Source organism: Anser brachyrhynchus (assembly GCF_964034855.1).
Source record: "Anser brachyrhynchus genome assembly, chromosome: W".
In the NCBI taxonomy this organism is placed as follows: Eukaryota; Metazoa; Chordata; class Aves; order Anseriformes; family Anatidae; genus Anser; species Anser brachyrhynchus.
Genome location: NC_137704.1, coordinates 26,597,472 through 26,856,570, shown reverse-complemented (window position 1 = coordinate 26,856,570; position 259,099 = coordinate 26,597,472). Strand labels below are relative to the sequence as shown.

General features: G+C 48.3%; 4 protein-coding genes and 2 long non-coding RNA genes across 11 annotated transcripts in view; 3 read left to right on the top strand and 3 right to left on the bottom strand.

Moving 5' to 3' along the window:
• The first annotated feature begins 2,253 nt into the window (after positions 1–2,253).
• On the top strand, positions 2,254–9,406 carry LOC308184656. The gene is made up of 2 exons (XR_013942761.1): positions 2,254–4,208; positions 5,789–9,406. It is a non-coding gene; the product is annotated as an uncharacterized lncRNA (long non-coding RNA).
• Positions 4,454–28,912, bottom strand: ONECUT2 (one cut homeobox 2). Its single transcript, XM_080571939.1, has 2 exons — positions 27,728–28,912; positions 4,454–10,137 (listed from the first exon to the last, which is right to left on the bottom strand). The coding sequence occupies exons 1-2, from the start codon at positions 28,902–28,904 to the stop codon at positions 9,851–9,853; spliced, it is 1,464 nt and encodes a 487-aa protein (XP_080428065.1). The 5' UTR covers positions 28,905–28,912; the 3' UTR covers positions 4,454–9,850.
• Positions 28,913–36,940: 8,028 nt separating this feature from the next.
• ST8SIA3 (ST8 alpha-N-acetyl-neuraminide alpha-2,8-sialyltransferase 3) lies at positions 36,941–47,508 on the bottom strand. Its single transcript, XM_080571940.1, has 4 exons — positions 47,198–47,508; positions 46,344–46,466; positions 43,657–44,214; positions 36,941–42,935 (listed from the first exon to the last, which is right to left on the bottom strand). The coding sequence occupies exons 1-4, from the start codon at positions 47,374–47,376 to the stop codon at positions 42,653–42,655; spliced, it is 1,143 nt and encodes a 380-aa protein (XP_080428066.1). The 5' UTR covers positions 47,377–47,508; the 3' UTR covers positions 36,941–42,652.
• Positions 47,509–94,718: 47,210 nt separating this feature from the next.
• On the bottom strand, positions 94,719–209,166 carry WDR7 (WD repeat domain 7). 5 transcript variants are annotated; one of them, XM_080572475.1, is made up of 28 exons: positions 209,014–209,166; positions 203,737–203,908; positions 202,435–202,541; positions 200,182–200,260; positions 199,519–199,693; positions 197,598–197,674; positions 195,858–195,977; positions 195,517–195,662; positions 194,934–195,036; positions 193,740–193,881; positions 192,989–193,237; positions 192,625–192,845; positions 190,961–191,156; positions 190,076–190,290; positions 187,765–188,534; positions 187,128–187,216; positions 183,759–183,848; positions 181,764–181,882; positions 179,520–179,643; positions 167,853–167,966; positions 152,464–152,685; positions 138,646–138,832; positions 128,886–129,003; positions 127,946–128,095; positions 127,256–127,338; positions 121,210–121,309; positions 100,161–100,265; positions 94,719–97,397 (listed from the first exon to the last, which is right to left on the bottom strand). In XM_080572475.1, exons 2-28 carry the CDS (start codon positions 203,893–203,895, stop codon positions 97,194–97,196), a joined length of 4,464 nt encoding a protein of 1,487 aa, XP_080428601.1. In that variant the 5' UTR covers positions 203,896–203,908; positions 209,014–209,166; the 3' UTR covers positions 94,719–97,193. The 5 variants fall into 5 exon arrangements, with proteins under 5 accessions (XP_080428601.1, XP_080428603.1, XP_080428602.1 ...); XM_080572477.1 differs by lacking the exon at positions 209,014–209,166 and adding an exon at positions 208,738–208,869; XM_080572476.1 differs by lacking the exon at positions 209,014–209,166 and adding an exon at positions 208,510–208,709.
• Positions 209,167–210,649: 1,483 nt separating this feature from the next.
• On the top strand, positions 210,650–226,526 carry TXNL1 (thioredoxin like 1). Its single transcript, XM_080572480.1, has 8 exons — positions 210,650–210,851; positions 212,194–212,290; positions 213,287–213,460; positions 216,925–217,047; positions 217,420–217,489; positions 218,103–218,275; positions 219,453–219,557; positions 226,269–226,526. Exons 1-8 carry the CDS (start codon positions 210,754–210,756, stop codon positions 226,296–226,298), a joined length of 870 nt encoding a protein of 289 aa, XP_080428606.1. The 5' UTR covers positions 210,650–210,753; the 3' UTR covers positions 226,299–226,526.
• A 32,192-nt stretch (positions 226,527–258,718) lies between these two features.
• Positions 258,719–259,099, top strand: part of LOC308184705 — an 11,619-nt gene continuing 11,238 nt past the window's right edge. For both annotated transcript variants that reach the window (XR_013942883.1, XR_013942884.1), the window contains exon 1: positions 258,719–259,099. This exon is cut by the window's right edge and continues 34 nt beyond it. This is a non-coding gene — a long non-coding RNA (uncharacterized lncRNA).

Below are 259,099 nucleotides of genomic sequence, written 5' to 3'. Positions count from 1 at the left end.
AACACTATTACAATCATTAACTGTCTTACCAAAAAAACTATTTAAAATTCTTGTATCCATTACTGTCTTTGGCAGATAAATAAGAAAAAAAATAAACGGACTATATTACAAAGCTTTCATTATCACAATCTACTTTATAAGGCCAAATAAAAATATGTTTCTTTGCACTAATGAAAGCACATCTCTAGTATATCCTTAATGACAGACAATATAAACACTCTATGGACGTTAACTTCAGATGTCTCGGTAGAAGACTGCGACTTTTTTACTTCCCGTTCCCTAAGTTGCACTCTTCTACGCAAAGTAAAGTGTACTCAGTAGTTGATTTGGCTTTATGCTTAGCATGATCCGTGAATCGGGGTTACATTAAAAGTCTGAGGCTGGGCCTGGATATAAGGGACAATAAATTTGCCAGTATTGTAAAACCGGGGGCTCTTGAGAGCAAAACTAGTTAATGACACGAGGGATAACTCAAACGGGGCATAAACCACGGTAATAAATATTAACCCGGAGCGAAGGGTGGTAAGCGGTGGTGAACGATACCCCACTCGCGCCGTGAGGTCTGCTACCGCTGAGCACCGACTTCGTCCACGGCACGGGGGGCACCGAGCGCAGGGTGAGCCAGCGCCGGGTCTGTGCCATAAAGCCAAAGGAACTCCTCGTCTTGGGAAAAAATGCACAGCTGGCTCCGGTGTCAGTAAGAGGCGGATTTTCAAGCGGCCGACTCATAAACCGAATTGGCTGGGAAGGACCGCCGGGTGGCCAGATTCTGCTCAGATAAAAGTTCAGTTTAACTGGGATTCAATTTGAGTCGGATGCGTTCAAAGCACAGATAGCTCAGAATTGATCTAAACACCAGTATTTATCGGTACGTAATTGTATGAGGCGAAACTGTGCATGTTTTCGCAGTTTAAATGTATACACGACTGCTCCACGACTGCTAACAGATAACAGGCTCCCATGCATAAATAAATACCATTAAACCAAAAGATCTATTTTCAAATTCAAGAAAAGAAGTTGCCATTAAGAACCACGATGCATCACACTGCTAAGTTTTTTGCCTCATGCATAAAAATGATAGCACTGATTGGCAGCTGCTAATTATAAAACTACACCGTAACACAGAACAATTAGCTGTTCAGACCAAGTAGCACAAATGTAGAAAATAATCTTTTTTTTTTCTTTTTTCTTTTTTTTTTTTTTCAACAGAGCAAATTAACACAGATTGTTTCTTCAGCAAAATATGAAACTGTAAACTTTGGGCTCATTCTGCAACTTTTCCTCAATCCATAATAAACAAACAAAAAAAAATCCAACGGGAAGAAAGACTGACGTACATTTTTAAGCGCACCTTTTCGTCTATTACAAAAGCACAACCTAAAACGTATAAAGCTTTTTTTTTTTTTTTTAAATCACAGTTACCAAAAAGAAACAGTGAATAATTTATTACATACGCTATAATAACATTACTCTAAACAACTATTATCTATGAGGTATATCTGAGAAAATTCGGTAAGGGATTGCACGGTCTGCGTTGCCAACATGCCCAGGTTTATATTAAAGCTTTGGAACCATGAAGAAATAGAAAAGGAGGAGAGGTGAGGGCAGGGAGAGGGAGAGGGAGACAGAGATGGAGAGAAGCGGGACAGAAAGAGGAGAAAAGGGAAGGAGAGGAGAGGAGAGGAGAGGAGAGGAGAGGAGAGGAGAGGAGAGGAGAGGAGAGGAGAGGAGAGGAGAGGAGAGGAGAGGAGAGGAGAGGAGAGGAGAGGGGAGGGGAGGGGAGGGGAGGGGAGGGGAGGGGAGGGGAGGGGAGGGGAGGGGAGGGGAGGGGAGGGGAGGGGAGGGGAGGGGAGGGGAGGGGAGGGGAGGGGAGGGGAGGGGAGGGGAGGGGAGGGGAGGGGAGGGGAGGGGAGAGGAGAGGAGAGGAGAGGAGAGGAGAGGAGAGGAGAGGAGAGGAGAGGAGAGGAGAGGAGAGGAGAGGGAGGGGAGGGGAGGGGAGGGGAGGGGAGGGGAGGGGAGGGGAGGGGAGAGGAGAGGGGAGGGGAGGGGAGGGGAGGGGAGGGGAGGGGAGGGGAGGGGAGGGGAGGGGAGGGGAGGGGAGGGGAGGGGAGGGGAGGGGAGGGGAGGGGAGAGGAGAGGAGAGGAGAGGAGAGGAGAGGAGAGGAGAGGAGAGGAGAGGAGAGGAGAGGAGAGGAGAGGAGAGGAGAGGAGAGGAGAGGAGAGGAGAGGAGAGGAGAGGAGAGGAGAGGAGAGGAGAGGAGAGGAGAGGAGAGGAGAGGAGAGGAGAGGAGAGGAGAGGAGAGGAGAGGAGAGGAGAGGAGAGGAGAGGAGAGGAGAGGAGAGGAGAGGAGAGGAGAGGAGAGGAGAGGAGAGGAAAAGAGCCTTTGGTATTATTACAAGTTTGTTCTTTGCAGGGTTGCATTGCAAAGCACCACAGTACAATAAGCCCACCAGGTACGATATGGCGGCCCAGTTGAAGCTGAGGTATTCACAGGAAGAATAAAAAAAAGCACAGAGAGGTCTAGACTGGCAAAATCGTTGCTTTGGTTCAAGCAAGGCACTCGTCCCGTGGTAATGTCACACTTTGCAAGTGAAGCATGGGTCTGGTAAGAAATGCAATCGCTGTAGAGGAGCCTGCCAATTCTGAGTATTTTCTGTGTCCAGCCCGCCACCGATCCTTACGGTGGGGTGGCAGAGGGCACGGCGCGGGGGTGTTGCCGAGCACAGGGAACCGCTCATCTCTGCCACACCGAGAAGGCATCCTGAGAGTCATTATAGCTTTTTAATGAAGGAATATATAGAGAGAGATATAAAAAGCACACTTGTCAAGTCCCTATCTTTTCCAATACCGACTTAAAAAAAAAAGTGAAGTAGGAAACAAAAGGCAACATTTAATTAAAGAGGAGCTTTTGTGTTGAGCCGTGGGCAATTTGTTGGTGGGGGCCCAAACCACGTTGCTCGCGCCGAGTGCTTGGTGAAGGGCTGGAGCCTCCCCCGACGCCTGCCTCCTGCCGCGGGGCCCTGCGCCGCCACCGGCCTGCCCTGCGCGGCCTCCTCTCCTCGCGCGGCCCCGCTGCGAGGCCGGGCAGGGCCGGGGGTTGCAGGCCGGCTTTCCAGCTCAGCCAAAACCCTGTGCCTGGCATCCGGATGAGCGTCTTTTTTCTCTTTTTAGCCTACCTACCACCCCATGCAGACCTTCTTCTCGCTTCTAGCGAGGAGCCGGCCGTGCCCGCAGCGGAAGGGCTGGCGCAGGGCCGTGTGGAGGAACGAGCCACGTGGCGAGCCAGCCGCGCCTCGCTCCCAGGGCGGCGCATTCAATCCTATCAACAGGATCAAGGAGGCAAACAGCAAAGGGCACCACTTATTCCCCAACAGCCAACTTTTAAGTAATCATTTAGGAATATGATACTAATGGAGCTTAATGTGTCTTTGTTTCATGGCTAACTTGAGAAAAATAATTAATTGATTTTCATCTGAAAACTGTAAACGACAACAACAGCAACGTGCGCAGGAGCGAGCAGCTGTTTGCAGAGCCTCCGGGGCCGGCCAGGAACCCGCTGCCTCCCCCCCGGCCCGAGCCGGAGGCACCTCGGGGCCCAGGCAGGGTGCAGGGAACCATTTCGGCACGGAGCCGAGGCGCTGCCGACCCACGCACACAGCCTGGGAGAGATGTGAGGCGGCCACAGCTGGGGGAGCCGGGCAGAAGGGAGCCTGTGGGGTGTTCTGGGTGCCTTGGGCCACGGGGGGGCTGCTTTCCACATCCCTGCTCTGTGCCGAGGGAAAACAATGTGCCCTTGATAGCATGAAAGCAAGCATCCTCCCTGAGCATCCCCCCTTCCCAGCTGCTGGCACCTACAGGAGGTCAAAGAACAGACAGGAGCTGCTCCTCCCAGTGCCTGGGGCTCTGTCTGAGCACAGAATTGATGCTTATTTTCCAGCTGGCCAGAACTCGGTAGACAAATCCTACCCCCTTGGGCTGGCTGTCCACAGTGGCTTTGCTAGCCTGGGGGCTGCTGGACCAGCCGCTTGCGTTGCCTTTCCAGCATCACATCAGCCCTGACCTAGTCCTGCTGCTGCCAGAGCAGGCCCACGGACCCAGCAGGACCTCTGTGCACAACGGGCAGCAACCTTTCACCAAGGACTCAGCTGCTGAACGCGACCCCGATCCATCTCCAGGCCAACACAAGTGCTCCGGCCTCTGGGATTCGGTGAGTGGGGCAGGTGTGCGAGGGCTTCACGGCGCCGAGCCTGCTCTGCTCAGCCTCAGACATTTTTGGCTGGCAGAAAGGCATAAGGTAAACACAGAAAATTGCATCATCAGAATTAGCAGCTTCCACAAGAAGTATTTCTTTGGGGTATCTGGGTTGCGGCTGTACATTACTGTATGTAGGAGAGAGAAGTTAAAACTATAAAAGAGCACAAGCAAAATGCAGACCGCACAGAGAAAGAAATCTTTGGTATCTTTGGTATCATCAACACGATTAAAATTACAAATGGAAAAAGTCAGTGAGGTAGCCTCTTTGGTTCTCACTAGAAATAGAAAGGTTTTTTCTTTTTTTCTTTTTTCCTTTTTTTTTTCTTTTTTCTCTTTTTTACACACACAGAAGTTCATTCTTGGAAGCAGCTAGTTTAAGGGTTTCTCTCTTTTTGCTTGGCATGTATTATTTTTCTCCCAGCTTAAGGTTTAAGAAGCCACAAAGTTCAGGCAAAGCATCTCAATGTCTTTTCCTCCTATTGTTTCTGAATGCACAGTTTCAGGTTGAATATTCATTGCTTGTCCTCAAAATTTGCTCTGTTTTCTGACAGAAAAACATCTGTAGTGCTTTAAAGGTAATTCTAAATAAAAAATAAAAACTATACAAGGGCATCTTTAGATGATGATGAATAAGTTAAATAAATAAATTATATTACGAAGACTTTATGTGCCATAATAAAGGTATGTTGCGCTTTCTAATCACATGGGAAGAGATTAACTTAAATAATTTAAATTTTTATATTTAACAATTAAAATCAATTAAAAGAAGAAGCTAAAATTAAAATCCTGTTTTATGTAACTTGTTATTTTCCTCCTGTCTGTAACAGAACTTTATGCTTTATGCTTTATGAAGCAAAACTAACTTTTAAGTGTATTTACGAACACAGGCTTGCATCTCTGATGCACTAAGACAGTAAAATGGATAAATAAGCAAAATTAACCCCAAATTAATAAACGGTTGAATTAAATAGTTTTGAATAACTAACATTTGACCCTGATCCTGTAGTCTGTCTTCAGGTAAAACTCCCATTGAACTTTAAAAATAAAATGAAACTCGGTGGGATTTAGACTGAACAGAGATTTCAGGACCTGCTCTAAGACTAAACTAAATAAATTACATTACTGATAGATAATATATTGGGTTAAAACCCACAAGTGTCTGGAAGAAAAATAAAACCATTTTAAACTTTGCATTTTAAAAAAAATTAAACAATAAAAATTCCCCTTAATAAATATAAAGGAGGCCAAGTATAAAGTTTCCTCGTGTCTTAAAAAATACGTACTTATTGTGACAAGCAAGAAAAACATTGTTTGTTTGTTTGTTTTTCTTCCCAAAGCTAACACACCCTTTCCAATACCATATCATTACCGTGTTTTGTTTTGGAAGAGGTGATCCCTATTCCCTCATGCAGGATTGAGAGTAGTTTGCTGGTTTAGTCCTTCTCAGGTCTTTGGATTTAGCTTTAGTTAAGAGAGATCCAGAATAAAGCTATTCAACCGAAGTAATCAAGCACATTCTTTGTTCCTTCACAGGTGATTAAATAATATCCAGGGTTTCTTGAAAGTTGAATTCATCTTGGATGTGCCCATGATAGTAACTCCAAGTTCACAGTAAGGAAGATGCTGGGATACTGTCTGTACAAACTAGTCACTCGCATCAGAATAAATAAAAGGAACAAGTTACATTACACAGCTATATAGATTCATAAATATACGGTATATAAACGCAACATATCTGAGTTTTGTGTTTTTTTAAGTATGAACAGAATATAGTATATATTGTATGTGTGTACATACAAATATATCTACCCACAGCATATTTTTATCGACACTCCTCTTCTGAGTCAGCTGCTACATAAATGCCTACAATAGTCGACAGTGAAATGGAAGACAACATAGAGCCACGAAAGATGCAGGGATAAAAAAATGCAACGGCATTTTCAGGTGTTCAGATGAAAATGAATTTTGAGAAATAAGAAGGAAACATGGGCACTGTTATATTTGCAATCCCCAGCACAGAGAAGGCTCACACACTTCACGAAACAAACACTGTTGTATGGGCAGTAACATCATCCTCAGTACTACTCGGTCAGCACAATTATGTTGCTTCCAGTGTGAGACTGCAGATCAACATTTGAAAGATCAAGGCAAGAATTTAAGTCATAATATTGCATAATAAGAACTTCCACAGTTTGGAGATAATTAATAATTTCATTGAAGATACTTCTTTTTTTATATATATAATTCAGTATTTGATCTGTACTCTGTCACAGCTATTGGTACGAACTCTAAAATGAAATAAAAAGAACAGGTTTTTGTTCATAAACTCCATGAGAACAGGACACGCTCCTCTTTGCCTCTAAGGCATGTGGTACTCAAGAGGCCAAATCTGCCAGCCTGTGGCTGCTCCTAACGCCAAGTGAACCCCAAGTCCCTCTGCTCTGCAGCAGGGGCACCGGCTGCCAAGCACGCTCCTGATGTGACGCCCGAGACTTGTCTCTTCCGAGAGAGATACACTTCTCTGCCTTGCAATTGCAGTGAGCTACAGGGAAGGTAGGAAATGGCGTTCTGGGTTTTTAACCCGTGCTGTGTCCATTCTTTGTACGGTTACCGAGGCATTATGGAATGGAATGAGAGAAAAGTAATCCGAAAAACAGCATTGCGCAACGCTGCTACGAAATGCAGTAAAAAACTTTCAGAATGAGAAATTTCCCATGAGGTCAATGCCACGCTCACAATGTGTATGTAGAGGCCGGGTGGCATGGACCCCGTGAGATGTGAACGGGGGTAAAAGTGAATCTGACCACAGCCCCTCGGCCGGGCCCTCGCTCTGCCGTGTGCTGACAAACTCACGCCTGGAGGCAGCATGCACCAGCCCAGCCCTGAACCGTCTTTTTTCCAACTTTATTCCATGCCTGATTAGGAGGCTTTTTGGAATCCCATTCGATCAGTCTGGGAAATCTGTGTTTAAGGAACTTTTAATTCCCAGAGCTGGTATGTGTTGTCAGTTTAGCTGCTGTGAGGATCCTGAATTTACTTCTCAGAAAACTTTCCTGTCCTGAGCAGACAAGGTTTTTTGATTTTTTTTTTTTCTAAAGTAAAAAATGGAAAATGACTGCAGCAGTTTTGCAAAGCAATTAAAAAAAGAGCTTTCATTTAAATGTGGAGATGGAACAAAATAATACACTGGGCATAGCTCTGAACTTGGTTTGCATGTCATGATTTGCATCATCGTGACTGTGACAACAGAATATGTCAAAACAAATTACTGATTTGCCATATGAATTGCTGAAACTCAGTTACGGTTCAGATCAGGGTCTGATCATAATAAGCCAGGCTGTAACGGTGCTCAGCACTTACAATGAAATAAATCAGTACATATATTGCAAGTTTTATCCCTGGGAATGAGGAAGAGGGTATATAGGTATTTCAACTGTTTTCACATAGAGAAGGATGGGTGTTCAAAGCTCTAAACATACAAGAGATCAACTCTATCTGACAAAACAAGTAATATCCAACTGACACATTTTTCGTACGTGGCTCCAGCTAGAGCAGACGTCCCAGTTTAGTATCCCAACATCTTACACTTGGAGTTCATGCAACTCCTGGAGAGATTCCATGTGGGGTAGAAACAGGAAAAACATAAATAAACCCACCCTTTGTGTTGCTCAAAGAAACAGAATTGATTACCTTTCCACAGATCAATGGTGCTACACGCATTTCAGTCGTGCAAGAGGAGATAATGAACTGAAAAAACAGTTGTGAGAATCCTCATCTTTGGTATTGTAGCTGTTGAGGTTTTGGTTGCTCTGTTCCTTGTTCTTTTGAAAAAAACTGCATAGGCACAAATTAAAGACAATCTTCAACTTTAAGATTACTGAGTTGTCAAATGAAGCAGCAATCATATACTGGCTTTACTTTGTTTTTGTTCTTGTCAACCCTTTCTTTGATATCTGCTTCCTAAAATGTCCAAGATGTCTGTCAAAACACAGTGTGTTACTTGTTCGCTTCCTGACGTGCTTCCTTGTTTTTTTATTTTTATTTTATTTTTAAATGGAACAGTTTGTTGCAGAAGAAGTAGGTGCAGAAAACGTTTCTTTGGTTTCGATTAAGTAGTACATAAAAAAAGTCTCAAGTGTCTCTAAAGAAGCATGACAGCGTTTGGCTTGCTTTCGAACACGGGGCCGTGCTCCGAAGGGGCCATTCACTGGTAAGGACGCACATCGAGTGACCGTGACCGCTCCGGCGGCGAGGATCGCGTTTGCTACTCGAAGACTGCTGTGGCTGCAGCGAGGTGGCTGTGACAGCTCCGCCGCGCCGTTCGGGACTTTGCTCACATGTTTTTGTCAGCGCTCACTTTCTGCTCAATTGTACAGCAAATGACCGTGAGAGATTTATAAACGGGTTGGCGTTTGTGAGGCTTTCTGATCTCTAAAAGAACGACCACGCTAACGATGACGAAAAGAAAACGGCGAGTTACGAATATCTTTGGCTTGCAGAAATCCTGTCTCTTTGGTGTGCTGTGTTCTCGTCAGCTTTGACGGACTGGTGGACGAAAAGAACTTAAAATGTAATGGGCTTAGATGGCATATTTAAGTCATATGCAGCACATCTAACATGCTCAATGACATTTGAAGGGCTCGTTTGTGGTTGTTTGTTTTTTTTTTTCCTGCTTGAAAGTACCATAAAATTCCCATAAGGATTTTCAAAAAAATGAACAAAAATACAGTGAACACTAAATACTTCTCAGTAACAATGAGACTACAAAGGAGAAATTAGATTCCTGGTAACTGAAAAGGGCTTATTAATGACCTAAAAAAATCTAGATCTTTCAAAACATTGTGTTTGCTCCATGTACTGTAGCAGTTAAATTGACCTCCTGAGTGTGCATCTGCATTATGTACAAACACAGAATTTGTGACAAACTGCAAACTGTGCTTGAGACTTGTGTAGTCACATACTTTTTCACTATCAACTTTGTAAATTAGAATGCATCTCAAAATAACAGCTGTAGTGAGTCCAGAATCGTACCTATTTCTATAGCTATTGTCTTTGTGCTTGATACTTTGAGCTCAAGTGAACTGAATTTTTCTGATCCAAGATCAAGCTGTACTCACTGATTAAATCAAAGAAACTAAAAAAAAAAAAAAAAAGAAACCTGTAAATTTGATCTTTTGTTTTTTTTCCCTAGAACACTTAACAAAACCATGCCTGAGATTTAAAAACAGGTTCTCGGACTCTTTAGCGTCTCCGTGTCAGACTTTGTGCTCCGTTCTCGCGCGGCGGTGCTGCACGGCGGTGCGGCACCGGGCTGCGCAGCGCCCGCCAGCCGGGGCTTGGGGCTCAGGAGAAACTTGCCTCACGAACGGCTCTCTTCCTTCAGACCTGCTTAGCCTGTCCTGAGCATAGTATTACATAGAAAGAGGTTAATTTTTCACTTGCGCCTTCTAAAACTGACTAAAAGCCGTAAAAAGTGTCCTCTGTTTGCAGCTAGGCTGGGACGAGTTTCCGGGAGGATTGTGCTTTAAGTCACCAGTGAAGGGCCCCGCTGCGCATCCGCTCGCTCGGTGGCTCCGCCGCGCCGGCCGCTCCCGGTCACGCTTTGGTACAAGTGCTGGGGGCCGAGGAGGAGCCCCCGGTGCTCAGATCGTCCTGCCACTTCTCCAGGCTGCGCCGCCTCGCGTTCATGAAGAAGTTGCTGACGGTGGTGAGCTCCAGGCCCAGCTGCTGGGAGATGGTGATCTGCATTTCTTTGGACGGGCGCTTGTTCTCCTTGAAGATGGCGAAAAGCGTTCGGCGCTGGAGGTCAGTGAAAACCAGACGAGATTTCTTCTGGGAGTTGTTCCTTTCTTTGTTCGGCTCCTGCTCTTTGCGTTTGCATGCTTGGGGAGGGGGTGGCAGGAGACAGAGAGAAAGAAAGGGTCAGCACGAGCGACATGCCAGCGAGCCCGACCCCCGGCACCGAGGAAGCCGAGCACCCGTGAGCCTTCCGGCGCCTGCTGCAGGCCGGTCGCGGACCCAGTCCCTGCGGCTCATCCCTCGGGAGCATCGCGCGCGGCCGAGAGCTGCGCTCCACGAGAGAGCTCTGCAAGCGGCACCGGGGGTGCGGAGGTGAATTTCAGGGGCGGCGCGCTCGTGCCTCTGCTCACACGCCAAAACCAAGGACTAGGGATGGGCACCTGACTATGAGGCATTTGGGCACTGGGTCTCCAGCCCTTCACAGAGCTCACCCCTGCGTGCTTATCGTCCACACACATGACACAGCCTCACATTCAGATTTCTGCACAGTGAGGAATTTTGGGTTTTTTTTCCCACACTTTTTATGAAGCAAAAATCTGAGAAACACATGGCAATGTTAGGCTAAAAAAAAAATAATTTCTCTGAATTCAATCTAGGAAGGAAAACACAAAGCACATCCTTTTCTTTTCACAATAGCCAAGAAAAAGATCAATTATCTGTGGATACTTCCCATGTACCACAGCATGTAACAACTCCAGATAATTATTTCTTAAGGAAACTGTACAGGCCTCCGTTCCACAACGCAAACTGCACCACCCGGCTAATTTCTACAGCAGACCCGTGCACTGAGGCAATGCCACTGGAAGCTGCTGCTGGCGCATTCAGAATGAACATTTTGTCCACGTTTTGGGACAGTCAGTGCATCCACCTCCTCCACCTGCAGAAGGAGGCCTGGGTCCCCTCCATGACAACGAGGTTTAGCGTTCGGAAAGGATTCCTATTTCTTTGCACAGCCCAGAGCACGCCGCCGTCAAAGCTCTCGGGGCAGCAGCTTGCCGTGACCACAGCTGGGGGAAACCCACACACAACACAAATCCTGCCCACCACCCAGCTGGGCCTTTTGTTTGTTCGTTGCCTCCAGAAGCAGACCTCCGAGGCTACTTTTTTAATCATTTACCAGTGTATCTGTTGTTTTCGCCCCCGACTGCAGCAGCTGCTGTTGGAAGGAGAGCTGCTGAGGCAGGCGGCGTGCCGGGGCTGAGCAGCGCGAATCGAGGCCCCGTCTGCGCAGCCCACTTGCCGGCGCGGTCTCTTTTTACCTCTTTGTTCACTAATCTGAAAAGTGCTCTGACTGGCAGCAGCGTGCTGCACCTTTAATGGTGAATTAGTGCAGGTTTATGCGGATTACGTTAGCTTCCAAACACAACTTGTATCGAGTCATTAGGCCTCAGAAATGAGGAAAGGAGAAGACTGCGATCAGAGGGGCAGGTCGCAGGCTCCGCGGCGCTGTGCTGCAGCCCTGCGGGTACAGCTGCCCGTCCCCGCGGCTCTGGCTGCCAGGCTGAGGGCAAGCAGAGAGTTTTGGCTTTCACCGGCATGGTCTGAGGAATGCAGCACCGGCAGCCAAAGGGGGGCTTTGGCTCTGCCAACAGCGTGCGCTGATACGCTGAGCCTGGTTAGCCTCCAAAGGCCCCAGGCTCTTCTGCTCGAGATGCCCTGCAGGGCTGCCCTGCTTCCCCCCGTGAGGAGGACCCCCCACGTTTTCCAGGCTGACGTTCGTTACGTCAAGTGTAGTTCCCCCACCAGGAGGACGGGAGCAACCCAGCTGCCTGGGGGCCGCGAGGGCTGGCACCGAGCCCGGCTGGGGCAGGCAGAGCAGCCCCCCTCCCCGGCTGGCTCTCCCTGCCCTTCTTTGCTCTGGGGTGTTCCTGGAGGCTGGGGGAGAAGTGGGGGCACTTCTCAGACGTCTGTTAGGAGATGAGCTTTGGAGTAGATCCTGCATCTTTGATCTGGCAGGCAGCACCTGCACGTCACATAACCTCACTGCAGGGCAGCTGGGGAGAGAGGAGGAAACGCTGCCCTTCCACACCTTCCCTGCCCTGGGGCGCCGCACACCGCCACGCCGCGACCAGGAGCAGCACCGCCACGCCTGCCAGCAGCGCCGTCCTCTCCATCACAGCAGATCCTTAAGCAGCAATTATTCCATTTTTCACAAACAAGCTTGGAAGCATTGCTGAAACAGGCCCTGCGTTACGTGACACGGCACGGTCACACCTCACAGGGCACCTCACAGGCACGCCTGGCTCTTCCCCTCTCCTTTAGCCCCAGCGCTGCTCCCGGGGGTGTCCCCATCCCTGCGCTCTGTTCCCCGTTTCCCTCTGTCCCCAGGCTCCTTCTGGCACATCACACAGCTCCGGCGAGGCGCCTGCAGCCACGGCATGGGGCTGGGGGCCAGCTGCACCCCGGGGTGCAGCACAGGGCGAAGGGCGAAGGCAGCCGGGAGCACCCGCGCCAGCGCCTGTCCGACGGTCCGACGCTTGCTGTGCCAAACGATGCTAATGGGCCTCAGAAAAATCGGTATTAATAGCTGATCCGTATTTATTAGCACAGGGAGAACATCAAGTGCTGAAACCAATACCACTGCCACAGCACATCCAGATTTAAAAATAGACTGATAAGGCTGTCTATGCGAGGCAACAAGATAAAAAAAATCCATATGTTGACATGGTTAGGTAATGTGCTGGGACACAATAAGTAGAGTGAATTGGTAAGTGGGCAGATTTTTAAGCAGACGTATTAAATAATTCTGCAGCTCTGATGTGTGAAGTGAGAACCTGGTCCAAGAAGTAATGCTCAGGCTCTGGAAATGTCTGCAGTTAACCCGAAGGCAGGGCTGTATACATTGCTGTGTGCCTGGGTATGTAACGGGCTATACTGACCAGCTTCACTCTGTGCATGTGGCAGCATTTCACAGGATTTCTGCAGGAAGCCGGACTATTTTTGTTGTTTTGACTGAGCCTGAGCCTGAGCCTGATTTTGCACCTACTTTCAGCTGTGAAATCCAGGTGGCCGCAGTGGAGCTGCCTAAGAGGGAAGTCGGGGCCACTCCAAAAGGACGAGATTAGCCAAAACATAAAAGGAGGATGCCTCCAGGGGGTATGGTCCAAGACTGCGAGTTCCTTGTCATTGGTGAGCATCCCCAGGAGGGGAGCCGCCAGCTGCAGCAGCACCAGCACACGCTGTGCTGGGAACCGTGGGCAGCGAGGGGCGGCAGCAGCAGCCGATGAGCCCAGGGTGAACCTGTGACTGCGCCCGCGGCTGGCTTGCACCTCCGGTGGCAACAAGCCCGAAGGCAGGAAGAGTCTGGGGAGGATTCAGGATCTCTGCCTGCAGACCAGGGACTCAGCCGACCTCGCTGCAGCACGGGTGGCAGGAGCATGAACTGTAGAGAAGCACGACGAGCCTGGGGTGCAGAGTGCTCAGCGCCACACACCTCAGCCCCAGCCAGAGGGCTCCAGACCCTTGGGTGCCCTTTCAGGGACATCTGCCTTTGCCAGAGATCAGCTGGCCTCAAAGTGAAGGTAGCTCCATGGGAATAAACAGGGCTGAGCCCTTCCTGACACATCTGGGTTTCTGTCGGAGATCAAATCTGAAATCCTCAAAGATATTACTTAAAACTGAGATGGTTTTCAATTGACTGGCAGCGAGAGAGGAACTTCTGGAGGATGTAATCCTCCTGAACGAGGTTTGGGCACTAGTGCTGCACCCCAAGCAGTGCGCCAGAGCCACGGCGCTCTCAGGGAAAGCCCTGCAGGACGACCAGGGAGGTCTGTGGCTTTTCACACCCCAGGCAGCAAAGCTCCCCCGGCCCCGGCTCCCCCTCTCGCGCACAGTGCGCCCTGCTGCCCGCTGTCCCACGCAGCTGTCCCCATCGCTCCGGTCCCCGTCCCCAGCCACCCCCAGTTGGGATGCTCTGCTTCTCTCGCTGCAAGCCCCCTCTCTTCCCCCTGCTCCTCCTGGCTCCTTTGTCCCTCAAAGCTATCTGCATCTCTGAGCTACCAGATAATACCCTCCACGGATAATGTTTTACTGCACGTCGGAGACGAAAAAGCAGATTTTAGCTTGGAGGGGCTGGATCTTTGCATTCGGCATTTCATCGAGCCTTTTGTCTGAGCCCTGTGCAGTGGGGAGGTGACGAGTACCTACCCTCGTGCTGCAGGTCCTAATAGGTTCCGGGACACAGGGAGGATTCCAGTGGTTCCTAACATCACTAATTTATGTCCAGAGATACTCTGCGTATTACAGTTATTGGTATCTCATGATAAATAATGCAAAGGTATGTGCTTTTCAATGCATTCAGTAAATACTTTCCTTGAACTGTTAAGTTTGCTCTTGAAAAGGAACCATAAAGGCAAATGTTTTTCCTTGACATGCATTTATCAGAAGAGAAAAACGGAGCGAGCACTCTAATAAAATAAAGTTATTACCCAGGAAACCTGCCTGCAGAAAGAGAAACGTTTTAATAGTAGAAGGAAGGGAAGCAGCCATCTTGATTCTAAGAGCAATTTGATTTATTAACTGCAGTTAATACTGGATATATTCTATGGAAGAAAACAGATAATTAACAATAATTGAAAGCCATAACTGTGAAGGAAAAAGATTCATCCCTTTTGTCCATGCTGGAGTAAAGACGCTTTACGCAGAAACAACATAGAAAGAGCTCGGAAACAGATTCAGTACTGCCCCACCTAATTTTTACTTGCGGGGAAATCTATTGGTTCAAAAGGCCCTAGCAGGGCGTAGGGACACGACATCCCACTGCCGAAGTGGGCCCCTCGTGTCATGCACCCGAGGAGGCACCGTCTGTCCTCAGTAATCCTGCAGCTAAAGCCACGGGAATACAAAAACCCACTGCTTTCAGCCAGCGAGGTGCTGCGCTCACGGGGTGAGGTATTGCTGGCAGGTCCAAAACCCCAGCACCCAGCGCAAGCGCAGGGAGGCGGGAGGTCAGTCAGGTGAGGCATCAGGAGACAACCGGAGCGTGCCCCAAAACCTCCACCGTTCTCACTGTTAAATAAGTTTCCGCGAAGATAAATATTTAGATGTTCACCTTTAAATACGCAAGATGCTCTATTGACTTTTGATCAGCATGTTTGCAAGCCCCGGGGTTAAGCACGCGCTGAAATATTTGGCTAGCTCCCCGGGGTAAGGAGAGCAGCAGCAGCGGTCGTGGCTGCGGGTTAGCAGCCGCAGCAGCTGCCCACCCCCCGCCGCTCTGCGCGAGCGTTGAGCATTCCCCAGCCACGTCCTGTGTCCTGTTTGGGACCGGGGAGCGCGATTCCGCCACGGCTCCGCACTTTGGAGCCGCGTTCTGACCTGAGTGTGCGAGGCAAAAGTTTACAGATGGTCTGCTTCTTAGCACGAGCAATAATAAGTTCGCTTCAGTTGCTGGTATTCCTTTTACAAGAATATCTCGATAACTGAACTTGCAGGCAGAAACATTTGTGATGACGGTAAAACTGTAAGTAATAATAATAACATTTGTAACTTGTTTGGAATTCTACACTGTGTGATTTTTCACAGCTCCCCGTGGCTTTAGGAGGTCATTTTCACAGTAAAAGAGCAGAATGGTATTGTGAGACTCATATGTCCAGTCGGAGTCCATGGGCAATAGCTCACATTTTGATGGACCCTTTGTGGCTGGCGCACGTACAAGAGGCGTTCACAGCAGCACCACCGCTGGGTATTCTCATCTCCACCGGTCGGAAGTTGGGACAAAATTTATCATTCAGGCAAAGATAAATGGAAAATCCATTTATCTTTTAATCCAATCCCTCACGCTAGATAGAGGGAACTCTGAAATGACACTTTTTCAGTAACATAACCTCCCCCTCCCCGCAGTTTTGCTAAAAGCATAACAAGGACGGACAAATGTCCCCAGACTGATGCTCCCCTTTCCTGCAGCCATGCCTGGGGGGCTTCCCCTGGCAAACCCTGAACCCCACTGCGCTGGTGCCGAACACTTGCAAGGGCCAAAGCCGTCACCACGAGACACTGACGGCTTCCCACATAAAAACCTTCACGAGCGAGCTGAAAGCTCCGGAGACGAGCGTGTCCCAGCTGTGATTCCAGAGGCCGAAGAACAGCATCCCTGGCTAGGCCTCACCTACAGGCCGGGCTGGCCGCAGGCCGTCATTAAATTGAGCGATTCTACCGACAGTTCATTTGTCCGCAAAAATATTCTTATTTTCCGCAACAAGAACTCTTATTTTCCATTTTCTTCCTCAGAAGGGAGGAACCCAGCCAGCCCCTGCATTACGGATAGCTATAAATCCTGGCAAATACTTAGCAGCATTGCAGCTGATAACTATTGTCTTTAAAACTTGGGTTTGTACAGACTGAAGTATTGTGAAATTTAACTCTGGTCATTAAAAATGAATACATGGCAACTGTTAGCAAATGGCAGTGGATTCTACTGTGCCATTACTACTGCTGAGTAAAGCTGTTAGAAAAGAGAGATTTATGCCCATGTGCATCCCTTGCCGCCCTGTGCCGAGACCGCCCGTCCCCAAAGCTGCGGTGGTCGCGGCGCCAGGAGCAGCCGGGCCGCAGGCAGCCCCGCGTGGTGGGACCCCCGCCCGCGCCAGCCCCCCGCCCGGGAAGCCTGACGAGCACAGCGTTTTACAGCAGACGGCTTGGCATTTTCTCATGACACTTTTTCTTGCTGAAAGATGTCCAGCTGGCCCCGTCGCTAATGGCTGAAATACGTGCAGCTCAGAGCAATCAATTTGCAGCACGCGGCACCGGCCTCACAAAGCCCAGGAGCAGCGCTGCGCGTTCTTGTATGCGGTAATAGTTTCTGTGAGCTATTTATGCATGCTCAGATGGTCCAGTCCTTTTTATAGAAGCTGCTTTTGCCACATGTAGGCAAAAATCGACTGACATGGGGCTCACCGCTGCGACAGGCAGCACTGCAGCAGCGTTCACCCAAACTGTGCCCCAAACGGCCCGGGCAGGGATGCTCCGTCCTCCCTCGGCTCCTCTTCACTGCCCCACGCAGCCTGGTGCTCGGGGGGGACACGCTGGGACATGAGGGGACGGGGGTCACCAGCACCCGGAGGTGGCTGCGGAGGAGGAGGAGGAGGAGGAAGAGGAGGCACCAGCTTGCTTGGGATACTGGAAACAGGTCAGTGAACCAGCTCGTGTGACTCGTGTCCCATGGAACACAAACACGGTGCAAGATCTGCTTCTAACCCAAACAAAACCCCGAGAGAAACCTGACGTCGCCCGCAGGTACCTCTGACTGCAAACCAACCAGGCAAGGAGGTTTTCACCAGAAATCTTGGAGGATGACGCAGCCATCTGAAATTTTCTCAGAGCCATACTTTGTGGTCCGCTTTTACTGCAAAGAGGTTCTCTTTGTCTTCACCGCCTCTAAATTTAATTCCCTGCAGTTTCTCAAGGTAACCCACACCCTCAGATAGTCACCGTTTTTATGATGTTTTTACTTTAATGGCAACAGTGACTCCGGAACTGTGAAACCAATAAACAAATGTCAAGAAGGAGCCAAGTAGAGAACAACATTCGTTTAACCCACAATAAGTCATTTCTCTCTATTGTTTGTAAAGATAAGCCATGAATATTGATTGCTCGCATGCCGTTTCAGATGGGTGTAGTACAAAGTCAACTAAACCAAGTTATCTGTCTGATGGAGCTAAAAAATGTTTCTCAATTTGATTTTAGAGAGAACTCAATGTGAAGAAAATTTAATTATGCTAGTTACACCAAACACAATGAAATGACCATCAAAATGTTTTCCAAAGGTTTAAAACGTTTTTCTTTTGATATGATTCACTTAAAGCAACCTCTTCTATATCTGCGTTACTACAATCTCTTAAAAACTAGGCCTCAAAAATCAATTTGATTACCTCTCTGAATTAAGTATGCACAAATGAAAGCAATTGAGATCAATACAAATTAGGTTAAGTACTCCACTGTGTACAAAATCATTATGTAACAAGAAACAATTTGAATGAAGATGCAAATAATCACATTGTTAGGGTGTGCAGCCAGCGCACATTTATCTGCTTATTCCCATCTGCTACACACACATGCTAAACCCTCTTCATTTTTTCATCCCCGTGAACACCCTCTGAAGGCACTTATCTAGGAGAACAGAAGATGCGCACAGACGAGCAGCGCGGTGCAAAGCGCTAATTCTGCTCCTGCAGAGATCGGCCGTCGCTGGAAAAGGCCCTCTGCTCCCCCGCAGCAGCCCTCCTGCAAAGGCAAGGTCCTCACCACCACCAGCCCGTGTCCGGGTACACGGACTCTTGCAGCGCCCTAAGAAGCCATCCCACACCCTGATGTTTCCTGCCGGGAATGTTTTTCTTGGTACTCCGCCTAATTTTTCTCCCGTAGCTCTGCCACAGAAAGAACGCCTTTCCATACCCAGGACTTGCATCCTTCAGCTATTTGAGAAGAAAAGATGAATGGATTTTGGGACTTTGTTCTTTTATATTGCTTTCCGGCATGTAGCGGGTCTCAAGCTATTTGTGTCAAACCTCTTGTAAATCTGCTGGATAGCTGAAATTGGGCTGTAAATCCTGCAGGGCAGGGACTGTTTTTTCTGTGCAATACTGCAACACCGATCTCAGTGTGGGATCTCTGACAAGGGCCTCTAAGTACTATTGTAATATACTTCCATCATTAATACAGAATAATAAATAATAGATGGGGTAGGCCAATTTATTGCACTCTAGGGCAAGAATGAGTGGAGGCTTGGTGAGCATGCAGTTCGGTTTAAATGCGCTCCTTGTCACCAGGTGGCTGCAGGCTGTAGCCGTACCCTGAAGCAGCTCCTGCAGAGCAGCCCCCGAGTCGCGTGCTTGTGGCCGAGGCAGGGGGCATCCTGTGACGCTCGCCATCCAGCCCTCCCTACGGATAAGCCTTTCTGCCAGCTGCCAAAGGAAGGAGCTAATTTCTGGCAGGCTGCTGTTTCAGAGCTGATTGCGAGCGCTAGAGGTATCTGAAGGCATCCTCTTCAGTAGCCAGGGGATTCGCATGCTCTCGCGCCTCGTGGGATCCTGGCCCAGCAGTGCAAGCTCATGCTGTGGCTTCATTTCAAGTCAGCAGCTTGTGAGACCTTGCTCCTCTCCACAGGCCCCTGTTTTCAAAGCAAGGGGTGCAACCGCCCCGTTACCGCCGAGCCCCGTGGCCCTGGGAGAAACGAAACTCCTGGGGTACCGCAGGGTGGAGGTGCCCCTCCAGGAGAGGGGCGGAGGGGCTGCGGAGCGGGCAGACACACACGGTGTTACCCCGGACTGCACAAACCTCGCCTGCTGCCACAACAGCCTCGTGCCGGGGCGGAGTGCAGGCTGCAGAGCCGGCCTCAGGCGGGCAGCACGCGGAGGCCTCAGCCAACCCAGGGACGGGTACCCGTCCTTTCACCTCACCAGCACGCGGAGTGGACACAAACGAAGGGCCACCCCGCTGCATCCATTCACATTGCCCTTCGCTTACAACACCAAATGCAGAGTAATATGCTCACAGCAAGAAAAAAACAAAAATGACACCGAGCAACCTGCGTTTGCTTTGCCTGGTGTGCTCCTCCATGCCCCAGAGCACTTCATAATCAATAGCACAGTGTTAGTCATGGCTATATATACATGGAGAAACTGAGGCACAGGGAGAGGAGCACACCTGTGTGATAGCTCAATTGCCTAAACCTGAAATTTATGTTGTCTAAAAGCCTTGTTTGCTGTTGCCCCAGCCCTTGTTGCACCTCAGGGCCGTCTGAGCAGAGCCTGCTTCGGGCAGCCGGCAGCCTTCACCATGCAGCGAAGGGTGCATCAAACCGTTTTTGCACAACGTTTATGTTGCTCAGTCTTTGTTTAAAACAGTAGTGCTGGAGAAATCCTTCCTTTGGATACCTGTGGGGTGCCTGGAGCACTCGCTGTGGGGTGGGAAGAGCGTCAACGTGGAAGAGACTGGTGGGAAATGGAGCAGGATGCCCACTGGTGAGGTGGGTCCCTGAGGGACGGAGGGGATTTGAGGCAGGTCGCTGCCCCCGCCGCCGCTCGGGCTCTTGGCAGGCACCGCTCGGGTCCTCTGTCTGGTAACAACTCAGCACCGGTGCTTCGGGCTGCGCTCAGCAAGTCCTGCCCTCCCAGCACCTGGGAGATTTATGTTTCCTCTTGTTCTGAGGATTCTCCCTTTCGAATGCCCAAATAGTTTCCAGGTGAAATATAACACGTCTCTGTGGCAAGGATTTATATTCCCCTAGTCAGGGCACAAAACCGAGGCCAGGCCTCCCCCGCACTGAGCGCCCTGCCTGCTGCAGCAGCGCCCGTGAGAGATGCACCCTCACACCCCCTCGAGCACTGGAAGGAGCCTGACCTCCTCCACGTGCAGGGAGAGAAGTGCTTCGGCATCTTTTCCAAGAAAGACCTGGATTTTAAAGTGGAGGGAGGTGAGTAAGCACTGAATAGGAGTCTGAAATCTTGGAGAGGATTTCAGTTTGAAGTGTCTTGTCTTCATTATTTTCTACTTGTCACTTCAACGGCCTTCCCCCAGCTATGCTGCCTTGGCACGCCGCCGTGCTGCGGCTCCTTCCCAGCAGCTCACACTTCGGTCAGTCGCGAGCCGAGCCCCGTGGGTCCCGCTGCGAGGGAAGCATGGATCCACTGAGGTCTCGCTCTGCGCCTCCGAAACCAGCTTGGTTTCAGAACTCCTGGCTCACGACAGAAAGCAGGAGATGACTTTTTGCTTGTAATGGCTGCTATTGACAGGGCGCAGTTAGGAAGAACCTGAGAGGAAAGCAGCAAAACTCCACAGGCTTATCTGGGGCAGCGAGATCTGTGTTGCCTCCCTGGCTCTGTGCTCCTCTTGCATTTCAGACAACGGCTGCTTAACACAAAACGCAAGAGCAGGCCTTGGAGGGGCGATGTTCTTTGCCATAAGGCCAGGTTCCCATTCCCTCCTTCCCGTGGCCTTGCTAACCCGCAGCAGGAGCGGGGTCCTCCCTCCTGAGCGTGCATGGCAGGACCTGGGCAGGACGGAGGAGAAGCTTGGCACTAAAGACATCAGAAGGACCGGGGAAAAGCCTTGGAAGCTTACACGTAACCCGTAGGGACCACCAAGCCTCTTCACATGGGCAGCCTGTGCCCAGGGCTGGCCCAGTGCCGTGGTGTCACCGGTGCCCCAGGAGGAGCCGGAGGGTGACACCGGTGCCGTGTCACCGCTAGGGCTGCGGCGGGGTGACACCGCCCGCCGAGGAAGGCAGCGGCGTCTGTACCCGGTGCGGCAACACGTGGGCATGGAAAGCACCGAGCAGGAGGGAACTGGGAGAGATGCGGGGGCGAGCAGGGGAAGCTCTCCGAGGAAGACTTCCGTATGCTTTTCCTTCACCCTCCGCAGCTACGTGCTGCTTGCCAAAGCTTAATGCCTCGGCACAGGCCCTCGTTTTTAAATGTCCATTACGACAAGATGAGATCTGCTGGAAAATCACCACTACTCATAAATATGTTCCCTGCTTACTTAGAGATATTTTGGTCCCAGAGACAATTTGCGTTTTGGGAAACTGCCAGCCTCCCTTGCTTGTCTAATAATTCCTCTGTGAAGCATTTACCAGTGGTTTGAGTCCCCTTTTTCTCACAATGGAGCAGTTTGATTTTATAGCTCAGAAAACCCAAACAACCCCCAAACACTCTGATTTCTTTTTTGATTGCATTTCTATCCACCATCAGTGAGTTACCTTGTTGATCTTATCACTGAAACCATTTGAGATTAGTCTATTTTGTATGATTTCTGCGTACAGAAATCCTCTATAAATCAGAAAGCCTTTTATGCAAAAGGCTGCAAGATTGATAGGACTGGATACAAAATCTTTTACCTTGGAAAAAAAGATGTACTATCTGTCCCATCGGACGTAATGTCTTCTCTGCATATTCACCTCCAAAGTATGATGGGGCTTTTTGTAGAGAAGACAGGAGACATGATAGCAGTCTTAAATACAAACAGATTGCTATCAGAAGAAAGGGAGTAATTTTTTTTTGTGCTTTGCCTATTGGGGATAAGATGAGAAGTAAAGGATTTGAAAGACAAAAAGGGAGATTAAGGCCAGTCATTAAGGATTTTTTGTACCTGCAAGCCCTGGAAAAGATTGCCTAGGTAGCCGGGAAATCCCCCCCGCCGAAGAATGGGGCAGGCGGTGAGGACGGGTGGCATCCCGAGTCCTTTCCAGCCCTGCCTCCCCCATTAGATGAACTCTCCGTACACCTGCAGGGCCCGTGGCCACTCTGAAGGCAGCCGCAGGGGAGCTCCTCTGAAGCGAGGAGCCTGCTGCTTTTAATGTTCGCAGGCTCAGAACAGGCGTGTTGGGATGCTGGCGAGGAGCTCATCATCGCTGAGTAACCTCGGAGGGAAGGGAGGAGAAAACAGCTTGCAGCGTGGGGACAGCAGGAACATTTAGTGCAAGGTTTGGGGAATAATACGGGGAGTGATGACCAACTGCAACCACGGTGCAGAAGGAGAAGTACGAGGTTTAAGTCAAAACGCCCCTATAAAGAGCAAGGGAAGAAAGAGGATCAGCTACTGGAAAATAATCCTTTTCGGCAAAAACGTTCTCTCCTTTACATGTTCCTTGTCACAAATAAATCGTGTCAGTTTTAAAATGCAGAGAAATATTTGAGTTTTGGATATTTCAGTTCAGATGGTGACAACTAAGAGATACCAGGAAAATATAGTATGGCAATATTGAAGAACAGAGATCAGAAAAACTCAGAGTGAGTGATACATCCTGACAGGCTGATTGTTTCTTGTATATATATATAAGTAGAGGAAAAAAGAGGTAGAAATGCATTTAATACTGAATGTGGTCAGATTTTTCCTTGTCAACCGATTAAGAAACTGACAGAAACTCCCTGCTTAACAAAGATGGTATTCAAATGTCTGCAGAGCAGAAACGTCCCCAGTGTCTTCAGAAATAACGTGGAACAACGAGATAGGGCGGGATATTATTTCAGAAAGTTGGTACGTGAGAAATATAATTTATCACTCAGCCCCACAATTTACTGCATGGATTGTTCAAACATAACCACTAATCTATATCTGAAGAGAGTACTAATATTTCAAGCCACTAAACACCTTTCAAAGAGTCTTTATGCACCTGTATATTTAGTTTGACACGAAGAGATAGTTTTATATGTATTTAACACAGCTGATACAGATGCTATTATACCTTAATTTTCAGCCGTATCCACAGACGACAAAATAGTCTCAGATTCCAGAGGCAGAAAATGGAGGCGGAGTACAGAGGCAGAGGACAGACCGACAGCGGCAGCGCAGCTCTAACCAGTCCACCCGCGGCAGTCACCAACACTCAGCGCATCTCAGTCCGAGGTGCTGGAGGTGCTCACGGCAGAGCCCCCCGGTGCAGCCCCGCGCCTCTGCTGGGACCCCCCCGGTTTCCTCGGCCAGAAGAGGCCCCCTCGCCCCTCTCCCTCCCCTTGCTCTCCCTGTGCCCTCTCCCTCCCCTGCTCCCCTCTCCCTCGCCCCCCCCTCTTCCTTTACCCTCTCCCTCGCTCTCCCTTTGCCCTCTAGGTCTCCCCTTGCCCTCCCTTTGCCCTTCCCTTTGCCCTCCCCCTCTCCCCTTGCCCTCTCCCTTGCTCCTCGCCTTCCCTGCGCCCCTCCCCGCTCCCCCGGTGCCCCCCCCGCCCCGTGCCGCTCTCCGTGGTGCTGACGGCAGCCGCCGGCCCCGCTCCGGCACCGGGGGGGCCGGGACACGGCGCGCCCCGCACGGCCCCGCACGGCCCCGCACGGCCCCGCAGAGCCCCGCACGGCCCCGCAGAGCCCCGCAGAGCTCCGCAGAGCCCCGCACGGCCCCGCACGGCCCCGCAGAGCCCCGCAGAGCCCCGCACGGCCCCGCACGGCCCCGCAGAGCCCCGCAGAGCCCCGCAGCCCCACTCGGGCAGGTGGAAGCGGCGCTGGCCCCGCCGGCCCCGCGCACGCACGGCGGGGAAGGAGCGCAGGCCGGTCACCGCGCCTACTGATGAATCACTGCTGGTGTTCGGGCACCGGTTGTGCGATCACCGACGCGGTGATTCAGCAGCCAGGAAATGCAAGCGGGACTCTCGGGGAGCACGCGGCGACGGGGGGGCCCGTGCCCGGCCCTCCGGAGCCGCGGGAGCTCGGTAGCCCGCGGAGGGCACGGCTCGGGAGCCGCTGCGAGCGCCTTCTTCCCGGGTGCACCCAGCGGGGCTTGGCGATAAGGCGCCGGGTTCGGCACCCGCGGGCAGGGCGGGCGGGGGGACCCGGCTCCGGGTGCAGCTGCCCTGAGCCGCCGCCGAACTCTGCCCTCGGAGCCCGGGGCGCCGATAAGCTCCGTGACTCACCGGGGATCGGCGGTGCCCTGCGGGACACGCGGATTTCGCGGGGACGTTTCCGCGTGGGCGGGCGCTGCGGCGACAGGGCCGGGGGCCGGGGGGGGCAGGAGGGACTGGGGGGGGCCAGGAGGGACCGGGGGGGCCCCGCCACCCCACTGCTGCCCGCTCCTCGGCCCCGGCGCCCGGCGGCGGCTCCTGGCGGCCCCTCCCCGGGTCTTTGCCCGGACCCCGGGGCCGGAGCCGCCCGGTCACCGCGGCCGGGGCCACCTGAGCGGTGCGGGCACGGCGGGCAAACCCGTGGAGCGGGGCTGTAACCGCGCAGCTTCCGCGGGGGCAGAGCGGGTCGGCGGGATCGATGCGGGAGGCTTCCCCGGCCCCGCACGGAAGGAAGGGCTTCTCCTCGCCCCGGCGGCGGCGCCGTCCCCCCCGGCCCGGCGGGACCCCGGCCCGGTTTGGGGACGGTGCTGCGGGGGCAGGCAGGGTGGCGGCGGGCTGGGAGGCGGCGACGCGCGGCAGGGCTCGCCCGGGGCTCCCGGCAGCTCCCCGGCAGGGCTCTCGCTCCGTTTCTGCCTCCCCGTCGGGTCCCGGCCGGGCCGGAGGCTCCCACTAGGAGCCTCCCACTTGCGGCACGCTGCCGTCGGTTCGAGGAGAGCCTCCTCCGGTCGAGGAACTTTCTCCTTCCGAGGACCGCGGGGGCAGCCAGCCGGAGCGCTTAGCAAACCGACGGCTTACTCCTTCCGCTCAGAGGGGTTTCAGCAAGCCAACCAAGGGAAAGGGAGCGCCGAGGCGATGAGGCTGCACGTTCGCCCGTGGTAATAAAAGCTCCGCTTCCCGAAGGAAATGTGCGAAGGTTCCCCGATCCCCCGCCCCAGCCGTGGCCGGAGCCGCTGCCCCTCGGGCGGGCCGTCCCGGTGCCGCCGGGTGTCGGTGCGGGAGCCGAGCCCCGGCGCCGCGGGGTTGTGCAGGCGGCCCGCGGGTGGGCTCGGCTGCAAGGCCCCAGGGGCCCGGCGGCACAAAACCGGAGCTCGGCCCCGCGCACCCGCAGGGTGACCCGGCCCGCAGCGAAACCGGGTGGAGCCCGCGGGAGCGTGCCACCGGCCCTCCTAAAACCGTGCCGGCCTAAATCCCAACCCGGCCCGCGGGCCCGGCAGCTCGGCGGGAGCCCTCCTGCCCGCCCCGGCTGCCCCACGCACGAAGGGGCTTGGCCGCCGGCCCACGCCCGGCTGCTCCCTGGCCGTGCCGGGCCCGGGGAAGCCCCGCCGGCCGCCCCCCCGCCGCCGCGGCGCCCCGGGACAGCGGCACGGAGACAGCCGGGGGGGCCGGGGGGAGCGGGGTGCTGGGAAGGCCGAGCACCGGCAGCATTACTGGAAACCGGCCGGATCAGGTTCCAGATCAATGAGAACTGGGTCCGCGCGTTTATGTTCCCGTTGCCAGCATTAATGCTCTTTTAATCTTCTAAACATTATCGGCATCGATTTCCCTCCACACTCACGTTCGTTTGAGGAGGCGACACGGCCGCGTGTGCCGGCAGGGGCTGCCCGGCCCGGGGCTCCGCACCCCGCGGGGAGCGGCCGGGGCCGCCCGGGGGGCTGGCAGCAAGCGAAGGGGAAACCAGTTAACGGGGGCACCGAAACGGGATTCATGAGCTGAGTCCACGCAGCACGTACCGGGAGCTCGGCTCCCCCAGACCGGGGGCTATCGCCACCCCCTTCTCCCTTCCCGATTGCCCTCTCCGTTCCGCCGACCCTCCGCCCGGGCTCCAAAAAAGAGGCCAAACGGCCCGTGACGAGCCGCACGGCCGCCGTTACAGATGCGGTCGGGAGGCAGGAGGCGAGCCCCGGCCGGGCAGGGGCTGCGGGGAGCCCCCGAGGCAGGCGCCCGCCGCCGTGCGCGGCCCTTGCGGGGCCGGGGCTCGCGGCTCGCAGGCGCGGGGGGCCCGGCGCGGTGCCGGCCGCAGACAAAGGAGGGGACACCTCCCGCGGGGGCTCCCCCGGCCCCCGAGCCGCGCCGCAGGCTGCGCTAACCGGCCGGCAGCGGCGGGGCCGTGCTGACAGCGCCGTGGGGGGCAGAGGGGCAGGGGCCGGAGGGGGCAGCCAGGGACCCCCGGCGCCCTCTCCGTGTGCTCCAGCACAGTGCGGTGCGGGAGGCAGCCTTTGGGAAAGCCTGCGTTGCGTTTGCCCTCCGCTAATCTCTGCAGGTTGGGATCAATCGACACGACAGAACGGCAGAGTCATCGGAACGAACATCGCCGGGTTTCTCAAATGTGTTTGTGGACGTGCGGCCGTCACCGCAGGCGGCCCAGCCGGACATCCCCGCTGCACCGCGCCTGCGGTCCGTGTGTCCGTCCACACGTGCGCTGGGCGGCACCAGGCCCGCCCCCTGCCACGGATCGGGGTGCGGGAGACGAGCGGCTCCCGCCCGCGGAAGGCAGGCGCCTTGCGGGGGTGCTCCCCGCCGCGCACCGGGCAGCCCCGGCTCCCGCAGCAGCGTGTCACCGGGCAGGAAGCGAGCCGCAGTCAGCGCCTGGCTGCGAACGCTTCCTCCGCTCTCGGCGAGCCACGGCAGCGCTGAAATGCTGCGGACGCGCACCCAGCCGACGGCGCTCCCCCACCGCAGGAAAAGCGATTCGCCCCGCTGCCCCCCTCGCCCCGGCTCCCCCCCAGCGCGGTGCTGGCAGCGGGCCGCGGGGCCGCGGGGCGCTCCCGCAGCAGCCTCCCGCAGCAGCCTCCCGCAGCATCCCCCCCCCCAGCAGCCCCCCAGCAGCCTCCCCGTGCCCCCCCGGCCGCGGCCGCCCGCTCCTCCCGCAGAACAATAGAGCGCTGCGGCGCGCCCAGCCCGCGCCAGGGGGCGCCCGGCCGCGGAACAATGCGGGACCCGCGCGGAACAATGCGGAGCCTCCGCGCCCGGCCGCGGAACAATGCGGGGCCGCCGCCGGCCCGGCATCGCCCGGGGCCGCGACCCGGTCTCGGGCCCGGCCTCCCTCTCCCGGGGGCGCCGGGGGCGGCCTCGGAAACGCCCGCCGAGGGTGGGAGGGGAGAGAAGGGGCCGCGGGGCTGCCCCCGGCAGCCGGGCCGGGAGGAGCTGCCCGCACCGCCCCGCGCCCCCGCCGCTCGGCCCGGCCCCGGCCCCGGGCGGGCGATGCCCCGCGGGTGGCCGCGCTGCGGGACGCGGGCCCCGCACGGCGAGCACGGGCGGCAGCGGCCGGGCGGGCAGCGCGGGGGCAGGCGGGGCCGGGAGGCGCCCCCCGAGCGGGCCGGGAGCGGCCGGGACCCCCCGCGCCGCCCCCGAGGGTCGCGCCCCGCTCCCCCTCGCCCTCCCCGGGGCTCCGGCGGGCGGCGCCGGGACCTACCTGCGAGTCTTAAGGCTGACATCCTCTGGAACTCGGGTTCCTGCAGCCATTTCCACATCCTCCGGAAGGTCTCCCTGCCGGATTTCAGTTTACTCCAAGGCTTAGGGTTCCGTAGCAAGTCCGAGAGGGTCCCCTGAGAACGGCACAGCACCCGCTGGGCGAAGATGGCCTGGGGGATGCTGTAGCGCTTCAGCTCCGCCGTGATCCGCTGCGCCACTTCTTTGGTGTTGATCTCCTCCAGCTGCCCCGAGCCGCTCACCTGCGAGCCGGACGAGGAGGGCGGCCGCTCCCGGCCGGCGGGCAGCCCGGGCCCGTGGGCCGGCGGGTGGCCGGGGTGCGCGGCGGGGTGCATGCCGTTCAGGTGGGACATCATAGCCGGGGGCGTCCCCAGCCCCCGCGGCAGGTGCTGCTCGCCCCGGGCCAGCATGGCCGCGTGGGCGTCGAAGTTGGGGCCGAGCATCTTGTCGTGGCCGGGCGGCCCGTAGCCGTGCAGGCCCTGCTGCGCGCCGTGCAGCGCGCCCAGCCCGTTGCCCAGCGGGGACAGGCTCTGCCCCATGGCCGGCATCTCCTTGTAGGGCCCGTAGAGGTTGTTGACGGCGGGCAGCCCGCGCTCGTCCCGCATGAGGGCGAAGCTCCCGCCGACGTTGCCCGAGAGGCGCTGGTGGTGGTGGTGGTGGTGGGCGTGCGGGTGGGCGTGCGGGTGGTGGAACTTGTCGGACACGGTGGAGATGGGCGGCAGGGGCTGCAGCGGCGTCAGCGTGGTGTAGGTGCCGCTCATGCCCATGCCGGGCGGCGAGGGCTCGCAGGGCACGCTCATGGCGTGGTGCAGCGGGATGGAGAGCTCGGGCCGGTACTCGGCGGCGCCGTCCAGCAGCGAGGCCATGCCGGGCACCATGGCCGGCCGGGCGGCGGCCGGGGCCAGCTCCTGGTGCGGCGGCGGCGGCGGCGGCGGCGGCGGCGGCGGGGGGGGCGGCGGCGGCGGCGGCGGGGGGGGCACCCGCAGGGGCCCGGCGGGGCCGCGGCCGCCGTGGTGCGGGCTGGGGCTGCCCATCAGCTCGGGCTCATGGCCGGCCGCCCCGTGCAGGCTGCCCAGCGGCTCCATCGCCAGCTCGGGGTTCATGGCGCAGGCGGCCGGCGCGGCGGCGAGGCATCGGTAGGCGCCGCGCCCGCTCCTCATTCGGGCATGGGCGCGGCGGCGGCCGCCGCGGGGCAGCGGGCAGCGGGCCCGGGCCGCCCCCCCGACGGCCCCAACGGCCCCGCGGGCTGCGGGCCGCCGGCACCGGCCGCTCAGCCGGGCCCGCGCCGGCCCCGCGCCATGTCCTCGCCGCGCCGCCGCCGCCGCCGTCTGCGGCCGGCGGGAGCTGTCCAGGGCGCGCGGCCGCTCCGCCTGGCCGCGCCCGCGGGGCGGGGCCGGCCGGACGGGCGGGCGGCGCGGCCAGTCAGAGGCGGCGGCGCGGCGCGGGGCGGGGCCGGGGGGCAGAGCCGGTCAATGGCGGCGCGGGGGGCGGGGCCTCGGCGCGGCCCTTAAAGATGCCGCGGCCCCTTTGTAGCGGCGGGGTGCGCGGCCGGGCCCGCCTGCGGCCTGCGGCGGGGCTCGGGGGACGGGGACCGGGGACCGGGGACCGGGGACGGCGCAGCGCAGCCCCGCCCCGACGGCACCGCTCGTCCCGTCCCGTCCCGTCCCGCCCCGCCCCGCCCCGTCCCGTCCCGTCCCGCCCCGTCCCGCCCCGCCCCGCCCCGTCCCGTCCCGTCCCGTCCCGTCCCGTCCCGCCCCGCGGGCTCTGCCAGCGGAGCACCGAGCGCGGCGCTCGACGGCGCCCACCGCGGTGCGGAGCGAAACGGGGTTGCCACGGGCGGCGGGACGGGGCCCGGCCGGGCAGCGCCTCCCCGGGCACACGGGCACGGAGAGCCGGGCACACGCCGTGCCGTGCCGTGCCGTGCCGCAGCCCCCCGCTGCCCCCTTCCACCGGCACCGCGGTGCGACCGCGGCCGGGAGCGGGCTCGTCCCTGCCCGGTGCGGCCGTACCCGGGGCCCCGACAGCCACCGCTGCTCCGCCGAGGCCGCAGCCCGCCCCCGCTTCCCGGCCGGCCGGGGGTGCCGGGGGGGCGGGGGGCAGCGGGCACTGCCGCGCCTCGGGGCCCCGCGGCCGGTGCGCAGGGCTGGCCGGGGCCGGGGCCGGGCTGAGCGCGGGCGCTCTGCGCGCTCCGCGGTAAGGCCGCCTGTGCTAAGCCCCGCTGCGGGCGCCCAGCCTCGGCCGGCAGGCTGCAGGCGGTAGCGCCCGGTTCGAGGTCGCTCTGTGGGTCCCGAAGGCCAGCGGCCTGCTTCTCCCCACGCTGCCCTGCCCGCGCGTCCCCAGAGCTCACGGCGCTTTCCGAGCTGCTCTTTGGCACCGCGTTGGTATAAAACGGAGCTCCCCCCGCCCCAGCCACCCCTGCTGCTGTCAGCCTGTGGTGGAAAAGAAAGAAACGAAGAAGAAAAAGAAAGCCCTGGCGTGAGGTGCCTTTGTTCAGGGCAAGTTATGCGTGAAATCTTTTTGTCTGTCCTAGGGGAAGACAGAAGTTGTGGTTGATTTTGGGAAGAGAGGCAAGCGCAGGCGGAGGTGCTGAGGTGGGCGGGCAGGGAGAGAGAACGGGTGGGCAGCAGAGGGTGGCAGCCGGGTGCCACAGGTGTATGAGCATCCCTTGCCTTCCCCTTCCCCTCTCGCAGAACAGCTCAGGCCAGAGGCACCTCCGATGCCATGCACTCCACCCCCTGCTAAGGCAGGGGCAGCTGCATCCAGCTGGGGTTTGTGTCACCACAGAAGGACACTCCACAGCCTTTCTGGACAACCTGTGCCAGTGTCTGACCGCCCATGCAGCAAAAAAGGTGGTTTCTTGTGTTCAGAGGGAGTCTGACGTATTTCAGCCGGTGCCCATTGCCTCTCGTCCTGCCTGTGGGCACAGCAGGGGTGCGCAGGGCTTTCCCCGCATGCCCGCACACTTGCTGTATGTGTAATGTGTAAATAAAATCATGGACGCACAATGAGAAGAGCAGTCGATACAAAAAATAAAAGCAAGTCCGGTTAATTTGCGGTTGGGATCTTCTTGCCCCGACACCATCAGCTCCATCACTGACAGTGCACCATGCCCAGCTCGCAGCGGGTGCGTGGCATTGCCGGAGGTGCGGGGCTCTGTGGAGACCTCGCCAGAGCTGGCCGGGGGCACCGGGCAGGTCGCTGGAGCCCATCCTACCCGTGCCAGGAGCGAGGAACGTGGGCTGTGCGTGAGCAAGAGCCTGAGTGCGCCTACACAGCGTGACCGGTTATCTAAGCAGTAGGGCTGATCACGCTCCCTATTGTAGCTCTGTGTGTTTGCAAAAACCTGGTCTGTTTCATAACTTAAATGAAATATAACTTTTTTGCTAAGCAAAGAGCAAACCGTGTTAATTTACCTTCCTGTGTATTGATCCCCTTTGCTTTCAGAAAAGCCTTCTGCATGCCTGTGTCTCAGAAGCCACTACGCCACATTTTTATTAATCTGGGCATACTTAGTCTTCAGGGGGGGCTGTGCTGGAGGGCAAAAAACATGTAACTTCTGTAGTCCAGCAGGAACCCCAAGATTTGGGGATCATATGGTGGCTTATTACAATTACAGGTGAATTTGTGTCACTCGATTCCGGGGTCTGTCACTCCCAGCTGCCTGAGCCAAAGCCTCCCACATCTTTAAGATGAAGATAACAAACCTGGGCTCATTCGTTAAGTGTTGTGAGTTGAACTGGGCAGCTGCTCGGTGTGAGAACTGGCTGCGGTTACTCTAATTATTAATTGCTGGGTGCATTTTGACTGGCTTTAGCTTACTTTGTTTGCTTAAAGTACTGCAAAGTTTTCTCTGCCCAAAATAAAAACGCCCTCCTGGGCAGCGCAGCTCTGAGCGCCGGGAAGTGCAGGAGAGGAGGTCAGTGCCCGCGCCCCGGCTGCGCCCTGCTCCCCTAGCGCGGGACGTGGCATGGGCACCGCTGGGCTTGCCCCTAAATTAGCCAGCGTGAGCGGGCCAGCGGCGGCACAGATAATTTTCACCTGCTTTTAAGCAAATATTGCAAGTGTTTTCTTTTGGTATTTTGAAATCGCTCTCGCAAGCACTTTCTTCTCTGCAGAGGGCAGCGGGGCCGGCTCCAGCCCCGGTGACGCCAGCGGCTTTGCCAGTGACACCAGTGGGGCTGGGCACGGCTCCACAGGGGACCCAAAACCAGTGCTTGCCCTGGCTGCGTCTGCTGTCCAGGCACTAAGTTTTGCTCGTAAGAAGCAGAACTCAGCATTCTTCCTGATTTTTTTCCTCCCAGACAGGATTTCAGTTATTTAGCAGTAAAAAGCAAGTCAGGCGTTATGGGATTTGTTTCCTGAAGAGTTTTACAGGGAGCAGGTTAGAGGATAAAGCAGGTCTGAGAAAGTTGAATCCAGTGCAAATGGACAAACGGGTAAATGGTTCGGGGGCTACCTGGGGATGCGAGACCCCAGCTGGACAACTTGGTGAGCCCCAGGAAGGGGCTGCCACCTCCTCTGTCCCTGTCACCGAGGCTCTGGGGCTCCAGGGAGCCAGCCTTGGACCTAGCAGCGGGAATAGGAAGTGAAAGACTTTTCCTCTCCCATCCCTGCACCAGGAATTGGATTATGGGACAATAAATCTTGGCCTCAGCAGCAAATGCAGGGCTGCCCTTGTGAGACAACTCTCGAGCAGCCACCAGCTCTGGTGCCCCGGGGCCCCTGTGCATCCCCGCGGGGCAGGAAGAGCAGCCTGTGTGTCAAGGGACATTGCGGGCCCTGCGGTGCCCACATCTGGAGAAAAAATGGGGAACCAAGAGGGGATGGGAGAAGATGGGGGCTGGGGAGGAGGAGCGGGGTGCTTGTGGGATCCTGCTCTCTGTGGGTTGGGAGATGGCCCCCATTCAGAGGGTGGCAGGGCCACCCGCAGCATGGCTGATGGCACACTTGGCTGCCAGGGCCGTGGTTAAAGATTAAAGCTGGCTCCAGTCTGCAATATTTATCTTGGGAGGGGGAGGACCCCAGGTTGTTTGGTTTGTGGGAAGTGTTGGGAAACGGTGACGCTGGTGCGGAGAGACCAGGCAGGGCTGGTGCACAGCGGGGTCAGCACGGGGTGGGTGTCCCCGTGCGGCGAGGTGGGGACGCTGCGGGCAGGATGGGGCCCACGTTGGCAGGTACACCTGCCCCTGCCACGAGCACTTCCTGTGCCCGCATGAGCCTGGTGTGGGCCACAGCTTCAGCGGAGAGAAAAGTTAGGGATGCAATGGTTTGTACAGGGGGCAGGAGACACACACAAGCATTAGAATCTCACCGTAGAGGAAAATGAAAGGCACAGGCACTGCTGTGACATAAATACTCAAACCCACAAAACTTGCCAAGTTCTGCACCCTGGAATGGTGCAGGAAGAACAAAATTTTCTGTTTCGGTTTCATGGCATGCACTTTGTACCAACAATGGCAAAACAGGCATGTAGGCAGTACCCCACTAGATCTTACAAGCCGATAGCATTTTTTTTTTTAGGCATATGTGCATTTATTGTCCTGATATAGTAACATACATGTTTAAACCAGACTGAACACAGTAGTATAACATGTATTGTAGAACTGATCCCGCATTAATCGGGAGGGAACTAGATTATGTGGCAGCTGATCTCTAGTTTCTGCAGATAAGCTTTTATGAAGAATTGCCGGGAACTGGATTAGAATTTTTAGATATACAGGTGAGCACCTAAGTTATCACTTTATACATAATTTTTGAGTTTGGTATCCCAAAATAGCCCCTAGCCAGTATTGCCAGACAATAAACGCTGACAATGTAGATCGATTTGGCAATTGTTTAGGTTTCAGCAGTGGTTAGAGGGAGAAAAATCCCGAACAGGAGATGTTAACAAATGAGGCACCACGGGCACGCGCTGCAGCCGTTAACTCTGAGCGTGCCTGGTGCGAGGAGGGCACGCTGCTCCCTCTCGCTCAGCCTGAGCCTTCTGCCGTCAGAGTCCGCGGCCTGGCGGCCCAAACCCCAAGACCGAGGTTCCCCGCAGAGCCCCACCAGGGCATGGGTGCTGGTAAGTCTCAGACAGAGGCGGGAGGGAGCCCGTGCGCTCGGGCACTGCCTTCACAGGCACTGAGCTAGGCAGTAAAGAGGAATTTGTGGGTACAGGAGAACGCACTTATTGCTGGATATCCTCTTCATTTCGTAAGGGCGTAAAGGGATCCAATACCCACAGACTGCCTCTAATAAAAGACCAGAGAGCTAAAGCATTTTTAAATAGTGGGTGACTAACCACTGTGAGAACTTAAAAATAAGACGGTGGCTTCAGCAGCAGCGCAGCCTCTAAGTCACGCTGCTCCTGCTGCAGGGATGGCCGTGGTGCGGGGTCCCTGCGTGTGCCATGTGTATCATGTATGCCACGTGTGCCACACGTGCCACGCTGCTGGCTGACCCGGTGCTTGTTACAGCCCCTTCCAGCCAGGGAAATGTGGCTCTGGGAATCCAGGTGAGTGTCAAAAAGCCCAGGGCAAAGCTCCTTTCAAGGAGCCGACAGGGAACCCAAGCAGGGTCGAGGCAAGCAGCAAGTCCTCTCTTGGCCTGGAAAGTGGCCACTGTGCAGAAATAGAGGAGAAACGATCGATCGGCTCTGACACAGCACAATGACAGCTCTCGGGGCTCCAGATCCACCCTGCGAGGAGGCCGAGCGGTTCTGAGCCCCGGCTGGAATCCAGTAGGCGTGAGTCTGCCCCAAATGCCCGCTGACACAGGTGACCCAGGAGCCGAGGGGCTGCCCCTGTGTGTCGTGAGGTCCCCTCGGCCTCCTGGCCTCACCACACGGCGCGGTGAGGAGGCCCAGGGCACACAACGTCCTCTGTGCCCAGGGCTGCTGGGCCGCGCCTGGCTGGGGCCTTTAATCGCAGCCAGAGGAAGAGCTCCCTCTGCATCGCCGCAGCACGGACACCGCTCCCGTAGGATCGGAGACTGCTGCGGTCCTTTGATGTCTGCAGCTGGGATGTGCAAACCTCTGGGAGCACCACTCGATGCTCGCTGCGTGCCCCAGGCAGCGGGGGGCAGGGGCAGAGGCACCTCCCTGCTGGTGGCAGCCTGGAGCGGTGCTGGGCCTCGCGGGTGGCTCTGGGGCAGCCGAGTCCCCGCGAGCAGCAGCGCTGTGCTTTGAAAACATGCAACGGGGTAATGCTGTTGACTGTTCCCCATGTGTAATCTGTCCCAGAGAAGAAATATGCGTGTGTCTAGAACCAAGGGGTTGTCCAAGAAATGTGTAAGTGGATTTGCTCCAGGTTTGGTTTACGGAGTTGAGAATGATAATGGGAGGCAGTGGGTGCGAGGAACCAGGAAGACACAGAGCTCACCTTCCTAGGAAGCAGAGAAAAGGAAATGGGTGTTGCTGAACTCAGAGACCAGGACGGTGAGAGCCCAGAAAACACAGGAGGAGAAGTTGCTCGGCATGTCCGGCAGCTCCTCACAGAAAGGGCATTGAGGACACAAACCCAAAGTCACTGAGCATGGAAAGAGGATGGGAAGTGAGCTGAGAGCGCACCTGGGCTAAATCACAGACCCTAAAAACCTAAAAAGCAAGCAAGTGGTTAGTAGTCAGATGAGCAAGGATGAATATAAAAGAGTAGCACACAAAATGTAAGAAGAAGATTTGAGCCTGAGGCACAAATGAAGGAGCTAACAAGGGAGTTCAGAAGTAAAACTTCTGGTAAGTTGTTAATGGCAAGAAGCCCAAGGAGCGAGCTGGTCTGCGGCTCTGCAGGGAGGTGCTGTTGGTAGGGAGCTGAGGTAGTTGTCGGTGGTTCGCCGTCGGGATGGGGGGAGGTATCGGGAAGGGTCCTGCAGGGGTCTGTCCTAGCCGGGCTCTGCTCAATATTTTCATTACCAGCCAGCATGACGGGTTGCCGAGGACGCTTGTTAAACAGGAGGGCAGCGCTCAGCCGGGAGGAGCTGCGAGCCTGTCGGAGGACGGGGTTAGCACTCAGGGTGGCCTTGCGATGGGGTCAGGCCAGGCATGGGGGTGCGCTCTGAGGGCTGGGGTGGGCTGGGACGGTGCCGCTCGCTCTGCCCACCGACGCCTTCGCAGTGTGGGAACCCGCTAAGGGTTAATGTCGTGGGCTGTGGGTCTCTGCAGATAGGTGTGGATTCCTGGAGCTCACCCAGCATTCGTCCACGCAAGTATTTCCACGGGCCAATTATTCCTGAGTGGGGATTTTTGATGGGGCGTTTTTGGTGTTATTTAACATCAGTTTCATCGGCATAAAACATGCCCGGAGCTTGCACAATAACCATAGAAAAAGAATCATTGGACCTGGTGATCTCTTGAGGTCCGTTCCAACCCCTACAATTCTGTGATTGTGTGATTCTGTGGTATACCAGCTTGAAGGGAAAGGTGGGCAAATCAGCTTGCCTCTGCATTAGCACCCAGCCCCAGGTCAGAGGGCTGGACTCCTGACAGCGCATCCCACAGCCGGCGTGGGGAGGGGGCCACACGAAGCCCCCGGTGTGTTTGTACCAGTGACTAGTCTGCCCGTGTACCTCAGTCAGGAGAAAAAAAATCACTGCTAGTGGGGGAGTGCATTAGCTGCTTGGGCTCATTAGCATGAAGGGTAATTTGCACTAATCAGCCTGATGCAGACGCAGCATGGGGAACCCGGGCTGCCAGCTGGGGCCGTGCGGCACGGCCGGGGATAACGGCAGTCCGTTCTTCAGGTCTTTGGTGGGGCTATCGAGCTGTGCGGGTGAGATCGGGTGCTAGCGAGCACCGCACATCGCTCCTGGAGATTCGTACGCCAGGCACGAGGCCAAGAAAAGCAAGTGCCGTTTCATCCACCGAGCATCTGTCACGGGTATCTCGAGAGGAATCGGCAGCGGAGGGCTTGAACCGAGACACCGTATCCCCGATGACTGGCTCTTGCCTAGCCCAGCGCCTGCAATACAGCTGGGGCTGCGCCGGGCCGTGTTTGTTCTGCTAGGGTGCAGCATTCGTGGCACACTGTCACATAATTTGTCTGAGCGTATTTCCAACCACACAGTGTATCCTGTGCAATATGGAACGGTTTTTGATTAAAATGGTGATCAGGCGCTCTGCAGCGTGTGCCTACGGCACGGAAAAGCCCTCCAATTCAGGCCATTAATTATTATTGACAGCAGGCAGTTAAGAAAATACGAAAGGAAGAAGTGGACGCAGTTGAGTTTTACAGACTTCCAATGCACAATAAAACATTTTATTTAAAAACAATGCATTCAATATTGTGTTTTGGCACATGAGTCAATGTTGCAGGCACATTCACACCAAACAATAACATTGCTGGAAGATTCAAAATGAATCATCGCGTTTTTCTCCACAAACTATGGTCACGACAAGTATGCGGTACTCCTTTACAGAAAGAACCAGGCTCCTTGCTCACAAATGTGACGACGTATTTACATGCACAATGCTCTGTGCAGGCCACATCCAAACCTCAGATGTGCGGCCACACCTGGTACAAAACATGTCAGTCTGCGGGCCCGATCCTGATCGCTCTGAAGCCAACAGAGACTCTTCAGGGGGAGCAAGACTCAATGCCAGTTCTGCTTGCAACATATCTCACAACATGTGCAGCTTCGCATGCCATTCACCTGAGAGTGTACTCTGGCCCTTTGTGAACATTAGCCATTTAAAAATAAATAATACTTTTAGTATGGCCATTAAATAATGAATCCTTTATTACAATTATGGCATTTTTTTCTCTTTTTTTTTTAATATTTATCTTTTTATTGAAAACAACTCCATCAGGCATTGAACTGTATAGCCGTTTGAATAAAGACACATTCATTTACAGAAAACCTGCTTCCTAAACGATTTGTTTTGCAACCTTCATTCACAGTTAGTTATATTTCACAACTACTTGCTTTTTGGTATACTCCACAACTAAAACTGGTAGCCAAAACGCCTTTTAAATATATCCTGCTACCATTCACTGAAAAGATGCAAGCAACTAAAACACAAAACGAAGATGCGTAAAAGGAGGAAAGGTAACACGCGTGTTTCCATTCCTATGTACACCTGCTCCTTCCCGTTCCCGGCCGACGGCCCCGTCCCAGCGCGGGGCACGTCCTCGGCTGTCCCCGGAGCTAGTCGGAGGCCTTCTCTCGACTTTGTAAACTGAAATGTTTTGTACTTACGAGTATTGATCACACTGCATTACGCATACTTTCATTTAGCTGTATTTGTTTGTCTAGACATTCAGTGATAGTGTATATTTTCCCTGAACCGTCATGAATTCATTTAGATAAAGAGCAACAGGAAGATTTTGGGCCAAACAAAAGCAGAGGAAGAGTCTAGCCAGCACGATAACAAACGCAGCTGGGATTTGCTGTCCTGAGGACGCAGGGCTGCAGCTGGCTTCTTCCTGCAGCTGGGAGCCAGGCAGGAGCACGCTCGCCTTTTTAACAAAAATGCCGTTTTCTGCCCTGGTTAAGGATCAAGCCCCTAACACGGGGTTCTACAGGAAAACCAGCCTGAAAGCGGGGCTTGAGAAAGAAGCCCAGCCCTGGCCCTGAGGAACCAGGAGGGTGTTTACCCGCCTGGGGAGCAGAGCCGCCCGCGCAGCCAGCACAGCCTGCCCTTCCCCTTTGGTCTCTGAGAAGAGCAGAATTCAAAGAGATCTGAGGAAACAGGCAGAAACAAAAGATGCACATTTTAAAGATGGTTTTCCACATTGCAACAGCTCGGACAAAAAATATTGATACTAAGAAGCAATTTACTTTGGGCTGTATTGCGCCATTGATTTTGGGGCAGAACTCCCCATTAAAATCAATGATTCTGAAATGTTCAATGTGGTTCTGAAAAATCAATGGGGAGTTTTGCTTAAAAATCAATGATATAATATGGCCCTTTGTCAATAATTTTTCTGTGCTCCCATTTCCGAATATTTGCAGTCGTTTCCACGCTGCCTTCTCTGCACTCGGCGCCTCTTTGTGCCGCCGCGCAGCAGCAGCTCGGCGGTGACCGCTGTCCCCTGGGACCGGCACCGTGCCCTGGCCCCCCTCTGCCTCGGGTCAGGCCTCACTGCGAGCAGGAGGAACCTAAGAGGCGCCTGAGTCAGGGAGGCCAAACGAAGCCCGTGCTGTGTCAGACAGCTTTCCCCCACAGTCCACCACAGAACCGACGGCAGCCGTCGGGAGAACAGGCCTTCCACACGCGGGCATCTTCCTGGCTTTGCTGCAGTTACGGAAGTCGTTTACATTTTAAAAAATAAACTACGACAATTTAAAGAACTGCCTCGGGGCAATTTAGGTTTTTGGTTTCAGCTTCTAAGTTTACTGATTATCTTCTAACACGGGTGCTCTAGAGCAGTCGTTCTGAACAGACGGAAGGCACGCACTGCCAGGACAGACGGACGGAGGCCCTGGCAGTGCCGCTGCTCCCTTCCCTGCTCCTCTCACAGCAATGCCAGGGCAGGAGCTGCCCCCGGCCGCTCCCCTCGGCTCAGCCACGGGAAACACTTGTGCCACCAGCCCTGCTGGGGACACCGGGGGTCCCGTGCGCCTGCCCAGCAGCCACAGCCTCCCCGCAGGGCCGCAGTGGTGCCCCCAGAGCAAGGGCTCGGCCGGGCTGTGCTCCCTGCAGCAAAAACAGCCCCGGAGGCACAGAGGCACACAGATGGAAATACGTGTGTTTAGGCTATGGACATTTACTTGCGAGTACGTCTAATTTAAAGTAGTTATGTCAAGTAAACAATACGCAGCAGCCAAGCAAGACCTGCCAGTGCAAATTTGCCATTGAGAGCCAGCAGCTGAAAACTGTATAGAGTGCACTGGCCTCCACATTCAAGCAAATATAATGATAATTGTTCATATTTCTTTAATTTGCTGATTAAAAATGACCTCTCCTGACACGAAGCTGATAGCCTGCCCCTTAATCAAAATAGCTGCCGCTAAGCAGGGGCCAGCGGGCGCCACAGGCCGGGCCGCAGGGCGTGGGGGGGCCCTTTGCTCCCCAGGGCTCCCGGCCGAGCCGCACACTCCGCTGCGCACCGACTGCAGAGCGATTCGCCTGCCCTAGCAAACGTGCCTCTACTGTACAGCTCCACAGCAAGTTATATCAGAGATGATTAGTTACGGTACGTCATGAGCAATTAGCGCAGAATCCTTCCTTCCCTGTGTCATTTCTCTTTTGCTGTTTTAGGGTGTGCTCTGGCACCTGCAGAAGGCTTTGTGGCCGGGCTCAGCTGGGCCGGGTGCTCCCTGCCCCTGCTCACTGCCAGCAGCGTTTCGGGCCGGGGAGCCTGGCCCCTTGGCTGGAGGGCGGCTGAGCCCAGCCCCGCGCTCAGCCCGGCTGCCGCCGCGTTCCCCTGGGCACCGTGCTGAGCAGGGCAGGGCCGACCGCCCGCGGGTGCCATCCTGCCAACCTCAGCACCGGGGGACCCTGCGCTCTGGGTCCGTCACCTGGGAATAGCGGGGCCGGCTGTCCTGCTCTGCATCACCCTGCGCGGCCGCGCTCCGATCCCTGACTGCGGCCCTCACCTGCTACCACAACACAAATAATAAATGGCAATATTAATAATAAAAGCACCACATGGCATAACACGCTAGCGTTACTACACAGCTATGTCTTCATAATCACATTTGCTAGAAGTCATACTCTGCTGTACGAACAGTGGTGAGCGCAGGACGATTGCGACAGCAAGGAAAGCCGGAGATGCCAGCAGAGCTGATGCAGAATTACGCCCTGGGAAAGAGAACTTCGCAGTCAGGAGGTTTCTACACAAGTGCGTCTGAAGTCACTCGTGGGCAGCAGGCCGGCATGCCATGCCAGAGAGCATCCAAGCCCCTTCCACAGCTCTAAACGCCCATTGCAAAAGTAAAAGCCGGAAAATGCTGGATAACTAAATAGGGAAGAAGGGGGGATTTTCCAAAGGGCTTTATAACTCTCGGTATTTGCAGACAGTGCAGAGGGATGACGTACCTCCCTGCAGGAATAGGCTGAATTTGGTCGTGTGGCGGATGCGGTGGCTTTTCCCCCCAAAGCGCAGGAGGTGCCTGTTGTGGCTGGGGGTGCTTTGAGGGGCCGGGGATGAGACCGGGCCGGGAGGGAGCCGGGTGGCCCAGGGGCCGGTCTGGGGGCGCGGGGCTGGCTGTGGGCACCGGGCGATGCTCCCGGTCGCTCCGAGTTTGTGTGGTACCGGAGCCCCCTGCCCTCTTCCTACGTCTGCGTGTGGGTACGGAGTCACTGAAAAACTAAAAGGTGCAATTTTAAGGTATGATTTTAAATTGTCTTTTGCATCTTCTTTCAGTGTATAGTCAGTTCTCAGTGTCATACAGAATAATATAAAAATGTTAAAATACTTTTAAGCATGCTCGTTTTAATTAGAAAAAGGTACTTTACAGACTCCTTTATCCTGAGACATCATGGCCAAGATTTTCAAATACGTGACCCTAAGATTTGTCCTTTTTGCAAACAGCCTGATTTTCAAAGGTACTTAGAAAGCTGTGTCTCCCTTTGACCGCACTGACTGTTTGTGACCGGAAAACGAGGCCACTAATTCAGTTGTCTGACCGTGGACTTAGGGATGTAAATGGGGAAATCCAGTAATTGCATTTCCTGTTCCCTGTGCTCCTGCTACACTCGCTTCCCTTTAAAAGCCATTTTTTAGGAACTTGGAAGTCCTGATTTCATGCCGTTGCCTGCCTGCCTGGCTCCCCCCGACCCGCTCACCCTCGTGGGTGCTTGGTGGGGCCGGGCCGGAGGGACGGCCGGGCGCACCTCTGCCGAGCGGCGTGGAGCACTGCGAGGCATGGGCAGCGGCAGACGGGGCTTCTGGTGCCGGCTGCCCCATCCCGTTATCCGGGCTGAGGAGGCCTGCCAGCCCTCCCTGCACGGCCCGCACACCTCGCGAGGGGCCGGGTGCTACGTGGGGCCTCTTCCGCACCGCCGCCATGCGCCGCAGCGAGCGGCGTGGGAGCCTGGCTGCACACGGGGGTAAATGGGTGCTCCCGGCGGCTCCCTGTGCCGCAGTACGGGCACGGGCTCCGTGTGCTTACAGCCGAGGAGACGTTGTCTCCCAAAGGGTGCTTCCCACCGAGGACACGGCCTCGAGAGGGGCGCACGGCCTGGCGCCGCGCTGGGGCTCGCCTCGCCACGGGGTAGACACTCCACAGAGACCTACGGCCGCCCGTTTGGTATTTCAACTTCAAAATTAAAAGACCAAATAGCGTCACACAGATGTGAATGAAAATGTTTCAGTCGGTCTAATTTGGACTAGGGTGTGGCCCCAACTGACTTAAAACACTGGAGTATTCTAAGAGTAATACAAATGCCTAGCTAAAGTACAAGCTGTATTCTCACCTTTTCCATGAGGTCTTAAAAAAATGTAAAATTCAGTAAATACGAAAATATGCAAGCTGTGGAAATTTGGGATCCTTGCTGAAGAACTTGTAAGTGATAATAAACTGGGATTCTGGGTGGCTTTGTCAGTCAGCCACGCCAACCAGATGGATGCTCAGCTACTAATAGCAATGTATACAAGAGAAGCGATACCTTTTAAAATTAGCACTCCTAATTCTAATCTGAAAGGAACAATTGACTTAAGATGTTTAGAGGCATTTAGTGGAATGCTGAAATAGGAAAAGATTTTAAAACATACTTCATAGCATATATATAAATGCAAAATATTTCAACTTTGCTGTGCTGCTGCATGAATAGCATCCACAGAATCTGATAAATGCTTCTGCACTGCTAAATATGCTTAAACCCTTTGATGAACAGTGACAAGGGTGATTAAAAAGCATCTTTATATTATGGAAAATATTTTAGGGTGGGTATTATTATTTTTTTTTTTAGAATTGTATCTGAAGAATGTTTAACTCAGATTTGGGCACTTTTTATACAATCATTTGGCACTTCAAGATTAGGTTCTTAGGCACAATGCGACAAGGTCAGTTTGGCCAGTCCTTCACCGTGCATCCTGTAGAGCAGCTGGAACTCTGCAGGCAGCTGGTGGGACTCCTGCCACTTGGTTGTGAACTTTGTTCCTTTCTTATCATAGTAGTGGTATGGGAGGTCTTCCCTTGTGTTGGGGTCGAACCCGAACGGCCAGAATCCGTACAAGTGAATCTCTTCGCATATGGCAGAAGCAAGTGTATACATGAGAATACCTGTGCTCAGCCGCTTGGGTGACAGGTGTTTGTTTTTCCAGTACCTGTGAAAAAGAACAAAGGCGCGTTAGCATAGGGTACACATAATGCCACGGGTTTGTTGTAAGAAAAAAAAAGGAAAAAATCAGTGCATGGAGACCGTCAGTGCTCACAGCTGTTAGCCCCAGCAAGGTAAGGATTGCTGTTCTGGTCAGTCTGTAATGAACAGCACTGCAGAACTACCTTATTACCAGTCTGATTCTCTTTTGTGATCCCCTTCTGATGTCTTTTTGTTTTTTAACCTGGATAAGCAGTGCCTTATCCAGAAAGGTAGATTCACTGGCTCCTGGTCACATGCGCCACATTTTCCTTGTATAAATTACTACAGATTTGCTGCAGATGTCTGTTAGCATCCCCATTTGCTAGCTAGGAAGAGCAAGTTCTTCTATAAGTGGTGCTTTTCGCATGCAGAATCTCACTCAACTCCTCCGTACTCCTTCTGTCTCTGCGGAGCCCCAGCAGGAGCAGAGCCCACGGCAGAGCACGCCCTGTGCGCACAAGCAGCCCACCTCAGATGTGCCTCAGTATAAATCCGTACAGAAATAACTGAAGCACTTACTGAAACAATAACAAAACTGCGTTTGCTTTGAAAGCAGACGGTACCGGGTCCTGACTTGCTAGACAGTGCCTATCAGGTTAGTCGTGAACAGAAAAATAAATGCAGTTGTATTGGTATGGAGAGAAATATGTATTTTGACAAGTTAAATGTGAAACAAAAATACGCACCTGTTAACATGTTGCATTATATTTCCTGGCCAAGCCAACTGGACCTTTAGTTGCCCTCTATGCTCAACAAAGAAGTCAACCAGTGTTCTTGTGACTGTTGCTGATGTGTGGAAGAAAAAAGCCGGGATCCAAAGAATGGCTCCATCAAGCTTTTTTAGACTTAAAAAGAAATTGTTGCGATCCTGAATGGTCAAAAGATTGTTGTAATACTTCTCCAGGATGCTGGGGTTGAAGGTTGTGAGATTGGTTTTCCTTCCAACATCTTTTTGGAATGCCTCAGTTGGAGCAAAATTGCAACGAAAAACAAAATCAGATTTATCTATTTCTTGTCCGCACTGACTCCCGGTCAGGATTCCGCTATTTCCAACCACGGCACAAATGTTGTAATGCTTATTCAGGATCGGTGACACGTCTGGAAGCAGTGATCTGAAGTTATTACTAATAGAAAAAACGTACTTATGGCTGGAATAATCATAATGCATCAGCTGTCCAATCCGAACACTATTCTTGGTCAAAGAAAAATTTTTTATTACATCGACATGCTGAAGGATTTCTTGCCTAAAATAAAACAGAAAAACAAAAGAAAACATTGAGTTATATTTCTCCCTTTTCTGTGGTGGAGAGATTTATTTCCAGCTAGACTTACTTTTTTTTTTTTTTTTTTTAAATGCAGCAAAGCAGTTTCCTGAGCAATGTGGTGCAATGGCTTTAAAATTAATATACATAAATAGGAACGATGGAGCTGGCTGCTCACTTAGTACTCCGCTTGGCTTTACTGGCCTGTCCTGACTGATGCCAGCTAAGGATGTGTCCATGTCTGCTGCAGTAGTGTCAGGATTAAAATATCGGATTCACCATATAAATGTGAGGAATGTAACAGCATACACTTCCCACGTTCACCTTCCTGAAGAGTAGGGTGAAACGCATTTCTGTTTGTGCTGCAACATGCCTGGTGGAAGAGTTTGCTGCTGCTGCTGTTCTCTGCACATATTTCACTCAGTTCTGGACCACGGATCTCTGGTAATGATGGATATTGTGTTTGCCATGACGCATTTGAAGCAAAACCAAGAAGTCCAGCTGAATTAACAGTAACGTAGCTGATTTTTTAAATACAAGTACTTCTTGTGTTCTCATTAAGAAGCTTTGAGTCACAAAACAAGTGACAGTCACTGTCTGCCTTTATGTAAACATAATTCCTTAATGTCTTTTTTGAGCAAGCATGCCAGCATCTTTGCAAGGGTTATTAGGAACACAAAAAAACAAACAAAACCAACCCTGCTCAGGAATTTCCCTAGCAGGGCATAAAATTAGAAAACCAATACCACTTTATTTGCTCATGTTTATGGAAAACAAACAACCTTGCTTCCAGCTCGCATCCTCCAATGTCTAAGCATTAATGGAGTCCCACTGGGTACCCTAATTATGGGTTATGGCTGACAGACAAATGCAGAGGCAGATCCTGAGGCATTAGCTAAAACCAACAGAGGGGTGACACTGAGTTATTTATTAAGAATGAGATGGTGGTGCCAGGAATGAAGCCATACTACGGGGGGGGGGGCACACCAGCCGGGGAGATCCCAGGGAAGGGATGGGGCAGGCAAAGTGCCATCGCCTCTCGGAGGCCCACAGCTCCTTATCGGAGTCTTTTGGGCTCCTTATGGGCGGTGGGCAGCATTTGGCAGTGCTGGAAGTTCATCACCGGCCTGCTGTGCCTGCAGCAGTGCTGCCCTGGCACTGGAGAGCGACCAGAAGGGAGGAGAGAGGCCCAGGCCCCGCGTGCTGGTGCTGCAGGGCTGCAGTGGCCCCGCTCTGCAGGGCTGAGGGACCCGGGTTCATGTTTCGCAGGTGGGATATGCGAACAGTCACGGTGCGGCCTCTAAACCAGCAGGCATTCATCACGACAAAGCCAGAGCCAAGATGGCAGTAGCTATCTTAAACGGCTAAAGGATTCTGTTTTCTTTAACTTCACTGCTGTATATAAATACTGCAGTAAGGCCAATAAATAACAGAGGCTGGGCAGACATCACCGAGTTCACATCACGGTGAGGAAAAGAAAAGCCCATTTTGCTTCACATGAAGTACAGGGCGGCTCTGAGGAAGCTTAAGGAACCGAGAAACTCCTTCTACTGCCACGAGGCCGTGAAAGTCAGCGCACCTTGTGAACGGGAGGCAGAAGCCAATGTGCAGTGAGGGCATCTCAGGGGGGTCCGGGCTTGGTGGCCCCCCCGAGCCGCGCCCAGCCCGCCCGGCGGGCCGGAGCGGTGCCAGGAGGCAGAGCCGCACCGCACTCGCTGGGAGCTGCTGGCGGCTGGGAAGTCGTGCTGGGCGCGTTCTGCCCTCCGTGAACGTGGCACTTCATGGCTGCTACAGGCTGATTTGTTTCGAGTTTTAAGCAGCCAGCCATTTATCTTGATAAATGACACTTTCTCTCGCACTCTGGGAAACTGGGTCATGTTCTGTTTGGTAAAAGGATGCATGTTGCAGCTTGGTGTCCTGCTCTGAAATAATCAATTCCTCCATGTAACCATCTTGGGAAATGCTCTGATTCAGCCTTTGTTTCTCACGGCTGGCGAATTACTCAGAACTCGGAGTATTTAGCAGCCCCAGATTGCATTTTCTTAAACCCGCGGGGGAAGGGGATAACCTCAGGGAAGGTGAGAGGGGGCGAGCGGGCGCCGAGCGCTCACCTCTGGTGCGCGAACGCGGTCCGGTTGAACACCCACTTGGAGGGCTTCTCCTGCAGCTCGTGGGTCAGGGAGTTCGTGATGGGCACGAACGAGGGGTCCAGGAACTTCAGCGCGAACTGCGACCTGCAAAGGAGCGCACGGACCCACACGGGCACGGGGGCACACTAGGGGCACACGCACGGGGCACACGCACGGGGCACACACCCGGGGGCACACACCCGGGGGCACACGCACGGGGCACACACCCGGGGGCACACGCAGGCCGCACCCCGTCTCCAGCCGAGCCCGACCCGCGCCCCGAGCCGGGCGGCAGCACCACGGACAGCGCCGGCTGCTCCGCGCCGCTCCCCGACGGGCCGGGCCGGGCCGGGCCGTGTTGTGCCGTGCCGAGCCGTGCCGAGCCGTGCCGGGCCGTGCCGGGCCGTGCCGGGCCGTGCCGAGCCGTGCCAGCCGCTGCCCACCCCGCAGCCCCCCCCGAGGCGCCGAGGTTCCCACTCCCGGCCCGGGGGCCCCGCGGTCCGGGGGTGCCGCCCGCCTCCCGCGGCCCCGGGGATGGGGCAGCACGGATGGGCCGGGCAGGGGCGGCGTGCCCCCGGGGCGCCGTGTCCCCGGGCTGCGGGGGAGCGGCGGCGGGGCCGTGCCGGGCCGCGGGCAGCGGGCCGGGGCCGCGGGGCCTTCCCGGGGCCTTCCCGCGGGGCCCCGCCGAGCAGCGCCGGGGCTTCCCCGGCACCGGCTGCCGGCAGCGGGGAGCGGGTGCGGGGGTGCCGTGGGGGCCGCGGGTGGGACGGGCGGGACGGGAAGGCCCCCGCCCCCGGGCCGCGCCCGGCCGGGCAGCCCCCCCAGGCCGGCCTCACCTGAATCCCGCGTGGAACATGTACATGCGGGGCCCCCCCGCGCCGGCGGCGCGGGGCGCGCCGAAGATGTTGTCCTTCTTGAGCGAGACGTAGCTGATGAGGGAGAGGATGAGCAGCGCGATGCTCAGCATCACCAGCCCCAGCACGCTGGCCACCCGCACCATCTTGCAGCTCCTCATGCCGGGAGGCGGCCCCGCGGCTGGGCGTGTGCGGGGGGGCCGCCGCGGGGCTGCATGGGGGGGCGGCGGGCGCGGCGGCGGCGGGCTCGGCCCGGCGGCGGGGACGGGGCCGGCACCGGCGGCAGCCGCCGAGAAAATGGAGGGAGGGAGGGAGGGAGGAAGGAGGGAGGGAGGCGGCGAGCGGCGGCGCGCTGAAATGGCAGCCGGCAGCGGCGACCCGGCGGCCCGGCTCCGGCAGCCCCGAGCGCCGCCGTGCCCCCCCCCGCCGCCCCGGCGCACGGCCCGGCCCCCCCGGGCCCCGCTTTCCTCCGACGGCCCCGGGGGCCCGCCCCGACGTGTGCCCCCGCCAGCCCCGGGTGCCCCGCGGTGCCCCCCCCTCCGCAGCCCGGCCCCGCGGAGCCCCGGGTGCCCCGTGGGTGCGGGCTCCCCCCGCGCACCGTTTCTCGCCCGCGTTCCCCCTCCGGCAACGGCACCCGGCTGCGCTGTGGGCTGCACCCCGCAAACCCGCCGTGCCCCCCGGCCCCACGGCGTCCCCCTGGCTGGAGGGCGGGGGGCTGCGGGTGGCCGCGTGGCTGGTACAGCTTTCCTAAAACCAAGGAGTTTGGGCACGATGCTACCTAAAAGAGCCCCGGCTGCAATTAGCTGGCCCACAAATGAGACACACAAACTGAGGAACATTCGTCTCCTACGGACACAACTTGTGCGTGCCGCAGTACTTCCAGTGTTTCTTCAAGCTACATTTTTTTTTCCTTATGAAGCTCACCCCCATAGACAGCTCTGCCTCTGAGCCCTGAGTTCATAGAAGTGCCTTATAAATAATAAATATTGTCTTTGTAGCACCATCCTTGCTCTGGGCTATATCCTACAAGCTCCCCATGCATGAGGCTCTCTGAAGAGGTGGAACATGAGGAGCTTGCAGGGCTGGGTTTTACATCACAGCATGGTTCTTCAGCCTTCAGTGGGAATTCGGCCTGAGTATGGCCCGGAGGACTGTATCCCATTGCCGTGGGATCCTTGTGGCTTCAGCAGAGAGAGAAGAGAATATAAATTTAGGAAATAATGCTGCTTTGATATAGCAGACGGTTTTTTTGCACGGCTCTTCACGTGGTTTCCGATCAACTCTTTTGCTGTTGTCCCCACAGTGCGTGGTGTCCCCAGCTTCAGCATGTCCACCCAGCCTGCTCAGGACAGAGCACCCACAGCTTTTTAGAGATAGATGCTTTGTAAATCAATTCTATAGTACCTAGCACTAATCTTATGTGGTTTCTGGCCACGCGTGTTGGGGCTGGGTATAAGCTCCTAGGGGTAAGACTACGCAGTCACTTATTTTGGATGGATCTGAGTGTTTTTGCCACCAGCTGGGGAGCGGCAGGGAAGGCGGTAGGTCGCACGGCAGCAGCACATCTCCCGGGGCGCAGGCACGGGCCTGGTGTGCAGCTGGGGGAGCAGAGGCGGTGCGGTCTGCGATGCAGCTGGACCTTGTCCCGAGGCGCTGCGTGGCAGCGGGCGCGTGCTGCAGGAGGGCTGCGCGGGCAGTGCCGGGCCGGCAGCACACACAGCGATGCTCCCGTGTCACCGCTGCCCAGCGGGGCCCGGAGAGGAGCAGAGCGCAGCGCTGCAGGCAGGGCAGGACGGCGGTGGTGTGCCAGGCCCCTGCTTCGGACTGACTGTGCGCCCTGATCCCACCTGGTCTCTGTGCAGGGGACACCCGAGAGGGCGGCTGAGAGGTGCGTCGGCAAGAAATACTTAAAATGCCTCTTTAAAAAGTGCTTCGTTTTGACCCATTTCCCTGGCCGCAGCCCTGGCGGGGCCGCGCACCGGTCCCAGGGCACTGTGCACGCGAGCACGTTGCAGTAGAAACAAAGGCAGTTTTTGCTTCAGATTCTTCAGAGATAGCAATATGTCAGGAGCCCCTAGAGAGGCTGAAAGTAAATGAATCAGTGCTAGAAAGTGAAGGATATCATCCGCACTGAATGGTGAAGAGGAGTCCTGAACAGTATCTTCATTGATTTTCCTGTAATTGACACAGAATCCCGGCTTGCCTGAGGGCTGCTGCGCGAGAGGAGTGGGGAGGCCCAGGTACAAGGAGCTGCCTTCCTGAGCCGCGAGAATTTCTCCTCAATTAGGTGGCTGATTTTTTGCGAGCACCTTTGAAAGAGGCAGTGGGTTGGCAAGCTAGCATTTTCATTATTCACAGGGTGTTTTGCAAGCTGTGCTAAAGAAAGGGGGCAGAGGAAGACGCGTCTCGTGCCTCAGCATTGGCACTGCTTTCCACCAGCCTCGACTTGGTGATCTTAGAGGTCTTTTCCCACCCAAATGACCCTGATTCTGTGAAAGTGCTGGTGTCCAGGGCTGCACCGAGTCGTTGGCTGCTGATAAATACCTGTTCTTGAGTGAGTGTGCTTGCTAGAAAATACAACAGTGGCATACAGTAGGAAATTTGTAGGAATTACTGTTTTGATTAGATTTAAAGTCTCCAAGGAGGAATACGCCTTCCCTATAAAACCTCTTCTGCCTGCAGCTTTGGTATGGCGGTTCGAGCGGCAGGACAGACAGAGCTCCCCGCTGCTCGGACAGACAGACAGACGCCCCAGCGTGCTGGGAGGGCTGGGGGCAGCTGCCTCCGGAGCGGCACGGGGAGGAGACGGCAGCACAGAGCAGCTTGGCAGAGCCTGGCGGGGCAGCCCCGGCTCAGGGCGCTCCCCCAGCACACGCAGGACGCGCGTGTGGAGAAGACCTCCTCGTGTTTTGGGGTAAGCGAGCCATCCTTGCCCCGCAGGAAGAGGCAGGCGGGCGGTGCCCGTGCGTCGCAGCAGCTGCCGGTGCAGCAAGGTGCCACCGGGCGTCTGCATGGACAGCGGGGCCGGGGGCTGCGCGTGGGTCAGCTGCTTGCCTGCATCACTGGAAAACATATCCGTGGGCTTGTTAATGAGCCTGTGCCTAAAATCCTGTCAGAAGTGGAGTAAATCCCGATTTTAGTAGGAGGTTGGTTTTTTTTTGCTAAGGAAAAAAGACAGGTTCTGGCTGTGCACCAGTGACGCGCCAGCTCTGGCACCAAACTCAGAGTCAGATTCCAGCTAAGCTGAGCTGCAGTTTGAACACATGAAGCTGATCATCATAAATGTGATGGGGGAACCTCCTTACCCTAAATCTACCAGATAGTGCTACATTTATAACTATCTGCTCTACCGTAACTGCCATAACTGCTGCTCTATCAGCAGTATCAAAAGGTGTTTCAGCTAATACGTGCTTTCATGATGGGCCAGACGGATGTGGACAGTCAGCTGGGGTTGGAGGCGCCTCTGGAGACGGCCAGGTCCAGCCCCTGCCCCAGCCAGGGCAGCCAGAGCCGCTGCCAGGATGTGTCCAGCTGGGCTTTGAACATCCAGGATGGAGGCTCCGCAGCCCAGCACAACCTGCTCCGTGCCTGACCTCCCTCACAAACACGTTTAAATGCAATTTCTCATATTTTGATTTGTGCCCATTGCTCCTCATCCTGTCGCTGGCAGGAAGAGCCTGGCTCCCTCTTCCTGCCCCCCCAGCAGGTATTTATGTACACTGATGGGTCCCTGAACTGATCACAACCAGCCCCAGCCTCTTGCTTTCGTGCACAGGTGAGGTGTACCATGTGGGCTAAAGCGTTTCAGCACTCACATTTTGTAAATGGAAATGTATTCCTGAAGGTGGGGACACCAGATATAAGAGCATCTGACACCCTCATTCTGCCAAACCGTGAGGTGAAGCAGCCTTTTATTTTTCAGTGTTCGGACACAGGAAAGCGATGTAATTAATGCTGTGAAAGGCACGGTGACATCTCATTTGCAGCAGCACTCCATGACCAGGGAAGGATCTCTTCCCTACAACGCTTGGTGGTAACGTGTTCATCTGCCACTGTTAATTCAGCTGTTAATGCCTCCCTCCCAGGCTACAGCAAGCACATGTTTTTATTTGGTGCAGATTAGGTGTAATTCTTATTAAATTCTGCCTCCCTGGAGAAGCGGGGCGGTCAGGGCACTGGCTCCAAGCGCTGCGGCTCTGCTCGTGCTTCCCCTTGTCCCCTCTCGCTATGGAGCTGGTGATAAAGGAGCTCTACTTTCTGCAAAAACAGTGAGACTTCACAGAAAATTCCCAGGAAACTTTTGCATGGGGTGTTTTTCTTCTCGCGATGCTGGGTTACACTCCCTGTGGACCATGGATCTGAGAGAAGCATCTGATTTTGGAGACCACCTTGCCAAATGGCATAAAACAACCCCAGAGTGGAAGGCAAAACGTCTCTCCACACACAGGGCACACGTGTGCTTGGTGGTGGTGGGGCTGCCACGAGCCTGCACCCCGCCGGCTCCTGGCAGAGCTCCTCAAGAGGCCCTGCGGTGGGGCCGACAGAAAGTGCTGAACTTCACGGCAGCCCATGGGTGGAATATTCCTCCAGACCAGTTTCCAATAATGAAAAACCAAAATCTCAGCAGCAAAACACTGTCAATAATTGCTTTGTTGCCAGTAAGGAAACAATATCCAACAGAGGCACATGGCAGGATTTTTCCTAATGCTAGGGAAGATTGTGGAAGAGAAGAAATGGATGTGAAATAGGGACAAGGATTCAAGCAGTCAGAGAAGACAAGAGATGATGTACCAGTGGAGCAGAAATGCAGATACGCTACATAAAAGAAAGCAGGAGCATCGATCTGCTTTCATGTCCGACAGGGGAAATACCCATCGGGTCGAGCGTGCACTTAGGAACGGTTCCCCCTTTTTGACTTATTCATACAAAATGGGACATGGTCTTTTTAACTCTACAGGAAAGTTGTGCTTTGAAGATTTGCACCCGCTGAAATGAACCTTTTCAGAGCTGTTTTTCTGTCTCCTTCCCTTCTTTGAAGCCCATGCATAGGGTCTCCAAGCAGTAAGGGCATCCTGGTCTGACTGACTGCACCCAAAATAGTTTTAAAGTCTCTTTAAAAACAAGTGCTTGCTAGCCTGCTGGTGTGTGAAGCTCTATGAATTTATTATCAGAAGCATTCTCCTTCCTCGGCCGCGTTCAGCTTTCACTGCTGGTTTGCAGCATCTCCACTTGCACTGAAAATCTGTTCCCTGGGGAAGGAGGTAAAGAGAGAGCCACCTGCGACTCCAATCACGGGGCTGTATTAATAAACGCCTCTCTCCCAGAGTCCCTCGGTCCTAAAACATTTGCAGCAGCCAACAAAGGCAAAAGCTAGCTGCGAACAGAGCTGCAAAGGAGACGGCACCAGCAGCCGGTGCTGGGGGCCTGAGGGACACCGAGGTGCCAGCCCGTGGCTGGGACGGCAGTGGGACACGTTCCTGAGACGTGGTGGGCACCTCGCAGGCACTGCCACCTGTGCCTGGTGGGGCATTGTGCCAACCACGAGCCACGGGCCGTGGCAGCCACCAAGGACATGAGCAAGAAGTGCCATTGAGTGGCCATAAAAAGCACGCAGGCGCTGCGAGGGAGAGGGCAAGGGCAGGCACAAGCACCCTGCCGTCCGCGGGTGGCCGGTGGCACCAGGCCCGGCCCCGTGGCACCAGGCAGGAGCCAGTGGCACCAGGCAGGAGCCGGTGGCACCAGGATGGAGCCGGTGGCACCAGGCTGGGCCCAGCGGCACCCAGGCCATCTCGGCAGCAGAGCGGCTCCGCTTTCCCTGAGTCACTCTCTTGAACGAAGGCCCCAGTTTTTCTGCTGATGCAGCGCCTCGGGTATCTAAATGCTTTGTTGAACGTCTGCCCAAGTGTACGTAAGTGCTTTCAGGTTAGGTGGCTGCTGAATTGGGTTTCCTTGGACAATTATTTTGAACATAAGTACCCAAAGCTTGCCTGAGCCCTTTTCTAAGTGCTTAAGTTTTTTTTTTTTTTTTTTTTTTTTTTTAAACCTGGCGCTGTAGCCTTATACCTGTGGTCAGAACAGTCCCAGATATATAATTATTTTAATTACATTTGCAAAAAGCACTTGCTGGACACAACGGGCACGCATCTCCCGACTTCACTACACACAGTATTTTCTTTTAGCCTCTGACCTCCCACCTCTCCCTCCAAGCACCTGCCTGCTCGGTGCAGCAAAGCCCCCAGCCGAGGGCTGGCCCACGGGCTGTTGCCATCCACTGGGACTGTCAGCGAGTTCAGCCCAAAGTCTCAGCAGGAAATGGTGGCAGAAGAAATAAATAATCTTGAAGGGCCAAAAGAGAGAAAGCGTTGTGCGTGCGGCCACCCCCTCCACTCACTTTTGATGTAAACGCGCGACAAAGGTCCATTAAGCAGGGCTGTAGGAGCGGTGGGAGGAGGGAGGCACACGAGGAAGCACAAGCGCCCTGGGGACACTCACAGACATGCTGCAGGATGCCCCAGCACGGGACTTCCCCCACACCACCCACAGCCCAGCGCCGCAGCACCGCAGGGGGACGGGGGAACGAGGGGACAAGGACCCTGGGTCTGGGGACGCTGCCAGCCCCTGCAGCCACGCTCACACTTTTCCTAGTTAAGCCACCAGGAATTTACGAGAGGCTCCAGGATCTAGGCTAGTCATTTATTTTAGCTAATTTCATCACTATTTTTTGAACAAAATCCCACCAGCCTGCTTGTGGCACTGCATTAAAGCCTCCCACACTAACGGCCGCCCCCCAGCAAACCGCGCTAGCGGTGCCTGGGCAGGGCGAGGGGCAGCGCAGCCCCCTCCGTCCTGCAGCGATGTGCTGAGCCGCCGCTCGCTGCTGCCCCGTGGATGCTGTCCTCAGCCTGCCAGGACAAACCCGGCATCCCAGCCCCTGGACATGGCCCTTGGGGACGTGACCGACCGCTGGCGCTGCCCTGACCTCCCCGAGGACAAACATCTCTGCTACAGAAAATACTAATGAAAGGGCTGGGGCTGGGAAGAGTAACGGAGCGATTAGTGGTGTGCATGCAGCTGAGCTTCCTGCAGATTACTTGTATTTAGACCTAATCCCCCGCATTGAAAAAAAAATCCCAAATCTCTTCATTTTTTATGGAGTGATTATCACAGCCTCCGCAATGATTGTGTAAAAATTAATCTTGGGGGATGAGATTGGTTTTGGAGCTGCGGCGTGGTGCCGGCCAGGCGGCTGAGGCTGGTAAACAAGCCTGTCCCACGGAGGGGGCCCTGGGCCCACGCCGGCCCCCTCAGCACCGTGCGGGGCACAGCGGCTCCGGTGCTGGCTCAGGATCAACGCGGGTGCTGGCAGGACGGGCTGTGGCAGCACGCCGGTGCCCTCGGCCCCTCTCGGCCACGCTTGCCCTTCGTTACAGGAAGGGAAGCACCTGAGCACGATGCCGGCCTCCTCGGCGCCATCAGAGGCTGCACGGTGCCCGTGTGCCCCCGGCAGCCCCGGGCACGGCGGCGCTGCCCCGTCCCAGGCCCGGCTGCGCGGCCACCCCAGGGCTCCGGTTCAAGAAGGCGCTTAAGCGCAGCGTCAGGGGTACGCGCCGTCCTGCTGACAGGTGTGATGGATCTGTAACTATTCTGAAGTGCTCCATGAATATTGCATGCGGATCCACTTATTGGAGCCTCCGCTGCAGGGATACCTCGGTCTGCTCTAATAGTGGCCGTCAGGAAATGCAAGCAGGGGAAGAAGAGTTCGAGATCAGCCCTTCTCCTGCCAGCAGCCAGGGCGCTCACGAGATGCGGCCGGCGGGGCCGGAGAGCAGCGCAGGAGGGCACGGAGCTCCCGCATGGCAGGCGTGGGCCTCGGTCGGGTTCCGACCTGGTTTTCCCCCGTGTTGGATTGCCAGCCCTAAAGCAAAGCACCCGCGGGTTCGGAAAGTGAACCTGAGGAACCACTCAGACTGATTTTTCTGCATTAATTCACGCAGTGACATTTAGCCAGAAGTTGGAGCATATGCCTTGCTTTAATTTTGTGCATTAATCAGCAGGAGAGGGGGACATTTTAGTTTGATGTAGATGGTCACCATTCCTTTCCCATTTACACCCATGTGGCTCCATTGATTTCATTAGGATCCGCCAGGCAGAAATGAGAGCGGAACTCGGACCCTTAATTAAGACGACTGTTACTAAAGGCGGAATGATGGAAAATAATTAACCCTGCACGAAAACACACGATGCTGAAAGGGAGAAATACATAATTTAGGAATCAGGAGGCAGTTCTGCAATATTAATCGCAGACAGCATGTCTGAGCAGCACGACATGCCGAGAGTCGCCCCGCTCGCCGTGGACACGGGCCAGCTTTGCTGCTGGGGCTGAAGGGAGGCTCCGAGAGACGCCGCAGGGCTGCCGAGGCTGCTGCCGCCCGGGGAGCTGCCGCTCCTCCCCGCCTGCACCTCTTCTGGGCAGGGCCAGATGTGCTGCCTCCGCTGGCGGAGCCTCAGCCAATTTCATTAATTTAAGTTCTAATTGTGCTAAGGGAGCTTTGACCTCCAAGGCGGACCCTTGCCCTCTTTCACGAAGAAGATTGGATTATTCCTACCTCTCCTGATTGTCAGTGCCTTCTTTGCTGCTAAAATATTCTCCCTGCTTCCTAATCAAATGACTTAAAAAGGCCAAACATGGAACTTTCAACAACAATAACAAATATGCCTATTTATTTAAACAGGCACAAGAAATAGTAATTCAATAGGCAATTTCTGGAGAGGGCTATAACTGAATGCAAACAGAAGGTCCGCTTCCCTCTGACAGTGCTTTAAGGCTTGGATACCGGATTTAAGAGCTCCCTCGGTGCTTCCTTTCTCACACGCAAGCAGTGCTTAGGAACCAGAGACATGCCTTGGACATTGGGGCTGTTCCCCACACCGGGGCTGGGGACAACCCCGCTGGGTAGCGGGATCATTTCGGGCGGCTGCAGCAGCAGGGACAGGAGCAGAGCCGTGCTCGTGCACCTCGCAGCCCAGCGGCAGGGGAGGGCTGGGGTGCTCCCAGGGCTGCAGCAGCGGGGCCGGGGCTCCTGCCCCATCCGATGGGGCTGTGGGGGCACGGGGCTGCGGGGGGCACGGGGCTGTGGGGGGCACAGGGCTGCGGCACGGCTTCGCCTGCTCTGCCAGCCGCTTCCCGCGGGGGCTTCGTGCGGCCGGGGCAGAGCCAAGCCGCAAAAGGCAAGCGTGTCCCTGGCACGCTGCTCGGTCCGGTGGCCTGGGAGTTGTCTCACTGCAGGTGGAACTTGCTTCTCACACTGCCTCCAATATTTTGTACTCAGATGCAGCTCTATAATTGTTGCGGGAGGGAAAGATACCGGTGAAAAATCTGTTCATGCTCATTTCCCGAACCCTGTCAGTAACAGCGCACCTGCTGAGGCCCATGCCCTGGTTTCCTGCGGGCACACGGGGGAGGGAAGGCACCGCAAGGCAGCGAGCTCCCCGCAGCCCCAGCCGCAGCACGGGCCGAGCCCTCGTGTTGTTACCCCGTGAAGCAAACCACAGCAGGAGGGCTGCCCTTGACTTAGGTGCTCGTCTGTAGGACAGATGCGCGCTTGCAGACTCTCACAGTGAAAAGCCACGCGGTGTGTGAAATCTGGCCTTGGTTTGCGGCTGGGCAGGAGTCTCGGCTCCCATTGACCTCCTGCTCGCAGAGAAAACGTTGAGGATGCGATAGCGCAGGAGTGGAGCTGTAGACGAACCAAGAAAATCCTCAGACAGACTTCAATTCTCACTGCTGTTGAAGTCAATGGGCTTCAGGGCCTGAATCCCGACTGCTGAGCAATTTAATCTGATGAGACCGTGCTCCTCAGCTGCCTTGCAGACTGCAGCCAGGAGACAGCGTCGTCCTTCAGGCAAACCTCAGTTCTGAGGCCGGCCCCAGCCCGGAGCTGCCCAGGTCCGTGGGCGCACCAGGAGACGCCCGTGTCAGAGCACCCCACGAGGTGCCCGCTCCTGCCCGGCGCTGCGGCACCAGGTGCCTGGTGCTTGGCCCCTGGAGGCAGGCACACGAGCAGGAGCTGGGCAAGGTACCGTCGTGTGAAATGTGAGCCAGCAGTCGTTCGCGATAACGTGCAATAACATGATTACGAAATTGCTTCTAAGAAAACAGTTTGTCTTAGAGATTTCCTCTGCCAAGTCCTCCCGCTGCTGACAGCCCGCTGTGCCAACGGCTTTGAGGGAGCGGGGCACCCCGACCAGCGAGTGGGGGGCTGTCAGCGAGGGGCCTGGCCCTGAAGGGGCCTTGGACCTGGCACCGGCGGCTCCGTGCGGGTCCTGACGAGGCAGCAGGTGCCGGGGTCTCGAGCAGCTCTTGGTCCTTCCGCACCTTCTTGCTTCCAGTTGTGAGCGGCAGGCCAAACTTCACCAAGATAGAGGTGTGCCCCTGCCATTAAAACATTACCTATTATCAGCCACGGCTTCTAACAAATTATTTATGGCACCTTGATAGTGCAGGCGAGTGCAAAGGTGACACGGAGGAGGTGTTCAGGGTTTAGTGACGGTGCGGCACGGCGAGCCCCGCCGTCGGGAGGACTTTGGAGCCACGGCTGGTGCTGTTGCGGCTGTCACCGGGCACCGAGTGGTGACGGCCGGGGGCAGGGACCGCTGCTGGAGGACGGAGAGGGGACACCCCCGGGCTCCTGCAGGCACCCGGGCTGCCGCGTGGCTCGGCTCTCAGCACGGCCTGCGTCTGCCTTTGGGAAGAGGCAGGTTGGAGGAGGTGGGCAGACCAGGGGCTGACCCATAGCGGTCGTCATGGAGGCCCCGAGCCATGGCGTGGGGCAGCTCCGGGGCCCCATCCCGCAGCCCCGTGCCCACCGCAGCCCCGCCGGTGCCCCTGCGCCCCGTCCTTCCCCTGCAGCCTCCCCGCGCGGCTCCAGGCGGACGACACACCCTGCCTGTCACGCGGCCTCTCTTTCTTAAATACTAAATCAAGGAATTATTCCTTAAATGACTGTAATTTTATTTTCTGGTCCTAGCTAATGAGCTATTTGTGTAATGAATCATAAATTACTTAGAGCAAGATCTTTCTTTTACTTAGAATGGGTAAAAAATATGCGGCTTCTCCAGCCCGAGCGTCTGACCGTGCCCACGAGGTAGTGCATTTTTCCAGCTGAACCCTCAGATATGCACAAGCCCTAATTTTGCAGATAAACAGCTTCTATTTCATTAAATGAGCTCTGCACAGAATGTTTGTCTTAGTTATTTCCAGAAAATTAATTCATAGAACTTAATCTGTTTAGCATCTGATTAATGGGATTTTTAATCACCCATAATAATGATAATAAAAGGCTTAAAGCAATAACAGAGGAAAAGGTGTGTATTTGTCTTTGCTATTCCCATTGTCCTGACAGTCATCAGTGCTGTACAATAATTCATGATATTTGGCATTGTTTCTTTCAGACCTATTGATCAGATGAAAAAAACAGATCTCGTTTGAATCTGATTCATTTAACCATTTTTGTAAAATTACCTATTATCAGGAGAGGCTGTTTTGAAGCAAGCACTTCAGTCTCCTTGAGTCAAGACACATCTGTACTGTTCGCTCCTGTGACACAAATACCATTAAGTCCATGTCTCCAATAATTAAATGCCTGCTGCATGACACCTAAAATCATATTTGTTGTCAGCTACGGCACAGGGTACAATAGTGATGTATTATAGCATAAATCCAGTGCAAGAGTAACTGTGCTGTGGCAAAGACATTTACCTCCAGAATGTTACTCTGGTGTATATTTGACTTTTATTTTGTTAACCATCTGAAAAATGTATGTCATGCAATATGCCAAAGCAAACAATGCCCATGCTGTTAAAGGCAAAAACTGCGCAGAGCAGCTGAAACCAGGTGCAATTAGCTGGAAGCAAGGAGCAGCAGCTCTAGCACGCTCCCCAAGCCCTTGCTGTGTCCCGTGGCACGCTGCGTGCTCCCGCTGCTGCCACACACGGCCTGCAGGTTGGACGACTTCGTTGGATGACGTGTGCTTCGTGTCTACCTCCTGACAGGTTTCTGGCTTTGTTCTCCCCCTTCCACAGCCTGCTCTTCTGCTCCCTCCCCGGCACTGCCTTCTCCTCGCCGTCGCCCACCGCGCTCAGGCTGGCCTTCTCCACGCACGGCACCACACATCGGGTCACCCCCGGGGCACTGCAAAGCTCCCGGGATGGGAAGGGCTCCTCCTCAGCATCCCCGCTGCCCTACGTGCTTTACTCAGACTTTGCTGCGGGCTGTGCCTCGTGCTGCTCCGGCCACGGCCGCTCGGTCAGCGTGGGGCTGAGCAGATCCCTTGGCTGCCCGGGTCCTTGGCCACCCGTCCCCGGCGCTGTCCTTGTGTCCCTCCCGCCTGCAGGTGGCCAAGTGCAGGCGAGCGTCCCCGCGGGTGAGGTGCTGGCATGGTGGCACCGGGACGCAGCACCATACAGCCCTGCCACGGCCACGTGCACCTTGTGTGCCACAAAGGGAGGCAGGAGCGTCCCTGGGATGCAGAAACAAGACGGAGGAGGGCGAGCGGCTCTGGCAGCCCCCCGGCTGCTGCCGCTGGCCACGGGCACGCCGCTTCACCCGCGGGGAGCGCTGGCACCTGCTGCGGTGAGGAACCTGCAGCGAGGAACCTGCTCCTTTCGTCCCGCAGCAAGGTGAAGCGTGCGGTTTTTGCCGTGGAAGGGTGAGCCGAAGGTCAGAGTGTGGGGGCAGCCTGCCCGCTTTCCGCGGGAGGATCGATAGCCCCGGCCATCCGCACGCACACGCCGCTGACGGGCAGCGCGGGAGGGCTGCAGAGCGGTGTGAGAGTGGCAGCAGCATCCTCTGCCTCTCGCCGGGCGCCTTCCCTCTCCCGGTCTGAAATTGGAAAGGAATGGATCGATTTTTTACTCTTTTCGGGGTGAGGGGAAATTGCAGAATGAAGATGACTTGAAAGAATTAGATGGATGGGAGTAACTGAAGCTCATCCTCCACGGGGGAGAAAAATGCAGCAAAAATGACGGTGTTAGCTATCCATCCTTCAGTCAGTGTTTTTATATGGAGGTCCATCACAGGAGCACCTGGGCGACGGGATGAGTGTGAGCTCTGCTAATGGAGGTGGCTGCGCAACTTTAATAATTCATCACCAGCAGATATTCACAATAGGCAAAAACATCACAACGTCCCAGAGAGCGGGTCAGCTGCTCCTTGCTCTGCGGCTGCTCTCTCGAGCACCTGCACTTGTGGCCGGGCTGTGACCCGTGGGGGCTCCACCAGGACTTGTTTCTGCCAGGGCAGCCCCGGAGCGGCAGGGTGGCCACGGCCTGAGGAGACGTCTCTGTGGCTGCCAACGCTCCACCAGAAGAGGCAGCAGCCCAGCTGGCATCGCCGAGGCCCAGAAGTTGTGCAGCCACTTCCCAAGTGCATTTTTTCCCTCTGCTTTTTTATTGTGAGCGTCTCCATTTGCCTGCCAGTGACCGAACGGGGTGCTAGGATAAGGGGGTTCCCCGAGGGGCGGTCGGGCCGTGGAGCAGCCCCCCAGGTAGTGCCGCAGGCGGCTGCCTTCCAGCAGGGGCTGGCTGGGAGCACGGCTCCTTTTCCCCTCTCACACCCCGAGCTCGGAGGGCAGCCCGTGGGCAGAGGGGCAGCGGCGTCCCCCCGCAGCACGCTGCTGCCCACGCAGGCTCCGTGCGCCGGCAGCCCCCCTCCCTGCAGAGCCCTTATAAATTCACAGCTTAGCAGGTTTCAGGCTGATTGCCTTTTCTCATGTTGTCTCTCTGTAAATGAGGCTTTTCACAGATGACAGATAGAGCTGCTCCTCCAGAGCATAAATCCTCAGCCAGTCCAAAGCACCGCCACAAACTATTTAACAGCTTTGCCTCCCCGCCAGCCCAAAGTTCAGCCCTGCGGATGACACGGCCGGTGCGGTGATAATTCCTCATCAATTAGTCCCGACGCCTTCCCCCTGCAATGCCTGCTGGTGAAGTCCGGCCTGGGTACGACCTTAGCTCCTGGGTAAGCGTCGCTGCAGAGCTCTCTGCTCTCTCCTCTGGCCAGTCCCTTGCCAAACAACGCGAGGCGACAGATTCCTTCAGCCCCCGGCTCTGAGATGCATTTCCCTTCTCCGTCAGGTTCCCAGGGGAGCTTCTCCCCCTCCCTCCCCGCCCTTGCAGCAGGTGCCGCGTGCTGGCGTCGCCGACCTCTGCACCCGTGGGCTCCGGGTGCGTCCCCAGCCCCGCGGCCCTGCCAGCACCCGAAGCCCTGCCGGCCCCGGTGGTGCCGAGTTGCCTCCTGCGGGCAGCCCCGGCCCTTGGCAGCTCCGAGCCCCGCCACCAGCACCACACCGTGCCCCTCGCGGCTCCGCGGTGCTCGGCGGCTCAGCACCCCCCCGGGGCAGGCTGAGCGCTGACGCCTGGAGCCCTGCTCCCCGCAGCCCGCGCAGGACATTAAGCTCTGTATCTCGTCACATTATAATTTACTGCCATAATTTATACGTTTCATCTTTTATTTATTGTTTGAGCGTCTTTCCTCAGGAGGATTTCAGGGTAGTTTTAGTCCCAAGGCCTATTTTTGCAGGCTTTCTGAGAGCTTTTCCCACGTTATTGGCCTCATTTATTATCTCCATTTCTCCTCTTGGTGTACGTGGATTCTCCCGGGGGTTTCAAAGCCAGCTGCTGGCCGAGAAGCTGCCCGCGTAGCACCGAGGTTGTCCTGTGCAGCACCAGGGCAGCCCGGGCAGGGTGCCTGTAGGCACAGGCTGCTATAGGTGTACGTCCAGCCCCACACACGGTATGGGGAGGGTCTCGTGCTCCCCGGGGGGCTGCGGGGCAGGACCGCACGCCCGCCCCCCGGCCCACCCATACACACGCCGCCTTGGGCTCCGTGTCCCAGCCCACCGTGCCGGCGGCTTTAAGAACCAAATTGCTGTTATTTTTTTCCTGCTGCACAAGACGTACACAGCCTGATAAGAGCAGCGTATAAAAGCTTGGTAATTGTTTTATAGCAGAAAAGCGAAGCGATTTCACTTTGTCTGTGCAAATCAAGCCACTTGCCCTGGCCAGAGCTGACAAGGAGCAGAGCCAAACCCTGCGGGGTGGGGGGGTAATGGGGGCTATGGGGTGCTACGGGGCACTAGGGGGTGCCGTGGGGTGCTGTGGGGGTGTTACGGGGGCTGCAGAGGTCTCGCAGGGCAGCCCCACACTGCTCACCCACTGAGGCAGGGGCTGGAGGGGGGACAGTCAAGCACAGGGCACTTGGCAGCATGAACGGGCAGGGCAGGGAAAGGAATGGGGAACAAATCCACAGGTAAAGTAAATTGCCACAGTTTAACTAAAATCAATGCGGCTATGCTGATTTACACCCGGGAGCAGGTTGGCACGGACGTGTAACCAGAAGGCACCGTGCTGCACCCCCCTGCCCGTACACACGGAGCCCTGCCCAGCCCCGAGGCCTTCCCGTGGCCGCGGGTCGGGCATTGCGCTCCCTCCGCTGCCAGGGACCAGCACACATCCTGCGGCATCGCGCCACAGCGAGGGCCTGCAAAGGAAGACAAACATTTCGGAAACGATCTCCATTTTTAGAAGAGATCTGATTATCAGCCTGTTCGAGAGCATGCTCACATTCCTGCCGAGGCAGGAGGTACAGCCCAATGTTCATTACTCTGCTCCCAGATGAACAGTAAGTCTCTGGAACAGTACTTACAGCCTGTAATAATATTACTGCTCGGTCTGCTACATGGTCCCTCAGTCATTTTTTCAATTAAAAAAGGACCAATGCTCTATTAACCTTTTGCCTGCTACTCCATTCTTCATACAACCGCCGGACTGAGATTGCAAGCCATGTATTAAAAAAGGCATATATTACTGTAAACCATCTCCAAGTTTTCTGTCGTTAGAAAGATGAAGTATCATTTTTTCATTTAAAAATATGAGACAGTTTATCAAATTCACAACCTCTGAACTCGCAGTGAAATCTCTTTGTTACGCGTGCAGCACAAGGTGACGCGCGTGCACCCCGCTCCCCAGCACCGCCAGAGCTGCGGAGGTTGGGCAGCGGCGTTTGCGTTTGGGGCCGTGGGCCGTTGCTGCTGACAGCCTTTCTGATGGGGAATGGCACAGTCTGCTTCCAGAAGCCTTTGGCAGGAAACGTGGGCATCTCAAGCAAGCAGTATAAACAAACACGTACTGCAATCAGCGCAGTGCACGGGCCCCAGGAAGGCTGCGGGTCAGAGCAGCTTCCCCGGGCATCCCCCCCACGGGCCGCCGGGACCTCTCTGGGCACGGGGCCGCAGCTCCCAGGGGCCCCATGCTGGCCTCACCAGGGCCACGACACGGACGGGTTTTCATTGTGCTCCCAGGCTGATTTGTAGCTTTCATTCCTTTTCTCAAGGCAGCGTCTACCGGCTGTAACTACAGAGAGCCGTCAGACAGCCGCTCGTATATAACAGTCCCACACCCAGCACTCGTGGATATATCACCCCTCCAGCCCCACAGCGCACCCACGGGGCTGCTCCATACCGGGCATCCCTCTCTGGGGACAGCTCTGCTGCCCCACGGAGCCGGGCTCTGCGTTGGCTGCCCCACGGCTGGCAGCACATCGTGCTGACGGCCAGACCCATCACTGCTCTTGCAGGAACCGCAGAGCCCGGTTCACAGCCCTCAGATCACCTGCTGCCATTTGGCTGAGCAATTTATAAATGTTTTATACACTTACCATGAGTTTGTGCTTGGCTGCTTTATAATTCCCTTGGCATTGGAGGTAAAGTATACAAATTAACTGTAAAACTTTGGAGACTTCTTCCTCTATCGACACAGGGAATGTAAATTTGTGTGAACTCCTGATTTGTGCTTTCTCTTTCTGCTGACACTATGATACCTGGTTTTTCACCCTGTATTTTATCGCCTGCCCTTTTAGTTACTGTAAATTTGTGCTGGACTCCTTCACGCCAACTTGCAGCATGAAGCAATAAACATATTTTGCACAGTGGAGCTTGGCCCTGTGATGCTTTCTCCTTTAATAACACATGCTTAATTTTTGACTGCACGCATGCATTAACCCTGTGCCACCGGCCCCACTACTTTACCTGCTGCAGGAACGAGGAGGAACATGCTCCTCACCGTGCTGGGCTGGAAGCTGTGTTCATGGTGCTGGGGACCTGACGTTTCCCTGCCTCCCACCTCCACGTGCCTCCCACATGCCCTGGCCCCGGCTCACTTTGCATCTTCTCTCCCTTCTGATCTCTTTAAGCCTTTCCACTGATAAATGCACTGGATGCCCTTTAGTGCCTATCTTATGTATCACATATAATTTTCATTCCTTCTTTTTGCACCCATGACTTTATAGTCCTCTATATGTACCCACCCTCTATAAGTCCATCTCTTCTCCAAGCTGAAGATTGGCTCCAAGTCACAGCCACAGCTGTAGCCAAAAAGCTGCCCATGCATGGGCTGCACCAGGGGAGATGGCCCCATCCCCAGGGCCATGAGCAAGTGGCCGTGTCCCTCCCCATGTCTTTCCATCACCTTCTTTCTTTCAAACTCTATTCCAGGGGCTCCCTTAACGGCCCTGGCGAAAGTGGCCCCATCTGAGAGGTGAGGAGGTGCCGGGAATCAGCGTGCAACAACGTGTGCAGCAGCAGGAGATGGATATATCTTTCAGGCAGAAACATCAGGGCAAGCCCCCTTTTAAATTAAATGCACCGCGAGACCTTTAGTGCCGATCGGCGTCAGACAGGCCCTTGTTTATGGCCCTCCCCGAGCCCCGCAAGGGCCGCGGGGCTGCAGCTCCCTGGTGCAGGGACGTGCCCAGGACACAGCTGGCGGTGCTGGGGACTGGCCCAGGGCATCCCGCGGGAGGCGGACGGGCACTGGGGTGCTCTGCCCCCTCACTGGGCTCCCCACCATGCGAGCACTGCCCAGTGCCGGCAGGTTTTCTGGGGCTGCAGGGCCGGGCTGATGTCCCGTGGGCTTCCAGCACTCCCACAAGCACCTCTGCAGCGCGGGCTGGGCAAGGGTGGCAAAGCGGCGAAGCACGGCGGGGGGTTCAGTGCAAACCCAGCAGCACTCCTCGGCCTGCCCCTTCTGGCGGCGGCTGCAAGCGGAATCGGCTGCGATTGACCCGAGGAACTTGCTGGCCGCGTTTATAGAATATTGCAAGGGATAAAGTGTAATATATTGCAGCTCTCCTCTCTAAACTCAGCCAGGCGGTGATCTGTCAGCAGAAGCAAAGGGATGGCCGCACCTGGCAGCTCCTGGTCGATGCGGGGCGGGAGGAGGCTCCAGAATAGAAGGGTGCCGGAAAGGAAGCTTGCCGTCCATCTTACGATAACCAGCGAGCCCTCAGGAACTGACGTGGTGCCCCGAGGACCTGCCCGTGAGGCCCCTGCTCCCAGTCCTCCTCTCCCAGACAGGAGCTGTGTGGGGCAGGCGCCCCGGGCGCAGCCTGCAGGTGACGGCTGCCCGAAGGATTTTCCCCTCGCCCCACCGGTGCTGGTGAGGGGCCTTGGCTCGCCCCGCACGGCTCCCTGTCCTTCCGGCGCACCGCGAGCCCCAGCAGCCCCGGGCATCGAGCACCGAGAGAGCAAAGCGCCGCGCTCCGGCGGCGACGAGCTCCTCGTTACGGAGCCTTCTCTGAAGTGCGGGCATACGAGAGAGACCTGGGCCCCTTGGTTCGATTTTCAGGATCCACAAATAATGGTGTACAATACATTGTTTGCTAGAAATTACCCGAAGCTCAGCTCTTCTGAGATCGTTGTGCTGCACAGAAAAGAGACCCTATTGCAATCAATAGGTTCTCCATGGTCTCTGACTGTCCACTGGCTATTATTTTACTGGGTTTATTTTGCTTACGGTCCCAGCTGCATCAATATGAGCATTCAAACTGTTCCTGGGTTTAATCGTTGTAGCAGTGATCAACGTGCTTTTTTTAATTCTTTTTTTTTTTTTTTTTGGAAGATGCAGCACAGGTTCTCTAGAGAGGAGACGGAGTGAGACACCTGCCCCACGTTTCTCCCTGATTCATGCTGGTTTCTGACACCGCCTGCCTGCCACGGCCCTGCCCTGCCACGGGGCACGCACGGCAGCGATGCGGACCTGCAGATGGCATGCAGCATAATCTCGGATTTGGGCAGTTCCCACGTACACACGCTTCCCCAGGATGTATGAAATGGCTCAGAGTAAATGAGAGTCAAAGCAGTCAATCTTGTGCCCCATAAATTGGGAGATAACTCAATATGAATATTGCTATTGAACTTTCATACTGCGAAGCCACATCGAAGTCCATAGATTGTTCATTATGAAAGGTCTTTGAATTTCACTCATTAATCCCCCGCCCTGCCCAGTGCTCGGGTCTGTCTGGAAGGTCTGGGGGGGGACACGGACCCGCCGCCCTGGGGGCTCGTCCCTCCGGCTGTATTTCGGGGCCCTCGTTCCTCGTGCAGCTGTGCTCCGCTCTCCTGGCAGGTTAAAGGTGCGGCGTTACTCCATCGTTTTTCCTGCAGAAGTTCTCATATTCTCTAATCAGGGCACCCTTCCTTCTTTTCCTGAGAAGCTCAGCACATTAGGCTCTTTTAGCCTGTTCCCGCACGGTGTATTTTTGGCTCGCAAGTAATTTTTATGGCTATTTTCTGTTCCCTCCCCGTTCCCTCAACACCTTTTTGAGACGTAAGTACCACAACAGGCTGTAGCACTGCAATATCTGCCTACAAGTGCCACACACTGAGATAGGAGCCGCTCACCTCCTTCTCACCCACAGGTTTTACATTTAGCCAGGGCTTCCATTAGCCCATTTTTCCACAGTAGCTTTTTGGGTATCATGTTCCATTATGTATTCGAGGATAAACACCTAAAAGCAAGGTGCTTTTCCGAGCTGCCGTTCCCTGGAGCAGTCTCTGCAGCACCCTCCCACTCCGCACCCGGTACACCGGGCTGTGTGGAAATGCGTGGGTCTGTGCGGCCCTGAGGTGCCTGCCTTCAGGCACGCAGTCCTCCTGGCACACTGCTTCCTGAGCCCCTGGCAGTGGCCCCGGAGCCCAGCCTTGTCACAAGCCCTGCCAGGACCAGCCCCAGCCCCAGCCCCAGGCAGGGGTGGGAGCCGTGCAGGCAGCTGGGTGCCTGGCAGCACCGCGGTTGTCCTCCAGCGATCTGGGGACGAGCCAAGGGTGCTCTGCTTGAGTGGCACCGGCAGGCACCGGCACTCCTCGTGGCCACGTGCCATCGGCCGGCATCAGTGCTGAGTGCCGCCCAGCACGGGGACGGGGGGGCACAGGTGCCCGCGGCCGCCCCTCCTCGCCCCTTGTGCTCCTCTCTGAGCATCCGCAGGCTCGCCGAGAGGATCAATGTGCCCGAAGGAAATTTTATTTACTTTTTCCCCTGCACAGGGAGACGCCGTAGCCAATATCCCCGGCCATAAATTTAATTCAGGTGCTTGTGAGGGCTAACAGCGCTCCTGAGAGGAGCGGCTCACTGGGAGAGCTCGAAGGCTTCTGTCAGCTTGCTCCGAGGGGCAGCGGGTTGCACCGTGGGGTTGCGCATCGCAGCGCGCTGGAAAGCAGCAGGACGTGGAGCAGCGCAGCCGGCAAGCACAAGGGAGCAACGTCATTAACAGGGGAGAGGTGCGTGAGGAGCTGGTGCGGGCCCAGGGCTCTCCGCAGCCCCCACTCCCAGCAGCTGCCCCCAGCCTGTCCCCTGCGCCCCCAGGCCCCGTCCCCGCTGCCACCACCGGCCCTGCGGTCGCTCCTTCCCCGCCTGCCGGGCCCTGCTGGAGATGCTTGGCTCCCCCAGCCCGGGTGCTGCCCAGTGGGCTCAGGCCTCCCCTGCTTGTCCCCCTGTGCCCCATCTCCCCCATCACCTCCCCTCTCTCTGGGGGATTACTGGGATTAGCAGAACCCTTCGCATTAGCCCTAAACCTCCCTGATCCCTCAGCGACTCCCCTAATGAGATTGAGCCCACCTTTTGCAGGCTGGCACCGGACCCCCGGCCTACATCAGCCTGAAGCTGCCGTGGGGCCAGGGCTCGGTGTAGGATGGGGCCAGGAGCCCCCCCGTCCCCACTGCCGCCCCCGGCCGTGCCGCGTCCCACCGGTGTCCCTCCTGCTCCTTCGCCCCGAGATTTATTATTCTACAGTGATTGTGTTGAATTGCATTTGAAATCAATTAGCACAGGTACTCAAAGATGAATGTTCATGCTCTGAAAAAAGGTGATGAAAACATACCATTTAAATAGAAATCAATTTCCCTTTCATGTATTTCTTCCTAACTGCTGCCCCAAAATTAATAGTTTTTAGATATTTGTGCACGAAGAGGAGCCTTCTCTCTCATAAAGCACTTCCCTCACCTCCTCCTGCCCACTCACGCTCCCCGGGCGTGATCCGCCACAGCAGCCTTTTGTACGGCAAGCCCACACGAGGGTGTTTTCTTTGAATAGGCAGCAGCAGCTAGGTCAGGAGCGGGTGTAATTGCCTCCTCCCTCCTCATATTTTAGTGACATCATTAGCCATTTCTCCATGGGAAACTATTTAATTCCAGCAATAATAAACACAGGAACTGCAGCAAATGAACCCCAGGCAGCTCCAGCACTTGCCATTACCCGGTGGGCTTGATCTTTCTCCGAGACCTCTCCGGACCAATTAGGCCAGCAGCTGCAGAGGTGCCCACGGGAGCAGGGAGCGGGGCCATGCTGTGCCCCCACCGCGGGGCACGCCGACCGCCCGGCGCTGCGGCAGGCTCCTGCACACAGCACTTCTCATCCCGCTGCCCCTGCAGGGCATTCGGCTACCAAATCCTCCGTCAGGGCAGCACTGGGGCTGTCCCGCAGCACCTCACACCCTCTGGAGACCGGGCTGTGCAAGCTGGGCACCGGGAGGGCAGAGTCAACAAAGATTGTGCGCCTGCAAACCCTAAACTCCAGCCCACTCGGCCAGGCCTCCACGTGCCCAGCCCACACCTTCCCTCTCCACCTCTGAATTACTGCAGATGTTCCTGCATCTGCCTCACGGCCCTGTAGGTAGGTTATCCCAAAAAGCACCATTCACTAAAGGCCAAAGTCCAAGTAGTGCAAGACTCAGACAGAAAGAAGACAAAAGGTGTGTGGCACTAAATTTTGCTGCAGAATGGCGGCAGAAGGATTCTTTCCGTGTTCCCTGGGCAACCCTTTAGGAGGGGGCTGGGGTTTTCTGCCACCGGCCCCAAACGCTCAGCCCTCCCCTTCCCAAGGCCTGCCCCTCCGTTCCCACCTCGGGAGGACAAGCATCCTTCTAAACTGCTTGTCCGCAGGAAGACTAGCGTTTAAATACTGTAATCATTTCATTTATTATCTTCTTTAGCCTGCAAAATCTAATCCCCAAATTTAAGCAAGCATCTGTCCTCCTCATTTACTACAGAGACATCAAATTATTGTTCAGCCCCTCTGTTATGTCCTGATCCCTTCGATCTAGTTTTGTATCAGTATTATTATTAAACTCCAACCATTTTCCCCACCATCTGTTTTACAGCAGGAGTCCTGTGCTTAGAGCGGGTCAGGGGCAGGACTGGGAGCACCGGGCCGTGGCTCTGCTCCTGCCGCTGTGGTGCTGGGTGAGGCCATGGGAGCAGGGCAGCGCTGCGAGACGTCCTGGGCAAAACAAGCATGAGGCAGATCCAAGTTAATTTGGGGGAAATGCGGGGAGCTGGAGCCTGCCCCGGGGTCCCAAGGCCTGCTGGCAAGCCCCACACGAGCCGCGGCCACCAAGTCGCGGTGCTGTTGCAGCGATGCCCAGGGCCACCGCAGCCTGGCTGCAGGGGGCTGCTTGGGAAGTGGCCGGGAAAACATGAAAGTGAATCAACCCCTGGAAAGACATCGCCGTCACTGCCCTCATTTACATCTGCTTCATGTTTTGGCTATTGCTGCACTTTCTCTGAGAGAAAACAGGTCTCCAGTTCAGGCCCCTTGTAGCATAGGTCAGGAATAAGAACTGTTCACCGTTCTCCCTTTGTTTCTTGCCTTCAGGTATTGATCAGCTTCTCCATTTTTCCCATTCTCTGCTTTCTTCCTGCTGCGGTGTATTTTTGGTCGTGCTCCAAGCCAGCAGCTCCCCCAGGAGCTGTTCCTGCTCTGCCTCCTGCCCGCTGCGCCCCGCAGCACCCGGAGCAGGGCTGGGCTGGCGTGGGGCTGCCCCTGCCACGCAGCCTGCGTCCCGAAGGCAGTTCATGCCTTTATCCAGGTATCTGATTAGCCTTGCAGCTCCTCGGCATCTCTATAACTGCGATTATTAAGATTTGTTGATTACTAAGCTTTGTGTTCTTTATTATTATTATTATTATATATAGCTGTTTGCAAAAAGTGTAAATGTTTACCTGGGCCATTCACAAGAACTGGTAATCACTGTTAGTTTTGGATAGGATGGCAAAAATTGGGTTATTAAAACCTTTCTGTGACATGGTACGGTGTAGAAGGGTAATATGGGGAAATTAGCTGGATTATGTTTGTTTATGGGGGTTTTCCTTATGACAGGCTCCAGTCACATTCCCAGACCGAGAGCAGCATGCTATGTTATGAGGTATTAATAACATCCTCACATGCAATGCGTTTTTCCTGGCAAGTGCTCTCTGTCTTGGTTAGGAGTAAATGGCAAACCAGCGCCCAGGTATCTATTTGTCCTCCATCTGGTGTGCTGTGCGCACTTGATGCATTTGTTTCCCCGTGACTGTAATCTCCTTTTTGATTTCCTAATTTTTCCTTCTCTCCTCTGTGTTATTTGTTACCATCTCCAGCCGAGCGCAGACTAGTGTACTCAGAAATCAATTCGGTGCTGGAGTTTCAGTCTCAGAAGAGCTATATGGGAAAGGCCTGCCACCTTCCTGGGATGGCCTCTGACAGAGTATAAATCATAGCAGATTTTTTGCCAACATACCATATTTCAAACTCATAATCAGTCCACTATCACCCTCAGGTTTCCTTCAGCAGCGTGCTATCTCCTTCCAGCTGCGTGTGATTTATGTTCCCAGGTACTGACACCAATTGTACATTTCTAATCCTCTCTTGTATAATTTCTTTCTCCTGCATTTCCTTAATTACCCTCTTTCTGACCTTCCTTTTTCTCTCTTGCTCCTCCTCCGAGCTTGCTCTCGGGCTTCCTTGCCCTCCCTTGACTCCTCTCAATTTACGGCACTGCCATGGTTCGTCCACCCGGCTGCATCCAGCGCCGTGTTCAAGAGCCCCAAGGCCAGGTGGTGCCAGGCGCTGGGGACCTGCACGTTCCCAGCCTGTGGCACAGGGACCCCCGATGCCTGCGGACGGGGCTTGCTAGGCCAGAGCTGTCGACAAAGATCCGCAGCAAAGGACATGGAGAATTACTCATTCAGGGCGTTTAAACCACCGTGGCATCCCTTCCCCGTGTGTAAATGACTTCCTGACCTCGGTGCGGGATTTGTCATCTCTGATGTCAATAATTCCCTACAATAAAAGTGATGGAGACATCCCATTTGTTCGGCACGCAGATAACTTGGGCCGCAGAGACCGGCGGTTCCCAGCACGGCGGGGATGCGGCGGAGCCACGAGAGCTTTCTGTACATCAGCTCCGGGATCGTGAACCCAGGATTAAGCGTTTGATGCATATTAACAAGTCCTGCGAGTGATAACAGGGGGAAGCATCGATACGGCCCTTTCGTGTCCGGCTGAAGCGAGCGGCTGACAGCATCCTGTTGTCACGGAGATGTGCAGCCCGCGGAGGGAAATGGGGGTAGTTCTGAAAGAGCAGGCGGGTTTTGAAACAGCAAGCTTTATCTTTGATTTTTTTTCCTTTCCCTTTTCTGATAAAAGCTTTTCACTGAGTAGTGAGCAGCCTGTTTTATTCCTGGTGCCTCGTGCTTGCACTCTGCTCCCCAGCTGGGCCGAGAGGTCAGACCATGGCTGGATGCCCGTGGAGGAGCCACCTCCTGGGCCACCGGGGCTTTGGAGCTGGGCCAGCACCGGGTTGGTGGTGGCACCTTCCTCCCTTCTAGTCCACTTCTTCTGCTCAGGGAAGGCTCTAAACAAACGTTCCTTTATCTCGGAAATGTGGGGCTTCTGAAGAGAACCACAGCAAGATGAATTGTAGGAGATCATAGACCTGTGCCAAGGAAGCTGAATTGTGAATGAAAACATTTGGAGAAATCCTAACATGGGCAAAAGTATGCCTGAAACCTCGAGGGGTTTGTGCCGCTGCCCCCCCGTCCTGCTGGCCATGCCGCTCCTCCCAGCAGCCCTGCAGCGTGCCGGGACCTCCTCCGGCAGTGCTGGGCATCTCCACAGGCACCAGGCGGCCACTGCTGGGGGAAGATGTGCTTTTCCGACCTGGCAGTCCAAATTCAGGCACCAGGGCTTGCGCTGGAAGGACGAAGGGTTCAGCCTTCCAGCCATGCGCAGTGCTCTGCAGGCCCGAGTGCCAGGGCAGAGCACTATTAAGGGGCAAAGCTGCTGCGCAGCACCACGAAGGCTGGGACGAGTGAAGAAGCCCAAACCTGTTACAAGAGAAGCACGTAAAAGCGACTTCTGTTGCCTTCTGGAGCTTTGCTGCCACACCAGCTGGTGTTTGGAGGACTGATGAGAGAGGGAAAATCACAATAGTTAACTTTAAGGAAGCGCTGGAACATCTTCTTCATAATTAATAAATGAAAAATGTTACTGCAGCTAATCAATAAAGTTGTTAGAGGGAATTGATCGGATGGGGAACTCTTTTTGTGGGTACAATTTTTCACCTATTCAGAACAAAAGACTCCCCCGGGGGCTATCAGGCAGATCGACGCTTAGGAGCCTGACCCAAGTGGAGAAGGAACCGGAGAGATGATCAATGGGACCCGGGAGAGGGACACCCCGGGGAGCAGCACAGGGGTCCGATGGCACTGGGAGCCACCACCCAGCGTGGGAATGTCCCCAGAAACAACGTGCTGGGACAGGTTTCCCACCACGAGCTTGTCTGTCCTGCTCCCCCAGGCTGGGTCAGCTTTTCTGCAACAAACCAACCAGCCTTGGCAGGAAATGGCCCCTGTTTTAGAGTTTGTAAAGCGACAATGAGCATCAAAATGGACGTGGGACTGACAACTGACATCCTAGTATTTGCCTTGGAGATGTAGTTTAAAGACATGTTTATTTATTTATTTATTTATTTTGTAAGTGGTTTGATTGTTTTTCCTCTTAGAAAGATTGTATTTGGGTCAGGACAAAACGCAAGCCCATTTTGGGGTCAGCATAGGCCCCACTTTGCTCCTGCTGAAGGCAGATGCTCCTCGGCTGCAGCAGGCACAGGAGCAGCCCCTCTTCAGGCAGGCGCTTCCCTCCCATCAGCTGCAGGTCCTGAGCCTGTGAACAGGCAAAAACGTGCTGGGGCTCTTCACAGGTACACCACCGGGTCTGGGCACGAACATCCGCAAGCCCAGCGCCTCTCCCAGCCTTTCCAATATATCACTGCTCGTGCGGTTTCAATTTTTCACTGTTTTAATGCAGGTGAAGATGAAGGCAAGAAGAGGGACGAAGAGTTAAGTGCTCACGTCGAGCTGTAGCACGGGCTTTGCAAGGAGCGACGTGGCTGGGCTGTGTCTCCTCGGGGCACCGCAGGTTTGTGGGGTTTGCCCAGCACAGGATGAGCCCCGCGAGCGTCCCCAGGGCAGCTCCAAGGAGCCGCGAGCCTGGAGCCACCGCGGAGCGCGCGGCAGTAACTGAGCTCCAACCTGTGGGGATCAATGAACAATTAATTACTGTCATCAAGTGGTACTCTGCTCGGGGAAGACAGCACACTTATATTTATCAATTACTAATTAGTAGCTCTTGCCTGGCTGACAGTTGTCTGTCAGCCAAGAGGAGAGCTGCCGCGTGCGGCTCGCACAGGGGTCAGTTTCTTAGCGGTAATTAAGGACGGATAAACTTGTTTGGAAAGGGCTTGAAGCCTGAACTACAGCTGTGATTTAGAAAAAAAAATCCTAACAATTAAGCCTGGGATCTTTAAAAGAGCCTTTAGATGTCAAAGCTGCTAGCGCTTCACATGGGTTAAGTGCCCAACTCCCACAAGATCATGAAAATCCCAGCCCCAAATTAATTTTTCAGATGCGCGTTGGCTCAGAAGCAAGGCGGCTTTGTTCCTCCCTTCCTCCGGCGAGTCGTTATGTCGAAAGGTCTGGGCAAGGGCAGGAAGGTGACACCGAGGTTTTGTCACGCCGTTGTGTTGTTTTTGGAAAGAGGCATAAATGGGGAAGAGGCGCTCGAGGAAGGCCGGGTGAACGGGTGCTGGTCGCTGGTCCCAGCCCTGGCTCAGACAAGGTTTCTCTTCCAAAAATGCCAAGTGCTGCTGTGTGCTAGCTGTTCTGGTAGAGTACTGTAACCTGACAGAGATTTTCTTCGCCTTTTCTTTTTCCCTTTCCTTTTTCCTTATCCACTTCATGAATGAGTTACCATTTAATCATCTCTGCTGTTGGAAAATTAATGTCTTGACCTAGCCCATCCTAAGGAAATGACACTTTAAACCTTACTTTGCTAAATCCTCTGGCTCCACGTCAAGTCGGTTATTGACGGTGGTAACTATTTTATCTGCTGCAGGTATATGAGCCAAAAGCACACAGTGAACCAGACACACACCAGCACCTTATCGCTTTGGCAGCGTTATCACCCCGGAAAATAGAAGTGGGACCTGGCTGCTGGGCTTCCCGTGCAGCCAGCACAGTCAGTTATTGTTTGCAATTAACTTGATCAAGCAAAACTCCTATAAATCAATCATGGCTTGGCTAATAAATAAATCTTTGATCAATTACTATCTGCAGAATGTGTAGACAAGGGTCAGTATCTCTGATTTACTACTTTTCTTGTGCTGAACTGTAAGATCAAAGATTAATGCCACGAGGGACATCAGTGATCTGAATGCAATGCATTATTTAAAACTTCAGAGATAATAAAATTTTTTAGGAGATTGGCCCATTAGTTCAGCGTTCATATTGACATTTCTTCCACTGTATTAGGAGTTTTGTTAATGATTTTATATCCCCCCTGGCTTCCTACTCGTTTTTCTCTGTCCTTTTCTGGTTTTCCATGGGGTGCGGGCCCAGCTCTGCCCGCCAGCGCCTGGCCGCTCGCCGCCTCCCCTCGGGAGTGAGCAGCCCCACGTGGGGCCCGGCCGAGGGGTGCAGGCTGCTCCCCAGGAGCCAAAGCTGCTCCCCCTGTAGCAATGGCCCTGCCTCGAAACAGAACGGGAAGCACGCTGTCTGAAACTTGTCTCGTCACCACCGCTGCGCAGAGGGCTGGGAGGCACAGGACCACCGTGCTGCTCACCTGCTGTCATACCACAGCAGAGACATGGACCCGTTCTCTGCTCCACCGCCACTGAGCCACGTGGAGGTGTCCGGGCAGCCTCAAAGGAGAGGGCCTGCGCAGACACGGCGTGTGGCAAGAACTCTGCTGGGGGAGCAAAGGGGCGCCTGCATCAGAGGTGTGCGCTGTGAAAAGCCTGCCCTTCGCGCTTGTGCTTGTCCACCAAACCGAGTGCAAGAGGTGGATCTCTTCCCGATGGTCTGTGCTCACTCCCTCTTGCTGGCATCTGCCGCTCTGAAGCCCACGGACCTGGGATTTCAGCAGAGCAGCACAGCTAAGGCACGAAACTGCTTCCAAAATGGGGTGTGCAACCCCCGGCACGTGAAGCAGGGACGGGGGCAGTCCCAGAGGGCAGCCCCAGCAGGGGCAGCTGTGGGGGCCAGACCCGAGCGGGCCGGCACTGCCCCACTGGAGCTTGTCCCAGCCCTGCACCAGCCAGGGGGAGGCCATGGGGCTCGGGGCGGCCACGGCATCGCCAGGCAGAGGGGCAGAAGAGACCTGAAGGCGCACATCGGCATCAGTTATCTCGCCTTCAAACAATGCAGCCCTGGCTCATATATTTTTCATTCCAGTTGAGGGTACAGTGTCAGCTGATGACCTTTGTCACACCCCAGCGCTTTCGGGGATGTAAATTAGGGGCTTTTTTTCCCCATCTGGACAGATAAGATGGACTCTCACTTGTACGTCTTGAAAGTAGATATTTATTGTGAGCCCACTGCTATTCTCAGCAGGTGGACAAAGATAATACTGTCATTATGTGCTCAGAAAATGCTTTGTAAAATTTGGTAAAGTATGCAGCGGACTCTGAAGCAGATAACATCTGCCTTAAAGGACTGTACTGCTGTAAACAGGGTTTAGAAAAATAGCACCCACTGCTTCTCCACGGGAGTATTGATTTTTGGTGTTGGAAAGGGTCAAATTCAAATTGCTGGCACAAAGAGCGGCTGCATCTCCTCCGCTGCGTGTCTTTTAACAAAGAACAAAGTCATGCGACGGGAGCGAGGAGAAAGGAGGGCGGCAGCCCAGGGCGGCCGCTCGCCAGCGCGCCTTTCCCACGGGAGCGGCCAGCTGCTGCCCGCCGGGACCGCGGCGGCCGCGGGGAGGGCTCCTCGTGGCCAGGGCTGCCGGGGGGCCCGGGCAGCCCCCGCCAGCAGCCCCGGCCCCGCTGCAGCCAGAGGGGCAGCCACGGCTTGTGCTGCAGTGGGGCTGGGGGTGCTGACGGGGGAAGCGTAGCGGCGGGACGTGCTCCCAGGCCCACGGGGGAGCTGGGCCACGCAGGAGCCGGTGCATCCTGCCGGAGGAGCAGGGAGATCTTCCTGGGGCGGCTGCTGCTGCATCGCTCCTTGCAGGCAGCTGGCAGCGATGACATTTTATTGCCTGACCCCGAGGAGCAAAGGCTTTTTCTTTTCTTTACAGGTCAGGAGCAGCCAGGAAGTGTCTGCCTCACTGCTGGAGACCCTGGCTGAGCTGCTCTCAGGCTGGGAGAGGGAGAAAAGCAGAGCTGTGTGTTGTCCCCTTGTGCCGCAGCTATGGCCCCGATCCAGAAACAGCTTGGGGTGCCAAGGCGATGAAGAAATTAATCCTTCATCCCAAATTGAACAGGAGATTCAGTGCTGAGCTCTTCTATGTCTGCCAAGTGCCTGAGATTACGGTATGGACAGGAACACCAGCTGGGAGACATTGTGTGCTGCAATAGCCTGATGTGCCGTGGGATGGGACACAAAGACGTCCAGCCCCGGCCCCTATCCCAGCCCAGCCACCCCAGTGCCCGCACAGGCACCCAGGTGCCCAGGCTAAAGTTTCCTCATCTGCATTCGCCATGTCCTGCCTTAATTATTCCACCTAATCCCGTATGTGTGAAGAGCGAGACGGGTACATTGGGTGGGTGTTGAGGCGTGGAAATGGAGCTGTGCTACGCCAAGGCCTCGGTGATAAGGAGGGGGCTTGGGCTGGAGGCAGCACGTGGGCATGGGGTCACAGACAGGTGGCAAAGCCCCCTGCCCGGCCCTGCCACAACGGGGCCTGCGCCTCCCGCCCGGGCCCTCCTCCGTCGCCGTGCCACGCACGGGGCCTGCCAGGCCCTGGGCACCGCTGGCGCTGGCGGCGGTGCGCGGGAGCAGGAGGGGGCAGCCCGCGGGGCCGGGAGCCTCCCTCAGCCTGCCAGTGTGGAAATGCACCCTCCAAGTTCCCGTCCCACAGGAACACCCCGACGATGTCTCCTAGACACGGTCTAACGGGAAGCAATATCCGCCACGGCAGAAAATAAACTGCAGAAGTGGCACACGCGGCGGGTAATGTTTGGAGTAAAGGAACCTACCCGACGAGCATGTGGCAGATCCAAATCCCCTGCATCAAAATGTCATTATTTATTAATATTCATACTGTACGTACTGTTGATTTGCAAGAGACACGCGATCGATAACCTGTGCGCTGCTACCTCTCAGAAAGCACAGAAGTAAGGAAACCTGCTCTGCAGGCTCAGGCTTAAAAGTGAGGGAGAAATGGCAACGGGGCAGTGCAGACTGGTCCTGAAAACTTCAAGTGAAATTTCTGATTTTTTTGGTAAAAGAAGAAATGCAAACTACGATGGATGTTTTCTAAGAACTAAGCAGGGCTGCTGGCGGTGTTATTCTCTGCCCGCAGTGAAACCCAGCCTGTGGGCAGCGCGTTTCGGGGTCTGTGCCCGTGCCGCTCGTGCGGTGACCCCGGCACCTGGGGCAGGGCTGTGTTTTGGGGCTGGCCTCTGCCCGCGCCGTTAAACCTCACCTGAGGCGCTGGGAAAGAAAAGGGGCTTCTGTTCGTGGTGCGGGATGGTGGGAGGCGAGCACTCGATAACAAAATCGTGACGGAGCCCATTTGAGCAGAGAGGTTTGTTTGTTCAGCATATTGATCGACTTTTATCACGCGAGTAATCAACGCGCGTTACTCAAACCCTGCGTTTTTCCAAAGAAAACTGCTCCATGCAGCGCGCGCCGGCGGCTGGCCGCGCACAGGGAAGGTGGGCGGCAGAGCAGAGGTGCGAGTCCTGCCGCACAGTGCGGTCAGGGCGCAGCAGGGACGTGCGGCGGTGTCCCCAGGGCTGGTGGCAGCCTGCAGCAGGCCCTGGGGACGCCGAGCAGCCACCGCCGGCCCTCCGCCTGCCGGGCGGCCGAGGAGACCAAACCCGCTGCCGCCCGAGCGCAGCGATCTCCCCGCTTTGTCAAGCAAAAGGCAGCAAGATCGCCTCAAATCCCCCACGCTGCCGCAGCAGCTGTGCAGAGTGGTGTTAAGCCGTTTAAAAATCTATCTCCTGGCTCATTATTATGCAGACCAATTTTTCATTCATCGGGAATCTACAGCAGCATTTTAATGTGAGAAGCTCCCTACTCTGTTTCTCTTCCCCTGAAGAAAAATAGCTTAATTTCTGCAGTTTGATAGATTTTCCTGATCCTTCAAACAGTAGAAAAAGACTCTTGAAAATCGGTCGTTGAACTATCCACAGGCATTTTATAATGGCCGTAAATAGGTCTATACTGAATAGCTCTCCAGGCATCAACTTGAATGGTGTCCTTGACACTGTTATTATTATCCTCACTGAAAAAAAGAAAAGAAAAAAGAAAAAGAAAGTCTGGGAGCCTCTCCACACCGCGGTTTGCATGTCTCTGAGTTGCGAGAAGGCTGGAAGAGCCAGACTCCCCTCGCCGCCTATGTGCCCCCAGAGATCGGCGAGCTGTGCCGGCTTTCGCCTTGCAGAATTGTCATAAATTTCACAGAACCTCATGCATAAAGAAAATCAATGCACACAAGAAGTTTTGCAAACTCTGGAGCAGATGAAGTACATGAAGAAGTTTGGGGTGATTTGTTTTCTGGCTTTCACCCCTTTGTCCATTTTCAGTTGTCCACCTAACTCCTCATTCGGTTACCATTGGAGAATGCATTTTTAAAACTCCCTGTGCTATTGCACCACGTTACTTTTTGCTGATAAACAGCTGCTGAACTTCAGTGTTGGGATGGTTGTTCTTCAGGGATAACTATTTTCTAGCATTGCAACACGTCTCCGCATTTGGCAGCTGCAAGACTAATGCTGGCCCTCTTCCACACCATCTTCAAACTTTTCCCTAAACCCATCCTTTTAACCTTAGTTCTCAGGGCGTTAAGTCTCATGTCACGAGAGACACTGTGGAAAAGCTGGAGGTTAATCAGTAAGAGCGATTTTCTCAGAATAAATAAGGTGCTTTCATTTCTTTGAAAGCCACTCTGATTTTTCCAGCCCACTCATAAGGCAAAAATAGCGTGCCCTAAAAATGTCACCATGCTTCTGCAGATTTATCTCTATCGAGACCCGGCACAGCGACGAGCTGCCTGCCTCCCGCAGCGGCGGGGCTGGGGTCGGGTGCTCTCCCTGCCACCCCAGGGCTCGGCAGGGAACGGGCTGGGGGCACAAGGGGCAGTTTAAGGTAAGGCTGCGGGTGTCTGTGGGGCTTGGTGCTTTTATAAAGCGCAGTTCAGACAATGCTGAAGCTGCAAAGACATTGCAGCACCTACTGATGTTTATTGAACAAAAAAGTAGTTCTTGTGAGGTTTGAAAGGCAGGGAGCTCGAGCGGCAGCCGGGATGCTGCGTTTTCTCCATAGGAAGGGCGGTGAGGATGGGCCTGGGGCGAATCCCCCGGGTACGAAAGCACCGGGCAGCTCGGTGTCAGACCGGCCACGCATCACGTTTCTCGTCCGGAGAACAAAGAGCAAGGCAAGTCTCTGGATTAATGTTGTGCGTCCAGTTTTGTCCTCTCTCCTGCCATATTTTAGCACTGGCTAAATGCTGACTCTAACCACAATAAAGGGGCTCGACAACCCTGCCCTAGTTTCAGCAGGAGTGACGGCGCTGCTGGGGATGGGTGCTGTGAAATCCAGTGTCTGCTGTGCAGCGGGGGAGCTTCTGGGTCCTCACATTTCTCCATGCAAACCATTTAGAAACAAAACAAGATAGCAAACACAAATCAATTCAATTGTCCTAGAATATGACAGGTTGACTTGCGACCTGTCTCATCTGGTACATGACAACGTTGTTTGCATCCTATTAAAGCGGATGACTTGTGCACTATTTATACAGAGCAGAGGTTCCTTTTGATGACAGCTTTTGAATCATAGCTCTTTCTTCATCATACAATTCACTATGAAACCCCTCCACCAATTGACATTGTAACATGAGTGTCACTATACAAAGCAGTTTATCCTTCAACACCAACAATGCCACTGTAATTTTTTCATACCCTTTTACACTCCCTCGCCTGCTCTGCTGCGTGTACGAGCAGCATTTCACAGCTACAGACAATTCATTACCCTCCGGCACCAGCTGCGTGCTGTGGGTGCCTTTTGCTAGCAGCGTCCTGGCTCTCGCAGGCACCTCTGGAGCTCCTCTGGAGCTCTGGAGTTTCTGGGATCTCCTCAGAGGCTGCAAGATTTAATCCAACACCCCTGTGAGCACCCAGACCTTTTGCCATTGCTAGGTCCGAGCAGCCTGTCTGCGCCTGGAGCCGACAGCCGTTCCCGCAGGGCAGCCAGCATGCCTCTGGGTCTGTGTGTGCCACCTGGGTGTGCTGCCACCAGGAGAAAACCCTTCAGGCACACCAAAGGTGCCCAGAAACACGTGGCACGGGACTTGCAGGTGAAAGCTGGCATTTCACACCCATGGAACACGCTAAACCCGGGGTGTAGCTGCACCACTTCTGTGGGTGCTGGTGGCAGGGACCGAGTCCTGCCTATTTTTTTGGCTAAACTGCAAACAGAGGAACCAGCCATTCCCAGCTCTCTGCCATGACCCAAACCCAAACTGCTTTGAGACAGTCTTGCTGCAAGGCTGAGATAGCAGGCTCATACATAATTAAGGCTGGCAGGGATTTCTGGACGTCTCTGGCCCAACTGCTCCCAGAGCAGGGCCAGCTGAGGCTGGGCACTGGCCTTGGCCATGCGGGGTGACCCCCCTGCCCGCCAGCTGAAGCTCAGCTGAGGTCTCCGTCCTCACCGCAGACACCAGCCAAGGTGCTGGGGCCTCCCCAAGGAGCCTCCCCCCGTCCACACGGGGATTGCAGCCTCCCGGGCAGGGCTGGGGGGGTCTGAGGCTGTGGTGCTGATGGACAGAGGGGCCAGGTCCTCCCACGCCGTCCGCTTGCACCTGGCAAATTCCTGCAAAGCTCTGTGTTCCTCCTGCTAGCAAGTGCATAAGCATGGCTGTACGGTTTAGCTGCCCTAAATTGAACCGAAATACAGCTGTAGGGCAGATGCATCCAAATTCATGCATGCTCTATTTCACTAATTTACAATTCAAGATCAATAGTTTTTAATTTGCCTTATTTATTTTTTAGTTTCAAACTGTGTTTGAAACTTCTGAACTTTCCTTCGTCAGACATGGCCAGGTTTGGGAAGGGCTGCTCTCTCCTTTGCCCTTCTGGCTCTCCCTGTGGTGCGTCGCCCCAGACTTCATCCGCGAGGCCAGCACACCTGAACAAGGAATTCACAATCACCGGTTATAGGACAAGTTTTGGCTGCTCCCGTCTTCCTGGGGCAGCCCTGGCCAGCTGCCGTGGGTCACAGTGGTGGCACGGGCAGTTCATGATACGACTCCGGAGCACCGGCATAGAAAATAATTGACTCTGGTCACGCCACACCAGGTTTCTCTGCCTGTAAGCAGTGGGAATGCCTCCCCTGGGCACGTTTACGGCACTCGCCTCGGGACACAGCTAAGGAGAGGGTCTGCTCCATCTCCTTGCAGCGGTGGTGTGCACCCACACACCGACACGGACCTACACTGCCGGGACTTTCACCTGGCGTGCCTACCACAGGTGATGCCGGGCACAAAGCACAAAGCACAGCCCGCCCCTGCTGCTCGGGGCTGTACGTCTGGCAGCTCATGGGGTGGAGACAATAAGCAGAGCTTCTCCATAGCACCACACCTTTTTTTTTTTTTTTTTTTTTTTTTTAGCTTTACTTTGCAGGAATGGAACTGGGGTGGGAGTGGGGTGGGTGAGATCCAGCCCAGGCTTGTCTGGGAGCAAAGCGGGCAAATCCCCCCACCCCGGCACCCTCCCTCTGCCGGTCACCGGGGTCTGCTCCGTCACCCCCAGCCCGTCCTCCAGCCCCTGTGCAGGGCTGCTCTGATGCTCCCGGCAAATTAAAGACTGCTTGATAACGCGCCGGCTTGGCACAGCGGATGCCCTTCCCGTAAGTGGCAGACGGCTAATCACTCCCCGGCTCGTTAGGGAGTGAAGCTCTCCCCCCTCTCACATCCCCTCCCCGCGGGCCCTGGCAGCATGTTTTACTGGAAGTTTTTCCTCCCCTGACCCCGACGTTTGTGCGTCAACTGATTGTGCTGTAACTGATACCAGCGTGGGATTTCGTGCCCAGAGTGCTTCGCCAGTGTGCAAACTGCGCCCGGCGCTGAGCCCAGGGCTGGGGGGCTGCTCGACAGCAGCTGGGTGCAGGGGGTGCCACCGTCTCTCTGCAACGGGGTTTGCGCCACTGGGTTTGGTAGAGGAGCGACAAAAATGCTCCCGACCCATCAGCTGCCACTGTCGCCTCGTGGCTGCTTGGACCCACGAGCTGCCCACCCCACAAGTGCTGCTCCAGGTCCCCAGAGGACCACCCCTCGCCCCGAGGAGCCGGGTGCTGGCGGTGCTCTCGGTGCCTTGGAGCAGACAGGGCGGCCTGAGCTTTCTCCCCTGCCGATCTGGGTTTTCCCATGCCCGCTGCTGCAGGAGGGCACTTCTCCGTGGAGCTCTGCCTGGCGTTCCCAGGCTGTGCACGAGCACGCAGCGGGCTGCGACGGAGCAGCTCCGCGGTGTTCTGCCGGTTCCGGCACCCTCATTATCACCGTTTAGCTTCGTTTTGCCTCGCGTGCAAGATGTTACTTCCAATGCAACCTCTCTCTTAAACAGATGTTAAAATGTTGCTAAGGAGTCCCTCTGAAGCTGTGACAGTAATTGTGGTCTGCTCCATTAGTGCTGCAAACAGATGAGCCAACTCTCTGGTGGCTGTCGTTCCTGCTCCGCGCCCAGCCTTGCCCGCCCCCCCGCGCGTTGGTTGCAGGATCGTGCCAAGGGAGGGTGGTGCTGCAGGAGCCCTGGGAGGGCCGGAAAGCAGAGAAAGTGCCCGAGGGACACTGCTGGTGGTTGTTCTGGGCTTCACAGCTCACACGGTCTGGGCAGACCTGTGCTGAGCCCAAGCCCAGCCCGCGAGAGACACGTGGAGATAGTGGAGGGAGCCCAGCATAGGACCCCCAGGATGCTGAAGGGCCTGGGGCTGCTCAGCCTGGAGAAGGGGAGGCACAGGGGGAGCTTGTCCTTGTCTGCAAACACCTGCAGGGAGGTGTGGAGAGGACAGATCCGGGCTCTTGTTGTTGGTGCCCGTGTCCGGGCGCAGCGGCAGGGCTGTAGCGGAGCCCCGGCGGCTCCCCCTGCCCGCCAGGCCGCACTCCTGTGCTGGGCGGGTGCCGCAGCCCCGGCCCAGGCTGCCCAGAGAGGGGCTGGGGGCTGCTCGGGGAGGTCTCCAGCAGCCGCCTGCACGTGGGGCTGGGCACCCTGCTCGGGGGGCTGCCGGGCCGGGGGGGCCAGGGGCACCCGGGGCTGCCTGCCCACCCCGACCGCTCCATGCCGCTGTGAAGGCCAGCCTGACTTGCACCGACTCCACTGTCACCCTAAAAGGTTGCTCTGGGGCCAAGGCCCCTTCTCCGTCACGCTGCTGCCGTGCCACCTGAGGCCCTGCGGAGCAAAGCAGACGGCATTTGGTGTGGGGAGTTTAAGCCATGCAGGATTTAGATTAACCCAGAAAGCAAGGTGGACAAATTGAGAGCACTAAATTGGGGCGTTTAGCTGTAAATGACAGCCTTCAGCCTAGAAACTGCCTAATTCAGACACTTGCCAGAGGACGGGAGCCCCCCTGCTTGCAGACCAGCCCGTCCCCATCGCCCGCTGCAGCAGCCCCGCGGCCCGGTGCTGCGCTCATCGACCACGGCCGCTGTGGGCAGGGCGCCCGGCAGCCCCTGGCTTGGAAACTCGCGCGGGGGGGACCTGTGGGGCGGGGGGGCCGGGCAGAGCCGGCATGGACACGGCCAGAGCACAGAGAAGTGGTCGGGCTTACGCTGCCCGCCGCGCGCTCGCATTTTGGCAGCTGGTTTTCCTAGGTGGATGTCCTGCTGCACTGACTGAAGCAGGTCCGGCGGGTCTGGGAAAAAACAAATGCAGCTCTCCAGTGCCAGATGAGCCAACAGTTATTTTTTTTTTTTCTTTTCCCAAATTTGGGCCCAGATTCCACAGCTACCTATTTTTCACACAACTGGGAACTGAATTTTCAGATGTGTCAATCACTTGCCTTGCTGGGAAACCTAATATCCCAAAATAAAAATCTATATTTAATACCCTAAGCACATCCAGCAGTTACATAATTCACATCTATTAGCTAAGTACGGTAATGAGTGCTCTGCATTTTTAAACCATCAGTTAATTGTCTGCCTCCTCCCTGGCAGCGCAGATCAGACAGAAAAGGCACAAAATGAATCCCACAAAACCACATCTGACAGGTTTAAAAATCTATTTTCCTACAAGGAAATATGGGAAGGACGGGTGATTAATGAAAGACCACGAAGAAAAGGTTTTATCCAGCAGATTAATTTCAGCGTGTGTTTAAACCCGTGGCAGCGCTGGTGCCGGCGGGACACAGCCCGCGAGCAGCCACCGCCGCAGAGCTCATGGGCGCAGGGGAGGCTGAGCATTAGTTTTACGTGGAGTGTTTGCTTACCTGGAAAATTGAGTGAGCTTAATTAGCAGATGGTTAACTTTGTTAGAGTCAGCCCCTGTTCTGAATAATGCTGACTGCTCCTTACAAAAAGACAAGTATTTTTACCATGCGCTTGTGCTTTCCCATGCAGAGACAAATAACAAGAAAGGGAGAATGAATCTGGCATCTATGGAGGGCAATCATTTAAAGCCTCCATGTTCAGGGAGCAATTAATTATCCAAACGTGCAGTTTTGGAGAAGAAGATATTTAATCTCTTTTAATCCCTCGTGACTCAGACCTCTGACCTCGAAATCACGACCTCCGGCACCGCACGTTGCCTCCCTCAGGACAGCCCGAAACGTGGGACCATTGTTTTGTGAACAATGCTTTCATAAATCTCGGTAGGTGTTGCCCAGGAAAGCTTTCCTGCCGGCTGCCTCACAAGATGGGCTCTTAAAAACATAAAATGGAAGAAAGCGACTCTCAGCATCGTGGCAGGTCCCGGAGACCTGGCGCACGCTGCCGGGGGCCGGGCACACAGCACGCTGCCCGGCCACGGGGGGGTTTTGCTCAGCCGCCACCAAAACCCGACCGAGCAACAACACAATTTGGAAGCTGATCATCTGGTGCCAGATATACCTCGCTTGCGGCGTGTTATCAGCTGCTTTATTGACATCAGGTCTAATTACTTGTATTGTCCCTCACTACATAATTCAAAGATGACATTACCTTGTGCAAAATAAACCTGGACACACTTGGGGGTGGGGGAGAAGGGGGTTACTGCACATTTTCTAGCATAGCCAAGTGCTTGAATTCTGCTTATTTAACTAAAAGGCTAGAGCTGGGGTAAAAAAATAATTTTTTGCTGTGCCAGAACAGTCTCTAAGGAATGACTGTACAAATTCTGGAAAAGAAACCAGCACAAATCTGGAAAAAATAACTCAAATTTTAGGCTAATGTCTTTCAAAACAATGAAGGATTGCCTGGTGCGGTTATTTTCCTGCATATTGTTTTTCATGCATCCTCTTGGTACCAGATCATCCATCTGAAGTCACAGGAAAAGCGATTTCTTCCCAAATTGCCGAGGGAACCTCGACTGCAAGCCATGCACTGCAGGTTCATGAGGGATTGTGGTATTGAACGTCTGCAAGAGGTGTGAAAGGCAGGTGACAAAACCTGAATGATTATTCCCTCCCAAACAGAATAATTACTCGTCATTGCAGAGCGAATAAATAAGATGTCCCTGATAGGTGGTTTGTGGTTCCAAGTTCACGCGTCCCATTTATGCTCCTTCCAAATATCTTATATCATTTGGAAGACAGCAGGCCATTAGGGAGTTGATATTAGCCTTACCTGCAGGCTTATATGTGAAGATGAATTACTGTACATAGTCAAAGTATCTCTTCTGCAGGAAAAACAATACTGAGATACAAGTGAGGAAAATGAGAACACTGAGCGGTAGTTTCACTTAATTTATCCACGGCTGGCACAATGTGCTCTCATTAGCCATGGAGTGGAGTACTCACATTAACCACCACGAGGGCTGTGCAGGCTTTGGTAATTAATATTGGGCTCAAGGAAAGACAAAATCCCTCTCCCACAGCCAGAGCTCTACGATACTTTATGAGCAGGTGGATGTCTTCAGTAAACTGAAAAGTACAGAAAATTGACACTGAAACAAGTAATCATGGTGGCGTTGTCTGAAGCCCTCTCTGCTTCCAATTTTCCATGGTAAGCGTTCCCCCGAGAATACGTACGCCTGACCCTAAACTTTCCCCATTTTCCAAGTCAATGCACTTGATGGGAACTCATCTTGCTGCTCTCCCTTTGATTACAAACCCTGTAGATCCCCGTAGTGGAACTGTTGCCAATTTAGAGTTGGTTGAATTCATTTCACTTACGGAGCTTTTAAAAGATTGCGTTTGGTTTTCAGCTCTTGGTTTTATTTGTTTGTTTTTGTCTCTTGCAGCTCAGCAGATGCCCTAGCCTGTGACCCAAACGCGATTTGGTGCTGCCCCGTGGTCTCACAAACGACACAGATGCATATATTGCGTTTCCTTTAAAACAAACCGGTGTGGGGGAATTACCGCATAGGGAACAATACTTAAACATCAGCTTTTTAAGGGTTTTTTGCTCCCCCCTTTTCAATTTTTAGCAAGCTAGTAAAAATCAATAGGCTCGAGTTCCCATCTGTAAGCCACCTGACATCCTATGAATGATCAATGGAGCTCACGGAGGGGCTCTCACGGCAGCGGAGCGCGGCAGCGGCCACGACAGCTGAAATCACCACGTCCCAGCCCTCCTTTCCCTGGCCTTCAGCTGCGGCTCCCTTTAGGCCCTGCACACGCAGGACAGGAGCCCACACGTCGGACAGGGGCAGCACCTCTGACAAAACCAGCACCCACCAGCTCAACTCAACACGCTAGTGTGTTTCTAGCATCAGGGCTTTAAAATAAAACGAGTGTCTCACCCTAACAGGCCTAAGAACGTGTACTGAGCACTTGCAGCTCCGTCACGCCTCCTGCCCCGTGCCGGGGTCGCATCCTGCTCCCGGTGCTCAGCGTGAGGGAGGGCTGCTCCGCCGGCCGCCGCAGGCCCAGGGCTGCAGCTACGCGGCACGGAGCTGGCTGTGAGGGCTGTCACGGCCTGGCCGGGCCCCAGGCAGCCTCACGCCCTCGCCTGACCCGGATCAAGGCCCTGGCAGCCAGGGGGACACGGAGGCCTCGCGTGGCTCGGGCACGCTGTGCGGGAAGCCATTTCCCCGCCGTTCCCCATCCCCTGCCTGCAGGGCTGGGCGGGCAGGGGGTGAGGCCGGGCCCAGCAGCGCGGCGCCCACCAGGGTGCGGGGAGCGGTGCTGGTGGGGGGGGGCACCGCCATCGCTCCTCCCTGCCTGCCGAGAGCGGCGCGGCTTTATTTCTGGAAGCAATTTAATGGTTTGCTGATAACTTTGATTGCTTTCGTGTCAGGTTAGCTTCTAATCTGGGTTCTGGTCCGCTTCCCTCCCTAAACCAGCTCGCGGTCCGCAGTCCTGACCGCGGCACCTCCCCTGCTCTCCTCCTTCTGAGGAAGGATGGGGAGAAAATGGGCAAAAGAGGAAGGAAAGCTGTTGGACAGGAGAGGCAGCAGGGACGCTGCCAGCGTGGTTTGCACATGGAGGGCCCAGCATTTAGAGCAGGTTTCTTTAGCGCTTGCATGATGCTTGGTACGATACCTATTTTAATAGGATCCTACACGAGCAGAAAAACGGAGATCACATACTTCATTAAACCAAGCTGGAAGGGCCAGCAGGAAATAGCCATCACGTCTCATCTCTCCTCTCAGAAGATACAAAGCAGACTGCTTACGTGAGCATGCTGGATGGGCAGACTCACCTGGAACGTGAAGGAAACCTGCCTTTTGTCATCACAGCACCTGGGCTTCGGGGCAGCACGTGCCGGTGAAGGGGACTCCCTAATTAAGAGGCCCTCGTGCTGCAAAATGGCCTTCTGAAAAGCTTGTATTTTAAGGTTAGATCTTACAAAACTCTGCAAGCACAACAGTTTTCATGGCACTAACAACAACAGCGCTTTGCTTCACCTGCGGCCGTGCCCGGCAGCTGTAGCGGTGCTGCTGCATGCAGTGGGGCAGGGCACGGGTTGGGGCGATGCCACGGCCCCCCCGGCACGGCCGCTGCCCGGGAAGGCCCCGTCGAGCTGGGAAGCTGCACCCGTTCCCGTGCTGGGCTTCTCTGCAGCCGCTGGCAAACCCTGCTCCGGGCCCCGAAACAGGAGCGGTCCTGCGGCAGCCCCGGCCGCGTGCTGTCACCCACCGCCAGCTGGGGATGCGCCTCGCATCTCATGAAGCCTTCCCAAATGTCTCCCGCTTCGCCAGAAGCCTGGGAATTAACACCAGGAGTGAAATTGCCCAATTTTTCTGGATTAGCGAGTCAGTAACTATTCCATTAAGGAGAAGCAATTTAGATATTTATAATTTATCTCTTACCCACGATATTTCAATGAATACTTCTCTTCTAAATAGGTTTACTTTAATCCAACAGTTCTCCCCTTCAGGCTGCAAAAAGGGATTACGAAAAAAGAAATATTCACAGATAACAAATAGACCGACAAAAGACAAATATTTGCCCCTATCCCCAGGAGATACTTGCAGGCACTGGTGCGGTTCCACCTTCCCGCGGCCGCCTCGCACAGGCTCTGCGTCCATTTGCCGGTGCCTGTGCAGCAGCGAGCCCCTGCGCCGGGCTGGAGGCAGCGAATGGTCTCGGTACCGGGCCTGGGGCCTGCCCCGAGCAGCGGGGCCGAGGTCAGGTCCCCTGATCCCAGGCAGGTCCCACCGCTGACTCCTGCCCCGTGGAGGTTTTACAGAATGTCCCTGCACGGATATCTCTGCTGGTGGTGTCGATGGGGAGAGCTCTTTGCCAGCATCATCTGGACGATGCAAACAACCTGCTGCACAGAAGAGCATTTTCCAGAAAAATAATGATTTGCTAAAACGATTTTGCCTGGCCTGAGGTTTTTGGCAGAGCTAGCAGGAGGGTTAGCAGCCCACTCTCATGAAAAAACATGAGCTGGGTTTAAAAACCCCAGCTGGGCGAGCGCAGGGAAGCGGCTCTGCGCAACGCGGTGCGTGGTGCTGGGGATCGGTGCTGGCCACGGAGTGCCCGGTGCTGGCTGCACGGCCCACGCACAGCCACCACAGCGAGGTCTGTCACGGCTTTCTGATCGCTGCTGCCCTCTCACATTGCCTGTGACTTGCAGCGGCCTCCATTTGTTCTGCTCCCGATCCTCCCGGTTCTCCTTCTCTTTGAGCCGTCCAATCCATCAGCTGAACAATAGCTGCGTTTGTTTCTGCAATAAACCTGTAATTGCTTTAAAATGAATTTTAATCCACTTTCTGGCTGAGCTGCAAATGAAGTGATTGTATACAGTCTAGCACCTTAACCACTTCTCTGTTGAGGAATGTTTTTGTGATTTTGTAGTGGTGCTGCGCGCTGCAGAGAGCTGCCTGTTTGACTCCCTACTTCTTTGCATTTCATTGCGATTCATTACCATAGAATCTCTGTCTTGAAATATTATAAAATCAACCTTTAAGATCCTCCCGGAGTAGCAAGATAATTACAGTGGGTCGACATTATCCTTCAAGGCAGAAAACACCTTCTCCTGAAGCTATCCCCGCCGGCTGGGACTGCCAGGAAACGGGCCCTAATGGCACGCTGCCACTCTCAGCCCTTGTGGGCTGCTGGAGGAGACTTCACCTTCTGGTGAAACCTACACGGCAAAAATATCATTCATACTGAAGTCTGGGCTGAATTTATAAATGGTGTCACCCCACGCCCTTCAATGGAGAGGCATGAGGGCTGGACACAGAGCACTAAATGATTTTTAAAGTGTCACTGTTTAACAAGGTACACGACATCTCAGAATGCGTAGGGTAAAAGCAGCCAGGTGATGTGGCAGCTGCCACGCGGTATCCTCGATGCCCATCAACAGCAACGTCCACGTCAGGTATCGCTAACGCAGCCGGTCGGCAGAGACTTTACCCTCACCTCCACAGCAAGGTACGCCAGGCGATGGGACGACCGTGCCCATCACTGGCCTGAAAGGAAGCGAGCAGAAATGCTCGTGTTAAACTCACCCGGATTTCCCCGGGCACTTGCCGTGACCACCTTGGGAGCAGGTCAACGCGAGGCGCACACGCAGGGCCTGACAGCAAAGGGGGACTCACTCCCTGCTGTCAAATTTTAACAAAAAATCAGATTTGAACTTGCAAGGTGTGCAGATGCTTATGATAAAAACAGCAGTCCTCTTCTACTGGATCATAAACCGGGAGCAGCCCTACAGGGGTGAATAAATGCCTGTTTAAAATCAGTTACTTCAGTAAATAAAGATCTGCCCTCCCCACCCCCACATTTTAAGCTACTCCGGTCCCTTGCAAATTGGTTTCCAATTTACAGAAATCAATTAAAATCATATATTCTAAAAGTAACAACCAACAGTGATCTTCCCGTAGATGTCATTCAGCCTTCATTTTAAAAACAAAATCAACATTCAAAAAGCTATGCTGCTGCAGCAGAAAGTTTCACCTTTTAATTTTTCATACAAGATTAATTTTTAATTTTCAGACATCAGAGATAGAGGGAAGTTCCCCAGGAGCCCTCCTGTTCAAAGAGCACTCCAGGCAACTATTGCCATCAAGTGTCAATTTATCACACTGAAGGCTCGGACTGCCTGATGCATATTTTTCCTGATATTTTTGTTAAGACAAAAGTATGATTATTGTTAAAGCTGTGGTGTTCGCTAAAGGCCAGGCACAGACGGGACAGATTCACGAGCCTGCGAACTGAGCCTTGCTGCACTTCGGGGCGCAGTACGCAGTGATCAGCACCAAACCCCCTGCTGCCACCGTGGAGTCAGATATTCAAGCTGCAAAAGACGAAGTTTGTATGAGAGAACTGCAACACGTGCAGGTGTGGAAATTCAGCACGCCAGGACTAAGGCAAATGCCTGAATACAGATACGAAGGCAACACTGCGGGGTTGGTAACTCGATCTGGACAGGAGGTTTTTGAGACCAAATTCAGCCCGCTCCAAAGCACTGGTGGCCTCCTGGCCGCACCCATCTCCACAGGGAGAGGAAAGCCTTGCTCTCCACGCGGCGGCTCTCAGCGGGTGGCTGCCTGGTGAGCAGAGCCTTGGGATCTTGGAGCGCATCCAGAGGTGAGCCAGGAGTGAGCTTCCGCTGACCCTTCTGCACAGTTAATCTGCTTCACGCGAAGAGCACCGCGTCCTTTCCATCCGTTTCACATCGTGTTGGGAACGGGGCTCTCCATCGCCTAAACCTGTGCCACACCAGCCACGGGCCCGGCTGTGCCCCCCGCACGGCGCTGTCCTGGCGCTCGGGGCATCAGAGCCCACACGCAGCCCTGCGCGTCCGCCCGGGAGCCGGGGTGCGTTTGGGTGAATTTCTGAGTCAGCTGCGAGGAATGCTGATGGGCCACAAGACGCAGCCGCAATGTAAAACAGGAACATTACGCTGTTTGGAGAAAATCTGTGATCAATACATTTGATGTAGTTTGCACTGACCTCAGTGGTCTGCATCTTCAAACAGCTTTGTTTGTACGCATGACTGACACACTTTGAAGAGGACAGAAGCCAAACGCACACACTTGCAATCAAACCTCGCCCCGCAGCCGGCGGGCTGGGCACCCTGCACCCTGCTCCCGTGCGGGCCCCAGCAGGGCCCGTGTCCAGGCGCCCCATGAGGCTCCGGAGAGCAGGGGGAGGCCTCCCCCGTGCCTCGCGTGACTAAAGGCAGCAAGTTTGAAGTGTCCGGTAGAGTTCTGCTGCTTCCTTTTTTCTCCTATAAATCTCAAGTGGCTTCTCATTTCCAGTATCTTACTCCAAATCCCGCTAATTAGTGTGCAATCGCTACTGCATCAGTTCAAGCAGAATATTGTGTGACAGTTCGGAGGCAATCATGCATACGCAATTAATAATGTAAAAGTACATCACTCCTTATCTCCATCACCTTCCCCCGTATTGGCTCCTCTCCCTCAGCCTTAATGCATGCTCTTTTAAGCTGGAAAAGAGAGCACCTTCGCATTTGATCTCTTCTGACTCTTCCTCCGCCTCTGTGCCTGTGTGTCAAGAGCTGTCCGTCAGTCCGTCCCCGCACGCTGCCCTGCTGGTGCCAGCCCCGTGGAAATGCTGCTGCCTACCACTACCCGTGCCCTCCCACCCTGACCAGCACAACGCCTTAATCCGAGACACTTCCCTGGACTGTATTCATCAGGCAAAATTACCCTTGATGGGACCCTACCCCTCCAAGGCAAAGCTGCGGTTTTACACCTAGCACCGGGACGGGGACCTGCGCTCCTGGCCAGCGCGGCCACGGCAGCGGGGGGACGCCGCTCCTGCCCCGGTTTGTCCCTCGGTGGGGACAAACCCGCCGCTCCGCTCGTTGGGTGCCTTGGGGACACCCAAAGCACCATCAGGTGCGCGGTCGTGGCCACCAGCAGCCCCGTCAGACCTGGACCAGAGCCTCGGAGCAGCGCAGGAAGGGCCGCAGAGCTTCTGAGCGTTTGGTGGAGCACTCGAGAGCGCAGCCAGATATTAAATTATCAAAAAAATGATGCTGCATAAATGAAAAAAATATTGATCCTTTTGCATCAAAATGCAATCATGCCAAATCAAAAACAATTAATGTCCCCGAATGCAGATATATAGCAGGAAATAGGCACGCACTTTTTATAGGCAAATTGCTTAAGGTACAATACAGGCTCTGGTATCTTTTCATTTCTATTAAATGAGGAGACTGTAGCTCCGAGCTCACTGGGTTCACTACATTTGAACATATCTACGCACAAATCAAACAGTTTATATTTTGCGAAGTAAACAGCAAAAACCAGCACATCTAATTTTTGAAATTCTTCTGGCTTTTCTTTCTGACCTTTGGTATTTGTGCGTATCGATGCTCTCTAAAGCGTTGCACAAAAACACCTTGAAGTGTCAAGCTTTAAAAATGAGTCTTCTTTTCTCTTTCTCCTGTGCAGCTTGGATTATCTTGGCCTTGTCAAAATACATTCTCTAGTTAGAGGTTGGAAATATTTCCCTCCTGGCTCCTAGGTATTGATTTTTCACCACTCAGCTCTGCTGTCAGCCAGCGAGGGGAAAGGTGAAAGTTCGCCCGGCGCTGCCTGGCTTTGCCCCCCGCCAGCGCCGTGCCCCTCCGTGCCGGATCCGCGCCGGCATCCCCGACAGAGCTGCTACCGCCTGCATTTCACCTAGAAGAAAACCCCGGGGCCACGGATATTTTAACGCATTCGTGCACTGTGAAAATTGAAGATTCACCCAATCCTTTTTTTTTTTTTCATTTGCTTTGTTCTGAAGGGTTGTTCGGTGATGTCTGACCGGCCTCAGACCTGCCCCTGGTGCACCAGCACACCGTGGCACGCGCCTCCGCCAGCCCCAAGCTGCTCAGGCTTCTTGCACAAGTAAAACCAATTGCAATCGGAAAAAAAAAAAAGTGTGTATTGCAAATTCCAACCCAAATGCATATTAAATACACTCGGCAAATCCTGCACTGCATGTTAGGAAATCTGTGTTTAATTTGTGTTAATTACTTTCTTTGGAGGAATCTGAACTGAATACAAGGAAGTATCACCTTGTAAACACTGATGTTGATGAATTTTTGGAAGACTACGATTCCTTTGTTTGCTTTTGCTACGTTGTTCTGGGAGTTGAGAACTTCATTGCCAGCACCTTCCTACCTCCGCCTGTTGTACCGAGGGCTCTCGGTGCCTTCTGCGTGACTGATGGAATGCCACTTCTTCTGGTCCTCAAATGAAAAATATATTTCTTGTATGGTGAAAAAACTTCAGATTACTGGCTCATAAAATAAGTGCAGGAAATTATCCGCATGCCGTCAGGCTGATGCCACAACAACAGCACTCTTCAATACAATTCAGTTTTATTTCACAAGCATATTTACACCAGGTTGTTCAATACATACAGCAGATGGGGAGTGGATTCAAAGTTGCTCGGGAGGCAGACACTTCAATCATTTACCACAGATGGTGACTTCCATCATTACAACATTTTCATACAGGTGTCTCATCATGTCATCTTTTGCTTGTAAACTGCCAATGAAGCCACATACGTCTCCACATTTACAAGGACAAGTCCAAATACAGCACTAACAAATCAATAGAGCACTAAAAGCTTACACCGGAATGACAATACAAATTTTACAGCAGCGCTGAGAGACGGAGGCTGCGAAGAAGTTGCGGACTAGGGCTAACAAAGTCACCGAAGCAGGGGTTGTGTTTAGGCAGGTAAACGGGAGGTCTCTCCCCGGAGGACCCGCAGGGGCTGCAGGCCGGGCGGCACCAGACCAAGCCGAAGACGCGCGCCGCGGGCTGAGCGCGCTCCTGCACCGCCGCACCGCTCGCCGTCAGCGCCTCCGCTGCTTGGTTTGCGGGACTGGGAGGAAAATGCTGCCTCTCCTTCGCACTTTAGAAAATCCATTACACTTCCACCTTAAAACAAACATTTTAATGCATATATAATTCAAGATGTTTGTTCACTGTAGCACACAGGAAATCATTGGAGGGCTATGGCCCGCTGTTCCCGCCAGGGCCGCGGTTTGTTTCTGAAAGTAAACACATACACAGATCTGGAGACGTACCCGAACGAAACCGATGGGGTCGGCTCCTGGAATACCTCTGGGAATGCTTGCAGCGTACCCTAACGCCTCCCTCGTACGCCTAAACCGAACGTTACAGCGTTTCAGTCCGCAGATGGAAGCCTCTGTCAGCTCTTCTTTTTTCTTTGATCATCGCGGTTACATATATATCTTTATAAACACAATATACATGCACGTTGCGTTAGTTCACTTAGAAAAGACCCTGATACTCTACGACAGAGTTCTCTACTATATTCTACATTCCCGCCAGATACAAAGATTAAATTTTACGGCAGTTTGTGTTAAACATTCCTAATGGTCTTAATTTCTTGCGCTTTTTTATTTTTAAATAGCAAACAGATATGTAGCTTCTGGACTGTAAACCTCACTTTCATATACAGTGTACTACACAGACCACCTAAAATAAAATAATAAAAAAAAATCAATGCTTTTTAAATTTAGAAGCCATTTTAAAAATTAATTTATTCCTTTTGGGGAAGGGAGGATTCTATGAGTACCATTTTTACTTTACCATGTAAAGACAGCCTTCTGAATTCTGTGAGCTTTTCAGACAAAAATGGCAAAGAAAAAGCTATACAAACATATACATCAATACGTTTAAATAAAATAGTATTTTATAGATTTTTTTCTTTACTGTGAGCATAAACCAGCATACTTTCACACGATTAAATATTTCATAAAATTAGATATGTAAGAAGGAAACACAGTCACAGCCAACGTTACATAGGAATATTCCTGCTGAAGAAATTGTTTCCATACATCCACTGAAATAACTTACCTATTGTTCACAATTTTTCCTGCCCGAATTGCTAACCACCAGTGACATTTGTGCTGTCGCCCTCCAGGGAGCGCTTCCCCCCGGCCTCTCGGCGAGGCCAGCCCATGAGGCGCGCACGGCCTGCCTTCCACGCAGGGTCCAGCACAAATGGGAGCGGCTTTTGGAAGAAAAAGCTTATTATCTCCCTCTCTTTTTTTAAATAAATACCTTCACCGGTAGCAAAAAACACCTTTATATATAAATACTCCTTTGTTCAAGTTTGCTATTCCATCTTAGAGAGATTTTTAGTATTTACATGTGGATTGTAACTCTTTCTTCCAGACGACAGCAAGCAGCGACTGAGCACAGCAGCACTTCCACCTCAAAACCTCCATCCTTCCATGAGGAAACGTGACCCCCGGCTCAGAGCAGAGGCCACTCACTCCTGCACACTCAATTCCTCACGATCCCGAGTTGATTAGGCCCTCATTAACACGCTAGCTCTACGAGGCGTCACCCTGCGATCATTCAGTGGTCACTAGAAGAAAGTCCGTGTAAACACAGCCTTTTTGGTAACACTGAGGTTCCGCGAGCGTGTTTCAGGAGGCTGCCGCGGGGCTCGGCCCCCAGCGAAGGAGCCCGGGGTGACGCCTGCAGCCGCTGCCCAGGCCTCGGAGCGCGGTCGCGGCGTGACTGGGTCTCCTGCTGCTGCTGCACCGAGCCGCCGGCACCTCCCCAGAAGCCATCCTCTCCCTGCCGCGGGGAGAAACCACCCCGTGTCCGTGTCCGTGTCCGTGTCCGTGTCCGTGTCCGCCCGGCGGAGCCGAGCCGGGCCGAGCCGCCGCGGCCTGGCCGGTCCGTGGGGCGCTGGGGGGCGATCGGTGTGTGGAGCACAGAGACAAAGAAAGAGGGAGAACTACACGGAGGTTGGAAACAGAAATGTATTTCTAGCGCGGGCGGCTTCCCCTAGACCATGAAGCGGTGCTCCTTGCCGTCGTGAGCCATGAGGATGACGTTGCGGTTGGAGGTCCAGATGAGGCGGGCCAGCCGCAGCGCGTTGTGCGAGCCGGGGGAGGCCGGCTGCACGGGCGGCACCTGGTACGTCTTGATGCAGCGCAGCTGCGGCGCCGAGTTGAGCATGCCGATGCTGCCCAGCAGGGACGTGTTCATCTGCAGAGACAGCCCCGTGTCACCCCTGTGTCACCCCAACACCAGCGGGGAACCCGCCCGGCTCCCACCGCCCTGCCCTGCCCACGCACACCAGCCGTAATTAGCATCTCGTTAGACAGGGCCAAGCAACGCCATTCGATGGGAGAGCGGCCGAGAAGCTCGGCAGCACGCTCGCTGGTCCTGGTGGTGTTCGTGACCACAGCACACGAGTTTGCAAAAGGACAGACTAAATGAAGTCAGCTGGCATGGGACACTGCCCTCCCACGTGGGGAGCCCATGGAGTCACCCTGGCTGTAAGTGCATGTTATCGCCCGGTATTGTGAGCAACACCTTTAGAGCTACGCACCCCTGCACCCCTCCAAGGCAAGAGAAAGGCGATGACTGTGTGTGACTAAGTGGAATACCAATTACAGGCAAGAACCTGTTAAAACTTCCCTCCTATGTGCAGAACTCGGTGAAGTTTAGCAATCAGTGACCACTTCATCTCCCTGTTTTTCCCATGTAATTTTTTTTATTAGCATTCTCCTTGACTGTATCTTTTTCAAATAGAATTGTGGGATCTAAATCAATAAACTAGCTAGGAAAATTGCATAGCTTATTCAGTATGGTGAAAAGTATCACTTATACTTCATCGGTATGGCTTTGTTATTAAAGGATTTTTTTTTCAAAATTTAAGGAGAAACATGAAATGTTAATAAGCAAATGTTAAACATCAAGAGTTTTCTTATTTTCTGGAGGACAAACAAACCATTCAGGAGAGATTCGCTGCATTATACTCTCTGGAAAGCAGGCCAGTTACTGATGCATGCTGTCTAGCTCCACGTTTTTAAAAATGAGATTTGCTGCTCTAACCCACCGAGACACACAGACCTCTCCACCTTCCTCTCCTCGGGAAAACCTTCCCGTCCCTACGCACTGCAATCCTAGGATTTCCACGGACCGCCCTGCTGCATCCCTGGGCTGTGCCACGCGAAGCCCTGGGACAGGGAAGGCGCGTTACTGCTGACGCCACGCTCTGAATTCTGATCAGGACAAAGTACAAGCCATTACTTTTTCCTGGCTCTTCTCAGCAGCAGAATGGTGTCAGAGAGTGTAAATCATGGCATCTCTAGCAGGGAGCATGCAAGCACCACTGACATTTTCACAATTTAAATCATCTTGAGTAATAACCCTTTTAAGATGACTAATGTTACTGATTTTCCTGCATTAATAATAGTGCCAAATAGAACACAGAAGGGAAAAAAAATCACTAGTGCACGAGGTCACATTTTTAAACTAAATGTGTAGGTATATTTAACTCTTTATGTAAAAGCCACTTTAACGTGAGCATTTATACACCTGGAAGAATGTGGCAGCTCACAATTTAAAACACGTGCGTGCCTGATTTTTTTTTCCTGCCAATTTTACAAGATCTGGTCTGATTGCTTTCCAGATTTTCCCTGAGTACTTAAATTGAATAAATGTAACCGATGGATAAAGATTCTTGCTGTTCTCATTTACTGTTTCAGAAAGCACACAATGTAGTGAGGGATAATAATTTAATAATTATTATGGCACCTGTAGAACTAACGAATGGCATCAAAACGAGGGAACTACGTTAAAGACTAGCTGGTAATTCTGGGTGTACTGAGTTCGGTTTTATAGTCTGATTACTGCAAAACTACAGTATTTTGATAGTCTGCACAAATTGCTTGTTCAGATCCATTTTGAAGTCTAAAGCCATTTGAAGGAAGAAAAAAATGCTACCTAGGGAATGTAGGCAGCAGTAAAGGCCTCTTCTGCGGCAATCTGTCCCACCAAGCTACATGTTTATCTATCCACAATTAACAAAAATACTCCTACTGACATGAGATCACAAAGACAAAAAGAATTGCTGATGTTAAAAAAAAAAAGATAAATTATCTAGATACTTCACAAAATGGTGGTCCGATCCTCAGTTTCTCCCATTTCAGCCCCTCTTTGTATCGCTTCTCCCTCAGCTTTCCTGCTTCCAGCCTTATTATGGAAATGGAAGGCAGCTCCACAGCGCGCGGTGCAGCGGAGCACAGCTCCCTGACGGTACGGCGCGCGGGCTCGAGGCAGAGCAGCTGTGGCTGCTGAGCAGTAACGGGACCAGTGGTCACCTTAATAGTTCTGCGTCGTGTTTAATAAAAAATAAAATGGAGAAATGTCAGGAAGGTCTTCTATACATGGTTCCAGAAATTAGAGAAGGAAAATGCCTACTGACAGGGATGGGACCGAGAACGGGAGCAGAAGCACCTGTCCTGGCCTGCTGAGAACCAGTTGGGGGTCTCCTGCATGGCCCTGAATCTTGTCAGGTGGGTGCTTTAGGTGTGTGAAACTCAACTGTTACAACGGCTTCAGATTCAACCATCAAATGGGACACAGCCCAACATTTGAGACTGCTCTTTGATGCCCTGCAGTTACATACTGACCTGTATGCAAACAAGCCCTCCTCCCTCATCGGGTGACAACCGCAAGGAACGTTCAAGCGGAAACAATAACAGAAAAAGACCTGCACACTGAAAAAATAGAAAAGCAGCCATGCACAGCGAACTCGGGTGGCTAGACAGCACTGCAAGACATTGGAAAAAGGAAAGCTTCTGGAGAGTTCGTGCTGCACGAAGTCAGTGTGCTGTAACCCAGGTGTGCACACACTTGTGCAGCGTGTGCCTGGGCTGTGTGAAAGCACTCGCAGTGTGACCGGCCCGCCAGCGGACACGGGGACGGGAAACGCCCGCAGGCTCACGTAACAGGCCTTACCTGCCAGAAGGAGAGGTGGCTGTCGGAGTTGGAGTAGGTGGCGAGGTACCGGCCGTCGGGAGCAAAAGCCACTGCAGTTATGGGCCCCTTGTGACCATGGATCGTCTAGCGAGAGGGGAGAGAACAGAAACCGAGAGCGTTTGTTACTCTGCACCGCGGCGGCGCTCAACAGGCTTGTAAGTAAACACAGCTTGAACTTCTGGAGCTGAACTTCTAGAAGAAGTTTTTGGAAGACTTGAGGAGCCCACTGCAGTTGGTAAAAAGCAAACTCTGTGTGCAGAAGCCTCTTCCTCCCGCTTCACCGTTGTAGCTTAGGTCTTGAATCTCAGGTATGACACTTACCAGGAAAGCACCCGCAACCTAACCAAGCCTTATTGGCAAATGCCTCTGAAGAACAAAGGGGAACCTTGATTTCAGTGTGGTTCCTGGGGTGACGCCTCTCATTCTCCCGCCGCCAGCCTTGCAGGCGGTTTTGTGGCAGGGATTCAGCGCTGGCAGGGCCGGGACCGCGGCCACCCCGGCTGTGCCGCTGCTGTGTGCCAGCTCCACAAGCCGCACGCCTGGTGCGCTCCGCACCTACAGACGGGTCTCACCGGTGTTAAACAACCGCTTTATAAAATACCCCACCATACAAACACGTCACGAGCACCATGAAAAATTATTCCAGGCACTCTGCGGCCAGTCACAGTCACGATCGCATTCACTGGTTAACAGCTGCAGACACGGGCGGACGCTGTACGCGGCGGGACTCGCTTGTGTTAAGTGTTTTCTGAGGCTTTGGAGATGCCCGTGTCGACGAAGCCGGGCAGCCCCCCCACCCTCCCACTTCACAGCCAATGGTGCAAGACCTCCAGCCACTCGCGGCACCCCACTGCTGGGAAACGCAGCCCCGAGCCGGAGCGTGGCCGGCCCTGAAGCAGGAGGAGGAAGAAACGCAGCCACCGCCACGTGAATGCTGAGCGCAGGGCCAGCCGATACAGGGCTACATACAGGGTCTGGTGGGTTTTTTACCGTTGTTTTGCTTCGTTTGTTTTTAATTCACAGTAACACATGAAGTTTTCTCTTTGAAAATATCATTTTCTATCGGATTATCATAAAGAAAACACCAGTGACATGCGCGCAAACTATTTCTTGGTAAAATACGCAGCGGCTGCTCCTTCTGCATGAAGGGGCTCTGTGCCAGCTTCAAATTGGCAGGACTTTAAATGTGTGGAAAAAAAGACTTTGTAATATTCATCGACAAAAACTAGACTGTGAAAATAGAAGTAGTGCCCCTGCAGCCAGCTCCTGGACACTAAAAGGCACGGACCTACTGAGAAGGCACGCCGCTCCTAAAGCTGGACTAATATTAACAACCCATTAATATATTTATTTATTGCTTATCACATACAAGTTGAGTAAAGTCAAACGGAATCCCAAACCCAGGTCTTTAATGTAATCACCACAGTTTAGGATGAAGATTTGAAAGGGCAATTAATTAGATGATCCAGCCTTTAGACCCATCAAACTGTGCAGCACTTAACAAGCAAGTAATACTTGTCAATAAAAAATGTTTTGGTAATACAAAGGTGGAAAATCAATAGTACTAGCACACTTGTTGCTCTTTTTACTACTGAAAATGTGTTCCAATAAGTACAATCCTTAGGGGAATGAACGTGCTTTGTTATTTAAAGCGAGTGCTTCTCTAATTGATGCTAATCCTTTCAAGCCAAGATTTATTTTTTAGTGCACTATCTAAATGTGTACTTTGCAACGCTCATCTTCTGTTTCTTAGGCAAGCGAATAAGCATAACAAAACCAAATTATTGCTGCTCATTCAAAATATTCTGCTTGCACCCATCCGTTTGGAGCTCAGCCTTCCCCTGCTGGCCCCGTCCTGCTGCAGTGATGGATCAGGACGGCAGCGCTTCTGCAGCACCGCTTTGAGGGCACCAACAATTTGCAGCTTTCCTGTTCAGAAGTAATTATATTAGTACACGAGGATGCAAAAATCTCTGCAGCGCTGGTTAGAAAACGGTCTCAATTTTGACCGGCAGGCGGGGTGGGACAAAGTGCAGCTGCTTGTAGTTTCCCGCTGCCCAGCCAATTGTTTTTTAATGGGAGGACGCTCCTGGGAGACTATTTGACTTCTGCACCTGCCACCGCCGCGGCCCTCTAACACATGATATACTGGAGCTATGACAGCCTCATTCTAAGTCCAATATTTAGCAAACTCTACGCTGACCTGCATTATTCTGTTAAAGGTGACATAAAAAATAAGTACTGCATCACCGCAGCGATTTTATTTTAATAAATACACCGAAATGCATACTTTAAATTGATAAAGTAACTTATACACCGCTACAGAGACACTGCAATATTCCGCCACGTTTATTATTAGATATTTATCTCCCCAGTCTCTAGGGGTACCTTAACTAAACTGAAACAAACAAAAAATCACTTACTGAGAAAGCAGCATGCCTACTGCACCCCCCAGAAGCGCCACCCCTCCAGTACGCATCGTGTGAAGAGCACCAAGCGAGGGTTGCCGCAGCCAAACGCCACCCTCACAGAGACCCGGCAGCTTCAACTGGGAACGGTGCGGGAGCATCGTTTCCAGTTTTTGCGAGGGAAACAGCCTCTGCCCAAGGAACGGTTACTTGAAAATGAAGGAGGAGATGACTCTGTAACTCCTGCCCTGATCGGAGACGAATCCCTGACGGTGACCTTACGGGCAAACCCAGCGGTGCCGCTGAGGTCCTCTGCCACAGTGAGCACCTCTAGGTGTTACCCAGAAAGCAGACCTAAAGACACCACGATACAGAATGCAAATAAATCACAAATAGAAGTTCCCTATGCTAAAGGCAAAGCCTAACGGAACAGAGCTAACCACTGAAAGAAGTTGAAAAAATGGTATTGATGGTGCCATTAAAAAAAGGAAGAAAGAAAGAAGGCAACTCTTCCTCTACCTCCTCCCCAAACTAAATTAAAAACAATGCAAGTTTAGAACAGATATTATTAATAGATAAAGCTAGGTCTGATAGATCATTATTTTATTTTATTTTATTTTATTTTATTTTATTTTATTTTATTTTATTCTATTCTATTCTATTCTATTTTATTTTATTTTATTCTATTCTATTCTATTCTATTTTATTTTATTTTATTTTAATTTTTTAGCAGCATGTAACAAACAACCAGAAATGAGCTGTGAAGGAAAAGCAGGGCAGGAGTGCTTTACTGACATGCACAGACCTCTTTGTGGTCTCCTCTGGCAGTGACGTGTACTGACTAATTCTATGTCATGCAAAGAAAAGTTTTTCTTTTTTAATTTAAATTAAAAATTGGAATTTGAATTTTAATGCTAGCAAGGGGTACAAAGACCCGCAGAACATGCACAGAGCCAAAATTGTGTGGGGAAATAAATACCGGTCTTTGAAATGAAGATAAAGATGGCAGACCCAGGCAGCGAGTACCGACAAATAAATCCTGACAAAGCCTGCTCTGAAAGTAAAGAAGCCATCGCAGCTCCTTCCCAGCTGCTCCTGGTTTCAGTCACAGAGGAGATGAACAGCACCTCAGCAAGGCAGCAATGTGCTACGCCCAGGTCGCATTTTTCTTTTCTTTCCCTGGTTATTTTTATTGTTTTCCACCTTGCGATCATCGCCACTGTCTCTTTCAATGTATAATTACAACATAAATACAGAAGGACTGCGTTGCACACCGTCCATGTTGAACGTATGGTTTCCCAAACACGGTCAGCTTTGGTCTAAGCTCAGCTGGAACAAGAGCGTGCCCGATAAAACCTTTCTTTCAATTTTTTTTTTTCCAATTGTCCTTCAAAATCCAAGCACACGAGATGTTCCAAGACCATGGTCTGCGTGTACACACTGAGGACATTTTATAAAAACACAGTTAGCAAAACTAAGCGGCTTCACCTGAAAAGATACGTGATCTCGCTTCTCATACCACAAATAAATTCTTCTGTGATGCCCCCTCAAAGGCTTTCATGAACCCAACTCTCCAAGCAACTTAGTAGAATTATCTAATATAGCATAAATTTAAATAATTTCAGTATTTCTAATAATTAAATTTCCGTCCTCTTTCAAGTAATAATAACAATTGCAGTAAAAATTTCAGGACTATACTGAGAAAAAGTATATTTAAATCTTCAAATTAAATCTTCCTGTCCTTCAAGCGGCTTCTCGATAGCATCAAGATAAAGTCAAAGCACATATATGAAAATGTTTAACTTAATAACATATATAACTTAATTTTTAATCTTACAGTAATACAATTTTGCATCAACCATTACTATTACTCAGTATTAAAATGTGACTTGCACGATCTGACAGGCAGCATGCAACGAGAGCAGAAAGTGACCTTGAACAGCAGTGTATAAAAATACATTTATCACCGAAATGGCATGCCGGCTGTCAGTCAATATATGCTTCTCATTTGTTAGGAGGTTCTCCTGCTGTGATTCCCTCATTGCAATTTGCTTTTACTTCCTGGGCAAATGACAACCAGAAAATGAGGCAGCTTCTTTCTTGGCCGAACTTAATCCAGAAAAAATTAGATGACAGCTGCACCCACCCAAGTGTTGCAGGATGTTTTAGAAATGTTTCCAAGATGCGCGGCCTGGCCGTCTCTGCAGGACAGCCCAGAGCTAGCCCCGCATCCCCTGGAACCGTGACCGCAATCCGCACGGGGCTGCCCCCAGAGCCACCCAGCCCACTTCCCAAACAGCCCGGGGTTTGCAAACGCCGGCTTTATGCTCTCACTTCAGGAACGTTCCTGTCAGTTCCAGAGTTTCGTGTGGCACCATCAAAATCCACACGGCAATTAAATACAGCCCGCGTACGAACCGGTCGGCCCCTAATGCCAGCAGGAAGGTTTTCATCTGTGAAACTAATGCCGTGGCGGTTTAAAGAGACGTACGTGGTAATGTAGCAGCATCTCAGAGTACACGCATGTGTCAGATGAAAATTTCAATAGCAATACTGAGTTGTCTCCATGACAATTATTCTTTTGAAAGAGGTTTCAACAGCTCATAGGCTGAACTTTATGCTGTAGCTTCCAGGGAAATAATTTCAAGTAAGAATTCTGATTATGGTCAGAATACCAATGAAAACGGGAGAAAAAAGTGCTTAATATTTTCTCCAGGTTAACAGTATTTTGTGAGATGAAACATTAGTTATTTTAAATCCTTACTTCAAAGAGGTATATTATCAATTACGAGCAGTCTGTGTAAAAAAATACAAAATATAGACAGGAACCTAGAAAAGAGATTACACTGGCCGAATACCAGGCCTCTTGACTTGCACATGCTGGCTGCTGTGAAGCACTGTAAAGTTTCAGATCTCGAACCACAGGTCCCTCGGGACTGACACTCAGTAGATGCGAGGAAGTTTGGGCTGATATCCCAGCGCCAGAGAGCGCTTCACGCGGAGAAAAAATATTGAACGCTTTCCAAAAAGTCACAACACGGAATAGATTTACCATTTATTATGGGGACTTCATCTAACCAACTTTCAAAATGCAAATCACACCCTTAAAGCGAATAGCGGTATGAATTGGTTTACCACTGGCGTGTAGCGGCTGGGGCACGTAGCATCTCCAGCCCTACCGCTCCTTGGGTGACACGCTAGACGTGGTGTCAGCGCGCCAGATTTTTCACATTTCCTATTCAAGCAGCTGTCACTAGATTTTCAAGCAGGCACGATGCTCCCATAAATCCCCCACTCTTTCTAGTCAAAGTGCATCTTGCTAAGGTACCGTTTGGCTGAAATATCTTCTAAGCTGCGTCAGTCCAGATGGGGCCGTGATAGCGACGGGACTGTGGGCTCAGCACGCAGTACTTGGCCTTAAACAGTTCTGCTAGGATGCGGCTCTTCCCTTCCAGCTCCAGCTCCACTCACGGAAGTTTTAGAGAGAACTGCTTAGATATCACATTCATATTTGGAGCACTGCAATATTTTTAACCTTTGACTTCACAGCCTTCAATGTACTCGCAAAGCACACAAATCCATAGTTCCCAAGTGACCTGAGACTTTTGTTTAAAGTGTTCAGCAACTCAAATGGAGTAGGAAAAGCTAACAAGATCAGCATATCCTGCCAAAATGCTAAGGTCTGGGGACTTCGTGATCCTCCTAGAAGTGTCTTCTGCCATGCACACTCTGAGGAAAAAAGGAACTTGCAGCAGGATTTCTGAAATCAGCCATCTGATTCTTGCTGCTCCTCACTCTAATTTTCTGACCGTGTTTCCAGATCTTTATCAGTTCCTGGGCAAACTGCAGCCTACTGCAGAACTCTGTGAAGCTGCTTTCGTTCCACGTTTACCATCCTCATTTTCTTCCAGGAGTCAAAAGCATCAAAATCAAGATTCTCAAAACAAGTGGAAATTTGGAAGGTCACGTCTAGACTGGAGAAATAGGTCAGTTAAAAAACGGTGTTTGCAACATGACATTAAACTGTTCTGTATATCTACTGAGAGTCGTGTTTAAACATGTGCTTGCTGGTCACAGGCAACCCTAAATGGGGAAACCTAAGTTTGATCATGACCATTTAACGCATTTTGAGCATTTTCTGCCCTCCTTCTACTAGTTGCAAAGTCCTGGCTGAAGACTTTGTTAAAACACATGTACTAATACGCTCAAATTGCAATTTTCCTATTTTAGCTTTTGAGAGAATTACAGTGTAAGGGATATCTTTGTTTTCAAGCATGACTGTTGTGGTTATGCAAAATCAGAAGGCAGAAAGAAAACACATTAGGCCGGGGTGGACAGATTAAAATTTGCTTACATCCCAGGCTGGGATGAGACCTTCCTACCACGTGTATTATTTACAAAAGTTGCTGCTGATGGGACTGAGCTGTGGCTGACTTCAGCCTTTAGACTTTTAATGTCTGAGTAGGATGGAACAGCTAAATTAGATATAAACTTAGAAACCTGATTTTCTTTACAGATTTCAGTGTAAAATTTGTATGCATACATTTCTTCTGCCGCTGCTTCTAGAGATGCAACTAACAGTACTGTAACAAATCTGTAAACTCAACGTGGGGTTTGTGGCCTCAGAGGCTGGTTGGTAAGTTTAACATCTTTTTCCAGTCTATTTGACTCTTGTACGCTGAATTGTATCACTTCAAAAAGGAAAAAAAATCCTTAGTGGAATTGATTACATTGTCGGCTCCCCACTTTGGAACCCAACAGCTGAGGCACAGGAGTTAAGCAGAAAGCTCGTGTTGAATCAATTTCTTATTTAATTTTTACTAACTTTGATTATTTGAAAGCACTCCTGATTTCTGCTCTTGGATTTACAGTCCTCACTTGACGTCTATCCCTGCCTTTCCTCTCCCAACAAGATGTTCCTGTATTTGTAAACTCCGTATGTCTCCAAAGGCAGAATATGCAAGCTCCTTTAAATCAGTCTCCAAATCAACTAGAAAAGAGTACAGTACAGAAAGAAACAAATATGACTCTTAAAAAATTAGTATTGCTGATTGCCATGACCTAAAAAAGCAAATTCTGTGATTGCTGAGGCCTCATTACTTTGCCTGGCTATAAAGCTACAAAGTTAGAGTGGAGTTACGGCATGAATTTATGGTGCACTTACTAGGCTGTAATGTGAGGACTCTCGGTTTGCATTTTTTACTTGTAGCTTAATGAATATATTTATATGTGCAAAGTAGATTTATCTGTGATGCACAGAGGCAACTTGGTGCAGATCAACAATATCCAAGTGGAGAGTTAATGCAGTGGAGTTAGTGTGCTGTAAATTCATGCCTTGGATAAACCCTCACCAGCTTCCCATACAGAAGAGTATCAGCACAGTCTGTTCTCATAAAATATACCGCTAAATTACCACCAGCCCAACTACCTAGGCATAATTAAACACTATTTTTAAAAGACATTTGAGAAACTTGAAAAAAAAAATGTTTATTTTGTTATTGCATCCCTCAGGTAGCTGGATTTGCTGTTAATAGGCTAAGACCATCTCCTGTCATAACGAAAATGAATAAAATCCCTCAACTCTACTATTAGGCAGGTTTAGAAAGATCAGCTCAGGGTAAAACTACTGCAGCCTATGGGGAAAATGTGTCTGTAATACACAGGCTAGCATGACGGTTTCCTTCTTCTGCAATGCTCTCTGACGCTGGAAACAAAATGTAAGAGGAACAAAAGAGCACGGCTTGCATTTGAAAAAGCCAGCTGTACCAACGAGGACGTGAAAATGTAAGTACGTTTAAGTCCCGCTGTAGTTGAAGCATGTCCCCTTAAATTTCTGCCCCACTTGCCAGCAGTGCACTTATTACTACCTGGTATTACATTACTATGGATTTTCCCTTGCGAACCTCGCTACTGCTTTTGCGAGTCAGATTATAAACCAAACCAAACGTCCAGCACTCCCAGTCCCCCTTCCACGTTAATGTGGCTACTCGTACCAGTGACAGGACACACGAGCGTATTTTCAGAGCCCAGGTACGCGGCACTACGAGCACACGTGCTGCGTGCCTGAGGAACTGCACAATGGAATCTGCTCCGCAGCCTGACGGCTTTCGTGCCCTCCCCTTCCTGCCTCCAGTGAGAAAAGGGTTTTGGCCTGTAAAATTAAAAGGCTATACTCAGTAATTATCTTTTATCTGCAATTTGAGAATGTGTGTTCCTACTAACAAGTTCTCCGGGCTCATCTGAACTTGTCGCCGTGACAGTGTCAGTAAATGCAGGTACATGTTCAGATTACAGGATGGCTATCTTTCCTTTTCTCCCTATGAAATACTGCAATTCAGAACACTGCCTTTTATTTACCAAGCAGACTTAGCTAAAGCGAGCCACTAGACATCAGCAACTATTCATTCCAAATATAATATTAAACAATTTTCTGCCTCGTATAAGAATTAAAAAATTGCAAAGGCATCTAGGTACCGAAATAAAACCATATTATGCGCAATTCAATTACTGCTCTGACTGTCGAAGCCATGACTTTAATTCTGCAGTGAGCCAAATGGAGCACCCAGACCAAACAGCATCGATCCCGGCCGATGTTCAGAAACAGCTTTTGCTTTGAAACAAACCGAAGCACAACTCAGGCTTCCCTTTAACCTCCACTGTAAGAGACCCGGCTCCCACGCACACAAGCTCCCATCCGCATCCCCCGCAGACCTGCCAGGGACGCTGCAGCTCTGCCTGGGGGGGTTCTCCCAGCTCCGTGTCCCACGGGGACCCCTGCCCATGGCTCGGCCCTGCGGGGGCACGGCTGGAGTGGCTGCAGAGGGCTGCCTGGCCGGACACAGAAGGGAAACGTACAGAACGAGATCGCACGCAGCGACACGAACTGTTTGTTTTCGTGGCCAGCCCTTTACGCATCTGCTGCAGGCTTGTGGCTGGGTTGCACTAAGCAGGGCTCACTTCAACACCAGCCTGCGGTGATTAATTACAAGTATCTCTATAAATACAATTGTAAATATTTATAAGGGAAACCAAGATTTAATCAATGAAAATAGACTACTTTACAGTTTTCTTGCCTGTAATGTGTGCTTTTCCCTGCACACGTTTTCCCAAACCACTCTCTGTTCGCGGGTAACACAGAGCTGGCCACAAGCACCAGCCAGTGTCCGGACCGTGAACGCCTCAGCATAAGCCTCACCGGACCAGTGAGCAACGACCTTGGTCTCAGAAGGTTTCTTTACGGTAGCAAAGTTTTCAGAAATCACACATCAAAATGTCCAGCCACCATCACAGCAACAGACCAGCTGGAAGTGTGCTCCCTCTCCGTTCCTGTGCTTCCCAACACCAGAAGGAAGAGCGCACAGTGAAAGGCATTCCCTGCTACACAGCTACGTCCTCTCCACCCTCCCCTCTAAGACTTGGGTTTTTAAATGAAAAGAAGCATAACCAAATAGGTTGCATGTATGAGTTAATTGGGGGATTTTGGACTGCTCTCCGTTACCCAGCAAGAATTTACCTGGCAACTTTAAACAGAGATAATTAATTACATTGACCCCAAGTTTCTGGATTCCACCTACAGTCGAGGACAGAAACGTTCTCAGAAGTCTCACGAATGGTAGCACGAACCCTTCTGTGGCAGGTACCTTACCCAAACTAGATGAAATGCCTGCTGCTTACTTGCATAGGGAGGAAAAGAAAAGCCTCCAAAGTAAGAATGCAGGTGAGTTAATACTTATGAGTTATCATGACTGTAATTAATGAATAGTGACTCTAAGTCTGCTTTGGCTATGAAATAGCGATAGAGACTCCAACGAGCAAAATATTATTAAGCAACTTCCAGACATTAATATTTTCCCATCATTCCAAAGTCAATAACAATCACGTATCCTAAAATCTAGTTACTTGAAATATATCTCTACGGTATGTTAACGCTGATTTAGTGTTCAATTTGGGGAAAAAAAGGAACACAGTATCATTCTTTTCTATACTAATGCACTTCTAAAGAAAAAGTTGAATTACAGTTGCATGCTGATGATAACTTTGTTTTTAATTGCATCCAACCTGCTGAGACTGCTCTTAGTCTACCAAAAAATACCACGCTTTTTTTTTTCATATTTTTCATAAATATATTAAAAAAAAAAAGAAGTATGACTCCAGGGTCATGACTTTGCACAGTATGTAAGTCACTTCAGAAAACCTCAAAATTGTCAGTTTGTAAAATCAATGGAAAAAAATGACGTTTGGAATGGGAAGTGTAATTCAGTCAGGAGCAGTGGCATGAGCACAGTGCCGCGGTATCAATGAGCTGCAATGTGGTACGTTTATCATTAGATAATCACTCCCCCAGAGGATTAGCAGCACACAGATGAACCTTGTGCCACATAACACACTTGGGGTGTCATTATCTCATGATAACCCCACTCCCTGCCATCTCCTATTGCTTAATTAGAGGTTACAAAGGTTATAATAGGACTAAAAGAACTTGGTGAACAGAACTTGCAACGAGTGATACCTTAATCAATTCAAAACCAGAGGCTGAGAATGTGCAGTCAACAAAGGCATCTATGGAAGACCATAAGCACGCATTATGTTTTAAATTAGGGAGCTAAAACTTGAGGAGAATGAAGAAATCTAGACGTATACTATGCCTTATTTCCCCTTGACAAATTTCATCTTCTTCATGAAGCATTTTGCCTAATTCAAATGTCATGTATATATATTAAAAAAGAAAGACTTTAGGATCTTAGCTCACCTGAAATAAATTACCAAGTACCTCCCAAGCAGAAGGAACAAGATTTCCCGGCTGTCGCATCAGAAGTAGGCTACACACGTGTTCAAGAAACTTCATCCTGACTGCAAGATTACAAATCGGGCTTCTTATTTTAAGTGTTTTATTTGTGGCTGGAAATTGCCACCCACCCTAAAATGCTGCGTTTTGTGCACTCCCACTGTCACTGAGCGGTCTAACTGTATGTCTTTTGCTATGTTTTGTAAACAAGGGCCACATTTGCAGATGGAGCAGCCACAGATCTGGTGCACTCAGAACTGTTTTCCAATTCACTGTGAAACATCAATTATCTTTATCAAATAACAGTATCTCATCTCAGTCCATTATCAAGATGGAGTCTTATTTTAGCTGGACTGAAGCCCTATCTGTATATCAAGGCTGGCCGCAGTGCCAGAGTGAGTGAAAGGCTGTGAAATAATCAATAATCATCATCAAATTGTGGTCGACAGGTTGTGAGGATGGAAGTTTTTGATGAAACCTCAACCTTTTTTTGTGCAGCTGATAAAGCTTAACCTTTGCAATACCTGATAACTATGACTCAGTTAAAGGAAGCTCTGCATACACTTAAAAGCTTTGACTGTTCAAAAACCCACCACTGAAACAGCTTGCTTTACGTGGATAGCAACTACACACCATCAAGCATCTTTTTGTTACTGAGCAAGTCGGCAGACAAAGAGCTACAGTGAACATGTTTCATGGACTGTTAGAAACACACCCTTGTGCTCCAACAACCAAGAACCACACTCGGTCTTAAAGCTGTACAAATAAAAGGTCAGCCTAAAAAGGACAATCTCTGCATAACAATGAACAGAACCGCAGAAACAACAGAATAATTTCCAGCAAACATTTGCCTATTTAAATCTAGGTAGCTTCCTATTATCCAGAATAAAACTGTGATGAGATCATACAGTTAAAGGAAAAAAAAAGTAAAAAAACCCCACAATATACATAAATTAGTCTAATTGTTTAGCAGCCTTTCTTTTAGAATTGTTATTTTTATTCATCCCTTTTCTTATGATAATTTTTTTTCCAAAACAGAATTAAGGCCAAGAATAAGGTTGTAAACAGTTTTACTTTGGGATTTTCAGTTTTGAGCGCAGCACGAGTAATCTCCAACCTGAATATAACCTCCCTATGAAAAATGTAGAGTTGATTGCAGCCATATATTTCCCCTTTTAGCTATCCATCAGTTTCTCTAGAAATAGAAATTTGAGGAAATTTGTCAAAATTCGCATGAGCAAGCAGAATGTGAATTTCAAGAAGAATGTCAATTTCAAATTTTCTCGGCCAGAACAGTGTTTAGAGAGAGCAGGGAAATAGAAGCTGCACCAGACAAACCCCTTGTAAGCACAAAATTACTGGTGTGTTTGGATTCACCACCTTAACACACACACACACACACACACACAACTACAAAAAGCAAACAGAAGCCCTTGATCAGCCTTCTTGGCTGCTGAATGCTTTCAGGAAAACTGTGGAAGTTTACTAATGGTCAGACCGAGCAAGCAGCGCAAAAGCCGTCTGGCATTTTGATTAGACAGCTGCATAAGTAAATACTTCGAAAGCCTTCATAAAACTTCAACAAATTTTGTAAGAACTGGCAATACCGTTCAGGATTATTTCTGAAAAATTGGTCATAAGTCTCCAGGCCACCAGTGCATGTCCCGCGGGACACGTCCGGCACTCACCCAGCCCTACTCACGAACGAGCTGCCGCTGTCCCATAGGCAACCGCAAGCCCCGCTGGCTGCCTGGGGGCAGCAGGCTGCCTGCCAGACCCCTGCCGAAGCCAAGCCCACCCTGAGGTGCATCAGGAAAGGCCCTCCACGAGATCCCACCCTGGTTAGTGCTCCGCTGGCCACCACCATGCCAACCGGCCCATCGCTGGAAGTGTTCGAGGCCAGGCTGGATGGGGCTTTGAGCAGCCTGCTCTGGTGGGAGCTGTTCGAACTGGATGGTCTTTAAGGTCGCCTCCAACCCAAACCATTCTGTGAGTCTACGTCTTCACGATCTGCTCAGGGAGGTTTAGAGCTCCTCAGCAATGGGAAGGTTTTGTCTTCGTCACTCGCACAAGAGGCACCTGTCCCGTCTGCCTGCACTGCATGTAGCTCATCCTCAAAAACGGCCATCTGGCCTCAGTAGGAAACATAATAACAGTATTTTACCTCTGCAGCATTAACTCCTCAGGCTGCTTCCAAGTGATAGAAAAACACGGATGTCGCAGAGCAGGGCAAAGCTCGCGTTACTAGCTGTAACATTAACTATAAAGCTTACCTGCTTGATGTAAATCTCCCCAAGGAGAGGAATGTTTCATATGAAATTGATACTACTGAAATATTTATATAGTATAGTCATTGTCAACAGCATAGTTTTACACAAAAGAGGTAGGATCAAGCTAGCTTATTGAAATTTACATTTGATTATAAAAGTCAAAACCCTGACGGGGAAAGACTTCTGAGAAGTATCTGGTACAGTTTTACACATTTCTGTGAGAAATGAGAACGACACGTAAGGAACAGGTCAGCCGCTACCTGGGTTAGACACCGGTTAATCGATGTGCTCTGGAATGCAACTGTAAACCGAAAAACTGCTGACGTGGTGCACCGCTGCCAGAGTCCCGTCGGGGCACCTCCTCACCCAGGAGCCACCCAAAAGCTTGGCAAGAACACGGCGAGGCTTTGGGGGTCCGGGCAGGACCAGCGGGCCAGGACGCCAACGGGCACGGCGCCCCGGCCCGGCCCGGCCTTCCTGCGCGCGGTGAGGAAGGGCCCGTCTCTCTGGTTCAGCGAGGACGACGGTATGACTGATCACCACCTACAGCACCCACGTGTAGAAAACAAATTAACAAGCTCTCATGCAAATTAGCAGTTAAATGTAAAACAGGACCAACTGGTGAGAAGTTGAAACTACAGCAAAATTTATCTAGAAATAACAAAATACAGTTTAAAAAATGAAAATAATTAACTGCTGAAAGAAATTATGATGATGATGGTGGGTTTTCCATTACTGGAAAACCGAAGATCAGGATGAGATGACCTCTGAAGATGCCCATGGCCTGGGGATCGCAGGGACCCTTCCGGGCTTCGCCCCCTTCCCACCCCAAAAGCCATCCGTCAGTCAGCTCCCTCCACTTCCAACTTTGCTTTCCTGAGAGAGACATCGCTGGTGATGAATACACGCTGAAATACTAAATGCAGCTCTGGAGACCGCTGATGCCACACTGATGGATGTGGTACTAGGCACTATTAAAAAAAAATAAAATACCTGCTCTTACAAGGAAGCTGGGTCTTCCCTAGGTGCCGAGGGTGCTCAGCATCCCCCAGAAGGCAGCTCATCACACTGCAAGACTGAGAAAAACTTCGGTCCTCCTCTAGATCCTTTACATCTTATCATCTGTCTCAGGAAAAAGTTTTTTTGAAGGATTTAAAAATATTCTCATCACAAAAGCACTAATTCTTCAGCAAGGGAAAATGCTGAATGGATTCAACAGTAAAAATTGACTACATTTCTTTCTGAAAATATGCCAAAGTTTAGCTGTTTTAAATAACTCTAATTTAAGCTTACAGCAGAGATTCCAGTGCATTTTAATACTTTAAGATTCCTTTATTGTTCGGTAGTTTTATTTATGCAAAATCAAAGACATCCCCTCATAATGGCAGTTAGCAGCAATAATTTAAAGTAAAATAATATTATTGTAACAGATGACATTACTACAAAGTGTTTACCCCCATAATCTCCTCCAAGATACAGCCATTTTACAGTAAAACATAATTTAATGAATTTGGAAAAATCAGGTAACTTAGTAGGTAAAACAAAAATGCTGAACTGATTGATATTTCTATTTGTGGTAATTAGTTTGGCATTTAATGTCAGCGTTTTAAATTTCAAAAGCAATCCCGACATTTTATATCATCTCACTTTTCATAATAACACATATTTTTAAACCCTCCCGGCATTTTTTGATTATTCAAACATTTCAAAAGCAGTTTTGATACAGCCTCACATAACCTCTCTCTGAAATCTGCAATACCGGATGCAGGAACAACCGAGCTGCTTTTCTGCGAGTAAACGCCTGCCTCGCAGGATGGAGCTCAACCACCAGATACAGGGCCCCCTTGCAACAGAGTACAAAGACAATCCTAAAATCGCCACAACTCTTCGCCCCGCATAAAATAAAATGCTCTCCAGAACGGCAGCTGTTGTTCTAAGGGTAGAGCAGTTGGCTTCCAGAGCTGGGTAGCAATAAGATAGTATGTTTTATTATGAGTGTCATGGAGACGGTGTGAAAAATCAAGAGCCATAGGCAGTAAGCGGCAATGGGTCAATAATGTTCACCGAGACATTGTGTAGATAATCAACAACAAGGCCCTGGGTTCTCTATGCACTGCAAACAGCTGAAGGGCAAATCAATACAGCCATGGGAAGGACACTGCCCGGCCCCGCTCCCCACAACAAGCTGCTGCTAGGGCAGCGAGGCACCCTAAAAACCAAATTAATTCAAACTTCGTATTGCCCTAACGTTAGGCGTTGGGAATATACAGTAATGCTCAGATAATGTTTAATAAATAATTTAATGAGAGAGGGAGAGAGAGAGACCAATCTCTATATTAAATTATAGAAAAAAATAGATCCCGAAAAATACGTATTTGGAAAGCTCATGCTACAACAAAACGTGCTTGTAATTTTCATTTCAATTCAACGCCTTAAAAATAAACTAAAATCCAAGCCCCCTGAAATGAGTAAGATAGATACTGGAACATAAGAGTTTAATGTAGAACAGTTTAAAAAATTGAAGTATGATAATTAATAATGTATCTTTTAAATTATTAAGCAGAAATCACACATTAATAGATGCATCTGTATCTGCAATAACAATGATGCAAACCAAACGCAAAATACTGAATTGCAGATAACTGGCTTTGAGGCAACATTTTACCGGTAGTATTAATAATTGACACTTTGTTAAATAAGTGATACTAATATTGTAAATTTCTCTGGAAAAAAACCCTATCATATATAAATGTTGATTTATTATTTGTTAAAAAAGGTGATTCTTGACATCCATCATTCTATTAATCATTAGATGTAATTTCTCAGTCGGTATGTACAACCATCTTTCTTGAAAACAAAATAAAAACATGCTGGAAGGAAAAAAAAAACATGAAATGCTTCTGTTTTCCATTATTACAGCTAAAAAGCCTGCCTTTTTTCTTCAAGGAGATGATAAAATTCCTGCCCTATTTCACCTGTCGTGAAAAAACAAAATAACCACATTTAAGAGAGCACGTATTTAGGGTAGCAGTTTGTTCTGCTGATGATAATTACTATAAAATTTTCTACGAAGTATAAACCGTGTTAATTCTGTGACAATCTTAGTAATACAAAAAAGCCACACTACTCAGATCTTGCCATCAACCGGATCTAAAAGCAACGATTATTATTATTATTTTCAGCATGGCCGTCTGAAATGAAAAAACAACCTTTTAAGCCTTATTTTCATCACCGTAACTATTTCAGTATGCGCAGCAGTAAGTTATCGGGTTATATTTTCATGAATTATTCAGCGCGGACGGCAGCAGCAGGCGGGGGCGAGCAGACGCGTGCCGCGGCCCCGCTGGCGGTGGCAGAGGGGCTTCCCGACACGGCGCCCGCCTCAGCCCCTGCAGCACCCGCGGCCGCGAGAGGTCTCCCCGCGAGATCAGGAGCACGTGTGGGGAAAGGATCTCACTGCTGTGCCGGATTTAGCGTGAGTTTGTATGCGTGTGATGTACCGGATTCACTGCTGAGCAGACGCAAACAGCGTCGCCTGCTCCTGCCGCCGCTCTCCAAGAGCCTTCCCGAAGCTCCCGGGGGCGAGGGGCCGAGGCAGCACACCCGGCCCAGGCCCCATGCGAGCGCCAGGCACGGAGCCCTGCGGCACGACGGCACGGAGACGGGGAGATCCTGACAGCCCCAGCACCGGCTCCAGTGAGGCCAGGCACCAGCCGCATGCCCCCGGCTGACGAGGAGGAAGCAGACCACCTACAGGCCTCCTGGCGTAAGCCAAGCTTGGAACTGCAACTGAAATCTTTTCATCGACAGCGAGCTTTTATTTTATTTATTGCTGACCGCTCTGCAGCAGTCGCTGCTGCTGGTGCCCGCTGGAACTGCTGCAGAAAGCGAGGAATGTCTTCGGTGCGACGGAGAACTCCAAGGCTCACTTCTTCCACCCTCGGGCTCCTGAGCCACGCGTGTGGAGGCCGCCTGAAACCTACGCCCTGAGCCGAGAGGAGTTACCTCTGGGACTTGGAAACACAGCACAGCAAAACGTATTAGGAGTAAGTAAAGAAAGTAAAAAGAAGAGGAAGCTCTTCTTCACACACAGGCATAGCAGGCACGTGCCAGAAGTGTGAGACTTAACGTGGTTTTGAAAAATATTCAAGTGAAAGGCTTTTCAAAGCTCTGCATTTGTGTGCTTCCACAAAGGTGAGAAAGGAAAGATTTGGGGAAGCTAAGCAGTAAGATCGGAATAAATAAAAAATGAATATTTTGCCTAAGGATGCTGAACAAAAACGGAGAGAACGTTCCGGTGATGGAGTTTTAAAGCCCTCTGTTCTTTCCCCCTTACAGAACAAAGGCTGCCTGCAAATACAGAAGAGCAAAATCCAAGGAGAGGAAATGGTTATTTAAGATAAAGGTCAATGTTGGTACAGAGGCTTAAATAACCATACCTACACTGGCGTGGGAATAAAAGAACAGATTTCTAACCCTTGATATTTTAACCCGTCGGTATTCTGGAACCGCCTTTCACGCAGAGCACTGGGTGCCAAGGAACCCAGTTTTTTTCAGCCGTTGCTGCCTGCTGCAGCAGGAGCAGGCCTTCGTGTCCCCAGGAGGTCCCACCTGTATCTTGGTCTCCCCTTGCGCTTATCTCGGCTCTAAGCTCAGTTAATGAACACCCTTAATGATGAGTGTAAAGCAGGGGAAAAGCAAGCTGTTCCCACCTCCTCCTATCCCTGACTAAGAATGGGTTACATATGAATTACGATGAGGGTAACTAATAAAACTCTCTTATCTATTTAAAACTTGTACTTTCAAAACACCAGCATATTTACTAAATACAAAATTATTTTTACAGCTTCAGAAAAAAAGAAATTTAATAAATAGTGAATATTAAGCTTTTTTTTTTTTTTTTTTTTTTTTTGATCCTGTAACTTCTGGTAGTTCTGGTCTTTCAATAAACACTATAAACAGAAAAAAAAAAAAAGACCTTAAGATAGACAGTGGCCTGGGCAACAGAAACATTTTTTGGTATACATTTTTTACAGAAAGGTAAATGGTCCCAGCACAGCACTCGGGAGCGGGGCTGGCCAAGGCATCCAGCACACTGCCCTGTGGTGCGGGGCTGACCCACTTCTTGCTCTGCCTTACAGCAGGACCCTGATCCCAAAAGGCACTTCCCACGTAACTGCTCTAAGTCATGCTCAATTTAAACATATTAAGCGGTTAAAATATTTTGATAAACACTTTGAAAGGCTTAACTTTTTGTAAAAACAAAAAAAAAAAGAGCTTTTTGCAACATTATCTTCTTCTACACAGTCCTAAATTTATCTCATGCCTTCTGAGCAGCCTGAAAGCTGTAACTGTGAGAAATAAATTAAACGATTGGATTTGGAATAAGAAATCTGTATCCAATAGATGGCGTTGCCCCCTAATAATATATGTGGCCCTCAACAGATTTCTCTAATATTATGAATAATAAAATCTGCAAAGAATCCTGTCCAAATTTTCCTGTCATACCCACTTCTGCCCCGCATGGAAGCTTACTAAGCTGCCTTACATGGAAGCTTGCTAAGAAAGTAAGAAAACAAGTACTGTGAATATTCACGAACACATCAAATTCAGGCAGTGAATTACTCAGACAATTTACTGGCAGAAATCTGGAGTTAGTTCCAGGAACCAAACACAAAAGAACATCAGCTAACAAGGAAGTGACACTACTTCGGATAAAAGTGTTGCAACCACCAAGACAATCACCTTCACAAGAGCTGGTGGTCATTACACAGAATCCATTTTAAAAGAACTCTGGTCTTCTGCGAAACTACTGTAGACCACCAGATTGTGTAAAATGCTTTACAGACCCATCTGGAATTCACTTTGTCAAGAAAGAACTTTCATAATTACTCCACATACTACCAAACACCTCTGTTCACCGTGGAGCCAGTTCAGTAAATGAAGCACGAATTAGACAAAGTTAAAAATGCAAGGATGATAGCACTGGTTAAATACTGTTGCTAAATGGAAGAATGGGCTTTGTCACCAATCTTCTTGTGCTCTGAAAACAGAGGGATGCAAGGAAGTGTATGGTTGTGCTTTTTTTCCCCTCCTCTCCAGCAGGATCAGGAATTAGCTGTTAGTTTGAGATGCCAAGACTTCACAGACTTATCTGGACTTTGCACTCTCAATTTTCGGTGCAATGATGCACACAGAAAGGAATCGTGGTCAGTGTCTCTTAACAGCCAGAAGGAGATGTTCAGCAACTAACTGCTTTGTCATGCTGGTTGGTGAATAGCTGGGAGAAAAAGTAATGCAACATGTATATTTGGAAACGGGAATATAGATAGCTGTGTGCAGCAAGGCATAATCTTGGCCAGGTGCTGATGACAGGACTGCAAGGCAGCAAAAATGCTCAGTGACATCTGATATATCAATATAAAGCAGTTCTTGTGGAGTAATTTTGTAGTTAAATTAATAAATCATGATCCAAACAATGATCTAAAACAAGATAGAACAGTCCACTGATACTCTTTGCCTGCATTATATAGCTATTATGAAATAAATTTGGCCAGCTCAGCTTCCATAGACAGCTGTCTAAACAAAAAATGCCAAAATGTACAACGTTGTTAGCTACTGGTTTTGGGAAATAATCAAAATTTCAGAACAGAAAACGAACCAGCCACGTGTACCTACGCACACGGTTCTGCCAGCAAAGTACTAAGTGACACTGCAGATTTAGCAGAAAGAAATCTATGCTACCTTGTCTATAATGCATGTGTTATAAGGACTAAGGATTTAGTCCAAGTTTAGAAACAAAAAACATATTTGCACCCAACCATTACATTTACATCAAAAAAATCCTCAAACCACCAAACAAAAAAACCCACCCCAAAACACTAAAAAACAGCCAACAACCAAAAACAACTAATAAGGCAGATTTAAAATATAGGTATTTTTTCCAAGCTTTACATAAGGACTACTGAAATTCAATGAGGAATAACAGTTGATCACTTAGCATGAGGAATAATAAAGGGTCTTACCAATTAACTTTTCTGAAAATGCTTTGTTACTCAAACATTTGTAATTCCAAGCAAATGCAAGCAAAGCACTCATTTCAATGTTATCCTCACGTACATCCTCTCCTAGGTGACGGGTAAGAAAACACGTATCTTATTTAATATCAGAGAAGTGTAAATACCTCAGACAGGAGCATTGCGCCATTTCACAGAGAGGAGTTTTAGGAAGAAATAACCAGTAGATTTTCTTTGTGACTTCTATCGTAGATAAGTATACTTCTATAAAGCTTAACTTCTTAAATCAGATTTTTCATTTATTTCAGGGCAAGGGTATCACCTAACTTTAGGCTTTCATTATTAACCCATCTGGGGCACCCATTCAGTTCCAGTGAATGAAGACAGTAGGGCTCTATATACTTTGAGTCCTTCATTAAACTATTGATCCCCTTAGCATTATCCATAATGTTCCAGCAGCTCAGCATGTCAACCGATGCAGAGCTTGCTGCTCTTTCCTTTCAATAACTTCCACACTTTATGGGGAGGAAGTCACAATGATTTATTTACCTGACATTTCCCAGTCCGGATGTCGTAGAGGGCCACTGAACCATGGCGAGCTCCAACTGCTATTCTGTGACTCCGCTCGTAATAGCTGACCATGTAGAACCTGAATTGAACATTATAACAAGTAACAGGTGAGATCTGACCTGCCTGCATGATGTTAAAATTAATTTGCAATGCCATTGGGTAATTAACATTAGTGCTGGAACAGAGATTTGATTTCAAAATCCATCAGCTGCCAGTTTTCATATGTGGCATTTAGCAAACAAACCCAACTGGTGTTTGGCACATCACTGCAGAATCCTATCTGATTTATTTTTTTATTTTTACTAAACAGCGTTACAGCAATTCTGTTGAGTTTGGGAATAATCTGTGCAATAATCACCAGTTCCTTGAACGTCCATGTGCAAGCGCAGTTTACAGCTCCACGCAACAATAATGCTGGATGTCAAAGGGTTAAGTGAGACACCCTGAATGATTTCAGAGCGTTTTTCTTTGAAAATCAAGTGAGAAAGGTTCAAGGAAGCAAAGGGAAAAATATGCAAACTCAAAAAAAATAAAAAGGAAGAAGAAGGACAAGTCATCAAACTGTCTCTAACCCAACAACATTCTTCAGGTGAAAGGGAGCTGAGAAGCACTTGAGAGTCCTTAAAGTTTGATGTGAGTGTATGCCATCAATCTGAACACAAAAAATTGCAAAATTCAAGGAATTTCTCTATCTTGAAACACAAGAGAATCAGAACCCTTACTTCCAGTTGAAATATTTGGGAATATCTATGCCTGTCTTCTCAAGGGAAGAACAGACCCATGAAAACTGTTGATTGCTTTTCCACTTAAATTTTAATGTTTCAGTTAAATTTTACTATAGCAAAGGCTGCCAGAGCTTGCTAGAATCGGTCTGTGAAAATATTCTGCTGACCATATTTATGGCTTCAGACAACGAATCTTACAATGATCCATCTCCTTGTTCTTAAGGATTCCCAGAGTGCCATAGCAACTGCTCCCTTACAGGGACGATACACTTGTTTCTGCAGCGTGGGATGGCAGTCGGGAAGGCAAACGGCACGAAACACGGTGTTAACAAACAAACACTCACAGGGAAATGAAAATCATTCAGTTCCGCGCAAGAGAAAGGGCAAGGCGGCCCAGCCCAGAGGCACTTCTGCACCCCCGTCCTCCCGCAGCCCGAGGACCACCCGCCCCGCAGACAGCCCTGCTGCGGGCCCACGGCTTCCAGCCTCGCTCCTGGGCTCCAGGGACGCCCTCCTCGCAGTGCCGGCATCTCGGTGGCGGGGGCCTCGAGGCCGATCGAAGGGAAGGAGCCCGCTGTGAAGGAGCCGGCAGCTCAGCGCGCAGCGCCAGCCCGGGGGGGCAAGACAAAGACAAAAGCTGTGTAGGCTGGAAATGGTTTCCTGCACAGAGTCCCAGACCGGTCGCGGTGGGCAGGGCAGCAACACAACTTATTTGTTTGTTACTTAATGATAACAGCAGCAATATCTTCTTAATTATTGTTAAGAAAAAAAAAAAGAGGAGTGCTTAGAAAAAAAATCAAAAGCTGTTGGTAAGCAGCTAGGGAGCAGGAAAGGCAAGAGCCAGTCACGAAAATCAGGAAAGAAAAAGAATGCTGCTGTGGGCAAACAGGTAGCCACAGGGTCCATAGCACGTCCTATACAGAGAATAACACGTGGGACTGTCATAAGAGAGCTCTCCCGTTTTTCACCCTTTCATGCCAAACTGCAGTCACCTGGGCAGTTAACGCGTGCCTCAGGTGAACAGGGAGGAGGCTCTTTGTAAGGCTATTTCACAGAACCAGCAAACTCAGGATTTATATTTAACCTTACATAAAAGTACACACGACTTGTCATCACGAGTAAAACAGGATACAACAAAGTTTCTACATAAAATGTTTTATATCCCCTTTATTTCTATTACGCTTCTGAATGGGCACAGCCCACTCGTCTCCCCCAGCAGACACGGAGTATCACCGGCTGTTACAGGGGAGCATACGGCTCTTCTCTCCTTACTGCATTTAAATGCCCCTTTAGACAGAGAGCTGAGTCAGTATTTTTCTTGGAGAAGAATCCATCAGTCTCCGTAACAACGGAGGATTTGTGGAAAAAAGCTTCAAGGAAATAGACATTTTTGAGTTTACTTTTATATAACGCCCCTACTCCTTAGGCTGACATTCCGTTGTCAGCTCTCTAGCCTCACTCTTTATCATTTAGTTAGCTCGGTATTGTTGCAACCACCCTTGATTTAAACGTTTTAATCCTTTGCCTCCCTTTCTAAACCTCTGTATGGTAGAGTTCAATAGAGAATGATATGCCAGCATATATTTAGACTACACTACGGATTCATTTTTGCAAGCCTAGCTGGTGCCTCCATATCCATCATTGGCATCTTAATGGAAACCCCGCTCTGAGTGCTGCTCCATTACTGCTCTTCAGAGAAACTTCAGTCAGCCAAAAGACAGCTCAATGTAACTTGGGGGGATTCTGCTGGAACCCAATTAACAGCGCTGCGGTCGCTTGCACCAGCTAACCCTCCAAATTAAAGGATGAGCGGGAACTGGGATCCTTCTCCCTGCGTTTCCCAAATGAGAGCCGTGCGTACGAAGACGAAGACAAGCACGGTCCCGTCTGCCCCGCTGACCCTGTCTCCCTCACCAGCCTCTCCCACTCGCGCCCGCGTGCAGCCGCAGCGCAGTGCCACTGACTGCGGCGTCGCAGCGACGGCACCGAACGGGCCGGGCAGCAGCACGAGCGCCGCAGAGGGGCAAAACGGACGGCGCTCCTGCGTGGGCCTGAGCACCGGCCTGACGTCTGTCCCTAACAGCGCTGTGAGGGCAATTTTCCATGGCAGATGCACGAGATACTCACCAGAGACTCAATTTGCAAATACCCAGTGAAAAACTTACTCTGTTTCAAAATGTCAGCAGGGAACTGGAGGCAAATAACGGACCCAAGACCTCCGTAATGGCATGCTGCACCCGTTTCCAGCTGCAACAGTCATGCTATTTTAGGTTCCTTTTTTCCAAACTTTTATGCAATTATGTATTTTTAACATTTAGTCCCTCTTTCTTCAATACATTTGTGTATTTCATTCTTTTTTCCTTCCCTGCTACGGAATCAGGCTTCAGGCTCCCTGCAGCACTACCACACCAGCACCTCTGACTGATGGACGCAAACTCCTCGAATTCTCCTTTCCTGAGTTCTGCAAATAGTCAAGGTAGAGAGCTTTGTGCATAACCTCACTTTGCCTAATCCTTGATGTTCTCACTCTGTTCCCCAGTAAAAAAGCAATATACAATATTTGTTATTTTAAATTTAAACTATTTTCCTGCGTGAGACTGGAGCGCTACATAGAAGGCTTTAAGCCAGCAGACTGTACAAGTTCATGGCCCAACCGTGCAGAGTCCATCAGCTGTATGCAACTGCTGAATCTGGAAAATGCCAAAGTTGAACAGAATTCTACTGCCTCCAGTACTATCCCTCAAAATTTTAAAGAAATTCAGAAATATTTCATACACGTTACATACTTTCTATTTTGGTAAGAAATGAGTTTGCACGGAGGTAGTAGAGGTAGTACAATCCTCTATAAAAAAATACCACTTATGGGAAAACCATGATCATATGCAATAAAAACTCCTGCACGGTGATGGATTTACTTCATCACAACCCATCAGGACCGAGTCATGCAATTAGCAGCATGACTGCTCCATTTGTACAACAGTAAAAGAAAGAAGATGAAAAAAAGAGAGGAAAGATAATCTGGGGCTTTAACTCAGCACACTGCTGCTCACAGCTGTGGGTTTTACTGTTCCACTAAAAGCAGGGACGTCACTTCAAAGATGCAGCGCAGGCACCAAACAAGTATTTGTCATGGCAGAACACTGCGGAAATACTTTATTAAAAGCTATGAGAAAAAAGAACTTGCACACCTAGTGAAACGATTTAGACACCTGAGTGATTTAGTCACAACAGGTGTGCACGTAATGCAGTGCAGCAGAAGGAGCATTAGGATATTAAAAGAATTAATAGTAGGATTACGTTGAAATGCTTCCACTTGGAGTCTCTCCAGGCATCCAACGATTTGCTGAAATCTTACGAAAATTTCCATTGGGCTGAATGATCACATCAGTGGGGTGCTGTATCATTTTTACTGTGGCTATAACTACACGTAATAGGAAATATTACTTGTAATTTAAGAAAATTTTAAGATAACTTATAACTATAAAAGTACAACAGAAACAGGGAGATTTTTTGCATTAATTCCACTTGCCCTTGCATTTATATGCTAAATTAAGCCTTTTAAAGTATCAGGAAGAAAGAAGACTACCTCTATCAGTATCTTATCTGTCAACAGGATAATAGCTCTTTTCTTGAAACTATTCAATATTTTAATAGCTTATTAAATTAAAATGTAATGGTTGAGAGATGAATGTTTTAATTTATCGGCTGTACTAGTTTAATAGTGTAACTGGGATATTTATCATAGTCTAAGGATGCTGTAAATGTTCACGTGTCTTAAATCCCATTTTACTATTAAGAGTACCGGTTGCAGAGTAAAGCAGAAACTGCCTACGACAAGATCGCCTGTCGGTGCTCAGCTCCCGCCCAAGGTCAGCGGGAGCCCCTTGCGCCTGTCGGTGCCCTCTGGCCACGCGGACGTGCGGCCACAGGGGACCACCGCCACACTTCTCCTCCCCTGTGACTTCTGCAATTAACTCTGGTTATTTTCACTGGCTGGCTGCTGCCTCGATTGGGAATTTGCACACCGAGCAGACCACGAGGCAGCTCGAAAGCCACCAGCCGGGCTCCTCCGATCTGGTGAAGTTTTATTTCAATTCCATCCCCTGCACCCAGCATGAGACTTAGCCTTTGTGTCCTGCTTCCTGCCGCAGGACCCGGCAGCGCAGGGAGGCAGAGCCGGCCCCTAGGAGGTGTCGTCTGAGCTCAGCTTCTGTTCCTGCTTCCCAAACTGCGCATCGTCCGGTGCTGCCAGTGGGAGAGACGCCCAGCACCCGGGCCTCCAGGGCTCTGCCCGCGGGGAGGACGGCGGGGACGGCGCTGCGAGGCAGGCGGCGGGGCCAGGAGCCCCCATGGTGCTGGGGCCGCCAGGCACCGCTGCCCACTGAGCGTCCGGAGCACAAGCTGCGTGCCCGGAGGGTGCCTGGCGGACGGTCACGGGTCAGAATAAGCAGGGTGCTCCTGCAGGAAGGCCTCTGGCACTGCCTGCGTCTTACCACCTCACGGGTACTGGCCTTGCCTCTAGGACAGCAGCGCGAGGTGCTTGCGTGGACAGCTTGTGTCTTCAGCACACCTGGAAACCTTCTTCTGCCACCTACCTCAAACTGGCTGCCCCTGGCCTGGTCTCAGCGTACTAACGGGCAGCAGCTGGCTGAAAGGTGTTTAGGGAAGCCACCACAGTGCACGCCAGCTGCACAGGGTATCTGGGAACAACCCGCCACGACTAGGCCCCCAGACACCCCAAGCCAAACCCTTATTTTCTGCTCTCACCATGTGAGTCAGTTCCCCGCCTCGCCCCTTTTATTTTTTTCCCTGCAGCCTGTATGATGGTGTCAGCTAATTCATTAGCAGGTCCTGCACACGGGAATCTGACTTGTTACTCAAGAATGTTATTATCATTTTTGCAACAACGGCAACAAAGATATTTATACACCCTTTGCAAGAAAGCCGTACGATTAACCTGGTCAGATTGTGCAGCTGTTCCAGCGGAGCAGCCAGGATGTACGAAGGGGCAGTAGGACACAGATTTTCAAGAGACTGCACAATGTTTTCATCTTTCTGGACTTTTAAAATACCTGAACTTTAAAGAGTTGTTAACGCTTTTCTTTTCTGGTCCACATCTGCCAGATGTGAATGAAAATTAAAAGCCTGTAAAGGCTTACAGGTGAGCTAAAATCCACTCTTCACATTTGTTTTTTTAAGGGGCAAGTATCATACAAAAGACCGTTTCACTCCAAGCAAGAAATATATCTTTCTGGTGACCTTATTATTTTCTTCACAGTACTCTTGAGGGTAGAGCTTACCTGCAGATGGCTGGAAAGCATTCCTGAAGACCTTTCTTCTTAACTAAAGATCCTTCAAGGCAATACATGATGATGTCCATAACCTTGGAAACAAAAGTTACTGTTATTTGTTATTATGTATTTCATAATAAACCTTCTGACAGGCAAAAATAAAAATTTCCTGTGCCTGACTGCAGCTTTCATATCTAAGTTTAAAGTATGATTGGGATAAAAGAAACCAAAACTGTCTTGCATGTAATAGTGCTTACCACAGCAATGGTACTGGCATCTTGAACCCTTCAGAGCACCAGAAAACAATTATTAGAAGACTAATTTTTGGTAAACATAAGCTATTGGAGCCCTGTAAGTAGCTCTCTTGTTAAGAAGGCTTCAAAGCATCAGTACCAAAGTTACAAAACTATTCCATCACCTGTACCATTCCTCAGCAAAATTTGTGAGCAGCAAGGAACACAAAGGATAAAAATGTCCATGTGATCCCCCAGTGTGTTCAAGTACGATTGCACACCTGTACCACAAGCAAATTCTTTCTTTTCTTCAACAAAGAAGTCTAAACCTTTTAAGTTTAAAAATGAGCTGGGTGGTAAAAGGTTTATGGCCCACACAGAATGAAGCTCTACAGTGCCAGTCCAGGCCAGTAAGTTACTCACTGCTGCATCAAAAAATCAAAGATTTATGGCAGAACAGCCTTACCTCCACAAGAAGGTCCACAACGTCGGTCGGCATCTTCTCAATTAGTATTTCAATGACTCGTAAGATCTCTCCTTTAGCCCGAGCAAGAGTGGTGGTGTGAATATTCTGCTGAGACTGCGTGTTTGCAGCCAGGGCGGTGTGTCTGTGCACCTAGCAAAGAGCAGGGTTTATGCAAACGCCCCTTGCTACGTATTCTCCATCTCTGCTTACTGTTACACGCATGTTACTTTGAGAGCCCGTACCACGCAGAACGTTTTGCTTCCCTTTGAGACGTACGGGTTATTTCCCAGACCCAGTTATGAGTAGAGCTCACGGTTGGTTATCCTTGAGGCAGTTTTTAAACACAGGTCTACCTTTTTAATCCTCAATCTTGTAAAACTACAGGTCAAGATGAGCAAATGCTTGGGTCCTGATTACATAATTTTCACATATTGCTGTATATTTCTTTGGGTATTAAATGTCTGCTTTGTAACAGGCCATTTTTGGCCAAGCAAAAGCTCCAAGCACCTGGGTTCACTCAAACGGGTCTCAGAAAGACAGCGCCCAACCTACTCTAACCTCACTGCACTGCCCCCCCTCTTCATCCCCCAGACTGCACGGCCAAATCTCCATCCAGTCTGAATTCATACTTAATTGGGTGGTGTTTGCATTGCCAAAAGAAAGCGGGATTTTACACGTTGCTATTTGAAGTTTGTATAGCCGCTACATCAGGGTACAACAAATTAAGGCAGGCACAACTCAACGGATTGAGTTCCGCGTGAAACCAACCGTTAATTACGGGTGACTGGAAAGACCGATCGGCAGGAACACAAACATTACGCTTGCTTGTTTTCCCTTTTGGGGACGAAGGGCAGGACATGGGTTTACTTCTGTTTCACGGGAGCGCGGTGCCCCAGCACAGAGGATTGCTGCTGGAGCCCAGCCCTGCCCTGGCGCTCACCTCCTTGGCGATGGTGGTGATGAAGGCGGGTGGTCTGGCGGTGGCGATGAGCGAGAGAGCGTGTCGCGCCGAGCGGGCAGAGTCGGCTGCCGGGCTCAGGGGCAGCCCCATTGTGATGCTAAACGGGCACCAGACAAAGAGGGGAGAAAGAAAAGGAGCATTAGAAATATAGAGTGAAAAGATTAGAAACAGCTTATAATGTCAGTTCAAGGTCAACGGGAGCACTCAAACAGTTAGAATATAATGGACTCCCAACAATGAGCAGTGATTAGGAGTCAGGGTGTTCTATCATCAAATACAAAATCGAATAATTAACCATGAAGATTGAAAACAGTATGTGCATCTGTCCAAAGTGTTAAAAAGGCCTTGTTAACAAATTATCTGTACGTGCTGAATACATATCACAGAAGTGAGGACAAGGCAAATGAAGGATGTCTTCCAAAGAATTTATGTTTTACTCTTTTACAAAATCTTAAATGCAGGGTGAAAAATATCCCGTTTATAGTAATTCTACTTAATTCAGCTAAGCACTGGTTACAGGAGATTAAAGCGAGAAGCTTCCTGAAGACCTAAAGCCACTGAATCTATTCAGTGTGATTTTCTTTAGCGCACGACTCAGTTACAGAAGCATGAAGAGATGACAGACAGCCTCGTACCTTGTGCTTTCTACTTACTATGAAATTATTCTAATGCTCTTTAGCATTTCTAACACTCAGGTTTTTACCGCAAGTCTTCAAATAACACTAAGGGATTAACTGGTATCTAAATTTTCCATACACAGCATTTGTACTTGCTATGAGAAGACAAATGTAAGAAACAATAAAGTAACAGCAAGTAACTGATAACTACATTCAGCCAAAGTAAAATCCAGTATTTGGTAATTGTGACGGTGTGTTACCTGACAAACAAGATACATAGCTAATTTTGGTCTGAAAGCTTAATTTCTTAGCATGGTACTCCTTTAACTATCACCATTACCTACGCCACGGCAGCCTGGGTGTTTGTTGGGCTAACTGGACATTACCCAGCAATTCTACCGATCCTTCCTGCACTCACATCCGCAGTCCATAGCCCCCCCCAAAGGTACCTCTGGGCTCACAACTCTGTGCCTTTAGCAAACCAAACCACTGCACAAGGGTGTATCTGATCCATCTAAGAACTGGACTACAAAGTCCAACAATACTTGAAGAAACCCTTTTAATGATGGTTAAAGATTATGGGAGAAGACCATCGTGGCAAAGCGGTATTCACCGGCTGGCTTTGATGCACTGGGAGAGAACAATTCCCCGACAGAAACCAGCAGCAGTGTGGGAGGAAGAAATGGCAGAAAAGAGCTAGAAGGAAGAACACGTTTTTGGAATTGGGCTTTTACAGAAGGGGAAGAAGCATCTGGGAACCGGTGTGTGTTGGGATTAGCCTGAACACGCAGCCTTTCCTACGGAGGAAACGCTCCAACAGGTCTACTGCAGAAAGGAACGGGAGACACAAACCGATTTGCCAGCTCTGAAACGTTTTCAAGTTTCCTGTAACATATATTCTGCTGCTATGACCACACTTCCACCAAGAAGCAGCACTAGAGTTTTGTTTTGTTTCTTAAATAAAGACAAAAGAAAGGCATTTTCTTTTGCTCACTCCTGGTACTAGTCAGCCATCTGAATACAGTACAATTCCCCGGAGATTTTGCTAAATCATGAAAAATTATTTTTAAGAATGCACCAAAACCCTCTTTTAAAGGAATTTCTACACCTTAGCTGTTTGTATTACAAATACATGTTAAGTATTAATAAAACCAAAACTTTTTGTTAAGCTATGGCATTTAAGCGCATGTTGACAACACAAGATAGTTTTATTCCATGAAAAAAGGTAAAGTCTACAGCATGATGTTATCTGGAAGCAAGACAGAAGGAAATCTGCATTTTCAGAGCCAGGATGGAAAGCACAAAGGTTTTATTTCCTAGCACTCCCACAAGACCACATGTAAAAATGTGGGTAAGAGAAAGTAAGCGTGGCATGTCATTTCATCAGATGCACTGAAAATGTCACCTCGGGCACTATTTGAAGGGTTTTTCTTCCCCAGGGCTCTTCTACTCATTCCTACTGATTTTTTTTTTTTTTTTTTAAGAGTAGTAGAAGTTTACAAAGTCAAATAAATAGCTTACTGCAAAGTCCACTTATGGTTTTAACGAGAATTTAGGCAGCGACATAAGTGAACAGTTAAGTTACTTATCTTTTTAATTGCTTCTTTCTTTTTTCTTCTTTTTCTTTTTTTTCAAATTTTTAAGTGTCCTAAAAAATAATTTTATGAGAGCTTTTTTCCTGGAAGCTTACAAGTTAAATGCTTTGCAACAAAGAATTTCAGCATGGTTCAAGTGTTCTCTGCCAAACGAACCATTTTTCTGGAGCAACAAGACGAGGTACAGATTACCGTTTTATAGACCCGAATTCACTAAAATACAAACCAAAGTTTATTGTTATTTCCTTTCCCATATACATTGTGTATACATTATTATTCCCATGTATATATATTAAAACTACAGCTTCTGAAAATGAAAGTCTCTGCAGCAATACTACAAAGATGTCCCTATAGCCTGTTTCCTTGTAAAAGCGTATTTGAATATAACTTAAAAAAGTCACGTAAGGATTTTCCAGATAGAAGTGATGAAGCAGGAAGCAGGTATCAAAGTCTCGTGAGTCTCCAGGACTCATTATCTTCCACAAGCAACCAGAACTTCAACGTCTCGGCCCTTTTTTCTGTAAGAAGGCTTCCCGTTTCTGCCAGCAGCACTCTGCCTCACAGGGTGCTTGGTAAAGCGTGCGTTTCCCTGAAAAGCAACAGGCTTTTTGTTATTTCATTAGCATCGCCCAGCAGCGGCAGTGTGTGGGCAGAGATTAGCCCCCTCCCGGGGCGGCCAGCTGCTCCGCACGGCCCCTGTCAGGAGGCGGCTGCGCGGGTGGAGCGGGCACCCCGCACCAAAACCCCCCAACAAAACCGAGGCAGATGCAAAACCAGCGCACGGAGGGAAGGGCTGCCTTTCGTGCCCGGGCTTCTGTTGTCACATCCGTGGGTGTTAGGTCGGCACTACGCCCAACGCAGGAAGGCAACGTGTGCTGTCCCTCCTGCCCCCGGCCTCCCACCGCGGCCATCAGCGGACATTTGAGGAATGATTTTTGTGAGCGCATCGGACAAAATGGTTGCAGCCCGTCCTGTAATGCACGCTTCTGACACCAGAGCCAATATTCCACCTGCACACAACGGCAGGGACCCTGCCTCTGGTATCTATTTATGCTTTTGACTGGTGCCTTTTGGCTGACGCGTAGACGGCCGATTCCCACCGGTCACTCTCCTGCACGGCCAGGGAAATAGCGCTCCCCAAGGCGCCCCGAGAACCCTCTGCAAACCCCCGAACTCCTCAGCAGCTGTACTAGCAAAGAGAAGAGGTGGGATTGCTGTTTTTATAGGTGGCAGGTTAAGACAGATTAATTAAGTACCTTCAGGAAGGCAATGGAGAAAGGCTGTGTCTGAGTGAAATCACAACGTGACAGTGGCCATCCCGCGTCGGCCTGAGATGATGTCTTACAGCAACACGCTGCTACACCCCCGTATTTAGGACAAAAGAAAGAATTACTATTTTTTTGTAGATACCTACGATAACAAGAACCTCTTCACAAGCAGGACGTTCGGAGCTGCGTTACACAAAGCCTCACGCTAGCTGAGGAAAGAGTTTGAGAGCTGCTCTCTGAAGACTACAAGCAGCCTCCAGCTGCAGCCCAGATCCATCTCACCTCACAGATCTCCAGAGCCGTGCACCTCTGCCGGGCGCCGCGAGGACACCCGTCCTCAGGTCACCGCACCTACTGGGTGGCATCGGGGGCACGACAAAACTCCCCCGGGTTACAGGAGCCCACCCTGCGGGCTGCAACCCTCAGCGATGTCACAGCACGTGTGTGCGCAGTGCCGGGCACCGGGGGCTGACCGAAATCACAAATTAACCTCAGAAATAAGAAACTGGGGTCCAAATACTCTGCATAGTTTTTCATTTGTCTTTCTCATCTGCTTTCTAAAAGAAATGCTGATTCTTATTAGCAGGTATGTTTTCAAGCATTTTGTTACTCAAATTGTTTGCATAACCACGTAACCTTATTCACAATTGTGCAGCTGAAAAAGTTAATAAATCAGGATAAGCATTTAGATAGAAACTGACGCTCTTAAAATGTACAAAACCATTTTACATTCTTAAGTGAGTGAGTGGAATCTCTATAACATACCTGTCTAAAATCAGTGATTTTAAACCTACTTTAAACGTATACTTTACCATCTACAGAAATAAGGAGGATACAGTTAAAAGCTGATTCTAGAAACCAGTGAAAATGAACACAGTAGTTCAGGAGAGCTGCAGGTTATCTCTAGGAAAAATGGGGAAGGAAAAGGTGTCGATGGTGCTGAACACAAAATCTAGCCATCAGACCCCTACATTTCTCGACGTGTGCATTGAAGCGATGGCTGAACAAAGGGGAAGGGCCCAAACTTCCTCCCCGGCATGAAGCTTGGGTCTCAGCTTCCTCCTCCTCCTCCTCCTGGTCCCCGACCACCACACGGGTGCCCGGCCTCGCCAAGGAGCACTGCAGGCGCTGCGTGTCCTGCAGCTGTCGGGAGGCGAAGCAGAGCCCCAGCCGCCCGCAATGAAAGGTCTAGGCCAGACCTGGTGAGGATACAAATCCCTGCTGCTGCCAGGCTTAAAACTTTGCTGTCACTGCAGCAGTGCTAGCTTGCCACCTCACCAGCTCTCATTTCTCCTTTTAAAACCTCAATTTCGGCAACTGTTTAAGCCATACTCTGAAGTTGTTCCCCTGTAGTTGAACAGTAGGGATGTCCCTACTACAGAGCACACGTTTGCACGGGCAGAATTCATATGAACGCAAAACTAAAGGTTTCCACTAAACACAACCAAAACTAACAATATTTAGCCTAATTATTTAGTACACGTTTATGTATAACATATGGATCAACTAAAAGACAATTTGTTAATTCTGATATATGGCGTCATAATCTGTATCATAGTGTAGCTTGTAATTCAAAGAGCAAAAATTGCAGGCAGCACCGCTCCCTACAGTCATCCATGCCAAGAAATCAAAGCCTAATAAATGCTAGAAAAATACTCTTAATCCTCATGCCTGAGCAGCCTCACTCGGCACGGCTGGCTAGCACGCTACGGTCTTCGGGGACTGGGATGAACTGGGTGAGCGGAGGAGTTATAAATATCAGAGTTGTGGATTTCAGCTCAGATATTTATTTAATTCAGAAGGGAAAAAAGAAAACACCGCTTTTTTTGGTCAATAAATGTGTTGTTTTTTTTTTTTTCTTCTTAAAGCACAAGCTTGACATAAAAGCTCTTTCATAAAACGTTCTTAACATCGGGGAGAGAAGCCAGGCAGCTGTGCACTGTTATTGTGTACACGGTAAATCAGGCACAAAAAGGGGCAGCTCAGCAGGGCACCGCGAGGGTAAGATGCACACTTAACCCCCTGCACACATTGTTGCTCTGTTTCTTTCCATCTTAGTCTGTCTGCAGTCAGTACTGTATCTGTCACGAATGTAACAGGCCATTTTCAATCTAAATCTTGTTATGGATTAATAAGCAAACACTTTCTCGCTTATTATGCAATTTATCATGATGAAAATTGCATTGGGCTCCTCAAGGCTACATGCTGATACATTCATTTATTCAGTGCTCTGGGTATAGAGGGCCATACTAATCTTTATGACAGCTAAGGATGTAATAGCGAGATGAAAATTACTTGCTGAAGAACTGTATTCACTCGGTTTGTGCAAGCCCACATCTAAATACAATAGGGCGTACGGGCTTCTTTGGGAAGGTAAACGTCTGGGCTTCTTTGTCAGGCCACGAGAAATAATTGAGGTTCAGACAAATAACAACCTGCATCCGCCTTGTACATATTTCTCCCTTAACCCCCAACACACACCGATCGCTCATTCTTTAAAGCCCGAGGAAATTTAAACCGCTATGAACAATTGGTAATATCTGACTTAATCTAACGTAAAAAGAAAGCCAGAAATCTCAGTACGTCCACACACGGATGTCAAGACACACGCACGGTGTTAAGACAAACCTGGTCAGCCCTTCGCTGCACGTACCACGTGAAACGCATGTGCCTTCATTAATAACCAGTTATAAATTCATTCATAAAATACAATCCCTAACACAGCCGTTTTCAGAACTAAGTTCTCAAATAACTTCTAAAGGGCTTCTAAAAGTGCTTGTGCTGCTAGAAGTTATTACTACAGGAAAAAATATTCTTGACAAAACCAAAATCATCTAAAAATACGTATTTCTATTTTTATTTATAAACAGTATTGTGAGGTGTTCAGGTGTTTCTAACTATAAGGACATACCAGTCTCACCACAGAACAGCATTTACTGTGACTTACCAAACAATAGGCTCGGAATAGAATAATAATTGTTTAGAATAGAATTTTTAATCCTGAAACCAATTTTACTACAGCAACGCTGTAAAGAAGAATATCTGTATGATAACCAACCACCCTCCTCATGCTACCCACACAATTATATGTCCCTATCGATATTCCCTTGGCTACTGAGAGGCCTACTGCAGTTTAAAGCAGACGTCTCCTTCCCCTTAACGTACAATTCCTTCTCCCCCACGCTTCAGGATGTATCCAGAAGCTTGACAGACAGTAGCAACGCCACAAAGCAAAGCACCTACTGAAAAAGGAACCTCCACACTTTAAGAAAAGAAATACAGCACAATTAATACCCAAATAATCAATTATGATGACCTCTGCAATTTTAGACAAAAGATTTTTTTTTTTCCTGAGCAAAAACCTTGCAAATAAAATTTTACAGACCAGTCACGGAGTCTTCCTATAGGATTGAAATTGCTTCCTCATTAATGAGTGGTTTATCAATTAATGAGTAGCTCACTAAGTAACACTTAAGGAATACCACTAGTTAAAACATTATGTAGAAAACACTACATAAAATAAATATTAAACATGAAATATGTTAAAAAAAAAAAAGCGAATATTCACACAACGCTTGGGGTGCCAGACATAAAAAATTGCAATTGGAGCAAACTGGGAAAGCTGTGCTGAAATCAACAGCAGCAGCACGATTCGCACATGCTGAAGAGTTGGCTTTATACCCTGCAGGGAAACGTCCCAGCAGCACGCAGTCAAAATTCAGAACCCAAATTTTTGGGCATTGGAATTATGAAGTTATCACAGTCAAAGGATAGAAACTTAAGAAACGAAAACATTCTAAGTTTCTCCTAGAAAAACCATCAATCATTTCTTATTTTGTGTGATGAAAATTATTTATCAGATTATTTAAATATTTTTAGTAAGAGTTATTTTCCAACTGGATGCCTGCAGAAGTCTGATACTACCATTTAATTCATACTAACAACCAAATAAATATGAAGTCTGTATCTGCTCATGGCAATCCTCCACCTAGAGCAGGAGCTACGTTTTCTATGTTGCAGCTAGGGATTAATTCATTCCTGTGCAGTAACTGTACTGACAAATGAGAATTTTGTCTCAACAGCGCTAATGTACACCCACTAATATTTTTCAGGGTTTTACATTAAAAGCAGGAAGCCTGAAATAGCTTTGGAAGCCCATAAAGCATAGCATCGTTGTTTTGTTTCGCACAGACAGCCTGCTGTGGTTGCTGCTCTTATTTTCTTTTTACTTTAACTACACAGACAAATCAGGGCCTTTCCTTTTGCATACCCAAGTGGTTTGCTTTTTTGGTAAAAACTAAATAAAGACAAATTTATTCAGATAGCGATTTAGAGCAATTTTCAAACAAGATGGTCGATTTTACAGCAAACAATAATAAAAATAAAGACTATACTGCAAAACCCTGTGCTGTGCAAATAGCTCTGCTGCCATTAATCAGATTAACAGTGCGAGCAAAGACTGTTCGTGTGAGAATCAGGTCCCCAGTTTATTGCATTTGGCTCGCATATCGTAAAATCTGGGGATATTCAACAGAAATGCTACTCGACTCATGTAAAGTCACATTACACTAAAAAAACCCAAATGCTAAAATTCAAGAATTCCACGATCGTAACGGAAGACGCGTAAGATGCTACCTTTATTAGGCAAGGCATCTTAATGACTTCACCTAGGCATTTAGCTGTAATTATTCGACGGTGTGATTGATAGGATATGGCACCAGCTAGTGCAGAATCTCGTCTGTGATAAATGAAGTGAACAGAAGACCTGAACTGAAAACAACAATGGGAAAAAGAAGGGCTGCGCAGTCTCTGCCTCAGCCAGCGACACGCAGCAAGGGGAGGGGAGGGAGGAGGACGCACGCCCTGGCAGGTGGCAAACTGTCCGCGGGGCAGCCCTGAAGGGAAGATCATCTTTCAAATCACACACTAATTTTAGAACAGTAACTATCCCGTACCACTCCTGAAAGACTAAAGCGAGTCCTTTAGCTGTGGTAGCTCTGGCATCATAAGTTCTATTCGCTTGGCCCTAAGACAATGGAAAATCTGTTTGCTACCCTGTAAGTAAAGGCAATACTTTTTTTGTGATTTAACAAATACTAAACAGGGCAGGCAAGATTACAATGCTATCCTCAAATTCAGAGAACTGATTCTTATTTCACTCTAATTCATCAGCCTATCATGTTATGTCTAACATATATATTTTAAACGTTTAGGGAGCAGATCCAGCCAATGGGTTTGATAGACACATTATTCTAGTGCTGCGCAGACAGACCTGAAGTTTTACAGCTACAGTTATTTTTAAGTTACTGAACATATGTGCACTTAGAGTTCCGTGCAAAGAAAAAAATACATAAACCACGTTACATTTTTAGCATGTGTTTTACGCGAAAGTGTCAGACGTCAGGATGAAATTCACACACCCCTTCCTTTTCAGACCCAGCTACAAATACCGAACTGAAAGATTTTATTTCAAGGAGACTAGAACAGATATGAGACAGCATACTATATAAATCTTTATTTGGGACACTTTAATAAGTTGTCCTCTGGCCCACGAGACGGGCTGTGGTCTATTGAGTTCATGATTTGTTAGCAGTCCTTAAATCTACAAGTTACCTTGATGCTATTAATAGCGTGTTACTGACCAAATAACCACCTTTCCCAAAGTGTGCTTTCCAAACCAGTTCATATTCTGATAGGATGGCTCATAAAACCATGGGACAAAAATCCATGTATTTTTTTTGCACACGCTGGTGCAAGATACCTTCTGAAAATACTACTTTTATGGTTAGAAAAGGGTAAAAAGGTATTATAAAAAAATGGACATATGTATTTTAGACATAGAGTTGCCTTCACTCATTTGTTTTCTCGAAGTTACTGCTGATGCGACCAGAGGATTCGTGCTCTGCAGCCCAGCACGTCGCCTACCACATACTCGGTGTCTGCCAGTTTGGGATGGGACGGCTCAGAGAGGAGAGGAGCGAGCGCCGCAGGGCTGCCGCTCACAGGCGACCCGATCCGCCCGGCCAGCGCTCACACCCTCTCCCTTCCGAGATCGCGCACCAGAGCCGCACACGGCCGCACAGCGTATGTTAGATTAGATGGTACTGCTTCAAACGCAGAACTTGAAACGAGGAATTATTCCTTTTTCCATCTTCTTGCCAAGTAATTCAGCTATTTGTACTCGAACCAACTCCTACAACCAGGAGCTGCAAGTCAGAAAGACACGAGGGTTGTGTAAGTGAATTAAGGAGATACCTACTTAGCAAGCTGCTTCTCGGCGTCGGCACAGAGCTCCAGAAGACCCATGAGCACAGCAGAGACGTCCATGTAGGGCTCCCAGACGGTGAAGCCGCGGCCGATCAGGTCGATGGCAGTTCTGCGGATGGTGCTGTGCGCGGGCAGCTTGGGGCTCGGCGGCTGCAGCAGCAGAAACGTCAATGCCTTGCCTGCCGAGCAGAACGGGAGAGAACTGGTACAATGAAAGAGAACTGGGGAATTGATTTGGCTCTCTTGTTTTGAACTGCTTGCTGGTGGGAAACACGTCGCATGGAAACGTGTTCACAGAACACACCACCCCACGGCTTTATCTCGCTAAGGAGGGACAGCAGCTTACAACTGCAGCGCCTTCCAGAGTCAATGAAAGCAGAGAAACGTGCTTCTGTGGATGTCAATTATGCTAATTAACTGCAAGGCATTTGATGCCCAGAGACTCTCCGTGCCGTGGCTTTTCACTGCGGAGGATCCCGGAGAGTAAGCCACGACAGTCTCCGGTACAGATGCTAACAGCGTTTCAAAGGCAGGGAAGGTCGGCGCAGATCGTCTCAGACAGCCGGCACCCACGCCCCGCAGCAGCACGTTTAGCTAAACCCACGGCAGGCAGGCAGGCTACAGAAACAGCGATGCTCTGAAGTGAGCCCATCGGAAAGGGAGGATCAGAAAAACTGCTTAGTACAGAAACACAGATTTTTTAATTTCTGCTTCATTCTTGCCCGCCGCTGAGCAGCCCGGGCAGCACCAGCTCCCAGGCACGGGCGATCTGGGAGCCAGAGAGACAATTTTACAGCAAGGATTTTCCTTCCTGGCCAAATATACTTCCTACGGAAAGCTCCTCAGTGTTAAATGCATGGGGATTAGTAATGCTTTATTTAGGCAGCGGAATGAAATTATTTGTAAAGCCTCCGTGTCGTTGTGTCTCCGGACGCACAACAGAGCGATCGCAGCACTCCCGGAGCCAGGCCGCGGTCTCCAGCTACAGAAACACGGCACAGGGCGTGAACGCTCAGTAACAGCCCCCTGCGCACGTGAGCAGGGATCGGTTACTGCTGGTGGCTAAACCACTGCCAGCATCGCAGCCCGAGAGGCAGGAGCTGCCCAGAAGGTCGCATTAAAAGGATGGTACGTTAATTAACAGCTCAATTACACTGCCAACGCTTGAGATTACTATATACACTGAAAACCCAACTGAATCGCAGGTGACTCGTGGTATTACAATGCTCACCAGATGAATTAACGATGGGTTATGGATGAAGTCCCGTCCCCAGCCGCACACAAAGGCGGCAGAGCAGAGGCGGCACGGTGCCCTGCTGTACCCTTCTCTTTGCCACGCTTGACTGGGTTTATCAAACAAGATAACAAAACATCACGGAGGTAGACGTGGAAAGCCAGTCCTTGCACATGTTATCACCAGACACTAAGTAAAAGGCTAGGCATAAGGCTATTGGAAACTTTCATTTTTAAATTTTGCATCTTACCTGAGATTTAATTGAATAAAAAAGTAGAGAAACAATGCCAGAGCTATGCTCTTGCTGCACATAAACAAACGCACTTACAAGAAAACTTGGGGTAAAAGGAGCAGCTCCTGGGCAGCGGATGCCACCCGGCTCAGCCCTCCCAGCCCAGCATCACCAGTTACTGGGAAGTTCTCCAAACGGTGCCGGGAGTCCTCATGTCCTGGCCTGTGACAGTGTTGAATCGGTTCCGACTAGTGTGAGACTGATCTCACACGGGTGAAGGAAATGAATTTTGGGCCATCTCTGATGGGTTTCGGTGCGCTCTCCATGCAGACACTTCTGCCACAGTGACTGCCACCGGCACCGTGCCCTCAGGTCGTGTCTTGAAAACAAACAAAAGCCGGCAGCGATCTCCCTCCCTCCCTCACGGAAAGCAGCTGACAATCCAGAATTCTGGGGAGAATTAACTTCCCCCAAGCACCGAGCTAGCTGTTCCTATTATTACGAGGCTCACAAGACGAAGGCAGCTCGGGACGGCGGGCTCTGCCTTGCAGCTAGGGCACCCGAAAGGCGAGCGCCGCACGGCGAGCAGGAGGCAGGTTTCCCTCCCTCCCTTCCCCAAGGCTGCCCCCCCAGCCCATCCGTTTTTCTACAACTACGTCACAGCACTGGTTTCCATCTTGACCAACTGGCTCATTCCTCCCACAATATCTTTTTTTCTCTTAGAGAGAAATATAGCTGAGACATGGCGAGAGGAACGATGCCCCCAAGAAGGCCGACAAATCCAAATTCTCATCCAGGTTCTGCCTACTCAGCAAGCGTGCTGTATAATTTCATCCAACAGATTAGTTTTTCATTAAAATAAAAGTAATTGCTTATATATAAATGCAAGGGAACGCTGAAGCAACGCTCCCAGATAAAGGTAATTTATCATTATCTCTACATAATTATTTGTTACCTCTTAATAACATTCATTTAGCTCGCTATTGCAGTAAAGATAACCTATTGATTTTAACAGGTTTTTCTTTAGTTTTCAGAACCATCTTCCACGAGTTTCTTGTTTTATTAAATACACCGCCTGTCATTTTAAGCTTCCAGAAGAGCCAACAGCAGACAACAGCAAATTCACACCAAGCCGTGATGTGTGTGTAACAAACGAACTGGAATCTTCTTCTTAACGAGTGTGGCAGGCCACAAAGCTTTAATTTGTGTGAGTTTTCTGTCTCAAATACAGGATTCTTATTAAAAAGCGTGACTACTCAGACGTTACTGCAATGAAATACGCCGGCCTTGCTCGCAGGGATGCTCCTAGCGCCGCTCCTGTTGACACCTACCTTGTGTAAATTGAGCTAAAGAAAAAGATGAACTAAACAAAAGTCATTCTGCTGCCCGTTTCTCAGCCTGGACATCTTTGTTTAAGCTTTGACTCGGCTTAAATGAACGAATTAATATTGACAAAAACATCAACTAAGCTAATGAGTTGTTAGTTAAGGCAATAAACATGTCACATTAGAGTCAGCGCAGTAAAGAGGTAATTAGCCCGGGAAGAGCCCGGCTGATGGGGGCCGCTCGTGGGCCCCTCTGCTCCCCACCCGAGGCAGGGGACACCGCTGCTGCCACCGCCGTGGGACCAGCGCGGGGACGTGCTGGGGGGGCACCAGGGTGCTGCGGTGGCACCGGTGGTTCACATGGGGACCAGAACCAGACTGGAGTTCTCCCAGCTAGCAGGGGATGACATTTTGGACCTAATTATTAAGTGCTTTCAAAATGTAGGCTAGAGAAAGCGAATCTGCCCATGCTCCGGATCTCCTCCCACGTGTCCTCACCGGGAACATCCCTCCCGTACGGCAGCACGCACGGAGCTATCTCCTCCAGAAAGCAGAGTGCCGTACTTCGGAGTCCGCCCACTTTTCCCAGCATCTACCTGAACACAAAAATAAAGGCTCGAGTCTTACCTGCTTATGTCATTTTTGTTAATGAAAACGTGACCTGAATGCTAAAGCGTATCCAGTTGTTTTGAATGCATGCACCCGTCTGAATTTCTAAAATGCCTTTCCCTCTCCTTGCTGGATCTCAAGAGCTTTAAACATATTACATCCGTCAGCATTGTTATCCTCATTTTGCAGATAGATTTTAAAAAAATTAAATAATTTGCTCAGGAAAATCAATAGCACAGGCACGAACAAGACACTGATAACTCTGATTCCCATTCTCATAATCTGCCACAAGATCTAGTTCCAACTAAATAAAAATGATGGACTCAGAAAAGATTCAAAACAAGTTAAGTCATATTTTTGGACTTTACATAAAAAAATAAAAGAGAAGAATCATGGCTCTAACGAATTTTTCAGTCTTCCCTTTCTTCCCCTGTCCGTGGGCACAGTTTTTCTACAAGAAATTAAACCCAATTGTCACCTTTTCTGGATGAGGTTTTTTCCCTGGTTTGACATACACCTGTGTGAAATGCGAGCAGAAAGCGAGAAATAAGTTTGGGTATCTGGGTTAACAATCCATGTCCCTCAGTCCCTTCCTTCTCCTAGAGCAGTGAACGTCTATCACATAGCTTGTGTCATCTTTCAGAGAGGTGTAAACCAGAGAATGTTCTCTGGCCTAAATTAAAATTTAACTAGTTGCATTATTTGGAGATTATTTCTGATGTTAAAATCACGATTTTTTTTTTTTATAAAAAAAAGGTTTTGATCACATTCAGCGACAAATATCCTAATTTTACAGAGCTCATTTCCAGTATCTTTTTTACTTTAAATGTAATTCTGAGGTGTTTCATTTTTTCAACTGAATTTCAACTGAATTTATGCTAGAAAAGACTTCTTTTCTCCTGATGATCTCTTCAAATCATTTATGTTCCGTTCTTGCAATAGGTGCAACGGCTTCAGCTTTTACGGTAATTTCAGAACTGACATGAATATGTAGGTGTTGGTTTTTTTTTAAATCTCTTTTCACAAGCATGGTCTTAAAGTTTATTAAAAAGCTAGGCAGCTCCCGTGCATGTCAATAATGCAGACTGCATTTTATTCATAGAAAAAAAATAAACAATTTACAATTACATTTGTGTTGCTCCTGTATGCAAGGAGAAAAACAAAGAGACTGAAAAGAAACCATCCCCAACTCTTACACGTCAGACCAAACGATGCTACTAAAACCCTGCACGAATTCCCAGCTGCAGACGAGCAGCTACGCTGGGTGCAGCTCTCATTTTACACCATGTTGCCGAGAGGATGCCCACGTAGAAGAGAGAGAGAAGATTAAAAAAAGCCTGACTTGCTGTGCAGCCATTTTGTCCTGGAGATCAGACAAGATACCTGCGAGATTTATATCTGCAGCTCCCGCTCGCGCAAGGACTGCTTTGCTGCGTCTCACTGCTCACTCTGTGCTGTTTCAGGCACCGTGCAATGGCTCAAAATTAATCCTCAATATTCCCGATGAAGTCAAATTTTGCAGTTAAGGCCCAAGCTGCACCCACCTGCCAGGCTGACAGGCAGAGAACAATAGGACATTTACTGTACAGTAAATCAATAGCTCCCATCTAGCTCAGCCTGAGCCCTTTCAGAGGGAAAGGAAACAATTAACACTCCCGTGGCTCGCTGGCCAGCACACACTTGTCATACTTTCGGCTTCGCTCTTCCGAGGGCTCAAGTACAGCCCCCTCTATCATATCTACTCAGGAGCTCATGCAATTTTGGAAGACAACTACAGAAAGGCAATCGTCATGTGTCGTGTCAGAAGATTCAGGTTGTTGGCTGAGGCTCACGTTATCTGATAATAGAGCAAAACTTGAAATTAGCAAAAATGTACCTTTAAATATAACGATGTCTTGCTACATCTTTTATCATTTATTCTAGAAAAGTGCATGTTTGTAAGTGTACATGCATTAAAAGAATGCTAAGTGGAGACCCGCAGAGCTGGTCAGGAGGAACACCTGAGCAGCACCCTGCCAGACCGATTCTGTCTTCACGTGCCCGAGCCGGCCTCCCGCCCTCGGTCAGCGTGCAAGAGGAAGCAAAATTTGTCTGGAAATTTATAACAACCTCTCAGGATTTTGAGAATTAAACGTTTCCTTGCTGAATGCTGTTTCCGCAGCACATATATACCTTGGTGCTTTATTGGACAGTTAAGATCTTTTTCCCCTACAACAAAAAGAAAAAAAAGTGTCGTTTTTTTTTCCCTCATTTATCTGATCTGAAAGGAAGTATCGTTATTCACTCTGAAGACTTAAGAACATCAGAAATATTATTCAATTGTAAGGGGAATATTTCCTCTGTTTTAATTATCTATGTAAATTCTGAAAATTTAGAGGTTTAATAGGTCAGAACAACCATTTCTAGGTGTAGTAAATTCACAGCATTTCTATTAAACAGACTGATATATGCTGCCTTTTACATCACGGGAATAGACCGCAAGGAATTCTTGTAAGTGGGGCCACATGAACACTGCCCCGAAGTTGTATTAAAATCCTCTAAGATTTTACATAAATCCTTAGGAAAGAAGACAAAGAAAAAAAGAAGAAAAATGTTTGTAATAGCTGGTTTCCCGGTCCTTTCTGTCTAACTGTGGCCTAGTTAACTGACCTAACAATGCCATTTTTCTTCCTCTCAAAATCTGCAGTGGGGGAATCAAATGTGAAAGCAAGATCAATTCTGTTCCAAGACAGTAAATGAGTTTTAGATCAGACTTGTTTCAATTTATGGAGAGAACCCAACTAGGCTGGCTTAAATGCTTTCTTCCTCTAACTATGAAATTATATTACAGTGCTCTAGAAAGAGTAAACTATCATTTTAATCCAACATTTGTTTATAATCTAGCAGGAAGGAGAAAGCCAACATGACTTGGCCGATAACTGTGCATGAAACTTGTTATTTTCATTCCTGTTGACTGTAAAATACCATTAAACCATGCTATTCATTTCAATCTGAACACAATGGTGGAAGATGCACAATGCCAACGAAGTAAGGGAAGTCCGTGCCACAGCCTGTACGAGTCGGGGATCGCAACTGCCCCTCCTCTGCACCATGGTGGTGCCCCTCTATATCCCCACAGCCGACCTGCAGCGACGTGCCATACCCGTGGGAGCTGTACAGCGGGACGCTGACCGAGGCAGCCCCGACGGCCCTGCTGCGGGCGGTGGGACGCCCCCGGCCCCGCCGGGGTTGGGATCGCTCTGGGACACACCTCTGTGAGATGCTGAAACTCCAAATTCTCTCCTTTTCTTTTAAGGTAAAGATGCTTGGCTTGGCATCTGCAAGCCTAATGAAGGAATAATGTTAATTTGTATGATGAATTAAATTAGTTTCTGAGTTTCCCTTCATCTCACTCATTACAAGGGCAAGCACAGGCTGATTTATTGACTCGTCACAGCTTATTAAGCAACAGTTCATAAAGTTATTTTGAAGTGCTCTTTTTAAACATTCACACTATTGATTTGACAACATTTGGGCACTACTTAATACAGACGCTGAACAGCAAAAGGCACTTGTGACTTTGGTTTTCCCACTTGACATACAAAACATACAGATTATAAGTTGGTAAAATTGCATGTAGGTAATGCAACCTAATGCACAAGCACACTACTGTTTGCTGGTTGTTAAAGCCCACTGCAGTATTTCAATACGACTCACCTGCTGTGCCAAACAGCGTCTCTGAACGTAACCACAATTTCAAAGCAGGTATCAGCCATATAAGACACAGCAAAACCAGACCTGCAGTGCTTTGGGGATCCCTCCCTGGGGAGAGGCTGCTTTCCCTTCCCATTAGACCAGCTCTCCCAACACAGGCGACCAGCACGGCACAGCCAGCTAGCCTTTGCGCATGATCTATCGTACGCCAAGCGGTTATTGCGTGCCGTGCCGTCAGCGGTGCTCAGCGCCCTTCGTCAGCCCCCCAGCCCAGGCTGTTTGTGCGAGATGGAAATGGGAATCAGGTTCCAATAGAGAGGCCCTTCAGCACCCACATCAGGGAGAGAAGAATGAGTCTCCGATAACATGCCCGCTCACAAAGCTATGTGGCCAGAACGTGTCTATGGCGATGATGAGCCGCGGCACGCAGAACCGGCCAGGCCCAGCGCGCAGCTGAGCGCTCCTCCCCTGGTTCTCGTCACCCAGCCCCGGTGCCGGAGCTTTGCCTTCCTTCGGACACACACGGGCCTCGCTGCAGCAGTTCAGCGGTGCTTAACACAAACTTTACTGCTTGTAAACGTGGGGAAACAAAAGACGTTTGCGGTACATGCCGCTAGCCTGATATCACATGTACTTGGGCAGCATCCTGCTCCCTGAACAACAGCCGCTTCCTGTGCGTACGTTTCCCTCAGGACGCCAAAACACGGCCTCAGCTTGAAGCCCTAAGAGCCTGAACCGGGGGCTGCACACCCCGCAGGGTGGGGAGGTTCCCCCAGAGCTCCCCCCGGCTCCCAGCATCACACCGCGGCTCCAGGAGGGGCTCCAGGGGCTCCGGGAAGCGGCTCCGAGGCGAGACGGGGCCTGCAGCAAGGGGCCTTCTGCATACGTTGGGTATGCAAAAAGAAACCTCTGACTAAAAATACAGAATTCAGATCACTCATCCCTTACAGGATTTGGGTAAAAAGGTAAATTTAATTTTTCAGATTGGATTTTGTTGTTAAAGTCAATAACAAAAAAATACCAACAGATTTAAATTAGGGCATAATATCTGCCACAAAGATTGACTGTTTTCTGTCATACGGATTGACTATTTTTTCTAAATATTATCTCTAAGGCTAAGGTATAGATTTTTATAAACCACCATTTTTCCATTTTTCTTTCCTTCAGGGACAAAATTTTGCTTGAGACACTGATCTAATCACAACAACTTGAGGGAAAACAAAACCACACCGCACCACACCTTGGATTTGTAATGAATTTCAGAGCGTGTTGATTGAAACATACAGATCCAAAAGAGTCAGCATAATGCCACCAACCACGGGATCCATGAGCATCTTCCTGCATAAATGACATAAAAATACAGCCAAGAATATGGCATGCGCTGATAGCAATTGCTCACGACGAGCAATAAAATCAGTTATTTGCTTTAATCACCACGTTCCGGGTGTTTTGTTGTTGTTAGGTTTGTTTTTAAATTAAGTTACTGAGCCACTTTGCTTAATTTGCCCTGAAAGGCTGCTGTTCAGGTGCTCGGCTGATTTATTGCTCCTGCAAGTGATGATCCTGAGCGGCCGCTCGTCTGCGTTAATTGCTGCTGCCAGCTCTGCGATAGGCAAGCACAACTGCTGGGGAGCGACGTTGCCCTCACCAGGGTTGTCTCCTCGTTGTCTGGAGGGGAAATTTGAATGTTTTCGCAACACAGACCTCATGGATCAAAAGACATTAGAAGAGGTTTCAGGCCAAGCTGTGCTCCCACGGGTGCTGCTGCGCTGCGCGGGGACCCAGCACCAGCCGGACGCGGCGCTGCCCCACAGACCCGAGCCCTGCTCCCCTCGAAGCCAGCAGCTTCCCCCAGGCGTGGCTCTAGCGATGCAGCCACCGAACAGGTCGGTGTGAAGCAAGGCACGGGTCTGGAGAGAGCGACGTCCCTTCCAGGAGGGCACGAGGAGATGCCCAGCCGGACATCGTGATGCCCCAGGGACTTCAAACCCCTGCTCTGCACCGTGGAATTACAGAACTCGTGGAGCAGTTGCCATGTGGTTTTTCAAACCAAACTTAAATCTTTTTCTCTACTCTTCTTCTAAATGATGAAGTCATTTTAGAAGATGTTTTCCAAACAAATTCTAATTAAACGTAACTAATACCAACTTTCAGGTCCAACACCTGAATGCTTCAGACAACAGAGAAGACAAGCTCACAGAGGGAAGTATCTGGCAATGTAAAGAAGTGGCACCACCAGCTAGTCTGCAGAAGAAGAAAATTGCTATTTGCTTCCTTGATAGTGCACAAAATCTTTTCAATTTTGTATTTTTAATGCAGTAAATCTCTAGCTCTTTCCATTGAAGCAGAGTGCAGAGAGTTGAGAGGCATGAGATTAGGAGGGACAGGCTGCAGGGGATAAAGCCTGCACAGTTAAGTACAGAGGTGTGTACAGACTGATTTTTGATTACTACAGAGGGCTCCATAGCCTCACGCAGAATGCAAAATTCCTAGCTTTCAAACGTAGCTGCAAAACTTTCTGAAACTCCTAGCAGCAATCTTACAAAAATGGAAAAATGGGTCTCGGCAACCTTAACGTGTCTCATTGGCATCTATATAACGGAGCTTTGGAGTCAACATACGTGATGGCACGCCCCTGCTAGAGGAGAGAACTGCTCTGGGACTGAAGTTCTCACACAGCAAAGGAAAAGTACCCCAAGATTTGTCGTGTGAACCTATTAAGTATTTTCAAACTGTATCACACTGAAGGATTTTATATTCAGAACTGAAATTAGCTCTAATCATTCTTGTAACTGCTTCTCAGTGGGAAGCAAACATCCCCTGAGCTTACTGGAGCGCTGGGAAAACAACTGTATACTTCTGCAAACCACTCCTCTGGATACAGAAAAGCCTGCTGGAAAACGGGTATCAATTTCAAAGCAGCTCCTGAAGAGCTTTAGCCGTAACAGAAGAACATAAACGTGTGTTTGGGAGAATAAAACATTTCCACTGACCTGCACCTTGCCGGGTTAACACAGGCCTGCGCTGGGAGCCAGGGCACGCTGCGGGGTGCGGGTTAACACGAGAGGCCGGCACAGCCCAAGCAGACTTCCCGGGAGCCCACCGAGCCTCCGGGGTTTAACGGCTTAAGATTAGGAGAAACATCGTGGCGGGGAAATTAACTCCATGATCTCTGAGGCCCCTTCTGACCTAGTTTCCACAGATCTAAGAATTTTTTCAAATTTGACAGATTTCCCTCAGAGAGGACTCCGAAGGCCGACGCAGGCACACCCCACCACAAAGGCTACTCCCTTAACGGCAGAGCCACGATTCAAACACAGGAGCGATAAATTTCCTATGCTGTTAAAATTGCACTTGCTTTGAAAAATAAATCTTTTCTTCATGCTAGGCTAATGACTTCATTGTTTTGCTGCAAGCTTCCAGAGACACAGCTAAACAGTGTAAAGGTATCTGCTCAAACATGGGAAGTGTTACCAACACGGCCCTACAACAAAAAACCCCCTTTACAACAGATCGTGCGGCCCTGTACAATTACGGAGACGTGTATTTCTATTTCTATCTAGAATTTTCACTTGCTTCTCCCGCCTAACAGGCGGGAAGTCAGCTGCTAGGAATTGGGGAGATGATAATTAAAAAATAAAAAATGGTTTCATGAGCCTGAGTTAGGAACCTAACTGCTGGCTGGCTTCAGATTAAGTAACTTAGTACAACTGGAGAGACTGCCGTGGATTATAGCACGGAAACCCTAAAATTCGCTTTGGAAGGAAGGAAGCATGAACACACAGCCTGCAAAAACAATATAAATAACTCAACGCCGTGAACGTGCTGTCACATATGACACTGACTGAGTTAAAGGGCAAAATGCTTATCATTAATAACTATATTGACGGCAGATGCTTTGAAAAATACACTGCATTAACAACAGAATCAAGGATTTTCATATTCAGGACAGAAGAGTCATTCAGATTTATCAGCCCATTAACTTTATAAACACAGCATTAGCTGCAGTTTAAGTGCAATGTGGTGCATCTATAATGAGAAATTCTTTGGGTGGCATTTTATAATTAAATATCTCATGAACTACTTGTAAGGTCAACAGAGATTAATGCAGGATGTCAGGCAAGGTCACTGTATGGATTTCAGAATTCCACTCTCTCAAAAAGGCATCGTCACAATTACTATTTTCTTAAATATAGTAAATCACAACGTGCGCAACTTACGCTGCAAAAAATATGCACACATTAACAGCGTAAATGAAGAAGTAATTCATTTTGGCAAGTTCTTTTGAAATAGAAAATATGGCGCTTTTAGGACACACGCGATTTCTCTCATTGATTCAGATGGCCCGCTCAGTTTCGGTAGATGATAGCGAAATACACTGACTGAAAAATGACCGCATCTTAATGAAGTCAGCCTAAAGCAGAGGAGAGGAATCATCCGAACCGGTTTCTGGAGGGGCTGTCACAGGGGTGGGCAGCAGGCGACTGCAGCAGACCCAGCCCTCCAGCACCCCTGGTTGTGAGCAGGGGAAACGAAGCTGTGCTCCACTTGTGAGCGGTTACAGGGCAGCCGACTCCGTGCTGGAGGACGTCCATCCAGCACCAGGTGTCCCTCAGCACGTGCTGCAGGGCGCTCTGCTACCGAGAATTCAAAGTGGGTGAAAAGCGATCACTTCTTTACGTAAGCGTCTGCTGCTTCATGCCATCCTACTGCCACCTTTCACAAGGTACCAGCCTTCACCTTATCAGCTCTTTTTATCTGTTTTGAAGTGCCAAGGAATATTTTCTATGTCACTGGAAGACACAGAAATAACCTGTATGGTGCCTTAAAGTCAAAATAAGACAAATCGAAGAAAAACTGCAAGTCCTAGTGCATACATGCAGCTTTGCTTTCACTTGTTCCAAGAAATGTTTAATTTTTGAACAACTGCTCAGTTTTATAAGTAATTCCTTCTGCAGTTATATACATGGAGTAAGGACTAGAATGGATTTTTAAGCAGTATGCTTATAGAAAGAAAAAACACCCTGAGAATGGCATTATCTGGTGATTCCTTAAGCCTTTGCCTACTGTGTCCCCTTGTGAGAGGCCCTTGCACAGGCAGGCTGGGAGTCAGGCCCACAGGAGACCTCACGAATTTTCCAGCTGAACTTCCTCTCCTTGAGCACTATAATAGCAAGGGCTGTACGTAAAATGTGATGGAGATGATCAAGTTCACGGCTAACGCTACCATCAACCAGAAGTGTAACCCATCATGTCCTGTATTTTTTCCTCCAATTAGTCTTTACTTTGTCAGGGTTGCAACAACTCTCTTGTGTAAAGAATTCTCCTAAAAGGAAGATGTGAGTGATACCTGCAGCCTGGATTACTTGCTTTGGGTGTGAAGGGGGTCTCAGTAGCAAACAATATAGCGCTTGCCTTTCACAATCCAAACCGTCACAGGCAAAAACGTTCTGATCTTCTTCTGGCTTTCCATCCATTTCAGATATTACTTTATAGCCTGGATCTAAATTTACAGTATTTTAGCGTGTCAAGCTTCATTTACATTAAAGCCTGAATTCCAACCTATCAGTCAGCCAGACAGTCGTGCAGGGTTTCTGAGATGATGATTAATAGGAGTTCAAAGATGGAGCTTACAGCTCTGCTAAGCCTAATGTAACAAAAATAGCAAGCAAATAGATAAAAACACTGGGAGAAAGAAGTTGTGAATAGCTCTGAGCTGAGACAATACGCTCATTTTCTACTATTTGTGTTTTTCACTTTTTCTCAAAGGCACTTGGGCATCAGGTGAGGCCTGAACCAGGGCAGGAGGAGAAATCCTCTGCTGTGGGATTATTTCATAACCAACCACACAGTTGACTTTTCTTCAAGCAATCCGGACAATGAGTCTGTAGTGCTGCAGTGAGATCTTACAGAGATAACAGAAGGGACTTTTGTCAGACTCCACATATAACAAAAGCACACCAGCATACTCAGGAACCTCGCCAAAATAATTGCAGGAATCCAGGGCACTGAAGGTGCATCTGCTTCCATTAGATTTTGCAATGCTAACATGAAATAGTCAATACACAGATATGTAACCATCTAATAACATCAGATCATGCTTACTGTTTGTTGCAAGGGTAATTACAGTAGCACTGCAGGACCACATTTCACATGGGACCAGAATGTAACATTTTGTATAGCATTTTCCATTAAATTCATCTGTTTCTGACTTTTAAACCAGACATCTTGCCCTCCCCCCCCTTTTTTTTGGCATCACCAAGTACGTTTTCCTATTGATGCCTATTGATCCACTTCCCAAAAAGTACGTGTGGTGTGCGAGCTAACCGAGCCAGCGCCCAGTTACAGAAGGAACAGCTCCACTACGAGCAGGAGCTACCAAGTGCTGAACACGAAGATCAGCCAGCAGAAGAGTGAATGCAGTGACTGCAGGACTGCTCCTGCAGCACTCGGGGCCCCCTCCAGCAGCACCGCTGCAAACCCCACACCCGGGCACTCCCCACACCTCCGCTCCCTCTACCCACACTAATTTCTTAGCGACCTCTTATTGTGACTCTGCTTATTTGTACGTTCAAAATTTCTACTCTATTTTGTCCTCTGAAAGGAAATTTTTAATGACTTGGTTTGTACTGAAACGTAAGTATATGACTGAGTTATACCATCCCACCCTCACCCCAAAACACCAGAACAAGGGAAAAGAGCACCCAGGATACTCACACGTATGCCTCGCCAGGGAATAATTTGATCCACCACTAGTTAAACCAAATCCCTCGGGAATTTGACTAGAGCTACGTGGCCGAGTCAGGAGTTTGGGAGGCTCAATTTCAGCTCCAAATTCTGCCCCGATCACCCCCAGCAAGACGATGGCAGTAGCTTGCTTCCTGCGCTCTTCGTAAGAGGTAGAGATTTTCTTCATCTGCGGGAGACCAGACAGGCAACCTAAAATGAAAACAAAGAAGCAAGAGGAAAATAAATAGCAGGGCTGTTCTTAACACTCCCAACATCGTGTTTCCCAGAGAAAATAAAAGAGGTTTCCATTTAACCTAAAACGCCTTCAGGACTGTTACTTCCCTCACCAGGATTTGCAGCCACTACAGATGATGCCATTTTACTTCTCAAAACCTGCATCGCGCAGTAGAAGCCTAAATACCAGCGTTTGCAATGGCCAGCCTCAAAGCCACCTACCCTTCAAAAACTGCCAAAATCTCACTGTAAAAAGAACAACAACAAAAAACATTTCAGAGAGCTTTATTTGTTCATCTGGAGAACAAAAAACGAAACACAGGGAATTCCGTGTTTACCTGCCTTTGTGAAAGGTGGTATTTGGTTTGCTTCTTGTTAACATCGAATTTCGGTGGCTATCAATCTTTTTATTTATTTTATGAGATGGATTTTTTAAAATATACTTCTATTATAAAAAAGCATCCTTTTGTGTTAGCGTACACCATCATATTCCAATTCTTACTACATTTTAACATACCAACAGACCGGTATATGTCATTAAACTGACCTAGTATTTTTGTACACTGAATGTTGCATTTTGTATTTTAATGAACGTTCTCATAAATGGTGGAAAAACCTCATAGTATACATTTTAACTAAAACTCTAAATTCTACGTTGTTAGTGAAATTAAAAATGCCAGGGCTGTATTAGAGTAACTAGATGGTGGTGGTTTTTTTTTTTTTGGATAAAGAAACAAAATCTTGGGAGAAATTTACTGGGCTGAAGTACATTATTCCTTTCGTCTGACAAGCACAGTTCACTTTCAGCTACGTTACTAATTCACACTATCCCAGAAATGCCCCACCATATATGCTACGAAAATAACGAAGTCTTAATCCTCCTTACAGTGCTCGGCTGTTAAACCTTTGCTGAGTTGTCGGAAGGCAGCACCTGGCACGGAACGAGACTTAGCGGGCTCGTAGATTAACGAAGGGCGAACTAGCGAGTCGCGCTGCGTCTGCCTGCGCTAACGACATTCGCGGGGCTCGGGAGGACACGAAACACGACGTATGAGAAGAACTAACCGAATTTGAGAACCAGCATCAGGCGGCCATCCCAGTTCAGGCAACGTCGCCGCTGTGACAGCAACGTGCCAGCCAAAGAGGAGCTGAAAAACAACTAAAAGCTTAACAATGGTAGGGAGAGGGGGGGGAAAAAAAAATCAATAGTAACTGCCTTCAGAGGAAGAAGGATGAAAAGGGGCTGCAGGAGACAAAGCAAGAAGTGTAACAGTCCTAATTGTTCCGCAATCACTTATCCGACCGGCCATCTGCGGACGCGGTGCCCCCCAACATCTGCACGCGGGGCGATGCGGGGCCAGCCCAGGTGCCTGCACCGAGCCCGCCGTGACGCCTCGGATCAAGATGAATCGGTGCGAACTCCTGATCCGAGATTGTTTTATACCGTTTAATTTAGTTTCTGGCCCTGCTTGGATGAGCACAGCTCTGGTTATGGATTTCTGTGGTGACGTGCTGCGGCAGGCGCGGGGCGCAGCCAGCGGAGCAGATGCTGGAGCAGGGCCGCGGGATGCTGATCAATAGGCAAGGCGCTGACCCTGGCGCTGCCGCCACGGCCACGGCTCCGAGGCGGGGAAGAAAGGAAGAGCGACCACATGTGCTGCTTCCAGGAGGAAATTAAACGGCGGGGGCACTCCCCTGCCCTTGCCTTTGGCTACAGCGGGAGGAAGTTAACCCTTCGGTACGTCCCCGCGGCAGGCGTGCAGCATCCTTTACATCCTAGGCCTGCTTCGACACAACTTCCCCGTGTCTTCTTCAAAGGGCAAATCACGAACCCGGGGGCAGCTGCTGTGAGATACTCTTTGCTAACCCAACAATAAATCTGAGCCGGGACGGGCCATGAAATATTCCTCGAGTGTTTCACTGGCATAGGATGCTCTTCATCCTGCTCACTGCTGCAGTACAGTGTTTTCTACCTCAAAACAACAACAAAAAACAACAGAAAAGAAACTAAAACCAAACCCGAGCCAACAAACCAAAAACCAACACAGCCAGTCCCCCCCCAACAACGTTCCTCCCCAAAACCTCCAAAGGAAATTAAAAAAAAAAAACAACCCACAAATATTTTTTACTTTTTTCTGAATTACTAACGGAAACGTACAATTAATTGCAATGATTTCCTACAAATAAACTGACAGCCATTTGGGAGATTTTCAAATGAAATAACGTCTATAAAAGTAGTCCTTCCTACGCTTTCATTTGTCTCATGAAAATTTGGTATTTTCTCCCCGCGACGTGCCTCCATTTAATCATGCTAAAGGGTGACACGGAGATCCATTTTCTTGACAGGACGGTTGATCACCCTATCACAGGGAGAAAATTAATAACCTCAAATAGCTCTATGTGGAAAACAGAGGCTACGCTGGTGAGAGGACAAAAACGCTCTACATTTTAGTTGTAAAAATAGCAGGCTCCCGGTACCGCAGAGCAGAGAAACCGATCGTGTCCGTGGCTTTGCTTATCCGGGTTTCCTTCAGACGAAATGACCACGTTAAATATTTCAAAACGCGTCGGCTTGTGGGACTTAAACCTACCCACCTGCTTAGGGGAAGGTAACACAAAGCAACAAAGCATCTTTACAAAGGGTTTAAAATACAGGTAAAGCGTTTCCGAAGTTTAAATTGTTTAAAAGGCTGCGAGCTATTGATTGCTTCATTTAAAAAGCAGTCAGAGAGTGCAGCCACGAGGTCAGGGTAAATTTAACAGTTTGGAGCACTTTACTAAATAACTCTAAAGATCACGTTAATTGGCTTTGCACAGTTCTTGGGTAAAATTAATTTTATCCTGGCTTACAATAAAAGGATTAAAAGACAAATTAAGTTCCTCAGGTTTAACTGGAATAGGGATCAATGGATGTGAATGAAGGCCGCGGGCGGATTTACGAGAGGTGGTTCTGCGCAGGTACCGCAGCCCGGGGAGCTGTGACAACCCGCACGCACCCCACGGCCGTGCGATGCCTCCGCGGATGCCTCCACGCTGCCAGAAATTCAGGATACCGGGTGCCAATAGGAAAAGGTATTGGGGTGTAAATGCAATGTGCAAGAGAAAATTGGGCCCCTGGGTGAGGGCAGCCTCGAGCCTCCCCATGGCCCAGCCCTGCTGCTTCTCTCCACGCTCCCAGCTGCGAGCAGCGGGCCAGGGCCAGGTCCAGCCGCATACACAAAAGAGGCAAAAGTACAATTTTTTTTTCCTCCCCCTTCTGGAGCAATTTATTTCTACGTCTGGACATATGGAAGATTCACACCTTCCTAACGCTGTGCCCCTCACCTCTTTTTACCTGAAGCAACTCCATATCTTCAAAGCATTTATGAAATGTACATGAGTGCAGACAAAAACCTCACCTTGCGAAACTCACTTTTGTTCTCCTCCATTACAATTATATATATTTTTAACTTGACTGCCACTGTGACAGTCAATCCGTGCCAGTCCAGCACAACGCAGGACTCTGGCAGCGCAGGGGCAAGGCAACGAGACCGTCTGTGATTGCTGCCTCCAAGCGTTTGTCTCCTACGGTTATTGAGCGTTTTTATAATCGTCATTGTGCTGTCTTCCCAATACTTCAGTTGGGCTATTCCAGGAAGCACAGATGAGATGGGGAATCAAACATGGATTCCCACAGTAGCTTGCTCGGACAAACACAACACATTTTGTAATCACTTTTTAACCATTCCTATAATTGAGAGCAGAATTATAAAAGATTAAAAGCAGAAGAATACACTGCAGCATTACTTTTATGCAGTTGAAATGAAGAGTTTCAATAAAACTTGCTCAAGAACAGAAATACAGGCGTCTTGGTTCCATAACAATTAGTATTTTTAAATCAATCTTTTCCTGTGTTTTATATCTGCTACCAAACTATTAGACAAGGAAGGGAGCCACAGAAGAAGAAACTAATGTATCTTGTGAAAATTTCTGCTCATTTTCTATTGTTCTCACTGATAAGGTACACGCATTTTAGGAAGAGATACGTATGTTTAGATCATGAAAGAAGACTTGATACCATCACTTGAAAATAAATTTAGATAAGGATGCGCAAACGAATTGCTCTTGAATCACTTTTTTTTCCCTTTTTCTTTTTTAAGATTCCCCTCCCCAAAAGGTCTCCTCCCTACTGGCAGGCTGTGCTGATTTACTTGATAACGCCTGTCTTGTTATTTTCTTCTCACGTCTGCAGGAAAGTATTTGAAATAATGGGGCATTGTCACTACTGTAAAAACTGGAAGCGTTTAAACTTTATTTTTCTAATATTTCAGAGGGCATCTTACAACAGACAAGTTTAATAATTAAATATCAGTAAGTCACATAGCTTTGTATTATTAAAGCCAGGACATTTTTCTGGTTTGCTTTTTGATAACATATTCCCTTTGTGGTGCCAGTAACATGGTTTTACGCAGCTAGCCAGCTGCAGCACCCTCGAAAGAAGGAGAACAGAATGATAAAACCTCCCATGGTAAATAATAACATTGATTAGATAAGTATACAATTTTTATTTTAATTTTTTATTTATTTTTAAGAAAAGACTTGCAGCCATTCCCCCCCCCCCAAAAAAAATGTTTACAAAATTTGAATTAAAAATGACTTTTTGTTCAGTCATTTACGAGCTGATGTGAAATCCCATGGCTCTGACTCCGCTGCCCACCTCTGGTCAGGTACCCGGAGGTCAGAACCCACATGTAAATCCCTGCGCTGTATCCACGTGGCATATGAGGATAACAAATGTTGAAAAATTGCAATGTATATGTTAATTAAAAATGACAGTATTTAGGATAAGCAAACCTGCCAGGAATCTGTTACCCTACAACCAAAACACCACCTAGCCGCTACTGGCAACCATAAGGGTTAAGGCGCTGATTTTCTTCTGCATAGGTGGTGCTATTTTAAGCCAATAGTGTGTTTAAATCCACCCCAATGAAATCAATACGGCACTGCTCTACTCAAGGTGAGACCAAATAAACCTGTCGGAAGCTTTGAGAAATAGGCTTTGCAGTACACTTTGAGTGCTAAGTGCCTTTCAGTCCAGAGATCTGTCATTAAATAATCATTAGCCATCATTCATTCTTCCTAAAAAGCTCAACGCCTGAATCTGTTCGGTATCCGCTACGCATTAGTACAGGCTGCCGCGTGCTCATTAGCACTTAGGGATGTTTACACCGCACCTTAACAGTGCAATTCCTTGTCCCAGCACACCTGCAAACAACGGCTTCGCCGAAAACCCAACTCTTACACCACTGCCCACGGCGGGTAAGCCTATTCCACGTGCAAAGCCTATCCTACAAATTGCACAAACGAGCGTTTAATTTACTCGACCTTGTCTTGCAAGAAACCAAAAGGAAAATGTGTAAGATGGTTATTTTTCTATTCACTCATACCCTTTGAATTTACCAAAAATGTTTCATACCTTGGAAAAGCTGAACAGCATCGCCCAAGTGCCAGTGTGCTTCACGTGTTCAGATAGGCTAGTCATAGATGATATTTATTAATTACTTTCATACGGCTATAGAGTTTTATTTGTTCTCTCTGCAACTTTCTTTCTTTTTCTTTTTTTTTTTTTTTTGGAAACATTGACTCGAGTGCCGATTATTACTCTAAAACGAGGCCATAGGAAACCGGTAACAAACTGATTTCATCTAACTGCAACTACTGGAGTTGCTGTAGTCAGTCCCTTTCTGCCCGTAACACGCTGTGAAGTCAGTCCCTTTCTGTCTGTAATCACAAAAACAAAAAGCATTTAATAAACTTACTATCTGACAGCAAGTAAAGCAATAACAAATTTCATTTTTTGAATATACAGGCATGGAGTTCAGCTATTATCTCTTAGCATTTACCTTTCATTTTCTCACCAACGCCTTGTGAGCTGTGTGCTGAAAATGTTTTTATTTCCTTTCAAAAAGCAAGGAAACCAATTAGCTGAACTCCTCAGCATGCGTTTTCAGCAACAAGCTCAACTAAGCAATCATCATCGTCAACTCATTTAATTCCACTGGATGCCATATGGCCTGAAGTATTTAATAACTCGGGAATAAATTTACCAGAGCAACATTGGATTGTCTCATATCACAGCCGAAAACCACAAATATAAGTTATGAAGTATTAATTGGACCCTGACCTCATTACTTCCATTTTTAAATGCAGATTTGTGCTGCAGAAAATTTTGTTTCCAGAAATCCATATCCCTCAGCGCTGCTATCTAAATAAATGAGTCACAAATAAAAGCACTTAATTGTTTGTGATACCTGTTCAAAATGTTGATCACGATCATTTTAACGTCACTAGTAAGAAGGGGAGTTTTGATGCATTACCGGTGCTTTAAATAAAAGCTAATGACACTGAAGGAGAAGTGTCCTATACTCCCCCCTCTGAACAGCAGAGAATCCATTTTGTCTTTGACTCTTTTCCTCTGCTCTTAGCCGTGTGAGGAGAGGCATCCTCACCCATTTTGTGTTCCTACGGCTGCAGTACACTGAAATATTCAGCGATAAAAGGAATGGCACAGCACAGAAGAAAATGCTGCTAAGCTGCAATGGACTGGAGCGGTGGCTGCACAAAGCACTCACCACATGTAGAAAAGCACATTTTGTACACGAGCCCATCAGTCTTATGAAAATTACACAGTAATGTTTACCTTCTGTCTTTACAAATGTATGACAACTCCAACTATTTACATAACTCTACCATTAAATTATACAGAATTCCCAATTCCATCAGGCAACCCAAATATCACAAAATAGAGCAAGATTGTATTATTAATGTTTGCATTAGGAGTAACTAGCTTGCGCATAACTAAAGCCAGAAAAATGTAAACATAAGGCGGGTTTTTTTTTCCCCCAAAAAAAAGATTTCGATAAGAGTCAATTAAGGGAATCCACTCCTGAGTTTCAGATCAGCGTGGACATAGGTAAAACTTCAATAAAGCCAATACAAATCTGGGCTTCGCATTCTGAAGCATGATTATGATTTTATTGAAAGGAACATAAAACTATTTTACATTATAGTCATTTTGAAACTGAATGGCAACTTTTCCTGATGCTTTATGAAAAAGATGTTGTTCCCATTGGAAATCAATAGGAAGGCAGAAAAAATTAGATAGCTATGATTTGCCAAGAAATCAATAAGAAATAGAGCAATATCAGAATCCATGTTCTTTATCTTTCATACACTAAAATTTGACTTTCATGTGAGCGGAACTTTAAGAATTTACAGGAGAAAGCACGTAAGGTGCGATTATGTTTTTCTGATGCACTTATATCTCCTCTGGCAATTTCAGGTACTTTGCTTTTAAGATCTTTCTGATTTTGACAGATCAAAATACATTCCCAGTGCTTAAAGACGTTATTTAATTTGAAATGATTTAATGCATCCTGAAGATGTATCGAATACATACTTACTGATCACTCTGAACTACAAAAAACCACTGTTGTGTTTATTTTTGGAGGCACCCCCTGTGATGCTTGGCATCGGTCCCCACGGGGGTGGGACAACGTTCAGCTGCGAGGGCAGCAAACCTGCCCCCAGTGAGCACGGCATGGGAACAACGTGTCGTGTTGGGCATCACCACTCCCAAACAAAACGAGCTTTTTCTCTACAGAAAATGTTATATATACAGAAATATTGAGGGAAACGGAAGGCTTTTAGAAGCGTAAGAAAGAAAGAGTGTTGAGGCTGAGATAGGGGTTGCGATTCGCTGTGCATTCTGCCCCCAACACGACACGGACGCGCTGGTGATGCCCTGTACTGGGCCGTATCGGGACCATTCGCCCCTTGCCCCGTTCCTGCTACGATGCTGAAGGCACCCAGCCACCTTTCAGGTCTGCCTCTGCACCTGTGGGTGATGCACGTTTTAATGCTTATTTGCTGTGTTTGTCAGCAGAGTCGTCAGAGCAATGTTCCGTCACACTGGTGCGGATCCCACTGGAACCACAGAATTCACCTCTGGATCTGTTGCAATCAGCGCGAGCAGGGAGGCGTCGCTCTCCTCTTCCCATTCCTGCCCCCTTGGGAAGGGGGAAGCCCCCGCACCCGCAGCGGGAGGCAGGGCAGGGCAGGCCGGCCGGCAGCCCCCTGCAGCCCCCCAGCAGCTCCGTGCCCCCCGCTGTGCTGGGCGAGAGCCCGCGTGCACAGCACCAGCGGTGCGGAGCCGGGCGCAGGGCCCCCGGCCGCTGCCTTGCGGCGCGCGCGGCTTCGCCGAGGGCTGAACGCGGAACGCGCTCTATTTGGCTTTCAGTCAATTAAGCTTTAAGCTGTCAGCAAACAAGACTTTTAAGTTAATTTTGAATCACCACAAATCAAGTTGAAGGTTGGGAAAGGGCACGCTCACATGCCGGCATGAAAAAAAGGCAGTTTAATTGCCTCTGAATAGCTATTATATGCTGCTATTGGCCTATTGAATCTTAGATCATCTATTTATTTATCCAAGTGCACAGACTGGTAAAGGAACGAAAAGGACCAACTCCACTCTTTTTCTCTCTTGCTTAAGTAGGTAAAATTAAAGCTTTCGCGTATACAAAGTACTACCGACACGGTGAGCTCGTAGCAAAGTTCGGTATGGCTCACATTACGCTTTGTTTTTGAACCATTTCAGATCGCTCTAGTCTGGGGAGCTGTAATGTGAAAACAAGCCATTTCCAATACAAGTTATTGTTAGGGTGTTTGGGCTTTGTCTGTTTGTTTTTTAAAACTTCTGTTGGGTTTTCCATATGCCACTTAGATAAGAGCTGTTCTGAACTACTAGCTTGAAAAATTATCTGTCCAGAAGAAGCGTATAAAAATGCTTTAAGAACAGCAACTATAAAAATGTTCCAAAAAACCTGCTATACATTTCAGATCTCCATCTTCATGAAAAATTGTTTTGTTTAGAATAAAACGAGATCAGACAGCACCAACAGGAACGGGTCTTCTGACCTTAAAAGCTCTTAAAAGCACTGCCACTCGCACACGGCTGGTGGAGAGGAGCGAACACGAAGAAATGAGGGGGGCCAGTAGGGTTTTCTGGGGAGAGAGCCAGAGCATCCACGTGCAAGAAGGATGGGCAAAAGGAGTTCAGGGCAAGGGAGAGGCAACAGGCACTCACCCCATCCAAGTGAGCAGACAAAGCTGTCCTGGGGCAGGAAGGTGAAGGAGAGGGGCTTTTGCGGGGACGTGTGGGATCCCACCCTGGCACACCACGCAGACTTACATATGATGTTTGCTGGCCAGCACTCCCTGCCCAGCAGGTAGGTTATTGTGCTACTGGATGCCTGTAGCTACTTCTGTGATATCAGAGATATTTTTTTTCTCTTTTTCTTCATTGCTTTGTTTTAAACTCCAACATGGAATTACTTAGAGCTGAGGCAAAACCTGTTATTTTTGAGGAGGAAAATAGGTCAGAGGAAGTGATAGAGCATTAAAATCACAACAGCAGTACACAGCAAGTGCGTTTTAAAGTGATGACGTGGGGGCCTCTGGGAGGGCAACGAAGCTGGTGAAGGGTCTGGAGAACAAGTCTTAGGGGGAGCGGCCGAGGGAGCTGGGGTCGTTCGGCTTGGAGAAAAGAAGGCTCAGGGGAGACCTTACTGTACTGTACCATCACCTTAAAGGAGGCTGTAGCAAGGTGGGGATTGGGCTCTTCTCCCAAGCACCAAGCGATAAGACGACGGGAAATGGCCCCAAGTTGCGCTAGGGGAGGTTTAGGTTGGATACCAGGAGAAATTTCTTCACTGGAAGGGTTGTGCTGCGCTGGAACAGGCTGCCCAGGGAAATGGCTGGGTCCCCATCCCTGGAGGTCTTCGTGACCTCTCTCTCAGACATGACCTCTCATACACAAATTCTGCAGGTAACTTACACGATTACAGACGAAAAACGACGTACTTGTTGCATAAAACTGTAGGCAGTGACAGCAGGATACAGAGCCCAGTGAACTTAAAATAAAACAACACCAAGCTTTCCAAATCCCAGCCGGAACTGGCTTCCAAGACTAAAGGAAACATTAAAGAAGTAGTATACTCTATTTAATGATATCTTGGTCATCGAATAAATTATTCATATACTAACCAGCACAAGCTTCTTGGAAAGCAATACCCACGTGGAAATTCCTGATTCCTAGGTCCTTAAGGCTACGCTCACAGGAGCCGTCTTCCACAGACACATGGTTAACTTACACGGGTAAATGCTGCTAGAAGCAACGGACACTACACACGTTAACAGCAAAACAGCTTCTTAAAGCATTTGGTCCTCAATTATACCGAACTTGTCCCAAGACACTTAAACCTTGCCAGCACTGTAGGTGCTTAAACCTCCTGAGGTGGATCAAGGGAAGCCTGAGACTGAACTGCTCATTGCTACGCGCGTCTCTGGAAATGCTGGGTGTCGGCACCAACGCTTGCTTGTATGACCTCTGCCTCCTTAAAACCCCAGTTCTGCAACTGAACAGATTATTCTAAACATTTTTCTTTTGACTGTAATAATATCTCAGAAGTCTTAAATTAACGAAAACATCGAGTTGAAGCATTTCTGGCTAATACCACTGAGAAAAGATGAGCAGTCAGAAGAACACAATTAAGGTACAAATGTTTGACTAAGACGCTGAGACCTAACTTTTCCCAAGTTAATGAAATTTTCTGAAGTAACTACAGCACAAAGGGAGACTGCGCAGAGCTGGAAGAAGACATCTGCCACCGGAACAGACAAAAGAGTTTCAGACGAGTCCCAGATTGATTTTTACGAAGGACTGATGTATAATGCACACGGTGATGCTGAACGCTTTCCCGATTTCACATAAGAAATAAGACTGTGCAAGGACTGATGCTCGTTAGTTACACTGTGTGATGCTTGGTATAAAGTTGTGTATCAGATACGGATACCGAGAAGTATCCCCAATTAAATGAAAAGTTATCTTTTTAAATAGCCTGCTGTACGCTTCTTCCAGCAGTGAGAAAGCACCCCGAACGCCCAAACAGAGCAGCTCTCCTGAGTTCGCACTTAAGGAACACACGTAGCGCTGTCCCAGCACTGACATATGCCATTCCGACAGATGTCCAGCCCGTAACCCCCTTACAGGGAACAGATTTCTCAATGGCATTTACTGGTGACATCTGCTTCAATGGCAGATGCCCACGTCTTTTCAAAGACGTGCAGCTCTGCCGAAAAAGCCTGTCTTTCTACATGAGTTACATTCCCTACAATTAAATAAAGTGTTGTTTTTTAAAAAATATTTTACCTACAATTTCATGCTTTCTTGTAGACAGCTAACGACAAATGCTAGGAAACTAGATTCGTGATTAATTTTCTTTACAATTACCCATCAATTAAATACATTTCTCAAGGTGCTTCAAAATTCCCGTTACTACACACAAAAACTCCATTAAAAATTAGCACTCACATGTCAAATAACTCCTATCTGCGCATCCACGTTCCATTTTTAGTTGTAACAGAAAAGACCAAATGAGAGAGATGAGTGTGTGTTTTCTCTGTTTTCTTAATTAGCATCTGAAAGGGACGAAGCTTGTTTTAGCTGATAAAATCTATTTTTTCTGATGCTTTACACAATAGTCAGCGCAGGACATGGTAGATGGTTTTCCAGTGAGTTATTAAACACAAATTAAAAGCTTCTTTGATCTCTCTATGGTGGGCTTTGGAAATGCAAAAACGTATGTGACAGGGTTTGTAGAAGGTGCTCAGGTTTGGTCTAACCTACTTAAAAGCAACCCAGCAGGAACTTTATCCAGAGACTGACTCTTTTGGCACCCTTATTGTGCTGAACAGTGGGCCACTGGCTTGTTTGTTGGGGATGGCAGATGGTTGCATTTGTTGTGCACCTCCACTTCACACCAAATTTTCAGTGGAGGTCTGGCTGCTGAGGGGAGGGAAGCAATGGGCAGTGGCACCTGTCCCTGCTGCTTCCACGTCCAGCTCCAACAGGAGGGGAGAGAATGAAGAGAAACCACCAGAGTAGTCCAGAAACTCAATATATCAAAAATAACAATAAGAAAAAAATAACAACAACAGCAACAAAAAGCACAGTATATAACTTAGCAGTACACAGCTTTTAGTACACAGCTGAAATATTTTTCCTTCATTACAGTGGACGCCTTTGAGTTAAAAATTGTAATGCTCTATAGCAAAAAATAATGCTTCGCCTAGGAATTAAAACCATCTAAAGTAGTTAGATGCTACCAACATCTGAATATCTAGATGCTGGGAGTGAAATAAGTGTTACTCAAAGTATGGGAAAATGCTGGAAATTAAACCTTTCTGCAAATACGCTGCATGTCCTGCTGCACTTCAACAGCAGTGATGGTGTGTTCAGATAAGAGATAAATCGAAAAATCATAGTCATACGTTGCTGAATCATTAAGACAATACAGACAAATATTGTTACTGATTCAAGAGCCATTTTAACTTCAGAATATGGCTTAACCTAGCAATATTTCTTGTTTCTGATTTCACTAGTTAGCGGATAATTATTGCTTAAAAATACTAATCATTACGCAAGAAAACAGATTTAGAAATACTGCAGGGAAAGATTTGAAAGATTAAACTTTCAAGCTGACAAACGTTATCAGTATAAAACCGCGCTTTTATTTTCTATATAACGTTCTGCACGCACACCACCGCAGCTGCTAGAATTCTCGGAATATATCAGAACAGCCTCTGCAACACGCACAGGTCGTATGTAAGCGCGTGCTTGGCTGAGGCTCGTTTTGGTTTCCTGACGGAAGGGAGCGTTTTCAAAGCAGCCCCCCTGGCGCGAGGAGCAGCACTGCTCCCCGGGGCACCTCTGCTGCTGGAGACGCGCGTCGGCGCCCGGGCAGCGCGTGCGTGTGCAGCTGTGAACGCAAGTGGGCGTATAAATAAATTATATTTAGGTTATGAAATGGATTAAAAATTACAAAATTACAAAATATTTAATATAAAATAATTTTTTAATAAAGCCAACTTGCCATCATGATGAATTGCCCAATTCTGATCAGTGAGGTCAGTGGATTTTATGCCCAATTAGCAAAAAATATTTTTGTCCACACGCGAATTGTTTAAGCAAAATATTTGCCCTAGTTTTACTTACCCAGACAAGCCTGCTAGCTATTGAAGATAACAGCACGTGCTATTGCTACTTTGGAAGCCAATTCTTGCATGGCTTTTCAATGCATTTGAAGATAGACCCTATTTTCTAAATACCTCCTGCTTGTAGGTTTTTAAGTGCTTAATAGGCACTGCGGTGTCTTACTGAAATATTTTCAGCCAGCTAAATTAAAATGCTTTAATCTCTAAAAGTACTGATGTGAAAGTGAGCCTTTTAAAAAATTATTTTGGATAAATGAAAGCATTTGGTGAATCCCAATTTGAATTGAAAAAAAAAAACTGTCGACCACTGCACACTAGTATTACTTTGTGCAGTCAAATCAATAAAAATTAGCCTTAAGAGGACCACTATAGAAAGAAACTGCATCATATTTTAAGATGACAAGGTGAAGCTTAAATTATCTGAATTAAAACTTTTTTTTTTTAATATTCTACAAACACTAATGTAGTTGTATTCAATTGTTGACTGAAATTTCATCTTGGGATATAGTTTTTAAAGCTCAATTCCTTTTAATAATAGTATTTTCTCTGTAAAGAAAACGGTTACTAGCTTCAGATTCAAGCAACATAGTGGAGAGCTTTCTGAAAACCTCAGACCTTAAGAGTCTAGAACGCAGCAAGAAAACGCACATCACCTGGAACTTGCTCCATTAAAGCACCCTACTTCCATTCTCTTTCCTCTGGAAAGAACATCAGACATCAAAGAGGGAGACTGCTGCCCCAGACACAACACCCACTTGTTCGTAACACTGCTGGCGCTAAAGCCTCCAGAAAAGGAACCAGAAGGTCTCCCACAGATGTGGATTCGGGTAGATGCTACGTTTCTGAAAGAAGACTGATGTAACGGACATCCTGGGAAGATCTGTGTTCCAGGGTACCTGGAGCCTATTCATGAATTTATTTCTATTTTTTCTTTCCTTTTTTTCCCCATTTTTTTATTTCCATTTTTTTCAGCCTCTATTCACTGCTGTTTCTTGATGAATCCTGCACCTTCCCCCGGCCACTTAAGGCACCCCCAGCATTCTCCCTCCCCTTTGACTATTTCCTGTTAGCTTTTTACAAATAGCTCGTGTTAATACTCTTTGTTCCAAGCAGTTTGTTCTTCCACCAGCAGGAATCTTGTCTCAGTCACCTTCAACCAGAGACTTGACCCAAAACTCGATCTGTCATACTAACTGTCTTCTGGTCAATAGAAATAAATAGTTTTCTTTCAGACTTTCACAAAAATCTATAAAAAGCTCAGTCAAAAAAGATAGCTTTTGTGCTCTATAATCTGCAGTATGCTATGCTAAAATACATACTGGAGTCATTCAGATTCTGAGGATATTGATATTGAGCACACAGATATTCTCCTTATGGCACTGCATAAATAAGCATGAAAAAACATATCAAAAGATAAACTGCTCATAATTAAATGCATATTTTTGTATGGTCTGTCATTTCAGAATATGCCTGGAGGGATCATAGCTCTCAACTTTATCTACTAGTTTACAATGAACTACAACAACGGCAAAAGCTGTACCGGTATTTTTAGAACTGAACCACACTTGAATTCTGTGCGTGACAAACCAACAACTCTTTCCCGTTGAGAACCTCAGTTCAATGAAGCAGACTATGATGGTAGCACCCTTGCATCGGATTTTTCACCAAGGTAAATTGTTTAAGGTAAATCGTTTAAGGGATAACTGTAAAGAACCAACCTTTATTCTTCAAGAACTACAAGCTAAGCATATCAGTCGCAAGCAGACTAAAAAGCCCCAGACACATTGGAATATAGGGAACATTTTGCAGTAGCAACATGTTAATAGTACAGTAGCTACAGTTAAGCAGGTATTTAGTTTTTGCTTAGAGCTCTGCATTTTTTACTATTGAATAACTTCGTTTTATTTCTAATAGCACGTACTCCTTCGTAAACAGCCTCTGTATTTCATTTTCTCATGAAGAGTATGGAAAAATTGGCACAAAGTGTTGCATCCCTTCTGCATGGTATCTAGTATGTCAAAAACCAGCGTATTCATTGGGGTAGTGCTCACCTGCCGTGATGTCGTCATCAACCAGATCGTGCTCTTCCTCTTGAACTTTTGCCTCTGTTCCCAACGCATCTGGGCTTGCCGTAGCAGTTTGAATGGCTTCCGTGGTTACTCCAGCTGGAAAAATAACAGCCGAACACCCACAAAAGTCAGTGATTGTGGTAGATAACATCCTTCCAATAGGAAAAAACACACATTACCTTCTGACTCAAGGTAATGCTATGAAACACAGATAAAGCAAAAGGAAACTATGTTCTGACTTCCCTTAGCGCTCTGTGCAGCTTTCAGAAACCTACCTCTTAAAAACCTTTTCCACAAAGTAAATATCTCCTATCTTCTTCTTTTTACATCACCTTCTAGCACAATTAAAAATATCAGACACACAGATACACTAAAATCTTTAGCCAAAAACCTAACATACTTGGCCAAATAACGGAGGAGTTCCAGCAGGATTCCTCCTACCTCTCCCCTTAATGCTCATCTCTCGCCGACGAAGGGCTGTTTCCACACCACCTGCAGAGTACGTTCATTCATCTGAGTCCTTCCACATCATTTTGGCTGTGATGCATCAGTTAATTGCTGTTGGACATACATTACGGACGCCAAATCGTGCCACGTACCAGCAGCACGTGATTCAAGTTATAATTCACTGGTTTATACGCTGCCTGGCTGTAATCTTTAATTAGTCCCTATACAGCCTTTACCGCAACTCAATCAAGGCATTATCAAAAGAAGTGTTTTGCTAAGGGTGAAAAAGTACAGCCTCACAAATAGTCTTCCCAAAGAGCTTTAGGAAAGCTAAAAGAGCAGACTGACGAGAAGCCCTGATAAGATTTCTTTCCTCCCGATACACCCTTTATGTCAGCCTATACTATCAAAAATCTTTTTATATGAAGAGATTGCTGCTTTACTGATTGCGGCGTTAGGTTTGCCAGCTATAGAGGCATTAAGTCCCCATTAAAAAAAGGACCACAGCCCTTTGTCAGCACCAACCAGATTTCAACAAGAAATGAAGTCTCTGGAAATGACTTTGCCTTCGGGAAGGTGAACAGCTCTGCACTGCCCCGAGCCGGCACTTGGCACTGGGTGAAGCAGAACTGCCTGCTGTGCTTGCTGCTTCTCTGCCGTTTTTATATCTTCTTTATGAGAATATTAACAGGCACTACTTCAGCTTTGAGTAGTTTTCATGTAATAAAAGTCTCGTCTCTCCAAACATAAAGATTTGATTGATAAATGAAAAGGAGCTGGTACCATCATAAGGCACAAGGGAAGGATCTCTCTCAGGGGGTCGGCTGCATGCACAAAAGTTTGTGAATCCACATCCCAAAGCCAGTTAACCCCGAGTCTTTAACATTCTCATGAATATGCTAGTTTTTATGTTTTAGTACAGTTGTTAAATACTAAGCGCTCACTACACAAAGTAATACTTACACTCTGTGGTAACAGTGATTGCCTGACACAGCAATTCCTATTCTAACTTTCATTCTGACACTACCTCTGTAAAAAGAAGCTAGTACGTTTTAATAACTTTCCGAATGTCCTTCTCATTATGTCAACATACATAAAAGCAGTGACAATAAATGTAAAACCAGGCTGGGACAAGCTGCCAATCAATAGCCTATCACTTCATTAAGCATGCTGGCAGGACTGCACAGAGATCACACGCAATTACAAATTGCACGTGAACCTTATTCAGGACACTTTTAAAAACGGAGTTTAATGCTACGATGCAGCTGCGCCAGCTCCCGGGTATCACCCAGTGCGGTCTTTACCAGCTTCAGTAAGGACACCAGGGCTCCAGCACCGCTCTGTCAAAATACTTTTTGCTGTTCACCTTCCACCACCACCATTTCCTAACAGTACTATTTGCAAATACCCACTGGAGTCGGTCAGTGTGCTGAAGGGGAAAGAGGAGGTTATTTCTGGGGCACTGCTTCACATTTTGCATTCTGGTTAACACAAGAAGCTGGTAATCTCTGCAGACGTAGCAAGCATACCGCTGTTTCCTAAATATCACTTCCATAGTCTAGAATTCTTTGATTTCCTTCCACACACAGAGAAGGGTACAGAGTTTCCATGTCTTTTGAAAACTGCAGGATGAAGCCTCTACTGATGAGCTTTCATCTCAGAGGGTGCATTTTCTGTGCTTAAATACTCCAGTCAGTAGGAGCCAAGGGTCCAGCTGTCCCTAAAAGGTAAGTTTAGGCTGGGTCAAAACTCAAAGCCTTTGATTTTTTTTTAGTTACTACATCACTTCTTTCATTGCTTTCTGTCCCTGAGTTACTGAAAAGAGGCTGAACTTTCATATTAGATGTGCTACGCCTTTCCAGAGTGCTTAGCAGGACTAGTAATAACGCACTGGAAGGAAGAAAGTGCTTTTGCTTGAGTTGGTTCCAAGCTCAGCATATGAAAAGTTACAAGTTTATTACAATTATATACAATTAAAATAAAATTTTAAGTGCAATCATTCTGATTAAATAGATTTAAACATTCCCTAAAAAACAATGAACAGATAAAAACAAAAGGGGAGAAAAATAACAGTTGCAAAAATAATTCAGGCAATAAATTATTGCTTCCTTTCAAAGAAAATCTAGTAAGAAGGAACATGTATTCTTGGACACAAATGCCTTCTACATAATTCATCAAAAATTACCAAAATTGTCTTAGAAACAGGTTTTAGAAGTAAAAAGCTCATAAAAAATGGAATGCATTAAAAATAAGCCAGTTGAGGTATTAGGAAACATTGGAAAATTAGGCAAAATTCACTCATATTAGAAACTTACACCATTTAGAAATGTACAGCTCTTTACTGCAGCATCATAAAACCGCTCATTTAATATATCAAAACGTTGCGGTGCAAATGTAATTCATTTAATTCTTTGTGCTCTGTTAAGTCAAACCTTGCGCGAGTAGAATGATCAACCAGATGTATAAATAGCAAAGTCTTTGGGGTCCAATCAAAGTATCCTTACTCAACGAAAACTCCCATTTAAATCAATGGAAGTTTAATTAAGTTTTACTCAATTAATCTGGCTTTAAATAAAACTTTCTAACAGATATATATATCTACTAGAAATATATTATTAAAAACTAACATAATATTTGTTATTATAGACTTACCATATTTGTTTTGTTTTCCAGTGATAACACGGATTATTATTTGAAGCAGTTTAAAGAAATTTTTCTCTCTTTAATTTGATTCTGCTGCATTATTTAGGATTTCCACTTTAAAAGAAACAATAATTTGCTACAAGCGTCGACCTGGACGAATGGGGTTTTAGCAATACGGGAAGCACCAGAAGTGTCTAAACTTAATTTCTAGACAGAATTTATTGAAAACGGATTTCTGCAGTGACTGACCAGCGCTGCCCCGCATCCCCGCAGCCCCGATGACAGACAGCCTGCCTGCCTCGCATTAATTCCCTTCACACCGCTCCTATCGATCCCGGCCCGCTCCCCAGCCTCTCCGCACACACTGCCTGTCTGCTGCCTCCACCGCATCAGCACATGCACACAAAGGCCATGGCAAGATAACCTTTTGCTTTCCATTAAAGACATAGTAACCATTTTCCTATCTGCAGTAACATCACATATTTAAAAATACATCAGTCTCCCCGCTGCTTAGCGGCCTAACCCACTACCAGAAGATTTCGGGGGCTCCACCGCACGCAGCCTGTGAAATGGCCGCTTCGGCGCTTGGTGTAAATGTTACGTTGATCTCCATAAAAACAAAGAACAAAATACTCAGCAAAGACATCCCTTAAAAAATCACTTTGCAGAATCCATTTTACATGGAATACAGTCCTTACTCTTAACATTAGTAGGTAACGGAGGAAGAAATTTTCCCTTTTTGAGCTCTACCTGGAAACCCTTCCTCACGGAAAACCACCGTGCACTACGCAGAAACAATCTCCTGCTGGGAAAAGAAGGAGCAGGCAAGGCCACGGCAAACATTTACAGCTGCAGGACAACCTCAGCAGACAGGACGTGAATGAGGCTTTGAAAGCTTCACTGCTTTCCTCCGTGTGGGAGCCGGAAAAATACCAATGGCTAAACCACCTCCAATACTTTTAATTCTTGGCATTGCCTACACATCCGTTAACATTTGATTTGGGGTTGACGAGCTGACGTGCCGATTTTGGGTGTGAAGGCCCAAATCAAACACAGATTCATCGCTCGCCCTAGGCCGCGCTGTGTAACTGCGCCCAACCTGCCCGACCCCCCGAGCTCCCGCCCGCGGCTGCGGAGGCCACAGGGGCGCAGCGGGGCCTCCTCGAGGTGATCCTCCTCGAAGCCTCCCAGGCCTTCTGCCTGCTCCTCCACCCGCTGCCCAGGTGTCAAAGTGAGCCGGGGGCTGCTTACAGCGTCTCCAAACAGTTCTGTCTTGCACACGTCTGCTTCTCTGAGAGACGCGCGGGGGCATCGTTCACAACCGAACGGCTTTGAGGTGACAGATGGGTTGGGATCCAGCACTGACCTGACAAATCAGGACTTGGTATGAATATGAACTCGGATTGTAAATTTCGTATTTACAATCTTCAGCTTAATGGCTGAACACTGTCTGTAGCCCAATAAACACGCTCTGCTTTTACTGTAGGGCTTCCCCTTTCTCTTTTTCATCAAAGACACTGACGTGAAATGGGAACTTAGTTTTCAGAAAGAATCCACCTGGTCCTGCCGCTTACCCTGCAGAGCCACGGTTCTCTCACTGAGACATCTCAGCTGGCTGCGTAGAAACAAAGAGGGGATAACATAATAAATATGGTGCGCACTGAGCAAAGCAATCACTTTCAGCCAGAATGATGAAAAGTCTTCCTGTAGGATAGCAACAACTTTTTTAATACACCTATGAAAAGAACACTTAATCATGACAAAGTCTGGACTATTTTTTTCAGCACCTCTGTATTATATATTCTTATTCAGACTCACTCCAACAGCTAGAGTATCCAGTAAATAATAAATGCATGCTGTCAGACATGCCTTTCCCCCCCTTTTTATTTCTACAATGAGTAGTTTTTTCCCAAAGGCTGACTGATCTCCCTGTTAAGAGAGACCTACAACCCCACGCTTGTATAATCCCTACGTGAAGTAACCATGGAATGAGAACAAAACCAAGCACTGCTTATGCTGGCAGATGACCACCTACAAACACAAAAAGCGCTTGTTGAACGGCTCCATCCTGCTCCAAGACACCACGAAGCCAACACTTAGCAGGACCCTGGCAAGACGCTGGGCACTTCTACACTGCGTATCCCGAGCTGGTCAAAGTTCTGCCGATGCTCTGAATCAACCCGAAGCACGAGATGACAACTGTCAAGTGCCGAGCCAGAGCTAATGGACCTTTTTTCCAGCAGGATGCTTTAGGGTGGACTCTGCGGCGCTGAAACGATTACGTGGCTGGGCAGAGCTTCACTCCATCCATCATGTACCAAATAGAAAATAAGTCATAAATAAATAATTTGTCTTCTTAGCCTATACGTTACAAACCAAAACCTTCTTGAGGCTTAAACTGACGAAACCCCCATCCTGCACCAGTGGCTGCTGCCAGGCCCATGGAAGCCACACGAGGTCGAGGAGCCTGGGGACAACTTCCAGGCCAGGCAGCAGCTCTGGCACTGACAACACACCCTGCCCTGGCCCTTTGTGCGCTCCCTTTCGAAAACCTCACCTTATCTGCACAAAACGAGCAGAAAACACACAGGTGACAGTTACAAACCAGGCCTATTTCCAGTTGTTGGCTTTCTTCGTCTTTCCTTTAAACGTGTATTTAGCAGATTTCCTTCCTGCCACCTTGGCAGCTTCTTGCTCACTCACGATCTCAGCACCCAAATTATTTAATTACAATTTGTAGTACACTACAGATGGATAAAAAATTCTGAATTAATTTCTTGCCAAATATGCTAATAATGCCAGGTGTTAAGTTATTAACGTGTGACAGCCCTTGACCCTAAGAAAATATAATCACCAAAAAGAGAGAATTAAAAAGTAAAATAGGTTACAGATATAGCCTAAGTGGGTACACCACAGGCTACTGCAGTTGCCTATGTACAAACAATATCACCAAGTGACTTCCACAACTCTACCACTTGCAAGTTTCAGGTCTGTGTTTGGTGTCATCGTGCACAACATCCTAAGGTCTTATTTGACATTCAGCAGGGTATTCTCATTGTTTGCAATGTGTTTAACAGGTAGTGGTCAAAGATCAGAAGATACTAATCTCTAATCCAAGACTTCCCGTTCCACATCTGATAGTTCACCACCGTCAAATGAATAAATAACTAGATGCAGCGGGAAATAACAGATTTTACGGCTCACTTACTTCATAAAGCGAAGTGTCCTGTCCTGTCCTGTCCCGTTCCCCCCCAAAAAAACATCTTTCTCTTCGCTAATTTTTATTTGCACATTTGCACTGACTGTGAGATATCTGACTATGTTTAGACCACCACCGTCATGTTTCAACCCAAGACGGAACCGGGAAGGGAGAAATATGAATAGAAGACACCATGCATAGTCTTCTGTGCCACCACCTTACTAGTAAAAGGCTTATTTTCGTGAAAAACAGGCAATTCCTTCTGGGCTGGGCTAACCGGATTCAGATACCACCATGCCACAAGAAGACTTCATGAAGTTTTATAATCAGCCACCCCCCCAAATCTTCATTACAGATGCAACTACTGCCTTCAACATGGCTGCAGAAGCACAACCAAGATCCTCTGTCACGCCTCAGCATGTATTTAAATGATTCAAGCATTTCTGCAGAAGGCAACGTAGGATGCTGCAGTCTAAATTAACATATTCTGGTGGAGCTTGAAAGTGAAAAAGCTTTAGAACTACATTAGAAATGCACTTTCCAGTGCTATAATGACTGTAATAGATCTACAGGAACACGTTATTACTCCATTAAGTCTCCTATGTCATTTGGAAGACTATTCATATCAAACAAGTGATTTAGAGGATAAAAAAAAAAAGTAGCATCTTAAGAACAATCAATTACTGTACAGTGTAGAGCTATTAAAGTATTAACTGGTAAACAAACTTATAAAAACAAATGAAAAATGAAACAAACTGACAGATGTAAAACAAAACAAAACCTTCATAGAGTAAAATACCTGTGAAATGAAAAACTGCAGAATAAAATCACAACAGAGGTACAGAAACCTAACTGTACTTTACACACTCAATCCTAACACTTTCAGCTGATCATCAGGTTGTTAGGGAACATCACATACAAATTGTGTGCATAAATCTAAGCAAACCAATTAAAAACACAGTTTAAAAAAATATATATCTTGCATTTTTATTGTGTAAATACTGAGAAGTGATAGAAAAATGAATCCATGAGAATATTAGAAAAAAATTACAAATTTGTTACTAAATATGAAGCCTTAGTTATTGTTTCTGCAAATGTTACCACACATTGCAAAAAAATCTGAATTAAATAAACATTAATTTTGATGAAACAGTTTCCTAAGATGCCATATTCAATACGCGCTGTGGTACCAGCTCACATTTTTCTGTGTTCATCAAAATGCAAAAACGGGTATGGGAATAAAACCTGGCCGAGCACGTACTTTTTCACTGAAGTAACTGGCAGTGTGATTGAAACAAAACTTCTAAAATTTGTACCTCTATTGTTCACTATAGTCTCTCTTGCATTAGTTAAAAGATTATTTAAAGATAATCCAGTGCAAATTCGCCTTTCAAGTTCCCAAACGCATTTCATCAAAAAGCTGGGGGACACGAGAGTTAGCTTGATCTTGTTGAGTAAGGTCATGTTCCAAACTGTTATTGGATCTGTGCGCTGAATATGCAAATGGTGAAAAGATTTCATCTCTGTTTGCTAGTACCACACACTTGAGACATTCAAGACTCAATTAAATGCATATGACTAAGTATCATATCAGCAGCAAACTTCTATTAGGGATTAGCATTTGTTTCAATTAAAAGGGAACCTGCTACGTCCAAAAAGCAATATAAGAATACAAGAATAAAATGAATATAAGAACTATTGTAAAGCAGTAAGATGTGCTGGACACAAATATGCTGATAATATTTTATGCCCCTTTATAAAGAGGGGAGTTAGGGAGAAGTGGAGGATGAAAGAAACAAAGCGGTATTTCTTGATTTATCGTATTTCTTCTGCTTGCCTTTCTAGCACAAAACTATGCTTTTCAGAAATCCACTGCATCCATTTGGGCCATTTAAATTATTTTTATCCCCTTCAATTCCTCCCCAGACCTTTTAAAAAAGGTATTCTCTATTATCATGTCCTATATTAGAACTAAGGAAACATCTGTATACTTCACTCCCTACCCACAAGAGCAAGCTTTTTAGTTCCTTAAGTATTTCATTTGTCCTTTCTGATACCACAATTATTACTCCTCTTCAGGATGACAGCATCTTTGTGTATGCTCTTGGAGACAGTAACACTATTAAGTGCCATCTCTGCCCTGCCATTCAGGAGAAGCACAAACTTGGTTCAAGTTATATAGTTTTCAACACTGCTAATATAAAAAAAATGAATTTCAATTTGCTACTCATCATCTGTTTTACAGGTTTTCAATATCTGTGCTTTAACAATATTGAACATTTACATTCAAGTCATTCATTCAGCCATACTCCTCAGCTGATTTCTATTTTTTCCTGTTTTAAAACCTTCTTGTTGGTTCTGAAAGATAAGTTTATCTTAATTTAGTGTTAAATCAAATGCTATGCTTTGATCTGCTAGTAATTAGTAAAAATCCCAAATACTGCTGTATGCATACTTGAATTGAATACATAAAAATACTGGAGTTTTTTTTTTTTAAACCAGTCAGCCCCTGGCTATTAAACAACTGTATAAAAACAAATGCCATCCACGCCTACGGCCTGAACACAGGCACAAGAGGCAGAACCAAGTATTACGCTCCCAGCTGATGCACATGCAAAATAGGGCTGCACACTCTTCTCAAGCTTTCAACTGGAAGTGTGTAAGTAATGACAAGCACCAGAAATGGCAAAAGGATTGGAATTCGTATGAATTACCAGTTGGTTTCAAGTACACTAAACAGAAGTTCCTTTTTTGGAACCAGCCCGCTGGCTAAAGCAAGCAGGCATTACAAAGAAGTTTACATACACTTCAACAACACAATTATGCCCATAACCTTGCACCCAACAAGGTCAATCAGCATTACTCCAGAGGAAAGAAATTAGTGGTCATCAACAGTTGCTATAGCAGCTACCCCCGAGACTAGAGGGCAACTACAGCTGTATTCCACAAACTGCGTACAACTGACCTCAGAAAAGGATCAATTAAAAAATAAATCCCAACTTACCGAATGGCACAAATACCTATCAGCACGAACCAAGGCTCTCTGGCATGTACGTACAACGCTTATTATTCGCTGCCTGGCTGCACGCCTAACTGCGCAGCAACATCCCCGTAATAAGGCAAATGCTACATGGCTAAAGGCTGTAATTAACAACAGCTTAGCCTCACCAGCAAATTCTTAACATCACCTGAAAACACTGTGTTCCATGTAATTTATGCATTCAATTTAGATTTAATAAGATTATTACACATCTCTCAAAAATCAATTGGTATTTAATAGAGATCCTTCCCTGAATGGAAACCACATTCTTCAGTAGAAAAAGAATCACATCTTAAGAAAAATGGATGTCTACTACTTAAAAGCAAACATTCTCATCCATTAAAATATATTTTTTTACTGCTTTGTTATGTATGGCAGGTGTGTTTATATCTCTTTATATCTTTATATTGTGTCATTGTTCTATAAAGGCAAGTTTCTAGACAGATAATTGAGCAGAGTATCTTATGACGCTGACACATCTTCCAAGAATAGATTCTTAGAGCCTGGACGATCTCTGCTTTGTTATCAACAAATAAAATGAAAATAGCTGATCTGGAGAAAAACATAACAGTTTAAACAGCGGTCAGTAACGATTGATTTTATTTTGAGAAGGAATATTAGATTGCATATCACAGTATTAATTCAAGAGATATGTGCACAGTTACAGTCAGAAGCCTAATGTTTTGGTAAATACATATTTGCATGCAGTGGCTCAAGGTACACACAAGACTTATGTGCCCTTGATAATACTAAATTCTGTTAAAACCCTTCTCTGCCCATCAACCAACTGTTCCAAATAAGGCCAATCATTCAGAAACGTAAGCAATTCTCACAGGTTGCAAGCAAAGTATTTAAAAGAAATTCCCTGTATCTTTCCACTTACGAGTGCAATGTTTTAATGGACAGCATTTTATCAAAAGGGATCAGCTGATTTTTAAGATTAACCCTGTTTGGTCCATAATCATACAAAACTACAAATTGTTTCATCTGACAGTTTTAAGATTTTAAATTTGTACTGGTGTAATGCATTTCATTTCTTCAGTTAACACCCAATCAACTAACAAAAAAAAGAAATGAGGACATGAAGATGTTAGAAAACAATTGTTATGAAAAACAGTTTTCTCTTAAAACCACATTAAATAATTGAAGTAGTGTTACAGAATTGCATTCATAGCAATATTTTAAATTGCCTTCTACTAAATATCCAGAGAAAGCAGACCAAGTGAATAATAAGGTGACTGTGTTAACACAAGTGACATCAGGAAAGGGACACGAATTTGACAGAGAAAATCAGAAAGAGGAGGAGTAAATGATTCAAAAGAATTGGTAATAGCATATATAATCTAAGCTAAGTCAGAAGGTTAGCATGAACAGCCAGTTACCAAAAAAAGACTATGCAGAGGCCTGTATAAAATGACTTACTGTTTTTCAAAATTAACAAATTGTATCTTTAAATTCTCTTGCATTTTATAAATTGCAAGAGAGATGAAAAAGGAACAGCTCTCATTCTTGATATACTTCTGGGACAACTTAAGACATCTTGGCAGAGCACTGCAAGACATCTTCTCTGTTGCTTCTGCGCTCTACACGCATTTTGCAAAACCAGCTTAAGCTTCTAACACCCTAAAGCCCCTTAACTTTTAGTTTTAGACTTCTCTCAAGCGTTCTGTGTTGCAACATCAAAGGAAGTACTGTAATCTCATGCTCACCTGATTAACCATCACCATAAATTACGGCCTAATGAATCCTCGATAACTATTCTACCATCTCTGCCCAATGTCTCCTTGCAGCGCTTGGTAGCCAGTGTTTCTGAACACCCAGCTGGGCTGGAATCACCTCAGATGCCAAGCAGATGCTGATGGACATTTCCTGCATTAGCTCCTTTCAGCATCCTTTGATACTTTGGGGATACCAAAGGATCCCTTTATAGCCATTTCTATAATTTTATTATAGACTCCTTGAAAAAAAGAGTCTGTGCTTTACCACCAGTAGCTTGTAATTTTATCAGCCCTTTTCATAGTAGATTTCTTCCCTGAAACCTACAAACTACAGCCTAGCCCCTCAGCAGCATGGATGGCCTTTGCAAAAGCCCCTTCATTCCCAAAGATAGGTACCGAAATGCTCTATTTACCTGATCAGCACCAGGGATCTTAGCGCAATTTCACGATTGTGAAATCACTTTGAAGATTTCCAGAAACTGTTATATATAACCCAAATGCATTTTTTTGTAGTAGTGTTCATAAATTTGCTTGTGAAATTCCCTTTTTTTGGCCTTTATCTAGCAACCAATTATTTTCAGATTAAACACAGGGTTACTTACGTGATATAACACTGTCAATGTACTGTGGCAAATACGGAGCCCACGCATCAATTGTCTCTTTCCGACCTGCCTGTTCGATTCTTCTCAGTTCTGCTAACAATAAGGCCTGGGCAGCTTCTCTTACCTATAAAACCAACCGGAAAATCATACAAACTCAAACATCAAATATTTATCACGATGCTTTCAGTATAATTTAGCAAGAACGACAAAATGCATCACTTAAAGAAAAAAAAGCAACACGTATAGATAGAAAACTGAACTAAGCTTTCAGAAAACCCATATTTTTCCCTATTCCTCTCCTACTTAAATACAGAAGCAAAATAACCACGAATAAGACAAGCCCAAACTACGCTGTGTCCTCTCTGTTGGGAGTCATCGGAGACATGCTGCCCTCTGAGAAAACCAGAGGATGACGTCCACCACTCAGGTCCCAGCAGAAGTGACAGCACAAACCAACCAGCTGTCCCACCTCTCCCCAGCCTCGGCTGATGTCCCTTTCCCAGCATACAAGCCCAGTCCCACAGAGGCTATTTCGCAACCCAAAAAAACAAACAGTAAGGGAGGTGCGTCAGAAGGCACTGACACATCAAAAGACCACCAAAATTCTAGTTTTCTAGGAGTAATTTGTGATCACCCTTCTCTATAACCTTTCCAAAGTTGTCCACCAGAACTCCAAGATACACAACGAATCAGGATTTTTTCTAAGTATCATGGGTGGATGTTGGAATACAGTATCAAAATAAAAATCACTTAAAAACAGTTTTTCAAATGGGGTACACACATCTGCTCTGTAGCATGGAAGACTGAACAATGAAACCACAGGTAAATATATATAAAAAAGTTTTCTAAAATTAAAAAAAAAAAGTCCAGCTTTTTACACCAAGAAATACAAAATACTGTCACGTACAATCTGTCCCCATCAAAATCACTTGTTCCACCTGAGGACTTCATTGCATTTATAAATACCTTACTTTTTGGTCTAAAGGATTTTAAACACAAGGAAGTTAAGTGACTTGCTCAAGGTAAAACAGAAAACTGTGGGCAAGCAGGGAATAGCAAAACGCTAACTTGACACCTGAGGCTATCCAGTAACTGGGCTTCAAATTCTAATTAGCTTCAAAGTAATTACCCTCTTGGGAAGCCATCTCAAAGTACACCCTAACTAGCAAAAGAACAAGCACCCAGGTAGCAAAAAGGATATTCCCAATTAAGTCACAAGCCTGCTGAAGACCTACAGCCCCTAATCCAGCTACGTTCCTCCTTTCCTACTTTGAAAGCTGCACAGTCAACAAAATTTTTGCCAGAACAGCATAGGTGTAGTGTTAAGGCCCACTAGTCATTTATCAAATAGTTGGGTGACAAACCACTTACTGACTACTGTATACACGCTCCAAAAAATAGAGCAACTCAGCAGTCTCTTAAAGAAAAAAAAAAGTAGTTTTTTGATCCTAATAAGTTTTTAATCCAGTAATTTCTTTAAAAAAAAATGTATAGCATACATTCATACCATACATTCATACCATATGCCACACAGAAGCTACAAAAATATAAAGATCGCTTTTTCAACATTTTACGGGAAAACTGGCCTCCTGAATCTGCAATAAACAGCTCCAGGATCTTGTGTCGGAAAGGAATTAGTAACGTTTTATACTGAGGAGAAATGTGCTTAACAAAAGACAACAACACAAGAGTTGTATAAAGCTACATTCTGTTTGCATAAATAAATAAAAAGTCACAAGAGGTTCAAACATCAAATTTTGTCTGCAACACGCGGATCATTTTTGCTGCTCTTCCTAGCAAACCCCCCACTCCTTCCTCCCCGGGCCCCCCAGGCAGCGCGCGGAGCTCCTGGTGCTGGGGGACTGAGCCTCTCTAAGGGGCTAGCTGACGGTTTCCTCCCGTAAATCTCCGCTCTGCAAACCTCCGCTCCCGTAAATCTCGGCACCCTGCCCTTCCCAGCAGCAGCAGGATGACGCCCAGTGGCCAGCGGGGCACTCACAGGTCCCTGCTGTCACCGGGGCAGGGGCAGCAGCAGGGTGCTCGCCGGCGGCAGCGGGGTGCTGGGGCCTGCCTGCGCCAACGAAGCCCCTCGGGTGCCATTTCTTATTGAAACCAAGGCACCGGTGTAAAGCGACGAAAGTAAGATTTAAAAAGCTGGAGTGACATTTGCAAGCATGCGCGTTTGGACTTTCAGAACCGAGCGCTGAGTAGAGGCAGGAAGAGGAGCGCTGCTACGGAAATCACCTCCAGGCAGCGGTCCTGCCAGCGGCGCGCCAGCATCTCCAGGAGGGGAGGTCGGAACTTGTCCAGCCCCAGCAGGTCGGGGAGCATCACGCAGTGCATGGCAGCCAGCTGGCTCCACCCTGTTAAAACACAGCGCAACGGCGAGGTGAACCTAAGTAACACCGAAAAGACGTTAAGCTTAAAATGCAAGAGAGTACATTCACGTTGGCCGCTGGCCTGGCACACGTTAGGTCTTCAGGAGAAGGTGGGAGAAAGAAGGGCAAAAAATAAAAGAACCAATTTTGCAGCAGAACAACAAATTTTTTTCCTTCTGCAGCCGGACCCCCAGGCACTGCACGTGCCTCCTGCGCCAGGCGGGGACACGGGGAGCTCCTCCGGGACTGACCGTGCGCCCCAAAGAGCTGCTCAGAGCTCGACGCCAGCAGGAGACTGTGTTTAATTGGGACTGGCATGAGACAAGTACCCCTCTTTCTCCCCATCCCCTCACAGAAAGACTTCAGAAGAGTAACGCTGCCCAGTCACAGGCCTGGATTGCCAGCTTGCAACCTTCGGAGTCAACTCAACATACATACTGCACACAAACTGCTCCTCAGCGTAAGTGCTGAGCACAAGACTGATTTAAGCGATCTGTTCGAATAACAATCGTCATTATTTTAACACAATGTCCTACATGCAACTTTGATATCATTCAGTTACAGGGTACTAAGCACATGAATTACCGTTTGAAATATTACAGACTTTCCTGTCCCATTTTCAAAGGTATGCAAATGCATAAAAGCACACGTTTGTCTGCCCTCCTCCTCTTCCCATCTAAACCTTACTTGAACAAGCTTACCTCAAGTACACTCGTACTATAAACCTGTAACATTATGTAGTTAAAAACAGTACAGGCAAGCATATCAAGCTCAAATGACACGGATCATAAAAATGCTTGTAAAGTACTTTACGCAAAGAAATCTTGTAGTATTATGCTCTGCATTGACTTGATAAACCTGAGAAATACTTCAGGCAAGCATACAGATCTATATTTTTAATTTGTCAGCAATTGTGAACATAAAAACCTAAATATTTTAACTAATAAAGCTCTTCATGACGGTACAAGAAAAGAAATCATTTCATACTTGAAACTCCTGCGTGAAAGCACAAATTTATGGCTTAGCAAGAAAGGCATTAAAACAAAGGCTTAAACAGTGATACAAGGGGCTGGGTTTTGTTTGGTTTTTGTTTTCTGATTTGTTGTTTGTTTGTTTTTTGTGCCAATCCTTGGGTCAGGAAGACATTCTTCATGATGTAGACAAACATTTATTAGAAGAAACAAACCAAAAAACGCAAACCCCAAGTAGTTTAACTAAATCATTTCTGTTTTCATAAGCACCAAAACCAAAATTTAAGTGACTTGAAATGATTTTGCTTCTCTTTCCTTTTTAAAAGGACCATGAAATTTCTCAGCCTTTTGGTTTGCAAGGTGAACTACAAAGTGCTGTTGCTCGCTCGTCCCCAAAGCGGACGAGTGCCACATGCTCATACCAGAAGGGACCCTCAGGGCTCCAGGCGGGGCTGAACCTTCGTACCAAGGAGCAGCAGCTATGTCCACAACGGAGACAGGGGAAATGTCACACAAATGGAATACAAACCACATGCAGCACAGCTTCTTTCATTCATAGCTCACAAGTGGGAAAAGACACTTATGTTTTCCCTACTTTAAAAGGGTCTTAGACTTTTTCCTCCAAAGGCAACAGCAAAACCAAACAAGATCTGAAATACAACCTCTGATACAGCAGTTGAGAGCTGAACATAAAGCAAGCCCACGACAGACAAACCAGATCTACTCACCCTCTGCCAGCACTAATGGCAAAGAACACAGAAATAAACCCATTGCCTCTGTATCTTGCAAAGAAAAGTATCTACATAGACCAAACTAAAGTCATGTCGTAACAATGATAAAGGACATTAGTTGAAAGTAAAAGACAAATAGAAAAAATGAGGAAAGAATACCTTCATTTACTAAGAAACAGGTATGTAAAGTAGGAGCAGTGTCAGAGCCAGAGTGACCAGCTTCAGTGCTAGAAGAAACAGCAGGAGCAACTTGCAGAGGAAAGAAGAAGAAATAAAGAGAAAAAAATAGGAAAGTGAGGATAGCAGCTTCTGAAAAACAGATTAGTATCACTGAAGAATGACAAACAAAACTGGAGGAAACGGTGATCATATTCAACTTAAAAAAATTTTCTAGGCTGTACAAGGAGTGCAATGTCAGTGAGAGGGAGACATGCAACTGCAGAGGAACACAGATACACTAACATAAACTTGCGTGTTTTGAAAAGAAAGTACCTGTAAATAAAAAATTACAAGTGTGTCTTTAGAAAGGTGGGATTTGGTTTGGCATAACGGTTGACTGGGAGTTTAAAAATAGGAGTTTCACTTTTGCTCTTGTTTTTCCCCATCTCTAGATAGATCTGGAATTTGTACTACTCATTTAAAAAAATACATTAGAAATAACCCCTTTTACACCTGGGTTGTCCCACCTGTTAATCTAAAACGTCATAAGATGTATTACCGATGGCTAGTTTTAGATTCTGTGATTCTGTGAAACATGTCCATTCAAATAAGTTTAAACCCAAACAAAAGAAAGGACTACGCATACAAAGCAGCAGCATATAAACCACGCTGCGTAAGACTACAGGAAAGCAAACACAAAAGAGCACAGGCCAAGCATGTACTCAAAGCAAGAGCCGTGACGTATTTATTTTGTGAACTGCGTAATTTCTCGGTGCAAATGTAATTTAAAAGCAGTTCTAAACATTATACTTCCACTAATGCTCATTACTTAATATTATCACATGAAAAGATGCGCGGACCTTATGGCATACACATGCTACAACCAGAGGTCAACGCGGGGATTTACAGGTCACTATCTGACACTTCCTTCCTATAGAGAAATTACCATATGTCATGCACAAGCATCTGCAAATTAATCCCCCGCTTTTATTCCGTTGCAGAACAACAATGGGTTCAGGCTCCTGAACGTATTAAGCATTGTCTCCTGAATAGGCTGTTTGCTTTTCATGCAGTGAGCTTCTTTTGTCGCTGCAGGACATCTGCATCCACGCTACTTTTGCCATACCTTCCACACGAACGCAGCATGATGGCACGTGTACGGTGACACCGCCACCAGCCTCAATCACCGCGCGACAAAAGGGACTTTTGTAGCTGCATAAAAGAAGCTAGTCAATTTATGGAAAAAACACACCGCTGGTTTTTTTTGTTGTTTTTTTTTCTTTCTTAAAACAAAACTCAAGCCTTTGAAGTTTTCCTTTCTGACCCCTTTTGTTGCTGTTGTTCTCTCCCTGCAAGTGTCAGTAATTATAACAATCACTGGAATGGAAGCAGCTGGCCCCGTGGCTGAGTAGCGCAGAGCGGTGCTGATCTCAGGACAAATACAGGTCAAATAGATGGAGATCAAGCATGTCATAACATGTGTTAATTGTATCTATACTAATTGATTTTTTAAGAATAACCACTAGTAATTTATGAGTGGTGAGATGCTGTAAGTAGCACACAGTGGGAGGTAAAGGTAAACTTTTGACCTAAGGGTGCCATTCAAACAAACTCATCTCTCCCCAGGAGCATGCAAGACATGCCACCAAACATAGGAAAAACAAACAAAAAAAACAGTTTAGGAACAAAAGTATTTTTCTATACTTTTTACGATGCACAGAATTTATTTTTTATCAATTGTTAAAAGGATATTGGATAACTGAAGTATGTCTATCACCATGAACAGCAAAGCTATTCCTAAGAAAAATTACATAATTTTCATTTGGGAAAGGATAACCCCAATGTAACTGTACCCTTAAAAACAGAAACACAGATCCTCTGTAAGAAATACATTTTTTCTGGCATTGAATTTGCCATACAGACACCATCTCTGGTAAATACTGACCTCTCAAATACATATCTCTCAAAGAAAAAGCAAGCAGCTGGGAAAAAAAATGCACATGTTGAAACAGCAGCTCTTCCTGATTTTTTATTTATTTGTACTTTTTGTTATTGACTGCTACTTCTCTATTTATGTAGCACCTTTGATCATGAAAAGAAAAGCTGTATGTTCATCGCTCTTGAAACTGACTTCCCCTTTCCAAACACAGATCACAAAAAAAAAAAAAATAGCAAAAGAATACACACACGTGTTGCTGATGAGTAAGTTTCTTCCTCAGATATAAATTTCCCTCATTTTTGGATGTGAATGATGGAAGTCAGACATTTGATGTATGAAGTTACCTGTTGTGCTTACCAGCTTTCTAATACAAGAGCATTTCCACAGTTTAAAGATAAAAGTTAGGATGTACATGAAGGATATTTGAAATATAGAAGATAAATATCCATAAAATATCACAATGACAAAGCATTTGTATTCTGCAAAATGCAACCGTTTTACAAAGTGTAAGTTTCTTCATATTCATGTAACTTGAAACGACAAAGTTTTAATAGCTAACAATAACAGTTAAGTGTTGTTTTTTAAATGTAATTAAGGAAGAAAATTTCAAATGAGTCCTGAAAGATATTCCCTTTATAAATTAGTGAAAAATCAAACACATTTTGGGAAAAAAAGAGAAAAAACACTGCTCCTCTGCCCTGGAGTATATGCATACAGCTGGCCTTACACCCAGAAAACCCCCGAAGAGCGGTGATAAGACCAGCGAGGTGCATGTTCCCTCTTTGTTTCATCAGGCAGCAAAGACACACGGCCAAGCTCACGCTCGGAAGTGCCCCCCAACCACCAACCCCCCCCGCTGGTGCAGGCTTCGTGCCCCCTGCCCGGCTCGCGGGAGGTGGTGCGGGGAGCGCCGGCTTCCCCAGCTGCCGCACTGCTCTTTCAAACGGGGCACCTGCTCCTGAGCTGGGCACTCCAGACAAAGATGGCCACAGCGCGATGTTACACACGTTTAACTTCACTTTTGGCATGAAATTGTTTGCTGCATGAAACAGCAGCTCTTTAATTTAGAGAGCAAGCAGGGAGGAGCTGCCTCCTCCTCCTCCATCCCTCCATTCCCCACAGGACAGCTTCCGCGGTGCTCCCACCACCTGGAGGAGGCTCTGCTCACGGCTCTGCTCCAGTACAAAATTCAAGTCTCATCTGGTGTGAGCCCTCTTCTCGTATCGCATGTTGTTCTACGGCTCAAACCTAGCCACTGTACTTGTGACAGAGAAAATGCAGACTCCTAACGGGTCCTTCAACATCATACATCAACCTTCTTCCTCCCATGTAGAAGCTAGCAATATTTTTAATCACGATAGTAAGGTGATAACTTCAGTGTCAAGAGCTGAAACTACATATCAAATTGTTCCAAAGAAAGTCATTTTTACCTTGCTTAATTTGTCCTTGAGCTGCATGACTTGACATCGAAGGAGGTGCCTTCACTTTTGTCATCTCAGGAGTGCCAGGCCGAGGCGGCCTAAACACGACGTGCATGAAGGGGCAGAGGAAGGAAGACAAGGGAAAAAAAAAAAAAACACAGAAAAAAGAGGGAGGGGAGGATTATTTTCTAAGACAGTGTGACTAAACAAACTTTGAAAGGCAATCCTGTAAAGAATGATGCATCCCATTTACAGTTCCCAGCTTACTCTTTGGTGATGAAAAGTTTGTCTGTATGTTTTGATCTGTTTAGAATTTGACCTGCTCTTCAGTCTATTTAAAACTAAAACTCATCAAAAAGGACAAAACTGGCCTCTCATCCCCCCTGGCACAAACCTTACTCTAACTCCACATCATATTAACACTGTAAGTTATCTAACTCAGTTGAAAGCAATAAAGTTACTTTGGCGCAAAAAAATGCTTTAGTCATGATAAGAAGAAATGCACTCTGGTCACCTGGGTACCAGAGGCTTTCACAGCCATTTAACACATCAAACTCCACAGTAAAATTAAGCAAAATAAAGCACTGCATCAAAGTAGAGACTCTGAAAGAAAGTTGTCGTGAGTTAAAGGGAGTATTTTCTGTACCTGGTTGGGCCTTTCTTCATGTGGTCTCCAATAAAAGTTGCATTAGTCATGCTCATCAGCGTGTTTGCCAGCGAGATGACAGACAGGAGGTGCTGAGTGGTGACAGCACGCGATACTCCGTACGTCCCCTTTCCGAGTCCTTCTGTAATGGACATTTTCCTTCCCAGCTCCATGCCCTCATAGGACGGTTTACCCACAGACTGATTGTAACCGGGAAGCATCAGAGACATGTGGCCACCTCTAGACAGGAGGCCAAAGGACACCGAACAGTGCGGCTTAAGCATCCCCAGGCGATCAAGGCAAAGCTCATCTAGAACAGAATTCAAGCCCCAGGCATGAAGACAAGACATAAAAAGCTTTGCTGTATCCATGGTTAGATTATACTCTAATAAAGTTAATGGTTTAGATTTGCTAGAGCGATATTCTGGGTCACCATCTTCTCTTCTCTGCCTTATTGATTCTTCATCCTCATCCTCATCATCGAGAAGATGCTCTTTGATATTCTCTTTGATCGTCTCCTTGACCTGCTGGAAGAGGACGGCTGCTCGTTTGCCAGTCAAAAAGGAGCCTCCTTTGTCAGAACCGCCGGATGCCTTCTGCAAATTCTCCGGAGAAATGAGTGCACTGTTGGGTCTCGAGGCCTCTTCGGTCAGCAGCTGAATAATCAGGGCCTCTACATCGAAGAAGAGCACGTGTATGTCTGGATCTGTTAAGTTTGTCTTTATAGCTTGAACCATCAGGGAGTTATGCGAATATTTAGGTAAATTCCCCTGCAAAAATAAAAGAAAATAAAAGCTATTTCAAGATTTTAACTGGATAACTGTCTGTATACTTCTCTTGGATTTAATTCACAAATTGAGGAAGCCCTGCGTGAACAAAGTTTGAAAACTCGCAGGGTATAAAACAGGAAAATCATTCTAAGATGCTTCACTGACATTCTCATAACATCGGGAATTTCAGAGTTGTGATCAAGTATTACAAACCTAATATTCGTTAATACTGTAACACCGACACTCAGGATTCGGTATGAACACCGGTGCCCGAGCCTGGGCACTCAGGTACTTGGAAAAACAAGGTGACACCGTTCCAAAGAATGCCCTGTGCAAGGGACCGCTCTTTTCCAAACAGAATAGGACGCAGGAAGGTTAAAAAAAAAAAAAAAAAAAAAAAAAAAAGGAAAATAAATAGAGCTCGAAGCAGACCTCTGCTGCTCTCTGCTGGTCAGAAGCCAGACTGCCAGAACATCAGACACCTGCATTCATCTAGAGAAAAGCGAAAGAAACAAGCGAAGAAACAAACACAAGCTCGTTTTCTTAGGACCCAGAGATTGGCAAGAGCAATCCCAGCAGTTCTTTCAGCATACATTTTTCATAATGTGATTACTCCTCCATCTTGGGTTTGCTTCTGCATGCATAATTGTTTTCCCTTATTGACTGGGCAAAAACTACCCCGCTAAAGGATTTAATACGGTCACAAATGAAACTTAACACTAGTCTCATATCTACAAATTTTAATCCCTAGCATAAATCAAATTGAGATAATAAAAACCTAGATATTGCAGTGTTCAGAAAACAGGAAGCTATTTCTTTATTGTCAGGATGTTCTTTTTCCCCTCTCAATACCTAAACTGTCCTCTCATATGCAATACAAAAAAAACCTCATTCAGACAAGTACCAACATACACACCTGAACATATGAATTGTTTATTCTTAACAGACTTCATGGTATTAATGTGTTAAGCACATACTGACATTGCAAATATATTGATCAATATTAAATAAAACAAAATGATGTTTTCTATCTCAAAATGGCAGTAACAGGTTTGAAGAAAAATATCTTAATTTCTTTTGCAAGCCACATCTCTATAGGAAATTGAAATGAAGCGTTACAGCTATAAGAGGTGACCAGCTACTTCACAAAACCGTGGAACAGCTGAGGCTGGAGCGCACTCCAACCCTCTGCAAAAACAGGACCGTGCCCAGTCCAGCTTTGAGCATCTCCAAGGACGGACGCCCCAGAGCCTCGCCCCGTGCAGCCTGCTCCAGTGCTCTGCTGCCCTTGCAGTGAAGAGAAGTCTTCTTACGTTCAGACTGAAATTTTCCCCGTTTCATTTTGTGCTGCTTGTCCTTCCAGGGCTTACCCAAGGCCAGGTAAAGTTAGCTTACGTCTTTTCTATTAAAATTTCAGAGTGGTTTGGATAAGATCCTTTCAGCTACAACGATGAAGACTTGCTGTATTTTATTGAATTACGTATGAAAAATAAATTGCTTGGATACTGCATTAGAAACAGCCAAGCTAGACCAGAACTCACTTTGTCAGATGCTTCAGAAGCTAGCAGGTTAGTGGCAAGAGTCTGCAGTTTTTGATGTGCCACGTTTTTCAGAGCAGCCAGGCTACGCCGAGTCATGGCCTGCTTCAGGTTGACAGCGGGATGACTGAGGGAGTCCACAGCCGCTGGAACTGCCTCATCACAGGCGTTCAGGATTTCTACCGCTGTTATTCCCATCACACACCTGTCCAGCGCACCTTCAAACGTTTTGGAAAACATTAGTTTAAGCAGGAACAATTCAGAATGTGCAAAACATTGTAAGTACAACGATGTGCAAAAATAATTTACACCACAGGATGCAATGGGTAAAGCTTTCTGTTAACAGCTATTTTTAGAAATATTCCAAAGGAATGGATTTGTCCTGAATTTCCATGAGACTGAAGTGTCAGGGCTCATTCTTATCGTCTTCTATACGGAGCATTAGCCCCTTTAAAAACAAAAGGAAGGGAAACACAAACCAGACAGACAACAGAACTGATGACTATCCTGCACTTTGCGGATGAAGGAACTATTCGAGATTCAAGGTGCTGCATTTCTATGCCAAGCTTTCAAGAAAACTAAGAGGAAGCATGAACACTACTGAATTAAGAGGACACTACACGTGCAGCTAACAAGTGTTCTCTGTAAAGATAAATAGGAAATATATGTAGGGAGAAAAAGCCAGAGGAAGCTGCACTTCTCCAAAAATAAATGAGTTATTCTAAATACATGTTTTAATATTTGATCTACAAATTTGGCTAACATGGGGAGAGCTAGATTTCTAAACAAAAATGCATAAAAAAATTAACACGTCTCAGATGCACCTTGCACAGATTACCAAGTATTATTAAAAAAAATTGATTAAACAATGTCTGAACTTAACCTTACCGGTATCCATTTGCCAGACGTACACAGACCCATCTGAACACCCCACTACCAGGTAGTCATCAGAAGGCCTCCATTTTATTACTTGAATAGGGAAAAGGTGACGGGATGCCAGCATGATGCATTTTTTCTCCCGCAGACTCAGAAGACCTACCGAGTGATCACTGGCAACAGAGCAAATACAGTGCTGGACTCTTGCCTTAAAAATGAATGAATAAATAAATAAAGATTAATCATAAGGTAGGCAGTTTACTTTTAAGAATCTCTTCTTCACTGGACAAAGTATAACGATCAACAACCTATTTTATAAGCAAACGCAGGCACATAAATCTATGGCAAAACTTGCTGTTACCACTGGAAACAGATTTTCATTTGCAGAAATTCTCTTGAATCCAAATACCTGCGTGTCATAAAGAGCAAACAGGCACAAAAATGTCCTGCCTCCTTATCATAACCACATGATATCGCTACCTTGGAAAAATTTTATGCACTGAACCAATAATGTCACTTCGTGGTCATGTTCAGAATTTTTTCATTCTTTCCAGAAAAAGGAAATTATTTTCTACCAACATGTTCTTCAAATGTTTAAAATCTGAAGGGGAAGTAACTCTGTAGGGTTCAAAAGAGTCATAAAAATAATACTTCATCGGCAAATAAAATACAGACTACTTACTCTCAAGCCTGTCACTTTTATTTAATTTTTTATGCTATAGGCCAAAATATTTTAGCTAATACTGATGAATATTTCTTAGTAAAAGAAAAAAGAGACTAGAGGCATTTTGATTTATAATACAGAATAGGCATGTCCATGCACATACACTAATAGAAACACCGCTACAGGTGAAGTCACTCAAAGAACTACCCTTCAAATAGTTTTAATAGCTTTGCGTTTTCTTCCAGCTCTCCTTAGACTTGGATTATATGCTAATACTTAAGTTTAAATTAAAATTTTCACATCTACACATGGTTTAGATTAACATACTAAGTCACAGATGTTTTCAACGGTGACATCCAAGGAAGGTTAGTGCCTTAGCGGAGCTAAGCAGTGCAGAGGTACAGGAAACAGGCTCAAGAATTAGAAGTATGAAAATGAGGATGAAAAAAAGCAGAACATTAAAGAAAAAGGGAACAAGAAGGGAAGGAAAAAAAGGGAAACAAAAGGCAAAGAAACTGTTGAGCAAAAAGGAGAACCCATGTTTCTCAAGTAAACCTGTGTCATTTTGTGCATTAAATTCTCTCTGTTCATCCAAGTTATCAAAAATAAAATTTCATTCAAAGCCTAAGAGCTTATGAGCTAACTGGTGGGGAACACTTGCCTCAGTTTCAAAGGTTTTCAGGGGAAAGAAGTTGCTTCCACGTGATAGAAATCCTCTCCTGCAGTTAATGCTGGATATCATCTAATGTCAAGCATTTCCTTAACTAGCTGGGTTTTAACATACATTTTCCCACTGTTTTTAATTATTTCCATAGCTAAATCATGATGCGAACAAAACCAAAATTAACGGAACAATTAAATGGTTTTAAATATTTGCAAGGGTTATACTTTAGCTCAGTGCTAGAGCTTTGGTATTTCATACTGCATTCACACTCTCAGGAAGGATTTCAGGGGCTGTAGCATTCATGGGAAGCGTAAGACAAGTTATCAGGACATATTAGTTAAAACTTACACTACAGTTTTCTGGTGGAACTAGAAGCTGTGTAATTTCTCCACCATGTACACAGAAGATATGTTTCATCTCTCCAGAAAATATATCCCACATGATGACTGAGAAATCCACACCACCTGAGATCAAATACCTTTGATCATAACGAGAAGAAACCTGGTGAGGATACAGTAAGCATGTAATTTTGTTTCGATGGCCTCTGAGAGTCCGGTGAGGTGGCCAACCTGAGGAATTGGGTAAGGTCGGGGGTACGGGGTGGGGAAGGATGAAAAAGGGAAAAAAATAATTAATTTTTGATAGAACAATTAATAAATTAGATTGCACACACTGCGATCCAGCTGTGCTTTTCGAAAGCTTATTAGCATACCTCTCCGAAGCATATGCTCTCCTTGCAAAAGCTGAACTATAGCAGTTTGTGTCGCTGGCACAATAACAATGCTTCCATCCTCCCGACCACAGACCAAACGCCCGTGTGCTGGGATATACACACTGGCCGTAACTTTAAGTGGTTCATTGAAGTTTGGTATTAAGCTTAGTTGGTCTATAATCCCAGCTGGGCGAGGAGTGAGTTTATCAAAAGCTTCCTGGAGGGATATTGAAGTTGTTGTTTGCAGTCCTGTTTAAAAAAAGGGGACAAAGAAAAAAAAAAAAAAGAAAACTATTCAAGAACCAAAATAGGAATGCTTTTCCTGAAAGATTTCAAAGTTAAAATACACCATGCTACAACACCACATAAAAGATATCGGAGATCAATTCACTGACCTGAGGGAAGCTGCAGCAACACATAGAAACAATACATGTGAGAGAACTGGAAAAGTATATGATTTAAACTACAAGAGGAAGTTATGTAGGCAGACAACAATGACCACAGCTGGTGTTTGGAAAAAAAGGCCATTAAAACTTAATACCTGAAAAGTGTTCAGAGTAAATGTAAGATTTTGATCACATATTAAAAAGTAACTGCAACTCTTAAAAGAAGCAATGAAAAAAAAAAGTACAACAAAAAAAGCTTCCTGGATTTATAGGAAAAGCAGCAGTGCTTTATCCAGCAACAAAATACGTAACAAAATAGAGATGTCCATACAAAGACCTACCAAGAAGACATAATTACGTAATACCTGCTGCACTATCTTGTTGTTCAAGATTTTCAGGCACACTCCAAATACACAGTCTTCCTGAAGAGTCTCCTTGGATTAGCAGCTTATAGGAAAACTCCCTACGTCTGCAGAAGAATCGAGTAACTGGGGGACATATAAGTAACTGTTAAAAAAATAAAATAAAATAAATTAGAACTTCAGACATACGCAAACCATGCACAAATCTGAATATTTACTTTTCCCACATAACTCACTGTATATTTTGAAAGTAGAACAAAAAACAGCTACTCTATGCTTTATCTTTGTTATAGAAGGAAGAATAAATACATCAATATGAACTAGAAGACACTGTGGTTAGTTATGAAACAAGTCACAGTTTTAGGGGAAAAAATATGTATATATAATAAATATATATGTTTTTTATATATTTATGTTTATATAACTCTCTCTCTATATGTATATTCTAAAATTGTTAACATTTCAACTGTAATGGTAAGCTGGAGATACACTACTCAGTAAGGAACGTGGCCATACGAGAAAAGGAAGTTATAATGTTAACAAATAACACAGCAGATCAAATCTATACATGTTTAAATGCCCAAATTTGGCAACAGATTAAATGGTTGTGATTAAAAAAGGATCCATACAATAGTCTTACATTAACAGTATCTGTAAGCGAGACAATTATTTAAACCTAGTACTACACATGCCTAGGTACATCACACAACAGTCCCAAAATCTGTTAGTTTATAGCAGATACAGTTCACAATATAACATAAAAACATGTATAGTTAAATGAGGATTTTAGCCAGAATTGGCTTTTCTTTACTTTGCAAGAATCTAAGCTTGAAAACTCAAAGTTGTGACTCTCAAAGCCCTTGCTAAGTGACTGCCTAATCATTATGCACATCACAACCTGACTTCTGCTCCAGCACTGATGAATGATAAACTGTTAGCATACAAGAACTGAAGATTCACTTGACCATAGACTAATTTCTGCATTTATTTGAAAACCAACAAGAACCAAAACAAAGAAACAAAATAGCAGGGAAATTACATCTGGTTTTCTTCCAATCGTCTACTTTCTCTAGCAAAAGAGGAAATTCTGAAGGTCTACTTAGAATGAGAAGAAAATGTCATGAAGTATGCATATTTAAACTCTCTAAAGAAGAAATACTGACCATAAATGAAAACCCCAAAGAAACGTGTTTTTACCTGTTTATCTGCTCTGTCCAATACGCTGTACAGTAAAGGAGGATTTAGATTTTCTACTGCTTTCCCCACATCTCTGCGAAATGAATCACTAGCTGGTAGACAGCTGGGTTTAAAAACGAAAAAAAAGGAATAAAATTTATTGTATGACTAAAGTGATCACTCTGTCAATAGCTAACTAAATAATATGCTAGATTCTTAAGCAAAAACAGTATCCAAGTCCTTAAACATTGCATTTTCAGAGTTTCAGAGTTCAAAAGAGTTCAGAGTTCAAAACATTTGGCTTCTTACTCAGGACCAAACCACACCAAACTCAAGTATTCCTCCAACAGACCACCAGGTAGATCTGCTTGCTTCTTTATGCTGTGATGGCACATGAAGGTCAGAAAGGATTTCTTGTCTGACTTATGTGAGAATATTGGAGGATCTATATGATAAAACTGCATCTCCACCCAGAACAAAGAAATGTTTGTATATCACAAATTAAAAGATGTAAAAAGAAAACCATTCAAACCATTCAAAATGTCTCATGCTTTAATCTGAAAAAAAAAAAAAAAAGGAATCAGAGCATTTCATTGTTGAGTACCTGGGTGGTAATTTATATATGAAACTTTGTCCATCTTCTGTCCAAACAATCACTTTGTCAGCTGACACAAAGTCGCCACCGGTCCAGGTCTGTTCATTTTCACTAGGGAGTGAGCATAAAAGGGAATAATCTCCAGCATCAAAAACCTGAAAAGAAACAGAAGTCTATCAGTCATCAACCACTTACAGATTAAAATGCCCAGGCAGCAGCTAATTGCAGTTTCCACATACGCATATTAACAGGATTTAGAACATCTTGATCTGAATGTCTTACTGGCAATTTAATTACACGAGGTGCTAGTGTGAGAATAAGCTAGCGTTTGTTCAGCTAGCTTTCCTTACCCTCCAGTACTTGGAGCACACTACCAACAACGACCGCTGGGTAAATGCGCAGAAAGAAATGCTTTGACAGTTCTGACAATAAATAGGTTTTGACTCCTCTTCAAATATTGGTGTGGTATCCTAAATAAAAATAAACAAGCAAAGCAATTACATTAAATTATCTACATCTGATTTAAAAAGCCCGCAGAATGTCACAGGTACGAGAGTAACATATATGCAGAAGAACAGAACTAAAGAAGCGATAAGAAATTGGCTTGTAGAGACAGACAAAAATGGCACCAACAGGAGGCTGTAAGTGTTATCTGGAGAGCACACGTGTACAGCCCATCGGGCGTGAGTACCGACCGGCAGTCAGCAGGCAGAGCGCTGAACTGCTGAGCACACAGGGCTGTTTCCTTCCGCACGTCAGCGAGCTCACGTCCCCAGGCTCCCAGCCACGGACTGGGTTAGAGGTGAGGGTTCAGTCACCGCTGACCGCGTTCTCCTGAGATCCCATCTAGCACCGCCGGGCAGCACAGACCTCACCCCTCCGGCCCTACACCCTTTGCTGAGTCAGAGCATCAGACGGGTCCACCCCATCGGTGCTGTGCCTTGACCAACCTCGGTCCGCACTAAAGCGTAACTTTCTTCTGGTTATGTTGAGGGCGGTTTCCGATAGCCTGTCCAGATGAAAACACAACCAGCACCTGAAACTGGCAGTCTCTACACAGGCAAACATATGTATGGAAATCAGATAACAAGAAAACACCCAGCTGATTTTTTTTTCCTTGCTCAAACTGACCTTAGAACATGACAGAAAACGTGATGGAAGAGGGACTACGTGGTTTCATAAGATGCCAGATGGCCAACTTCTAAGGAAAAACCAAACCCTTGTCACATTTCTTATTCTATTATTCCTCATAAGAAGATCTGCAAGAGCACGTGGCATCCTCTTTTGTCACTTAAGTCTAACAAATTCCCCAGCTGGACAGATTAGCGGTGCCTATTTAGCACCGTCACTCTCGGTGGATTACCTTTCTTCTAGACAGCCAGCTGAAACTAAGCACATTCAGCTCACATTTCATTCTTGCGCGGTTCCCACTATCCCAAACAGACTACGCTCCTGTTTAGGTATGCGTTTCTTACTTTCATACTCTTCACTGTACTATGCAGAGTAAACAAGTATTTATTAATATCACGTTCTGACTAATAAGGAAGACCTTAAGGAAGGCCACTGCAAGGCCTTTAACATAAAATTTGTCTGTATCAAAGTTACACATACAGCGCAGTGTTCACATCGGTTTGGAAAGCTAAAGGTTACTGAAACAATCTTTTGTTACTAAATTTACTTCGGATCTCAAAAGCCTGTGAGAGGTAAAAGATAATTTCAGGAAAGAACAGGACTTTTAAAGAAGAAAAACTAAAACTGAATAGACCAAAATATTTGCATATCATAACACAAACCATGAAATGGCATGCATAAAAAAACAGATTTGTAGAAATTAATTACTGTATTAATTTTGAAATAAGTTCTGTTAGAGTCAAACAAAGAACATCTTCATTAGGATTTCTGTTGATATTTAAAAAAAAAAAAAGATAAAGCCCATGATATTCCAGGTAGCAGGAAGAACAGGAAAAAGGATTAACAGATGTTCTCTCTTCATCAGAGCAGGACTTGAGGAAAAAAAATCTGGGAGTTAACAGTTGAGGGTGGTATGTCCTTTAAGATTTTTGGGAAATGTCACTAATTCAGAAGCTTACCTGCATGCGACTAACTTCAGAGGTTATTATCCATACTTTCAGGATGCCAGTCACTGAAACTGCTACAACAGTATCCTCTGGGGGGGGAAAAAAAGGCAGATAAATACAAGAATGTCTTCATTTTGGTACACGCTTGTGCATATCTGAGTACAAAAATAAGAGAGAGCTCCTCAACATTGAAATTTACCAAAACAATCTTAAAGTGTTTGCTTCAAAATCAAACGTTTATTTGCAAACTGGTATGCCAGAAGTGCACATACACATATTCAGTGGTTTTGTGTTTAAGTTTCATTCCCATTATGGGTGGGGACACGGTCTCTTAATGCCTAGGGCTCAAATTAAATAGAGGGGGGCAGAGGGTGAAGGGTAGCCCCAGTTGTTTCTAGCACTGCTGTCTGGCACGAGGCGTTGTCTCGTCACTGTCTCCAAAAGGAAGATGTTTCTCTTGTAGGAGGAAAGACCTCTTGCTTATGCCCAGCTCTTTGCCCACAGCGGCCTGAGAGGCTGCTGAAGCTTAATGGGGAACGTATGCTAGCTGTACGCTGCCCAAGCACCTTGCCTGGGGGTTCCCCAACAGTGTCTCTGAAAAAGTAATCCATTCCATTCATTAACCACGCACACCAACCCCCCCAGCACAAACCAACCCCCCCCACCAAACCCACGCCTACTGCTAGTCACTTCCTAGAAATTCCTGTTTTCCCCAGGCAATTCTGCTGAAGGACAAAAATCCCCGGGCTTTGATTACAAAACACAAACACGATTAAAATGATTACAAAACAAAGAGTAAAATTAAATGCAGTAGCAGGGAACTTAAAACCAGAGTTCACTTTCCATTGTTCCAGCAACTCAGATGTTGTGGAGACAGCAATTCAGCATTGCCACAGCAGCCCTTTGGGAACAGTTTACAACTGCTGTCAGCCTTAATTGAAGATAAGTCTCTTTCCTTCAGAATCTTCTTTCTTAGTGTTCCTCAAACTCTTAGAAATTAACAGCTTCAACAACGGAAAAAGCTGAATGAGGCACATCTCCACAGCTGCCAAAAATTTAAAGCTTGGCAACTGAACACAAACTAGCAGCGAAGCAGATGTGTGGACAGGTATTGCTTCAGACCATGTTAACCCATGCGCTACTATATATTCTGTCTACCCACATACCTCTTCACTAAACTGCCTGGCATTACTTTTAGAAGTTCCTCTCTGCAGTCTTCAGTTTTTTTATCGTGTACTTTAATCAGCACTTTCCTTAAACACATCTCCTGCAATAATAGCTTTGAAAATGTTATGACAGCACTTTTTATAAAGCTACTAATCACAAGGAATATTCGCGGTATGTATATATCTTGTCAAAATCACAATTCCTAGCGTGCCAAATGATCTCGATGTATGCCACACATCACATTAGTAATGCAAATGACAGCCTTAGCATCTAGAGTGCTTGCACCTCTTCCTTTAGCCTCGTGCCAGTTTCCAGGCTCTTGCTATCACAGCGTTCTCCAAAACCTCTTTTCAATTCTCAAAGACAAAACAAGTTATCACTCTAGTGGAATGTGCTTTTATTCCAAAAGAAAAATGACTCTTCCTGTAGGAATGCTCCTCGCCCTTCAGATTTCAGCACATGCACACACTGAAGATAACAGAACTGAATTACTTACCAGGTGAGCCCGGAACCTGTTGTAGCTGATTTCACTACCCGGGTGCTCATTTTAGGTTTTGCTCGTGAGAAAGCACTAAAATTTGGCCAGAGCTAAAACTCTCATGGGATGCAACAACGACAGAGACGATACCAAAACCACAAAGAGTCTTCTCCCCGCACATTTTCCGGGACTAGACATAACTATGTATGCATTGCTTTTTTGAGAAGTTGAAAATAGTATTACCTTACAGCGGGGCAAAGCCATAATAAAAGCAACAGAAACAATTACCTTGTGTTCTATTGGATTTAATGATAGTCATGGAGCTGATCCAGTCGGGAGATATCTTTGATAACAAAGAATAAAGAACTTCAAGGCTGGTGGCATCCACAACAAGAATTTCTGGATAGTGTCCATGGCATAACAGTCTCCCTTCACGCTGAGTCCCGACTGTGAACTGATAGAACTAAACGGATATTAACACCACACAAAAGTTATACTCCATGCAAGACACTGACTGCTTCATTTTTAATCAAGACTGTCACTCCATAAATATATTCTACTGGCTATATATTAAAAAAAATGCTACTGGGCTCTGATGTGCGGAGCTTTTTGCTGAGGCCCCCGTCCGCTGTTATCTTCCCGAGGCAACCTTTGGACAGCTCACCCAGCCCCGGTGGCGGACAGGAGCCTGTAACAGCCCTGCCTGCCGAGGTCAGCCTCCCTCTCCCACCTCCCCCAGCAGCACTTCTCAGTTTTATCCTATTCCTCCGTTCTTTCCAGGACCTCTAATTACCTTTTTCCCCCAAAAGCTGAATTAAAGCACCTACGTCCAGCTCTAAGGCATTTGATGATACTGCACAACTTTCCATGCCTCATTTTAATAACTGATCTATAGTTATCCACGCTGCACCATACAGAGTAGGAGCTCTGAAGTGTACCCAGAGTACCAACCTGTATGCCAGTGTGTGTGCAGGCTAGCTTCGTAAACTCTATGCATCTCCCATCATTCACGTCCCACAGACACATCTCCCTAAAACACAAAAGACAGATTACAGCCGCATCCAAAATATTTCGGTCTTCCAAGGATTAAAAAAATTATTTACGCTGGGAGAATCTGAAACATTTATTATTGACTATGTGAGTTGTATTTAGGTAAAGGAAACTCAAAATCTACTTGAGTTGATTCTATTCGAATCTACACAGCCTGTTCTGCCCTATAAAGAAAAAGGGAAATGAGCAAAATGAAAAAATACATCACAAGCAATCAACATATTAAGTAAATGCAAGCATTTAACTGAGAATTTCTCATTTCTCTCACCACTATTTCAAATCTTTATATACATCTACTGCTTCCCCTAAGGTGTCTGAAGATTAGCTGGCCTTTTCCACATTAGTGAGCAAGAAAAGCGTATCACAGAAAAACAGAACTTCATCACGTGGCAGTGAACACTGACGGTTTTTCAGAGGTTCCAGGCTGGCAGGAGCTGGCAGCATCACCTGGCTCTTCATGAAATCACGGAACAACCAATTATAAATAGCATCAGTAGATATTTTTCTGACTTGCCTTATAAGAAAATATTAGTTACCTCTGTGAATTAATGCAGATTTCAGAGGGATAAGGAAACATTTCCCCCTATTTACAGTATTTTCCCCCAACATTTTGACTTTCAAAGTTTTATTTTAAAATTTAATAAAAACGGAATCTGTCAGCTGCTGCCTCATCTTTTTTCCCTTTGCATCAGATATATAATTTCACACTGAAAACTTCTTTTTCGTTTTAAATCCGAAACAAAAAGACTACTTAGTACTGAAATCACTGCAAGGCAGAAATTGTAAGTTTTGACACGCTCCATTCACAAAGTCTAGGTTAAACGGTTGTTTAAATACAGCGTTCCCTGACTTTGTCAAATAAACTTACTGGGTTTGTTTGGATACATAACTGACCTATATCTCTCCAACTGCATTTATATAGGCAGAGGCTAAGAAATTTCTTGCTCAGCCACAGTTGATCAAATCAACCTTAGCCTGGAGGTCCACCTTCTGGTAACCAGCCTTCAAAAACAAAGCAAACACAAGAACAGACTCCAAAACTTCTGTTGCCTTTTATAGCTCGTTTTGCATACCAGCAGGTCTGCCAGTCAAACACCAAGTTCCATACACGAATGAAAGAGCAACTCTCAGTAACAGACACATGCTCTGTAAGGATCATCTCTAGAAATACTTTCAGGTCTAATATTTTGCCTAATTAAAGACAGCCGAAATAGAAAATTTAGCTTTTCATAGCAAAGTTTGAAAAAGCAAAGCACAAGGGCATACTTCTAAAAAAAAATAAAAAAATACACACGCACACCAAATCTAAATGTTCGAATTTATACTAGTTTAAGAAGGAGTAGCATGTGTGTAGTATTATCCTGTGCTGGTAAGGCTCAAGAAGATGCTAAAATCAGTAATAACGAGATACCTTGCACTAAGACAAGCAAAAGATGACCCCATCCTACTCAATGCAAGCCCACAGAGGCAGGCTACTCATTTGTAACTGAATTGCTCACACACTTCTTAGAAATTCAAAAGCTGTTCTAGACTCCTGCTGACAAGAGTAATTACTTCAGCTCCCTGAACCTAACCTAGGCTCAAATTATGGAAAGAAAAAAAGCTCTGGCCTTCCAGAGTCGCTCTGTAAGAGGAACAAGACCATGGCCTGCTTCCTAGAAACTGCTTGCTGGCGCCTAGGACGGGGCTGGCGCACGGTCAGCCAGAACACTTCTGCAGATATACAAGGATACAGCGCCTGCACCCTCCCCGCTTGCGGGGGTTTGGCCGCCCAGGCTCACGGCCAGCTTTGATAAGGAGCTGCTTGGCCTTGAGGAGCTCTGGGAACAAGCAGGGAGCTGCTTCAGCTCGGCCTCTCCACAGCCACCTCTAGGCTGGGGCTCTCTTCCCCGTCCCTGCCCGGGTGGCAGCGGGGCTGTGCACACAGGGACCGACCCCGGCTCCCCCGCAGCTCCTGCTGCTCAGCCGCCTGGGGAAAAGCTCTGGAGCAGGCGTGGAAACCAACGCAGACGGTACGAGCAACAGCATCCTGCTGCGGCAGAACTGGTTGATAAAGCGGTTGGAATGCAAAGAAGCAGGTGGAAGCAACCTGATCTCTCCTCTACCCTCAGCTTCCGTTATTTAACAGCCTCGCACGTTAATAAAAAAACTCACCCGCTCTCCGAGGCGCTCACTATGTACTGCTTTTCACTGGAAGCAGAGGCCTTTGATAAACACGTAATTGAGGCTGTGTGACCAAACAGCAGGGCTCTGGGATTAATCTAGAATCAGGGACATAAAATGCGACGTTACACAGAGTTACCGTGAAATAACAAAGGCACTACAACTTACCTTGAATACACATATTCCAGTTTTCTCTTTTACATCATACAAATGTGTTAACATATGTGCACATTTTATTAGCACAGCTGCGGACATCATCTCGAGTTTGCACAGAATGCTGCTACATTTTGTGAAAAAAACAGTTTCTACCTAACACTGTAATGGCAATTTGTGAAAAAATGCACTTTGCATAAAACTCATGCCAGCAACAATTTTAAATCACGGATGGACTTTGGCCTGACTCAAAAGAACAAACTGTGTTGTACTGCTAAAACAGTTTCTCCCCCCAGTCAAGCAACTTCACAACCCTCTACATTTATAAATGAGTTCATATACAATCCATTCATAGATGAAAGATGAAAAAAATGTCCTTTGTCCATCCTAGAAAGAGATTGTTGCCTTCTCCTATTTTTTTTAAAATATATTAGACATAATTTTGGGAGGTAACTCAGATGTTGAGGTTGTTAGGAATTCAATGCAACTTTTTTCTGAATTATGCTGTATTTTACAAGAAATGATTATTTTTCTAATGTATTCTAGGAGTTCAATACTCCTTGTACTGAGGCAAATTACAAAATTCTATTCAAAAGAGACACTTGCAGATTCCAACACCAGAACAGCCACTGACATATGATACCATAGTTATATGTATAACTATCAATCAATCATCAATCTATATCTCTGCTCCAAGCCTTTTTTCCTCATTCCGTTTTCATGGAAAGCAGTTATTTTATTCAAAATAACCTTGAAGAGCTCTCTCTAAATACAGGTCTCTGATCTCTGAAATCAGTTTTTACAACCCAATTTAAAGCAGCTACACTTGAAAGTAACGGTAAGTTTAGAGTAGCTCCAGAAAAGAGGAGATAATTATTTTTAAAAATCACTGCAGGAGCAGCAACGGAGTGTGAGAGCAAAAATGCCTCTTTCTGACCTGAAATGTTCACTACTGGGGGCATGACGTCACATCCAGGTGTCACCTTATGAAGGGAGGAAGAAAGGATAAATGAATGGAGTATAGCAAGAGCTGAAGGGCAGAATAGATACTATACTGTAATACCGAAGACTAAAATTGTTTTGGCAACAAAGATACACACTTAAAGCACATAGAAAGTTAAAAATCACGCAGAGGCTTACCTCTAAATCTAGAGAGAGGTCCCAGAGACATATCTGTCCGTCATGACAGCCCGTGACGATCATGGACACGTCATCCATTAGCAGCAGCGTTGATATGCAGTGGGTGGGAGCCTTCCGACCCCAGAGAACAATGGGCAGCACCAGGCTGTTTCCTGCCATTTTGCTCTCACACCTGCCAATTTAAGCAAAACGATAAATATCACTTATCGGCGGGTGTGCCATTTCTTCACCTGGCACCCAATTCTCTCTCCCCTCACTGGGGAACATGTTCACCTTCATATAGGGATTGAGTAACATAATGAAATGGTCACCTGAAAAATACAGGGAAATGGGTTAGTGTTATACCTCGCTAGTTTGATTTCTCACAAAAGAAGATACTTGCAAAAGATACTTTTGATAAGATAGGCCCGACTGGTAGAGTTCTTCTTTTGCAAGCCCAAGGACCCGTTGTCAAAAATAGGCTCTGGGGCTTCCCATGGATCGCTGTGCACTTCCCAAAACTACTCTTCTGTCAGAAGAGCCTGGCATGAACTTCACGAATGAAACTGGTGGGGTTAAAGTTACATTCACTTATCATTGGTATGACCCAGGTGTAAGGCATGCACAAGACCTATTCCGAAAACGCGGAGTCCGACACAAATTAACGCTGTATCTCACCTATATACACATTACATGGAAATTTCTTCAAGAACATAGTTTTATAGTAATTTTGACAAATGCTGCCTGCATTTCGAGTGCAACCAATCCCTGCAGCCAGAGGAATTGAACCTGGTAATGTCCATGGAAAATGCATCACGCACATTGCATCCCATCGGACTACAGTTATTAAAAACTACTTAAGAGCCGTTACTTAATAAACACATATAGATACAGACCACCGATCGAGCCCCTACTCTCTTATGGCACACTAGAAGCTACCTGGCAATTAGTATTTGCAAAAGACGCCCGTAACCACAGTGTTAATTGTTATGCAATGCTGAATCAATTGTTCCCAGCCTGGGTGATGACAATATGGAACTGTAAAATAATTTTAAAAGATGCAAAGGATACAGTGACCTTACCAAAAGGTGCATAGCTGCGTAACATAACGCAACGGTCAAAAGTGTAAGTAATAATATAGAAGGAACTTAATATACTTTATACTTTCCATGCAGACGAACATGAGAGAAAGCACTGCAAACATTACCACCAAGACGCTTTTTAAAGGCTTACAAATACCCACATTTCCAAACTTTTAGGTAAGAGAGGAAAAATAATTCTTAGAGCATTTACGACCAACCCCTCGGGGAGAAAGAGCAAAAAGCGAAGCTACCTCTTTCCTTCTAGTTTTTTATTATGGTATCGCAAAGCCTTCATTAAAAACTTCATTTTCAGGAAGCACCACAGGCTCATTTCAACGGCTGCAGAACTCGGACCACGCAGAACAACAGTTCTCTGTCATCACCCAACACCAAATACACCCCCTGCAAAAACCCAACCTCACTTATGGCTGTAACAATCGATATATATATTTTTTTTACATCAGTGACGACAAACTACAGCAGCGAATAAGCTCTGTGCTTATTGACAAACGCTCAGCAAGCATGCAGTGAGGCAGTACGAATGAAAACCCCGTGTTTTAGTTATTTGTACTGCCTACAATTTCTGCAGAAGTGAGAACCGGGAATCTGAACTGGAAGGGGAATCGGAGACATCGAACTGAGTGAAGGTCTCCGTGCTTGCCACCCGTGTCTCCATCGGGATCTTCAGGCTGTTCCCTGCCACCTGCGCACGTGCCAGAACCCCTGGTTCCTCCCTCCAGACACGCAAAACCAGAACGATCTCGTGTTATCGTGCATGCACATAAAAACATCTCTAAGTTACCTGGCTTCACTTTCAAACTACCTCTGTCAGAGGCAATAAATACAGAGATGCGGGGACGTGGGAAAAGACAAATTATTACTTAATCTGGGTTATTACTTTCTGTCACAATTCACGCTCGGAAACCAATTCCAGTATTCTCAAAACTGGTTGGCATTTCTGCCTGTCCAGCCTTGGCCTGTACTTTTATCCTTCTAAGCGACCACAAAAGACAGGCAGAAAAATCCACAAACCTTCCTCCATCTGCATGCAAGCTGCTTCTGAAACTTCAGCTTACTTGCAAGTTGTGCAAGCTTTCCCACAACTTCCAGCCCTAAGAAGCTAGAGATGTCACTGCACCTCGCAAGACTCAAGAGCTAAGCCATTCACCCCGAGAGAGCGACCATGATAAGGGTTTTACAGACACAGCAGCACCCAAACAGAAGTAATTCAGGGTAGGAAGCCGTGCAGCTGGTGAGCGACTTCCACTTGCAAACGATATTTATTTCAAATAAAGCACGCGCAGAGAAAGGCTCGATCTTAGGACACGTGTGGATGCTACCAGAATCTGTCAGAAACTGCACCGACGAGCCGACTATGTCTTCATCAGGTCTGCTCTCAGTACACAGCAGCTCCACAGCGAAGCACTAAGGGCTGCCAAATGAACATCTGCTTTTAAACAAACCTAACTGTGCGTATGTGCAAACAAAGCAACTAGAAAGGTTCAGAATAAATCATTCCTTCCCCATCAATGTTTACCGCACGTTAATGTCATTTTTCTGTATTTTCAGCGGAATTTAAATTCTGTTATTAACCAGATTTGTCACCAGTGAGTACAGAGATGGCTGCCATCCATGACACCAGCACAAACCTTCGAAACGGGTTGCGTATTTTCAAGTGAACAGCGATTTTTACGCCTAGTATTTTTCACACGTACAGAATCCTTCATTCAAATAGACACCGGCTAAGCATTGTAACACCACTGGAACACCTAAAGCCATTTACATGAGGGCAATCACATTTATGGCGGGGCTCCCTCCTAGTACTGCATGGCTTCCATTTGAATCACCCAATGCATTTCATGAAATCTGATATTAGTTTTATTACAAATGACCTTTTCCATTTAATACTTGGAGATGAAAGAAAAAAGGGATGGATGAAGTGGGGAGAAGAAAATCCAGTGCTTTACCCAGTCACAGAAACATTTCCCTGCCAGAACCCAAATACTGAAACATTCGCACTTTAAAGTAAATAAACAAACCACTCTGTTATTAAACACAAAGGCTCAGTAACATTTCCTAGTTAAAATCTCGCTTGTTTCAGGTCTGTCAGGAGCGCTCAGGGGCTTTGGGAATTAGTTCTGACTCACTGTAAGGGGATCAAATACAAAGTATTTCTGCGTTCCTAACCTACCATCAACCTAACAAAACCACAGAACAGCTGAGGGTGGAAGGCACCTCGGGAGGTGACATTCCCCGAAGCCCGGCACAAAATGGGTCAGCTACAGGCGCTGCCCAGCACCGCGTCCCGTCCTCGCCGTGCACAACCCTCCGGTTACCAACCTCTCCTCCCGAAGGAGGCTTTCGCCTTGCTGCCGCCTACCAGAGCGCACGGAAACTCCTCGGGAATCCGTGTCAGAGGCTGGCTCCAGCCGAGGTAACACCCACTGCTCTTCCTCATCCTCCGCGACAGTCATCTGTGCCATCACGGGAGGCCAGCATGCTGCTTAGAGCGCAGTTTCCTCTTTGTAAAGCCACCCGAGAAGCCTGAGAAAGCTTTTTAAAGGCTAATGCTTTTACAGTAAATGAATCCCTATTTTTTTTTCGTCCAAGAAATTTTGGACCACGTGTGCATGATACAAAACACCTTAAAAAGATCTACCTGCTGAGTTCGTTCAGTTTGACACATGCAACAAACCACTATCATTCCAGCTTGCATCGGGCAAGCACTAAACTCAAAACTTGGAGAACGATGCCTGTATTTTATCCACGCTCAAAGTTCTGCTTTGCAAACACAATGGAATTACTGCAACACTGCTCACTGTCTTTATAAAAAGAAGCATTAAAAAACGTCATTTTTCACTAAGAGAGCACGGCGAGTAAACAGGTGGGGAATGGGCTCAGTGCTGTACAGCACAACCAAGACACAGACTTGTCACGATGACAGCCAAGTCGGGAAACCAGCCTAGCACAAGGACAGCACGCCGGCAGCTGTAACGCCACCCTCCTGGACAGGCATGCACACGCAAATATACACGGAAAGCAGGACAGCAGCTGGCTAATTAAGCTGTCAAGTGCATTCGTTCTGATAATTAACTGTACCCATTTCAAGACAAGAGAAAAATAAAGCAGCTGTCAAGGAGAACTGAGGTATCTGTACATATCCGAGAGGCGCAAGGACTTTTCAAAGGCCCTGCTTTGGCAAACACAGCACACTCGTGTTTCCTGCCATGAATATTCACGCTGACCTCGCCAGCCCTGCTCATTACAGCCGAGCCAAGCGTATCTGCGGGAGGGAACCAACCCACTATTTTCAGCCTGGCCAAACTGTTAGCCGCGCTGCGGTTACCTGACGCGCTGGGGAACTGCAACCCAGGTACTAACCAGCGAAACTGACTATCGGTCACGTCGTGCTGGTTGGGGATGACAAACCTGGGGGCACCTGGCCTTCCTTTCTCCGCCGGCCGGGCCTGTCCCCGCAGCGGGCAGCCAGGGCCCGGCTCCCAGGCTGGCTCCCAGGCCGGCTCCCGCTGCAGTGCGGCGGGCGGCACGTCGCCTCTGCACCTGCACCCCGCGCTCCCCTCGGCACCGAGCTCTGCCCCCCCGCTTAGCCACGGCGTACCGCCGTCACCTACACACCAGTATTGTAAACGCCGCTGCCAGACCTTCCCGGCGCACCCAGATCAAAGCCAAATTCGACAGGACAACTACCAACCTGTCTTCCCAAACAGAGATTAACCGAGAGGAAAGCAGGCGGTTACGGAGAAGCGCTCCCTAAGCTTTACGGGGTAACAGCGGCAGCCGCGGCCCAATGACAGGAGAACGCCTGCCCCAGCCGAGCAGAGGGCCGTAAACGCCGGATTTCAGAGCGCTCAACGTGAAGGTAACGCCGGCTGTCCCCGCACAAAAAACGACGGGGAAGGGAGAACCCGGCCCCGCGTACCCACGGACGGCTGGAAAACGAGAAGAGGCGACGGCAGCCGGCGCTGCAGGTCCTCAGCGGCGCCCGGGGCTGCCTCCGGAGGGCGGCCGCAGGGCCCCGTGGCGCCGGGCTGCTGACACACCGCGCCCGGCGCCCGCACCCCCGCACCCCCCGGGGGCTGCGAAGCCCGCCCCGGCCCCGGCCCCGGCCCCGGCGGTGCCCGCCCCGCAGCGCCCGCGGAGCAGCCCCGCCGGACGGGGGGGGCCGGCGGGGGGGTGCCGGCGGCCCCGCACTCACCTGCGCGGCGGGGGCGGCGGCGGCTCCCGGGGCCCGGCCCGGCCCGGCCCGGCGCGGCGAGCGGCTGCCGCTGTCGCAAAGCGGCGCCTGACGGCAGCCCCGCCGGCCCCGCGCCATGGAGACGGGGCGGGACCGGGCCGGGCAGCCGCCGAGCGCCGCCCAAACGAGGGCTGATTTTGGCTTAAAGGCCCGCTGGGGGAACTCGTTCCTCAGCTGGTTCCCAGCTTTCAGCTGAAACGGTGCGGAGGTCTCAGGGACGGCAACCTGCGTGTGCCGGATTTGCCTTCTGAACCTCTCAATGGACCGAGCTAAGGAGGGGTGGTGGGCCACCGATGTTACTTCTTCGTTTTCTTTGCAAGTGAAACAGCACTTCTTGCTGTCAGGCCTTCCGTAGGTGTGAGTAATGGTCCTTAGCCGCACACAAATTCATCGGGTGTGCTGAAGCTGCAGTGACGGCTTTCTTTTTTCCTGTCAGCAACTTAGCAATGCACATCGGTACCTCACAACTGTTAGGATAGAAAGGGAAAAACTATTATTTCTGCAGTTGAAACGAGAGGGAACGCTTTCTCTTGTCCAGAAGCCATTAAAATAGTGAAATCAGTTCACAACTTGTTTTACTGTGTGTTGGCACATCCTGTTAACTATTTGGGGACGCTGTATCGAGATGTTCCATACCCCCCAGTTCCCTATAATTGATGGGTAAAGACGAAGCAACTCTAAATTTTTCTTGGTGTTGAATTAGTAACCAATTCCAGTTCAACTGTTGCGTATAAACATTTGAACAAACGCTAATACTGTGCTGGTATATTTTTATGAGAAAAGTAATGCCGAGATCCACTGATCTATCCCCACAGAGATATGAAAATTACATACAACCACGAGACGCCTGGCAAGCGGGGCTAGGTGCCCTGTCATCCAAGAACAGATGCCTGTCTGGAACAGCAGCCTGCTTACAACGTGATTATTTTCGGCTGGGAGAGTGGCGATTCTCCACTTGTCCGGTAATAATAAATTCCTGAGGGCAATGCTGGTCAAAGTCATGCCACTTTATATCACAAGGTTAAGCAGGAAAACAGGAAAAATTACAGGATTGCTTTATCCTAGCTATTGTAAAAGGCTCGAGTGCGTTTTGCGTTACAGAAAATATTAAGCTTTCCTAAGGTGTAAGTAAAAATGCTGAACACAATCATTTTGTGACGTTAAACATGCCACTTTTTTTCACCAACACACATTAACGAGATGGCTCAGGCAGACCTCAGTGTGTGTAAATGCCTGACGGGGGTTACAACGTGTGTAAATGTGCAGTGCCCAGCAGCAGGATGAGCGCACTGGGCACAAACATGAGGATGGGGCACAGCGAGTTGTGGTGTCCTCATGCTCCACGCGTGCTGGCGGATGGGCCCCACAGGTACTGGCACCCACGGGTGCTGATGCCCCGGGGCCCAGGGGTGGTTTTGTGGCAGCTATGTGCGTTTCTTTGCGGATTTGTGCCCCTGGGGCTGGGGGCCCGCAGCCCAGCAGGTGCCGATGCCGGGGCGCTGAGCCCTATTGGCTCTGCCCCAAACCAAGATGGCCGCCCCCGCTTCGCGCCTGCCCCAAGCTAAAATGGCGGCGGCGCCTCCCGGCGGCCCCACCGGGCCGGGGCGGGGCGCGCGTGCGCGGTGCGTGCGGGGCGCGGTGCATGCCGGGCGCGCGGCGCGGCGTGACGCTGCAGATCGCGGTCCGGGGCCGCCGCCCGCCATGGGGGGCGTGAAGGCGATCGCCAACGACGCCGAGTTCCAGCCCGAGCTCAGCGCCGCCGGCTCCCGGCTCGCCGTCGTCAAGTTCACCATGCGGGGGTGAGTCCGGCCGGGCCGCGCGGGAGGCGGCCGGGGTCACCGAGCGCCGGGGGAGCCCGCCCGGGTCCGTGCTGCCGGTGCGCGGCGCCCCTCGGTCTCCTCAGGGCCCCGCTCGCGCTGCCTGCGCTCCGGCTCCGCCTCCCGGCCGTGCCCGGCGCCCCGGCGGCCGTCCCGTCCCGTCCCCAGAGCCGTGGGTGCAGCGCCGGGAGCGGCGCTGGGCACGGGAGGGCCCGGAGCCGGTGGCTGCGTGTCAGCGGGCGCTGCGGGGCGTGCCGGTGACACACCCGGCGCCCGGCCGCTGCCGCTTGGCGCCCCTTCGGTCAGTCGGCTTCACCCGCGGGTGGCGGGGAGCTCGCTCACACGCCTTGCACAACTGCCCGCGAAAACGTTTTGGCTACAGACGAGCTGTGGTGAGGTTAACGGCGTGGTGCGTCCCGTTTACGAACACCTGCAGGTCTGCCTTGCACAGCCGTGGATCCCTGTCCTCTCTCAGATGAGAATGAGAAGGGTGAAGCGGATCTTACTGGTGCTGGTTTTAAGCTGTGTGTGTCGGCAGACTTACACTGACACTGCAGGGCTCTCTGCTTTAGATATGTCACATGTTGGTATGCTGCTGTGGGAGTTTTCTGCTGTTTTGCCTTTTAATTGCTTCTTTCACAACAAGCAAAGTTGTAAGGATATTGCTTTGTCAGAATAGCTGTGTCTGTGCACTTTGTATATGCTAATAAAGCTATCATCATTAACAGATATGTATTTTCAACCAAGCTGATGGAGCTACGTTGGTGGTAACGTGCTACAGTTATAGTAAATGAAATTTATCACAGTAACAACTATGTGATTACTGCTAAGGCTTTAATATACCGTTATTGGTAAATATTTCAAGTCCCATGTAGAGACCTTACTTCTGTTACAGCTGGTAACGGGAATTGCTGGTACTAGTTTTCTATTAAGAGTATATTTTGCTGTATCAGGAAAAGCAGTTAAGTCTTTGCGCCCCCCCCCCCAAAAGTCCCTTTACTTAGGAGTATTTTACTCTGCAGCAAAAGGTGCTGGAGCTAAACAGATTAGATGGGAAATATGAAGTTCATTTTAATTAATAGGTGCAGCTAATCATGTGACATTGAAACTGTCTGAGGAAGTGGGAATTAACACTTCATGATGTGTTTCTAAATGTCATTCTTAATTGTATCACCAGGATTGCTCGCCATCTGTCAGCCAGGTAGGAAGGTTATTTTAAAATGTACCACGGATATAGTAAGAACGTGAACGCGCGAAGTCTGCGTAGGGCAGGTATCTTTAAAACAAAGCAAAACAATAATGGTTGAATTTTTTGTTTTTACAGATGTGGCCCTTGTTTAAGGATAGCCCCAGCATTCAATGCTTTGAGTAACAAATATCCCCAGGCAACTTTTTTGGAAGTGGATGTGCATCAGTGCCAGGTTGGTACTCAAAAATTAATTTTCTTTAGTGAGAGGGAGAGAAGATAATAAAGTGAATGAGAAACTTGAAGGAAAGCTGTTCGGATGGTATACTAAGAGTATCCTTTCACGGGGTTGGTGAATGACAAGTAACTTATGCACAAAGATGTGAATGAACTATACTTTTATTTTGAAATGTATTCTTGCAAGTACCACTTTGTTACCCTTCATTTAAGCATTGTACAAGTGGTTTAACGGTTTCTGCTGCGTGTGCTGTTTAAATAATACAGCTTAAAATAAGAGAGAACACCAGTATGACTTAGGAAGAGCAAGTCTTTCCAAACAAATTCTGCGATAATTGCTGAATAAAATGACGAATATAATAAACCAGTGATGAGCTGCTGGTTGACTTAAGGGTTGTTAACAAAAATTAACAAGGGTATGTTGAAAGGAAATTTCTTGGGTTGCTGCAAATAGTAGTGGGAGAGAGATGAATGTAGATGTATCAACGCTTTGCAAATGGCACTTAATTGTGGAAAGCTTTGGGGAAGGTGCTGTGGGTACCTAACACATACATACAGGTGGAAATCAAAAGGAAGTCACCTTCTACAGTGGCAACTTCCAGGGTGTGCATGAATGTGCCTTGGGAAAGGGAAGTAATACAGGTGTAAAGAATGCTTGTGAAGTGTTAAATGAAGTAGTCTTCCACCTTCAAGAGTGAGCAAGTACTATGACTTTTGTGGCTTACCAAGAAATCTACTGACAACGTGAAATCCATTCAAAGACCACCCAAATGTATGAAGGATTAGGAAGATCTGAAGAACTTAAATGAATTTAAAATGGTTGCTCAAGTTGGAGATGTTTGTAAAATAACAAACACGGTTTGTGATTTTGGGGAGCTAATGTAACTTGGTTAATATGTGGCATGTACGTTGTCATCTAGGTGAAAACAAGGCTTCTGTCTGATATTGGTAACGGGCTGTGAGGTAACACTTGTAACTAATTTATGCATTCTAGGGAACAGCTGCTACCAATAATATATCAGCAACACCGACATTTCTGTTTTTCCGAAACAAAGTGCGAATCGACCAATATCAAGGAGCAGATGCTGTAGGTTTAGAAGAAAAAATTAAGCAGCACCTGGAGAATGATCCTGGAAACAATGAAGACACAGATATTCCAAAAGGATATGTATGCATCTCTTAAAGTCTTTTTTAACACTTGCATAACTTGAACCTGTTGAAAATGTGTTCCTTTCTAAACATATTCTTGTCAAACAATGCTACTTTAGGCAGAACTACAGGCTTCCCGTAGCGTTAGAAAGATCACCTGTCTGGGTTTCCTTTTTCAGACAAAATTCAAAAAATTAACTGTACTTACTTAATATGTACATGTAACAGAATTGTAAAATGTTTCAAGAAAAATCCGTAAGCATAGCCCTCAGTGATTAAAATAATGAATTTCACGTTTTATGGTGAAGGCTTTGCTACAGCTGTGTATTCTTTTTCTTACCCCTTCTCAGACATCACAATCTGTTTTCCCAAAACGCTTTTCCAAGTGTAAAGTCTTCCGTGAAAAAATACATTGTTAGACATAGCTGTCAAAAACTTTGAAAAATCGCTCTAGCTGGTCCTTAAGAAGTATTGTTATTCACGTGTTGCTAGGTGGATTTGTTGTTTATGGATTTCCTTTTCTTGTGCACCTCCATTTCTTTAATCTTCTTTCTCATCTCTTTAAAAAGAAACAAAGAACTAAAACCCTTTGCTGGAGGAATTAAGCTTCATAACTTGGGCTATGTCCTGCTTTTATCAATTTGCTGTGAGAATGGGGTGCTTTTGGGAAGGTGTTGTTAGGTAAATGATATACTTTCTTTTGCCTGGTTGCTAATATCGCGAGACTGGATGGTACTACAAAATTTTTTTTAGAAATTCCTTTTTGTCTGTAAAAGAATGATGGATATAGACTATATAAATTAACAGATGTAATGGGAATATTTGGAAAAGATTGGTTTGTCTTCTCTGAGTGGCATACAAGAACTACTTCTTGTGTTAAGCATTAAAAGAAGTTGTATTCAGCATATTTCGCTTCTGTAGGGGTACTACATACAACTGCAGTAATCACTGATCAGCTTTCATAGATAATGTAAACTCATTATTCACAAGTTAAAAAGAAAAGTGAACACTTGTAAATATATATTCTCAAGCTAAATATTTTTTAAATGTGGCATCTAAATAACACAAGGAAAACCTTATTTTTTTCTATGAATTTAAAAATCTGTATTTTTGAGTGGATTTTTATCATTGCAAGATTTGTATGTGTCTTGTAGAAAAATCAAAATCTCCCAATAACAGAACAACCCCCTAGAAATATTTGGTGCTCTCAGGAAATTATTTTCACCATGTTCGGTGTGCTTTCCTGTTACCTCAAGGCAATTGTGTGTTTCAAATCACAAGCCTGTCTGACAGCTGTACTACCAAACACATGTAAATGAGAACTGTAATGTGACAAAACACTTTCCTAGAGCTGTCATCTTAGGTGGTGTTCTCCGAGCAATCCTCGGTGTAAGGTTACTCCTTGAATGAGGTTGTCTATTGTTCTGCCAGGAGTGTCAACCCAGTTAGGTGAAATACAATATGCCACATTGCTGAACTGCGACGTGTGACTTAGTTGTGCGCTAGTTCTGTAGCGTGCACGTTACTTCGCATTAGCAAATCTAATACACCCAACTTAGCTGTGATGAGTATCTGTAGAAGTCAAAATGATGTTAAATGCAAAGCCAGGTTTCTTTGGAGGTTAACTATTTGAAATTCATAGCTAGCCATGTCCTATCAGGCATGGGAGAAGGATGCAAATCCAGCTGAATATTTCTCATTTAAGAAGCTTCAAGGGCACAGGTCGCTCGAATTTCTAGCAGTTCAGCTACTTGTTAGCTGTTCCGCAGTATGCATTGCACTTCACTTTATATGTGAACACTCACATCTATAATTACTGTGAAATCCTGCGTAGAGGTATTGGAATGTCAAAGGACAAAGGTTCAGCTTGTTAGATTTCAGCCCAAGACACACTGAAAATCATTCAAGTAGCAAGAGCAGATATGTGAGGTTGGCATGTATCTCCAAAGTTATATTTGTTTTGAGATGGAGATGCCATCTTCTATTAAAAGTTAATCTTGTTAGAAGATGTTAATTCATCGGGGTAAGACACTGAGAACGTTCAGGACTATACGAGCCAAGCAGGAATTCTGTTCGACTTACTAGCAGTAGGCTGGAATGCAGTTTCAGAATATACTTAACCCAGACTGGACTGCCAGCTGCTCCAGGAATGCATCCTTCTCCTCTTGCACAGCTGCGTGCCTCCTTTCTTACCTCGTGTCTACTGAGTATGCAGGATGCGAGCTAAGTCTTCGTTGGGATGTTGCAGGCAGGCAGAGGGGACCTGGAAGGGGAAAGGCAGGCAGGTGATTTTTTGTTTGCTTTGTTTGGAATAGCATAGTTTCTGGTGTTAAGGGAAATGGGATACCAGCAGTGATTTGTATTTTCTCAGCAGCCTGTGTTTGGATTTAGTTTATATCATGAAGCTATAGCCTGAGTAGTAACATGCAGTAACTTTTAAAGCTAATGTGTAGGGCTTTCATCACGAGTGGTATGTTATTCTTTGGGACCTCATATATGTCGGTAAGAAGGGTATTTTAGGTTGCCATGCCAAAAGTTCCTATAGGCTTTGTCTCGAGTTTTCTCTGACTGTATGCTGATTGTGATCTCAAATTTGTACTGTTGTGGTATGAGATGTTGATACCATATCTTCAGGCCTTAAGATAACAAAACACTTGATTTTTATATTTTTTTTTAACGTGGCTTACTGTGCTTCAATTGCACTTGGGTTAGTTTAGCTGTATGCAAAATCTCTTGGGAATTGGTTCAGGCTATTCTGCCAGTGCAATAATAAAACCTTTTAAATGGCTGAAGCTTGCAGCACGCGTAGCATTTGCTTTAGTCTGGCAGTGCGTGTATGTTGAAACTTCTGGTTGGACCCTTTACAAAAGAGCTCTGCTGTAAAGCAAACTGGTTCATGGTGAATTGGGCGGTTTCTGCTTTCTGTTGTTCTGCACTTTTACCAAAGTATACGGGGAAGGGAGTGGGAACCAGTTTCATGAAGTTGATTTGTATATGATGCTGAGAAAGAGGAGGAAAATAAGAGTAGCTTTGCACATAAAGCCTGGTAACAACTATAGTTGCAGAAGAAATTAAGAGATGACCTCTGAACTATTTTGGATGGGAAAGCCATTTCTGTTTTATCTGTTAAGTTAATCATAGCTCCGGTCTAATGTCAGTTTGTATTTGTAGCCAGGTGAAGTTAATCAAAAATGTATCTGAAAAATTCTCCCTGTGCCCAATTGCTTATTCTCAATATGGTAAACTTGTGTTCCAGGGGGGTGGTACTTCGAGTGGGAAAACACTGAATTCTGAACAGGATACATCTGAGTACTACAACATTTTTATCTTTTTATGTTTTAAAAAAAAAAAAGCCCTGAGGTTTTCTGGGTTCCCTTTTTTAATGTGTTGAATGAGGAATTTCATTCATTCCAGTGTCTGCTAATCTCAGATAAATTCACGGCAGATTTACGCACTCAGTAATGCTCTTCTTTTTCCTTTCAGATGGATTTAATGCCATTTATCAATAAAGCCGGCTGTGAATGTCTTAATGAAAGCGACGAGCATGGATTTGATAATTGTTTACGTAAAGACTCTACCTACTTGGAATCAGACTGCGATGAGCAGGTACAGTAGATATTTTCCTTAAGTGAGATGTTTTCAATGATGTCTGGTCTGCAAGCATTTTTTGAAGATCTTGATTGCTTGATATCCCTATAGCGGTATAAGGAAGAGTGGGATACGGTAGGTGGATGGAAGCAAAACTGGTATACAGAGGTCACTGTAGCATTGCCAGTTTTCTATCCATTTGTGGGAAAAATTCCAAGCAGACTGGCATTTACTGGTGACTAGTGGCAGACTAGTGCATGTGTGGAATATAGAGAATGTAAGTACTTGATTTTAAATTAAAAGCTCAGACTTGCTTCTAGTTAATTGTTGTGCTATGTTTGTTTATAAGGATGAAGAAAACGGTATTTAACAAAATTTTCTCTTCCACAGCTGCTTATTACTGTAGCTTTTAGTCAACCAGTCAAACTTTATTCTATGAAACTTCAGGGGCCAGATAATGGTGAGTGAAGTGTCTGTTTAATCATATCCTTAGAATCTAAGCTTTACATGTGTTTAGCTTAAATGTCAAAACAATGATGCTTGTCCCTAGAACCTCTTACATTCTGTGAATCCCATAGCAGCTTCAGTAAATTTGGTGTAAATAAATAACTTAACAGATTGATCTCACAGTAATATTATTCTGTTGCCATGCATTGGTATTTGATATGACACAAGTATAAATATTTACTGTATTTTGACATGCTATAAGGAGAACCTACATTCTATTCAAGAATTAAATGTAAGAGCTGTTTTAATTTTTATGCTAAGTTGATTTAAGTTATAAAACTACAGAAAATACTCAGGTATTACATCACACAAACCCAGTTATTTTCAGACATCTCATGGATTTCTTATGTGGAATTCTGGCACTGAAATGTAGGCAAGTAGTGCAGCTTCAGATGTCGTTTGGTATCAAGGGTGGTGGTGTAGGATTGGCAGATAAGATGCTAGAATTATTGAAGTCCCTGCCCTCCTTGAGCTGTACCTAGATGCTGTGATAAGCAAGGGCTTCTTCGGTAGCATTTTGAGAACACAGGTAAGGAACTGAATCCCAATTCCATGTTTTAACACAGGACAAGGTCCAAAGTATATAAAAATCTTTATCAACCTTCCTCGATCTATGGATTTTGAAGAAGCAGAGAGAAGTGAACCAACTCAAGCCCTGGAGCTGACACCAGATGATATTAAAGAAGATGGTATTATCCAGCTTCGCTATGTTAAATTTCAGAATGTTAACAGTGTAACTGTAAGTAAAGCTTCTGTTCTGAGCTCTGGGCAGGCTGAAAACTTAGTAGACTTTTCAAGCGCTGTGACATTTGTTGACTTGGCTGCAAATGTTCTTAGTTGCTCTCCACTGATCGCATACTGTATGTTAATTTCTGAAAGGGTTTCTGAAATTTAAGGTCAGGCAAGGCCGTATGCATGTGATGTCTCTGACCTCATATTTGTGATGAGGTTCACTTTCATCTCTTTGTGAGAGATTAAAAAAAGGGTAGATTTCGATATTACGAAGAACTATCTTCTAGTGGCGGTGTCCCTGCCCATGGCAGGGGAGTTGGAATTAGGTGATCTTTATGGTCCCTTCCATTCTGTGACCTAGTGTGCTGCAGAACACAACTTGTGTTTTACTAACACGCCTTCTTGAAAGGCATCTTGTCTTCGTTTGGAGAGTTTAGGAGGTAAGAAATCCAGTTCATCAGTAGCCTGATTGCGAAAATGACAGACTTGCAAGTATCAAGTGAAGTGCTTACGATACGCTAAAACCCAATACCCCGTCCTCATAAGTGTTCTTAAATGCTCTAATCAAACCACCTTTGTCTTTTAATGAGCTCTCTAACCTTCTTGCTGTAAAAGACTTTCCATGAATTCCACGTAAGGTTTTTGTGACTCTTAAATGCAGGTGCAGTTTTTCCTCTTTCATTTTAAGTGTGGGTTTTAGTGCAATATGCATCGTGACAAAACTGATGCTGGAATTGCATTCTTCTTGACACCATTACCCTGGGTCTGCATTAGCCCCGTTTCCTGCAGTATTGTGTTGAACTGCTCCTCCCATGTAACCCCTGAAATTCTATTCTAAGGAAATGCTTTTCATGGTCTGAGTTCTGTGTTTGCAAGTTATGGTCTCATAGCTGACTGAACATTTCAGTACATTTCAGTTGCTGAGTGCAGTCTCAGATTGGAAGTGGAAGCTAGAAATATCCAAGCTCCGTGGGTTTTTAAACAAACTGCTGGGATAATAATAGCATTCGTTATAATCATTATTTGAAATAAGAGGACAGAAGCTTCTCTAGAGGGTAACAAGGCCTTTATAATTGGAAGAAGTGTTTACTGGGTTGGTTCAAAAATCTTGGGAGGCTAACATTTTATGTATGAATTCAGGGATGGACTGTTTACCTTCGCTCTTGTGTTTTGGATTTTTTTAGTTGTTTGTCCAATCCAATCATGGCGATGAAGAGACAACAAGAATTACATACTTCACGTTTATTGGAACTCCAGTCCAAGCAACAAATATGAATGACTTCAAGCGAGTGAGTCTTCTTTCTTAAAAGCACTTATGAATGTTTTAAATGTTCTCAAAAATGTTGACTGAACAAATACACTTGGTGGTTGTTATAATTCCACGACTTAAGGTAGATACGGCATCCCAAACAAAACAACAACACATGTAGCTTTATCTTACAGATACTGATCATTGGTCTTACCTATAAGTTCTTGTTCATCACCTTTGTAAAAACAAACAACAACCAAAAAAAACAAACCACAACACAAATAGGGGTAAGAATGTATACACCTACTATTTAAAACATGAGGGACTTTCAAATGACGTGTACTATAGGCAATGTTTCTTAACAGCTGTGAGTTTTATGCCTTGATTTAGAAACGTGTATTCTGATGGTGTTCAGGAAGTAGAGAAGCAAGCCTGCGTATGAAATAAAGACTCCTTGTGATTGATTGGACTTCTGCTTTGGTGAAGGATTTTATGGATTTTATCCAATGGGCAGTGTTATGTAAAATTCAGATCTAAAAAAGATTTTGGTCACAAAGTGACCATTACTTTAAACATATCTGCTCTTTTTAAAGCTAAAGGAAGAAATAAACAACTCGTTAGGCTGTGACTTTAGACCCATGAGTGCTGAACAATAAGGCATGCTCGAAGTTTTTGATTTTTTTGAGAATGTGAAATGGGTTTGAAAGTATTAAAACTTTAAAGCTACTTACGTTTTTTTCTTCGAAATTTAATGTCTTTTTAAAGTAAGCTAGTAAACTGCTTTAAAACTTGTCTTGTTTAGAAAGACATTTGCTGTTGTAACCCTGTCTACGAACTCATGTCTAGGTGACCAATAACACTGAAAGCACCGTGGAATTTATTATACAAACTGCCTATAACTTCAGAAGGCTAAAAATGCTAATGGTTGTCATACTTTGTATACTTCCAGTTTTTACTGTTAAAGATGATCTTAACTTTTACATTTAAAACTTAATAACTTCGCAAATAATAAAGTTAATAAGTTAACAGGCTTTGTTGTCTTTCACTGGAATGTGAAGTCATTGAAAAAGTTGCTCTAATATACTAAAATTAACTGGATATCTAATTTAGATGTTTCTAATGGAGCACTTCTGGTTCATCCAATACAAGAAATAGGTTACTTCATTTAAAATCTGCTTCCATGGTTGAGGTTTTTTTGTACAGCTTCTTTTTTTTGCAATAACAGGGCATTACCCTGCAATGAATTGTGCCATTACTATTTAACATAACACGAATAATCTGTGTTACTTCTCCGGTACTTTTGGGAAGAGGATAGCACCCTTACACTGATATTTTCGGTATTTGGTCTTTGTCTCAGTTTCATTTCTGTGTAAACTCTGTAAATTAGTTTTGCTTTCTAAAGTACTGAAAGTTTATTTTCAAACAAGTGCACTCTTTAAACCTGACCATCTGATTGTTCAGATAGTGATTTGATTTTTTTGGTAATTGATGATACATCGAGGGTACAAGCTGCTCTGGGAGAGGTTTTGTCTTGATATAAGAGTTTGGTTTTTTTAAGCGAGAACAATTAATCACTGGAACAACTGCTCCAGGGGTGTGGTGGAAACCCCCTTCCTTACTGGAGGTTTTCAAGATGCGATTGGACAGGGTGCTAGATAATCTCATCTAAGCACGCTTTTCCCATGAAGGCTTGAAGTTGGTGATCTCACGAGGTCCCTTCCAGCCTGGGCTGGCTTATGGTTCTAAGTATACCCACAACCCCATAAAGATGTTTAAAGTAGCGTGGGTCTCATCTGTGCACTGTACTTAGCGGGGATTTGTCAGTCTCTCTCAGTTCTAGATGCAGCGTAGATGCTTGGAAGCTGCTATGTAGCCAGCTAAATGCCATGTTAGTTAAAATTTTGGTTTCATTGTAGTTCACCATTGAATATGTTTGCACTATCAGGGGAGATGTGATCTGTGACTTCTATTTAACTGGAAGGGGAGGGGAGCACAGACCCACAAGAGGTAGATCTCCCTTACACCTTACAGGTGTGGTACTGCTCACTGCTAACATCAGCACGTTAAGGAGCTGGTCAGAACTGCCATACATAGAAGAGCTTGCTTTGTTAGGCTGTGAGGTAGCTAATCCTCTCAGTCCTATTTTGCTTCCTGAACATGTAGTTTTAATATTAGGCTGTTAAAATATTTTATCATACTAAATGGGATGTGTAGTCTGTCAGTTACAGAGCTCTTAGGAATTCTAACTTTTGTTTCCTCTCTTCCAGTGATCCTGTCAGCTATGAAACCTTAATATAGTGTTGGGCATTAATTATATTTAGGCATGTAGATTAACTGGGAAACCTTATTTTTCTTTTCATCTCCTTCAGTAGTTACCCACCCTACTCCTCACTGCTCTCAACTATCTGACTTCCTTCTCTCAGTCTGTCTGTACTGTTTATATTTCTCTTCTAGTTATGATAGAAGTAGTATTGCAGCATGATTAACAAGATGGGGGGAGTGCTTTTTTCCCTATATTTTGAGAAGTGTTTGTAAGAATCAGTAAAATGTTATTTGAAGGGCTGCAATTAAAAAGTAGGCATGAGTGTGATTCCGGTTACGGTTTTTATGATTCATCATGTTGCTGCTCAGATGATTGTAGTAGATACGTACAATTTCAAAATCTAAAACAAAACACAAAACATCGGTTTCAATGACTTCTGCTGAGGAGCAGGCAGATGTATTTTGATACCCAGTTGCAGTGGGATGTGAACGAACGCTCAGTTGTAGCAGCTCCTTGCTCAGCAGATAGTTATTAAGATGCATAACTGAAGCACCCATGCCCTTCAGACAGCCGAGAAAAACTTGTGTTGGCTTGTGGTGCTCTGCTAACACCAACAGGGCTGCAAGAAAAATCACCTCTTCTTGATCAGCAAGGCAGTTTGTGTTTAATATAAATGAGGTATTGTTTCCGGTATCTATACTGCCAAATGCAAAGCTGAAGCTCACCTACTGTGAGAAGCAGTACTGAGGAGTACGGAGCAGGTGAAGCTAAGCAGGCCCTTCATTAGGCATCTTGGCCTTAAGTTAGTTTTGACATACATGTAGTTAGCATTGGTGGATTTGCTAAGTAAGGTTAGATTAAAAAAAAGTTATTTCCAACTTGCTCTGGTATCTTGTGTGTATCCTGTGTGTATCCTGCTCCTTGCACAACTGAATTTTTAACCTCTGGGGAGGAGGGGAGTCTGGTGTGACAGGAAAGGGGAACATAATGGGGGGAAAAAAGTGTAGATCTTAACTGGGTTAAGCACAGGGAAGAGAAGGGAGAGAGCTGAGATTCTTTCCCCTGCTTAAACTAAGGGCGCCCAAACAGCAGAAGATTGAGATTAATATTCCCTTCCCATGCACATTTAACTTTCAGAAATAGTTTTTGAAAAGCACGCCTTAAAGGTATGCCTTTTGTAAAAGAACTGTCCTTAACACTAGAATTACTTGTGCTCTTGGCCGCACGTGGTCTGATTTAAGGCTTAATTTAAGCTATGCAAGCTACTATGGTAGAGACTGCATTTGAGATGTAGTAGCTTACACATGAAGTTTGCTTCCAAATTGGCTTCTCAGTCAAGCTAATTCGTGGGATAGACAGCTAAAGTGCTGAGTAAAGGTGCAGGTGCTGTGTCTTTGTAACTCTTGATTGATAGCTTAGTCTTAAATAGATTCCTGTGAATCAGGTGGTGAACCTGTAAACATTTTTTTAAGACAGTGCACCTTAATGTCAGTATAGTTCTTGTTCACTTGTGGTATTAAGGAACAAAACATTGCTGCTCAGTTTTGAGGCTGGGGGATATGCACAGGTGGTGGGATTTTTTTGGTCCCCTCCTGAATCAAGGCTTTCCAGAACTACTTATTTGCTCTCTATGTTGCTGCTGTTTTCCTTGTAACATTTTGTTTGTTTGTTTTTCAGCTTAACTTCCCAATTCTAAAGAACTAAAAATGCAGAAGAAATTAAAAAGTAATAATTGGTGTGGTCTCGCACTACTCCCTTCCTTGCTCCCTCTGCTCATCTAGCATCTCTTTCACCCTTTCCACAATCTCAGCACTGATGCAAGAGCCATCTCTGAGCCTTCTGCAGTCAGGAACAGACTTCTCTACCTTCTGACGCATCAACTCATCTTTTTCTTTTTTTTCCCTACCCAAATCTTATTTTAAGCGCTTCTCTTTTAGTCTTTCAAAACTTCCGTTCTTTTTATCCCAAACTTGACATTTTTAAAAGCATACCATGTAGTACTTTTACTTTTTTTTTCCTGTAACTCATTTTTCAGCCTGTATTGCGTTTTGTAAAAGCTGTTTGAAATGTAGTTTGTGAAATGCTGTAGCAAGACTTGACTTTCTTAATCTTAGTACAGCTTAGTGTTCTCTGGTGTGACCCTTCAGTAAGTAGTGTGCAAGTCAGCGAGGGCTGCCAAGTACCCGATACTGTCCCACGCTTGGCTCTAGGGAGCCTCCTGAAGGCAGACACAGTGAGGAGCTGGTGAGTGCTTGTACAAAGGTGGCCTGATCAGGGTGCTCCAACAGCAACAGACCAGTTGCTTGACCTTTATATATTGAAAACAAAACCACACATACACACAAACGCCCACTTCTGCTCCACAAGGCTCAGTGACAGAGTTTCCAGTTGTACTGTTTGTAATGGGCCATAGGTTTTTTTTTGTCACTGTCAGGCTGTGGGCTGGTGGTTAGGAAAACGGTATCAGAAAAGCCTGCTTCAAAACGTTCTCTTATTACATGGGAGTCACAGGCTGTGACCGGTATCTTAAAGTGCACTAGATGGCCACTGTTTCTGTCAACAGGAGGAGAATGGATCCGTTACGGATGAAAGAATAATGATGACTGTTTGATTTCAGTTTCCATGTCCATTTTCTTCTTGGGAAGGTGGAGTGGGATGGTCAGAAAATGGGTTTCTTTGACCTGCGATGACAAAATATCTATATCAGCATGATTAATTTTCACAGATAATACACATGGGCGAGTTGTCAATTTCAACTTCAGACTGGTATAGCAATATTTTTCATTGGAGTTACACACTTGCTAACATCTAATCTTTAATCTTTCAACTGCATTTTTTCTTTTTCTCTTTTTTTCTTTGCTTAATCTGTGTCTAAACACAGTTTGTCTTGGAAACACAAAGAATAAATACTGCTTCTTGACAAGTTTAACTTTTTTTTTAACTTGATTAATTGGATCTTAATGTTAGTGATTGGTTTTCTGATTTTTTTCCTTTTTTCTTCATGTTGTCAAGTGGAATTTTCCTTAATCATTAAGCTGAATTTACAGCTTGGTGATATGTTCCTGGTCAAAGGTTCCTTGAAGGTGAAAGGGGTCTTTAAAAGGGTTTTTCGTAGATCTCAGTTACCTTGTGATGGTGACAACTCAGCTCACCAAAAGAATAGTTTACCACTGCCCCCCCCCCCCCCCCCCCCCCCCCCCCCCAAAAAAAAAGTCTTCCTCCAAGAAGTGGAGGGGGGAAAAAAAGGGGAAGGATCAGAATAATTTCAGTGAGTCCATGAGAATTCTCTAGTTCAGAGCTGTGGGTATATTGTTTTTTGTCTGTTATGGGCCATGTCCCACAGCTCTGCATTTCACTATTGATTGTATGAATCTCTTGTGGTATATTGTCACCTGATTGCAGAGGTAATTAATCCTTACCATATTTGCTATATGAGTCAGAGTGCAGAAAAGGTTTTACTCCTTAGTTTTGAGCGTTAGTAATTGGAAATTGTATATTCCATTAATGTAGATCCTCAACCCTCTGTTCGTGCTTTTCCTGACAAGGCTTTGTCAGATCTGTAAGTGCTGCTTTGGTTAGATGGAAATGAGTTGGGAATTGTTGCCTTGCCCAAGGTCTCTTGCAGTTAAGGCCACCTTTTAAGATTTATTATCTTTTTATTTTGTTTGACTTATAAATGGGTATTTTCTAGGGTCTGCAAGAGCACTGGAACTAATCTGAATCTTTTCAGAAAAGTGCCTAGAATCACATTGTTTTCTGCTCTTGGGATCTTGCGTTCAGTTATGTTAACGAAGGGGACCGAAAACCCTTCCGTTACGAACTGTGCGAACTGTAAGCTTGCACGGCAGTACGTAGAGTGCTGGTCTTGCACTTGCTGTTGGCTGCCAAAGTCTGGTGGCAGTGGTAATCTTTTCTGAAATGAGAAGTCCTGAGATGACTCTGATTCCTGGTGGAGTTTGCAGAATTGGAGATTAGCAGTTGCCCCGGTAAGGAGTAATGTTTTGACAAAGACTGAAAATCAGATGCCTTCCAGATTTCTCTTCAGGTTTGAACTGCATTATAAGGTAAATGTTCTCAGTGAAGTACGTACTAAGGATGCCAAGGGAAATGAACAAACTTACTTTCATGGGAGCACCCAGTGGTTCTCTTTTTGCTGTATTATTTTATATAGCATATTAAGGCTGAATGCTTGGTATATAACATCGTTAAACGTGGTCTGTTATGTTGCAGTTACTGTCTTCTAACTCTTCTCAAGTGAGACCAGTGTTTTGCTATTTTTATTAATACTAAAGATAAGTTTCTTGTGTCTTGCGTCCCTCTTAGTTCTTTAGAGGGATTCATAGCTTCTGCAAGTGCTACAATGCATGCTTAAATGCACTAATTTAGTTGAAAATGTTGCATTTGTTTTATTTTGATGCTAATAAAAAAAATGGAGACACCTCTTTGGTTAAATGTTCATTGTTTCTTTCTGTTGTTTTCTCTTATCAGGTAGTTGGCAAAAAAGGAGAGAGCCACTAGGATGCGCGAGACACTGGAAAGCCTTATTGCAATCAAATGAGATCTTCACTTTTACCTACTACTCCTGGATAATTGCTTGACCATAGCCAGAGACTGTCAATCTGTTTCATTTAATGCCATTACCAATAAATCATTGCTTTTGTTGAGATGGAGTTTCACTAGTGTGTTTCTGTTGTAATCCTCATACATGTATTTGTAAATAAAATTCATTACTTTTGCCAAGTTTAATTTTGTCATTCTGGTAACTGTGGCTCTTCCTGTGTTTGTTCCATTTTAAACTTAAAAACTGGACTGGCTTATCTTTAGAAACAGAAGACATAATGTAGCTTGCACTTGTTTAGAGAGTTTAAAATGTTAAATATAAGTAAAATACAGATGGCTTGTTCACAGGCTATCTAAAAAGAAAAAGAGCTACTCTGGTATGAGACTGAAGGAGCTTAGGATCGTTGTTTGCACAAAATGCAGGTATTTCTCAGACAGGAATAACTTCACCTGTTCTGAAAACTTCCATTTCCCTTCCCGCCTCAAAAAAGCATAGGATCAAAACTCGCAGATTTGTCACAAACGGCGTGCTGGTACAAGCTGTTTGGCACAGAATTCTCGAGTGTTTTGAAATTGTTGTTCTGTTTTATTTTTTAATATTAGAAAATACTGACCTTGTTTCACAGGCAGACTCTCACAAGCTGTGCAGTTACAGGGATAAATACAGTTGTGCACCCCACCTGAACCTGAATTTCTTACTGCTTTTATTGGGCATTTTTCCCATCTCTGGATCTTGATAAGGAAATGTTTATTGCAAATATCAATTTTGCATCTTAATTGGAATTCCTGTACTACTTTAGTAAATTTTCTTGGAAGCATGCCTTAAGTAATTTTAATAAATCGGGCATTGATCAGCACCATATACATATAATACTGTATAAATTCCCAGTCAAACATGCTAAGTGTTTTAATTGGCACAATTAATTTCTTTGTAAAGTTAAATTTGTTACATTTCTAATTACCATAAACCCCACTAAAGCTTAAATCCTGTCCTAATTGGCATTCCTTCCTTGAACACAGTAGGGTGGTTTTTTTCTGGCTTGGGAGATTTATATGTTAATACCAAGTTAACTTTCTGTTAGCATAGATATTTTCTCCAAACGAAATTAGGGATTGTATAGAAAAACATTCCTTGTGAGGCACTTTTTTTTAAATAAAATCTGTATCACTGCATAGTCCCGGATACTCATCTACCTGCGTTATATTTACTGGCATGTGACGATGACTTGGTTTCTTTCATACTTCCTTAATGTTTTGCTTCAGTGGAGGATGTAAGGCATGTAACACACTGTATATAGAATATAAAATCATTTTAAAATATAATTGAGGGCAATATGAGTAACTGTTCCTGTTTATAATTTTGTACACTAATTACCTTTTGGGTTATTGTTTAAGTGCCTCATCTTAAGTATTGCTTACCTCATAATATTTATACCTGAGAGATTTGATAACCTAGTGATTCTCATCTTTGTAAGAGATTAGTCAAATTTATATTGTTATGCGACTCTTCTGTGATTTCGTTGGTTGCATGGTGCATACCTTCCACAATGATACCATGTGAATAGATGAAATAAATGTTCAGAGGTAACTGTTCATTGTTTCACTTAATGGAAGAGCGGGCAGGATTCTGCAAAAGGAGCTTGAATCGTAACTTTGGGTTTGTGTTTTTAATACTGGCCTTTGAGTGAAGTTATCCTTAAACAGTGTTCCTGGCTGCACCTGTGTCTTGCAGGGTGCGTGTGTGCCATGCAGCTGTTTGGCCTGTGTTTTGGGATCATTCCAGGATGGGAGAAGTCCTGCTGTCAACTTGATCTGTTTTGTACCTGCCTAGAAGGGAACCCGTAGTGCTTGCTCTTCAAATCATGCAAAGGCGGTGCTAATTAATAGGCAGCTGTAGCTAACCCGAGAGAGGGATCGCCACCATTCCCTGTCTTTAGGTTAAGTTGGTTCCCTCTGCAATTCGCTGCTTCCTGTACCTTAAGACTGCATTCCTTTGGGGTGGGGAGGTGAAACAAGCCGTTGTATCACTCCAGATCTTACTGAGGTAGGTGGTGGGTGCACAAAACTAAGTGCTTTGGTGTGCGAGCTGTGGCCTAGCTTTGCAGCATGCTGGCCTCCTTGGCTCCCTACAGCCAGCCCAGCACTCTGTCGATGCTTCTAGCAAACCCTGATCTGGTGAATTTCCACTAAAATACTGCCTTTGGTAAAAATAAAATAAAAAATGTGGGTGGGCATATATTTTACAGCAGAAGTCTGAGCGCAGCTGTTAAAAATGGTTTAGGTGGGACCTTCCCCTGCTTCCCTCAGGGCTGGGAAGCTGGTCCTGGGCAGCTCTTTCAGCTGTAGCTTTGCTGAGCACCCAAAGGCCCGACAGGTCAACCGGCCGAGGGCTTCCCAAGGGGGGTCATGGCTGGGATACGGGGCTGGGAGCTCCTCGGTGGGGCTGGGAGGCTCGGCAGGGGCTGAATTGCCAGCAGATACTGTACGCCGGGAGCCTTTGATGCAGGCTTGTCTTGTCTTATCCTTTATTATGCTCGTGTGTTGAGATTACTAAGCACGCATTACCAGAAAGCTGCCGGACTTGATCTAAAGGCTGCTAGAGAGAGCAAATACAGCACTAGGGAAGCTGTTTATTTTCATGTTGATAGGCCTCAATGTTTATATTTCTGATAAGAGTTTAAGTTATTAAAAGACTAACCTCTAAATATCACTTGGTTTCTAAATTAATGGAGCAAGTATAAAAAGTAATAATGGTTAGAAGCTAGAGCCTTTCAGAAGTGCTTGTGGTCAAGGAGGTACATCGTTAATCTGCCTGATCCCTTCACAACGTCGCGTTGAGGGAGCGTTGCTTCTCTCCTCCTCTCACGTTCACGTTTAGTTGAAGGCTCTTGTAATGTTTTCTAGGCAACAGGAGACCCGAATTTGTGGTGCGGTGCGTCCCCTCGTCGCGGTGAGGAGGAATTCAAGAGTGTTGCTGGGAGTGATAAAGAAATAAATCTGCAGAGGCTCCTGCCTGGTGTTTCGGCCTGTTTCAGGCCTCTTTCTGCATGCGCCCCCTGCTCCGTGGGTACGGCTGGCTTTTGGTTTTGGCTGCCTGAAGAAGGATCTTGCTGGAATGGTCTGACACCAGGCAGTCCAGAGGACTCTGCGCTTTGTCCTTGTTTACTTTTCTGGTGCAGCTTTTTTATCTGGATGCTTTTATCAGCGATGACCTCAGGCTTAGCTCTCAACCACCAGTCAGCACTGCCAGGGCCAGGTTTACAACCCCCTGCCTGTGGGGCTTCTCTGAGCCTGCGCAGGTGGCAGGTCTGCTTTACTGCTCTTTTTGTAAACTATTATTTATTTAATAAAACTGAGTCAACTTGCTTTAGCTATATTCCTGTCTCACTTGTTTCTGATATCGCCTTAATATTCCTTTTTTTTCCTTTTTCCTTTTTCCTTTTTCCTTTTTTCCTTTTTCCTTTTTTTTTCTTTTTCCTTTTTCTTCCTTTTTTTCCTTTTTCTTCCTTTTTTTTTCCTTTTTCTTTTTTTTTCCCTTTTCCTTTTTTTTTTCCTTTTTTCTTTTTTTCCTTTTTCTTTCTTTTTTTTTCCCTTTTTTCCTTTTTCCTTTTTTTTTTTTTCCTTTTTTTCCTTTTTTTTCCCCTTTTCCCTGGGGACGGATAGCACCTCCCACTTAATAGTCCTTGAATACTGTCACAGTTTTGAAAGCATTCTGCATTTTTCTCCATTGAGATGCGTGGTGTTCCCCAAACAAAGCTAACGAGGGGTATGAGTAACTCTAATTTCTGTCGATGAACCTCGAACCTCCTGCCCGTGGCTGCCTTACTGGCCCACGCGAGGCTCGCCGTGGCCGCCACGTTTCTCGGTGCAGGCGGCTGCGCCTCGCTGCCCGGGCTCGGCCCCTGCGGGCCGCTAAGGGCGGCTCCGGCCGCCTGGGCCCGGCCCGGCCCGGCCCTGCCGTTCCCCGCGCGCCCAGCAGGGGCCGCCCGTTGCCCGGCCATGCGGCGCGGGGCTGCGGGGCGCCGGGCCCGCCGCTCGCCTCCGCTCGGCGGCTGCCGCCTGCGGCTGCCCGTTGCTGCGGGCCTCGGGGGCCGGAGGCGGTGCGGCAGGGCAGCCGCGGCCGCCTGCCCGTGCTGGGCCCGGAGGGAGCGGCTGCCGCTCGCTGCTGACGGAGAAGGGCTGCAGCGGCCTCCCCCTGCGCGGGCAGCCCCGCACACGTCACGTTTGTCCTGTAACACGAGAGAAGGAAAATGAAAAATATACACGTACATCAGTTACAAGTCGAGTGAGGGTGAACAGCAGAAAGCAACGTGCAGACGAGTAACTTCAAGTGAGATTTTAACCGGCAACTGCCCCGGCGTTGGCAGAGGAAATGGGTTAGCCGCGCGGAAATAAAGCGAGCCCCGACCTCTCTGAGGTCCTGCTCCTCCTTTGGTGTTCCAAGGAGAAGCTAACATCGCCCTGATCAGAGAGGGGCAGAAACGGGGAGGTGGGTGCTTCCAGGGGACAGCGCGTCCCTTGCCTAGCTCCAGATGAAGATTCTCTTTGCGCATATAATTAAAAGCAAACTACAGTAAGCAGTAATAAGTAATTTATGCAGGCCGGTCAAATACAAATTAAGAAAAAGAGTTGAAAAGCCTCAAAATTAGCACTCAGCTCTCAGAAAGAAAAATACGTACTGTGTGCTTCTGTGCCAAGCAGGGGCCAGCAGGGGCTGGGAGGACGGCTGAGCATCCTGTGCCCGGCTCGCTTCCCGCTTCCGTTCAGGTGTAACAGCACTGTTGTGAAGGTTTAGTGACCGGTTCAATTAATTATGGTACCTTAAAGTATGTAATAAGACTCTTCTGTGTCCCAAAACTTTGCAAGCGTGAAATTTGCTGTGCAATTTGTCTTTTGTGCTGTGTTTCACACTAGTTTTTCTTTTTCCCAGCTCCCGTGGCTGGAGCCCAAACCCACCGCACAAAACTTGACCACACACCGCCGGTTGTGATGGGAAGCAAACCTCTGAAACAAGTGCGCTGCTTTGCTCCTTTCGCTCTGCTGCTGACTGCAAAGCCTGGTGCTGATAACCTGTGTGCCGGTGTTTACACAGAGGTTTTTCTTGCTGGTCACCTTGCTGGAAACATTAATCTTGTATTCTTATGCCAGAATCTGAGATTAGTGATCTGTGAGATAGATATTTGCCAAAATTATTTTTCCCCAATAAAACAGGTCTTTTGTCATTAATGTTATGAGTGCTACAGAATGTAAAAGGTTGGGTGGGGTGGGGGGGGTGGCACACACCTAACACTTGAATTCAGTAGCCTAATGTTTTGTCTCTATTAAATTTGTTAGAAAGCTGAGTTTTAAGCCAACTGAAGCTATCACACTTAATCCTTCCTGTGGTGTCTGGTTGTACTTGTTAAGAAACTTGCCCCCAAAGTTTAGAAGGTGCCTCCTGCTGAGTGTTTGAAGCCTTCTGCTTGAATGGGAATTCAGATGAAAGTCAGGAGCCATTGCTTCTCTTATCGACCAGATACACCTCTTCTCAGTGACAATAAGGTTATTAAATAAGGCCTGATCATTGTTTAATTAGGATGTGATTAACTGAAGGGTATTACCTGCAGCGGGTGTGAGCACTGTGGGTGTGTGCACGGGTGTGTTTTTGCAGAGGCAGGCACGCACACAACTAGCTCCGCAAAAATCCCCTCAATCAAGAAATAACACTATTTAAGATTAAATTTGTAAAACTCAGTCTAGACAATAGACAATTATAGAAGATGCATATCATAGGAGTTTTAAAATGTCAAACACAGTCCTACACTGGATACTAATGGTACTGAGGAATCTGCAGCTGTTTGTATTGGATGTGAGTAGAACCAGTCCTTGGAGAGTGGGAAATGGCAGGAACTGCCTCTAACTATTGTAATCTACAAGATTATCCCATTAATCATATTTGTCTCCGGGAGTACCTAAGTTCTAACTCTAAGTGTTGTTTTTCCCTTGGTGTATCACATGCAGAAAAGCTCCTAATTGAAAACAATGCAGAGACAAAATCAAAATGCTCGTAAGTGTATGCTGAGATCTAGCTGCTAATGGGAGCGGAATGGATGGCATACACCAGACACCGAGCTGATGGCATCGTCAACAACCTTCTACACCTGTACAGTGCTATTTTTCATTTTGAATATTGCCAATATTCTCAGCGTACAGAAGGAGCTGACATTGCTGTTCTGACAGAAGAAGGACCGAGTTTTAGGATGGGGAAATTGCAAAGACGCTTTCCGTGCTGAGTAAAAGTGGAGGGAGGTGCAGGCTGTCCGAGGTACATCTACTGAAGTCTTCGGAAACGCGGCCTCGTGAAGCCAGCGGGTGTCAGGGAGCGAAGGCTGGATAGCACTGGCCCTGCTAACGTGCCGTTTCCTCTCAGCTGCACTGTAGCAGCTACATTTTACCCAGGAAATTTCCTTTCCCTTCAGAGAAGTGAAAGAGAGAGGAAATGATGCGTCAGGGTAAAAGGTGAACGTGTATGATCTTGCATGTCTTTGTTATTTCAAATTAATTCAAAGAAATTTCAGAGGTAACTGAACTATGCGTCTCTAATAGGCACTCTGACACATTGTCTAATTGTTTTTTCTGACTCGGACCTGTAACTGCCCGAGTGGATCTGCAGAGTTAGGCCGGACACCCGGACACTGCCTGCTGCTGGGGAGGGCGGTGGGAGGCAAACCCCTGCCTCTGTGCAGCTGTGGGCCTGGGGGCACCCTGCAGCTCCCGGCCCCCTGTGCTGTGTCCAGGGCTGTGAGGGGTGCTGCCAGGGCCGGCGCTGGGGCTGCATCGAAGGTGGGGCGTTGGCTCCCAGCCCCAGCATCTCATCCAATTTCAAGTGAGCAGGAGAGATGGGGCCTTGCCTTCCTGTCAGTGCCAGTGCTACAGGCCGTGAGGCAAATGGCCACTGGCAGAGGCTGCGCTGGCGGTTTGTGCAAACTGGCCTTTAATATTATGAAACTATCTACTAATTTTGACATCTGGCCCTTGCTGGATCTCGTTCCAGCAGCTTGCTGCTCCATGTTCTTGCTGTTAACACGAGCTGTTCCTCCAGCTCGCCACAACGGGTGTCTGATCCCCTGGAAGGGGGATCCACACACAGTGCATTCAGTGTGGTTGTGGTGGCACCTGTGTGGGGTCACCAGTGTGTTGTGAGCTGCATCCAGCCAAAAAAGCCTCAAACTCAACAAACCAGATTTCTACTGCCGCTCTCCATTCCCAAGCCCAAGTTCCCAAGTTCCTCTGCCACAAGTCAGTTTTCTTTTCCTCGCGGTTAGCAAAATGAAAATTACTTCAGTACGTGTGCACTGGTTTGCTAAGAGCAGAATACTTGTGCAGTGCTGATACAGCAGATAAAACACAACACTTACTGGCAAACGCTCCTCGGCACAGAGCTCTGCTGAAACTACGACCTGCAGCTGCTAGGGGCCACGCAGGTATGGTTTTGGTAGGGTCAGGGCCTCGGGTCACGACCAGGAGCTGAAGCAAGAGCTGACATCAGTCGTGGTGCAGTTTCAATAATGTGTTCACACAGGCGTGAAAGTAATGTGTGTGTGTGTGTACACACCTAAATAAATATATAGCTTTGAGTGTATATATTTATACATATATATATATATTTATGTATATAAAATACTATAGCCAAGTCACAGAAAAAAAAATTATAAGTAAAACCAAATGCACCAGTACACTGCATGCATGGGTAATTGCCATCAGACACTGATAAGCAGAGCTAGTGTTATCTTTGAACGCTGGTGGTTCAGGGCTGCATCAGCTCTGAGTTCTGTTTCATCTTCAGATGCACAATGAAGTATATAAAACAGTCAGGGAAAAAAACACAAATGTTTTGAAACCGAGGTTATTTTTTCCAGCTGGTTTCCCTTCGCAGTGAAAGGGAGACGGCTGTTTTCCTCCTCCGTGCTGCGAGCGCGCCCTCCTTTCCTCCAGAGGTAAGGGTGCTGCCGCAGACACAGCTGAGGTGGATTTATGTCTCGCTGTGTGAATGTGTCTTTTCTGATTTTTTTCACTCTTTCCTCCGTGTTTTCTTTCTCCGTGGTTCCTGAGGTGTTGTGCAAGCTTGGTGGTAAAGAAACAGACTGGAGGGCACCGAGTGGCGCCGACCGGGCCTGCAAAGCCGGCAGCAGTCCGGTCCGAGCAGGTGAGCGCCTGGCAGCTCGGCCTTCACAGCGCAGATGTACGCCGTGTAGGTGCAGGGGCACCGCAGAGGGCAAAGAAGCACGAAAGGCTTAATTTTGCATTCTTCACTGAAACAAACCAAACCAAGCAAAAACTTATTTCCCCTCCTGCTGGAAGGCTCTCTGGTTTTCCATGGGTGTAGCAGAAAGCCCTGGCGGTGACTGCTCGGCAGCCCCTGGAGGGATCCCGTGGGGTCTGGAGACAGGACACCCCACGAGCTGCCTGGCCGCCCTGCTCCGGCCGTGCCGGCGGCTCGCCAGGGGCCTGGTGGGCTCTGGGCTCCCGGCAAAGTCCTCCTGGGGCTCCCCGGCAGCGGCCGCGTGGGAAAGGCCCCGCGCGTTGTGTCACGGGCAGGCCGGGCCCACCAGCAGGGCCGGCCACTGCAGTACCCCGCTCCTGGCAGCAGCTGCGCGGATTCCCTCAGTGGAGGAGAGAGTCATGGTCTTGGCTTGCTCTGCTAAGTGTTACCATATTTCTTCCAACTTCCATTTCCTCTGGGCTGGGTTTCAGCTCAGCATTTTTCTTCCAGATGCTCGTATCTCTCAGACATTTCGTTCCTTGCGACGGAGCTCGGTGAACCAGATGAGGAGACGGTGCGCGTTCAGACACCCCTGTCAGCTGGGTCGCGGCGGGGGTTCGGTCCGGATCCTGAGCGAGAGGAGGAGCAGGGCACGGCGGCACTCACACGTCTCTGGACAGTGAAAATCGCCGTCTGTTCCCCGCAGTCTGTTAACAGCAAAGTGAACTGAGAGCGTACCGTCCCCTTCAGCTGTGTCTTCTGTGGGAATAAATAACGTACGTGGTGTTGGACAGCACGGGTCAGGCCCGCTCAGCTCCGAGGACTGCGTGTCCTCAGCGCGAACTGCTCGCGGGATTCAGAAACGTGAATAAAGCTGCCTCGCCCCACGGTGCGAGCACCATGGCATACAACATGGAGTGTGCTAGTACACCAGAACAATGTTATAAAATGCTAATGCCAAGCCCTGGGCTCTGTTTCACGTCTTTCTGTGGGAAAGCCCTGGCAGGGTGGGTGGGAGCCAGGTGGGAGCCATGCTGGCCGGTGCGGCGGGCGAGCCGAAAGCAGCCCTTGCTGCGGTGCTGACCCAGCCGATGTTAGGCCTCTGCTCGGGTCTGGGCACCTCGGTGAGATGCTCAGGTCAGCTCTGAGAGACACTGGCGTGCCCAAGCAGCCTGTTTACGTGGGCTTCCTGATTCAGAAGGCCGGGCTCAGGCTCCTTCCTCTCTTTCCCCTGAAATGTGTGCTGTTCCCTGTGTTTAAAATGCTTGAAAGCACATGCAAAGCTGAGAGAGCTCAAACTGATTCCAAGCCTTGGTCACACAAATGGCTAATGTTTGCTATTCTGGACGTTAATTTCATAAAATTAATCTAACACATCTTGAGGGAAATTAGTGCATGCAGATGCTATCATTTATCACAATTATTTTAAAAGCCCTAATCTAGCACTTCATCAAACTCGTCACATCCACGTGCGTGCCGGGCGCTGCGATCGAGCCTGTGTGCCCGCGGAGGCGCCGCCTGCTGCCAGGGCACGGAGAGCGGGCACGGAGCTGGGTGGGCACGGAGCTGGTGGGCACGGAGCTGGGTGGGCACGGAGCTGGGGGGGCACGGAGCAGGGGGGGCACGGAGCTGGGTGGGCACGGAGCTGGTGGGCACGGAGCTGGGTGGGCACGGAGCTGGGGGGGCACGGAGCAGGGGGGGCACGGAGCTGGGTGGGCACAGAGCTGGTGGGCACGGAGCTGGGGGGGCACGGAGCTGGGGGGGCACGGAGCTGGGTGGGCAAGGAGCTGGGGGGGCACGGAGCAGGGGGGCACGGAGCAGGGGGGGCACGGAGCTGGGTGGGCATGGAGCAGGGGGGGCACGGAGCAGGGGGGGCACGGAGCAGGGGGGGCATGGAGCAGGGCGGGCACGGAGCAGGGGAGGCATGGAGCAGGGGGGGCATGGAGCAGGGGGGGCATGGAGCAGGGGGGGCACGGAGCAGGACGGGCACGGAGCTGGGTGGACACGGGGGGGGGGCATGGAGCAGGGCGGGCATGGAGCAGGGCGGGCACGGAGCAGGGGAGGCATGGAGCAGGGGGGGCATGGAGCAGGGGGGGCATGGAGCAGGGGGGGCACGGAGCAGGGGGGGCATGGAGCAGGGCGGGCACGGAGCAGGGGAGGCATGGAGCAGGGGGGGCATGGAGCAGGGGGGGCACGGAGCAGGGGGGGCATGGAGCAGGGCGGGCACGGAGCAGGGGAGGCATGGAGCAGGGGGGGCATGGAGCAGGGGGGGCATGGAGCAGGGGGGGCACGGAGCAGGACGGGCACGGAGCTGGGTGGACACGGGGGGGGGGCATGGAGCAGGGCGGGCATGGAGCAGGGCGGGAAGGGGGAGCAGGGGCTTCCCTTAGCAAGGCAGGAGACCCGGTGGCATGAGCCCATGTTGGTCCAAAATGGCTCTGTTATTCTTCCAGCACAGGCTCGATCCAAGCTGTTCAGTGCCATCAGAAACCCTGTCCTTGCCTTCCAGGGCTATCTTGGTTGAGTTCAGCCACTTTTGACCCGGGACAAAGCATCTCCTTCCCCCTGGCCTGCGACACAGCTGAAGAAGAAGCGTAACTGTGCGGCGCAAACATGGGATGTGGGGAAAAGCCCCTCTGCAGCAAGGGAACGGCTTTGCCTGCTGCGGTCTGGCAGGTGCGCCAAGAGCAGAGGGCTGCTCCTGAGGGGCTCAGCAAGCGGCCTCTGCTTTCCTGATCCCTTTTGGGGAGCAGGAGGTGGCGGCTGCAGAGCAAGCAGTGGCTGGGCCGCCAGCAGCCAGCAGCTCCCTGGCGTGGTGGTCGCACGCAGCCTCTGGAGCGGGTGTCCCGAGGGCCGCTGGCAGCGTGCTGCAGCCGCACGGCCGCTCTTCCATTACCTCCCGTGGCTTCCTCCCGCCCAGGGGTCGGGGCTACGGGTGGCGGCGGTGACAGTCACCTGGCACATAAGCGACTCCTCCGTTCGGTGCTGTAAATATGTCAGGGTACAGCAATTCTTTGTTACTTTGGAATGAAATAAAGACGTGATTTCAAATGTCATGCTTTAGATCTTCCATCGGCGCTTCCAATATCATTCGTTAACAATAAATTACCATATGATATAATTTAATATAATTCTGCTTCCACTATAGGAGGCAGAACAAAAAAGCTATGTTCAGAAATTCAATCAAACAGCTTGATTTTTCTAAAGCTCGGAGCACCTGAGAGTTCCCGGTGACTCCTCATGTTAACAGAGATTTTCCTCTAGATAAAGAACTGATGATAACGAGCCGTGAGGCTGAATGGTTAAAACAATTATCCCCTAGAAATTCCCAGAGCTTTCTTCAACAAGTGAGAACAGCTAAAGCTGGCAGGAAAGAAATCATTCGAACAATTTTTCATTGGAAAATATTCTTATGTTGAAACTGAAATGGTTTATAGGAACACTGCAGTTTTCATAAAATTTTCAACTGAAGAATTTCAAAAGGATTCACAAACAATGCAAAATTAACTTTACAGTTGATTTTGGGATTGCATTTTATTGGAGTGTTTGAAATAATGTATAGTTGTCAAAGTGTTTCATCTCCATAAGGTCATTTTTCTATTTTCAAACTGAAATACTTCGGAGTTTCCATTGCATAAATGTTCTTAATATTTGGATTTTCTCATTGAACATGACACAAAATTTTGCAGTGGAGGAATTCCTCTCCAGACAAAAATTTCAATTTTGTGGATGCTCTTAATTATTATTCGGTCATGTTGCTTGCCCCTTGCCTATATGTTGTGTCTTGTATTGGTGCTTTGAAGACAGGCACAAGATGGACTACGGTTACGTGGTTATTGAACCCCACTCAGCAAGCACTCCTGAAAAAAAAAAAAAAGATTTCACAAATCAATTATTTAGCACGATCGGTTGACCTGGAATGGCAAAATCGGCTCCCAGGAAGATCAGAGAGGCTTTTGACAACCTGAAGAACTGTAATTAGCAGCAGAGACCGACGTTACAGCTTCAGGATTTTCCAAGGAAGCACTTAAGCGTGGGCTTAACTTCAAGCACGTCAGCAGCCCCCTGACCTCGGAGGGCTGCGCACTTGGTTAAGGGCTTTCCTGTGCCGGTGAATTAGCAGATCTGTTCCCGCTACGGCTGCTGGCTCTGGATCACTTCTCAGTGCTCATATTGGATTTCCAGTTTTCAGTCCCTGTTGGCCTAGCTTTGCCAACATGTTATTTGCATTACTGACATGTTACTGGTGGAAATGAACGCTTTCGTTTGAAATCAGAGCTAACATATAGAGTTTAGAAGCAATAGTATAAAAATGAGACCAAACTGTGTGCTTCCAAGCTGTGTAATTAATGAACAAGATGCTGACATTCCTCAAAAACGCGTGCTTTTGCCTAAATGATATGCTTTGTGAGAATAATTAATTTGTATTTAATTATTATCTAATTTGTGAAGAAATGTTCTGAAGAAGTCCTATCTTCAGTGTAAGTCTTTAAACCTCTTTCTTTAAGATAAATTTCCTGTTTAGACTCACAGCATTTTGCATTTTGTATGATAACACCAACAGGAGAATCCTTAGCAAAAGTCACTACTTAGAGTTTTCGCCTTTAAGGCTATCTCATAATTGCGTATTTAACTAATCAACACTCCAGAACTTCCAGATGCAACAGATACAGGCTTTGTGAATGATTTCCCTGTATACATCTTAATTTTATAGCAACAGCTGTAACTCATGGGATTCCACGTGGAATAGCGGGGCTAACGATGAGCAAATGTGTTTTTAAAGTTGTGCCGGATACAAACTCTGGTGCATGGCGAACGGGGCGAAAGCAGGCGGCGTCTGGGAGCGCTGCACGAGGAGCTGCACGGCTGGGGGGGCTCTGGGGGGCTGCTGGACGTGGTGGGCTTCAGGTCGGCTCGGCTCTGCGGGGGGCTCTGGCTCGGCAGCCTGGTGACCCCTGCTGCATTGAGCCACTGGGAGACGAAGGGATGTAGCTAGACACTCGCAGACATTTCCCAAATGCTCCTAAATGCCTTATATTCTAAAAAATAATCCAGTTTCCCAGGATCTCTTCTATCATCAGTGAAAATTAGCCGCAGAAGTCACTGATGCTCATAAAAATATTGTTGAATCTACTAAAGATCGTGTAAATGCTTAAGTTAAAACTAATTTCTCCTAGAAATGTTTCCAATTTCTTTTGTTATTAAATCTACTGGGCCTTATTTTCTGTTCAGTTACACTGACATAGCCAAATATCGACGATGGAAAATATTTAGCATCTAGTGCAGAGGGAAACTGAGTTTCTTCAGTTCCCATCACGGTGACGGCAACAGATGATGTGACCTCTCTGGCAGCCCAGGGTTTGCAGAGAGGTGGGAATCACGGTGGAGGAGCTGCCGAGCAAACCTCCCTGCCTGGTCCTGCAAAGCGAGGGCAATCTGCTGCCGGGAGCGTGCCCAGTGCCGCCAGCTCTGCCGACCTCTCCGAAGAAACCCGTTTTCTTTCTGGTCTCTATTTTCCTCAGACGCTCTCAGCAGTGGATTTCCGCTCGTGAACCCCCAGATTACCAAAACGAATGACCTGGAGCCAGCTGAGCTGTGCCGGTTTGTGCCTGATGAGTATCTGCACGTCATAAAATCAGCCCGCTGCTTGGATGCAGTTTGTTTTCAAGCAGGAATTTTTGGGAGTCACTTCTGCAATGCAGAGTCCCCACATTCCCCATATTTTCCGCTCGCAGCAGGTATTCCCGTGGCATGTTTTGCAAATGCTCAGAGTTTGAAATTGCGCTTGCTCTGTGTTAAGGCTCCTGTCACACTAAGTACTGACCTATATTGCAAATTATGAAGGCTTTTGTTTCCTAAATAGCCGTCCGCCAGAGACATTTCATTCTGAGTGAGCAGGAGTCATGTTGGTTTAACTCCAGCAAAGCAGTCATGTGTAACTAATACTGTATTATTAACACTAGGTGAAATTTTCAACTTTCAGCATCTTGACAAAAAATTAGACAATAACAATTGCTCAGTGACTTTTCGTAACCTTTGTAACATGTATTTTACTCACCAAGAGCACTGCCTCTCCACTCCATGCTCTCAGGCAATGAAATGGAGAGATAATAAGTATGCCGTTCGCTGGGAAAATGCTTTTTTTCCCAAAGTGAACTTTCATAAAATATTAATTTATTCATTCTCATTTTTCAACTTTTGCTGTTTCTTTTTTTTTCAGGGTTTATATCTTCATAAGCCCAAAGCTCTGCGTGGTGACACAGGTATCAAGCAAGCCCAGCCATGGGATGTGCAGAACTGATGTTTATGGCAGTCTAACTTTTCTGGCTGCTTTTTGAGCCAGAAAAGGTCAATAAACAGAAGCAGCACAGTCCCACTGATGGACCAACAACCTGTCTGTCCGAGGGCTGGGAAGTGGTGCGTGACCTAACAAAAGGGAAGCCTAGAGACTGAAAAGTGGTCTGTGAGGGAGGGAGAACAAATAGAGGCGTTTTTTGAAAGGGATGGTTTACAACCGAGAACCAGAAATTTTAATGGGAGTTTTTCATCATGCTCTATTCAGAACAGAGGCACTTAAATGAAGGATATTGCAATTATGGCTATTATTGCATTGCTTCGCTTACATGAGGCCTGTGGAAATAAGTAGCAGTTATATTCAGTCCTCACACCATCAAGAAATGCTAAGGATTGTATTCTGTCCTTGCAAAATTCCGAGGAGGCCAACTAGAGAAGGAGCAAGAAGAAACTTCTTAAAGCTAGTAGAGAGCAAGGTGAGGGGGTGGAATAGTAGGGAAAGAGCAGCACCGGATTTTTAGTCAGGTAGCTAACTTAATGTGAAAACAGCAAGTAACTGCTTTTAAAATTAATGCCTGTGAATTTTATTAAATTTTCCATTAGTTTTTGCTCTGTTTGCCCTTCCTCAGCCATCTGTCCTCGTTGCCGAGCGCCCCTTGGTTATTCTGCAGTCTGCCAGGACGTGCTGGTGCGATGGGGTCTGAAGGGGCTGAGTGGACCACGGCCGCCTCTGTCCAACTGTGGGACACCAAAACTCCTCGTGTCCTGCCCTGCTTGCAGCGGGGTTTGCTTTGCAGCACTACGAGGTGTCTCTGCCCACCTTGCTGGCCTGGGTGCAGGACCCCGTGCTGGCTTTTGCACAGCCGGAGCAGCGCACGGCGCCCTGCGTGCTGTGACTTGGACAGGTATGCTCCACCAGCGCTCCCTTGCCAGCCGTTCCCCTATTATGTGGTTAAACACTGTCGGATTTTTGGTCAAATAGATTTCAAAGGGATACTTGAAAGAGGAAAGCGCATAACCTTGTGAGGTGAGGAAAGCTGAGCGGATGAATAAGGAGGGACTGGAGAGGGGAAAAATAATTATGTGGGCACATATGTGGAATATTTTCCAAAGTGCTTTAACGTGGGGAATTTTTTCCTGAAGGGAATGGTGCTAAATCAAAGAAAAATGGGGATTCATAACTGTGGGATTCAGTCGTGGGCTATTTTGAGGGCTGGCAAGATCTATTTGGAGATCTAAAATAGGTATTTTATCAGTCCATTTTTCTGAAGAGTTAGACCTTGCTTGCACCTGTAAATAATCTGTGCTATCACCCCAGTGAAACACACTTCATTCACGGTTTTGTTTTCCCGTGTATTTATCTGTGCAGCCCCAGTTAGTGCACTGCGCTGAACTACATTCATCACTCCACCGTAATATGTTATTTACAGCCTAAAATAATGAGCAGTGCCTCAGGAAGCTCCCAGTGAAGGCTCAGCACGAATTTCCACAGTGTGTCGTGCCATGGACCTTTCTGGGTTTATTGCCAGCCAACGTTAAGGAGCTGCTGACCCCTCTGACGTAGATCCTGCAGGGCTTGCAGATGCAAGAGTGGCAGCGTCCCGTGCCCAGGACAGCTTCGCTTTTTTTTTTTTTTCTATTTTTTCTTTTCTTTAAATATGGAGCTGCTATTTTTTAAGTTCATCTTTCTTACGTGTGCATGTGCACATGCACACAGTTTGGATCAGCTGCATGCACTTCACACAGACACACAGGTTGCTTAAAGATTTATTTGATCTCTCTAAGAATTTTAATTTTGTTTCCTCTGACAAGTCCTCCTGGCTCTGGTTTTCGGCTGCGGAAAAAGCCAGCCCCAGCTCTGGAGAGCCCGAAGAGTGAGACATCTCCAGTGTACTCCAGCATGGAAAGAAATCGAGATGTCATTTTAAGGCCATGCATCAGTCCTTGAAAGTAAGCATGCGTATTTTACATAAGAATTACATAATTACTTCCTACCTCTGCACAGGGCTAGTTCTTTCGCATCTCATCATACCAGCAGTTTTTAATAGACACCTTAAAGACTCAGTTATCTTTGGCAGTATCCCGGCAGCTCGGCACACGGCGCACGCGGTAACAATGGCACCAGCTCCCTTCTCCCCCCTTAAGCACCACGTTCCCAGGAACGCAGGAAAATCTGCCCGGAGCCTGCGGTTCCTCCCTGCTTTGCCTTGCACGCCCGCTGCAGAAGCTGCTGCAGCCAACGCGGGGGCACCGACACCGCCTGGCGCCTGCGGACCCCGGGCTCCCCTCTGCAGTCCCCGCGCTCGGCGCTCCGCGTTTGGCCGACCCCAGCCCTCTGCAGCACCGAGGGCTCCGAGCACCTCTCGGCAACCGTTTCACGAGCTGGTGAATTTCCACAGCTGACGTCGCTCACGGTGGTGCCTCTGGTTTGTCTGTGGGGCCGCGCCTGGTTGTCGAGGCCTGGTGAGGAGTTCTGCGGGCGAGAAGAGCCGCGGGTTTGTGGGCAGGGGCGAGCCCCACGGTGACGCTAGCTGCCAGCGGCTGGGTGAGGAGCACTCAGTTACCGCCACAGCAGCAGCTTACCCTGCCCCTGAACTCCCCAGATGCCCCTGAGTTGCCTCAGAATGCCTTCAAGGCCCCAGATTTTCCAAAGCCCTGTGAACTTTCTGGCACCTGGGGTCAGCTCTGCGGCACACGGCGGCGGGTGCTGGCCGGCAGCCTCGGGGCCCTTGGTGCCGCGCGGGAGGTCGCTGTCCCCAGACGCAGCTCCTTGCTGCGCCCAGCGAGCTCCGCTCCCACAGGGAGGCTTTTTTACCGAACCCACCGAGCCCCGGGCACCAAGTCCTCGGGCTTTGCTCTCATTTCCAGGCTCTGCGTTGTGTAGGAACCTTCTAGTTCACCTCACCGTGAGGAGATCTCTGTGCAAAGGCAAAGCCCCTGTGCACGTGCAGGTTCAAAACCTAGGCTGCAGCAGCACAGTTGGCAAATTATTATTTTTTGTTGTGGTAGTGGTGGGGATCTTCAGTAGCTTTTAATAATTATATTTAATAAATGAGTGAAAATAGCCTCTGAATAACTCAACATAAAGGAAACAAAGCTTGAGGTGGCGTGCATTGCCAAATATCTGTTTATTGCATTCTAATGTTGATGGAAAAGGGAGAAAAATGTTGACAGCATTTTCGTCAAATTCTACCCATTTATGACCGTATGAAATTAAAGCTTTTATACACATATAAAGAAGCTCCAAAGGGAACCAATATGGTTTTCCTGCTGAAGTCTGCTCAAAGCATTTAAGAAATATGATTACATAGCTCAATATTTCATATAAAACAATATGCTCAACCATTTTAATTTTCCTGTACAGAATTGTTTTTATGTGAATTCATATTGCATTATTTTCTGATTGCAACTAAATTAGAAGTATATGGATATAAATGATTTACATTACATTTATTGTACATAATCTAGGTAAATATTATGAACTAATTCATCAGGCATATCTCAGCTTTCATATAAATGATCTTTGGGGCATTTTGCATCTTATATAAACTCTTACAGTTGAGGGATTATTTGACTATATTTGAAACTATTACAGCATTAATTTAATTGCGTTTCTGCATAAGAATTAACATTACTTTCTGATAAGAAACGTGGAATGCAGAGAGAAAAGAGGTATGGTAGTTTTTGTTTTGTTTATTTATTTTAGACTGATTTAGAATAAACGTGTAGCTAGCCCTTGGCTAGTTTTATGTTCAGCGTTTCCCAGCACCACCGGGTCCCACCGGCCCTATGGTGCGGAAGGATAAATAAGAGCACCCACATGACATTTCCCCTCTTATTGCGCTCTACACCTCAATTCTTCGTTCTTTATCATTTTTCAACGTGACCAACCTTTCTGCCTTCTTCTCATATCCTCCTGGTAGTTCTTTTTCACGTCCCTGGAGGATGGCACCATCTCAAATCCTAATGCTTCCCTCAGCCACCAAGATGTTAATGGGTTCAGCCTGCTGGGAACCTGAGTCTGGGGACAGGGGCGGGGGCAGGACGAGCAGGACCGTGCAGTGGCACGGGAAGAGAGAAGTGGGACAGTCGCTTGCTTGGGTTCCCCCGTTCCTTTGCCATCACTGGAGTTAAAAAAGCAAAAGGCAGCAAAAATGAAAGGAAAATGAAGCAAACTCTGTGCAGAGGGGGCCGAGGGAGCAAAGCCACGGCAGTGCCCGTACGTGCAGAACATCAGGAAATCGGGTACGTGAGGGGTTTGGTGGAGCAGGAGCGATCCCGGCGGGGCTCCGCAGGGAGGCAGCGAGGAGGGTGAGGGGCTGGGGCTGCGCGCACGGGGCTGGCTGCGAGATCCTGGGGCTGGGGGCCCAGCTCCTGCGCCGCGGCACTTCCCCGGCCGTGCCATGTTGTGCCATGTCGTGCCGTGCCGTGCCGTGCCGTGCCATGCCATGTCATGCCGTGCCGTGCCGTGCCGTGCCGCGCCGTGCAGCAGGGTGTAACAGATCCTGCAGGCCAGCTGCCCGGAGCGGCTGGGGAGCCGGGCTCAGGGCTGTCAGTTCCATCATGAGGAAATTGGTCTTTTGGTGTAATTTTCCTCCAGTAATTAGTCTCTCTGTGATTTTTAGACTTCGTGTCATGTTGTGAATGCAACATGTTCGACAGCATACCTGCCGGGGAAAATATCTTCTGTGATGGGTAAGAAAACATCATTTTTCATGAAAGACATCAGAAAAATTGAATGCAAAACTTCTTGACGGTTGGGGGCAAGATGACTTTCAATGACAAGAAGGGCTCTCTCTGAGCTGCTCGCCACACAACAAACCGCGCTCTCCTGCCTTCTCCGGGCCTATTTGGGGTTCCTGTTTAGTGGCAGCACCGCTCGGGCACGCACCCCAAAGATGGGTGGCCTGGGGGGGCAGGGCGGCTGTGGGGGCACCTGGGGCTGCACCAGCCGGGGAATGAGGCAGCCAAAAAACAAGGACGGCAGCAAAGTGCTGCACAAACGAAGGCCTTGCTTCTGTAAAGGGTTTTCTGTCACGTTCAGGAGCGCGACGAGGTTAGTGTAAGTGGAGCTGTTTGCACTGGAGTAGTTAAATTTAAGCACCGGGTCTTACTGATGTAAGTAAGGCAGGTACGTAGTGAAGGGCAGAGTTGCCTCCTCCTGACTCCTCGCTGCCTGCCAGCCAAGGTGAGGGCTGGTCGGTGTCAAATTGGGGTGCTGCCCACGGCCGGGGCAGCCGCCTGCCACTGGGGAGGGAGTGGGGCTGGTGGAGGGAGCGGAGCTTGGAAGTGCTCGGCATCACGCGGCTCCAGGATGGCTCACGGACGGTGTGGTGTCCTGGTGTCCTGGCATCCTGGATCCCAGGTGTCCCGGCATCCAGGTGTCCTTGCCTGGCTGCCACCCTTTAGAGAGAGAATCGTTTGCTTGCATGCCTGCTTACAGCAGGCGGCTGGAGCTGCCTCTGCTGAGGCTCGCATGGACTGAAATCAGGTGAAAAGCTGCTTTTATAAAAGGACGCGGAGTTAGATAATTCAGGATACTCTCTCTTGATTTAGTGGAAGTTAAAATACCATATGTGTTAGGGCTTGCAGGATACTATGTTATTTTTAACAGCCACACACTTGTAGGAATTGTAGCTAAATATGTTTTCCAACAGGAATAAAAGTACAGGCTTAGGTATTTTATGAATGGCAGCTGTGTTAAGAGTGATTCAATAAAAATATGTGCGCCGAACGAATAAGCCAGGCGGGGATTTCGCTGGCGCTGCGCAGCGCCTGGAGCACCGCCACAGCCCCCCCAGGCCAGCGGGAGCGCGGCTCCGTCCCTGCAGCACGCGTGGGCACCCTGCGTGCCGGCACGGTGGGGGCCCTGCCGACACCGCGGGGGCACCCGGCCTCCCTCCGCTGCCGGGTGCTCGTGAGAGCATCCTCCTCCTCCTGCCTGAAGCCGTACGGATGAACTGGTCTCTGGCCGTGAGCCGGGAGAGACGTACTCACCCTCTCCTGCCTTTAAATTGCACCTTGCCCGAGGTAATTGGAAGGACGGCTTTTTACAGTTAGTGTGTCTTGGAAATGACTTAAGCGAAAGGGTTGGTAATGCAAATGACAATAAATAAATCACGCAGGGCAAGTAGCAGGCAATGATACTAATGCTAATAGCAGCGGCTGTTGCACCTGCAGACTCGGCGCTCGTTAATCTGGTTAGGGACAAGCACAACCGAAAGCAGCGCTGTTCCCCTTGCGGTTGCTGTTGTCGCCGTTCCCGTTCCCTGCCGGGGCGCGGAGGCACGGAGCCGAGGGCGGCAGCTCCGCGTGCGGCGTGGGGCGGGTGCGGGCAGAGGGCGGGTGGCGGCCCTGGCCCGCGGAGCCTGGGGGGACACGGCCCCGTGGTGCTGTGGCGGGCTGCATGCTGGGTCTGCCGTGGCCTGGCGCTTCAGGGCAGCCGGGCAGAGCGGTGGGACCGGGAGCTCGCAGCCCGCACCACAGCAGCGCGGTGACGGCACGGGTGGCACGTGCCGGTGCGCCTCCACCCGCCATCCTCCACAGGGCCATCCAGCGCGGCGACGCCTCGGCTCCAGCGGGGATCCTCCCGCACGGAGCTCGCTCGGTCCCGAGCGTCCCCCTCCGTCCCCGTCCCCTCTGGCCCTCGCCCCGTGCCAGCAGCTCGCCCACGTCCGGCGGCAGGGCCGGTGCCCCCGCGCCGGGAGGTGCCAGCCCCCGCGCTCCCCATCGCTAAGCAACGGCGGCGAGCGCAGCCCGTCAGCGCCGGTCCCATTTGGCGCCTCCCACCATGTTCTTTCGTGTTCGGCTTCAGACACGAGGGCCGATTTCTATCTTGGGTGCCAGTGCACATCGTAGCCTGGCGGGGGGACGGGCGGGCGGCTTGGCGGGGAGCGCGCGGTGACACCGGGACCCCGAGGGACGGCCTGTGCTGAGACGCCGCTAGTCATCTCGGGGCCGCGTGCTGCCAAGCCAAGTCCTAAAAGTTATTTTTTTTTTCACATCAGAACTTCAAGCTGATCAAAGAAACAAACACTTTTAATGAAACATATGCAAGATACTTAGAAGGAGAAGATTCACAATGCATCTGCTGTGGGACCAGAAGGCTTATCAAAAGTGTGAAGTAGGAGGAGAAAAATTACTAGTGTATGATGCCAGAGAAGATTACAGAAATATTAAGCAGAAGGAATGCAAACACGTATAGCTGGCGATGGCTGGCGCGGCGCCCCGAGCACCAGCAGCCCCCGGGGCCCGCGGCCCGGCCCGGCCTCGCCGCAACCCCCTCGGCCCACGGCTGCTTGCCGTGGGGAGCTCGGGGAGCTCGCGTGGTCGGGAAGGGAGAGGGGGACCCACGTGGGCACTGGGGCACGTCCCCTCCCTGCTCGCTCTGCGAGGAGAGCGCCCTTGGGAGGGCCCAGGGCTGCAGCGTGAGGGCCTCGTCCTGCTCGCAGCTCGTCCGTCGCAGGCCGGGTTTCGGGTGGCCGCCCCGTCCCCCCCCCGGCGCTGCTCACTGCCCGCCCGCTGCGCCCCTTCCAGCCTCGTGGAAGCCGGGGGGACGCTGCCACGGCAATTTATTTGCGTTCTCCGTACAGAACAAAAACTTCAACGTAATATCAATTTCCTCGCGTCACATTTTATTGAAAGCATAAATATTGTGAAAAGCTGTCATTTCTGGTGATAATGTATTAGGTTTATTATCAGCTGGAACATCAAGTAATTATTTCTGTTCCACATTCAGGAGCGTGTAGACATATGGCTTATCTCCTTCAGCCACTGGCCAAACTCTGCTCTCCCTTAACCCTTGCAACCTGAGTGGATTCAGCGAGGCTGCGCGATTAGGGCTGGCGGCAGGATGTGGGACTCCCACGTACCGTTAAATGAATACTTTCCGCTTTCAAAGCCACCCTCGTGCCCCTCCGCACGCACACTGCTGTTCTCGCCCTGCGTGGCCGGTGGTTTGCCTCTCCCTCTGCGGCGCTGGCAGCGGCGTGCCACTGGTTTGTGGTGCACCGCAAGGGACACCGGGGGCTCTGGTGGGGCTTTGCCGCCTCCCCCAGCCCTGCCCCAAGCCAGTGCCCGCACAGCCCAGCTGCAAGGTGCCGCTGCTCGCACATCCTCGATAAAACCCATCCCCGCCAAAGCGCTACTCGCTTCAGCCTTCCCCTTACACACCTGTGCGCTGGCCGAGCGGCCTGACAAACCCCATCGGCAGCATCGTAGCTGGATGGAGCCAAATAACCAGCCGCCAGCACCCGGGTGCTGTCAGTGCTGCCGCCCGCCTCTCCCCCCGGCACCCACCCAGGACCACGCACGCTTCCCCCTGCCCACGAGGCGGGCGCCGCGGTCGCTCCCCGGGCGCTGCCTCTGCTGCAGGTCCGTTTTGCCCGAGGTTACCTGCCGCAGCAGACCCCGGCATATGCCGAGCTGCCGGGAGGCAGGCTTAATGTATGCTCCTGACCTTTCCGAGAGCCCTCCGAGCGCTGCATCTGCCAGCACGGGCTGGCCCCGCTGGGCCCGGAGCATGGGATGAAGCCGCTGCCATCTCAGCGGGCCGGAGGAGGAGGGGGCACAGGGGCAGCCCCCGAAACGAGCGGCTCCTTGGGCCACCTCCCGGTACCTCTGGCAGATCACGCATTTCTTACAAATGCACCATTTTTATGGTTTATTAATAGCTCTCGTGGTGAAATGGGGGGCCCGAACTATCACGCGCCTCTCAGCAACCTGTTGCTTGCTGGAGAACCAACCCCATAAAAGTCAGATTTCTCCCTGGTTTCAAAAATTTGCAAAAGCAAGCCAGAAACAAAAATAAACTAAAGAATGCAAATAAAATTCTTTCCAAAACACCCATGCTGATGTGTTGTTTTTTTTTTTTCTTTTTCTACCACTGTCTTTAAAAAAGCATCTGGCAAGCCTTTCTTCAGATTTATTTTAGCTAAACGCAAACAAACAACAAAACCCTAATAAGCATGGGAGCGTATTCATTAACAGTTCTGGCTACAGCTTTTGAAGATAAGGTGAGGAAAAATTTTTTTTCAATTTTACTTGCAGAAATATACACGATCACCATGAAAGGGCTATTAATCTTAAATAAGGAGGCGTATGAAGGTGCATAAAGCCCCCCTAAGCACCAGCGTCGCCTCGGCAGACCCGCGGCAGCACTGCAGACCTGCTGAGCTGGGCCTTCTGCTCTGCCTGGGTACCTGGCTAACAGCGAGGCGAGCGCAGCTCAGGGTGCTCGTACAAGACCACGAAATGAAAGAAAATCACCGCACCAGGAACGACCCATCTTCCCAGCCTCGTGCACCCTCCTGTTGGCAAAACGCTCGTGCTTCTTGCTACCGGGCGGCGCGGGGAGCATCTGCACATCAGCATGGTGCTGCCCCGGGCTGGTGGGAGCCGGCCGCAGCGCGGGGCCAGCTGCGTCCTGCAGGGACTGCCCCGAGTCACAGGTAAAGGACAAGTCCTGTGAGCTCCTGGGACCCAGCTCTGCACAGAACACCTGGCTGAGGCTTTCCTCATTTTGGTCTACGGATTCCAAAGAGCAGGAGCTTGCACTTATTGTTTCACTATTTGTCAATGAATGACACTTAAGTGGCCATCAGAAATATTCAAGGTTTCTTTTTTTTTTTTTTTTTTTTTTTTTTAACGTTTTCTCTGTGCAATGAATGTCTAAGTTAGAGCAGGACTCTTTGTGCTCATATCCTCAGTGTTAAACTGTTTCATTTGCATGCGCTGGGTGAATACGTTTTATTGCTGAAAAGTTAGCCTTCAGAAATGGAATTCAAAAATTCATCAACTTGAAAAGAGCTGTTGGGCATAGAAATCATTTGATCATTTCTCAGCAGGGCATCTGACATTGCCAATCTGAGCTACTCAAATGGCCTGGCAGCCCCACAAAAAAAGTAAAATAAAATAAAAATCCACAAATAGGGAAAAACCCTTCTCTGGTGTTACTCCAAGCCAGCAAGAGGAGGGATGCCGGTGCATGGTGAAACGTGGGCAGGGGGAAATGCTGCAAGTTCCCGGATCCCGTTGCCTTGGAACATGGCTGCAATAATAGAATACAGCTGTAAAGATATAATTTATGGAACATTACATTTATGCTTTTCAAAGGTCAGCATAGCACCGTCTAAATTGGCTTCATGGGGTTTTCTACAAGGACAGATAAGAGCAAATAACCTGTAGGCACGATCCCTAATGAAATCTATTCCCACATGCAAATTCACGCCCCGTCCTGCCTTGCACACACTGCTCGCAGCGCGGCCGCCCTTGGAGCACCTGGAAGCCGTGGTTTCGTCTGGCACGGCCGCGGGACCGGCCGGGCAGAGCGCTGGCACCCGCCTGCTTCTCGGCGCCCAGCCTGGGTGCCCAGCCGAGGGGCTCAGCCCCAACGTGCACCCCGAGCTGGACAGAAATAATGAGAAAAACGTGTTTGCGACAGGATAAATGAGAGTCATTAGGAAAGATGGGGCTGATCCGATCTGAGCCATCAGGACTGAATTTCCCAGATTCGCTTAATATTCGTTGTGCATATTTTCCAAGAAGTCATTGCATCTTTGCAAAAATTTCGCTGCACACCTGCACATCACAATGGTTGTTCCGGGCCTCGGTCACGTGCTGCCTTCCCCAAACCATTGATAATCACGTCAGGTTACTCAGGAGAAGCCAATATTTTTGTGCAAAGCTCAGATAGTAGCAGGTAATGACTATTCCCATCTCAGCAGATTTCTAATGCAAACTCGTACAGAGAAATATTACACATTAGCCTCCTTTAGAGGAAGCTCATTAAAATAGGAGTGTTTGCACTCCCACTGCTGTATGAAGATGTTGCATTTTTCAAATTTGATTCCTAAACCAATTAGTTTTCCATACTATAAATGCCTTTCTTTATACACTACACATTATAAGGGAGGGTTGTCATTTCTTTAATGGGAATCATTATTTGAGCTGAAATGTTTGGTCTGGTGAGTCAAATTTGTTTCTGTTGTGCAAAGTAAAAATGCGGCTGCCATTTGCATGCTGCTGCTTGCTGCCGGGGTTTCTGGGTGCTTCTCCGACTCCAGACACGGTGCGGCTACACCTGCTTGAAAACAAAACGAAGCAGCTGGACCTGTGTCCAGCACACCTCAGCCACCCTTCACAAAATGATCTGGGTATCAATGCTGAAAAACATACAGCACGTGCAGCGCAAAGGAGCCCAAAGGTTGCAGCTGAGACCAGGAGGCTTCTCCATAGAAGCCACCTGCGGCAGCGAGCAGCCGGCTGTGCTGCGGGAGCACTGCGGCCGTGGGGAAGAAATCGGAAGGGGAAGGAAGGATCGAGCCACGATTTATAAATCCGAACTGGAAACCTGCAGAGACCTGGTCCGAGAATGTGCAAAAGGCGGGGGCTCGGTGGGAGGCTGGAAGGAGCCGGTGGCCAAGCCCCCAGCTGGGCTGTAGAGGGCTCCGATCCACACTTTTTCGGTGTGTCTGGAACTGGCTGGAGTTTAATGCTGCTGAGAAACATCCTCCGCTGTCAGAAATGTGTCACTAAGCGCTGTCTGCATGATCTGAATGAGCGCGTGGGTTTTTTGCTTGCTGATGCTAAAAAGCTGGTGGAAGCTGGTGTCGTCAGTGGAGAGAAGGGGGTTGCAAGGGTCCCACCGCCAGGAAAATCTGACCTGTGAGAGGCCTGGGGTAAATAACCCTCTTGTCCTGCGCATTTCAACCCCGTCTGTAAAGTGCTGAGCTAGCAAAAAACCTTGTTCATTGTTAGATGTGTGCCCTGCAAGAAACTTGGGATGTTTAGAAGACGCACACAAGGAATCTGTTAAATTACATTTGCATTAAATTAACTTGGGTGGTCCACGCGTTATCGAACATCTAAAGGACCGGAGAAAATGTATAGCTTAAGAAATCTATTATCACGCCTCCTCTAGCGGTGACCTGTGTAGCTGATGTCAATATGGTTTCTCTTAGGGCGACTCATTCGTTCTTGCTCAGAGTGAAACTATCCAGCCTCCCCGAATCGCCGCGATGGGTGGCTCTGGGTGTTGTGCAACATGTGTGGGGCGCTCACCGGCGGCCGGGACTGAGCGCCGTCAGCCACGTACAACAATGGAAAATTCCCTTCGTTTCTGCAGTGAAACAGAGCTACTGCCACGTGATTGCTCATTAGCCATAAACAATAATTCTCTTTATATTTGTCCACATTTAGCGCAGCTTTATAAAAAGTCAGTGCCTGATAGACTAAATCATCAAAATGAAGACAGTGAGCCAAATTTAGCTTTCATTTACTGCCCTCAGGAGAGATGACCAGAATGTCATTAATAAAGTAAACAGCAGTAGGTGGCTTACGAGTGAAAGACATTAATTCCTGAAAGCAGGACACACATGGCAGCATGTACATTGGCCAATAGTTTAAAAATAATTACATCTGAGTTGTTTATACAAATGTGGCTAGATTTCGTTTTTATCTGAACTGATCAGGCTGTCCTGAAAACCAATCTCAGTTCTGATTTCTATCCGGTCTAATGGCTCCCTGACCTATATCTACCGCTTATAGTGCGTACGGGCAATAACAGCAGGAAAAATGTTATTGCCTCTGTGCACAGGTCCAGGGCAGAGCACAGCCGAGATGTTTCCGTGATGTATTGGCAGGCATGGAGCACAGCCTCAGGTGGGCACGGTGGCGGTGTCAGGGCTGTGTGTCCCACCAGGAGGTGGCAGCGCCCCAGGGAGGAGCAAATCCTTGCTTTTGCCCCTTGAGTTTTGCCCTCTGGCTCTGCCCCATGCCCCGCCGTGGCTTCCTCCCGCTGCCTGGCTGTGGTGGAGGGATGCGCACTTGTCACAGCAGCACGGGCGGTGGCGGTGCACGGGCTGTGGCTCACGCTGGTGATCAAGCGTGCTGCTACATTTGGAACAGGTCTGGGTATTGACGAATCCCTGCAGAAAGTCTTGCCATCAGATGCTCTTCCCAGCCACGGGGAGGTGTTCTCCGTGGCAAGTGCATCCTGCATGAGTGATGTGCCATTTCGGCTCCACGACTTTCATTATTTCAAAGAGCCACTAGCTTAATTTCTTTGGTTCATATCCTCCAAAATCATTTTAATAATGTGAGCAATGATCAAAAGGCTATGCCTTCACCCATGGGAGACTTCAGCCCAGCAGCAAGACTTGCATTTTGCCAGCTGTGAATATGAAGCAAGTCTAGTGCACGCATCCAGAAGCAGGAGAATGACATAGCTGGGTGACGGCATCGCCTCACCTCGCCGTGCTCGTGGTGCAGAACAGAACCTCCTGCGTGGCTCCTGTGCCCTCCTGTACCCTGCCGCACGTTCAGAAGTGATCTCTTGGGTAATGTTTTATGTACAATTGTGAAATAACCTCCCAGTAAATTTGGGAAAACTGTGTGGTGGCCTGACCACAGTGCCACTCAGTAGCCCTGATACATTTGTCGGTAAATATACATACAAATATTTTGCTCTTCTTCTCTGCCTCTCACGGGAAGAGGCAGCAGTCGCACCAAGGGTCAAGTCCTGAAAAACAGGACAATAGTTTGACCAAAGCATTCAGCTGGGTGTGCACTGCCATGTTGTTTGGGTAAAACCACTCATTTGTTGCCAGCCATTAATGATAGAGAGGTTTCACTCCGTGCTTTGACAAACGCCTGGCAGGAACGCTTCCAGCAGCCCTGTCAATCCTTCTTGCACCTGTTAGCATGCAGGAAGCGGCTGCAGGTAATTCAGTCATCTATCTGCGATCCTAAAAAATTCACAAAAGTAATCCTAATTATTCACTTAAGTGAATATTTGATAATAAGTGTAATAAACTTGGAAACTAGGTATAAATAAAATATAAGTTATTAAAGTGCTGTAATATGATGGTAAAGAGCTTATAGGTTCTGGTAATTAAACGGTCTGTGTGTAAACAAACAAGCGTGCTGATCGCTCAACTGTCCTCGGCAGCTACTGAGTAGGAGATTTCTTGAGTAAGCCAAGAGGAGAGATACTGCTTGCATTATTATCTCTCTTATTTATTAACAATTCCCAAATACACAATAAACTCACACAACGCATTAGTTTGCAATCAATAGCACTCTTTGGGCGTAAGGGTTTATGTCTTCCTTTCTGCCGTCTGAAATAGGAAGCCAAAACGAGTATGACGGCGAGCTCCCCGCACTCAGTTAGGAAAGTCATTTTTCATTTCAGGAGAAGTCCTCTCCAATAATGGAAATGCTGAAGGTTATTACAATAATAAATGAGTTGGCAGTGTGATTTATATAAGAAACTAATGTACTTTCTTACGGAGCACTGTTTAATTCCTTGTAAATCTTGCTCTTGCCGGACAAGCTCTGACTCCAGAGTGTCTCTGCTGAAAGCCTGCAGAACCGGGAGTTCATGTGGTTCATTTCTTGTTGTCCAAACAGCTGTTCTTGATAGTCCTCCCTGCAGGTATCTGTTTGGGGATTAGTAATGCTTCACATGGTCGTACATCACAAGAAGTGGATGTGTAATTACATTAAACATGCTTCATCTCCTTGGATCCACGTATCCCAAATCACTGATATTGGCTCAACTCAATGAATTTTCTTCACAGACCGTTCTATTTTTTAGCATAATGTACTCTGCGCTGGTACGAAGCCCCACATCAGAGAACAGCTTTCAGCTCTCTCACTGGCTGCCCCAGTTTTCAGCAGGACCCGTCCTCCTGCACGGGGAAGACCACCCGTTCCTTGCGTGCCCGTGTGCTGGATGGCATCCTCCTGCGTTCGGGATGCCGGCTGCTCCCACCGGGGTCACCCCGACGGTGTCCACTGGGGACAGTGCTTTGGGGGGACGGCAGCTCCCAGCCTTGGTGAGAGGAGTGGGGCTAAAGCAATGCAGAGGGCTCTGTCGGCTCCAGGCCAGGGACCGCGCTTCTTCCTCCGGTGGGCTCAAAGCCTTGCCTCGGTGACTGGCACAATGCATCGACAGGTGAGACCTTACTGGTTCTCCCCTCCCTTTTCAGCAAACTACTCTGCGGCTACTTCTCTGCTTAACATTGCCATTTTTAATCCAGAGCTCCGAGTGCTGGGCACAGGTAAGGCGTCAGAAACCAGTAAGCCCTGACGAAACGGGACAGGTTGTCAATAGTTGTTGCTGGACCCGAAGGGGCGCAGCCGTCTGTGCCACCTGTACTGCATCACAGGCCTCCGCCACCAACAAAGGCACACTTTTACTTTTAAATGAGGTATGTTATTACCTACTGCCATACCAGGCCCGAACATTTCCAACAGGACAGTGCCCTGAGCCGTCCCGGTGGCTTGAGGCGCTACCCGGTGGCAACGGTGACTGTATTGGCACCAAACGTGTCGGGGTGAAGCCTTCTGAGTCGACTGGATTTGTTCTGGATTAGAAGCAGACACCTCCCTGACGCCTGCAACACCAAATACGCAAAGGAACCAGAGAAGGAACCAGCAGTATGTGTTAAAAAAAGAGCTCAAAGGCTCATGTGGGAGGTGTTGCCCCACTCCATGCCCGTCAGACAGCCAGGGAAACACCGAGGTTTCTCTGCGTGAGGTTTGCTGTGGCTCGGGGGCTCTGGAGGAACACCAGGCCGCGAGCCCTCTCCTGAGGCTCCTGCCAGGCCTGGTGCTGAGGTGTGTGCGGCCTGCACACGGTCTGCGCTGCCTGCTGCTGGCTCAGGGAACGCATTTTCCTGCCCCCATTTACCAGCACTGTCAGCTTACAAAGAAACTCGATTCTGAACGTCGAAGCTTCCCAGGAAAGTCCCGTGAAGGACTGGCAGCCTCCCATCCAGCATTTCCCTCAGCTGCCCTGGTTTCTTCCGCAGCGCCTGCTGAACACACACATCTGCAGCGCGCTGCTCGGAGAAACAGGAGTCACACTTAGATGCCCAATGCATTTTTCATTTTCCTTGGGGGTCTAATCAGAAAAATCTATGATTGAAATAGATGAAGACAGTCACTCCACTCTTTATTGCAGGAAAAAAAAATGAGTAAAATGAAAAATTAAAAGGGAAAGATGACAGGCATGAAAACTTTAAATGAGAACCTCATGCCTCTGGAGTGATTCACATCTCTGCGTGTTTTGGTCCCCCTGTAGCTACACAGCAAAATCCATAAAGATTTAGTGTACTTCCAAACACGGCCCCCCTTCACACTCATCTTTCATGACTGAGTCTCCTTGATTAAATCATGTTTATTTTAGTTTATCTCAGTCTTAGGAAGCCGCAGATTTGCCTACATCAGAGTCCTGACAAAATGAAAAAAAAAAAAAAAGAAGTCCCAGACCTGGGAAGTCGCACCGAGACCGTGGAGTTTTTCCCCAGGAAAGTCACTGCATCCCGAGCACTCAAATGGTTCCCTGGGCTGGGACAAAGCTGGCGTGAAGGTTTTGCAAGGGAAATGTTTGCATTAAAGCACTTTTCTCTCTGCAGGACAGCACTTGGGAACCCTGAAAGAGCAAGGGGAGCAGCGCAGCCCCGTGGGGCCCCCGGGCAGAGCCGGAGCTCTCACCCTGCCCGGCTGGGCTGCGGGGTGGCAGTGGTCCCTGGCCACTCCAGCATCACGGGTGGCAGCTCGGTGGCCAGGACTTTGACTTCTTCTGGGCCGTAAAGATGCTGCCCTCGTGCTGACCTGCTAATGGAAATCAGAGGGGAAAAAGGGGTTTATTTTTTTTTGCGTCAGCACCCTTTCTCTGACGGTTTTCTCATGATGGGAGACCAACTCCTCCTGCTGTGCTGTAGCTGGGAGAGGGGACACCTCGGTGTGGTTCCTCCGGAAGGTCACCACAAGCGATGCCACCAGGACTGGCTGCGCTCAGCCCTGAGGATGCTGCACACCCGCAGCACCTCTGCCCCTTCGGTGCAAGACCCCTGTGTGCGGAGCGTGTTGCACAGATGTGGCACTTGTTCTCACCAAGGCTCTGCGATTCCCACGCGGTATTCCTGCAAAGTCGTGAGTTTGTCAGCCACACAGATTCCACTTTAATTTCAGCCATGCTTAGATCCACCAGTTGGCATTTGGGATTGTTTCTGCTCAGCTCTGCACAAAGATACCAATAAATAAAAATCCTTCAGTCCTGATATAACCACGCTGAAAATTCAAAATGCGCATTCCTGGTCTCTCACTAGTCCGTCTGAGCTGTACAGTTAGTTCTCCTTTTTCCCATAAAAAGAGAAGCCGTTGCAGCTACCAGTGTCTGACCTCTCACTTCCTTGCCTCTTTGCCCCCTGTATTTTCAGCAGTGATTTCTGTGTCAAAGCCCGTGGATCCTGCGGCTGTGGGGCAGGCCGGGTGTGGGACAGAGAGGCAGGGGGTGGTGGGAAGGCCCCTCGCTGTCCTCATCCTCCTCCGCTGGACGCCTCCTGCGTGCCATGGAGGTGCCTGGTGACGTGGGCATGTAGGCGAAGGGACAGATGTGTCCCAGGCCCTCGCAGCGGGGTCTTTGCCCAGCTCCTGGCGCTGAGCCCCCGCTGCCACCCCCGGTTTGGCAGCGCTCGTCCCAGCTGCGCAGCTGGGGGGGTCCGGCAGGAGCCCTAACTTACATGGCTTGAGGCATTTAAAGGCCTCGGATCCTGCCTTCGGTGGGAGATTATGGACTTTTCTCCTCCAGATTCACACCAGGAGAAGTGAACGTCCTTAATCTCGTTCAGGACCTCATCGTCCTCTTTTCCAAGTCTCATGGCAGCGAATGGGAAGTGTCACTGACATCCCCGCTGGTGTCCCACGGGCCCTCAGCACAGGGGCTTGCTGCCCAGGAGAGCTGGGCATCCTCACACGGCCATGGCTCAGCTGGGAGTATTCTGGCTGTTACCTGCCCTGTGAATCCAGGTGCTGCGGCAGATTGACCCCTGCCAGTGGGTGGGTTACGTGGGCGGGCTGCAACACCTCCTGATGACTCAGGATCTGCTTTGTGGGAGCCTATTTGAGGCTACGCTCCTCTGCGGCTCGCTCTTTGCAAGCCAAATTCCCCTTGCAGTTCAGAATATTTCTGAGCAGTTTTCAAACACCAGGACAATTTAGCAATTAGTCCTGATTTCAGAAAATGCTGAAAATCAGCGCTGGGCGAGTGCACCATACAGAAACTTGCCCCACTTCTTTTCATCCTAGTCCTTAAAAACTAGCAAGCATTCAGTATAAAATTCCCACTCTTCTTAAGAACCATCTTGTGAACACAAAGACGCTTATTGCGCTGATCTCCAACCATTAATCATCGTGAGTGGCGGTTGCAAGCAGT

Bases quoted from the DNA above. Each gene is read 5' to 3' on its own strand.
- TXNL1 (XM_080572480.1), top strand. From the start codon at position 210,754: ATGGGGGGCGTGAAGGCGATCGCCAACGACGCCGAGTTCCAGCCCGAG. The intron at 218,276-219,452 runs GTAAGTAAAGCT...GGATTTTTTTAG, and splicing joins AGAATGTTAACAGTGTAACT to TTGTTTGTCCAATCCAATCA. The intron at 219,558-226,268 runs GTGAGTCTTCTT...TTCTCTTATCAG, and splicing joins ATATGAATGACTTCAAGCGA to GTAGTTGGCAAAAAAGGAGA.
- WDR7 (XM_080572475.1), bottom strand. From the start codon at position 203,895: ATGGCAGGAAACAGCCTGGTGCTGCCCATTGTTCTCTGGGGTCGGAAG. The intron at 193,882-194,933 runs GTAAAAACACGT...TTTTTTTAACAG, and splicing joins TGGACAGAGCAGATAAACAG to TTACTTATATGTCCCCCAGT. The intron at 167,967-179,519 runs GTAAGTAACCCT...TTATTTTTCCAG, and splicing joins CATTGACAGTGTTATATCAC to CTGGAGTAACCACGGAAGCC.
- ONECUT2 (XM_080571939.1), bottom strand. From the start codon at position 28,904: ATGAGGAGCGGGCGCGGCGCCTACCGATGCCTCGCCGCCGCGCCGGCC. The intron at 10,138-27,727 runs GTAGGTCCCGGC...CCCCTCCCCAAG, and splicing joins GTCAGCCTTAAGACTCGCAG to CATGCAAACGCAAAGAGCAG.
- ST8SIA3 (XM_080571940.1), bottom strand. From the start codon at position 47,376: ATGAGGAGCTGCAAGATGGTGCGGGTGGCCAGCGTGCTGGGGCTGGTG. The intron at 46,467-47,197 runs GTGAGGCCGGCC...GCTCCTTTGCAG, and splicing joins ATGTTCCACGCGGGATTCAG to GTCGCAGTTCGCGCTGAAGT. The intron at 44,215-46,343 runs GTGAGCGCTCGG...GTTTTATTTTAG, and splicing joins ACCGCGTTCGCGCACCAGAG to GCAAGAAATCCTTCAGCATG.